The sequence below is a fragment of the Nomascus leucogenys genome, chromosome 12 (genome assembly GCF_006542625.1).
Source record: "Nomascus leucogenys isolate Asia chromosome 12, Asia_NLE_v1, whole genome shotgun sequence".
In the NCBI taxonomy this organism is placed as follows: domain Eukaryota; kingdom Metazoa; phylum Chordata; class Mammalia; order Primates; family Hylobatidae; genus Nomascus; species Nomascus leucogenys.
This window is the reverse complement of record NC_044392.1, coordinates 45,337,785-45,623,902: the sequence shown is the minus strand read 5'-3', so window position 1 is coordinate 45,623,902 and position 286,118 is coordinate 45,337,785. Positions and strand designations below refer to the sequence as shown.

The following is a 286,118-nucleotide window of genomic DNA, read 5'->3' as shown; positions in this document are numbered from 1 at the left end:
ATTTTTAAATTGAGTTGCCTTTTTATTAAGTTGTAAATGTTCTTTATATATTATGGAGATAAGTTCTATGTGATTTGCAAATATTTTCTCCCATTCTGTGGGTTATCTTCCACTTACTTGATGGTATCCTTTGAAGTACAAGTGTCTGATTTGGATAAAATTCGTTATCTATTTTCAGTTTTTTTGTTTTGCTTTGTTTTTGTTTTTTAAGACTCAGTCTCTGTCACCAGGCTGGACTGCAGTGACGCAATCTCAGCTCACTGCAACCTCTGCCACCCGGGTTCAAGTGATTCGCCTGCCTCAGCCTCCTGAGTAGCTGGGACTACAGGTGCACACCTCCACGCCCATCTAATTTTTGTATTTTTAGTAGAGATGGAGTTTCACCATGTTGGCCAGGATGGTCTCGATATCTTGACCTTGTAATCCGCCCACCTCAGCCTCCCAAAGTGCTGGGATTACAGGTGTGAGCCACTGTGCCCAGCCCATTTTTAGTTCTTTTGCTTGTGCTTTTGATGTTATATCTAAGAAACCATTGCATAACACACGATAATGAAAATTTACTCCTGTATTTTCTTCTATAGAAGAAATTAGAGGCTGAGCATGGTGGCACACGCCTGTAATCTCATCACTTTGGGAGGCCAAAGTGGGTGGATCACCTGAGGTCAGGAGTTCAAGGCCAGCCTGGCCAACATGGTGAAACCCTGTCTCTCCTAAAAAGACAAAAAATTAATTGGGCGTGGTGGCAGGCACTTGTAATCCCAGCTACTCAGGAGGCTAAGGCAGGAGAATTGCTTGAACCTGGAAGGCGGAGGTTGCAGTGAGCCGAGATCGTACCGTTGCACTCCAGCCTGGGCAACGAGAGCAAAACTCCATCTCAAAAAAAAAAAAAAATTAGAAAACTCGCCCCTGCAAGTTTTTTTTTGTTTTTTGTTTTGTTTTGTTTTGTTTTTTGAGATGGAGTCTCGCTCTGTCACCCAGGCTGGAGTGCAGTGGCGCGATCTCAGCTCACTGCAAGCTCCACCTCCCAGGTTCACGCCATTCTCCTGCCTCAGCCTCCCGAGTAGCTGGGACTACAGGCATCTGCCACCACGCCCGGCTAATTTTTTGTATTTTTCGTAGAGAGGGGGTTTCACTGAGTTAGCCAGGATGGTCTCGATCTCCTGACCTCGTGACCCACCTGCCTTGGCCTCCCAAAGTGTTGGGATTACAGGCGTGAGCCACCGCGCCTGGCCGCCCCCTGCAAGTTTTATACCTGTAGCTCTTACATTTAGGTCTATGAGCTATTTTGCATTCATTTTTGTGTATAATGTGAGGTAGGGGTCCATTTTCATTCTTTTGCATGAGTATCAGGTTGTCCCAGCACTATTTGTTGAAGAGACTATTCTTTCCTCATTGAAGTGTCTTGGCATCCATGTTGAAATCAGTTGACCATGATGTAAGCATATGCCAATACCAGACTATCTTTTTTTTTTTTTTTTTTTTTTGAGACGGAGTCTCGCTTTGTCGCCCAGGCTGGAGTGCAGTGGCACGATCTCGGCTCACTGCAAGCTCCGCCTCCCGGGTTCACGCCATTCTCCTGCCTCAGCCTCTCCAAGTAGCTGGGACTACAGGCGCCCGCCACCACACCCGGCTAATTTGTTGTATTTTTAGTAGAGACGGGGTTTCACCGTGGTCTCGATCTCCTGACCTCATGATCCACCCGCCTCGGCCTCCCAAAGTGCTGGGATTACAAGCGTGAGCCACCGCGCCTGGCCACCAATACCAGACTATCTTGATTACTGTAGCTTTATAGTAAGTTTTCGAATCAAGATGTATGAGTCCTTTAAATTTTTTATTTTTCAAGAATGCTTGGGCTATTCTAGGTCTATGGCATTTCCATATGAATTTTGAGATCAGCTTCAAAAGTTTTTTCTTAAGACAGGGTCTCACTGTGTCACCCAGGTTGGAGTGGAGTGGCGCGATGCTAGAGTCCACTGCACTTTTCGACCTCTCAGGCTCAAGCGATCCTCCCACCTCAGCTCCCCAAGTAGCTGGGACTACAAGCATGAGCCACTACACCCAGCTAATTTTGTGTTTTTCGTAGAGACAGGGTTTCACCCTGTTGCTCAGGCTGGTCTTGAACTCCTAGCTCAATTGATCCACCCGCCTCAGCCTCCCAAAGAGCTGGGATTATAGGCATGAGCCACTGCACCTAGCTAGCTTGACAATTTTGACCAAAAAGATTGCTGGGATTTTGATGGTAGCAATATTTTTTTTAAAAAAGGACTGGTGATTTTAGTGAACTGTGTTCTCGGTATGAAGCAATGGTGTGATGGAATTACAAAAGTCACTCTTGGAAATATAATATCCTAAATTAGGGAAACAGTAGATCATACCTGAAGTGTATTGGGGTAATATAGAGAAGGGACTTGTACTGCATGATAATTGCTTTAGGAAACTGAAAGCATTTATGGGGGAGGGGTGGGGAGCAGAGGACCATAACTATCTTTTTTTTTTTTTTTTTTTTTTTTTTTGAGATAGAGTCTCACTCTCTCACCCAGACTGGCGTGCAGTGGTGCAATCTTGGCTCACTGCAACCTCTGCCTCCCAGGTTCACGTGATTCTTGTGCCTCAGCCTCCCAAGTAGCTGGAACTACAGGCATGCGCCACCACGCCCGGCTAATTTTTTGTTTTTTTGTTTTTTTTTTTCAGTAGAGACGAGGTTTCACCATGTTGGCCAGGCTGGTCTCAAACTCCTGACCTCAGGTGATCTGCCCACCTCGGCCTCCCAAAGTGCTGGGATTACAGATGTGAGCCACTGCACCTGGCCCATAACTACCTTTAATATTTGAAAAGCTGTCATGTGGAAGATGGCTTGTAAAACCCAAGAGGAGGCCAGGTGTGGTGGCTCACGCCTGTCATCCCAGCACTTTGGGAGGCCGGGGCAGGCGGATCACCTGAGGTTGGGAGTTCAAGACCAGCCTGACTAAGATGGAGAAACCCCGTCTCTACTAAAAATACAAAATTAGCCGGACGTGGACGTGGTGGTGCATGCGGGCAATCCTAGCTACTCGGGAGGCTGAGGCGGGAGAATCGCTTGAACCCGGGAGGCGGAGGTTGTGGTGAGCCGAGATCATCCCATTGCACTCCAGCCGGGGCAACAAGAGCGAAACTCCATCTCAAAAAAAAAAAACAAACCCAAGAGGAAGACTAGGACAGTGAATGGAAGCTACAAGGAGACATGTTGCCTCGAACTACTGAAGAACTTTTATTAAAAGCTGTGTAAAAACTATAATGACTACCTATTGAGTTCCCCATCACTGGAAATCGTTAGGCATTTGCCGATTGACAGTGTAGCACATATAGTGGCTAATGGGAAAGGCTTGAGAGTCAAACACAGATTTCAATTCTAAAACTGCCTGATTTTAGGATATATACCCTGGGAGTTAATTAATCTATCCATACTTATTTTCAGCTGAGCATAATAACGTGTACCTGATGGGACTGTTGTGAGATAATGCCTTTAATTTGCTTATTATAGAGCCTATTTCAGAAAAATACTCAGTGATTAATATTAAGATCAGTGTAGCACTAATTTGTTCTGAACTAGTTCAATCCTTAGACTAGGTCGACATAATCTTAAGCATCTGTGGTTCTCGCCTGTAATCCCAGCACTTTCGGAGGCCGAGGCAGGCAGATCACTTGAGGTTCAGGAGTTTGAGACTAGCCTGGCCAAAATGGTGAAACCTCGTCTCTACTAAAAATACAAAAATTAGCCAGGCGTGGTGGTGTGTACTTGTAATCCCAGCTACTTGGGAGGCTGAGGCAGGAGAATTTCTTGAACCCAGGAGGCAGAGGTTGCAGTGAGCCGAGATTGGGCCACTACCCTCCAGCCTGGGTGACAGAGCAAGAGTCCATCTCAAAAAGAAAAAAAAAAAAAAGAATCTGTTATTCTCGCTGGGTATAGTGGCTCACACATGTAATCCCAACTACTCATGAGGCTGAAGTGAGAGGTTACATGGCCAGCGGTTTGATACCAGCCTTGGTGACATAATGAGACCCTGACTCTAAGAAAAAAAAAGGGCCCAGTGTGGTGGCTCACACTCGTAATCCCAGCATGTTGGGAGATGGAGGCAGGACGATCCCTTGTGCCCAGGATTTTGAGACCAGACTGGGCAACATAGTAAGACCCGGCCCTGTCTCTACAAAAACAATTAAAAATAAATTAGCCAGGTGTGGTGGTGTGCACCTGTGGTCCCAGTTACTTGGGAGGCTGAGGTGAGAGGATCATTTCAGCCTGAGAGGTCGAGGTTGCAGTGAGCCATGATCACGCCACTGCACTGAAGTTTTAGCACGTAGTCTTTGGGATACCTTTCTAAATTTGGCACAGGCTGTTTCTGACTTCCTTCTGAAGTTACATTTGGCCTGTCTAGGCAAGAATCCTTTTTTTATTGTTTGTTTAAAAAAAGAAAATTTGGCCGGGTGCGGTGGCTCACGCCTGTAATCCCAGCACTTTGGGAGGCCGAGGCGGGTGGATTGCCTGAGCTGAGGAGTTCAAAACCACCCTGGGCAACATGGTGAAACCCCATCTCTACTAAACACCAAAAAATTACCCAAATGTGGTGGCATGCATCTGTACTCGGGAGGCTGAGGCAGGAGAACTGCTTGAGCCCAGGAGTCAGAGGTTGCAGTGCGCCAAGATTGTGCCACTGCACTCCAGCTTCGGTAACAGAGTGAGACTCTGTCTCAAAAAAAAAAAAAAAGGAGAGAGAATTCTAATGCTCTAACACTACCCAAACAGCTTCATCAGAGTAGCGGCAGAGTTTTAAATACAATAGTGTGTAAGAATCTGTGGTTTCTTACAGATTCTTACAAATACAAAAAAAATGTCTTTTTACATGCATTTGGAAAAGCTTCAAAAGACTGAGGCAACTATTTGTCTCTGGGATTTGTTTATCTACATTTTATTTTATTTTTAAATTGTTTTTAAGAGATGCGGTCTTGCTATCTTGCCAGGCTGGTCTTGAACTCCTGGGCTCAAGTGATCCTTCTACCTCGGCCTCCCAAAGTGTGAGCATTATAGGTGTGAGTCACCTCATCTAGCCATTATCTACATTTTAAATAAAGACTGTGGTTGGAAGCAGAACTCTTTTGTCTTGGAATACTAGAGGCAGATAATGGAGAAAACCTCAGAATGATGGCAGTTGAAAAATATTGGAGAAGTATTTTATTTTACTTTATATTTTATTATTATTATTATTTTCAGATAGTCTCACTCTGTCGCCCAGTCTGGAGTGCGGTGGCGTGATCTCAGCCGACTTCAACCTCCTCTTGAACCTGGGAGGGTTCAAGCAGTTCTCATGCCTCAATCTCCCAAGTAGCTGGGATTATAGGCGTGTGCCACCTTGCCCATCTAATTTTTGTATTTTTAGTAGAGATGGGGTTTCGCCATGTTGACCAGTACTCCTGGCCTCAAGTGATCTTCCCGCCTCAGCCTCCCAAAGTACTGGGATTACAGGCGTGAGCCACTGCGCCTGGCCTGGAGAAGCATATTAATGACATTTTTGAGAATTTTGTTTGTTTTGGCTTCCTATTAGGCTGGAGATAATTATCATTCATCTTTAATTTTTAACATAATTTTTTTTTTTTGAGATGTAGTCTTGCTCTGTCACCCAGGCTGGAGTGCAGTGGCGTGATCTTGGCTCACTGCAACCTCCACATCCCCAGTGCAAGCGATTCTCCTGTCTCAGCCTTCCGAGTAGCTGGGACCACAGGTGTGTGCCACCATGTCTGGCTTTTTTTTTTTTTTTTTTTTTTTTTGAGTCGGAGTTTCGCCCTTGTTGCCCAGGCTGGAGTGCAATGGCGCGATCTCGGCTCACCGCAACCTCCACCTCCCGAGTTCAATCATTTTTTGTATTTTTAGTAGAGACAGGGTTTCACCATGTTAGCCAGGATGGTCTCGATCTCCTGATCTCATGATCACCTGCCTCGGCCTCCCAAAGTGCTGGGATTACAGGCGTGAGCCACCACCCTGGAGGGCCGGGCGCGGTGGCTCGTGCCTGTAATCCCAGCACTTTGGGAGGCCGAGGCGGGCGGATCACGAGGTCAGGAGATCCAGACCATCCTTGCTAACATGGAGAAACCCCATCTCTACTAAAAATACAAAAAATTAGCTGGGCGTGGTGGCGGGCACCTATAGTTCCAGCTGCTTGGGAGGCTGAGGCAGGAGAATTGCTTGAACCCAGGAGGCAGAGGTTGCAGTGAGCCGAGATCGCGCCACTGCACTCCAGCCTGGGTGACGCAGCGAGACTCTGTCTCAAAAAAAAAAAAAAGAAAAGTGAAAATGATAGCCAAAATGAACTAATCAATTACATAGACATTTAACTTAAGTTATTCTATAACTACTGGATATTGAGAGTTACATTTAAGTATTTTAAATCTCTTTTAGCTCCAGGCTTTTTAAGTATTTTCAGCATGCAAAATAATATAATACACATGTTATAAAAATAATAAAACAAATACTCATGTATCCATTATCCAGTGTTAGTAATAGCTTATTATCAGTTTCCTTGTGTACCTGCCCCAATCTTTTTCCTTTCTCCCTAAGAGTAACTATTATTCTATTTGTTGTTCTTATCATTCTCTTGCCTTTTTGTTTCAGTTTTCCTATATATATATCTCCCAAATAATCAATGAAGTTTTTTGGTTTTTTATTTTACATGTCATACTATACTAGATGTAATAGTGTTCACTCAGTATGCATTTTTGAGATCCATATTGATGCATGTAATGGTAATTTGTTCTTTGTATTGCTTTCCAGTATTCCATTCTATGACTGTATCTATCCAATGTTCTGTCAATGGACATATCATATGGACATTTGTTTTTTTTACAGTCTTTTTATAATTTGTACTCTGCTAATATGAACATCTTTATTTCTATTTCTCAGTGTACATGTAGAAGTGTTTTTCTTTTTCTCTTTTTTTTTTTTTTTTTTTTTTTTTTTTGGTAGAGACAGGGTTTCACCATGTTGGCCAGGCTGGTCTCGAAATCCTGACCTCAGGTGATCCACCTGCCTCGGCCTCCCAAAGTGCTGGGATTACAGGCGTGAGCCACCATGCCTGGCCCTGACTTTTTATTTTTGTAATAAGATGGTTTCGAATGGTATCTCATTTTCATGGTTTTAATTAGCATTACCCTGATTCGTAATGAGGTTGAAAAATATTTTCATGGGTTTGCTAGCCATTTGTGTTGCTTTTCTGTGAAATGCTTGTTTGTGTCTTTTGCTCATTGTTCTTTATTAGGCTGTAGGCATGCTTTATATATTCTAGATATTACTCCATATTATTAACCCATAATAATCCATTGTCAGTTTCCCATGTTGCAAATATTTTTTCCCATTTGTGCTTTACCTTTCACTTTTTTTTTTTTAAGAGTACAAGGACAATGCTGAAAGGAATAACAAGGCTTATCTCTAGGATCCATAAGGTGAGTCTGGACTGACGGCTGATCTGAACACTTTGTGCATACTGCCTTTTATTATTTTTTTTTTAACTCAGTCTTGCTCTGTCACCCTGGCTGGAGTGCAGTGGCGCAATCTCGGCTTGCTGCAACCTCTGCCTTACAGGTTCAAGCAATTCTCATGCCTCAGCCTCCCAAGTAGCTGGGGTTACAGATGAACACTATCATACCTGTCAAATCTTTGTATTTTCAGGAGAGATGGGGTTTTGCCATATTGGGCAGGCTGGTCTCAAACTCCTGGCCTCAAGTTATCCACCTGCCTCAGTCCCACAAAGTGCTGGGATTACAGGCATGAGCCACTATACCCAGCCTTGAATACTGTCTTTAAGTAGATTTCTTCTTTTTAGATGGATTCATGGTATCTAGAGTCAAATGCTCTGGACAACTTCGTCTGTAACAGGTTTCAGTAGAATAACTGTGCTTGGCCGGGCACCGTGGCTCACGCTTGTAATCCCAGCACTTTGAGAGGGTGAGGCAGGAGGATCACCTGAGGTCAGGAGTTCGAGACCAGCATGGCCAACATGGGGAAACCCTGTCTCTACTAAAAATACAAAATTAGCCGGGCGTGGTGGCACGTGCTGGTAATCCCAGCTACTCCGGAGGCTGAAGCAGGAGAATCCGTTGAACCCAGGAGGTGGAGGTTGCAGTGAGCCAAAATTGTGCTGCTGCACTGCAGCCTGGACAACAAAGTGAGACTACGTCTCAAAAAAAAAAAAAAAAAAAAGGCCAGACGTGGTGGCTCACACCTGTAATCCCAGCACTTTGGGAGGCTGAGGCGGGCAGATCACAAGGTCAGGAGATCGAGACCATCCTGGCTAACACAGTGAAACCCCATCTCTACTAAAAATACAAAAAAATTAGCCTGGCATGGTGGCAGGCGCCTATAGTCCCAGCTCCTCAGGAGGCTGAGGCAGGAGAATGGCGTGAACCCAGGAGGCGGAGCTTGCAGTGAGCCAAGATCGCGCCATTGCACTCCAGCCTGGGTGACAGAGCGAGACTCCGTTTCAAAAAAAAAAAAAAAGGAATAACTGTGCTTGAGAATTTACCATGGGATAGGATAATTAATATTTTTCCATAACACGTAACTAAGATTGACTGTAGTTAATTTTTATTAACTTTATTTCTCTAGTTGAATTAATGATAATTCTCCTTTAATGAAGTATTTAAAAGAACAACTAGTTGCCAGCTGGGCACGGTGGCTCACACCTGTAATCCCAGCACTTTGGGAGGCCAAGGTGGGTGGATCACTTGAGGTCAGGAGTTCGAGACCAGCCTGGCCAAAATGGTGAAACCCTGTCTCTACTAAAAAAATACAAACATTAGCCAGGCGTGGTGCCAGGCGCCTGTAATCTCAGCTACTTGGGAGGCTGTGGCAGGAGAATCACTTTAGCCTGGGAGGCGGAGATTGCAGTGAGCCGTGACTGAGCCACTGCACTCCAGCCTGGCAACAGAGTGAGACTGTGTCTCAAAAAAAAAAAAAAGAAAAATTGCCAATTTACAATTTTAGTATCTAAAATCATTAAAAAAAAAATTGTACATGAAAAAGACCATTCTGCTGGTTTACTTCATTTTATCATTTATTTACCAAATAGTTTTTCAGTACATTCTATATGGCAGGCACTCAGAATTCTAAGATGCCTCATTTCACTAACAATAGTTATTATTTGTTGGGTATTATTATGTGCCAGGTACTACACTAAGTGCTTTGTTTTTTTAATCCTCATGATCAGCCCATGAACGAGATAATATCCTTGTTTCACAGATGAAGAAACTAAAGATGAGATTGGCTAGGTAACTTACCTGAGGAAATAGCCTGTGAGGTTGCAAAGCCCACATGAGATGCCAGGTCTGTCTGACTTCAAAGCCTGTGGCCTAACCACTGTGCTCTATTGCATTTTATGGTCCGTGTTCTCCAGAAGCTTACAGTCCAGTAGAATCATGAAAAAATGACTATTTCAGTATGATGCTCTTACAGCACCAAAGAGGAGCACCTGAGCTGGATTAGTCGAGTCAGTAGGAGATCCTGAAAGGCTCAGAACTGAGCCAGAAAGACTTGGTCATTTTCAGCTGATTATTTAATTACAGATTAGATTTCCTAGAAAAGGAGCCCTTCCTCCTGTATGGCTCTCCCTGCATGTGCCCCCTTCCCTCAGGCCTATATATTAATACATAAAATAACCCATTATTATAAAATGAAATGAAAGCAAGGATCAGCAGAGGGATGGATTCTGGACTCAACTGATCATATTACAAGGCTAAAATAAATTTACTTTCTCGGCCGGGCGCGGTGGCTCATGCCTGTAATCCTAGCATTTTGGGAGGCCAAGGTGGGCAGATCACCTGAGGTCGGGAGTTTGAGACCAGCCTGGCCAACATAGTGAAACCCTGTCTCTACTAAAAATACAAAAATTAGCTGGTGTGTGGTGGCACACACCTGTAATCCCAGCTATTCGGGAGGCTGAGGTAAGAGAATTGCTTGAACCCAAAAAGTGGAGGTTGCAGTGAGCCGAGATCATGCCATTGCACTCTAGCCTGGGCAATAGAGCGAGACTCCATCTCAAAAAAAAAAATTTCCTCTTTCTTAATAACAGACGAGAAAGACCTGAGGCCAGACTGCTGTTGGTGAGAGAAAGTTTTGGTGTTTTGTTTTTTTTTTTAGTTTGGTTCAGGGTGACTGTATTAGTCAGGGTTCTCTACAGGGACAGCACTAATAGGATAGAAGTGTATATGAAGAAGTTTGTTAAGGAGTATTGAGTCACACCATCTGGCGAAGTCCCACAGTAGGCTGTGAGCAAGCTGAGGAGCAAGGAAGCCAGTCCAAGTCCCAAAACTTCAAAAGTAGGGAAGCTGACAGTGCAGCCTTCAGTCTGTGGCTAAAGGCCTGAGAGCCCCTGGCAAATCACTGTTGTAAGTCCAAGAGTCCAAAAGCTGAAGAACTTGGAATCCAGTGTTCGAGGGCGGGAAGCATCTAGCCCAGGAGAAAGATGAAGGCTGGAAGACTCAGCAAGTCAGCTCATCCCACCTTCTGCCTGCTTTATTCTAGCTGCCCTGGCAGGTGATTAGATGGTGGAACATTGAGGGTGGGTCTGCCTCTCCCAGTCCACTGACTCAAATGTTAATCTCCTTTGGCAACACCCTCATAGACACACCCAGGAACAATACTTTATAGCCTTTAATCCAATCAAGTTGACAATTTTTTTTTTTTTCACCAACAAAACATGCTTTATTTGGTAAAAATGTGAGTGTAAAGGGGGTGAGGCAGGGCGGGCAGGGCAGAAGGGTGCAGTGTTGGAGGTGGGGGTGGGGGTCTACATAGCTGGGACCTGATCCTGCGGGGTGGACATCCAGGACGGAGGAGCCAGAGGTCAGAAGTTCCAGAGGCGGGCAGTCCTTTGTTAACAGATCACTTGCTTTTTCAGGGGTGAAGACAGAAGCTCCAGAGGCCTGAGTACGATGGGGGGCAGCTGTCCAGCGACATCTAGGGAAGCCCAGCCCCCAGCAGCAGCAGGAACTCTTGGGGACAGTCTGTCTTGTTGCAAAGGCCAGCACAGCAAGCAGCCTCCACGTTAGTTCCACAGCTCGACTGGCTTCTAAGATGGGCATGTCAAGATCCAGAATCTCAAAGCATCCCCTCTTTGGCTCCATCATCCAAGGGTGAGAAACAGCAGAGCCTAAGTGGGAGTCTGAGTCATCTTCTTGGTTCAGTTTTTAAATGAATTTTAAATACTCTCAGTCAAAAGAAAAATAGCAGGAGGCAGAAACAAAAGATACGAACCCATCCCAAAGCTGTTGGGCACTGCCACTTCTGGATGGCTCTAGCGCCAGCGGAGCCCCCATTCACCCCCACGTCAGACGTAATTCTTGGTGGGGTACTCAGAGGGCCCCCGAGAGATGGCAGGGGCAGATGTCGAGTAGCGGGCCATGTAATGGCTGGGGCCCTGGGACCCCCCCGAGGGGCAAGTGCAGCACAGCAGCCCGCCACCCAGCAACAAAAGGCCTGAGGCCGCCCAGCCCAAGTAGAGGGAGGCCCCCAGCTCCCGCTTTTGGGCCTCAGCCACTAGGGGGTTATAGAAGTCCTAGATGATGGCAAGCGCCCAGCACACTGGGATTAGCGTCAGGACCCCTGAGATGACAAAGACAATCACAGAGGTGAGCATCAGGCGGGCCTTGGAATCCTCCTCCACACAGGTGGTACACTTGGCCCCAGCAAGGTAGACCAGGAAGCCGAACAGGGCCACAAGGAGGACAATGACACAGAGAGCACATGGAGCCTGCGGGTCCTGCGGCAGCGCCAGCAGTGAGTTGTACACCTTGCACTGCATCTGGCCAGTGCTCTGCACCACTCAGGACATCCACAGGCCCTCCCACACCACCTGGGCCACCACGATGCTGTTGCCGATGAAAGTGGTCACTTTCCACATGGGCAGGGCGCAGGAGACCAGGCCATTCACCCAGCCCAGCAGTGTCAGGACGACTCCCAGGATCTGCATTCTGGCAGAGGCCATGGTGAGATTGAAGGAGCTGCACTGAGAAGGAGATAAGGGAAATTCCTAGGCAGAGTCGACACTTAATATTAACCATCACAGTGATCTTCTAGATTGGCCCACAAATGTTCTTTCAGAAACTGCAGGATGTTCATTCTGGAACTGTACAGAGGCAATTGTACAGACTGTTTTCTCTGGAAACAACAGTCTACTTGAGTGATATCATATATAAAACTTTAAGAACTAAAGATTCCCTTTTGCTGTAGGCCAGGTGTGGTGGCTCACACCTGTAATCCCAGCACTTTGGGAGGCCGAGGCAGGCGATCACCTGAGGTCGGGAGTTCGAGACCAGCCTGACCAACAGGTTGACAACCCCGTCACTACTAAAAATACAAAATTGGCCAGGCGTGGTGGTGCATGCCTGTAATCCCAGCTACTCAGGAGGCTGAGGCAGGAGAATCGCTTGAACCCAGGAGGCAGAGGTTGCAGTGAGCCAAGATGACACCATTGCACTCCAGCCTGGGCAACAAGAGCAAAACTCTGTCTCAAAAAAAAAAAAAAGATTCCATTTTGCTAGCTTTTAATTTGCTTCAAAAAGTACCTGTAGTTTCAGCTACTTGGGAGGCTGAGGCAGGAGGATCATGTGGGTCCAGGAATTTGAGACTGTCCTGGGCAATATAGCAAGATCCCGCCCTATGTCAAAAAAAAAAAAAGTATAATAAAAATGTCATCACATTACTGTAGAAATAGCACCACCTTGTGGCCTTTGAGTAGTTTGTTTTCCACTCTGCTTTGTAAAGAGGCATGGTGCTTTCTCTCCAGTAGATAAAATTGAGTAGCGTTTAAGTAGTACTAGGGTGTATTATTCAGATTGCTATGCTGAAGTAACAAGGCTTGTATTCTCAGTGGCCTAACACAAAGGATATTGTTTGTGTTGTGTGCATGTGTTTTGCTTTGTTTTTGCTGTTCCTATCTTTCAAAAAGGCTTTACAAGCAAGATTGAAGTCTGGATGGAGGGACAAAAGTTTACCTTCTTGGGATACATCGCAACATGTAGCTTTTAAGGTGGGGAGGGAGAGATAATTTATACCTCATATTTAATTGGCTCTGACTAGAGAGGACACAATGACACAAGTTATTTCCATTCATAGGTCTTTAGCCAAAGGAATCACATGATCCCTCCCGTTTCTGCAAGGGAGGCTGAGAAGTGTAGAGAATGATTTGGATATTTGGATATTTCCCAAGCATTGCTGCTTCTGCTGTAATTTACAGTCATACATTCTCAGACAAAGCTGGAGTAACTCTAGTACTTGACAGTTACTTTTTTTTTTTTGAGACGGGGACTCACTCTGTTGCCCAGGCTGGAGTGTGGTGGCACAATCTTGGCTCACTCCAACCTGTGCCTCCCGGGTTCAAGTGATTCTTGTGCCTCAGACGCCTGAGTAGCTGGGATTACAGGCGCCTGCCACCATGCCCCGGGTAATTTTTGTATTTTTAGTAGAGACAGCGTTTCCCCAAGTTGTCCAGGCTGGTCTCGAACTCCTGACCTCAAGTGATCCACCCTCCTTGGGCTCCCAAAGTGCTGGGATTAGAGGCGCGAGCCACTGTGCCCGGCTTACAGTTACTTTATATTAAAATCTACAAATGATGGTTCAGAGGTTTCTGTGTATACCTAAGTTTCCTATAGAGCAGTTTACTTTCTTTCTTTTTTTTTTTTTTTTCTTTGAGACAGAGTCTTGCTCTGTCTCCCAGGCTGGAGTGCAATGGCATGATATTGGCTCACTGCAACCTCCACCTCCCAGGTTCAAGCAATTCTCCTGCCTCAGGCTCCCCAGTAGCTGGGATTATAGGCGTGCAACACCACACCTGGCTAATTTTTTTGTATTTTTAGTAGAGACAGAGTTTCACCATTTAGGCCAAGCTGGTCTCAAACTCCTGACCTTAAGTGATCTGCCCGCCTTGGCATCCCAAAGTGCTGGGATTACAGGCGTGAGCCACCGCACCTGGCCTACTGTTCTTAGTGGATGCTTTACATACTCCTTCATTGCATGTCTTCAATGGCAGATTCTTTATTTGAGGGCAAAGGACTAAGTACTTATAGTGTGTTAAGTACTCAGAGAAGGAGATACGAAAATGAATGAAATCTGCTTCCTTCTCTTCCAAGCGTGTAGCCAAGAAGACAAACGTGTATAACATAGCATGATACAATTCTAAAAAATAGATATTTTAAAGTGAGACAAACTTGGATGTGAATTCTGGTTCACTATCTACTAACTCTGTGACCTTAATCAAAATTACTCAACTTCCCTGAACCTTGTCTTCCGCATCATAACACGGGGTTGATAATATTCTGCCTATCTTCTAGGACTTCTAGGTTTAAAACTAGTACATGTACAATACTGTATTGCCTAACATCTAACAGATACTCAGTTAACAGTAGGCATGAGTACAACTCAAGGCAGTGTAATAAAATTGCCATGCGGGCCAGGCACGGTGGCTCAAGCCTATAATCCCAGCACTTTGGGAGGCTGAGGTGGTCAGATCACGAGATCAGGAGATGGAGACCATCCTGGCTAACACGGTGAAACCCTGTCTCCACTAAAAATACAAAAAAAACTAGCCGGGTGTGGTGGCAGGCCCCTGTAGTCCCAGCTACTCACTCGGGAGGCTGAGGCAGGAGAATGGCGTGAACCTGGAGGCGGAGCTTGCAGTGAGCCGAGATCACGCCACTGCACTCCAGCCTGGGCAACAGAGCGAGACTCAGTCTAAAAAAAAAAAAAAAATTGCCGTGCAATGTAAAGAGTGCTATTAGCAGTAAAGAAAGAGAATTACTTTTGACTGGAGGTGTCTGGCAAATTTTCACTGAGGATGTGACATTTGAGTTGAGACTTGATGAATGCGTAAGATTTAAATGGGGACAGAGGGCCAGGTGCGGTGGCTCACACCTGTAATCTCAGTACTTTGGGAGACCGAGGCGGGTGGATCACGTGAAGCTAAGAGTTCGAGACCAGCCTGGCCAACATGATGAAATCCCGTCTCTACTAAAAATACAAAAATTAGCCAGGCGTGGTGGCAGGCGCCTGTAATCCCAGCTGCTTGGAGGTTGAGGCACGAAAATCACTAGAACCTGGGAGGGGGAGGTTGCAGTGAGCAGAGGTCATGCCACTGTACTCCAGCCTGGGTGACAGAGTGAGACTCTCAAAAAGAAAATTAAATAAATAAATAAGTAAATAAATGGGGAGAGAGAGAAGTTGAAGTAGAATGAGCAGAAGAATCGAAGCAGTAAAATGACATGTTTTAGCATGGTCCTATGGCTATAAATGAAACTAGAAACTTGGATTGAAGTCATCACAGTGGCCTTGTCATGCTAAGGAATTTGAGACTTATTTTGACATCATTCTGGAACCATCTAAGCCTTGTTTCTCTCTCTCTCTTTTTTTTTTTTAATGGGGTCTCACTGCATTGCCCATCCTGATCTCAAACTCCTGGCCTCAAGCACTCCTTCCACTTTTGCTCTCAAGTAGCTGGGACTACAGGAGTGGACCACCACACCTGGCTCCCAAGTTTTTTGATTAGCTGAATGTTAAACCTATTATTTGGTAAGCTGAAAGACTATGAAAGATGAAACATCAAAGGTTTAGAGATAAAGATGCCAATTAAAGGCTAGGCGTGGGTGGCTCATGCCTGTAATCCAAGCACTTTGGGAGGTCAGGGTGGGCAGATGACTTGACATCAGGAGTTCGTGACCAGCCTGGCCAACATGGCGAAACCCCATCCCTACTAAAAATATAAAAAAATTAGCCAGGTGTGGTGGGGCATGCCCGTAATACCAGCTACTTGGGAGGCTGAGGCATGAGAATTGCTTGAACCCAGGAGGCGGAGGTTGCAGTGAGCCAAGATCATGCCACTGCACTCCAGCCTGGGCGACAGAGCGAGATTCTGTCTAAAAAAAAAAAAAAACGCTTTCCTGCTTCAGGTTTGTTGTTGTTGTTGTTGTTGTTTTGAGACAGAGTCTCGCTCTGTCGCCCAGGCTGGAGTGCAGTGGCGCAATCTCGGCTTACTGCAAACTCTGCCTCCCAGGTTCACGCCATTCTCCCACCTCAGCCTCCCGAGCAGCTGGGGCTACAGGCACCCGCCACCACGCCCGGCTAATTTTTTGTATTTTTAGTAGAGACGGAGTTTCACTGCGCTAGCCAGGATTGTCTCGATCTCCTGACCTCGTGATCTGCCTGCCTCGGCCTCCCAAAGTGCTGGGATTACAGGCATGAGCCACTGCGCCTGGCCTCTGCTTCAGGTTTTTTAATGGCTATGTTATGTATGCTCCTGAACAATCCCCGACAGAATTGTTTGTTTCCATATGGGACAGATCCCTGATAAGACAATACACAGACTGGAACAGATACAGAATATGAATAATGTCATTGGACTTAGTGAATCATAAATAATAACAAGGATCCTTTATACATAGAAGGAAAATGTATGTTAGTGACATCCCTTTTGCAGACATGGCTCACCTTCTCAGTGTTATAGCAAGCATAAAAAGTTTTATAACGCCGGCCGGGCGTGGTTGGTCATGCCTGTAATCCTAGCACTTTGGGAGGCAGAGGTGGGTGGGTCACCTGAGGTCGGGAGTTCAAGACCAGCCTGGCCAACATGGTGAAACCCTGTCTCTGCCAAAAATACAAAAAATTAGCCAGGTGCAGTGGCGCGCGCTGTAATCCCAGCTACTCTGGAGTCTGAGGCAGGAGAATAGCTTGAACCTGGGAGGCAGAGGTTGCGGTGAGCCAAAATCACACCACTACACTGCAGCCTGGGCTACAGAGCGAGAGACTTGGTCTCAAAAAAAAAAAAAATTAAGTTGATAACCCCAAAACATTGAAATGGTTTCTCTTGTAGTTGGACCCTGAATGTTTTTTACACATGGGGACCCAGGCACGCCAAAGCATTTCTGCTCACCTAGATAACCATGTTCCAGTTTAGAGTCCCAGAGCTATTTCCCGCACCAATGATAATAAACTGGTGAGTTACTAATATGTATATGGGGTTTCTCAGGGATTATAATTTGTGTTCTTGTCCTCATTTTGCATAGGAAAACTGAAACTGATACTTAGTAGATTTGCATTTACTCAGATAGTGCACCTGAGATAGCACTCTGGAACCCAGATTTTCCCTGTCCCTGTCTGATACTGTGGTAACATACACTGGCCAGCTCCATCCATACCTGCTCCCATGTAATCCTGACTAGTGAATTCACCTAGTGCCATGGATTTTGCTGAGCATAGAGTTGTCGAATACTCGATACTTATTAAGTTCAATTTATTTTTCTTTTTCTTTTTTTTTTTTTTTTTGAGATGGAATCTCGCTCTGTTGTTAGGCTGGAGTGCAGTGCTGTGATCTCTGCTCACTGCAACCTCTACCTCCTGGGTTCAAGCAATTCTTGTGCTTCAGCCTCCCAAGTAGCTGGGATTACAGGCAAACACCACCACACCCAGCTAATTTTTATATTTTATATTTTTAGTAGAGACACAGTTTCACCATGTTGGCCAGGACAGTCTCAATCTCCTGATCTCGGCCTCCCAAAGTGCTGGGATTACAGGCATGAGCCACCACACACCTGGCCCAGAACCCAATTTTTCTAATAACCAATCTGGTGCTATTTTGCAGTTTTGTAAGTGAATTTCCTAGGGTCTGGAGAGGGAAATAACTTGATTTGTTATAAGAAGAGCAGCATTTAAAGTGAATTTTGTCTGCAGAAGCCAGGATTCTAGCAGTATCTAGTTTTGCATTTTCTAGTCCAGTTCCCCATTAGACTGGATATTGATTTCTTTTTGTTGCTGTCTCTCATAAATGAAATTAATTTGTGGTGTGTGCTGTAATGTGAGGAACCAATAGCTTTCTTTCCCTGCCCCTACCCTCTGAGTCTTCCCATCTTAATATAGTCTGTGTGGAAAGAAAAAAATAATCACCCATTACCCAAAACATGATCTCAGCAGGGTGTGTTTTAAATATATCTCTAGCTTTCACCTATTTTCACAAACACAAAATGAAGTAGAATAAATGAATCAAGCCACTGAAGTGTCTTTCAGCTTTCTCTGTAATTGCAGTCCTTTTATTTGCCAATTCCTCTGTGGTTTCTATGGAAACAGCAGCATGCAGATGATCTTGTCACATGACTAGAGCATCTCTATACACAGCACAGAAGAATCCAGATGGCAAGAATTGTCTCTGCTACCCCTACATCTACGGTTTACTTTGACGAGCAATTGGCATCATCATTTAGGCCACCTTTATATACATACTGGCTTTGGGGACAGCAACCAGCATTCTTGGCTAAGACAAAAAATGAGGCTGGGCACAGTAGCTCACGCCTGTAATCCCAGCACTTTGGGAGGCCGAGGTGGGAGGATCACTTGAGCCCAAGAGTTCAAGACTAGCCTGGGCAACATAGAGAGTCCCCAACTCCACAAAAAAAAATTTTTAATTAGCGGTGCACAGTAGTATGTGCCTGTAGTCCAAGTTCCTCAAGAGGTTTAGGTACAAGGATCACTTGAGCCCAGGAGGTCAAGGCTACAGTCAGCTGAGATCGGGCCACTGCACTCCAGCCTGGGCAGCAGGCTGTCTCAAAACAATGGGAGATATCTTTTCCAGCTTTAAGAGATGAATGGTCCAGGCATGATGGCTCGCGCCTGTAATCCCAACACTTCGAGAGGCCAAAGTGGGAGGATCCCTTGAGCTCAGGAGTTCAAGACCAACCTGGGCAACATAGCAAAACCTCATCTCTATCAAAAAAAAAGTCAAAAAATTAGCCAGGGGTGGTGGTACACAGCTGTGGTCCCAGCTACTTGTGAGGCTGAGGCAGGAGGATCTTATGAGCCTGGGAAGCCGAGGCCTCAGTGAGCAGTGATTGCACTACCGCACTCCAGCCTGGGCAACTGAGCAAGATCCTGCCTCAAAAATACAAAAGACAAGGCCGGGCGCGGTGGCTCAAGCCTGTAATCCCAGCACTTTGGGAGGCCGAGGCGGGCGGATCACGAGGTCAGGAGATCGAGACCATCCTGGCTAACACGGTGAAACCCCGTCTCTACTAAAAATACAAAAAATTAGCCGGGCGTGTTGGCGGGCGCCTGTAGTCCCAGCTAGTCGGGAGGCTGAGGCAGGAGAATGGCGTGAACCCCGGGAGGCGGAGCTTGCAGTGAGCCGAGATCGCGCCACTGCACTCCAGCCTGGGGGACAGAGCAAGACTCCGTCTCAAAAAAAAAAAAAAAAAAAAAAAAATACAAAAGACAAAGACATGAGTGAATACCAGACCTTATCCACTTTTCAAAGTCTTGGTCACAGATGAGAAGACAAGGCTGGGCTTGGTGGCTGATGCCTGTAATTGCAGCATTTTGGGAGGCCAACGCAGGCGGATCGCCTGAGGTCAGGAGTTGGAGACCAGCCTGGTCAACATGGTAAAACCCTGTCTTTATTAAAAACACAAAAAATTAGCAGAGCATAGTGGCAGGCGCCTGTAGTCCCAGCTTCTCGGGAGGCTGAGGCAGGAGAATCACTTGAACCTGGGAGGCAGAGTTGCAGTGAGCTGAGATAGCGCCATTGCACTCCAGCCTGGGCAACAAGAGGGAAACTAAATCCTAACAAAACAATTGGATTGATGTAGGATTTGACAGGTAATTCCAAACTTTTTTTTTTTTTTTTTAGAAGTAGTCTCACTCTGTTGCCCAGGCTGGAGTGCAGTGGCGTGATTTCGGCTCACTGCATCCTCCGCCTCCTGGGTTCAAGCAATTCTCCTGCCTCAGCCTCCTAAGTAGCTGGGATTACAGGCATGCGCCACCACGCCTGGCTATTTTTTTGTATTTTTAGTAGGGAGGGGGTTTCACCATGTTGGTCAGGCTGGTCTCGAACTCCTGACCCCAGGTGATCCACCTGCCTTGGTCTCCCAAAGTGCTGGGATTACAGGTGTGAGCCACAGCACCCAGCCACTCCTTTTTTTTTTTTTTGGGACGGAGTTTCAGTCTGCTGCCCAGGCTGGAGTGCAGTGGCACGATCTTGGCTCACTGCAGCCTTCGCCTTCTGGGTTCGAGCAATTCTCCTGCCTCAGCCTCCCCAGTATCTGGGATTACAGACACGCGCCACCATGCCCAGCTAATTTTTTGTATTTTTAGTAGAAACAGGGTTTCACCATGTTGCCCAGGCTGGTCTCAAACTACTGACCTTAGATGATCCACCCATCTCGGCCTCCTAAAGCACTGGGATTACAGGCACGTGCCACCACGCCCGGCCAGAATTTCTTTTTTTTTTTCAGATGGAATTTCACTCTCGTTGCACAGGCTGGAGTACAATGACGCATCTCAGCTCACCACAACCTCTGCCTCCCTCATTAAAGCAATTCTCCCGCCTCGGCCTCCAAAGTAGCTGGGATTACAGGCATGTGCCACCACGGCCAACTAATTTGTATTTTTAGTAGAGACAGGGTTTCTCCACGTTGGTCAGGCTGTTCTCGAACTTCTGACTTCAGGTGATCCACCTGCCTCGGCCTCACAAAGTGCTAGAATTACAGGTGTGAGCCACCGCACCTGGCCGGGATTTCTTTAAAAAATATCAACACTGGCCAGGTGCAGTAGCTCACACTTGTAATCCCAGCACTTTGGGAGGCCAAGGCAGGCAAACCACTTTTGGCCAAGAGTTCAAGATGAGCCTGGTCAACATAGTGAAACTCTGTCTCTACTAAAAATACAAAAATTAGCGAGGTAGCCGGGCACAGTGGCTCAGCCGGGCGCGGTGGCTCACGCTTGTAATCCTAGCACTTTGGGAGGCCGAGGCGGGCGGATCACGAGGTCAGGAGATCGAGACCACGGTGAAACCCCGTCTCTACTAAAAATACAAAAAATTAGCCGGGCGTGGTGGCGGGCGCCTGTAGTCCCAGCTACTTGGAGAGGCTGAGGCAGGAGAATGGCGTGAACCCGGGAGGCGGAGCTTGCAGTGAGCCGAGATCGCGCCACTGCACTCCAGCCTGGGTGACAGAGCGAGACTCCGTCCCAAAAAAAAAAAAAAAATTAGCCAGGCGTGGTGGTACACACCTGTAATCACAGCTACTTGGGAGGCTGAGGCAGGAGCATCCCTTGAACCTGGAAGGCAGAGGTTGCAGTGAGCCAAGATCACATCACTGCTTTCCAGCCCAGAGAACAGAGCGAGACTCCGTCTCAAACAACAACAACAACAAAAAAACCCATAAGTACTGTTGACAGTACAAGTGACCTTTCTAGTCACCTTGTAGTCATGTTTTCTTTAACAACATGTACTTTAGGTGGTGAGAAGGGAACCGGAAAAACACTCAGTCTTTGCCATGTTACTCATTTCTGTGCAAAACAGGACTGGCTGATACTACGTATTCCAGATGGTAAGAACTTCCTGTCTTGTCTTCTCTCTGTTAGGTTCAGTTATCTTGTTACCATGGTAGTCTTGTAGCTTTAATTTTCTAACAGGGATCTGATAGCTAAAGAAAAAACCTTTGCCAGTCACGATGGCTCATGCCTATAATCCCAGCACTTTGGGAAGCTGAGGCAGGTGGATTGCCTGAGCTTAAGCCCAGGAGGAGGCTGCAGTGAGCTGAGATCCCACCACTGCACTCTAGGCTGGGCGACAAAACAAGACGCTGTCTCAGAAAAGAAAAAAAAAAAAGAAAAGCCTTTGCTCCAGATGTAGAGCAGTCTGAGCTCATCCATCATGATTTCTTCGTGGTATTACTGCCAAGCAGGTTACAAGGTGAAGTCAATGTGACAAAAGGAAATTGGGCTAAAAGCTTCCTGAAGCCTTTTGATGCTAAACAGTCCTTCTCTTGATATTTAATACCCATGAGCATAAACTCCTGCCTTAGAGGTCACCACGGGGTTTTTTTTGTTTTTTATTTTTTTGCCATCGGTTAACAATTCTGAGTACCCACAGAGCCTTTTACTATTTGTCAGCATTCTAGAGTTGTCAGTATAGGTTGTCAAAACTTAAGGGATATTACACTTTGCATATATCCCTTTTTTGTTAAATATTGTGTGCATCCACATTTTCTTTCTTTCTTTTTTTTTTTTTTTTTTTGAGATGGAGTCTCGCTCTGTCGCCCAAACTGGAGTGCAGTGGCATGATCTCGGCTCACTGCAACCTGCATCCCCCGGGTTCAAGCGATTCTCCTGCCTTAGCCTCCCCAGTAGCTGGGATTACAGGCATGCGCCACCACATCTGGCTAATTTCTGTATTTTTAGTATAGACAGGGTTTTGCCATGTTGGCCAGGCTGGTCTCGAACTCCTGACCTCATGTGATCCTCCTGCCTTGGACTCCCAAAGTGCTGGGATTACAGGCATAAGCCATGGCGCCTGGCCTACATTTTCTTTTTTTAAACAAGTCTACTCACATAACTTCCACATTTTCTGACTTACCTTTCAAACCTGCTAGTACGCAGAAGTGATTTTTAATCCACTTGGTATGCTTTATATATTGATTCTTTATTCTTTTTGTTTGTTTGTTTTTGAGACAGAGTCTCGCTCTGTCACCCAGGCTAGAGTGCCGTGGCACGATCTCGGATCACTGTAAGCTCCGCCTCCCGGGTTCACGCCATTCTCCTGCCTCAGCCTCCCAAGTAGCTGGGACTACAGGCGCCCACCACAACGCCCGGCTAATTTTTTGTATTTTTAGTAGAGACGGGGTTTCACTGTGTTAGCCAGTATGGTCTCGATCTCCTGACCTCGTGATCCGACCGCCTTGGCCTCCCAAAGTGCTGGGATTACAGGCATGAGCCACTGCGCTGGGGCTTGCTTTTTTTTTTTTTTTTTTTTAAATAGAGTTGGAGTTTCACCATGTTCGTCTGGCTGGTCTCAAACTCCTGACCTCAGGTGATCGCCCACCTCGGCCTCCCAAAGTGCTGGGATTATAGGCTTGAGCCACTGCACTCAGCCTTGCTTCTATATTTATTCCTTTTTTTTTTTTTCTTTTGAAATGGAGTCTCACTCTGTTGCCCAGGCTGCAGTGCAGTGGTGTAATCTCGGCTTATTGCAACCTCCACCTCCCAGGTTCAAGTGATTCTCCTGCGTTAGCCTCCTGAGTAGCTGGGATTACAGGCACCTGCCACCATGCCAGCTAAATTTTTTTGTATTTTTAGTAGAGACGGGGTTTCACCATGTTGGCCAGGCTGATTTTGAACTCCTGACCTCAAGTGATCCGCCCGACTTGAGCTCCCAAAGTGCTAGGATTACAGGTGTAAGCCACTGCACCTGGCCTGATTTATATATTGATTCCAATGATAATGTTTAGTCTAAGATGGACCTGACAAGGCCAGGCACAGTGGTTCACCAACACTTTGAGAGGCTGAGGCAGGAGGATCGCCTGAGCCTAGGAGTTCAAGGTTAGAGTTAGCTGTGATCTCACTACTGCCTTCTAACCTGGGCAACAGAGCAAGACACTATCTCAAAAAATAAAAAAAAGAAAAGAAATATATATTGGAAACTAAAGTCATTTCCCATAACTTAAAGAGACTGGAATATTTCCAGTTCAGTACAGTTTCTGCCTGGTTTGTTTTCTTCTGCCTCTTACTTATTTTATTATTATTATTTTTTGAGACGGAGTCTCACTCTGTCGCCCAGGCTGGAGTGCAGTGGCGCAATCTCCGTTCACTGCAAGCTCCGCCTCCCGGGTTCACGCCATTCTCCAGCCTCAGCCTCCCACGTAGCTGGGACTACAGGCGCCTGCCACTGTGCCCAGCTAATTTTTTGTATATTTAGTAAAGACAGGGTTTCACCGTGTTAGCCAGGATGGTCTCGATCTCCTGACCTCGTGATCCGCCCACCTCAGCCTCCCAAAGTGCTGGGATTACAGGTTCGAGCCACTGCGCCCGGCCTCTTCTGCCTTTTTTTAAGCTCATCTTTGGGTGAAAAATTGCCAGGATCTTCTGCAGTCCAACTACAACAAACAGCACTTTGATCAAGCTTTAGAGGCTTCATCCTAGCTGAAGAATTTCAAAACTACAAATGAGCGCTTCCTGGCTGGGCTCAGTGGCTCACGCCTGTAATCACAGCACTTTGGGAGACCGAGGTGGGTGAATCACTTGAGGTTGCAAGTTCGAAACCAGCCTGACCAACATGGAGAAACCCCGTCTCTACTAAAAATACAAAATTAGCCAAGTGTGGTGGCACATGCCTGTAATCCCAGCTACTCGGGAGGCTGAGGCAGGAGAATCGCTTGAACCCAGGAGGCAGAGGTTACGGTGAGCGGAGATCTTGCCGTTGTACTCCAGCCTGGGCAACAAGAGCGAAACTCCATCTCAACAACAACAACAAACAACAAATGAGTGCTTCCTGAGCCAGGTGACAAGACTCCCAGAATTTGAGTGCTAGGTAGTCTTTATATGGATTCTGTCCTCCTTGTGCCCTGGGTACCAACAGGCCATGGAGAACTGATACTGGAGTTGGAATAACTGTATCATTTTTAATTTCTTTCATACATTTTGCCCACAGTGGACTCATAACTTGAAACTCATTCATCCATGTGAAATAAATAGGCAACAGTAAGTTGTTCCCATTTTGTGGGTAGCAAAGTGAAATCCAGTTGATTCATTGACTTTTCAAGGTACAGCCTCCAGTCCCTCGCAAGCACATTTCCAACTACATGATTTTCTCCAGACAAGATCTTTTTAGGGAACCAGAAATGTATTGGAAAAATTCTTCTTTACACTGGTGATTCTTGGATACCCTGTCTAGACCAGGGACCTTCAACTCTGGATATAAAGCAGAGTCACCTAAGAGCTAGTTAAAAATGCAGATGCCAGAGTCTCATTCTGGACATTTTCATCAGAATCCCTTATGTATGTTTCTTCAAGGCTCCAAGCAGAAATGGATTAGAAAACATTCACTTTGGTCAGGCACAGGGGCTCACGCCTGTAATCCCAGCACTTTGGGAGGCCGAGGCAGGCGGATCACCTGAGGTCAGGAGTTCAAGATGAGCCTGGCCAACATGCTGAAATCCCCTCTCTACTAAAAATACAAAAATCAGCTGGATATGGCAGTGGCCGCCTGTAATCCCAGCCACTTGGGAGGCTGAGGCAGGAGAATTGATTGAGCCCAGGAGGCCAAGGCAGTGAGCCGAGGTTGCAACTCCACCCTGGGCAACAGAGGGAGACTGTCTCAAACAAATAAAAAAATGCAGATGCCAGAGTCTCATTCTTGACATTTTCACCAGAATCCCTTATGTTTTTTCTTTCTTTCTTTCTTTCTTTTTTTTTTTTTTTGAGGCACAGTCTCACTCTGGGTGAAGTCCAGAAGACACTCTTGGAGTGGAGGGAGAGCTCCATGCTGGATTGGAGGAGTAGACACAGAAAAGGAAATAATGCATACAGAAGAACAGCTTGTTGGGGTGAGAGTCTAGAAGTAAGATCTCTTGGGAGATGATAATTACCTCAGAACGTAATTTGGATATGGTAGCCTCTGACTACACGATTTTCTGGGGAACACAGTGCAGCAGGAGGAAACTGCCACTTACCTGTGTTTGTCTCCATTTTAGCTCCTACAGAAGAAGGGAAAAAAGAGCTGCTGATCCTAAGTAACGCAAACCCCTCGCTGCTGGAGCGGCATTGTGCCTACCTCTAAGCCACGATCACAGCATGTGAGGAAGACAGTGGACATCTGCTTTCAGTCAAAAAAAAAAAAATTCCATAATGTTCCAAAAAGCAAAACTTGTATTTTCATGTGCCAAGTACTACCCTGAATCCACAAGATGGAAGTTATGTGTAGGCATTTTATTAGGTATTAGAAGTAATCTAGAGCTGATTTAAAGTGTACTACAGGCCAGGCACGGTGGCTCATGCCTGTAATCCCAGCACTTTGGGAGGCCGAGTTGGGCAGATCACTTGAGGTCAGGACTTTGAGACCAGCCTGGCCAACATGGTGAAACCCCATCTCTACTAAAAATACAAAAATTAGCTGGGCATGGTGGCATGCACCTGTAATCCCAGCTACTCGAGTGGCCCCATGCATGTAATCCCAGCTACTCAGGAGGCTGAGGCAGGAGAATCACTTGAACCCGAGAGGCGGAGGTTGCAGTGAGCTGAGATCACACCACTTCACTCCATCCTGGGCATTAATGAGACTCTGTCTCAAAAAACAAAAGAAAATAAAATAAACCAAAAATTACAAAAAGAAATAGAATATCATGGTTACAGAATTAATATTCTTCATTAATTGGTAAAAGAGACAAAAGAATTGGTAAGAACATAAAGACTGAATAGCACGATTAACACACTTGTCCTAATGGAATTATTTTTAAAGATGAAATCCCAGACTGGGCACAGTGGCTCACGTCTGTAATCCCAGCACTTTGGGAGGCCGAGGCAGGTGGATCACCAGAGGTCAGGAGTTCGAGACCAGCCTGGACAACATGGTGAAACTACTTCTCTACTAAAAATACAAAAACTAGCTGGGCATGGTGGCAGGCACCTGTAATCCCAGCTACTTGGGAGGCTGAGGCAGGAGAATCGCTTGAACCTGGGAGGCAGAGGTTGCAGTGAGCTGAGATCACGCCACTGTACTGCAGCCTGGGTGACAGAGCGAGACTCTGTCTCCAAGAGAAAAAAAAATTAAATCTCAAAATAACTTCTTTTCTTTTGGTAGAAGTTCTTTTACATTCACATAATATATTTTTGACAGTCTAAATACAGTCATCCTTTTTAACCCAGGAAGACAGAGAGAAAAGAGAGCAACTTCAGTTGCCTAAAGCTGAACTTGGACATCACCAAGCCTCTAGAAAGATGGAAGATTATGAAATAATGCTTTAATAAACATATTATTAATTTAATAAGCACTTGTTGTTCTACAAAGTAGAAAATACATCAGGTCATTATATTTGACCCCTGAGCAACAACGTTTTTGGACTGCATGGGTCCACTTATTCGCAGATCTTTTTCAATAGAAGTTATATGGAGTGGGCCTGCCTTTCTGGCCTCACCTTCCACCTATCAAATCCCAAAACTTCTGAATGTACTTTCTTTTGAAGCACATAAAGAACCTGTTCAAAACTGACTGACAATGGACCATAAACCAACTCAATATATTTCAAAGAATCTAAATCATACAGCCGTGTAGTCTGATTCTAATGCAATTTAAACTAGAAAACAGTAACAAAAAGAGAAGTAGAAACTCCTCACGTGTCTGGAAATTAAAACATATTTTTCTGATGTGCCCATTGGTCAGGAAAAAAGATCAGAATGGAAATGAGAAATTAATTCAAATTAAATGATTGTGTAATTACTAAACACAAAACTTAAACAAAAATTTTGTATGTTGAAAATACTGGCTGGCAGGGCACGGTGGCTCAGGCCTGTAATCCCAGCACTTTGGGAGGCCGAGGAGGGCAGATCACGAGGTCAGGAGATCGAATTCTGATATTTTGTTTTGCATTCATATGTATGAATGGGATTGGCTAATTTTCCTTTTCTTTAATGTTCTTGTCAGCATTTGATATTAGAGTAACAGTGGCCACAAAAACAAGTTGGGAAGTATTTCCCCTTTTCTATTTTCCACAAGAAGTTATATGAGATTGGCATCATTTCTTTAAATGTTTGCTGGAGTCCGTCCGTCCGTCCGTCCTTCCTTCCTTCCTTCCTTCCTTCCTTCCTCCCTCCCTCCCTCCCTCCCTCCTTTCTTTCTTTCTTTCTTTCCCTCTGTGGCCCAGGCTGCAAACTACTCAGCTCGCTGCTGCCCGCGCCGCGGACTGCCTGGGACTGCCGCCGCGCGCCACCGCTGCCTGCTTTTTCTCGTTTGGCTGCAGGCGCGCGGTCGCCATGTTGGCCACACTGCTCACCAGCTCCTGACGCGGAGTGCTCTGCCCGCCTCAGCCTCCCGAGCCCCTGCCCAGCCACCGCCCCGTCTGGGAGGTGGGGAGCGCCTCTGCCCGGCCGCCCCATCCGGGAAGAAGTGAGGAGCGCCTCTGCCCGGCCGCCCCATCCGGGAAGAAGTGAGGAGCGCCTCTGCCCGGCCGCCCCGTCTGGGAAGTGAGGAGCGCCTCTGCCCGGCCGTCCCATCTGGGAAGTGAGGAGCGCCTCTGCCCGGCCACCCACCGTCTGGGAAGTGAGGAGCGCCTCTGCCCGGCCGCCCACCGTCTGGGAAGTGAGGAGCGCCTCTGCCCGGCCGCCCCGTGTCTGGGAAGAAGTGAGGAGCGCCTCTGCCCGGCCGCTCCGTCTGGGAGGTCTACCATGGAGGCCAGAAGCAATGTGGGGGCTGGACGTGGTGGCTCACGCCTGTGGTCCCGGCACTCTGGGGGGCGAGGCGGGTTGATCACTTCGGGCTAGGAGTTCGAGACCAGTCTGGCCAACTTGGCGAAACATGAAAAATACAACAGACAAACCAACCAACCAACTCAGTGACAACAAAACAGGTCTACCCTGGAGTCATACTCTAATTTTTTCTATTTTCCTCCCTTTCTGATCCTTTATCCCACTTTCTTTTTCTTCCTCTTCCTTCTCCCTCTTCTTTGTCAAATAGAGGATTGAGTTATTATCACTGATCCACATAAAGTCCCTCTCTACCTTATTTTAACTCCCACCCCCCATTTCTATTCCCCGACTTCCCAAGTGTAACCTTCCTAATATGTTTGATACGCATCTTTTTGTTTGTATGTATTTTTAGAAAATGTTTATTGTTTTTGTGTGCAAAAAAAAATTAATTAAAAAAAAATGTTTGCTGGAGTTTACAGGCCAAGTTAATATAGACCTAGAGTGGGTTTTTCTTTGTTTTTGTTTTTAAGACATTATCTCATTGTCAGCCAGGCTGGAGGGAGTCCAAACAAAAGGCCAGGTGCGATGGCTCACGCCTGTAATCCCAGCACTTTGGGAGGCTGAGGCAGGCGGATCACCTGAGGTCAGGAATTTCAGAACAACCTGACCAACATGGTGAAACCCTGTCTCTACTAAAAATACAAAAATTAGCTGGCAGTGGTGGCACGTGCATGTGGTCCCAGCTCCTCGGGAGGCTGGGGCATTCAAATCCGCATGCCTCAGCCTCACCAAAACGTGGGAATACAGCCATGAGCCTCGGCGCCCAACCAATATTTGCCTTATCTTTTTTTTTTTTTTTTTTTTTTGAGATGGAGTCTGGCTCTGTTGCCCAGGCTGGAGTACAGTGGAGCGATCTCGGCTCACTGCAAGCTCCACTTCCCGGGTTCACGCCATTCTCCTGCCTCAGCTTCCCAAGTAGCTGGGACTACAGACCGCGCCCGTCACCACGCCCGGCTAATTGTTTGTATTTTTAGTAGAGACGGGGTTTCACCTTGTTAGCCAGGATGGTCTTGATCTCCTGACCTCGTGATCCGCCTGCCTCAGCCTCCCAAAGTGCTGGGATTACAGGCGTGAACGACCGCGCCCGGCCTTTTTGTTGTTGTTGTTGAGAGGTGGTTTGCTCTTGTTGCCCAGGCTGGAGTGCAGTGGCGCGATCTCGGCTCACTGCAACGTCTGCCTCCCAGGTTCAAATGATTCCCTGACTCAGCCTCCTGAGTAGTTGGGAGTACAAGCGCCCGCCACCACACCCGGCTACATGTTTTATATTTTTAGTAGAGACCGGGGTTTCATCATGTTGGCCTGGCTGGTCTCAACCTCCTGACCTCAATTGATCCTCCCGCCTCGGCCTCCCAAAGTGCTGGGATTACAGGCGTAAGCCACCGCGCCTGGCCCTTGCCTTCTTTCTAAATACACACAAGAATGTTAATCATAGCACCTAATAGCCCAAAAATTGGAAACAATACCAAAAGCTATTATCAGTAGAATATATTCTTTTTTTTTTTTTTTCTGAGACAGTCTCGCTCTGTCGCCCAGGCAGGAGGGCAGTGGCGTGATCTCCGCGCACTGCAAGCTCCGCCTCCCGGGTTCACGCCATTCTTCTGCCTCAGCCTCCCGATTAGCTGGGAATACAGGCGCCCGCCACCACGCCCAGCTAATTTTTTTTGTATATTTAGTAGAGACGGGGTTTCACCGTGTTAGCCAGGATGGTCTCGGTCTCCTGACCTCGTGATCTGCCCGCCTCAGCCTCCCAAAGTGTTGGGATTACAGGCGTGAGCCACCGCGCCCAGCCTATTCTTTCTTTAGAATAGATCAGTGGTGGTGTATTCCTACAATGGACTATTCCGCAGCGATGAAAATGAATTATAGATATATGCAAAAATATGAATTACATAAACCATATTGAGCAAAAGACGCCAAGAGATATATACTCTATTTACATAAGGTGTTAGATACACAGAGATAGATAAATACATGTAAATGATAAAGATATGATAGCTAGGCCAGTCCACAGGGTATTAGTCGTGGTCCGCGTGACTTCTGAAGAGATGAGGGGGCATGGGAGGCTTTAGGGGAGCTTCCGCTTTTCTGGCAAGGTTTTATTTTTGCCCGGGGAGCTATCAGCCAGCGGAGAGATCTGTGAGAAGGGATAAGACCTCAAGGAAAGTACGAGGCAGAGCCTTCCGCGGCGGAGACGGCGCCCACCCCGCTCCAACGTGGAGCAGGAGCAACGGCGTGGAACGTGCAGCCCCGCCCCTCGCAGGCAACCACAGAGAAGCCGGACTGGGCTACGTCTAGGAAGAAGCAGGAAAGGATCGGCGCAACGTTTCTCCAATGGGAAAGGATGTGTTTGCGGACCAATAGGTGGCCGAGGATAACACCCGCCCACGCGCCTGCCAAGCCAATCGGCTAGGAGCAACGAGCGGCGGGGCTGGGGCGCTGCGGCCCCGTGGAGCCGCGCAGTATGGCGGGCGGGGCCAGGGAGGTCCTCACACTGCAGTTGGGACATTTTGCCGGTTTCGTGGGGGCGCACTGGTGGAACCAGCAGGTGAGGTCGGCCGGCAACTGCCCCCGAGGAGCCCTTGGGGATCTACAGTCCCGACGTTCAGCCGGCCTGCCTGGTCCTCTCTGCTTCCCCAGGATGCTGCGCTGGGCCGAGCGACCGATGCCAAGGAGCCCCCGGGCGAGCTGTGCCCCGACGTCCTGTATCGTACGGGCCGGACGCTGCACGGCCAGGAGACCTACACGCCGCGACTCATCCTCATGGATCTGAAGGGTGAGGTGGTGGCAGGGTCAGCCGATGCCCCGTGTTTCCCTTCCGCGTGCCTAGTCTTTGCGCTGCCGTTATCTTCAAGATCCTCCCACCTTACCGAGCTCCAGGACCAGAGATGAGGAGCTGAGCACAACATGCCAACACTCGAGGGGCCCACGACAGTTGCTCAAGAGCCATCTCGGGAATAGGCTGCTAGGCCCTGGAGACAGTGAGGACTTGAACTACAGCACTCCTGTCGGACCCCTGGATGTGGTTTTTCCCCCCGGTCCCACAGCTAATGACTAAGGGGGGAACGGAAAGATGGAATCTAGATTCTCCTAGGCCAAGGTTTTCCCCCCAACTAGTGTAAATCCCAGAAAGCTTGGAAGAGCCAAGTGCTGGAGAGATGGTGACAGCAGGTTGTCAGGTGATCAGAGGAAGGTTAGCTAGAGGGGGAGCGTGCCCAGGCTTTGACCTAACATTGTCTCTGTTATTTCTGTACAGGTAGTTTGAGCTCCCTACAAGAGGGAGGTGGACTCTACAGGGACAAACAGTTGGATGCTGCAATAGCATGGTGTGTAATTGATGTATGGATAAGGGTGGGGATCGTGTATGTACGCAGAACGCTGGATAACTCTGATCAGAGTGCAGTTTCTTTGATCAATCTCCAATCTCTTTCAGGCAGGGGAAGCTCACCACACACAAAGAGGAACTCTATCCCAAGAACCCTTATCTCCAGGACTTTCTGAGTGCAGAGGTGAGGGCCTCTGCCCTGAACTTTTTAACCCAGTGCTACAACCCGAGGGTCTCCATAGGGGCAGGTAAAAGGGGATTTTAATCATTTTAAATGTCTTAGAATGATATTTTTGGAAAAAGCACTCCTTTTCCTAAGGACTGCGACTCGGTGAACAGAAAGGAGGCTATGTGGTGTGGCCAGCCAACTCAAGGAGGATGAAGCAACCTTTGCCTCTAAACTGCCTGGAACTAAATGTAGATTTTTCTCACCCCTCCCAGGGAGTGCTGAGTAGTGACGGTGTTTGGAGGGTCAAATCCATTCCCAATGGCAAAGGTGAGACTTCTCCAGATACTGATGGATGGGGGTTTGGGTAGAGCAGAAACGTGGAGAAAAGTACATTCCCTCTGCTTGTCTTCAGGTTCCCCATCACTCACCACTGCTACAACTCCAAAACCACTTATACCTACAGAGGCCAGCATCAGGGTCTGGTCAGACTTCCTCAGAGTCCATCTCCATCCCCGGAGCATCTGTATGATTCAGAAGTACAACCATGATGGGTATGGGGACCCCAGAGGCTTTGAGGCAAGAAACGTGGGTCCCCATCAATGCAGGATGAGGCTCTCGAGGCCATCTTCCCTGCCCTTCCCCAGGACAAGAGGCTGAGGAGTTGAGGGAAGAGATGTAAGTCTTGGATCGTGTTTACTTGTGGCAGGGAAGCAGGTCGGCTGGAGGCTTTTGGCCAAGGGGAAAGTGTCCTAAAGGAACCCAAGTACCAGGAAGAGCTGGAGGACAGGCTGCACTTCTACGTGGAGGAATGTGACTACTTGCAGGTAGCGACGTGGAAACGTGCACTCCAGGGTGGAAGCTCTTCTCATCCTGCTAACTATCTTTCATCACTCACCTCCGCCCAGGGCTTCCAGATCCTGTGTGACCTGCATGATGGCTTCTCTGGGGTAGGCGCGAAGGCGGCAGAGCTGCTACAAGATGAATATTCAGGGCGGGGAATAATAACGTGGGGCCTGCTACCTGGTCCCTACCATCGTGGGGTGAGTGGAACTTAGAGAAGTAAACAGTCACATGGTGGGGAGGGAGAAATGAGAATCCCAGTGGGAGAGTTCCTTAATGCAAACTACTCTTTCTTCACCAGGAGGCCCAGAGAAACATCTATCGTCTATTAAACACAGCTTTTGGTCTCGTGCACCTGACTGCTCACAGCTCTCTCGTCTGCCCCTTGTCCTTGGGTGGGAGCCTGGGCCTGCGACCTGAGCCACCTGTCAACTTCCCTTACCTGCATTATGATGTAAGTCTCGGTGCTCTTGTTCTGACTGCAGCAGGCTACAGGGCCTCCTCATACTCCCAGTCAGCCGCTGTCTGTTACTGGCTCTGTTCCTGAGGCCCGAGCTTGAACTCAGCTGTGATGTGGCCTCTCCTATCACACTGTCCTATGCTTGTCCAGCCTGGGGCCAAACATACCCCTGCTTCGTCCCCTGGATCTTTCTGGTGTTAATATTCTGCCTCCACACATTCTTTTCCAGGCCTGAGGCCAAGTGCCCCTCTTGGTGTCTTCTTACAGGCCACTCTGCCCTTCCACTGCAGTGCCATCCTGGCTACAGCCCTGGACACAGTCACTGTTCCTTATCGCCTTTGCTCCTCTCCAGTTTCCATGGTTCATCTGGCTGACATGCTGAGCTTCTGTGGGAAAAAGGTATGAAGCTTTGTGAGGGGTTAGGTCAGTGCTGAGAAAATGTCCTATAACGTGTTCTCTTCCTTCTCTTTAGGTGGTGACAGCAGGAGCAATCATCCCTTTCCCCTTGGCTCCAGGCCAGTCCCTTCCTGATTCCCTGATGCAGTTTGGAGGAGCCGCCCCATGGACCCCACTGTCTGCATGTGGGGAGCCTTCTGGAACACGTTGCTTTGCCCAGTCAGTGGTGCTGAGGGGTATAGACAGAGCATGCCACACGAGGTGAGAGCTGTTGGTCCTTAGGAGTCCTTGTCAGATTTTTGTTTCATATCCTTTTCCCCCTAATTTCTCTGGGGCATTCTAATGATGTTGTTCCCTCCCCACCCCTTAAAAAGGAAAAAAAGAAAAAAAAAAGGGGGCTCTGAATACCTTGATCCAGCTGATGGCCTGATAACATAAGAATTCTTAGTTTCTTATTCATGCTGCCACAGACTAATAGTGGTTTGGGCTTTGTTCTGGCAGCCAGCTCACCCTGGGGACACCTCCACCCTCCGCCCTTCATGCATGTACCACTGGGGAAGAAGTCTTGGCTCAGTATTTACAACAGCAGCAGCCTGGAGTCATGAGGTCAGTGTAACGGTTGCTGCTGCCCTTCTTGCCAACCACAACCCTCCCTTGACTTCTTACGCACTTAGTGGCTGTTCTCTGCCCCCACAGTTCTTCCCATCTGCTGCTGACTCCCTGCAGGGTGGCTCCTCCTTACCCCCACCTCTTCGCAAGCTGCAGTCCACCGGGTATGGTTCTGGATGGTTCCCCCAAGGGAGCAGGTAGGTAGGAGGTGAAGAAAACTGAGGTTTCAAGTATGGGAGAGTTTTTACTATCTCCATTCCTGGATTAAAAGTGCGAAAAAGTCCACAGTTAAACATTCCTTTATTCACCCTATGGCTCCCAAGAAAAGCATTCTTCCTTTGGAGTACTGGTGTACTAAGGGGACAATACACCAAATTTGTTGAGTTTACAATCAAGTCTACTAAGGTTGGACTTCCTTATCAGTTTGGCAGAGTCCCAGGGCAGAATAATCATCCATCTACAGGTCTCTGTTTCCTCTCCCTCCACAGCAGTGGAGAGCGTCCCAGTGTTTGGGGCACTGTGTTCCTCTTCGTCCCTGCACCAGACCCTGGAAGCCTTGGCCAGAGACCTCACCAAACTCGACTTGCGGCGCTGGGCCAGCTTCATGGATGCTGGAGTGGAGCACGATGATGTAGCAGAGCTGCTGCAGGAGCTACAAAGTCTGGCCCAGTGCTACCAGGATGGTGACAGCCTCGTGGACTAAAGTTCCCAGTGTGGGAGAAAGGAGCTAGTTTGCAATAAAAACAGCTGGATGCAGGAGCCCAGTGTCTTCGTGCAGAGGAGCTCAATGTCGCGGGACTAGCTACACCAACATATGCACTTTTTACATTTAGAAACACTGCGATTAGACCACAGAACAATAAATATGTGCCATCAGACCAAAAAAAAGTAGAGAACGGAGCTGAACTCCACTCTTGATGCTATTTACAGAGGAGATTTGTAAAGTCTTCATAAAAGACCTTGAATGATGCCTAGGATGGCAGAGCCCCTGGGTCCTACTCCATCCTCCAGCCTTTGTCCTGGTCCTGGGCTCCTGCTCTCCAGATCTGTAAACTGGGCTCAAGGACTGTACAAGCGGAGTACAACTACCCGCCTCCCCAGTGCCAGGGCGCCTGTTGGGTTTGGTCCTGTGTAGATGATTCCCAGAGTCTCATTCATCCAGCTCCTCTTCAGACAGAAGGTCCCCATGGTCAGACAGCTGGTCTGCATTGCTGGTACTGGTTCATCCTCAGAGCTGGCTTCACAGGCAGTGTGGAAGAGCTGCATGAGTTCTCGAAAACGGTGGGAAACCTAAGAAAGGAGGAGGGCTATATTCACTGATCCTTAGTAACATGTTAACATTTATGAAGCACTATATATTGATTTGCAAAATATTTTATTTATTCCACACAGCAAGGTTGGGAGAGCTATGTCGTTATAGATAAGGAAACTCAAAAGGCTAAATGTTTTGTCCAAAGTCACACACCTCCTAAAAACAAAACTAGAATGGCCGGGCATGGTGGCTCACACGTGTAATCCCAGCACTTTGGGAGGCCGAGGCAGGCAGATCACTTGAGGTCAGGAGTTCACCAGCCTGGCCAACATGGTGAAGCCCTGTCTCTACTAAAAATACAAAAATTGGTCGGGTGGTGGGCGCCTATAATCCCAGCCACTCGGGAGGCTGAGGCAGGAGAATTGCTTGAACCCGGGAGGCGGAGGTTGCAGTGAGCCGAGATCGTGCCATTGCCCTCCAGCCTGGGTGACAGAGCAAGACTCCGTCTCAAATAAATAAATAAATAAAGTGAACGAAGCTAATACAAATCTAGCAATGGATGAGAATCAATTTAAAAATTTTTTGAGTAGGCCAGGAGCTGTGGTTCACGCCTGTAATCCCAGCACTTCGGGAGGCCGAGAAGGTTGGATCACCTGATGTCAGGAGTTGGAGACCAGCCTGGCCAACATGATGAAACCTCATCTCTACTAAAAATACAAAAAAAAATTTAGCTGGGCGTGGTGGCATGTGCCTGTAATCCCAGCTACTTGGGAGGCTGAGGCAGGAGAATTGCTTGAACCCTGGAGGTGGAGGTTGCACTGAGGTGAGATCACGATGACACTGCACACTAGCCTGGGCAACGAGCAAAAACTCCATTTCAAAATATCTGAGTATCTGTTCTCCACAAAGATACCACATTAAATGTGTTTTGGGGGAGCGGGGTTGCAGAAGAGATCCAAAGGGTTTCCTCTAGAAATCCTCCACCTGGTTTATAAGCCACCCACTCTGCACACTGTCCTCTAGACAATGAGGTTAAGTGAGAATGGTCCTTCAGTATAGGTTTGCCTAGCTCATCTGGTGGAGTTCTGCTGGTCTCCACTTCTGGAGCCGTCGAGGCAAAAGTAGAAGGAGGCTTCTCAGCAGAGTCTCCAACTGCTTCATCTGTCATTTCATCCTCTTTCTGCAGGCTTTCCATTCCTTCTGCTTCTTCTTCCTCCTCTTCTTCCGGCTCAGAGTTCTCCTCCTGAGAATTCTCTTCTTCAGACTCACCCTCCTGACTCATGCGCCTTTCAGATGCCAGCCAAGTCAGTTTCTCCATTGTTTCCTGTAAAACCCTCCAAAGAGTACTTATGGCTCCTAGTGGCTCATGAATTGCAGAACAGCACAAAGCTGTATCAGGATAATCTGAAGTTAAACAATGGGGAGCCCACTAAAGCTGTCAGAGTGGAATTCCCTGAGTTATGAAATCCCAGCGATAGCTGACATTGGGCCTGACAGCAGGAAAGTGGAAAAGATGCCTTTTGAAAACTTCTCTACCCTGAAAATAGTTTTCCTTTGCCTTAGCCCATATTTATATGCCTCTTTCTTTTTTTTTTTTTCTTGCAACAGAGTCTCACTCCATCACCCAAGCTGGAGTGCAGCGGCGCAATCTTGGCTCACTGCAAACTCCACCTCCTGGGTTCAAGGGATTTTCATGCCTCAGCCCCCTGAATGGCTGAAATTATAGGAGCATGCTACCACACCCGGCTAATTTTTGTATTTTTAGTAGAGTCAGAGTTTGACCATGGTGGCCAGGCTGGTCTCAAACTCCTGACCTCGTGTCGTGATCCTCCCACCTCGGCCTCCTAAAGTGCTGGAACTACAGGTGTGAGCGACCAAGTCTGGCCTATTTACTATTTTTTTTTTTTTTTTTTTTTTGAGACGGAGTTTCGCTCTTGTTGCCCAGGCTGGAGTGCAATGGCGTGATCTTGGCTCATTGCAACCTCCACCTCCCAGGTTCAAGCAATTCTGCCTCAGCCTCCCGAGTAGCTGGGATTACAGGCGTGCACCACCACGCTTGGCTAATTTTGTATTTTTGGTAGAGACACGATTTCTCCATGTTGGTCAGGCTGGTCTCAAACTCCCAACCTCAGGTGATCCGCCCGCCTTGGCCTCCCATGCCTGGGATTACAGGCATGAGCCACCGCACCTGGCCCTATTTACTATTTTTTAAGGCATTTAAAGTATGGTGAGGTGATTCAATTTAATGTGTAAATGAGTTTAATAAGGAAAATGTCATCCTTTCCATCTCATTTCACCTCAACCCCACAATCATGTCCCACAATGCATTCACAAATCAAATACAAATGATTTTAGGACTATCCATAGTGCAGCAAGCAAGCAGGTGGCATATCAATAAGTTAAACATATTGCTGAGTCCACAAAATACTTGAGAGTATTCTCTAGCTCTCACCTGGAGTTCTGGGACAGACAATCCTCAGAAGCTGATGACATTTCATTTTCCTCATTTTGGGTGAGGTCATCAAAGTCCTCTTCTTCCTCTTCTTCTGGTCCATCTTTCTCTCCTCCAGTTTCTGGCCCAACTGGGGTCCCCACTGACTGATCATCAACACTGGATGAGTCTTTGGGCTTCCCTGGAGGGCTACTAAGCCTCACTTCAGGATTCATGGAGGATGAAGCATTATTTGGTGATCCTTTGCTCTCATCTCCCCCCAAGTTTCCTTCATTGGGGGTGCTTGAGAAGATGAAGGGGTTTTAGTTGGCTGAATCCTCTCTTCTTCCTTCTGTAAGATTGTCTGTTTCTTTGCCTCTCTAGCATTGCTCAACTCCTCACTTGGGGAGCCAGTGTCTAATTCCACAGTGTGTTCTTCCTTGATGTCATCACAAATATCATGCTCAGGGTGTTACCAGTGGAGGGTCTTGACTACAAGTTGCCCAGGTTCTTGGCGTATTGAACAGAGAATTGAACAAAATGCACAAGCAAAACAACAAATGAATGAAGCAACAAAAGCACAGATTTATTGAAGTGAAAGTACATTCCACAGAGCAGAAGCAGGCTTGGGCAAGTGGCTCAAGCACCCCAGTTGAAAAATCTTCTGGGGTTTAAGTACTCTTTAGAGGTTTCCTATTGGTTACACCCTTTGTAAATGAAGACGTGGCCCATGACCAATTGGAGGCTGAAGTTAAATTACACCCTATGCAAATGAAGATTTGGCCTGCGACCAGTCAGAGGCTAAAGTGAAGGCTCCCTGTCTCCAGACCCTATTCTCCTGCCTCATTCCCTCTTGAGAGACATAATATCAAATATTTACAGGAGTCAGAGGGACTGACAGTCTTTCCTCTGTAACTGCTTCATGCCGTTTGGGGCACAGTCCCTATCTACTGGGGACCATGGAACTCTCACCCTGCTCTGTCTAGTGGAGACAGGATGACTTCTTGATGGCCAGGGCTGGCATCATTCCCTGGATAGAAGCCCTACTGCATGATCATTTGAAGCTTAATGGCCTCTAGGTGAGAAAAAATACATTTGGTTAAAAGATTTAACAAACATGGTCCAACATGGTCAATGTGAGTATAATTGTTAATAATGTGCCAGCTAAGGGAAGTAGACATGAAACCCAACTTAGTGCCCTTGACCAGAAGCCCCATGACTCAGACAGCTGTTGTTATATTTTAGAGGCCCCATCAGCTAATTTTCAGGCGGCATCTCTTGCTAATGCTGATTGGTTGACATAAAAACAGCATTCTTTGGCAGGGCGCAGTGGCTCACACCTGTAATCCCAGCACTTTGGGAGGCTGAGGCAGGCAGATCAGGAGGTCAGGAGATCGAGACCATCCTGGCTAACGCGGTGAAACCCCGTCTCTACTGAAAAAAAAAAAAAAAAAAAACAACCAGCAAAATTAGCCGGGCATGGTGGCAGGCGCCTGTAGTCCCAGCTACTTGGGAGGCTGAGGCAGGAGAATGGCATAAATCCGGGAGGCGGAGCTTGCAGTGAGCCGAGATCGCTCCACTGCACTCCAGCCTAGATGACAGAGTGAGACTCCGTCTCAAAACAAAACAAAACAACAACAACAAAAAACCCCAGCATTCTTCTTTCAGGAAAAGACATATGCCACCTTTTTCAGCAGCTAGGAAATCCAGTCTCCTATTATTTTGTAAAACGACCGTTGCCAAGGAGTCTATCTGATTTTGTAAGGTGACGGTACTTTGGACAGTGTCTTCCAAGCTCTCTGAAAGATCCTTGGACAAACGTTGGTAATAGGATAGGGATGTTGCAAACCTGCTAACTCCTGTTCTTACTTCTGCGGTTATTCCTAGTCCTACCAAAAGGGGTATGAGTTTGATGGCTCATTTGTGCCTGGCGGGTGCAGTTAAAGGTATGAGAGACCGGTTATTGAGAGCTATATAGATTTCAGGGGCTAAATAAAGAAGTGTAGCGGTTTCAGTCCATTTGATTGGTAAACATAACTAAGAACTAGTTCCACACAGGAAAAAGACTCCGTGATTTTCAAGACAAAAATCATTCTCTGGTGAACATATGGGTTAGCTTTTTGTTTTTCTTTCCCCAGTGGTTAAGGTCCCTGCTAAGGTGGCTCCAGTTAAAGGCTGGAAAGGACCTTGGGAAGTATCCTGAGTTGTCCCAGCAGTTAAGTTTTCCTGGTGAAGGTAGTTATGCTTAGTGTCCACCAGCAACCACCCAGAGGTATTTTCATACTGGAGAACCAAAAGGCAACTAGCTGTCTTAGGATTACTACAGTCTTCCCAAGTGAAAATGTGAACACAGCTAGTGGTCCTACCTTGACAGTACTTAGACTGTGTGTCCTTTAAAGTGCCCTTAATTAGGAATAGTTTCATGAAAACCATACAGGTTTTCTAAATGATGCAGCCTAGGTAACTGCATAGCTTACATATCATGTGAGAGGTTAATCCCTAGGGTGTAGTTACTCTGATGACTCAAGGTTCCCAGGGTCTGACTAGAATTTTTTTTTTTAGTACAAAGTGGCACCTGGGATTTTAGTTCTTTGTGCGTTATTGGGCCCCAAATAGGTTTTTGAGGAGATGCAACCCCAGAAAGGTTACTTTGGTAGGACTGGAGAAGGTTTACTGCTCATCCTGACATTGTAACTTTGGTCGTTTATGTAATTTTGAAGTCATAGAAGTCATGCAGGTCCATTAATTTGAAGGGAGTCCCTCCCTTGTAGTTGAGGTGGTAGGACATTTTTTCAAGGGCCCAAGATAAGCCTGGGATTGCGATGGCAGTGTATTTTGGTGATGGTGGAGATAAACAAAGCCAACAGTCCTTTGCCAGAGCTGGACTGGTGGTATTTAACAGTCTTTGGGTTAAATTTTAAAGTCTTAATAAATACCCAGAATCCATTCATTGCCAGAGAAGTAAAATAAAGCCCTGCTGTAAAATTAAGCTGATTCCCAGTATGCCTGGTCCCAGTATACACAGGCCAGGGCTAACCATTATGGGACTAAAAATACTTATCTGTTATTTTGTTCTTTTGAATAGGAACCTCAGGGGGTGTATACCTATCCTCTCAGGAATAATGTTACAAAAATGAATTAAAACATTTTGCTTAATTATTACAAAGGAAATGATTCCATCCATTTGGAAGAAGGCAATTAAACTGTAAAAATATAAAAATTGCTACTATTATCAAACCTACAGTAACTATGCAGCATAGACACCAAGGAGAGTTGGTAGGCATTCACTTATCTTTTGACTGTCTTTAAAACAGGCACTTCAGATCTTCCACAGGTTCACAGGTATAGTGGCTGATGGAAGCTTCAAGTTACAGGTCTGGGGCTTCAGGTATTGCAGGCTTGACCCTAGAAAGATGTATCCAACTTCTAATCCTAGTACTTTGACTACAGAAGGCGTGGCCAACACCACTGAAAAAGTCCCTTCCATTTGGGTTGGAGCTGTTGAGCAGGTGACCCCTCTTTCCGTGTTTTAACAAATACTTTTATCTCCTGGCCTGATCTTGGGTTGCTGGTTAGTTCCCAATGCAGGGAATCTTTGAGTTCCAAACTTTTAAAATGCCTGCTGAAATTGTCTCTGGTTAATTACGTATTTTACTAAACTGACTATTTCTGGATCAGTAATTAGATCATCCATTAAAAATGGCCTTTCCAGCCAGGTGCAGTGGCTCATTCTTATAATCCCAGCACTTTGGGAGGCCAAGGTGGGTGGATCACTTGAGGTCAGGAGTTCAAGACCAGCCTGGCCAACATAGTGAAACCCCATCTCTACTAAAAATACAAAAATTAGCCGGGTGTGGTGGCTCACACCTGTAATCCCAGCTACTTGGGAGGCTGAGGCAGGAGAATTACTTGAACCTGGGAGGTGGAGGTTGCAGTGAGCCAAGACTGTGCCACTGCACTCCAGTCTGGACAACAGAGTGAGACTCTGTCTCAAAAAAAAAAAAAAAAAAAAAAACGACTTCTGTATGACATTTTAAATAGGCTCATATTAATTTTGGCTCTAGGGGAATTATGGATCCTTAAAAAGACTATGTATGGGCAGCAAGCTGACCCAAGTTTCCGATGTTTCCTGACATAGCTTAGCTAATGCCCATTTTAGAGGTGGATTAGCCCTTTCTACTTTCCCAGAGGATTGAGGTCTCCATGCTGAATGTAAATAGTATTAGATTCCGAGAGCCTTAGCAACCCCTTTAGTTATTTGGGAGACGAAAGATGTACTGTTCTCACCTTGGAGGCTTTGGGGTAACCCAAACTGGGGATTATTTATCTTAGGAGAACCTTTATAACTTCGTTAGCCTTCTTTGTTCTGCTAGGGTAAGCCAGTAAAGGTGTCTATTAGTACTAGCAAAAACTAGTATCCCCTACAAGCTGGCATATGGGTAAAATCCAATTGCCATTCTTCCCCTGGGGAAGTGCCCCTTCTCCGGACTGGTTCTATTAGGGGAGGCATTTTGTTCCTGGGGTTGTTGAATGCTCACAGTGAACAGGTTTGGCAGACCTGCTTAACCACGGAAGTTAAGTCAGGCCCAATGAAGAGCCTGTTTATCATGGCAAGAGTGGCATCTCCTCATATATGGAAAGAGTCATGCAGGATTTTTATAATTCTCCATTGGGTTGGTTTGAGGGAGATACACTTTTGATACCATATACCACCGGGATCCTTGTTTTTGTCCATCTTCCTCCTTTATTAACTGTTCTCCCTGTGATGTATATTCAGGTTCTATTGGGGAATCATAGAAAGGAAGCAGTGCTAGAATTTGTTGGGATTACACCCTGAGCAGTGTGGATTTGGCTTATCAGCCTTTCTGTGCCCTTGTGCTATAGGGGTTAGGTTCTTTTGATGCCCCCTACAGTGAATTATGGCTATGCTTTTGGCAAGTGTATTGATTCCAACAGTTGAAAAATTTCAGACCCATGCTTTATGGTGGAATATTTACTAGTTAGTAGTCCTCTTTCTCTTTCTTTTCAAATTGCAGCATAAGCATGAAACACAAGAAATGCATGTTTGGAATCTGTATAGATGTTAAGCTTTTTCCCTTTTCCTAATGTCAGAGCTCGAGTAAGAGCAATGATCTCAGCTTTTTGTACTGACATACCTGGGGCAGGGGTTAGACCTCAATAATTGTATTGTAATTTACTATTGCATATCTGGCCCAGTGTTCCCGTTTGATACAAAGCTGCTGAGGTCTGTGAACCAGTCATTCTCTGAATCTGGGAGAGGTCAACCTTTTAAATCAGGCTGGCTAACATATGTATGTGCAATAACTTGCTCACAGGAATGATTAATTATTGGGCCTGTGGGCAGCAATCAAGCTGGATTCACAGTGTTACAGGTTTTAAGGGTCACATCTAGATTGTCCAGGAGCATAGCCTGGTATTTGGTTAACCTTTCCCCCATCATACAGATGTGTCTTTTTATTTCTAGGATTGACTTGATGTGGGGTTAATACTTCCAGTAGCTGACCCAGGGTGATTTCAGTGGCTTCTTCCACTAAAATAGCAGTGTCTGCCATTGACTGCAAGCAGCTTGGCCACCCTGTCCAATTTCTTTGAGAAGTAGGCGGTTAGCACTCCCATGGCTATGCCTTTCCTTTCTGCTACATACAAGGGCTTAGTGAGGTCTAGGATGCCAAGAGGGGGAGGCTGGCTGACAGCCTGTTTTAACTTGACAAAGCCTTCTCTCATTTCCAAAGTCCTTTCGATTGGCTCATTTTCTGGCCCCCTTGTTGCTTTCATAAAGGGGTTTTGCGATGAGCCCAAAATTTGGTACCCATCTTCTGCAAAACCCAGCCATCCCCAGAAAACGACGAAGCTGTTGCTTGGTGTGGGGGGAGCTCCAAACCACATATGGCTTGCACTCATTCTGGGGATATTTGCTGGGCTCTGGGTGTTAAGATACACCTTAAATATTGAACCCATTGGTAGGCAATCTGAGCCTTCCTTTTGGACACTTTGTATCTCATCTACAAAGAAATTTAAGGTTCTTTAGTATTTTAGTCATATGCCCCCTGGGTTGGGCTACACACAAGAAGGTCATATACATACTGGAGTACACTCCATTTTCCAGTTTTAGATCCCTTAGATCCCCAAGGCTTGTGCAAAAAACAAATATGGTTATCCTGAAAGCCCTGAGGGAGGGGCACTGTCCAAGTGTATTGCTGTTTTAGCCCTACCCAGTTTCCCAGTATACCATGCTAGTGTGTTGATCTATTTATTAATGTGGTCTGGGACATTGTCTGCATTACTATTAGCAATTTTGCTGGGTGGTGCCTAAATCGTAGCAGTGTCCCTATTTTAACTATAATATCCCCTCCCAGGCCGGGCGCAGTGGCTCACGCTTGTAATCCCAGCACTTTGGGAGGCCGAGGTGGGCGGATCACGAGGTCAGGAGATCGAGACCACGGTGAAACCCCGTCTCTACTAAAAATATAAAAAATTAGCCGGGCGTGGTGGCGGGCGCCTGTAGTCCCAGCTACTCGGAGAGGCTGAGGCAGGAGAATGGCGTGAACCCGGGAGGCGGAGCTTGCAGTGAGCTGAGATTGTGCCACTGCACTCCAGCCTGGGCGACAGAGCGAGACTCCGTCTCAAGAAAAAAAAAAAAAAAAAATATCCCCTCCCAACAAGGGGACTGGGCAGCTTGGGACCACTAGAAATTCTTGTTGGAAGATTTGTTTCTCAAATTGACAAGTCAAAAGAGGAATAAAGAATCTTTCTTTTGGCTTTCCTTCCATTCCCGTAACGCTTGTGGATGGGGAGGAAACTTTTCCTACATAAGTAGTAAGGGCAGAGCAATTTGTCCCTGTATCAAAAAGAAACCAAATTTGGGTGCCCAACACGTCGAGTTACTCAGGGCTCCTCAATAGTAATGAATGATGTTCCTGGATAGGGGTGGTGAGGAAGGCCCTGGGCCCCATCAGTCTTCATCAATTTCTCCTTTTGCACTGTTACAGAGTTTTGACTGACCTCCTCTCTGTAAGAGGGGGCAGTTAATTCTCCAGCACCAGGGGTTGTGACTGGTGCCTTTGTACTGACAACAGGGTCCCAGTGGGGACTTACTACAGTCCGTTGCCCAATTCCCATTTTTCTTGCATTTGAAGCAAGAGCCTTTGCTGGCATTATCCTTATAGCCCATTGGGATTCCCTTGGGCACTCTTTGGGCATTCAGGGCATCTCCAATGATGGCTATCATAATTTTGGCTTGCTTCTTCATTATTCCTTTTCCTTCATCCAGGTCATGATTGTTATACACCATATAAGGCAGTATCAAGAAGCTGATTTTGATTAGTTTGTGGCATCATCTATAGCTTTTGGAGCCTAATGGCTGGAGTGGATTGGCTAATGAAATGCTGTGCCATTAATATTTTGCCTTCTGGAGAGGAAAGGTCCAGATTGGTATATTTCCTTTCCCCAGCCTACCATAAAACATGGCTGGATTTTCCTCCTTGCCTTGTATAACCTCCTTTATCATAATTTGCTACCTTAGATATTCTGTTTTTCATTCCTCCAAGGAGAGCCTCAAGAAATCTGGCCCAGTTGTTCATTCCTGCAGGGGTGTCAATTAGGATCAGTAGTAGGGGCTGGGGCTGGGCCCTGGTGATTGCCCTGAGGGCTCCAGGCAAATAAATCGTGGGCTTCCTGGCAGGCGCCTCAGAGATTCGTTCCTTTTCCAAGGGGGTACAACAGGTTGCTAGAATTAATTGAACATCCCTCCATGAGAGATCAAAGGCTAAAGTCAAAGTTTGGAACCCATCTGCAAATTTCCTGGGGTTCTCAGAATAGCTTCCTAGCTTTTCTTTACATTGTGTTATGGAGAAGCAGGCCTGCACTCCAACTGGCCCCTTGGCTCCTGCTACTTCCCTAAGGAGTGGTAGGGCTGAAAGGGGGTTGAATAAGGTGTTCCACTGTGAGGGGAACTTGGCAGGGTTCCTGGTTTTTGCTCTTGGGTTTGAGCCTCAGGAGCACTTGGCAACAGGCTATACGGGGGAAGTTGCCATTTCCCGAGAGACAGGCGGCCCTTGTAAAAAGAGGATCATCTACAATATCTGGTTCTGCCTTAGGACCTTTGATTATGGGACAGGTGCTGGAGTTTTGCACATGGTTGGGTTTTGATATACACCCATGAAGACCTGCACATATGGGATTTCTGGCTATTTACCCTGCATTTTGCAAAATAGGTCTAATTGCAGATGGTGTTATAATTAAGAATTCCATTGACTGCCCATTGTTCCTGGCTGCTTGACTAGGGTCCCTAAGGGTGTCCCCCTTTAGGGTCCCATTTTAGTCTGACATCTGTGACCTTTGATGGGTGCCGGCACTACTTTGGCAAGGTTCTCTCCACCACTAGTGACCCACTATTAACTCCTTTTACCCCTAGACGAAGGCCTTGTCTTCTAGCATCTTTTTTTTTTTTGGAGACGGAGTTTCACTCTTGTTGCCCAGGCTGGAGTGCAATGGGCACAATCTTGGCTCACTGAAACCTCCACCTCCTGGGTTCAAGTAATTCTCCTGTTTCAGCCTCCCAAGTAGCTGGGGTTGCAGGTGTGCATCACCATGCCAGGCTAATTTTGTATTTTTAGTAGAGATGGGGTTTCACCATGTTGGCCAGGCAGGTCTCGAACTCCTGACCTCAGGTGATCCGTCCGCCTCAGCCTCCCAAAGTGCTGGGATTACAGGTGTGAGCCACAGCACCTGGCCTCTAGCATCCTTATAATTTGGTAAGGCCATGGTTTCCCATACTTCCTGTTCCACTAGAGTGATAGCTGTGAACTCTGAGAGGAACAGGAGGCTGGTAGGTTTCTTTTGTCATGTAGATTATAGGTAATTTCAGGGGAAAAGGTTGATTTTAGGCATGAAAGATAAAATAGGGCTGGCTATTCCATTCTGGCCCTGGACAAGAGAGGGAATGTTTAAAAATCCACCACCATGGCAATGGATCCTGTGTAAGGGCAGCCCATTCTATTGAAATAATATGGTGAAGACAAAGGAAACAAGGTCCCATCAGTGGAGGTCCAAGATATAGAATGTATTCTAAAGCTTGTGGGTCCCAAAGATCATCAGCCAGCCAAATGGATCGAGTGGAAGGGTCAAAATATCTAGGAGATACTATCTTTTGCCCTCACTGGCTAACTCTATAAGATAATTTGGCATAAAAAAGGAGGGTTTAAGAGGCCTGAGTGTGAATTCGCCCTGAATGAGCTACCACTGCCAATGGTGTCACATGTAGAAATCAGAGACTATAACCAGGAAAGATAAAAGAGTCTTTCTCCCTCCTGGGCAAGGAAGCTATCCCCATTCACTCCTTGGCCTTCAGGTAACACTGGAGAGTGGCCCTGTCCAGTTGCCCTCAATTACCAAAGAGCTGTTAGAAAACAGCAGCTGAAAGACTCAAAAAGAGAACTCAGGTCCCTCACCCAAACTGGGCGATGGTGATTAGATGCTTCCACATGGACATCCTTCAGTCTCACTGGAGAGTGGCCCTGGCCAGAGACCTGCAGTTGCCTCCATGTTCAGATGCTATCTGCTGAGTCTCGAGTTGGAAAAGGGAGAGGGAGGAAAAGGTTCCCCTGTATGGAGTGGAAGGAGCCCTGCACAGAGATATAGCTCCAGCCCATGCCCAAAAATGAAGGCTGGATAGAGAGGGAAAGAAAAAGGAAAGGAGAAAAGAAAAATACCACCCCCCTACCCCCACCACAATTTGGACTTACCTCCAAGCTGGCTTGCCAAAATATGTTACTGTCCGAGGGTCTTGACTACAATTTGTCCAGGTTCTTGGAATGTTGAATGAAGAATTGAACAAACTGCACAAATCAATGAAACAACGAAGCAATAAAAGCACAGATTTATTGAAGCAAAAGTATATTCCACAGAGTGGGAGCAGGCTAAAGCAAGCTGCTCAAGAGCCCCAGTTGCAAAATCTGGGGTTTAAGTACCCTTTAGGGGTTTCCTATTGGTTACACCCTATGCACCACCAATCGAAGGCTGAAGTGAAGGCTCCCCAGTCTCCAGACTATTCTCCTGCCTCAAGGAAATCCACTGATTTCCTCTGTAGCATCTTCAGGTTCCATCTTGACAACTTCCTCTAAATCCCCAGGGGAAGAGTTGTTTAGAGACTCCTGGATGCCCTGAGGGAGCGGCTCCAGAGCTTGCCTTCCCTCCTCTGTTTTCACAACAGTCCAGCGATAGGCACTGTTCTCTGACAATCCTTCTTGGCACTGTTCATTGGCTGGTGGAGGCCCTGGGCTATGTTCCACTTTGGGGAAAACAGTAGCAGAGAGAGGAGATAGTTCCTGGGGCTCTAATTTGGGTTCTAGGCCCTGAAAGGCATTTTCCCCATCAGCCATAGCACAAGCAAGGTCCACATTCACGTGGGCCTTATCTTCAGGGGTGGATGGTATAGGAAGATTCACAGAATTGCCAGAAACAATTAAGGGCGAGACAGAGGAGGCCACAAGGGGCTGGTTCAATGGACAGGGGAAGGAAGTAGGGTTAACCAAGAGGGTGGCGATGGGAATAGTCTGGGGACTCTGGGCCACAGCTGCACTGACAGGCTGGATCATGTTACAGCCACCGCCAAGGCTCACAATCTTCACAGTGGTAGCGGGAACAGTGAAGATAACAGATGCAGGGTGGATAACAGGGGCAGGTTTGATACAGCGAAAGGCCCTGGCTCCCCTTCTTTTTGAGGGTCTGCGTCTCACATATGGCTTTCGAAACATGGAAGGGGCAGGGGAGGGCAGCATTACCTTGGGCACGGGGGCAGAAGACAGCAAAGTCTGGGACTCAGACAGAGGGAAGCTTGTCCTGGCCTCAGGGGGCATAGCAGGCAGTGCTGCAGGAGACTCAAAACTCTCACCTCCACTGACCCCCAGTGGAGGGACACCTGGAACTGTCTGTAAAACAGTGGCTGGCTGTATCGGGTGGGGAATCCGGAGCACCATTTTGCTTGGAGGGGCTTCTGAATGAGTTGATTGGGCTGGTGTTTTCCCAGGGTTGAAGCTGGGCTGGAGAGAGGGGCTGGGTTGGATAAGGAGGGGTTTCAGGACTGATGAACGCTTCTGTCTCCAAGCCTTCTTGGGGAAACGGTTGGCAGCTGGCTTCAGTTTCAGGACTACACCCTTAGGCAATAGCAGTGGGTACCGAGTTTCACTCCCCAACTCCGAGTTGTCTTTTTCTAGGCCTTGATCTGAGTTGATCTCAGTGGTTCCAGTCACATTTCCTACCTCTCTAGCACCATCAGCCATGTGCTGCAGTTCTTCCTGGATGGATGGCAGACTGGCCTATTGGAAACGAGAACACTCTGATCCAGCACATGTCAGAATTTGGGAAAAAGAATAGGACTTTCTAGGTTTAGGGACCTGAGACAAGCTCAAGGCATCTTTCTTTTTTTCTTTTTTTGAGACGGAGTCTCGCTCTGTCGCCCAGGCTGGAGTGCAGTGGCGCAATCTCGGCTCACTGCAAGCTCTGCCTCCCGGGTTCATGCCATTCTCCTGCCTCAGCCTCTCTGAGTAGCTGGGACTACAGGTGCCCGCCACCACGCCCGGCTAATTTTTTTGTATTTTTAGTAGAGACAGGGTTTCACCGTGGTCTTGATCTCCTGACCTCGTGATCCGCCCGCCTCGGCCTCCCAAAGTGCTGGGATTACAAGCGTGTGAGCCACCATGCCCGGCCGAGGCATCTTTCCAAGAAGGGACTCTGCATATCAAATTTCTACAAAGACCACGGTCCAATTATACACTTTAGAAACTCTTCTCTGAATTTCCTTTAGCAAATTACCATTTTACCCATTATTTTGAAAATGTAGAATCACCCGGAGAAGGGCAGAAAAGTTAAGGGAAGAAAGGTGAATGAGGAAGATTTCTGAAGTCCTAGTTCTACAACTAAAGCATTTAGACAATTAAGGAAGCCCTTGATATTCTCTCAGAACTTTCAGTGACTTTCTGCCTCCCATAGACTTTGAGGAAGAGGGCTGTACCTTTAACCAGAATGGGAGCCGGTGTTCTTCTCTCTCTATAGGTGGCTTCCACTGATGTGGCTGGATCTCTTCACAGCATTTTACTAGGACTGGCAGCTGTTTGGTCTTCTTATAAAACTTAACATGAAAAAAATGCGCATGAATTACATTCCTTCTGGAAACACTGTCCTCTGTCAGGCTGGTGAATGGGAGGGTGGTGGATCAAGAGAAACACACACAAGACCACATACACAAACATCCATTAACACACATATATAAATAGCATATGCTGAATACTTGTACATTTCAAATTAAACTAATCTCTATTTAAAGACTTTATATTCAATATTTTCTTTTTTTTTGAGACAGAGTCTTGCTCTGTCGCCCAGGCTGGAGTACAGTGGCACGATCTCTGCTCACTGCAAGCTCCGCCTCCCAGGTTCACGCCATTCTCCTGCCTCAGCCTCCAGATTAGCTGGGGCTACAGGCGCCCGCCACCACGCCCGGCTGATTTTTTTGTATTTTTAGTAGAGACGGGGTTTCACTGTGTTAGCCAGGATGGTCTTGATCTCCTGACCACGTGATCCGCCCGCCTCGGCCTCCCAATCCGCCCGCCTCGGCCTCCCAAAGTGCTAGGATTACAGGCGTGAGCCGCCGCGCCCGGCCCTATTCAATATTTTCTAACTGATGATCTCCATTCTGGTTGCCAGGAAACGGAGAGTTTAGGTCACAGAGAGAAAAGGAAGCAGATGCTAAGAGCAATCTTATAGTAAGATTTGTTCCTGCTCAACAGCTGCAAAGACAGCATCGTAATCTATAAAATGGACACATCAAAGACTTTAAGCAAATGATGGCGTGAAGGGCATCAGAAGGGAAGGAAAGAAAAAAAGACCAAGGCAGTTCAGTTTTAAGATTAAATAGGCTGGCCATGGTGGCTCACATCTGTAAACCCAGCACTTTGTGAGGCTGAGGCGGGCAGATCACTTGAGATTGAGAGTTTGAGACCAGCCCAGCCAACATGGTGAAACTCTGTCTCTACTAAAAATACAAAAATTAGCTGGGTGTGGTGGTGGGTGCCTGTAATCCTAGTTACTTGGGAGGCTGGGGCAAAAGAATCGCTTGAACCCAGCAGTGGAGGTGGTAGGGTGGAGACTGCAATGAGCCAAGATCACGCCACTGCACTCCAGCCTTGGTAACAGGGTGAGACTCCATCTCAAAAAAAAAAAAAAAAAAAAAAAAAAAAAAAAAGAACTGAACTTAAACCACTGACAATAAGCATCTGTTCATCCAACATATATATAGGATGTTTTCTATATCCTAGGCACTGTGCTAAAAGCTAAGCACACACATAACGGAAGCAATTCCTGCTCTCATGGAGCTTACAGACTAGTGGGAGAGAGTCAAGTGGACAAATAATGACATCCTACATTAAAAAACGTACAAAGGGCTGGGCATGGTGGCTCATGCCTGTAATGCCAGCACTTTGGGAGAACGAGGAGGGTGGATCACTGGAGGTCAGGAGTTCATGACCAGCCTGGCCAACATGGCTAAACCCTGTCTCGAATAAAAGTACAAAAAAAAATTAGCCGGGTGTGGTGGTGCACGCCTGTGATCCCAGCTACTTGGCTGGCTGAGGCAGGAGAATCGCTTGAACCGGGGAATTAGAGGTTGCAGTGAGCCAAGACTGCACCACTGCACTCCAGCCTGGGCAACAGAGCAAGACTCCAACCCCGACACCCCGCCCCATCCCCCAACAAAAGTACAAAGATGTGCATAAAAAATGACACAAAACTAAAACTTAAACACAAATTACTTCTGACCAGGCGCGGTGGCTTACGCCTGTAATCCCAGCACTTTGGGAGGCCGAGGCAGGCAGATCACAAGGTCAGGAGATCAAGACCATCCTGGCCAACATGGTGAAACCCCATCTCTACTAAAAATGCAAAAATTAGCTAAGTGTGGTGGCGCGTGCCTGTAATCTCAGCTACTTGGGAGGCTGAGGCACGAGAATCACTTGAACCCAGGAGGCGGAGATTGCAGTGGGCCAACATCATGCCACTGCACTCCAGCCTGGCTACAGAGTGAGACTCCATCTCAAAAAAAAAAAAAAAAAAAAAAAAAATATTTCTGCAGAAGAATAAGGTTTATCACGTGTGCCTTAAAACCATAGATAGGCCGGGCATGGTGGCCCACACCTGTAATTCAGCACTCTGGGAGGCCGAGGTGGGTGGGTCACGAGGTCAGGAGTTCGAGACCAGCCTGACTAACAAGGTGAAACCCCGTCTCTACTAAAAATACAAAAATTAGCAGGGTGTGGTGGCGAGCGCCGGTAGTCCCAGCTACTCGGGAGGCTGAGACAGGACAATTGCTTGAACCTAGGAGGTGGAGGTTCCAGTGAGCCAAGATCACGCCATTGCACTCCAGCCTGGGTGATGGAGCGAGGCTCTGTCTCAAAAAAAAAAAAAAAAAAAAAAAAAAAAAAAAACAAAACAAAAAAAACAACAAACACAAAAAAAAAGTACTTAAAAAACCATGGATAAAAATAGACAAATACTAAGGCATATTATCATGCATTTTCAAAATATTGAAGCCAAAGGAAAAATCCTGCATGCTGTCAGAGGTTGAGAAAAACAGGTGTTACACAAAGACTCTAGAGTTAAATGGGGCCGTGGCTCATGCCTATAATCCCATTACTTTGGGAGGCCAAGACAGGATGATCACTTGAGGCCAGGAGTTTGAGACCAGCCTGGCCAACATAACAAGACCATGTCTTAAAAAAAAAAAAAAAAATTAGCTGGGCATAGTGGTGCACACTGGGTTGGAGACACCAGTGAGCCATGATTGAGCCACGCTCCAAACTGGGCAACAGGGTGGGACCCTGTCTCGGAAAAAAAAAAAAAAAAAGTTAAATGGCATGAAATTTCTTAACACCACACTAGCAGCTAGAAGAAAATGAAGTGAGGCCCTTAAAAGCTTCTTAAAAAAATTATTTCCTATCTAGAATTCTAGATGCAGTGACAGAGGAGAGTATTATTTTTTCCTTTTATTTTGAAATAATTATGAGGTCAGGGGTTCGAGATCACCTGGCCAACATGGCAAAACCCCATCTCTACTAAAAATATAAAAATTAGCTGGGTGTGGTGGCTAATCCCAGCTACTCAGGAGGCTGAGGCGGGAGAATCGCTTGAACCCAGGAGGCAGAGGCTGCAGTGAACAACAGAGTGAGACTCTGTCTCAAAAAAAGAAAAAAAAAAGAAAAAAAACCGAGGAAACTGACATCGATACAATCAAAAGACCATGAATGGAGATGGGTTTTTTTTTTTTATTTTTTATATGGAGTCTCGCTCTGTCGCCCAGGCGGGAGTGTAGTGGTGAGATCTCGGCTCACTGCAAGCTCCGCCTCCCAGGTTCATGCCATTCTCCTGCCTCAGCCTCCAGAGTAGCTGGGACTACAGACGCCCGCCACCACGCCCGGCTAATTTTTTTGTATTTTTAGGAGAGCTGGGGTTTCACCATATTAGCCAGGATGGTCTTGATCTCCCGACCTCGTGATCCGCCCGCCTCGGCCTCCCAAAGTGCTGGGATTACAGGCGTGAGCCACTGCGCCCGGCCCTGGAGATGGTTTAAATGTGAAAATTCCCTTCCCAAGCACTCTCCCTCAGGATGCTACTGGAATGGGGCCAGGCAGGGTGGCTCATGCCTATAATCCCAGCACTTTGGGATGCTGAAGCAGGAGGATCACTTGAACCCAGGAGTCTGAGACCAGCCTGGGCAAAAAACGGAGACCCCCCCACCTCAATTTTTAAAAATTCAGAAAAAAAATTTTTTTTAAAAAGCTACTAGAATATATTCCACCAAAGTAAAGAAGTAATACTCACGCCTGTAATCCCAGCACTTTGGGAGACCGAAACGGGTGGATCAAGAGGTCAGGAGATCAAGACCATCCTGGCTAACATGGTGAAACCCCGTCTCTACTAAAAATACAAAAAATTAGCCAGGTGTGGTGGCATGTGCCTGTAATCCCAGCTACTCGGGAGGCTGAGGCAGGAGAATTGCTTGAACCCGGGAGGCAGAGGTTGCAGTGAGCCAAGATCATCGCGCCTTTGCACTCCAGCCTGGCCAACAAAGCGAGACTCGGTCTCAAAAAAAAAAACAAGACAAAACAAAAAACAAGGCCAGGCATGGTGTCTCACACCTGTAATCCCCGCACTTTGGGAGGCTGAGGCGGGTGGATCAGTAGGTCAGTACTCAGTACTGAGGTCAGTAGTTCAAAACCAAGACCAAGGTTGCAGTGAGCCAAGATCGTGCCACTGCACCCCAGTCTGGGAGACAGAGTAAGACTCTGTGTCTCAAAAAAAAAAAAAAAAAAAAAAAGAATGCAAAAGCAAAGATGTGGAATTCAGGAAATAAGAGGATCTAACACAGTATGAGGCAAAAGGAATTCCCAGGATGATGAAGAAAAAGCCCAAGAAGACATCAGTGCAGCAACATGGAGAGCAACACGCTTAGAGTGGAATAGTGTCAGAGGGCTCAGGGAGCAATTTCTTCAAGATGAAAGTGACAGAATATCTAGAATGCCTGAACACACTGAAAGATGATCTGGGAAACAAAATGTTCAGCAGGAAAGGCAAGGTATCACAGTAACATAGCTGAGCTGTGAAGAGCATTTACACAGTCCTTAAAATCTATTTTTTTTTTTTTGAGACGCAGTCTTGCTCTGCTGCCCAGGCTGGAGTGCAATGGCGCAATCTCGGCTCACTGCAAGCTCCGCCTCCCGGGTTCACGCCATTCTCCTGCCTCAGCCTCCCGAGTAGCTGGGACTACAGGCGCCTGCCACCATGCCCAGCCAATTTTTTGTATTTTTAGTAGAGCTGGGGTTTCACCGTGTTAGCCAGGATGGTCTCGATTTCCTGACCTCGTGACCTACCCATGTTGGCCTCCCAAAGTGCTGGGATTACAGGCGTGAGCCACCGTGCCCAGCCGACAGTCCTTAAAATCTTACAATGTAAGCCCTGAATACAATCTAACCAAAATTCTACCATAACTACTAGGGAGGAGTTTGGAGAGCAGAAAATGTGCATGTTTGTGGTGGGAGTTAAGGGAGTGAGAAGAGGTAAATCTTCAGCTTCCGTGGTTTATGGTTAATAAATAAGGCCTAAATCCCATACACCAGGCAGTACCAATTAGAGGCTGAGACAGGAGAATTGCCTAAGGCCAAAAATTGAAGACCAGCCTGGGCAATATAGGGACACCCCATCTCTAAAAAAAAAATTTTTTTTTTGCCAGGCACAGTGGCTCACACCTATAATTCCAGCACTTTGGGAGGCCGAGGTGGGCAGATCACCTGAGGTCAGGAGTTCAAGATCAGACTGACCAACATGGTGAAATTATGTTTCTACTAAAAATATAAAAATTAGCCAGGTGTGGTGGCGCATGCCTGTAGTCCCAGCTACTCAGGAGGCCAAGGCATGAAAATTGCTTGAACCGGGTAGGCGGAGATTGCAGTGAGCTAAAACTGTGCCACTGCACTCTAGCCTGGGTGACAGAGACAGATTCTGTCTCAAAAAAAAAAAAAAAAAAATTAATGGCCAAGCACAGTGGCTAATGCATATAATCCCAGCTCCTTGGGAGGTTGACGTTGGAAGAATGCTTGAGCCTAGGAGTTCAAGGCTGCAGTGAGCTATGACTATACCACTGTACTCCAGCCTAGGCAGGAGAGTAAGACCTTGTCTCAAGAAAAACACAAAAACAAAATGAAACCAAAGGCTGGGCATCACGGCTCACGTCTGTAATCCCAACACTCTGGGATGCCGAGCTGAGGCAAAAGGACTGCTTGAGGCAAGAGGACTTCAAGACCAGCCTGGGCAACAAAATGACACCCTGTCTTCACACAAAATAAAATAATTAGCTAGCCTTGGTGGCATGCACCTGTAGTCCAAGCTACTTGGAAGGCTGAAGTGGAAGGATCACCCAGGAAATTGAGGTTGCAGTGACCTATGATTGTGCCCATGCACTCCAGCCAGGATGACAGAGTGAGAACCTGTCTCTAAAAAAAAAAAAAAAAAACGGCCAGGCACGGTGGCTCACGCTTGTAATCCCAGCACTTTGGGAGGCCGAGGCGGGCGGATCACGAGGTCAGGAGATCAAGACCACGGTGAAACCCCGTCTCTACTAAAAATACAAAAAAATTAGCCGGGCGTGGTGGCGAGAGCCTATAGTCCCAGCTACTCGGAGAGGCTGAGGCAGGAGAATGGCATGAACCCGGGAGGCGGAGCTTGCAGTGAGCCGAGATTGCGCCACTGCACTCCAGCCTGGGCGACAGAGCGAGACTCTGTCTCAAAACAAACAAACAAACAAACAAATAAAAAACATAAGTAAATATCTAAATAAAAAAGAAGGCTGGGGGCAATGGCACACGTCTGTAATCCCAGCACTTACGGAGGCCGAGGCAGATAGATCACCTGAGGTCAGTAATTCGAGACAAGCCTGGCCAACATGGTGAAACCCCGACTCTATTAAATACAAAAATCAGCTGGGCATGGTGGCTGGGGCCTGTAATCCCAGCTACAAGGGAGGCTGAGGCAGGAGAATTGCTTGAACCGAGGAGGCAGAAGTTGCAGTCAGCCGAGATCACGCCATTGCACTCCAGCCTGGGGGTCAAGAGCGAAACTCCATCTCAATCAATCAATAAGTAAAAAGAGTTGAGAAAAAGTATATAGGCCGGACCTGGGCGGCAAGAGCAAAACTCCGTCTCAATAAATAAATAAATAAATAAATAAATACACACACACATACATGCATACATACAAACAAACACAAAATTGAGAAAAAGTATATAAGCTGGGCACGGTGGCTTATGCCTGTAATCCTAGCCTCTGGGAAGCCAAGACTGGTGGATCACTTGAGGTCGGAAGTTCAAGACCAGCCTGGCCAACATGGTGAAACCCTATCTACTAAAAATACAAAAAGTTAGCTGAGCATGGTGGGCACGCCTGTAATCTCAGCTACTTGGGAGGCTGAGGCAGGAGAATCACTTGAACTCGGGAGGCGGAAGCTGCAGTGAGCCAAGATAGTGCCACTATACTCCTGCACTCCAGCCTGGGTGACAGTGCAAGATTACGTCTGACCAAAAAACAAAACAAAACAAAAACCCAAAGCATGTAAGTGGAATACTGCATATCATTTCTAGAAAGTTCAAGAAAGAGAATTATTACAGGGAAACATGGATTTGTGGAATCTTTTAAGAGGATGAAGATACTCCAGAGGAATGTAATAAATGAATCAATGTCCCTGAAAAGGCAACAGGGGAATTAATCTAGTGTATAAGTAGGAGAAATTAACTTTAAATAAAAGAAGGTTCTTCTTTTCTTTGAGAATAACAAGAGAAAAGAACAGGTATGTATTGGTGAGGTGCCTGAATAGTGCATGCAGGAAACACTCACTTTAATGATGTTGTCAGGAGCTCTGTTCATGTTGAGGTTCTTGATTCTCACTGTCAGTTGGCGGGCAGTCTTGCAGGTTAGAAGGTACTTGCTGATTAGAGGGTTAAGAAACTCAGTCCCTTCAAAATGCTTCAGTCCTAAAGCTAACAAACTGAGAAAGGAGCAATAACACTAAATCTCACTTCACAGTCCTTCCTTCTAAAGGGCCTCCCCAGACTAACACATGTTACAATCTACTTTTTCTTATTTGTTCTTAAGACAAGGTCTCACTCTGTCACCTGGGCTGGAGTGCGGTGGCGCGATCGCAGCCCACTGCAGCCGCTACTTTCTAAACTGAAGCGATTCTCCAGTCTCAGCCTCCCGAAGTGCTGAGATTACAGGCCTGAGCCCATGGCGTGTGGCCCAATCTACTTTTTCATTTTTTTCAGACAGGGTCTTGTTCTGTTGTCCAGGCTGGAGAGCAATGGCATGATTACAGTGCACTGCAGCCTTGAATGCCCGGGTTCAATCGATTCCCGCACTTCAGCCTCCCGAGTATCTGTGGCCATAAGCGTTTGCTACCATGCCTAGCTAATGTTTTATTTCATTATTTGTAGAGACCAGTTCTCACTTTGTTGCCTAGGCTGATCTTGAACTCCTGGCCTCAAGTGATCCTCCTGCCTCGGCCTCCCAAAGTGCCGTCATTACAGGTGTGAGCCACCATGGCTGGCCAATCTACTTTTTCTACAACTAATTCTTGTACAAGTTGGTGACTACTCAGTAGAAAATTTCAGGTATTTAGTGAGTAGTGATTAAGTATTATGAATAAGAATCAAATAGTTCACAATTAAGTAGGAGCAAGAGAAACTAGTCATAAATCATTAATAAATGTCACATCATGATAAGCCGTATATTAACAATACAAAGGAAGTTCAGAGAGAATACATGGGAAGGAGAATGATTCTAATAAAACAAATATAAAATGAATAATAGGTACCCTGTCAGACAAATTAAACTGGCACCAATACTATCCTCTAACATAACATATATAATCATGGTTACATATATACATATTTGCTGATAACAGTGTGGCAATACACACAAAGGGCCATAAAAATGTTCATAATCTAGCTAGGTGTGGTGGCTCATGCCTGTAATCCCAGCACTTTGGGAGGCCAGGAGTAGGAGGATCATTTGAGGTCAGGAGTTCGAGAGCAGCCTGGGCAACATAGAGAGACCCTCACCTGTACAAAAAAAATTAGCCATGTATGGTGGCACACGCCTGTGGTCCCAGCTACTCCATGGAGGCTGAGGCAGGAGGATCACTTGATCCCAGGAGTTCAAGGCTGCAGTGAGCTGTGATTGCAACACTGAACTCCAGCCTGGGTAACAGAGTAAGATACTGTCTCTAAATAAATAACAACATTATAAAAGCGAACCTCCTGCCTTGGCCTTTCAAAGTGCTGGGATTACAGGTGGGAGCCGCCATATCCAGTCTAAAACATTTTAAAAATGTGTGTGACATCCCCCAAAAAGCAGTATTTGGCACTGCTAGAACAAGCACATTCTAGAGGACTCTGCTCATCTATACTGCTTTTCCTTTTGTGTCCGTGTCTTATTATACAAGTCTTACTTCCCCTAAACTCCTCAAAGGAACTACGTCTTCTCCTTGGGATATTTGATCCCCCAGAGTAAACACTTACTTGTCCTCAGCCTTGGTGAAGAGGATCTTATCCTGGGGATTCTTTGCCTTCAGGGAACACACTGGAAGTAACTCTGGATACATGAAAACCTTGCTTGTGGCCAGGATCCAAGCCACTTGCTTTGGCAAACAGGGAAATTCATTGGCTATAAGAACATAAATTTCTGATAAATCAACTTCTAGGAAAAAAGAGGGCTTCAAAAAGCCTGTGAATGCATTTTTGCATTTAGGTACAGCTGTCCTTATCTAACTTGATTCCCTCCCATCTGCCTACCATTCCCCAAAGAGTTTCCACAGTCTTTCTTCAACTAACATTACGTCTAAAGGGAGTCCCATTCACTGGCAATAAAAGTTGACTTTTTTTTTTAGATGAAGTCTGGCTCTGTCGCCCAGACTGGAGTGCGTGGCGCAATCTTGGCTCACTGAAAGCTCCGCCTCCCGGGTTCAGGCCATTCTCCTGCCTCAGCCTCCCGAGTAGCTGGGACTACAGGCGCCCGCCACCATGCCTGGCTGATTTTCTGTATTTTTAGTAGAGATGGGGTTTCACTGTAGACAGGATGGTCTTGATCTCCTCACCTTGTGATCCGACCACCTCGGCCTCCTAAAGTGCTGGATTACAGCCGTAAGCCATGGCGTCCGGCCTCTCTTACTCTTTCTTACGTGTAACATTTTATTCACTAAGTAAAACAAACACTTAAAAAGTACCTAGTAACACCTGTCACATGGTGTATGCTCAAAAATGTTTTACCTCCTTTCCCCTTTAAATCTTTGAAGGATAATAGACCTTCAACAATGCTTTTTTCTTCCAGGATAAGATTCCAGGCCAGGCGTGCTGGCTGACGCCTGTAATCCCAGCACTTTGGGAGGCCGAGGCAGGTGGATCACCTGAGGTCAGGAGTTCAAGACCAGCCTGGCCAACATAGTGAAACCCCGTCTCTACTAAAAATGCAAAAATTAGCCAGGCATGGTGGCACGCACCTGTAATTCCAGCTACTTGGGAGGCTGAGGCAGGAGAATTGTTTGAACCTGGGAGGCGGAGGTTGCAGTGAGCCGAGATCACCCCACTGCACTCCAGCCTGGGTGACAGAGCGAGACTCCATCTTAAAAAAAAAGAAATAAGATTCCAACTTCTTTAATCTCCCTCACAAATCTGGTATTCCAAATTTTACTTTTATTTGATTCTTTCTTAACTTTCATTAAGTTCTCCCAGCTTCCTCCTGAGGCTGGGAACAAAAGAACCATAAAAGGAATGAGATAATTCAGTCTCATTCATTTCTGTCTCCCTCTCTCAGCCTCTCAATTTCAGGCACCTCTGCATTTCTAGAAACAAAACTACTATATCTCTATTTCTCCTTCCATAAGTGTCATTTTTATATCCCCAGAAGAAAAACACAGGACACTAGATGTGTAAGATAATACTATAATTTAGTATTAAATCACGTTTTCATTACCATTTCATATCATTTAATATAGCTATTAAAGTAGTTTGGGATCTGTGTCTATGATATAGTACAATTAAATTCAACTATATTCAATTTAATGATAAGACTCGGGGATTTAAAATAGAATCCAAAGACAAACCCAAATCCATAACAAACCACAACTAATTTGCTAAATCAGCAAACAAATCAGAAGCAAATATTTGGCTTAAGTAAATAGCAAATATTTTCTCAAAAAATACTAAACCAATGCAAGGTAGAATCTAAACCAGCAAATTTCTTTAAAATACTGAACATGGCAAATGTACAATCTCTAACTTAGGCCTAACTCGCAAGTCAACATTTCATTCAGAATGGAGATATCACCTGTGCTACAATCATTATGGTAAATAAAGTTAGTTGATCTTGATGAAGAGAGTAAAAAGCTAAACATGACCAAACTTTACCACCTGACTTTCATCTTTACCAGGCCCCAGTTTATCTTGATCTGACTCCTAATACTTACCCCTGATATTGCTGTAGTCCAATTCTTAGCACTGAGCCTCAGATCCCTACCTCCCATATTCCTATACTGTCTACTGCCTCCACGCTTTACCCAGGCCCAGAGATTATCATGTAATTCTAAAACTTGGATAACGAGTACAAAGGAAGGATAAAAGAGAGAAGGAAGAAATTACAAATGTCCTGTGTCCTCCATTCCTAGGCAAGTATCCTAGGAAGTTATCTATGGGATAAGATTCCCACCACCTCTCACCGCAAGTAAAAACTTAAAGCTGACACATCTGTCTCCTACCAGTCTTCTTGACAGTTTTATGAGGGCTGCAGTCAATGCTGACATGTGTGCTGAAGTCTTCAATAAGCTGCATAGCTCCCATCAAGTTACAGGGTTGGAACAGGGTCTGAAACTTGGGGTTGTACTGATGGTGAAGGGCGATGGAGCTTTGAGCAAAGGTTCCCAGCTCTTTCTGGGAAAACAGGACACAAGGAAGATCTAAGACAATTCCAGACAATTAATACCAGTAGCCTTCAGAATCTAAATGAGAAGCTGACCTTCCTACTACAGGATAAAAGGTAAAAATCATCATAAAGTCTTTCACAATAGACTACTGTTAAGATTATGCATGAGTTCTCAGATATTCAGGGATTATATTCTTGTTTTATTTTTAAACTGTTTCTCACTAAGGAATACATGGTCTAGCTCCCGAGCTAGAATTAAGAGTCTCAAGAATGGGGACTATTTCTTTAATTTAATTAATTAATTTATTTTGAGACATGGTCTCACTCTGCCACTCAGGCTGGAGTGCAGTGGCATATCTCAGCTCAGTGCAAACTCCTCCTCCCAGGCTCAAGCCATTCTCCCACCGCTGCCTCCTGCGAAGCTGGGACTATAGGCATACACCTCCAAACCTAGGTAATTTTTGTATTTTTTGTAGAGACAGGGTTTTGCCATCTTGGCCAGGCTGATCTCAAACTCCTGGGCTTGCAATCTGCCTGCCTTGGCCTCTCATAGTGCTGGGATTACAGGGATGAGCCACCTCACCCGACCAGGACCATTACTTTTAAAACTGTTTTGTCTTTTGGTCTCAGAATAATGCCTACAACCAAGTACTCCTCATCCTCCTCTGAATACAGTAAGGGATGAAGACATCCTGTTGATCACCAAGGAAGTTTTAGAATACTAGCAAATGTACTCTTCAAACTCCAAAGAAGACTTACTGAAGAAGCTGAGAGTATTATCATTACCTGTCCAAAAGTTTGAGGCAATATTTATGAGGTAAAATTTGGTTTTGTGTTTTTGTGAGACAGGTTCTCACTCTGTCACCCAGGCTGGAGTGATATGTAAGCATAGCTCCCTACAGTCTCAACGTCCCAGGCTCAAGTGATCCTCCTACCTCAGTCTCCCAAGTTGCTGGGACTACAGGCACTCGGCACCATCCCCAGCTAATTTTTTTTTTTTTTATTTTTTTGGTAGGGATGGGGTCTTACTATGTTGCCCAGGCTGGTCTCAAACTCCTGGGCTCAAGCAATCCTCCCACCTTGACCTACCAAAGTGCTGGGACTACAGGCATGAGCCACCACATCTGGCCAAAATTTCAAATTTAAAAGCTCAAAATACCTCAAAACGTCATGAGCAAAACTAGCTCTACGCATAAAACACTAATATTGAGCTTCATGAATGGATAATGAATTCAACATCTACATGTATATTTACTTTATTATTTAAATTAAAAAAAACCCAAAAAAACAGACCGGGTCTTACTATGTTGCCCAGGCTGTTCTTGAACCACTGGGCTCAAGTGATCCTATCACCTCAGCATCCCAAAGTGCTGGAATTACAGGTGTGAGCCACTATGTCCAGCCTCAACATCTATGAAATGAATAGCGGTACCAAAAACCTAAGAAGTCAGGGTGAATCTAAAGATGAAGAGGAGGACCCAATAAAAATGTCAGAAGGACAGGCCAGGCACAGTGGCTTATGGCTGTAATTCCAGTACTTTGGGAGGTGGAGGTGGGCAGATCACTTCAAGTCAGGAGTTTGAGGCCAGCCTGGCCAACATGGCAAAACCCTGTCTCTACTAAAAATACAAAAAAAATTACCCATGGTGGTGCCCGCCTGTAGTCCCAGCTACCTGGGAGGCTGAGGCAGGAGAATCACTTGAACCCAGGAGGCAGGGGTTGCAGTGAAATGAAATTGTGCCACTGCACTCCATCCTGGGTTGAAAAGCAAGACCCTGTCTCAAAAAAGAAAAGAAAAAATTGAATACACTCTTTGTCCTTTCATGTCAATCAGTGGCTTATGTTCACTCAGCAAACACAGGAAGCCATAGCAATCAAAAATACCCGAGAGAGTAACTGTGAGAAATAACCTGCCAAGCTAATTTTATATTCTAGTCTATATAGAATTATGGCAATTTGGAAACTTACAAGACATATCCTGGTGCTACTGGCCTCCGGATTGAGACTGGGGTTGCAGGTGGCAAGAAGGTGGATTTGCGTCAAGAGCTGAACATGCTGGGGAGAGAAAGAAAATAATGCAGTGATATGCTATGACACTGCCATTTCAGGAGCCCAGAGATATTTTTTTTTCCCCTGGAGACAGGGTCTTGCTCTGTCACACAGCTTGGAGTGCAGTCGTGCAACCATGACTCAATGCCCTCTTAACCTCCTGTACTCAAGCAATCTTCCCACCTCAGCCTCCCAAGCAGCTGTGACCACAATGCCTGGCTATTTATTATTATTATTATTATTATTATTATTATTATTTTTAGACAGAGTCTTGCACTGACTTCTGGGCTGGAGTGCAATGGCGTGATCTCGGCTCACTGTAACCTCTGCCTCCCAGGTTCAAGTGATTCTCTTGCCTCAGCCTCCCGAGTAGCTGGGATTACAGGTGCCCGCGACCACACCCAGCTAATTTTTTTAGTAGAGACGGGGTTTCACCAGGTTGGCCAGGCTTGCTTCGAACTCCTGACCTCATGATTCACCTGCCTTGGCCTCCCAAAGTGCTGGGATTACAGGTGTGAGCCACTGTGCCCGGCCTTATTTTTATTTTTTGTAGAGACAGAGTCTCACTATGTTGTCCAGGCTGCTTTTGAACTCTCTGGCTCAAGCAATCCTCCCACCTCAGCCTCCCAAAGTGCTGGGATTACAGGTGTGAGCCACTGCACCCAGCCACCAGAGACATTAACTAAGATGTTTACAACTTTATGACACAAATTTTGCTTTCTGGAAAGAGTATGAGAACAACATAGGATCTTGGCATAAATTTCTCAGACATGTTCCCTTGAACAAAATGACAGAACCAGAGGAAGTTTAACCTCAAAATAGAGGAGGAACTGAGATTAGAAAAGGAAAAGGCCGGGCACAGTGACTCACACGTGTAATCCCAGCACTCTGGGAGGCCGAGGCGGGTGGATCACGAGGTCAGGAGATCGAGACCATCCTGGCTAACACAGTGAAACCCTATCTCTACTAAAAATACAAAAAATTAGCTGGGTGTGGTGGCGGGTCCCTGTAGTCACAGCTACTTGAGAGGCTGAGGCAGGAGAATGGCGTGAACCCGGGAGGCAGAACTTGCAGTGAGCTGAGATGGAGCCACTGCACTCCAGCCTGAGTGACAGAGCGAGACTCCGTCTCAAAAAAAAGAAAAAAGAAAAAGGAAAAGGAAAAAAAAACTACTTGTCACAGTGAAGGTTAAATTTCAGAATAGATTACTGAGGACCCTCTGAAATCTGTAATTCCGAATACCATTAGGGTCCTTATGTGCTCTCTTCCCTGAGCCACAGGACATGAACATGATGACTTCTCAAGCTCCTAACTGATGTGAAGATACTACGGTTTTAATACGTAGTAAGGTAACTATCTCTGACATTTACAAAGCTGTTAATTTTAGATTATACCAAAGCCTCAGAGTTAGACCTTGGTATAATTCAATATTAATACGACCAAGGAAAGTGTTACCTGCTGCATCTGCTGCTGGAGTCTCTTCCTCTGTGCTGGGTCCAGAATCAGGGTCTGATGAACTTCCTTACACTGGGGTTTAACCTTCTCTACCTCCTTCTGCTGTTTGGCTGAAGATTTCTTCATCTTCAGCTGTTCAAATAGTTCCTTCGCTATCTGATGTTGTTCATTTAGTAGGTTGGCCAGTAGTTCCTCAAACCTATCCCAAACAGGGGGATGACTGAATTTGAGTGTTTTCCTAGGTCCACAACACATCCAATTCTTTCCAAGGATGAGCAAAGAGCCTGAACAATTTTCATTCCCTACTAATCCCCCCTTTTCACTTTAGCCAACAGTCAAACTCTCAGCCTTATACAAATCTTTTCCCAAAGTAGTTAGCATGCATCAAGTATGATTCTGTATTACACCCCATCCCATTCCTCTATAATTCCTCTTCCAAATAATATACAAATGAAGAAAAAATTTAACAAAAATCTAGGGACAGAGAAATATATGGGTAAGAAAGCAGCCAAGGAGCCGGTGGGAACTCATCATTCTCATTTCTTCTCTCATTACTTGTTACTCCCTGGGATGTTACTTCCATCCCAGGTCCAGCTTGTCCCACTATCCTATCCACTCAAGCTGCACTGCCTTGCTTTCTTAACAAGTCAAAGACTTTCTAGCATGAAGCAGGAAAAGGATATACCAAAATAACTGAAGTACACGGTAGTTCAAATGAACAGAACCGAGAAGTTAGTTCAAATATTGTCCATGAAGGCTATCTTCTTCTACCCCTTTAAATTCCTCTTCCAAGGTTCCTAACCCTAACTTCCCACCCATACCCTCCTGAAAGATTGTTTGTAGGGCTGAAGCAAAAATTCCAATACCTAACATGTCAGTTCTATGTATGATTACTATACCTTTTCTATGTTTACATAGAAAGAAATAAAGGGAGAATAATATACCTAAGTGATTAAGCATATGCTGATACCCTACGCAACAGGATAAGATCTGCTGAAGTAGCTATAACAAGCAGGTTATCATATTTCAAGGAACACCCTATATTACAGCAATAGCTAAATGGTAACGTTTTTCAATAGTTTTTGCAGATAAAGGTTACGTTTGAATAAGTTTTCTTTTAGAGTATTTACTGTGGGTTTGGGTAGCACAGAGTAAAAACCTGAAGACTGTCGGACTGTCTATACAATCTTTACTGAGAACTGAAAATTTGAACATCCGCGCTACCACCACTGAAGGAACAGAAGAGAAGAAGCATAAAAAAGGAGAAAATGGAAACATAGCCTGCACTTAGTTTTAACAAGTATTATTTAGATAACTGATAAGGGAAGCCCCAGAGTTTTTGTTTTGACTGTCTTTTTCTCCTCTCTCTTTCTTAGTGTGTTTTAAGATGGTTTTATTCTCTACGGACTTACAGAATCCAGGATTTTTATTTAGTCAAAGATTAAAACAGGTTTGTATTTGCAATCGAAAGAGAAGCAGCAACTGCCCAAGTACAGTCATGTGCCACATAATGTTTCAGTCAATAACGAACCACATATTCAGAGGTGGCTCCATAAAATTACTGTACCTTTTCTATGTTTACATACATATGTACTTACCATTGTGTTACAACTGCCTACAGTATTCAGTACAGTACAGTAACACACTGTACGGGTTTGTAGCCTGGGAGCAATAGGTATGCAGTAGGCTAAACCATTTAGGTTTATGTAAGTACATTTTACGATGTTTACACAATGATGAATCGTTTAATGATAGATTTCACAGAGGGTATGACCATGAGATGATATATGACTATATTCCATTGAATACCAGAAGGTAACCGGATTCTAACAGGAATTTTAAATTAGTTCTATATTTTCCAAATTTTAAGAAGTTATAAAGAGTTGATCAGGAAAACCAAAATGTTTATTAATCAAATCCCATTATACATTCCCAGGATGAATGGTTCCATTCTGCTATACCAGAATTTTGTTCTATGAACTATAAATTAAAATAATGGGTCAAATACTGACTTAGCAATCTTGAGATTTTTGTTGTAGTTGTATTGTGATATTTGTTGTAATGGAGAATGACTAGTAGTTCTAGCTTTTAAGACATTGGTTGGCATATCTTATCTTTTTTCACTAAATTGGAAAATCCTTAAAGGTCTAGCTTTCAGATGGAACCCAAGCTCTCTGCTTAATAATGCTGTTAAGTTCAAACACAGGACTAATTAGAGGGTCTATTCTCTTTGCTTTGTTCCACTTATGGCACAAAATGCATCCTGACCTCTCGCCATCCACCTAATGATTATATGCTGCTACAACAGAATGAAGTGCAGATGCAAATCCACCACAAAATGAGGAAAAAATTAAAGCCTCTACTTTCTGGATGCTGTAACACAAGTGCCAACTTCAGGCAAAAAGGTCAGCACCTGCCGGGCGCGGTGGCTCACGCTTGTAATCCCAGCACTTTGGGAGGCCGAGGCGGGTGGATCACGAGGTCAGGAGATCAAGACCACGGTGAAACCCCGTCTCTACTAAAAATACAAAACAATCAGCCGGGCGTGGTGGCGGGCGCCTGTAGTCCCAGCTACTCGGAGAGGCTGAGGCAGGAGAATGGCGTGAACTCGGGAGGCGGAGCTTGCAGTGAGCTGAGATCGCGTCACTGCACTCCAGCCTGGGTGACAGAGCGAGACTCCGTCTCAAAAAAAAAAAAAAAAAGGTCAGCACATATGTTTCAGACTCCTTACTGCAGGTGCTTCAGGGTTTGCTCTACTAATGCCTAGGTGACTAACAAATTTTCAGTCACATTTAGCAGATATTAATGGCACATAAAAAGAACAAAAGGGACAGACTGGATATTACAATATGGGGTAGTTTGTGTGGCTGGCCACATAAAGTCCTACATACCTCTCCAGCATCACTCACCTGGAGAAGTGGATATGGATGCCAGCTACTGTTTTTTCTCCCTTCCCAAACAGATACAGCTTGGCTTACAGCTGCACTGCCCCATAACAAGGAGACTTCACTTGACACCTAACTCCTGACAGGGCTCTGCATCCTTACATCAGTAACAGAAGCTGGTTGGGGATGAAAAATTGTTAACTGCAACTTCTGAAAACCTTTTCAGAAATACACTTTTCCTCTATTCCAAATCTCAAGGTCTTCAACTAGCCTACCGTAGAGCTTGAGGGGTGCTAAAGTTAGGTTGAGGCTCAGCCACATGCTCCTCCTCTTCTGGGCCATCATCTTCCATGTTGGAGAATCCCATCTCATCTTGGAACTGTGGGCAAAGGAAAGGGAGGGTTTTCCTAGGGAATGGGCTTTTGAATGTTGCTCCAGTGTTGGGAAGGAAAAGTGAAAACTATAAACAAGACTTTAATAATGCTGGCACCCAGAAAGAGCCTACATCAGAACCTTTCTCACTTCAGGACTCCCACAAACCCACGTTTGGAATGACTATTATGCCAGGAAAGAAGTCGCTCAACCAGTCAACTTGTATCAGTAAGCACAGAGCTAGGGTAACTCAAAATGATCAATTTCTTAAACAGAAATATCTTTTCAGACAAATTTACGGAAAAGGTAATTATTTGTGTGCAAAATACTTTAAAACTAGTTGGCCATCTTTAAGGACACACCAAATGACAGCACGGGAAGCCATCAAAAGTTTTCAAGGGGGAAGATGTGCTGGCTCACACCTATAATTCCAGCACTTTGGGAAGTTGAGGCAGGAAGATTACTTGAGCCTATGAGTTCCAGAACATGGCGAGACCCTGTCTCTACAAAAAAATAAAATAATTAGCCGGGCCTGTAGGTGTGTGCCTGTAGTCCCAGCTACTCAAGAGGCTTAGATGAGAGAAGTGTTTGAGGCCAGGAGGTCGAGGCTGCTGTGAGCTGAGATTTCACCACTGTATTCTCCAGAGCCTGGGTGACAGAGCAAGACTTTGCCTCAAACAAAACAAAACAAAACAAAACAAAACAAGCTTCAAGGAAAATTTTAGTAAGAATAACCTACATGTGGACAATCAAGAGTCTAGCAGTTAGCGGCCGGGCGTGGTGGCTCACGCTTGTAATCCCAGCACTTTGGGAGGCCGAGACGGGCGGATCACGAGGTCAGGAGATCGAGACCACGGTGAAACCCTGTCTCTACTAAAAATACAAAAAAATTAGCCGGGCGTGGTGGCGGGCGCCTGTAGTCCCAGCTACTCGGAGAGGCTGAGCCAGGAGAATGGCATGAACCCGGGAGGCGGGGCTTGCAGTGAGCCGAGATTGCGCCACTGCACTCCCGCCTGGGCGGCAGAGCGAGACTCCGTCTCAAAAAAAAAAAAAAAAAAAAAGAGTCTAGCAGTTAGCAAATTTCCCTTGTCATTATATTCTTTCCCAGGTAGACTAAAAGGAGAATTGGTTCAGTCCCTCTTCTAGACGGAGCATCAGAGACCAAAGGACACATTTTGTTGGAGAACCAACTTACAATCCCATGTTCTCACTTGAGGATCATTACTCACAGTTTCAAACAGATCTTCCATCAGCTCATTTGCTTCCTTTTCTGCAAAAAAGCCAAACATTATGTTGTTGGTATAAATTAGATTCATTTTACAATAAGGAGGAATTCCATGTAGACAATGTATGATGTTTTCAACAAGGCATCTGACAAATTCTTCATATCTATCCTTATTCCTGAGACAGGGTCTCACTCTGTCACCCGGGCTGGAAGTCAGTGGCTTGATCTCGGCTCACTGCAATCTCTGCTTCCCAGGCTCAAGCGATCCTCCCACTTCAGCCCTCCAAGTAGCTGGGGCAACAGGAGTGTGCTGTCATGCCCGGCTAATTCTTCCATATTTTGTGGAGATGGGTTTTCCCCATGTCGCCCAAGCTGGTCTTGAACTCCTGAGCTCCAGTGATCCACCCACCTTGGCTTCCCAAAGTGCTGGGGTTACAGGCATGAGCCACCACGCCCAGCTATCCTTCATTCATTTATTCAAAAACATTTATTGAGTACTTACTATGTTTCAATCCCTGTTTTAGATGCTTGGGATATATGAGAGAAAGAGAGAGAGAGAGAGTTCTAATCTCATGAAGCTTAAATTCTAATAGGAAGAAGACAAGGAGCAAATGTGAGCTACATGAATTTTTTTTTTTTTTTTTTTGAGATGGAGTTTCGCTCTTGTTGCCCAGGCTGGAGTGCAATGGCATGATTTCGGCTCACTGAAACCTCCGCCTCCCGGGTTCAAGCTATTCTCCTGCCTCAGCCTCCCAAGCAGCTGGGATTACAGGCATGCACCACCACGCCCAGCTAATTTTGTGTTTTTACTAGAGATAGGGTTTCTCCATGTTGGTCAGGCTGGTCTCAAACTCCTGACCTCAGGTGATCCGCCTGCCTCAGCCTCCCAAAGTGCTGGGATTACAAGTGTGAGCCATCACGCCCGGCCCAATGATTTTACAATTAGATGGCCTATCCAAACCCACACAATACTGAATGGAATCAAGAGACGAGTCTCCCAGCCTGGGCAAAATGTCAACATATCTCTAAAAAAAAATTTATCTGGGCTTGGTCGCGCATGCCTATAGTCCCAGATACTTGAGAGGCTGAGGTGAGAGAATCTCTTGAGTCCAAGAAGCAGAGGTTGGCTGGGCGCGGTGGCTCACGCTTGTAATCCCAACACTTTGAGAGGCCGAGGCGGGTGGATCACGAGGTCAGGAAATCGAGACCATCCTGGCCAACATGGTGAAACCCTGTCTCTACTAAAAATACAAAAAATTAGCCAGGCGTGGTTGCGGGCACCTGTAGTTCCAGCTACTAGGGAGGCTGCGCCAGGAGAATGGCGTGAACCCGGGAAGTGGAGCTTGCAGTGAGCCGAGATCACGCCACTGCACTCCAGCCTGGGTGACAGTGCAAGACTCCATCTCAAAATACATACATACATACATACATACATACATACATACATACATACATACATAAATAAATAAATGAAGCAGAGGTTGTAGTGAGCCGAGACTGTCCCACTGCATTCCAGCCTGGGCAACAGAGCAAGACACTGTCTCCAAAAAAAAAAAAAAAGAGAGAGAGAGAGAGACAGACACAAGTTTCCAACAGTATTTCATAGGACCCTATCTTTGCATCTGACCTATTCAAAAACTCCATCAGTGAATTAGAAGACCAAGAGAACATACTTAACAAATCTGTAGATGACATAAAGCTCTAAAGCTGAAAGGAACTGCCAATCCAATTGATGGAAAATTCAAAATTATATTTTCTCAAATCAACTGGATGTAACACATAAGGACACATTTAAAGTTCTATATTGAGGAATTTTTTTTTTTTTTTAAATAGAGCGAGGGACTTGCTATGTTGCCCAGGCTGGTCTTGAACTCCTGGGCTCCAGCGATCCTCCCACCTCATCCTCCCAAAGTGCTGGGATTACAGACGTGAGCCACCCCACCTGGCAAGATCTTGTATGTGTATTCAAGATATTACACAACTCATTAAGTCCCCAGATGAAAACCAGAATCTCTAAATATAGTTTGACAGTTTGGCAATGCCCAATGACAGACTAAATGAGAAATGAGGAGGCAGCTTGATCTTTTTTTATTTCCTCAGAGATCTTTGTTCTGAATTCTGACTCTTGTTCTACAAATTTTCGAAGTCTAAATGATTATCATGTTAATGGGTAAAAAGCTTCAAATCTTTGGATGTCTCATTATTTTTTTAACTTTTATTCATTTGTTTTACCTTATGTGTTCCTCTACAATGGACATCTAGGAAGTTAACGACCATTCTAGCTATCTAGCATTCTGGTTCTTGACATCATGTAAAACGAGTGTTCTGATCTCTGACACACAAAGCTATTTAGAAGATAAAAAATAGACATTTTTTCAACAATCATTTTACTTTTGTCTCTACATCTACATACTCTACATGTTAGAGTTTTTGTTTCTGTTTTTTTTTTTGAGAGTAGCTGGGATTACAGGCACCCGCCACAACACCTGGATAATTTTTTGTATTTTTAGTAGAGATGGGGTTTCATCATGTTGGCCAGGTTGGTCTCCAACTTCTGACCTCAGGTGATCCACCCGCCTCGGCCTCCCAAAGCGCAGGGATTACACGCATGAGCCGCCGCGCCCAGCCGAGTACTTTGATTCTTAACGGAGGATTTAATCCACTGATATCCCAAAGGACAAACTATCCAATGGAATTCCTGGATAAAACACAGGCACACAGTGTTTCTTCCTCAGAGGAAAGAAATTTTTGTCAACAGAAGAATTTTGCTCTTCTGGGCATGGTGGCTCATGCCTATAATCCTAGCACTTTGGGAGGCCGAGCCTGGCGGATCACCTGAGGTTAGGAGTTCGAGACCAGCCCGGCCAACCTGGTGAAACACCGTCTCTACTAAAAATACAAAAATTAGCCTAGCGTGGTGGCTAATGCCTGTAATCCCAACCACTTGGGAGGCTGAGGCAGGAGAATCGCTTGAATCCGGGAGTCAGAGGTTGCAGTGAGCCGAGATTGCACCATTGCACTCCAGCCTGGGCAACAAGAGCAAAACTCCATCTCAAAAACAAAAACAAAAACAAAACTAATTTGCTCTAGCAGAAAAATAATTATTATTTCAGGAATTCCTTCAGGAATCCTATACCAGTACTGAAAGATCCTATATTGGAAAATGAAAATGCCCAAATTATTAAGTCCTGAGAGGAGAAGGGATCTTGCTTTGTCCATCACTGTATCTTAGTACCTGGAATAGTGCTTGGCACATAATAAGCATTAAATACATACATGGCAGTCTTGTTTCTGAACCAAAATGAGGTGGTTTAATGAAAGAGATGGGTTTGGCCGGGCACGGTGGCTCACACCTGTAATCCCAGCACTTTGGGAGGCCAAGGCAGGTGGATCACTTGAGGTCAGGAGTACGAGAACAGCCTGGCTACTGGCTAACGTGGTGAAACCCTGTCTCTACTAACAATACAAAAATTAGCCAGGTGTAGTGGTGCGTGCCTGTAAACCCAGCTGTTCAGGAGACTGAGGCAGGAGAATCACTTGAATCCAGGTGGCAGAGGCCACAGTGAGTCGAAATCCTGCCACTGCACTCCAAACTGGGCTACAGAGCAAGACTCCGTCTCAAAAAAAAAAAAAAAAAAAAAAAAGTGAAATACTGATCAGCTTTAAAAAGACAACTGTCATAACCACCCCAATTTAGTTCCAAGACTTAGGCTTCCCTACCAAGGCAAAATTAACACAGTATGAAGGCTATTCCAGTTCATTTGAGAAAATCTTTGATTTGGTAAGCAGGTAAAAAGGGCTGGGCATGCTGGCTCACATGTGTAATCCCAGCAAATTGGGAGGCCAAGGCAGGAGGATGGCTTGAGGCCAGGAGTTCGAGACCAGATTGATCTACATAGCAAGACCTAGACCAGGTGCAGTGGCTCACTCCTGTAATCCCAGCACTTTGGAAGGCTGAGACGGGTGGAGAACTTGAGGTTAGGAGTTCATGACCAGCCTGGCCAATGTGGGGAAACCCTGTCTCAACTAAAAATACAAAAATCAGCAGGGTGTGTTGGCACACACCTGTAATCCCAGCTATTTGGGACGGTGAGGAAGGAGAATCACTTGAACCTGCGAGGCAGAGGTTGCAGTGAGGCAAGATTGTGCCACTGTACTCCAGCCTGGGCAACAAGAGTGAAACTCTCTCTCAAAAACAAAAACAAAAAACCATAGCAAGACCTAATCTCAATTAAAAAAATAAAGAAATTGTATACACATATGTGCACATATATGCACACTACACACACATATCACATGTATGTTTTGAGAAAAATAACACCATGAACCTACTACTCGTTAAAAATTAGAGAAAATATTAAACTTTTCACAAATTTACATAGCATTCTTATAAGGGGCCATGTCAATAGAGAGAAAGGACTATCAGACCATTTTTCCTAAAACTTCTCCATTATCTCACTGAATCCTATAATCTGTCCTATTAAAACACCTTTTTAAACTTCTTGCTCTTTTTTTTTTTTTTTGGTGAGACAGAGTGTTGCTCTGATGCCCAGGCTGGAGTGCAGTGGCGTGATCTCAGCTCACTGCAACTTCCCCCTCCCAGTTCAAGCAATTCTTGGTTCAAGCAATTCTCCTGCCTCAGTTTCCCGAGTAGCTGGGACTACGGGTGCACTCCAACACATGCGGCTAATTTTTTGTATTTTAGTAGAGACAGGGTTTCACCGTGTTGCCCAGGCTGGTCTCGAACTTCTGAGTTCTGACAATCTGTCCACCTCGTCCTCCCAAAGTGCTAGGATTACAGGCGTGAGCCACCCCACCTGACCAATTTCTTGTTCTTTTAAAAGTACAGTAATTATTTTTAAGTTCTAGTACTAAATTAATGGGTAGTCTGTCAAATAGCTACTGGATTTTATATCAGGAGGGCTTTCTACATGTATGTATACCCAAAAATGACATTAAGACCTTTTTACATAAACTCACTGTAGAAATATATCCCAAAACAAGGTAAGGAATATAAATGATGTTTACCTTCTTTTCAAACCAACAGTTCCTTTATACAAAAATGGCAGATGATACAAAACATATTTTTTAAAGTACAAAGTTCCATACAGAATAAAGTAAACACTTTATGGTTATTCCTAAGAGTAAATAGTGACGAAAAGTGTTTGCAATTGGGTAATAAAACTTCAACTTCTAGGACTATGTTTCCCTCTTCCTTGTCCTTTTGAGAGCTGCCACCATCATACAATTCACAGCATCTCTTCAACCACAGAAAATTAGCGTCTCTTCAAGCACAGAGACCACATATTATTTATCTTTGTGTCTCCTGCATAGGATTAACTCAGTGTTTGTTATAACTAAGTTAAACTCCAAGACAGGAGCTTCAAATCACCTCAGGCCCAATCCAAAACTGAAAAAAAGACGCTTCTCAGAGTTTGACAACAAAAAGATACTGACAAAGAACAAAGCCATAGATACTTGTGCGACATTAGCTTCCCTTTTTACCAAATACAGAGTCATTTACTAACACTGCAGAAATAAGTTTGCAGACGATAAAAAGAATAAATAAAAAACATGGATCCTGTCAACATGTTCAAATACTATCATAGACTCCTCCTTCACCTTAAACTCATACTAACATCCACACACCCAAACAATGAAAATGAAAAGGTTTTCAAATGAGACCTAAATATAAATTGGCTCTATTTCATTAATTTAAGTTCCTAAAATCATATATATAAATCACGTGATTGTGCTTATGCTCATATTCTAACTTGAGGGCCCAGTGTCTTTCATCAGATTCTCCGAAGGATAAGTGACCCCAAAAAGCTTTTAAGAACCACTAATCTAGCCTATCAAGAAACATCCCATTTTCCAGAAGAATACAGCTAAGTTGGCTTAGTTCATGCATTCTTAGCTCATATTCATAGAGTTCATAGAGGGGATCCTTACTACATGAAATCAGCCTTTTTTTTTTTTTGGAGATGGAGTCTCCCTCTGTCGCCCAGGCTGGAGTGCAGTGGCGCAATCTCAGCTCACCGCAAGCTCTGCCTCCCAGGTTCACGCCATTCTCCTGCCTCAGCCTCCCCGAGTAGCTGGGACTACAGGCGCCCGCCACCACGCCCGGCTAATTTTTTGTATTTTTAGTAGAGACGGGGTTTCATCCTGTTAGCCAGGATGGTCTCGATCTCCTAACCTCGTGATCCGCCCACCTCGGCCTCCCAAAGTGCTGGGATTACAGGCGTGAGCCACCGCGCCCTGCCGAAATCAGTCTTTCAAAGGATTCCTTCAGCCCAGCCAAGACGTTCCAACATCCACAGGCACATATATTAACAATTACCAGAACCCCAAAACAGTTCTCTGGTTTTAATTCCACACTGCCTCCCTCAACTTAATACCTACCACTGTCAAAACAACTCCCCTCATATTGCATCCAGGCTATTTACAGAGACACCTTGATTATCCTCATCCCAAGGCATGGACCATTCATTGAATGGTAATATTTGTTGAATGAGTGAAAAAGGATCCTTCCTCCCACAGATTTCAAGTTAAGCTGTCAACACCCATGCAGCTGCTCTGGTACAAGTTAAGCTGTGAAAGCCTTCTCCCTCACACATACAACCACAAGTGTCAGAAATGCTCTGCTTCCTCCATAAATCCAAAATAATATAGTCATGGATATGCATTTCATACAGATCAGACTCGGCAAGGACAGCTACGTTCCACATACATATCTGACACAATCGGTCTCCTCCAAATACAGTCCAACCAGTCTTATGTGCTTCTATCTTTCCAGCATACTCAGATTTGCCCACAAAGACTGCCTGAGGCACCATGGCATGCTGAATATACTGCTGCAGTAGTAGTGAAAATAAGGGAGTTACAGTCCCAACTTTGTCACCAATTTAACATGTGGCCTTGGAGAAATTATCTCCTTATGCCTAAATTTCCTATTTTGTAAAATGGAAGAAAGCATCCTACCATTTTCAGAGATTTAGTATCACAAAGAAACTGAAGGAGCCTTCTTATTGTATTGTAAACTATTACTATAAACCTGCAACAACAAATAAGGCCACCAGTTCTTCACAGCTTTGTAGCAATGATTCAGTTAAAGATATTTTGGCCCTTCACATTTGCACAACTCACTCTAACCAAAGGCACAAACTATTCTGAAGACCACAACTGGCTATGCCAAGTTTCTCCCCTCCCTGACCTCACAGACACACGCTGTGTAGAACACTACCATTGCCGCTCTTTCCCAACAAGTAACTAGGGGCTCCCAATCCCTAAAATACACACACATATCAACCTGCAAGGAACCTCCCAACATTTATTCGAGAAATAAGCTAACTTATAAGGGGAACTCCATTACACTTACACAAATAAAGGCAAACTTCCGGAAACACTTGCCATCCTCGCATACACACACCAACACAGCCGCTACACACCAACAGACCATCTGTCTTCTAAACCAAAAACATCTCTTTCCATGTACAAACTAACCAGTGACATTTATTAAACTTACAACACTGAGATCATCCTGTCGTTCCTACATACCGTTCAACGCGGCAGGGACACCACAGACCTTGTCACACAGGTAAACTCCCCTCTCAAGATCGTGTCCTCGACCACTCTTATCCCTTAAATAAACACACACGAACTGGACTATGGGGGAGACTCTGATCATGCCTACAAACACAAACTAACCTGTCAGGGGCACAGCCGACTCCGCCTCCACTAGCTTACTTTCCAGCCCCCTCCGGGAGTCCGCCTGTCAGGGACACCCCTTCACCACGCCTGGACGGACTTCCCGGTAGGCTCAGGATCCCCCTCCTTGCTCTCCCCTCCCCCATCTTCACCACTGCTCTCCCGGAGGTCCAGGTCCGGGAGATGACAGTGGCTCCCAGAAAGCCCAGGATTCAATCGCTGAGAGAGTGCTTAGGCCCGAATGCCGGCCCAATCGTTCTACTCACCGTGTCGGAGGCCGAGGCCGAGGCCGAGAGCGATGAGAGTGCAGGGAAGTGGGGAAGAGCGGGTGGCCGCCAGGCTCCTCCGCTTCCCTTGGTCCACGGCGGATCCCTCCCGCTTGTCAGGAGGCGGCCAGCGGGTAAGCTGGCTGGCGGAAATGTGAGAGAGGAGAAGGGAAAGGTGGAGGGCTAAAGGGGGCAAACTGAGAGGAGGCGGGTCCCGCAACCGAGACTGGGATCGTCTCCCCTCCGCAAAGCGAACCCAAAATGGCGGCGGGAGCCGCGGCGGCGGCAGCAGAGTGGCGGCGGCAGCTCCTCCAGAGGGAGGGAGCGAAGGGCGCCTAGCGACGCCCCCAACCTCCCACACCTCCCTCCTGCCGTTCTTGCCCACGGTCCCCCGCTCCGCCCGACTCCGCGTGTAGCGCGCACGTCAGCCTGCACGCGTACGAGTGTCTGCGGGCTCGTCGCTGGATGCTCCCACCAACCACTACCTTCGGCAGCCCCGCGCGCCAGTCAGCCCGTACGCGCTCACCCACGGGAACCTCCTCGCCCAGTCCCCTACTCCCCCTCAGGCCCTGTCAAGCCAGCTCCGGCGCAGGCCCTCACGCGTACCTTCAGCGGCGCGAGCCCAAGCCTCCTCCACCTTCTCTTCTCTCCTCCCCCGCCTTCCCCGCTCTCTCGGCCACCAACCGCCGCCAAAGCAGACGCCGCCAGCGCCCCCCACCCTCCACCTTTCGCGCGTGCGCCTCCCACAGTCCCCACCGCGGGACTGTTCCATTCCTTGCGGCTGCAGGGGCAGGAGAGGAAGGGACCGGCAAAGCGAGTCTGGCTTGCCGTTTGACTGAAATTGCCAGGGTGGCGGGCCAAGTCCCACGACAACCTACCTCCCTGAGTTTGTCGCCGCAGCGCTGCGGCTCGCCTCCTCCTCCATGGGACCACGGCGAGCGGATGGAGGGCTGCCTAGCGCCCCTCTGCCGGCCGATGGTTGGAGGTCGCGGCGGCTGCGCGTTGAGTCGTTTCCTGCCGGATGACCCGACGCTTTTTCGCAGTCGCAGGACGGGCGCTTTGGAGCAGGCCCCAGGCAGTGTGTGTCGGTCGCCTCGTCTGGAGAACTAGTCCTCGACTCACGGTGAGGGAATGGACCGGCACGGGGGTTGTATCGCTGAGGGAAAGGAGCGAGACTCCGGACCTCCAGGAGGTAGGGAGTGAGGCCAGTAGGACCGGCGCGCCTCCGGGGGGATTCCTCCCGGGCGTTGAGTTGCCAACCTGGGACCCGAGGAAGATCGGCATGGTGGTGTGCTTTTTGTTGTTGTTATCCCTCCTCGGATTTCTCGAATTTCACACCACTGTCCATATGCGATGATGTTTGTTTGCCCTTGACGCACTACTCATGGATGGTACTTCTTCAGCCTCGTTAGACAGCCTGGTGATAGAGGACAAAGAAACCATGTGCTTCTCATTCAGATCTGGACTCAGTTTCCCTTGTCTTCAGCAAGTTATTTTTCTTAGTTCCTTATCAAAAAGTGTACATAAAAGTTAGGCAACTCCAAACATGCCTCCAGGGTTGGTGTGTGAAATAGTAAGATAGGGCTGGGCGCGGTGGCTCACGCCTGTAATCCCAGCACTTTGGGAGGCCGAGGCGGGTGGATCACAAGGTGAAGAGATCGAGACAATCCTGGCCAACATGGTGAAACCCCGTCTCTACTAAAAATACAAATATTAGCCGGCCGTCGTGGCGGGCGCCTGTAGCCCCAGCTACTCGGGAGGCTGAAGCAGGAGAATTGCTTGAACCCGGGCGACGGAAGTTGCAGTGAGCGGAGACCGCGCCACTGCACTCCAGCCTGGCGACAAAGCGAGACTCCGTCACACACACACACACACACACGAAATAATAAGATAATATATGTAAAGTGGAATTAGCTCCTAGGCATAGGGAAGGTGCAGAGTATTGCTGTGTTGTCATTTACATTTCTGTTGATGTCGATAACGTTTGTGGGTGTAATTGGTAGTGTTCTGTCCCTCCAAGGCGTTAATAAAACAAAGCAGGCCGGGTGTCCTGTTAAATAGTTGTATCAATGACTTGAATTAGATTAATGAGGATATATTTTTCAAATTTATGCCTTTTACAAAATTTTTAAAGAGTAGGTAATGTCGGTGATAGATATAAAGAAAGGAAAAGATCAAAAAAAAAAAAAAGAAAGGAAAAGATCTCCAGATGTGGAATCTTCTACTGGATCCTGTAATAGAAAGAAGACATTAGGCTGGGCGCAGTGGCTCACACCTGTTATCTCAGCACTTTGGAAGGCAGAGGAGGGCGCATTGCTTGAGGCCAGGAGTTCGAGACCAGCCTGGGCAACACGGTGAAACCCCATCTGTACAAAAAGACACAAAAATTAGACAGATGTGGTGGCACACGCTTGTAGTCTGAGCTACTTGGGAGGGTGAAGCAGGAGGATCAAGGAAGAGGTTGCAAAGTGAGCCGAGATCACGCCATCACACTGCAGCCTAGGTGACAGAGCAAGACCCTGTCTCAAAAAAAGAAAGAAGACGTTAGGAGAAAAGCTGAAGAAATCCAAATAAAGTCTGCAATTTAGTAAATAGTATTGTACCAGCTTTAATTTCTTAATTTTGAAAATTGTACTATGGTCATATGTATATAACATTAAGGAAAGTCTAATGAAAATTGTAAGAAAGCACTTTGTACTACCTTTGCAACTCTTCTGTAAATTTACACTTTTTTTTGTTTGTTTGCTTTGAGATAGGATCTCACTATGTCGCCAAGGCTGGAAGACAGTAGTGCAGTCCTGGCTCACTGCAACCTCAAGCTCCTTGGCTCAAGGGATCCTTCCACCTCAGCCACCTAAGCAACTAGGACTATAGGCACATGCCACCACATCCAGCTAATTTTTTTAAATTATTTTTTTATTTTTTTTTATTATTTTTCTTGCTCCGTCACCCAGGCTGGAGTGCAGTGGCGCGATCTCAGCTCACTGCAAGCTCCACCTCCGGGGTTCGCGCCATTCTCCTACCTCAGCCTCCCGAGTAGCTGGGACTACAGGCACCCGCCACCACGTCCGGCTAATTTTTTGTGTTTTTAGTAGAGATGGGGTTTCACCGTGTTAGCCAGGCTGGTCTCAATCTCCTGACCTTGTGATCCACCTGCCTCAGCCTCCCAAAGTGCTGGGATTACAGGCGTGAGCCACCACGCCCGGCCTTTTTTTTTTTTTCCGAGACGGAGTCTTGCTCTGTCGCCCAGGCTGGAGTGCAGTGGCACGATCTCGGCTCACTGCAAGCTCTGCCTATCGGGTTCACGCCATTCTCCTGCCTCAGCTTCCCGAGTAGCTGGGACTGCAGGCTCCTACCACCACGCCCGGCTAATTTTTTGTTTTTTTAGTAGAGACGGGGTTTCACTGTATTAGCCAGGATGGTCTCGATCTCTTGACCTTGTGATCTGACTGCCTTGGCCTCCCAAAGTGCTGGGATTACAGGTGTGAGCCACCGCGCCTACCTTTTTTTTTTGTTTGTTTTGTTTCGTTTTTGTTTTTTTAGACTGAGTCTTGCTCTGTCATCCAGGCTGGAGTGCAGTGGCACAGTCTTAGCTCACTGCAACCTCTGTCTCCCAAGTTCCAGCGATTCTCGTGCCTCTGCCTCCCGAGTAGTTGGAATCACAGGCACCCACCACCATGCCTGGCTAATTTTTGTATTTTTAATAAAGATGAGGCTTCACCATGTTGGCCAGGCTGGTCTTGAACTCTTGACCTCAAGTGATCCGCTCGCCTCAGCCTCCCAAAGTGTTGGGATTACAGGCGTGAGCCACCATGCCTGGCCAATTTTTTTGATTATTAGTAGAGATGAGATCTTCCTATGTTGCCCAAGCTGGTCTTGAACTCCTGGTTTCCCCAAGTGCTGGGATTACAGGCCTGAGCCACCATGCCCAGCCTCCACTATGGAACTTTAGAACAGTTTTTATCACCCCCAAAAGAATCTTATCAGTAAGTTGCTTTCCATTTCTCCCTCCCATTGCCTCTCACAACCACTAAATCAGTTATGTAATTAATAAGCAAATTATGGACATTTCATGTAATTGAAATCATACTATATGTGGTCTTTTGCAACTGTCTTCTTTTACTTTGTTTTCAAGGTCCATCCAGTTGTGTCATGCATCAGAACTTTGTTTCGTATTGCCAAATAATATTATATGGCTATACCACGTTATGTTTATTCATCAATTGATGGACATGTGAGGTATTTCCACTTTTTGGCTCTTATGCATAATACTGCTATGAACATTTGTGTACAAGTTTTCTGTACACTTGTTTTTATTTCTCTTTTATACCTGAGAGTGGAACTGCAGGTTCATATGGTAACTCCATGTTTTACCTTTTGAGGAACTGCCAAACTTTTCCAAAGTGGCCTCACCACTTAAAAAAATCCCAACAGCAGCATATAAGAATACTAGTTTTTCCAGATTCTGTCCAACACATGTTATTATCAGTTTTTTTGAATTTCATCATTCTGGTGGGTGTGAAGTGTTATCTCATTGTGGTTTTCATTTGCATTTTCTTAATTTTGGGGGACCAGCCTCAACACCACCCGTAGGGTATCCGAAGTCAGGTGGCGACAAAGGAATGAGAAGAGACAGGCTAAGTGTTCATAAAGGTGGGAGCCAGGGGGCCAGTTGCAAAATGGAGGCTGCAAAAGGCCCAGAGTTCTGGTCTCCACACTATTTATTGAGTACAGTCACTTAGATCTAAGAAGCAGATGTTCAGGGTGAAACAGTCAAAGGGAAGCAGTACATCATACACATAATCTGTAGCAGTGGCGGTTTAAGTGAATCTCCTTTGTGCTCAAACAGCATATCTTTAGTTGGCTGGTGGGAATGGGCTTGACTAGGAGCCTGCATATCTAGCCACTTTCCAATGCTTCAGAGGAGCATCTTTTTTCTTGAGCACGGTGTTTATAGATAAGAGAGCAGGTTGTGCTCAGAGCACGGGAACATAATGGCGATAAGAAGGCTTTCCTCCTCAGAGGCCTCTTGTGGCTTTCCACAACTTATCGTCCCATATTTTTATGGCCAGTTTATGCAGGCACCCTGTAAGCCTTTACTTGTTCGTGTTGTGTGGTCTCTCTCCAGAGGCATCTTCCGCATCTGCAGACTAAAAGCAAACAGCATAAACAGATACACTTTTTTTTTTTTTTTTTTTTTTTGAGACGGAGTCTCGCTCTGTCGCCCAGGCTGGAGTGCAGTGGCGCAGTCTTAGCTCACTGCAAGCTCCGCCTCCCGGGGTTCACGCCATTCTCCTGCCTCAGTCTCTCCGAGTAGCTGGGACTACAGGCGCCCGCCACCACGCCCGGCTAATTTTTTGTATTTTTTTTAGTAGAGACGGGGTTTCACCGTGGTCTCGATCTCCTGACCTCGTGATCCGCCCGCCTCGGCCTCCCAAAGTGCTGGGATTACAAGCGTGAGCCACCACGCCGGGCCTAACAGATACACATTAAAGCAAAATTTGCAATAGTTGATTCTCCAATGGTCTTAATCCGCTTAAGAGGATTTACGTTTGAAAGTCCATCAGCAGCTCCAGTGAGAATGTCGGTCCCAGGCAAGAGAGTTAAATGAGCCTGAGATGCTTTAAAAACCTGTTCCTTTAATTTGGCTATATTCAGTGTAAAATTTCTATCCCTTCCTTCCAGATTATGTCTAACATTTTCCCAGTGATGTTCAGTAGCATTATATGAATGGGGAGTTATGCAGAAATCAGAAGTATTCTGATCACATTGCATTTGCAATCGATGCTCTAAGTTTATTATATGATCTCTCATCCAGATAACAGTCTGTCAAGATCATTTATTTGATTTGCCAATTGTTGGTCTATCTGGGTCTGAGAATTCCACAATTTTGAGGAATTCTTTTGCCAATTATTTACATATCCTGCAGTTTGAACAGAGGAGTGTAAAGTAATTCCAGCAGCCACAGCAGTTAGCTGTGACTGCAATAAGGCCCATAATGACTGCTATAAGGGTAAAAATAAATCTTTTTGTTCTGGTAAACACTCCCTTTTACATTTCTGTGAGGATATGAATGTGGAAGGAGAGGCTTTCCAAGGTCTGTTGAGGAAAACCGGTATCTAAACTCCTCTAGCCCTCACCAGCAACACAGATGTTTTCACACCAAACATGGAATCAATACAGGTGAAAGGGCAACAGTTTTGACAAGTAATAGTTTGAGAATTAGGTCGAATATCAATATTTCCGACCATCAACATAAAAGGAGGCTTGACACAGCTCTGAATGGGTGCCATTTGGTTGGAAGAAAACTGATACACAAATTGAAGTCTGTCACCTTTTCCCTCAAGATAATATTTTTCTTCCCAAACCTGAATATGAGATTGGGCCATCATTAACTTCCATAATTTGGGATGTTCAGGGCCTATTATTTGATTAATCATTTTTGGATGTGGGCCGGCTGTACCAAAATTGGTCGAAATTATGGGAAACTGGGCACGTTTTTCAGTGTAAATAGTGTCATCTCTTTGATAGTATAGTTCCTGTTTTAGTCCTGTCTTGCATCTATCATTCTGATTGGTACAATTAACTGCAAAGGTCCCCTTAGGGGACCAATCAATGACGATTCCACAGGAATTATTTTGCAGTACCACAGCGTGATCAGAGATGCAATCCTGGCCAGGAGTGGTGGCTCACGCCTGTAATCCTAGCACTTTGGGAGGCTGAGGCCGGCAGATCACCTGAGGTCAGGAGTTCGAAACCAGTCTGGCCAACATGGAGAAACCCTGTCTCTACTAAAAATACAAAATTAGCAGAGTGTGGTGGCACATGCCTGTAATCCCAGCTGTTTGGGAGGCTGAGGCAGGAGAATCCCTTGAACTCGGGGGGCGGAGGTTGCAGTGAGCTGAGATTGCGCCATTGCACTCTAGCCTGGGCAACAAGAGCAAAACTCCGTCTCAAAAAAAAAAGAAAAAAAAAGAGATACAATCCTTTCAAATCAATATTTCTAAATCCTTTGACCATTGCTGAGGTTGTTGACACCTCTCTTTTCTGGGCTTAAACTGTTACAATTGAACTGAACTCTGTGAATGATCCGGGCTCCATCCAGAAAATAAATGATAGGATACGGGTCTTTGATTATGACCTGGAATTTTAACTAGCCAATGCTGTCCGTAGTCTTTTAGGCAACTGACAGCCGGCCCTATGCAAAGAGGAGGGGAACTGATAACCCATGGACACATTTATTAACATTCCTTCCTCCTCTGGGTGAGAGGGCCCTTGAGTATCTGTAGGCTCAGGCATCCAAACACTATTATTAACATAAGCCTCAACCGGGGGTTCCAGCCATGTGACAGGCCTAATTAAAGGCGGAAATGGGACGTGTGCCCAATAGGTATAATTTTGGTCTGCTGTAGCCACAGGGAGACTTACTGCCACAGTAATTACCGCAATCATAGCTACCATCAGGTTACTCGAGGTTAGTGGTTTTTGTTGTGTTTTCAGGTTTTCTTCTGCAAGGTGGGTCAGCCTCTTGATCTGTCCCCAAGTTGGTGGGCTCGCTTGATGGGTTTTGTTGGTCTTCATCTGGTCGGCTGAAATGTTCATTCGAGCCATCAGGTGTGCTGGGGGTGGAGATCTTGGTTCCAAAATACTTTTCTCTTCTTTGGAATTTTGCTCATGGTAGAGTTTAAGATGTCTTGTAGGTACCCAAACTGGAAGCTGGTTTTCTTCTGGGGAAATACAAACAAACCCTCTTCCCCGTGTTATAACTCTCCCTCTTTCCCAGGTCTTTGTTTTAAAGTCCTTCCACCACACAGGTTTTCCTGCATGAACATTTACCTTCTGTCCTGTTAAATGCTGTTCAGCTGCTATAGTAACCTGATTCCGGAAGATGTTCAAAAAATTTAAGGTAACGAGAGCCAATTGTAACTGCATATGAGGGGTGGAATATTCCCTATCTCCCCCTATTTTCTGTTTATGTAATTGCATTTTTAAGATTCAATTGGCTCGCTCAACAATCACTTGGCGTTTGAGAATTATAGGGGATAACCATACTGTGTTCAATGCTCCGTTGTTTTAAAAATTTTTGGAAAGATCTACTACAGTAGCCTGGTCTGTTGTCTGTTTTTAATTTTTGTGGAATTCCCATGACAGTAAAACGAGAAAGCAAGTGTCTTTTTTTTTTTTTTTTTTTGAGACGGAGTCTTGCTCTGTCACCTAGACTGGAGTGCAGTGGCGTGATCTCGGCTCACTGCAAGCTCCGCCTCCTGGGTTCACGCCATTCTCCTGCCTCAGCCTCTCCGAGTAGCTGGGACTACAGGCGCCCGCCACCACGCCCGGCTAATTTTTTGTATTTTTAGTAGAGATGGGGTTTCACCGTGGTCTCGATCTCCTAACCTCGTGATCCGCCCGCCTTGGCCTCCCAAAGTGCTGGGATTACAAGCGTGAGCCACCGTGCCTGGCCGCAAGTGTCTTTTTTTATGTGTTGTAGTCTGGCCGGTTTGGCAAGTAGACCATATAAAATGAGAATATGTATCTATGGTCACACGGACATAGGAAAGTTTGCCAAATGCAGGAATGTCGGTGACGTCCATTTGCCAGATCATGCTGGGTGCCAACCCTCGAGGGTTAACACCAGTTCCTTGATGCGGTAGTTGCAGTGCCTGGCACTGAGGACAATGTTGTACAATGTCCTTGGCCTGTTTCCACATAATTTGATAGTTGTTTTTAAGTCCTGCTACATTAAGGTGTGTTAATGAGTGGAAAGTTTGGGCATCAGTAAGTATGGGGGAAACCAACAAGTCAGCTTGCTCATTAGCCTCAGTCAATGGTCCTGGAAGATTGGTATGTGCTCGGATATGAGTTATATAGAAAGGAATATCCCGAGCACACACAGCTGTTTGTAAAGAGTTGAACAATTGATAAAACTGTTTATCAATAATATATTTAATTAAGGCAGTTTCAATATGCTGAATAGCTTATACAACATAAGCTGAATCTGAAACAGTATTAACTGGCTGATTAAAATCTTCTATGCAATCATTGCCTGTAATTTAGCTCTTTGGGCTGAGGAAAAGTTAGTGTGGATACCTTCATCACAAGGTCCCACATATGCCGCTTTCCCAGTACTGGAGCCATCAGTAAAAACAATCATGGCTCCTTCCAAAGGGGCATCATGAGTAATTTTCAGAAGAACCTATGTAATTAATTTTAAGAACTGGAAAATTTTATTTTTAGGATGATGATTATCAATACATTCAATAAATTCTACTAAATTAACTTGCCATGTAACTGAGTTAATAAATGCCTGCTTAATGTGACTTTTATTTATTGGAACTATAATCTTATTGGGCTCAGTGCCATAAAGTTTAACAATTTGCATATGAGCCTGTCCAATTAAAATTGTGATCTGATCTACATATACTGTAAGTGTTTTCATGGTATTATATGGCAAAAAAGACCATTCAACCAAATCATTATTTTGAACAATAACCCTTGTTGAGGAGTGTGAAGTAGAGAACACAATGAATTGAAAAGGCAAGCCTGAGTCAATCCTACTGACCTGGGCTTGCCGAATTTTTTTTTCAATTACTCTTAACTCATTCATGGCCGTGGTTGTTAATTCTCTTTTACTGTGTAAGTTGGAATCTCCCCTCAATATTGAGAAAATATTAGACATAGCATAAGTAGAAATTCCTAAGGTGGGCCAAATCCAATTAATGTCTCCTAACAATTTTTGAAAATCATTTAAGATTTTTAAAGAATTTTTTCTAGGCCGGGCGCGGTGGCTCACGCCTGTAATCCCAGCACTTTGGGAGGCTGAGGCGGGTGGATCACAAGGTCGGGAGATCGAGACCACGGTGAAACCCCGTCTCTACTAAAAATACAAAAAAAATTATCCAGGTGCGGTGGCGGGTGCCTGTAGTCCCAGCTACTCTGGAGGCTGAGGCAGGAGGATGGCGTGAACCCAGGAGGCGGAGCTTGCAGTGAGCAGAGATTGCGCCACTGCACTCCAGCCTGGGAGACAGAGCGAGACTCCGTCTCAAAAAAAAAAAAAAAAAAAAAGAATCTTTTCTGATTTGAACCTTTTGAGGCTTAATGGCTCTATCTTGTACTTGTATCCCCAAATATTGAAAAGGAAGAGTTGTTTGAATTTTGTCAGGTGTTATAAGCAATCCAGCATTTGTAATTGCCTTTTGCAAAGATGAATAACATTGAATAAGTTGGTCTCTATTTTTTGTTGCACATAGTATGTCATCCATATAATGAATGATGTAACCATCTGGAAATTGATCTCTAACAAGCTGGATAGCTTTGCCTACAAAAGTTTGACAAACTGTGGAACTGTTTAACATACCTTGGGGTAAAACCTTCCAATGATATCTGGCTGCAGGTTCTTTGTTATTAATGGCAGGGATAGTAAAGGCAAATTTTTCCAAATCTGTCTCTGCTAAAGGAATTGCAAAGAAGCAGTCTTTTAAATCTGTAATAACAAGCAGCCAGTCTTTAGGGAGCATGGTGGGGGATGGGAGCCGTGGTTGTAAAGCTCCCATTCGTTGCATTACAGCATTGACCTCTTGCAAGTTGGTCAGCATGCGCCATCTACCGTACTTTTTTTTAAATTACAAATACTGGGGAATTCCAAGGAGAGAAAGTGGATGAAATATATCCTTTTTCAGTAGTTTTTTAACTATTTCATGGAACGCCCCCAAGTTTTTCTGAGGGAGGGGCCACTGTTCGACCCAGACAGAATGCTGCAGGGTGAGCCTGAATTGCTTCTTCACCATAGTGAACTGCAGGTTGGGCAGTAATGGGTGTGGCGAGCCGAGTTTCAGGCTCCCTCCCCCTGCACTCACTCGGCTGAGGAGGAGGTGGCCATTCTGGACATTTCTCTGAAGAAGCTGCGGGCTGAACAATTTTCTGCGTAGGTTTGGGGAGACTGGGGGATTGGTAGAAATCACCTCCGGTATTGGGGGAACCAGCCCCCAGTATTTCAACCTAGGTTCTTTTCTATTTTCCGTAAGTTTTGGCCAGTCTGAGAAATAAAGAGAAAGAGTACAAAAGAGAGAAATTCTACAGCTGGGTCTCCGGGGGTGACATCACATTTCAGCAGGTTCCATGATGCCCCTGAGCCGCAAAACCAGCAAGTTTTTATTATGGATTTCAAAAGGGGAGGGGTGTATGAATAGGGAGTGGGTCACAGAGATCACATTCTTCAAAGGCAATAAAATATCACAAGGGCAGAGAGGCAGAGCAAGATCACAAGGCCAGGGCGAAACTAGAATTACTGATGAAGGTCCATGTCCCGCTGGGCACATTGGACATTGATATTGATAAACAACAGGAAACAGGGTTTGAGAGCAGACAACCGATCTGACTAGAATTCGCCAGGCTGGAATTTCCTAATCCTAGCAAGCCTGAGGGCACTGCAGGAGACCAGGGCGTATTTCGTCCCTTATCTACAACTGCATAAGACAGACACTCCCAGAGTGGCCATTTTACAGATGTCTCCCTGGGAATGCATTCATTTTCCCAGGGTTATTCCTTGCTGAGAAAAGAATTCAGTGATATTTCTCCTATTCGCTTTCTGAAAGAAGAGAAATATGACTCTGTTCTGACTGGCCCCACAGGCAGTCAGACTTTATGGTTATCTCCCTTGTTCCCTGAAAATCGTTGTTATCCTGTTCTTTTCAAGGTGCCCAGATTTCATATTATTCAAACACAAATGCTTTACAAACAATTTGTGCAGGTAACGCAATCATCACAGGGTCCTGAGGCGATATACATCCTCAGCTTACGAAAATGACAGGATTAAGAGATTAAAGTAAAGACAGGTATAGGAAACTATAAGAGTATTGATTGGGGAAGTGATAAATGTCCATGAAATCTTCACAATTTATGTTCAGAGATTGCAGTAAAGGCAGGTGTAAGAAATTATAAAAGTATTAATTTAGGGAACTAACAAATGTCCATGAAATCTTCACAATTTATGTTCTTCTGCCATGGCTTCAGCCGGTCCCTTTGTTTGGGGTCCCTGACTTCCTGCAACATTCCGGACTCTCCCTTTTTGTTAGTACTTGGTAGAGGCAGTTCAGAGTCCTGATCATTAAACTCCTGTCTCTCCTCCTCTGACTCAGCCTCATCATCTATCTGAAAAGGCTCCAGTGCTGCATGCACCAATGACCAAACTGACCAAACAGGCAAAGGAATTTCCTTTCCCTTTCTATGTGCTCTTTTAAGGTCCTTTCCAATTCTTTCCCAGTCTTTCAATTCCAAAGTTCTCTGTTCTGGGAACCAAGGGCAAAATTGTTTCACAGCATAAAACAAATCCATAAGATTTTTCGTATCAACTTTTACGCCACTACGCTTCAAGAGCTGCCGTAGCAAGCTCAAATACATGGCGTACTTTCAGTTTGTGCCATTTGTGTCCCTAGCTTTCTCTGAGTGCCCGGCTGACCTGTGGAGCTTAAAACTTTTTCGTCCTCGGGAGTCCTTTGTCCGTTGGTCCTCCATTTCACATGCTTGAGCGTTCCTTCACCGGATTCTTTCAGGCCTCACGTTGGGCGCCAGAATGTTGGGGACCAGCCTCAACACCATCCATAGGGTACCCGAAGTCTGGTGGTGACAAAGGAATGAGAAGAGACAGGTTAAGAGTTCATAAAGGTGGGAGCCAGGGGGCCAGTTGCAAAATGGAGGCTGCAAAAGGCCCAGAGTTCTGGTCTCTACACTATTTATTGAGTATAATCACTTAGATCTAAGAAGCAGATGTTCAGGGCGAAACAGTCAAAGGGAAGCAGTACATCATACACGTGTAGCAGTGGCGGTTTAAGTGAATCTCCTTTGTGCTCAAACAGCATATCTTTAGTTAGCTGGTGGGAGCGGGCTTGACTAGGAGCCTGCATATCTAGCCACATTCCAATGCTTCAGAGGAGCATCTTTCTTCTTGAGCACGGTGTTTACAGATAAGAGAGCAGGTTGTGCTCAGAGCATGGGAACATAATGGTGATCAGAAGACTTTCCTCCTCAGAGGCCTTTTGTGGCTTTCCGCAACTTATTGTCCCATATTTTTATGGCCAGTTTATGCAGGCACCCCATGAGCCTTTTTCCCAACACTTAATGACTAGTAATGTTAAACATCTTTTCAGGTGCTTCTGGGCCATTTGTATAACTACTCTGGAGAAATGCCTAGTCAAATATTTTTCCGTTTCTTTTTTTTAATTCGAGGCAGGGTCTTACTCTGTTACCTGGGCTGGAGTGCAGCGGTGCGATCATAGCTCACTGCAGCCTCAAGCTCCCAGGCCCAGGTGATCCTCCCACCTTAGCCTCCCAAGTAGCTAGGACCACAGGCTCACACCACCACACCTGGCTAATTTTTTAAATTTTTGGTAGAGGACAAGGTCTCATTATGTTGCCCAGGCTGGTCTCAAACTCCTGGACTCAAGCAATCCTCCCGTCTCAGCCTCCCAAAGTGTGAGAATTACAGGTGTGAGCCACTGCACCTGACCCTTTTGCCTATTTTTAAATTGAGTTGCCTTTTTTTTTTTTTTTTTTTTTTGAGACGGAGCCTCGCTCTGTCACCAGGCTAGAGTGCAGTGGCATGATCTTGGCTCACTGCAGCCTCCACCTCCTGGGTTCAAGTGATTCTCCTGCCTCAGCCTCCCCTCTAGCTGGGACTATAGGTGTGCACCACCATGCCCAGTTAATTTTGGTATTTTTGGTAGAGACAGGGTTTCACCATGTTGGCCAGGATGGTCTCAATCTCTTGACCTCATGATCCGCCCGCCTTGGCCTCCCAAAGTGCTGGGATTACAGGCATGAGCCACTGCACCCGGACTTGAGTTGACTTTTTATTGTTAAGTTGTAAGAGTTCTTTATATATTATGGATATAAGTTAAGTTCTATGTGATTTGCAAATATTTTCTCCCATTCTGTGGGCTGTCTTTCACTTGATGGTATCCTTTGAAGTACAAGTGTCTGATTTGGATAAAATTCAATTCTCCATTTTTAGATTTTTTGCTTGTGCTTTTGATTTTTTTTTTTTTTTTTTTTTTGAGACGGAGTCTCGCTCTGTCGCCCAGGCTGGAGTGCAGTGGCGCAATCTCGACTCACTGCAAGCTCCGCCTCCTGGGTTCACGCCATTCTCCTGCCTCAGCCTCTCCGAGTAGCTGGGACTACAGGCGCCCGCCACCACGCCCGGCTAATTTTTTTTTGTATTTTTAGTAGAGACAGGGTTTCACCGTGGTCTCGATCTCCTGACCTCGTGATCCGCCCGCCTCAGCCTCCCAAAGTGCTGGGATTACAAGCGTGAGCCACCGCACCCGGCTGTGCTTTTGATTTTATAGTTAAGAAACCATTGCATAACACATGATAATGAAGATTTACTTTCTTCTGTAGAAAATTAGAAAACTTGGGCCGGGCCCCGTGGCTCACGCCTGTAATCCCAGCACTTTGGGAGGCTGAGGCAGGTGGATCACGAAGTCAGGAGATCGAGACCATCCTGGGTAACACTGGGAAACCCCGTCTCTACTAAAAAAAATACAAAAAATTAGCTGGGCATGGTGGCGGGTGCCTGTAGTCCCAGCTACTCAGGAGGCTGAGGCAGGAGAGTGGCGTGAACCCGGGAGGCAGAGGTTGCTGTGAGCCAATGAGCCGAGATCACACCACTGCACTCTAGCCTGGGGGACAGAGCGAGACTCTGGCTCAAAAAAAAAAAAAAAAAAAAAAAAAGAAAATTAGAAAACTTGCCCCTGCAAGTTTTATCCTTGGAGCTCTTATGAGTAGGTCTATGATCTATTTTGAGTTCATTTTTGTGTATAATGTGAGGTAGGGGTCCATTTTCATTCTTTTGTGGGTGAATTTCAGGTTGTCCCAACAGCATTTGTTGAAGACACTATTCTTTCCTCATTGAATTGTCTTGGCATCCATGTTGAAAATCAGTTGACCAGGCCGGGCGCGGTGGCTCACGCCTGTAATCCCAGCATTTTGGAAGGCTGAGGCTGGTGGATCACGAGGTCAGGAGTTGAAGACCAGCCTGGCCAAGATGGTGAAACTTCGTCTTTACTAAAAATACAAAAAATTAGCCAGGAATGGTGGTGGGCACCTGTAATCCCAGCTACTCAGGAGGCTGAAGCAGAGAATTGCTTGAACCTGGGAGGTGGAGGTTGCAGTGAGCCAAGATGGTGCCACTGCATTCCAGTGTGGGTGACAGAGCGAGACTCCATTTCAAAAAGAAAAAGAAAAAGAAAAATCAGTTGACCATGATATAAATGTATGCCAATACCACACTATCTTGATTACTGTAGCTTTGTAGTAAGTGTTGGAATCAGGATGTATGAAGCCTCCAAATTTGTTCTTTTTCAAGAATACTTGGGCTCTTCTAGGTCTATTGCATTTCCATATGAATTTTGAGATTATCCTGTATATTAGTCCATTTTCACGCTGCTGATAAAGACATACCCAAGACTGCGTAATTTATTAAGAAAAAGAGGTTTAATGGACTCACAATTCCATGTGGCTGGGGAGGTCTTTTTTTTTTTTTTTTTTGAGACAGAGTCTCGCTCTGTCACCCAGGCAGGAGTGCAGTCATGCAATCTCGGCTCACTGCAAGCTCCGCCTCCTGGGTTCACGCCATTCTCCTGCCTCAGCCTCTCCAAGTGAGCTGGGACTACAGGCGCCCGCCACCATGCCCGGCTAATTTTTTGTATTTTTAGTAGAGACGGGGTTTCACCGTGGTCTCGATCTCCTGACCTCGTGATCCGCCCGCCTCAGCCTCCCAAAGTGCTGGGATTACAAGCGGGAGCCACCGCTCCCAGCCTGGGGAGGTCTTACAGTCATGGCAGAAGGCAGCAAGGAGCAAGTCACATCTTACATGGTGGCAGGCAAGAGAGCATGAGAGCCAAGCGAAAGGGGAAACACCTTATTAAATCATTAGATCTTGTGAGATGTATTCACTATCACATGAACAGTGTGGGGAAACCGCCCCCATGATTCAGTTATCTACAATGGGGTCCCTCCTACAACACATGGGAATTATAGTACCTACAATTCAAGATGAGATTTGGGTGAGGACACAGCCAAACCAAATCAGCTTGACAAGTTTTTTCTTAAGACAGGGTCTTGCTCTGTCGCCCAGACGAGTGCAGTGGCATGATCTTGGCTCACGGCAACCTCTGCCTCCTGGGTTCAAGCAATTCTCCTGCCTCAGCCTCCTGAGTACCTGGGACTACAGGCACCCACCACCATACCCAGCTAATTTTTTGTATTTTTAGTAGAGATGGGGTTTCACTGTGTTAGCCAGGATGGTCTCGATCTTCTGACCTCGTGATCTGCCCACCTTGGCATCCCAGAGTGCTGGGATTACAGGCGTGAGCCACTGCGCCCGACCTAGACTTTTTTAACTTGAAAACTAGTGAGGGCCAGGCATAGTGGCTCGCGCCTGCAATCCCAGCACTTTGCAAGGCAGGGCAGGAAGATCACTTGAGGCCAGGAGTTAGAGACTAGCCCAGGCAACATAGCCAGACCCCATCTCTATAAAAATGAAAAATTAGCCACCAGGTGGTTGCACGTGCCTGTAGTTCCCAGTTACTTAGGAGGCTGAGGAAGGAGGACTACTCGAGCCTAGGAGTTAGGGGCTGCAGTGAGCCTAGATTGCACCACTGCACTCCAGCCTGGGCAACAGACTGAGACCCGATCTCACAAAATAATAAAGTAGTGAGGAAATACTGAAGAATTTTAAGCAAGGCTTCAGTGGAGAAAATGTTTAAGTCTGGATGCTGGTAGATCATTTATTTTAATTTGGGTTCAAGATGATAGTGTCCTAGAATGGAAGCTGATTACACGTTCTGACCATCATTTCTCATAGTGTCTATAACATAGGCAAAATAATAGCTCCAGTGTCCACAGGCATGCCTATGGAAAGAAGTGCATCTGGACCATGTCATACACTCCTTCCTCTCCAGTATCCAGCCTGCTTCCTAGTCCACAGCTCTTACGGTAGTGGTTGTGCCAGGGAGCATTGAGAAGATCTGGGGAGCACAGTGGGGCAGGTCAAATACTATGGGAGTGACATTGCACTCTAGAAAAGGAGCCCTGAAATCCCACAAGTAAAAAGGCAGGCAGGCCAGTAGAGACCATCCCAGTCTTATTCACTACTGTAGACTCTATAGTGTGGGCATGTGGAAGCATGTCATATGCTTCTTGAATGACTGAGTTTAGGAGTGCTTTGGCATCTTCATTAAATAGTATGGCTGGGCACGGTGGCTCACACTTGTAATCCCAGTACTTTGGGAGGCTGAGGCAGGAGGATCACTTAAGGTCAAGAGTTCGAGAACAGCCTAGCCAACATGGCGAAACCCTGTATCTACTAAAAATACAAAAATTAGCTGGTGTGGTGGCGGGCACCTGTACTCCCAGGTACTTGGGAGGCTGAGGCAGGAGAATTGCTTGAACTCGGGAAGTGGATATTGCAGTGAGCCGAGATCATGCCACTGTGCTACAGCCTGGGCGACAGAGCAATATTCCATCTCAGAAATAAACAAACGAATCCAGTATATTTAAGGCCAAGTGCGATGGCTCATACCTGTAATCCCAGCACTTCAAGAGGCTGAGGTGGGAGGATCACTTGAGTCCAGGAGTTCAAGACCATCCCTGGCAACATAGTGAGACCCTGTCTCTACAAAATAAAAAAGCCAGGCACAGTGGCACGTGCCTATAATCCCAGCTACTTGGGAGGCTGAGGTGGGAAGATCGCTTAAACAGGGGAGTTCAAGGCTGCATTGAGCTGTGATTGTGCGCCACTGTACTCCAGCCTGGATGACAGAGCAAGACTCTGTCTCAAGAAAAATAAAAAATGTGATAAAATTGAAGCAGAGCATGGTGGCTCACACCTGTAATCCCAGCACTTTGGGAGGCTGAGGCAGGAGGATCACTTGAGCCCAGGAGTTCAAGACCATCCTGGGCACCATAGCAAGGGTTATGTCTACCCAAAAAAAAAAAAAAAAAAATTTTTTTTTTTTAATGTGCCAGGCAACGGCACCTATATTCCCAGCTACTTGAAAGGCTGAGGCAGGCGGATCACTTGAACCCAAGAGTTTGAGGCTACAGTGTGCCGTGATCTTGCCATTGCACTCCATCCTGGGCAATGGAGCGAGACCCCGTCTCAAAAAAAAAAAAAAAAAGAAAAAAAAAACGGAAAGGAAATAAAATTAAAGGAATTTATGTCATTCTCTCTCTCTTTTTATTTATTTTTAAATGTTATTTATTTATTTATTTGGTTTTTTGAGATGGAGTCTTGCTCTGTCACCCAGGCTGGAGTGCAATGGCGCAATCTCAGCTCACTGCAACCTCTGCCTTCTGGGTTCAAGCGATTCTCCTGCCTCAGCCTCCTGAGTAGCTGGGACAACAGGCATGCACCACCATGCCAGGCTAATTTTTTATATTTTAGTAGAGATAGGGTTTCACCATATTGTCCAGGCTGGTCTCAAACTCCTGAGCTCAGGCAGTCCATCCATCTCGGCCTCCCAAAGTACTAGGATCACAAGTATGAACCACTGCACCTGGCCTCTTTTCATTTATTTATCTATTTATTTATACCAGATCAGAGTGTATCATGCAGGCTGGAGTACAATGGCATGATCATAGCTCTTTAACACCTGGCCTGAAGTGATCCTTTTGCCTCAGCCTCCTAAGCAGCTACGACTACAGTCCTGCACCACTGTGGCCAACTAATTAATTTTTTTCTTTTGTTTGTGGAATTGGCGGTCTTACTATGTACCTAAGCTGGTCTCAAACTCCTGGGCTCAAGCAGTCTTCTCATCCCAGCCTCCCAAAGGGCTGATACTACAGGCGTGAGTCACCATGCCCAGCTTATGTGATTCTCTTGACTATACTATAAATTCCTTGACTATAAGATCAGGGACGATAATAGTTTGTTCACCATTCTATTCACAGAGCCTGACACACAGTAGGTGCTCAGTAACTGTTGGGTTAATTGGTTGCAACTCTATGGTTGTTATTATTGTTGCTTTAAAGATTTGGGTTGTGAAAGGTGTGTCTGGGTGCAGTGGCTCACGCCTGTAATCCCTTTGGGAGGCTGAGGTGGGAGGATCACCTGAGGTCAGGAGTTCATGACCAGCCTGGCCAACATGGTGAAACCCCGTTTCTACTAAAAGTACAAAAATTAGCTGGACATGGTGGTGTGTGCCTGTAGTCCCAGCTATTTAGGAGGCTGAGGCAGGAGAATCGCTTGAGCCCGGGAGGCAAGGTTCCAGTGAACTCCAGCTTGGGCGACAGAGCAAGACTTCGTCTCAAAAATAAATAAATAAATAAATAAAATAAAATAAAGAAAGGTGAAAATGATAGCCAAGGCGGCTGGGTGTGGTAACTCACGCCTGTAATCCCAGCACTTTGATAGGCTGAGGCAGGTGGATCACCTGAGGTCAGGAGTTGGAGACCAGCCTCGCCAACATGGTGAAACGCTGTCTCTACTAAAAATACAAAAATTAGCTGGGCGTGGTAGCTGGCATCTCTAACTTCAGTTACTCAGGAGACTGAGACAGGAGAATCGCTTTAACCCGGGAGGTGGAGGTTGCAGTGAGCTGGGATCATGCCATTGCACTGCAGCCTGGGCAACAAGAGCAAAACTCCATCTCAAAAAAACCAAAACAAAACAAATAAAAAAAATTTATAATAGGCTGGGCACGGTGGCTCACATCTATAATCCCAGCACTTTGGGAGGCTGAGGCAGGAGGATCACAAGGTCAGGAGATCGAGACTATCCTGGCTAACACAGTGAAACCCCGTCTCTACTAAAAATACAAAAAATTAGCCGGGCGTGGTGGCGGGCACCTTTAGTCTCAGCTACTCGGGAGGCTGAGGCAGTAGAATGGCGTGAACCCGGGAGGCGGAGCTTGCAGTGAGCTGAGGTCGTGCCACTGCACTCCAACCTGGGCGACAGAGCGAGACTCTGTCTCAAAAAAAAAAAAATTATAGCCAAAATGAACTAATTAATTACACAGACATTTAATTCAGTTATTCTATAACTACTGGATATTGAGAGTTACATTTAAGTATTTTAAACCTCTTAGCTCCAAAAGATTCAGGCTTTTAAATATTTCCTGTATACAAAAAAATGAATATAATACACACGATATGAAAATAATAAATTCTCATGTATCCATTATCCAGTGTTAGTAATAGTTTATTATCAATTTCCTTGTGTGCCCTGCCCCAATCTTCTTACCTTTTCTTTCTCTCCAGAAGTAACCATTATTCTAAATGTTGTTTTTATCATTCTCTTGCCTTTTTCAGTTTTCCTATTTATATCCCCCAAATAATTAATGAAGCTTTTTGGTTTTGAATTTTATATGTTATATCACGCCAGATGTAATAGTGTTCACTCAGTATTCATTTTTGAGATCTGCGTTGATGCATGCAATGGTAATTTTGTCATTTAATTGCTTTCTAATATTCCATTTGATGACTGTCTCTATCTACTGTTCTACTATGAGACATTTGGTTTTTCTACAGTTTTTTTATAATTCATACTCTGCTAGTATGAACCTCCTTATATATATTTCCCAGTGCACATGTAGAAGTGTTTTTGTTTTTGTTTTTGTTTTGAGACAGAGTTTCACTCTTGTTGCCCAGTCTGGAATGCAATGGCGCGATCTCGGCTCACTGCAACCTCTGCCTCCCAGGTTCAAGGAATCCTCCTGCCTCTGCCTCCCGAGTAGCTGGGATTACGGGTGTGCACCACCACGCCCAGCTAATTTTTTGTATTTTTAGTAGAGATTGGGTTTCACCATGTTGGCCAGGCTGGTCTTGAACTCCTGACCTCAGCTGATCCACCTGCCTTGGCCTCCCAAAGTACTGGGATTACAGGCTCGAGCCACCACACTTTCAACTTTTTGTTTGTGCATTTTCAACTTTGCAAAGATAGTGTATTTATAATTTCATTGACATGTATGAAAGTTGAATACAATGCAATGTTTCACAGCCTATTTAACATTTGCTATTGTCTGACTTTTTAATTTTCTTTTTCTTTTTTTTTTTGAGACAGAGTCTCACTCGGTCACCTGGGCTAAAGTACAGTGGTGTGATACCAGCGCACTGCAACCTCTACCTCTTGGATGCAAGCAATCCTCCTGCCTTAGCCTCCAGAGTAGCTGGGACTACAGGTGCCTATCACCACTCCTAATTTTTTTTTTTTTTTGAGACAGAGTCTCGCTCTGTCACCCAGGCTGGAGTGCAGTGGCATGATCTCGGCTCACTGTAAGCTCCGCCTCCCAGTTTCATGCCATTCTCCTGCCTCAGCCTCCCAAGTAGCTGGGACTACAGGTGCCCGCCACCACGCCCGGCTAATTTTTTGCATTTTTAGTAGAGACGGGGTTTCACCATGTTAGCCAGGACCGTCTCGATCTCCTGACCTTGTGATCTGCCCGCCTCGGCCTCCCAAAGTGCTGGGATTACAGGCGTGAGCCACTGCGCATGGCCTCCGACTAATTTTTTAAAATATTTTTTGGTAGAGACGAAGTTTTACCATGTTGGCCAGGCTGGTCTCGAACTCCAGACCTCAAGTGATCTGCCCACCTTGACCTCCCAAAGTGCTGGGATTACAGATATGAGCCATTACACCTGGTGTATTTTCTTTTTTTTTTGAGGTGGTCTCACTCTGTCATCCATGCTGGAATGTAGTGCATCTCAGCTCACTGTGACCTCCACCTCCTCCCAAGCTCAAGTGATCCTCCTGCCTCAGCCTCCCGAGGAGCTGGGACTACAGGCTTGCACTACCATGCCCTACTAATTTTTGTATTTTTTGTAAAGACACGGTCTCACTTTGTTGCTGAGGCCAGTCTTGAACTCCTGGTCTCAAGCAATCCACCCACCTCAGCCCCAAAAAGTGTTCCTCCCAAAGTGTTGGGATTGTACGTGTGGGCCACTGTGTCCCGCCTGACTTTTTTATTTTCCCAGTATGATGATTGTGAATGGTATCTGGTTTTCATCATTTTAATTAGCATTTCCCTGATTTGTAGTGAGGTTCAAAAATCTTTTCATGGGTTCACTAACCTTTTGTGTTTTGTTTTCTGTGAAATGCCTGTTCATGCCTTTTGCTCATTTTTCTTTATGAAGCTGTAGGCATTCTTTATATATTCTAGATATTAATACAGATTATTAATCCCTGTTAATCTATTGTCAGTTTTCCATGTTGCAAATATCTTTTCCATTTGTGGCTTACCTTTTCACTTTTTTTTTTTTTTTTTTAACAGTGCAAGGATGATGCTGAAAGGAATAACAAGGCTTATCTCTAGGATCCATAAGGTGAGTCCTGACTGACCTGAACACTGTGCATACTGCCTTTAGCTTCCCGGGTTCTTGTTTTTAGATGGATTCATTGTATCTAGAGTGAAATGCTCTGGAAAACTTCATATTTAACAGGTTTCAATAGAATAATTGTGCTTGAGAATTTAATGTGGGATAGGAGAATTAATGTTTTTCTAGAAAACATAAGTAAGTTTGACTGTAATTATCTTTATTAACTTTATTTCTCTAGCCAAGTAGAGAATGGTTATCATCCCTTAATGAAGTATTTAAAAGAAAAACAAGTTTCCAATTTACAGCTTTAGCATCTAAAATAGAATAAAAAATAAAATTGTACATGAAAAAGACCATTCTGCTGGTTTACTTCATTTTTTCACTTATTTACCAAATAGTTTTTCAGTACTTTCTTTTTTTTTTTTTTTTTGAGACGGAGTCTCTCTCTGTTGCCCAGGCTGGAGTGTGCAGTGGCGCAATCTCAGCTCACTGCAACCTCCACCTCCTGGGTTCAAGCTATTCTTCTGCCTCAGCCTCCCGAGTAGCTGGGACTACAGGTGCTTGCCACCATGCCCGACTAATTTTTGTATTTTTAGTAGAAACGGTGTTTCATCATATTAGCCAGGTTGGTCTTGAACTCCTGACTTTGTGATCAGCCCACCTAGGCCTCCCAAAGTGCTGGGATTACAGGCGTGAGCCACTGTGCCTGGCCTTCGGTACCTTCTATATGGCAGGTATTCAGAATTCTAAGATGCCTCATTTCACTAATAATAGTTATTATTTGTTGGGTATTATTATGTGCCAGGTACTACACTAAGTGCTTTGTTTTTTTAATCCTCATGATCAACCCATGAACGAGATAATATCCTTGTTTCACAGATGGAGAAACTAAAGATGAGATTGGCTAGGTAACTTACCTGAGGAAATAGCCTGTGAGGTTGCAAAGCCCACATGAGATGCCAGGTCTGTCTGACTTCAAAGCCTGTGGCCTAACCACTGTGCTCTATTGCATTTTATGGTCCATGTTCTCCAGAACTTACAGTCCAGTAGAATCATGAAAAATGACTATTTCAGTATGATGCTCTTACAGCACCAAAGAGGAGCACCTGAGCTGGATTAGTCGAGTCAGTAGGAGATCCTGAAAGGCTCAGAACTGAGCCAGAAAGACTTGGTCATTTTCAGCTGATTTAATTACAGATTAGATTTCCTAGAAAAGGAGCCCTTCCTCCTGTATGGCTCTCCCTGCATGTGCCCCCTTCCCTCAGGCCTATATATTAATACATAAAATAACCCATTATTATAAAATGAAATGAAAGCAAGGATCAGCAGAGGGATGGATTCTGGACTCAACTGATCATATTACAAGGCTAAAATAAATTTCCTCTCTTGGTCGGGCGCGGTGGCTCATGCCTGTAATCCTAGCACTTTGGGAGGCCGAGGCGGGAAGATCACCTGAGGTCGGGAGTTTGAGACCAGCCTGGCCAACATAGTGAAACCCTGTCTCTACTAAAAATACAAAAATTAGCTGGCGTGTGGTGGCACACACCTGTAATCCCAGCTACTCGGGAGGCTGAGGTAAGAGAATCGCTTGAACCCAAGAGGTGGAGGTTGCAGTGAGCCAAGATCACACCACTGCACTCTAGCCTGGGCAACAGAGGAAGACTCCATCTCAAAAGAAAAAAAAAAATTTCCTCTTTCTTAATAACAGACGAGAAAGACCTGAGGCTAGACTGTAGAGCGCTGTCGGTGAGGGAAAGTTTTGGTGTTGTTTTTTTTTTTGTTTTTTGTTTTTTGTTTTTTTTAGTTTGGTTCAGGGTGACTGTATTAGTCAGGGTTCTCTACAGGGACAGCACTAATAGGATAGAAGTGTATATGAAGAAGTTTGTTAAGGAGTATTGAGTCACACCATCTGGCGAAGTCCCACAGTAGGCCGTGAGCAAGCTGAGGAGCAAGGAAGCCAGTCCAAGTCCCAAAACTTCAAAAGTAGGGAAGCTGACAGTGCAGCCTTCAGTCTGTGGCTAAAGGCCTGAGAGCCCCTGGCAAATCACTGTTGTAAGTCCAAGAGTCCAAAAGCTGAAGAACTTGGAATCCAGTGTTCGAGGGCGGGAAGCATCTAGCTCAGGAGAAAGATGAAGGCTGGAAGACTCAGCAAGTCGGCTCATCCCACCTTCTTCTGCCTGCTTTATTCTAGCTGCCCTGGCAGGTGATTAGATGGTGTCCACCCACACTGAGGGTGGGTCTGCCTCTCCCAGTCCACTGACTCAAATGTTAATCTCCTTTGGCAACACCCTCACAGACACACCCAGGAACAATACTTTACAGCCTTTAATCCAATCAAGTTGATGCTTAATATTAACCATCACAGTGATCTTCTAGATTGGCCCACAAATGCTCTTTCAGAAACTGCAGGATGTTCATTCTGGAACTGTACAGAGGCAATTGTACAGATGGTTGTTTTCTCTGGAAACAGCAGTCTACTTGAGTGATATCATATATAAAACTTTAAGAACTAAAGATTCCATTTTGCTGTAGGCCAGGCGTGGTGGCTCACACCTGTAATCCCAGCACTTTGGAAGGCCGAGGCAGGCGATCACCTGAGGTCGGGAGTTCGAGACCAGCCTGACCAACATGGAGAAACCCCGTCACTACTAAAAATACAAAATTAGCCAGGTGCAGTGGTGCATGCCTGTAATCCCAGCTACTCGGGAGGCTGAGGCAGGAGAATTGCTTGAACCCGGGAGGCAGAGGTTGCAGTGAGCCAAGATCACACCATTGCACACTCTAGCCTGGGCAACAAGAGTGAAACTCTGTCTCAAAAAAAAAAAAAAAAAAAAAAAGATTCCATTTTGCTAGCTTTTAATTTGCTTCAAAAAGTACCTGTAGTTTCAGCTACTTGGGTGGCTGAGGCAGGAGGATCATGTGGGCCCAGGAATTTGAGACTGTCCAGGGCAATATAGCAAGACCCCACCCTATGTCAAAAAAAAAGTATAACAAAAATGTCATCACATTACTGTAGAAATAGCACCACCTTGTGGCCCTTGAATAGTTTGTTTTCCACTCTGCTTTGTAAAGAGGCATGGTGCTTTCTCTCTGGTAGATAAAATTGAGTAGCGTTTAAGTAGTACTAGGGTGTATTATTCAGATTGCTATGCTGAAGTAACAAGGCTTGTATTCTCAGTGGCCTAACACAAAAGATATTGTTTGTGTTGTGTGCATGTGTTTTGCTTTGTTTTTGCTGTTCCTATCTTTCAAAAAGGCTTTGCAAGCAAGATTGAAGTCTGGATGGAGGGACAAAAGTTTACCTTCTTGGGGATACATCACAACATATAGCTTTTAAGGCGGGGAGGGAGAGATAATTTATACCTCACACTTAATTGGCTCTGACTAGAATGGACACAATGACACAAGTTATTTCCATTCATAGGTCTTTAGCCAAAGGAATCACATGACCCCTCCCGTTTCTGCAAGGGAGGCTGAGAAGTGTAGAGAACGATTTGGATATTTGGATATTTCCCAAGCATTGCTGCTTCTGCTGTAATTTAAATACATTCTCAGACAAAGCTGGAGCAACTCTAGTACTTGACAGTTACTTTATATTAAAATCCACAAGCAATGGTTCAGAAGTTTCTGTGTATACTTCATTAAGTTTCATATAGAGCATTTACTTTCCTTCGTGGATGCTTTACGTACTATTTCATTGCATGTTTTCAGTTTCAGATTCTTTATTCCAGGGCAAACTAAGTACTGGTAGTGTGTTAAGTATTCAGAGAGGGAGATACAAAAATGAATAAAATCTGACCCCTTCTCTTCCAAGCGTGTAGCCTAGGAGACAAGCACGTATAAGATAACATGATACTTTTTTTTTTTAAACAGAAACAAACTTCGATGTCAATTCCAGTTCACCACCTAAAACTCTGTGACCTTAATCAAAATTACTCAGCTTCCCTGAACCATGTCTTCCCCATCATAACACAGGGTTGATAATATTCTGCCTATCTTCTAGGATTTCTAGGTTTAAAACTAGTACATGTACAATACTGTATTGCCTAACATCTAACAGATACTCAGTTAACAGTAGGCATGAGTACAACTCAAGGCAGTGTAATAAAATTGCTGTGCTATTGCACAAAGAGTGCTATTAGCAGAAAGGAAAGAGAATTACTTTTGACTGGAGGTGTCTGGCAAATTTTCACTGAGGATGTGACATTCGAGTTGAGGCTTGATGAATGGGAAAGATTTAAATGGGGAGAGAGGGAAGTTGAAGTAGAATGAGCAGAAGTATAGAGGCATAAAAGTGACATGTTTTAGCATGGTCATGTGGTTATAAATGAAATTACAAAGGTGGGCTGAAGTCATCACAGTGGTCTAGATTGTTATGCTAAGGAATTTGAGACTTACTTTGACATCGTTCTGAAGCCTTCTAAGCTTTTTAAAATTTTTTTATTGTCAGGGTCTCACTGTGCTTCCCTGGCTGATGTGGAACTGCTGCCCTCAAGCAGTCCTTCCACTTTAGCTCCCAAGTAGCTGGGACTACAGGAGTGGACCACCACACCTGGCTCCATCCAAGCTTTTATTTTACTTATTTTTTTGTTTTGTTTTGTTTTGTTTTTTAGGCGGAGTCTTGCTCTGTCGCCCAGGCTGGAGTGCAATGGCGCTATCTCGGCTCACTGCAAGCTCCGCCTCCCAGGTTCACGCCATTCTCCTCCCTCAGCCTCCTGAGTAGCTGGGACTACAGGCACCCGCCACTGCGCCCGGCTAATTTTTTTTTGTATTTTTAGTAGAGACGGGGTTTCACCATGTTAGCCAGGATGGTCTCGATCTCCTGACCTCGTGATCTGCCCACCTCGGCCTTCCAAAGTGCTGGGATTACAGGCATGAGCCACCGCGCCCGGCCAAGCTTTTAGATTAGTCGAAGGTTAAGCCTATTTTCGGGAAGGTGAAGGACTATGAAAGATGAAAAAATCAAAGATTTAGAGATAAAGATACAAGTTAAAATGTTATGTGTTGGCCGGGCGTAGTAGCTCATGCCCGTAATCCCAGCACTTTGGGAGGCTAAGGCGGGCAGATAGCCTGAGGTCAGGAGTTCCAGACCAGCGTGACCAACATGGTGAAACCCAGTCTCCACTAAAAATACAAAAATTAGTCAGGCGTGGTGGCGGGCGCCTATAATCCCAGCTACTGAGGCAGGAGAACCACTTGAACCTGGGGGCAGAGGTTGTAGTGAGCTGAGATCATGCCATTGCACCCCAGCCTGGGCGACAAAAGTGAGACTCTGTCTCAAAAAAAAAAAAAAGTGATGGGTACGATAGTCTTTCTCAACCTGTGTAGTGGGAATGTTAGACACATAATTTATATATGGAGTTTAGGATCATGTCATAAAATGGGTGTAAGTGTGAGGAGGGATGGTACAGAGATAACATATATTTTCTGCACTCAAAAAGCTGCTTGGTAGGCTGGGCACGGTGGCTCACGCCTGTAATCCCAGCACTTTTGGGAGCCTGCGGTGGGAGGATCACCTCAGGTCAGGAGTTTGAGACCAGCCTGGCCAACATGGCAAAATCCTGTCTCTACTAAAAACAGAAAAATTAGCTGGGTGTGGTGGCACACTCCTATAATCCCAGCTGCTCAGGAGGCTGTGGCAGGAGAATCACTTGAACGCAGGAGGCAGAGGTTGCAGAGAGCCAAGATTGTGCCACTGCACCCCAGCCTGGGCAACAGAGCAAGACTCCATCTCAAAAAAAAGAAAAAAAAACCCACAAAAAGCTGCTTGGTGAGCCAGGTGCAGTGGCTCACACCTATCATCCCAGCACTTTGGAAGGCCAAGGCAGGAGGATCACTTGAGCACAGGAGTTGGAGAGCAGCCTGGGCAACATAGCAAGACCCTGTCTACAAAAAATAAAAAAAATTAGCTGGGCGTAGTGGCATGCACCTGTAGTCCCAGCTACTTGGGAGCCTGAGATGGGAGCATGGCTTGGGCCTGGGAGTTTTGAGACTACAGTATGCTGTGATCGTGCCACTGCACTCCAGTGTGGGTGACAGAGCAAGACCCTGTCTTAAAAAAAAGAGAGAGAGTGAGAAGCTGCTTGGTGAGACTATAAAATACTGGTAGCTTTCATATGATAATCTATTTATTAAGCAACTCCCTTATTACACTATCCATTATATTTCTGTTCTCTCGCTTCTCCTGGCTGCATTCCCTAATCTTTTCCTCATAACACATCTTTTCACTTTCTACATAAGACTTGTTATCCTTAAGCTCAGTTTTGGGGTTTTTCACTTACCATTTTGTTAGATTTGTCTACTGAAATCCCTCCCTTCCCCTCCCTGTTGGTTCAGAGGTTTCAGTGTACAGTTCACTGAGTTACCTATAGAGCAGTTTGCTTTCGCTTAGCTATGTATTTGACATACTCCCTTATTACATGTCTCTAATGAAAGATCCTTTATTCCAGGGCACAATTAGCAAGAAAATTGTTACAGGGCATGTAATTATAGCTGCCACATAGTGAGGAGCATTGCACTGATCCCCTGATAACTGAGGTGACTGACAGAGAATGAGAATTACACAGTTTTGACAACCATTCATCGCTGTGCAAGCGCATTAAAAGAGCTTTCCTGCTGCAAGTTTGCTAATGGCTACGCTGTGCATGCTCCTGAATAATCTCTGACAGAATTGTTTGTTTCCATATAGGACAGACCCCTGATAAGGCAATACACAGACTGGAACAGATATAGAATATGAATAATGTCATTGGACTTAGTGAATTTCAAATAATAACAGGGATCCTTTTTACATAGAAGAAAAATGTATGTTAGTGACATCCCTGTTGCAGACATGGCTCACCTTCTCAGTGTTTTGGCAAGCATAAAAAGTTTGATTGGCCAGGTGTGGTGGCTCAAGCCTGTAATCCCAGCATTTTGGGAGGCAGAGGCAGGCGGATCACCTGAGTTCAGGAGTTCGAGACCAGCCTGGCCAACATGGTGAAATCTCGTTTCTACTAAAAATATAAAAAATTAGCCGGGTGTGGTGGCACGTGCCTGTAATCCCAGTTACTCAGGAGGCTGAGGCAGGAGAATCACTTGAACCCGGGAGGTGGAGGTTGTAGTGAGCCGAGATCACGCCATTGCACTCCAGCGTGGGCAACAAGAGTGAAACTCCGTCTCAAAAAAAAAAAAGTTTGATAACCCCATAACACTGAAATGGTTTCTCTTGTAGTTGGACCCTGGGCGTTTTTTACACATGGGGACCCAGGCTCGCCAAAGCATTGCTGCTCACCTAGATAACCAGGTTCCAGTTGAGAGTCCAAGAGCCATTTCCCGCACCAATGAGAATGACCCGGTGAGTTACTAATGTGTATATGGGGTTTCTCAGGGCTTATGATTTGTGTTCCTATCCTCATTTTGCATAGGAAAACTGAAACTGAAAGAAGCTTAGTAGATTTGCATTTACTCAGATAGTGCACCTGAGATAGCACTCTGGAACCCAGTTTCTCCCTGTCCCTGTCTGACACTGTGGTAACATACACTGGCCAGCTCCGTCCATACCTGCTCCCATGTAATCCTGACTAGTGAATTCACCTAGTTCCACGGATTTTGCTGAGCATAGAGTTGTTGAATACTCAATACTTACTAAGTTTAATTTCTTACAGGGTTAAGTTTACCAATTATTATTGCTTATATTATGTGTTGGGTGACAGACTTTTTCTTAAAGGACCATGTAGTGAATTTTTCAGGCCGATGGACTGGGATGATCTGTCACAAGTACTCAACTCTGCCATAAACAAATGGGTGTGAACATGTTCCAGTAAAACTCTATTTACAAAACAGGCGCCCAGCCATAACTTAACAACCTCTGGTATGGAGAGTACTAAAGAAATTAAACTACTTGCCCACAATTTTCTACCAGATCAGGTTCAGAACCCAATTTTTCTAATAACCAATCTGGTGCTATTTTGCAGTTTTGTAAGTGGATTTCCTAGGGTCTGGAGAGGGAACTAACTTGATTTGTTATGAGAAGAGCAGCATTTAAAGTGAATTTTGTCTGCAGAAGCCAGGATTCCAGCAGTATCTAGTGTTGCTTTTTTTTTTTTGAGATGGAGTCTCGCTCTGTCACCCAGGCAGGAGTGCAGTGGCGCAATCTCGGCTCACTGCAAGCTCCGCCTCCCGGGTTCACGCCATTCTCCTGCCTCAGCCTCTCCGAGTAGCTGGGACTACAGGCGCCCGCCACCACGCCCGGCTAATTTTTTGTATTTTTAGTAGAGACGGGGTTTCACCATGTTAGCCAGGACGGTCTCGATCTCCTGACCTTGTGATCCACCCGCCTCGGCCTCCCAAAGTGCTGGGATTACAAGCGTGAGCCACCGCACCCAGCCTAGTGTTGCATTTTCTAGTCCAGTTCCCCATTAGACTGGATATTGATTTCTTTTTGTTGCTGCCTCTCATAAATGAAGTTCATTTGTGGTGTGTGCTGTAATGTGAGGAACCCAATACCTTTCTTTCCCTGCCCCTACCCTCTGAGTCTTCCCATCTTAATACAGTCTGCGTGGAAAGAAAAAGTAATCACCCATTACCCAAAACATGATCTCAGCAGGGTGTGTTTTAATATATCTCTAGCCTTTGGCCATGCGGGGTGGCTCACGACTGTCATCCTAGCACTTTGGGAGGCCGAGGCAGGAGGATCACTTGAGGTCAGGAGTTCTAGACCAGCCTAGCCAACATGGCGAAAGCTTGTCTCTACTAAAAATACTAAAATTAGCTGAGTGTGGTGGCGGGCACCTGTAATCCCAGCTACTCAGGAGGCTGAGGCAGGGGAATTGCTTGAACCTAGGAGGCAGAAGTTGCAGTGAGCCAAGATCACGCCACTGCACTTCAGCCTGAGCAAGAGAGCAAGACTCTGTCTTAAAAAGTATATATATATGGCTGGGCGAGGTGGCTCATGCCTGTAATCCCAGCATTTTGGGAGGCCAAGGCAGGCAGATCACGAGGTCAGGAGACTGAGACCATCCTGGCTAACACAGTGAAACCCCATCTCTACTAAAAATACAAAAAAAAAAATTAGTTGAGCATGGTGGCGGGCGCCTGTAGTCCCAGCTACTCGGGAGGCTGAGGCAAGAGAATGGTATGAACCTGGGAGGTGGAGCTTGCAGTGAGCTGAGATCGTGCCACTGCACTCCAGCCTGGGCGACAGTGCGAGACTCCGTCTCAAAAAAAAAAAAAAAAAGATATATATAGATAGATAGATAGATAGATAGATAGATAGCAACAGTGCGAGACTCTGTCTCAAAAAAAAAAAGATATATATAGATTGATAGATAGATAGATAGATATAGATACAGATATATATATACCATTCACCTATTTTCACAAACACAAAATGAAGTAGAATAAATGAATCAAGCCACTGAAGTGTCTTTCAGCTTTCTCTGCAGTCCTTTTATCTGCCAATTCCTCTGGGGTTTCTATGGGAAACAGCAGCATGCAGATGATCTTGTCACATGTCTGGAGCATCTCTATACACAGCACACAAGTATCCAGATGGCAAGAATTGTCTTTGCTACCCCTACATCTACGGTTTACTTTGATGAGCAATTGGCTTCGTTATTTGGGCCACCACTTTTATATACATACTGGGTTTGGGGACAGCAACCAGCATTCTTCGCTAAGATAAATGAGGCTGGGCACAGTAGCTTATGCCTGTAATCCCAGCACTTTGGGAGGCCTAGGTGGGAGGATCACTTTAGGAGTTCTAGACTAGCCTAGGCAACATAGCAAGACCTTAACTCTAAAACAATTTTTTTTTTTTTTTTTTTGAGACAGAGTTTCACTCTTCTTGCACAGGCTGGAGTGCAATGGCGCAGTCTCGTCTCACTGCAACCTCCACCTCCTGGGTTTAAGTGATTTTCCTGTCTCAGCCTCCCAAGTAGCTGTGATTACAGGCATCCACCACCATGCCTGGCTAAGTTTTGTAATTTTAGTACAGATGGGGTTTTACCATGTTGGCCAGGCTGGTCTTAAATTCCTGACCTCAGGCAATCCGCTCACCTTGGCCTCCTAAAGTGCTGGGATTACAGGCATGAGCCACTGCGCCCAGCCAAAACAATTTTCTTTCTCTTTTTCTTTTTCTTTTTTTTAGACGGAGGCTTGCTGTGTCACCCAGGCTGGAGTGCAGTGGTGTGATCTTGGCTCACTGCATCCTCCGCCTCCCGGGTTCAGGCAGTTCTCTGCCTCAGCCTCCCGAATAGCTGGGATTACAGGTGCCTGCCACCGTGCCTGGCTAATTTTTTGTATTTTTTGTACAGATGGGCTTTCACCCTCTTGGCCAGGCTGGTCTTGAACTCCTGACCTCATGATCCACCCGCCTTGGCCTCCCATAGTGCTGGGATGACAGGCATGAGCCACTGCACTCGGCCAAAAGTTTTTCAATTAGCAGTACATAGTGGCATGCACCTGTAGTCCCAGCTACTGGAGAGGTTTAGGTACAAGGATCACTTGAGCCCAGGAGGTCAAGGCTATAGTCAGCTGAGATCAGGCCACTGCACTCCAGTCTGGGCAACAGGCTTTCTCAAAACAATGGGAGATATCTTTTCCAGCTTTAAGAGATGAGTGGTCCAGGCGCAGTGGCTCACGCCTGTAATCCCAACACTGAGAGGCCAAAGTGGGAGGATCACTTGAGCTCAGGAGTTCAAGACCAACCTGGGCAACATAGCAAGACCTCATCTCTACCAAAAAGGTAAAAAAACTAGCCAGGTGTAGTGGTGCACACCTGTGGTCCCAGCTACTCATGAGGCTGAGGCGGGAGGATCTCCTGAGCCTGGGAATTGGAGGCCTCAGTGAGCCGTGATTGCACCACCGCATTCCAGCCTGGTAAACCGAGCAAGACCTTGTCTCAAAAAAAAAAAAAAAAAAGACATAAAGGCCGGGTGCGGTGGCTCAGGCCTGTAACCCCAGCACTTTGGGAAGCTGAGGCAGGCGGCTCACTTGAGGTCGGGAGTTCAAGACCAGCCTGTCTGACATAGAGAAACCCTGTCTCTACTAAAAATACAAAATTAGCCAGGCGTGGTGGCACATGCTTGTGATCTAGCTACTTGGGAGTCCGAGGCAGGAGAATTGGTTGAACCCGGTGGTGGAGGTTGTGGTGAGCCAAGATCACGCCATTGCACTTCGGCCTGGGCAACAAGAGTGAAACTCCATCTCAAAAAAAAAAAAAAACACATAAAGACATGAGTGAATAGCAGGCCCTACCAATTTTCAAAGTCTTGGTCACAGATAAGAAGACAAGGCTGGGCTAGGCGCTATGGCTCACACCTGTAATCCCAACACTTTGGGAGGTCGAGGTGAGCGGATCACGAGGTCAAGGGATCAAGACCATCCTGGTCAACATGGTGAAATCCCGTCTCTACTAAAAATACAAAAATTAGCTGGGCGTGGTGGCGCGTGCCTGTAGTCCCAGATGCTCGGGAGGCTGAGGCAGGAGAATCGCTTGAACCTGGGAGGCAGGGGTTGCAGTCAGCCGAGATTACACCACTGCACTCCAGCCTGGGTGACAGAGTGAGACTCCGTCTCAAAAAAAAAAGAAGACGACAAGGCTGGGCAAGATGGCTCACCCTGTAATCACAGCATTTTGGGAGGCTGAGGCAGGCAGATCACCTGAGGTCAGGAGTTTAAGACCAGCCTGGCCAACATGGTGAAACCCCGTCTCTACTAAAAATACAAAAATTAGCCGGGTGTGGTGGCACATTGTAATGCCAGCTACTGGGAGGCTGAGGCAGGAGAATTGCTTGTACCCGGGAGGCGGAGGTTGCAGTGAGCTAAGATCGCGCCATTGCACTCCTGCCTGGGTGACAAAAGTAAAACTCCATCTTAAAAAAAAAAAAAAAATATATATATATATATATATATATACACACACATACATATATACACACACATAGATAAGACAAAAAAGAAAGTCTTGGTCACTTTGTCACCATTATACCTGTTTGCACTCTTATTTCCTAGGCCAAGCATGGGGATCAGCATGAAGGTCAGCACTACAACATCTCCCCCCAGGATTTGAAGACTTTATTTCCCCATGGCCTTCCTCCTCGCTTTGTGATGCAGGTGCTCAAGACAGGGAATGGAACTGGAGGGAGCCCAGAATACAAGCTGCTGCTAGCAAAGGGGTGGGGCTAAATGAGAAGAAAATTTAAAAAGATGAAATTTAATCTGAAAATCAGAAATTCATCTGTTGATTACCTTTTGTGACTAGTACAATTACTTTAGGCTCATGTTTAAACAATATTGATGTTTTCCTCCTTGTATAGCCTAAGAAGATTCCAGTAATTTCAGCATCAAATAATTGTTTTAAATGAACTTAAAATTTGCCTTGGCAAAATATCATGAAAATAGTTAATATGCTGCACAAAAGCAAAATCATAATACACTCCTGGGCTAAATAGAAGCGATATTTTGATTAGATGCATTGGTTTTTATTCTCTTGTGGATTTTGTGAAAATGTTATCAAACTTGCCTGTGCAGGTGAGTTTTAGCATGCGAGCCAGAGGATCTCATTTCTTTAGTGTGATTTATTTCGGGAAATTAGATGAATAATAAGGGCATAACAGGCCGGGCGCTATGGCTCACGCCTGTAATCCCAGCTGCACTTTGGGAGGCCAAGGTGGAAGGATCACTTGGGCCCAAGAGTTTGAGACCAGTCTGGGCAACATAGAGAGACCTGTCTCTACAAAAATTAAAAATTAAAAATTAGCTGGGCACGATGCACACCTGTAGTCACAGCTACTCAGGTGGCTGAGGTTGGACGATCACTTAAGCTCAGGAGGTGAGGGCTTCAGTGAGCCGTGATTGCACCACTGTTCCCCAGCCTGGGCAACAGTGCAAGACCTTATCTCAAGCATAAAATAAAATAAGGTATAACAGGCCAGGCAAGGTAGTTTATGCCTGTAGTCTCAGCACTTTGGGAGGTGAAGGTGGGAGGATTGTTTGAGCGCAGGAGTTCAAGACCAGCTGGGCAATATAATGAGACTGTATCTTTATTTAGAAAAGAAAAACACGGGCAACCCGCTTGGGTCCCCTTCCATACTGTGGAAGCTTTGTTCTTTTGCTCTTCGCAATAAATCTTGCTGCTGCTCACTCAAAAAAAAAAAGAAAAACATTTAGTCCTGTGTGGTAGTTACTTAGGAGGCTGAGGCAGGAGGATGGCTTGAGCCCAGGAGTTCAGGCCGCAGTGAGCTATGATAGTGCCATGGCACTCCAACTCGGACAACAGAGTGAGACCCTGTCTCCAAAAAACAATTTTAATTAAAAAAAATTTTGTTGTTGTTAAGATTGGAAATGGGACACAACCAGAAGAAATCATCTGCAGTGGCACTTTAAACTGTTCCAAGACATTCACAGTACAATGTTTATTTAGCTTCAGGGTTGTGAGGTTCTATCTTTAACTAACTATTTGAAGTTGTTTTCACACTGGCTTAACCAACAATGCTCTGGAAGAACTTACACATTCTTCTCATAATTTTCATTTACATGAAGGCCTACTTCCTCACCATCGTTTGTGGATATTAGCATTGTCATACTGCCTAATATGACTTTTTTTTTTTTAAATACTGCTCCTTTTGGAGCAGACCTAACTCACGGACAGTGTGCCCAGGGTAGATGATTTTATTATTATTATTTTAATTATAGAGACAGGGTCCCACTCTGACAACCAGGCTGGAGTACAGTGGCATGACCACGGAACACTCTATATCTCTGACCTCCTGGGCTCAAGCGATCCTCCTGTCTTGGCATCTCAAAGTGCTGGGATTACAGGTGTGAGCCACAGCTCCCAGCCCTGATGTGACTTTTTTTTTTTTTGAAACAGAGTTTCACTTTTGTCGCCCAGGCTGGAATGCAGTGATGCAATCTCAGCTCACTGCAACCTCCACCTCCTGGGTTCAAGTGATTCTCCTGCCTCAGCCTCCCAAGAAGCTGGGATTACAGGTGCTCGCCACCACGCCTGGCTAATTTTTATATTTTTAGTAGACATGGGGATTTGCCATATTGGCCAGGCTGGTCTCCAACTCCTAACCTCAGGTGATCCACCTGCCTTGGCCTCCCAAAGTGCTGGGATTACAGGCGTGAGCCACCATGCCCAGCCGACATTTGTTTTAATACCTTTATCACGTTTTTTTGAACACTGAACCTTCCATTGAGTTTGAAATTGCCTGTCAAATCCTACACCAATTCAATTGTTTTGTTAGGATTTCTTTTAAAAATATCAACACTGGCTGGGTACAGTGGCTCATGCCTGTAATTCCAGCACTTTGGGAAGCCGAGGTGGGCAGATTACTTAAGGCCAGGAGTTCAAGACGAGCCTGGCCAACATGGTGAAACTCCATCTCTACTAAAAATACAAAAATTAGCTGGGCATGGTGGCACACACCTGTAGTCACAGCTACTTGTGAGGCTGAAGCAGGAGAATCGCTTGAACCTGGGAGACGGAGGTTGCAGTGAGCTGAGATCGTGTCACTGCACTCCAGCCTGTGCGACAGAGCGAGACTCTGTCTCAAAAAAAATAAAAAATTAACACTATTTTAGTTATACTTACAAAGAGTATTTGTTAGATATTAGTAGACATATTTTAATATTTTCTTTGCAAATCAGTTTCACACACATTAGTGCTTCCCAAATTTCCCACCAAAGTATTCTGATAGCAAAAGGGGAATGAACACATAAACTCTGAAAGGTTAGTATGCTGGAGGTATGAGGTATGGATGGCCTTAGAGTTGTGAGGCAGCTGGTCACACCTGCTCCTGAGCTGCCATGTATTTAGTTCTAGAGAAAAAAGTCTAAATGGTTATTAGACCAGGCGCGGTGGCTCACGCCTATAATCCCAGCACCTTGGGAGGCTGAGGCAGGTGGATCATGAGGTCAGGAGTTCGAGACCAGCCTGACCAACATGGTGAAAGCCTGTCTCTACTAAAATTACAAAAATCAGCCTGGCATTGTGGTGGCACCTGTGATCCCAGCTACTGAGGAGGCTGAGGCAGGAGAATTGTTTGAACCCCAGAGGCGGAGGTTGCAGTGAGCCGAGATCGCGCCACTGCACTCTAGCCTGGGTGACAGAGTGAGACTCCGTCTCAAAAAAAAAAAAAAATTAACTAAAAATAAATTTTAGGCCGGGCGCAGTGGCTCACGCCTGTAATCCCTGCACTTTGGGAGGCCGAGGCGAGGGTATCACCTGAGGTCGGGAGTTTGAGACCAGCCTGACCAACATGGAGAAACTCCTTCTGTACTAAAAATACAAAATAGCCGGGCATGGTGGTGGGTGCCTATAATCCCAGCTACTCGGGAGGCTGAGGGGGGAGAATCACTTGAACTGGGAGGCAGAGGTTGTGGTGAGCTGAGATTGTGCCATTGTACTCCAGCCTGGGCAAAAAGAGTGAAACTCCGTCTCAAAAAAAAAAAGAAAAAAAAATTAAAGAGTTAATGTTTATTGAATTATTAACTTGTGTCAGAAATTTTAAGCATTTTTCTATATGCTTTCCATATTTACAGTGGCCCTAAGTGGTATACATAATTTTGTTATGAGATATATCAATTATTTATAGATTTCAGCTGAGATAGAATATATGATTCAGTAACAGGAATAATCAAAAGCTGACTATCATGTTACTTATTGCAGAATAATGTATTTCAGTTTTTAGCTAAGTTATATGGATAGATTTTCAAACTCAGTACCAACCCAGCTTCTCCTAACTGAATAAATTAGAGGCATGCAATCTGATGGTCTTGGTTGCCACTTTAGGCAGAGTATGTATACCACACCCCACCCACTCCTTCCACACCCCACCCACTCTTTCCTTCTTTCCTATTTTATCAGGTGAAGACATTCAGTGAAGCTTGCCTGATGGTAAGGAAACCAGCCCTAGAACTTCTACATTACCTGAAAAACACCAATTTTGCTTATCCAGCTGTACGATATCTTCTGTGTATCCTTTCCTGCCTGCTTGGACCCTCATGAACCAATGCTTTCTCCCCTCAAATAAGGCAAAAGAAGAAATGAAAAAAGTACTGTTGAGGCCGGGCACGGTAGCTCACACCTATAATCCCAGGAGTTTGGGAAGCCAAGGCAGGCATATCACCTGGAGTCAGGAGTTCAAGACCTGCCTGGCCAACATGGCGAAACCCCGCATTTACTAAAAATGCAAAAAATTAGCCGGATGTGGTAGCGTGCACCTGTAATCCCAGCTACTTGGGAAGCTGAGGCAGGAGAATCGCTTGAACCCGGGAAGCGGAGGTTGCTGTGAGCTGATATCAAGCCACTGCACTCCAACCCCGTCTCAAAAAAACAAAACAAAGCATAACTACCATTCACAGTACAAGTGATCCTTCTAGTCATGTTTTCTTTAACAACATGTACTTTAGATGGAGAGAAGGGAACAGGAAAAACCCTCAGTCTTTGCCATGTTATTCATTTCTGTGCAAAACAGCACTGGCTGATACTACATATTCCAGATGGTAAGACCTTCCTGTTGTTCCTGTTGTTTCTTCTGTCTGTTAGGTTTAGTTATCCTGTTACTGTGGTAGCCTTGCAACTTTAATTTTCTTTCCTTTTTTTTTTTTTTTTTGAGATGGAGTTTCACTCTTGTCGGCCAGTCTGGAGTGCAGTGGTGCAATCTCAGGTCACTGCAACCTCTGCCTCCCAGGTTCAAGAGATTCTTCTGCCTCAGCCTCCCAAGTAGCTGGGATTACAGGCGCCCACCACACCACCACGCCCAGTTAATTTTTCTTTCTTTCTTTTTTTTTTTTTTTTTTTTTTTTTTTTTTTTGAGACAGAGTCTTGCTCTGTCGCCCGCCCAGGCTGGAGTGCAGTGGCACGATCTCAGCTCACTGCAAGCTCCACCTCCTGGGTTCACGCCATTCTTCTGCCTCAGCCTCCCGAGTAGCTGGGACTACAGGCGCCCGCCACCATGCCTGGCTAATTTTTTTTGTATTTTTAGTGGAGACAGGGTTTCACCATGTTGGCCAGGCTGGTCTCGAACTCCTGACTTCAGGTGATCCACCTGCCTCGGCCTCCCAAAGTGCTGGGATTACAGGCGTGAGCCACTGTGCCGGGCCTCAGCTTTAATTTCCTAACAGGGATCTGATAGCTAAAGGAAAAGCCTTTGCCAGTCACGATGGATGGCTCAAACCTATAATCCCAGCACTTTGGGAGGCTGAGGCCGGAATATTGCTTAGAGCCCAGGAGGAGGCTGCAGTGAGCTGTGATCGCACCACTACACTCTAGCGTGGGCAACAAAGCAAGACCCTGTCTCAAAAAAGAAGAAGAAAAGCCTTTGCTCCAGATGTAGAGCAGTCTGAGCTCATCCATCATGATTTCTTCATGGTATCACTGCCAAGCAGATTACAAGGTGAAGTCAGTGTGACAAAAGGAAATTCGGCTAAAAGCTTCCTGAAGCCTTTTGATGCTAAGCAGTCCTTCTTTTGATACTTAATACCCATGGGCATAAAACTCTGCCTTAGAGGTCACCATGGAGTTTTGTTTTGTTTTGTTTTGTTTTGCCATCTGTTAACAGTCCTGAGTACCCATAGAGCCTTTTACCATTTATCAGCATTCTAGAGTCGTCAGTATGGATTGTCAAAACTTGCATTTTTCTCTTTTTTGTTCAGTGTTGTGTGCATCCACATTTTCTTTCTTTTTTAAACAACCCTGCTTATGTGACATCCACATTTTCTGACTTACCTTTCAAACCTGCCAGTAAGCAGAAGTGATATTTAATACAGTTGGTATGTTTTATCTGTTGATTCTAATGATAATGTTTAGTCTAAGATGGACCTGACAAGGCCAGGCACAGTGGTTCAACAGCACTTTGAGAGGCTGAGGCAGGATGATTGCCTGAGCCTAGGAGTTCAAGGTTACAGTGAACTGTGATCATATCCTGCCTTCTAGCCTGGGTGACAGAGTAAGACCCTGTCTCAAAAAAAAAAAAAGAAAAGAAATATATATGAGAAACTAAAGTCATTTCCCATAACTTAAAAGAGGCATAGAATATTTCGAGTTGAATACAGTTTCTGCCTGGCTTGTTTTCTTCTGCCTCTTTTTTTTAAAGCTCATCTTTGGGTGAAAAATTGTCGGGATCTTCTGCAGTCCAGCTACAACAAACAGCGCTTTGATCAACCTTTAGAGGCTTCAACCTGGCTGAAGAATTTCAAAACTACAAATGAGCACTTCCTGAACCAGGTGACTAGACTCCCAGAAGTTGAGTGCTAGGTAGTCCTTTTATGGATTCTTTGTGCCCTGAGTACCAATAGACTATGGAGAACTGATACTGGAGTTGGAATAACTGTATCATTTTTAATTTCTTTTATACGTTTTGCCCACAGTGGACTCATAACTTGAAACTCATTTATTCATGTGAAATAAATAGGCAACAGTAAGTTGTTCCCATTTTGTGGGTAGCAAAGTGAAATCCAGTTGATTCATTGACTTTTCAAGGTACAGCCTCCAGTCCCTCGCAAGCACATTTCCAACTACATGATTTTCTCCAGACAAGATATTTTTAGGGAACCAGAAATGTATTGGAAAAATTCTTCTTTACATTGGTGATTCTTGGATACCCTGTCTAGACCAGGGGCCTTCAACTCTGGATATAAAGCAGAGTCACCTAAGAGCTTGTTAAAAATGCAGATGCCAGAGTCTCATTCTGGACATTTTCATCAGAATCCCTTATGTATGTTTCTTCAAGGCTCCAAGCAGAAATGGATTAGAAAACATTCACTTTGGTCAGGCACAGGGGCTCACATCTGTAATGTCAGCACTTTGGGAGGCCAAGGCAGGCGGATCACCTGAGGTCAGGAGTTCGAGATGAGCCTGGCCAACATGGTGAAACCCCATCTCTACTAAAAATACAAAAATTAGCCAGGCGTGGTGGTGCACGCCTGTAGGCCCATCTATTCAGGAGGCTGAGGCAGGGGAATCTCTTGAACCTGGGAATCAGAGGTTGCAGTGAGCCGAGATAGTGCCATTGTACTCCAGCCTGGGTGACAGAGCGAGATATGGTCTCAAAAAAAAAGAAAAAAGAGGTCAGGCGTGGTGGCTTAGACATGTAATCCCAGCATTTTGGTAGGCCAAGGTGGGCAGATCACCCGAGGTCAGGAATTCTAGACCAGCTGGCCAACATGGCGAAACCCCATCTCTACTAAAAATACAAAAATTAGCCAGGCGTGGTGGCACACGCCTGAAATCCCAGCTACTTGGGAGGCTGAGGCAAGAGAATCGCTTGAACCTGGGAGGTGGATATTGCAGTGAGCTGAGATTGTGCCAGTGCACTTCAGCCTGGGTTACAGAACGAGATGCTGTCTCAAAAAAAAAAAAAAAAAAAAAAAAATCATTCACTTCTACGTTGAGGTCTCTTACAGAACCTGAACAATAGATTAAAGTGAACTCCTGTTAACCTTAGCCTCCAACCTTTTCAAGGGATGGTTTCACCCTTAGGCCAAGTAGCCTTTTTTTGGTTTTTATTTTCTTTGCTTGCTTTTAGATAAAAGTTCAAGAGAAGTATGTCTGGAATAAGAGAGAAAGCACTGAGAAAGGGAGTCCTCTGGGAGAAGTGGTTGAACAGGTATAAGAAAAAACACTGAATGTGTAACATGCAATAACAAGAGAAGACCTCTGGTAGCACTACAATCCACTGTCTCTCCCAATAGGGCATAACACGGGTGAGGAACGCCACAGATGCAGTTGGAATTGTGCTGAAAGAGCTAAAGAGGCAAAGTTCTTTGGGTATTTTTCACCTCCTAGTGGCCGTGGATGGAATCAATGCTCTTTGGGGAAGAACCACTCTGAAAAGAGAAGATAAAAGCCCGGTAGGAAAACTGGGTGTCTCTATCTTGTTTCTCTGATTTCTGGTTCCATCAGTATGGAGGCTGGGTCTTAGTCTTGTAGACCATACGGTATGTTTTCTTGCCCTAGGAATATTTGAAGATAAACAGTAAAGAGCTGGGTGCAGTGGCTCACACCTGTAATCCCAGTGGCCCAGGAGGCTGAGGTGGGAGGATCGCTTGAGGCCAGGAGTTCAAGACTAGGATGGGCACTATAGCAAGGCCCTTGCCTCTAAAAAAATTAGAAATTAGCCGGTAGCCAGCATGGTGGTACACACCTGTAGTCACCGCTACTGGAAGGCTGAGGCCAGAGGATCACTTGAGCCCTGGAGTTCAAGGTTGTAGTGTGGCATGATTGCAACACTGCACACCAACCTGAGTGACAAAGTGAAATCCCGTCTCTTAAAAAATATGTATATGGCTGGGCGCAGTGGCTCATGCCTGTAATCCCAGCGCTTGGGGAGGCTGAGGCGGGCAGATCACCTGAGCTTGGAGTTTTGAGACCAGCCTGACCAACATGGAGAAACCCATCTCTACTAAAAATACAAAATTAGCTGGGCGTGGTGGCACATACCTGTAATCCCAGCTACTCGGGAGGCTGAGGCAGGAGAATCGCTTGAACCTGGGAGGCGGAGGTTGCAGTGAGCCAAGATCGCACCACTGCACTCCAGCCTGGGCAACAAGAGCGAAACTCTGTCTCAAAAAAAACCCAACCATATATATATATTCATATATATGTATATATACACACATGTATTCATATATGTATATACACACATATGTATTCATATATGTATATACACATATATTTGTATATATTCATATTCATTATGTATAATGAATACATATATGTATTCATAATATATATGAATATACATATATATTCATATATGTATATATAGTATTCATATATGTATGTATAATCATATATGTATATACATATATGTATATATACATGTATATATGTATGTGTACACACATTCACATATACATTCATATATGTATACATATACATTCATATGTATATACATATTCATATGTGTATATATACATATACATTCATATATGTATACATATTCATATGTGTATATATACACATATATATTCATATATATATGTGAAGATAAACAGCAAGGCCTGGTGTGGTGGCTGATGCCTGTAATCCCAGCACTTTTAGGAGGCCAAGATGGGTGGTTTGCTTGAGTCCAGGAGTTTGGAGTTTGAGATCAGCCTGGGCAGCACAGTGAAACCCTGTCTCTACAAAAAATATAAAAAACTAGCTGGGCATGGTGGTTTGCACCTGTATGTAGCTCCAGCTACTTGGAAGGCTGAGGTGGGAGGATGGCTTGAGCCCAAGAGGCAGAGGCTGCAATGAGTGGAGATCGTGCCACTGCATTCCAGGCTGGGCAACAGAATGAGACTCTCGTCTCAAAAAAAAAAAAAAAAAGATAAACAGTAAAATGGAATCAGAGGAGGAGGCAATGCCAAGAGTTCCACTATTCATTGAAAACGAAGGGAGTATGTTGTAGAAAGAGAATGACAGCAGAAGCTATGTTTTCTTTCTTTCTTAATTTTTTTCTGTCTTTTGATTCTTTTTTCAAAATGAGGTCAGATGGTCTAAGCAGAGGAGATCAGAAGCATCAAAATGGGGCTGGTTTGGGGCAGTGGGTGTTTTTCTCAGTTACTGTTAATCTCCAGAAGCATGGCAGTTCTAGGGCCAGAGGCTATGTGGCTTATCCTAGAGGGAGTACCTTCAGGTATACAATTATGTCTTAGTTGAGGGTTTTTAAAAAATTGTTGCCAGGCGCAGTGGCTCATGCTTGTAATCCCAGCACTTTGGGAGGCCGAGGCGGGCGGATCATAAGGTGAGGAGTTTGAGACCATCCTGGCTAACACGGTGAAACCCTGTCTCTACTAAAAATACAAAAAGTTAGGCGCTGGTGGCGCGCGCCTGTAGTCCCAGCTACTCAGGATGCTGAGGCAGGGGAATCGCTTGAACCCAGGAGGTGGAGGTTGCAGTGAGCCCAAATCGCACCACTGCACTCCAGTCTGGGCAACAGAGCGAGACTCCGTCAAAAAAAAAAAAAAAAAAAAAAAAATTGTTGTCAGTTGTTTCAGGAGAACATCTAGGAAAGGCACGTGATGATCTCTTCTCTCTTTCTGTCCAATATGCAGATTGCCCCAGAGGAATTAGCGCTTGTTCACAACTTGAGGAAAATGATGAAAAATGATTGGGTAAGTGCATATGATACCTCACACATTTCAGAAAGAAATGTATTTTCATTTTCATTGCTAATACTTTACAGTCTCTAATTTTATGGACAGTAAGTTATTATGTCTTACTTAACTCCTGTATCTGTACCAAGTTAGAAATAAAGTCTGAATTAAAATCTCTCTGTATATACGGTTTATAATCTTTCCAAAGTAAGTTTATTCAAAACCATTTTATTTAAATATTGGCCTAATTTTATTTTGCTTGCAGACATTTAAAGTGTTTTTGTATCTCCTTACCGTCTTTGGAAAAGAGTTTGAGACCCACAAATATGTCATGGTAAATTTAAAATCAGGTAGCAGTTTATTGTCAGAGCCAAATCTGGAATAACCAATTTAGTTGCCATTTAACTGTGCTAGACCACACTTTTGTAACACTGTATGCCCAAGAAAGAAAAAAAACATCTACAGATGATTAATGCAGTTTTCCATCCTTTTAAACTTTTTCCAGTTCAGCCTTTTCTCTTTTCTTTCAGCATGGAGGCGCCATTGTGTCGACTTTGAGCCAGACTGGGTCTCTCTTCAAGCCCCGGAAAGCCTATCTGCCCCAGGAGTTGCTGGGAAAGGTCAAGTCAAAGGAAAATTTGTTTCTACTTAGATTGTTATCCTGTAACAATTTTTTTTTTTTTTTGAGACGGAGTCTTGCTCTGTCACCCAGGCTGGAGTGCAGTGGCGCGATCTTGGTTCACTGCAAGCTCTGCCTCCCGGATTCACGCCATTCTCCTGCCTCAGCCTCCCGAGTAGCTGGGACTATAGGCGCCCGCAACCATGCCCGGCTAATTTTTTGTATTTTTAGTAGAGATGGGGTTTCACCGTGTTAGCCAGGATGGTCTCGATCTCCTGACCTCGTGATCCGCCTGCCTCGGCCTACCAAAGTGCCGGGATTACAGGCTTGAGCCACCGCGCCCAGCCAGAAAAATATTTTTATTAATCTATTTATTTTGACATAATTTCAGACTTAGAGAAAAATCATATTCCTGTATGCCCTTCCCCTGGATTCCTAAAATATTAACTTGATCATCATTGCTTTATCCATCTTTCTCCAGAGTTTTTCTTTTCTTTTTTTTGAGACGGAGTCTTGCTCTGTCACCCAGGCTGGAATGCAATGGCGCGATCTCGGCTCACTGCAACCTCCGCCTCCTGGGTTCAAGTGATTCTCCTGTCTAAGCCTCCTAAGTAGCTGGGATTACAGGCATCCACCACCACGCCCAGCTAAATTTTTGTATTTTTAGTAGAGACGAGGTTTCACCATGTTGCCCAGGCTGGTTTCAAACTCCTGACCTCAAGTGATCCGCCTACCTCAGCCTCCCAAAGTGCTAGGATTATAGGCGTAAGCCACGGCGCCCGGCCTTGATGCTTCTTTGTCTCCAAATAATGTCTCATTCCTAAAAACAAAGATACTCTAATATACCCTGAGCATAATTATCAAAGTCAGAAAATTGACATTGATATCATACTTTACCTAATTGGTGGAATTTATTCTGATGTAGCCAGTTATCCCAGTATCTTTTATAGAAAAATAAATCCCAGATAATGTGTTATATTAAGTTGTCATGTCTCTGGCCGGGTGCGGTGGCTCATGCCTGTAATCCCAGCACTTTGGGAGGCCCAGGCAGGCGGATCATGAGGTCAGGAGATCGAGACCATCCTGGCTAACATAGTGAAATCCCGTCTCTACTAAAAATACAAAAAATTAGCCGGGCGTGGTGGCACGTGCCTGTAATCCCAGCTACTTAGGAGGCCGAGGTAGGAGAATCGCTTGAACCCGGGAGGTGGAGGTTGCAGTGAGCCGAGATCACGCCACTGCACTACAGTGTGGGTGACAGAGCGAGACTCCATCTCAAAAAAAAGAAAAAGTTGTCATGTCTCTTTGGTCTCTAATCTGTGACAGTCTGTCAGTCTTTGTCATTTGAAATCTTAATCTTTATGTTTTTTTTTTTTTTTTTTTTTTTTTTGAGACCGAGTCTCGCTCTGTCACCCAGGCTGGAGTGCAGTGACGCAATCTCGGCTCACTGCAAGCTCCGCCTCCCGGGTTCACGCCATTCTCCTGCCTCAGCCTCTCCGAGTAGCTGGGACTACAGGCGCCCGCCACCACGCCCGGCTAATTTTTTGTATTTTTAGTAGAGACGGGGTTTCACCGTGGTCTTGATCTCCTGACCTCGTGATCCACCTGCCTCGGCCTCCCAAAGTGCTGGGATTACAAGCGTGAGCCACCGCGCCCGGCCTATCTTTATGTTTTTGGCATGTGCATGCCAGCTATTTTGTAGGTCACTTTTGGGGTTATCTGAGGTTTCCTCCTGAATAGAAGTGATGTGAGAAGTGATGACATGTCTGAGTGAGTGCATCCTATCAGGAGGCACATGAAATCTCTCTTTCTGCCATTACTGGTAATGATTTTGGAACTGTTAGCTGAGGTGTTGTCCATCTGGTTTCTCTTCAGTAAAGTTATTATTATTATTTTATTTATTTATTTATTTATTTTTTTTTTGAGACAGAGTCTCGCTCTGTCGCCCAGGCTGGAGTGCAGTGGTGCGACCTCGGCTCACTGCAAGCTCCGCCTCCCGGGTTCACGCCATTCTCCTGCCTCAGCCTCCCGAGTAGCTGGGACTACAGGCGCCTGCCACCGCGCCCAGCTAATTTTTTGTATTTTTAGTAGAGACGGGGTTTCACCGTGTTAGCCAGGATGGTCTCGATCTCCTGACCTCGTGATCCGCCCGTCTCGGCCTCCCAAAGTGCTGGGATTACAGGCGTGAGCCACCGTGCCCGGCCCAGTAAAGTTATTATTTTGCTTTGGAATTAATATGTATGTCGTAGAGATATACTTTGAGACTAGGTAAAGATCCTGTTACTTCTCAAACTTCCACCTACTGGTTTTAGTATCCGTTACTTTAGTTATACCTGGCATGGAGCCTCCGCACCTGGTATGGACTTGTGGATTTTTATTTAATAGAATCTAAATCATTACCATCACTTTTTATTTTGGTGCTCAAATCATCTTAGATTTGGCCATTAAAAATTCCTTCACTGGCCGGGTGTGGTGGCTCACACCTGCAATCCCAGCATTTTGGGAGGCCGAGGCGGGCAGATCACGAGGTCAGGAGTTCAAGACCAGCCTGGCCAATATAGTGAAATCCTGTCTCTACTAACAATATAAAAATTAGCCGGGTGTGGTGGTGCGCACCTGTAGTCCCAGTTACTCTGGAGGCTGAGGCAGAAGAATCAGTTGAACCCAGGAGGCGGAGGTTGCAGTGAACCAAGATTGCGCCATTACACTCCAGCCTGAGCCACAAAGCAAGACTCTGTGTCAAGAAAAACAAAAAACAAAAAAACAATTCCTTCATGGCCAGGCGTGGTAGCTCACAGCTGTAATCACAGCACTTTGGGAGGCCAAGGCAGAAGGATCCCTTGAGCTTAGGAGTTTGAGACCAGCCTGGGCAACAAAGTGAGACTCCATCTCTACAAAAAAAATTTTAAAACTAGCTGGGCATGGTGGCATTCACCTGTAGTCACAGCTACTCTGGAAACTGAGGTGGGAGGATCGCTTGAGCCCGGGAGGTCAAGGCTGTAGTGGGCCCTGATTTTGCCAGTGTACTCCAGCCTGGGCAATAGAGTGCGGCCCTGTCCAACAGGAAAAAAAGCTCCTTCAAGGTAACTTCTATATCCTTTTAACATGTCCCCATCATTATTTTTTTGGAGACAGGGTCTCTGTCACCCAGGTTGTAGTGCAGTAGCACCATCATAGCTCACTGTAGCCTTGAGCACATGCCACCACACCCAACACTGAATGTTGTCTTTTTCTTTTCTTTCTTTTTTTTTTTTTACAGGCATTGTCTTAACTATGTTGTTGCCTAGGGTGGTCTTGAACTGCTAGCCTCAAGCAATCCTCCCACCTCGGCCTCCTAAAGTGCTGGGATTACTGGCGTGAGCCACCATATCCAGCTCCTATCATTCTTTGACCACTTCATTTCCTGTCATAAAAATATGTTCCAGACCCCTCTTATACTTCCCATGCCCGGCCCTGGAATCTCCATTTCTCCAAAGAGCGTTGGCTTATTTTAGAGGAGACTGGTATTTAGCAACCAAGGCCTGAGTCCTAGGTATACTCACTGCTACTGAGGTGTCCTTTCTCCTAGGCCCTCACAGCAAAGTTCGTAAATAGATGTACGCACATACATGTATGTATGTATATGTGTGAACCATATGCATATACATGTTTATACACATTCACACACATCTGCGTTTGTTTCTCTAATCATATTAAAAAACTATGAGTTCCTACTGGTAGCCAATTCCATGCTAGCATCACAGCAGTCATTATACCCTTTCCATATCTGTAACTCTAATCTAAAATAATGAGAAATCTGCTGCCAGTAGCCATATTATATTTACTTATTAGCTCAATACTAGAATATATGAAAAGTAGTTTCAGATTTGATAGCTCTCAGGCCGGGCGTGGTGGCTCACGCCTATAATCCCAGCACTTTGGGAGGCCGAGGCGGGCAGATCACGAGGTCAGGAGATCTAGACCAGCCTGGGCAACATGGTGAAACCCCGTCTCTACCAAAAAATGAAAAAAAAAAAAAAAAAAAAAAAAAAATTAGCCGGGCATGGTGGGGCACCTATAAGTCCCAGACACTCCAGAGGCTGAGGTAGGAGAATCGCTTGACCCTGGGAGGCAGAGGTTGCAGTGAGCTGAGATGTGCCAATGCACTCCAGCCTGGGCGACAGTGAAAAAGAAAGAAAAAAACAAGTTCCTTGGGCCGGGCGCAGTGGCTCACACTTATAATCCCTGCACTTTGGGAGGCCAGGGTGGGTGGATCACCTGAGGTCAGGAGTTCAAGACCAGCCTGGCCAACATGTTGAAATCCTGTCTCTACTAAAAATACAAAAAATTAGCTGGGCATGGTGGCGCAGGCACGTAATGTCAGCTACTCGTGAGGCTGAGACAGGAGAATCGCTTGAACCCAGGAGGCAGAGGTTGCAGTGAGCCGAGATCACTGGGCAACAGGAGCAAAACTCAGTCTCAAGAAAATAAAAAAAAAAAAGAAATACAGTTTGATTGCTTCATTTGTTTCCATCTAGAGTATTTTTCCCATTATTTTTATTTTTTATTTTATTTTATTTGAGATGAAGTCTTGCTCTGTCACCCAGGCTGGAGTGCAGTGGTGCAATCTCGGCTCACTGCAACCTCCACCTCCCAGGTTCAAGTGATTCTCCTGCCTCAGCCTCCCAAGTAGCTGGGATTACAGGCATGCATCACCACGCCTAGCTGTTTTTTTTTTTTTTTTTGAGAGTCTTGCTCTGTCACCAGGCTGGAGTGCAGTGGCTTAATCTCGGCTCACTGCAACATCCACCTCCTGAGTTTAAGCAATTCTTGTGCCTCAGCCTCCTGAGTAGCTAGGACGACAGGTGCATGCCACCACGCCCGGCTAATTTTTGTAATTTAGTAGAGATGGGGTTTCACCATATTGGCCAGGCAGGTCTTGAACTCCTGACCTTGTGATCTGCCCACCTGAGCCTCCCAAAGTGCTGGGATTACAGGCATGAGCCACCGTGCCCGGCTAACTTTTGTATTTTTAGTAGAGACAGTAATTTTGTGTTTTTAGTATTTTCACCATGTTGGCCAGGCTGGTCTTGAACTCCTGACCTCAGGCGATCTGCCCTCCTTGGCCACCCAAAGTGCTGGGATTACCAGCATGAGCCACCATATTCCTTTGAAAATACGAAACATTAACTTTGTTTCAAAAGTCAGAACTGTCCAAAATACATACACATAATATGTATGTATGTGTGTGTGTGTGTGTGTGTGTGTGCGCGTGTATGTGTGTGTATTCACACAAGTAGCATCTGCCTCCTCAAGCATTGCCTTTTTCTGTGTGTGTGTGTGTAGACATGGTCTTACTCTGTCACCCATACTGTGACAGTATGTGTAGTGGAGCAATCGCAGCTCACTGCAATCTCAACCTCCCGGTCTCAAGCAATCCTCAGCCTCCCGAGTACCTGGGGCTAGAGGCATGCAGCACCAATCCTGGCTAATTTTTGTATTTTCTGTCGAGACTGGGTTTTACCACATGGCTCAGGCTCATCTGGAATTCCTGGGCTCAAGCAATACGCCCATCTCAGCCTCCCAAGGTGCTGGGATTACAGGCGTGAGTCACTGTGCCCAGCCACCTCTTTTTAATATATAGTATTTGTGGCCAGGTAGAGCACAAGTACCAGCCACCATATGTGGAGTCCTGTATCAGGCAATGTTGCCAGAGAATGAGAAGCAGAGTTACATAGAAGAAAAACAAAGACCTTGCCTTCAAAGTGCTTAAGCAGAGTTTGTCTGTCTGGTGCTTTGTCCCTTAACTAATATGTTTCCTGATTCTTTTTCTTCCCCAGGAAGGATTTGATGCCCTGGATCCCTTTATTCCCATCCTGGTTTCCAACTATAACCCAAAGGAATTTGAAAGTTGTATTCAGTATTATTTGGAAAACAATTGGCTTCAACATGAGAAAGGTCCATCATTTAGTTTTTTCCTATCAGGGCTTTGTGATCACAGTAGAATCCCACTCAGTCAGAGCCTTGATCTCTTCTTCCCTTAACAACAGCCTCTAATTTGTACTTTATCCTTTATCTTGACTTCTTTCTGGCTGATAAATGGTACAGAAAGGTGGGTGGGAGGTGGTTAAGGTTTAATTTACAAAAGAGATTTTATCCCTAAATTTTCCATGATAAGGGAACAAAGCCAGCGCCATCCACTGGGCAGAGTTTCCAGGTAATTGGGTTCCTGCCACATTCTCCTTATTGAATTTATTCATTCAACAGACTTCACTTGAGAGACTTATGCTGGGACACCCACAGAATAATTCATACTGTGTGAGGGCTACTCCAGCACCTAAGTAAATCTTTGCCACACCTGTCCTAGTATATGTACAGAAATTAACTTTCAGCACTATATTTCATCTACTCTGACTGAAAGCATTCCATCTGTTCATTTATTTGCCCTTGACCTCACCTTTGAATATGAGAGGGGATATAGAAGACAAGCTAAGGCTGCTCTATCTCTAGATAATAGAGTTAATAGTAACTGGAGGCCTGGTGCAGTGGCTAACGCCTATAATCTTCACTTTGGGAGGCCAAGGTGGGAAGATCACTTGATGTCGGGAGTTTGAGACCAGGCTGGGCAATATAGTGAGACCCCATCTCTATTGAAAAAAGCAAAAAAAAAAAAAAAATACTATTTGGAATAGCTTATTAAAGGAGTACAGTGAAGAGTGTAAGACTTACTATAGCATGTTAAGTTGGGACGCACAATAGACAGATTTCTAAGAGTTGGGAGATGTCACAAAATCCTGAAGTCCAGAAGACACTCTTGGAGTGGAGGGAGAGCTCCATGCTGGATTGGAGGAGGAGACACAGAAAAGGAAATAATGCATACAAAAGAACAGCTTGTTGGGGTGAGAGTCTAGAAGTAAGATCTCTTGGGAGATGATAATTACCTCAGAACGTAATTTGGATATGGTAGCCTCTGACTACATGATTTTCTGGGGAACACAGTGCAGCAGGAGGAAACTGCCACTTACCTGTGTTTGTCTCCATTTTAGCTCCTACAGAAGAAGGGAAAAAAGAGCTGCTGTTCCTAAGTAACGCGAACCCCTCGCTGCTGGAGCGGCATTGTGCCTACCTCTAAGCCACGATCACAGCATATGAGGAAGACAGTGGACATCTGCTTTAGGCTGGACCCAGTAAGATGAGGAAGTGGGGCAGTACACAGGAAGAGGAGCCAGGCCCTTGTACCTATGGGATTGGACAGGACTGCAGTTGGCTCTGGACCTGCATTAAAATGGGTTTCACTGTGAATGTGTGACAATAAGATATTCCATTGTTCCTGAAACTTTATATCAGTTTATTAGATGTGGTTTTTCACATTTAAGATAATTATGGCTCTTTTCCTAAAAAATAAAATATCTTTCTAAAGTGTTGTGTTAGATTAATAATATGGAAGGAGTCTTTAGATTGGCCAAATTGCATTTCTCTGATATTCCTCTTGTTGCAGGTCAGAAGAGATCAATTCTACAGAAATTTCCAGTGGTTCTGTTGAAGCTTTATGGAATTTAGCATGTCAAAATTCACTGCTGGCTGGGCACAGTGGCTCATGCCTGTAATCCCAGCACTTTGGAAGCCCAAGGTGGGCAGACTGCTTGAGTTCAGGAGTTTGCAACCAGCCTGGGCAACATGGTGAAAACCTGTCTCTACTAAAAATACAAAAATTAGCTGGGCACGGTGGCATGCACCTGTAATCCAAGCTACTCGGGAGGCCGAGACAGGAGAATTGCTTCAACTTGGGAGGCGGATGTTGCAGTGAGCCGAAATTGCACCACTGCAGTCCAGCCTGGACAACAGAGTAAGACTCTGTCTCAAAATAAATAAATAAATAAATAAATAAATAAATAAAAGTATACTGTACTGTTTTACATGACAGACTTCAGCATCTAAGGATGTTGCTACCTGGGGGAAGTGGGGTCCTGGAACGAATCCCACATAGGTATGAGGAATAACAATAATGGAAAATCAGGTATCTTCCCTTTCTCCCAGTACTTTTCTAAAAGGAATTTCTGTTACCAAATCCTAGAGATAGAATTCTACATAAATATATATATGGCCGGGAGTGGTGGCTCATGCATGTAATCCCGGCACTTTGGGAGGCCGAGGCAGGCAGATCACTTGAGGTCAGGAGTTTAAGATTAGCCTGGCCAACATAGTGAAACCCCATCTCTACTAAAAATACAAAAAGTAGCCGGAGGTGGTGGCACATGCCTCTAATCCCATCTACTCGGGAGGCTGAGGCAGGAGAATCGCTTGAACCCAGGAGGTAGAGGTTGCAGTGAGCCGAGATCATGCCATTGCACTCCAGCCTGGGTGATGGAGACTCTGTCTCCAAAAAAAAAACAAACAAACATTACATATATATATATATATATATATATATATATACACACACACACATGATATCTATATCATGTATAACGTCTGTTATATGTATATATAATATATAATGTATAAGTATTACTATTAATATGTTGTTACTTTGATATATATTAAAAATATATTTACTTTGATAGTAATATGTTATCAAAGTAGTATACTAATAGGTTGTATATTATATATTGTATATGACAATATATAGTATATTATTACTCATAATATTGGGTCCTATATATTATGTATATGTATTATATATGTTATATATATTTTATATATACAAATATATTTTTAATTTATATTTATATATTTTTAAGAGACAGTCTTGCCCTGTCTCCCAGGCTGGAGTGCAGTGGCATGATCACAGCTCACTGCAGCCCCAACTCCTGGGCTCAATCAGTCCTTTTACCTGAGCCTCCCAAGTAACTTGGGAACCCAGGTGTGTGCTACCACACCTGGCTAATTTTTTAGTGTTCGGTAGAGACAGAATGTAGCTTGGTTTCCCAGGCTATGCAATATGGCAAAACCTCAGAGTGAGACCCAATCTCTAATAAATAAATAACTTGAACAAAATAACTGCTAAATGTACACTAGAAACCTGTCGCCCAAGCTGGAGTGCAGTGGCACGATCTCGACTCACTGCAAGCTCCGCCTCCTGGGTTCACACCATTCTCCTGCCTCAGCCTCCCGAGTAGTTGGGACTACAGGCACCCGCCATCACGCCCAGCTAATTTTTTGAATTTTTAGTAGAGACGGGGTTTCACCGTGTTAGCCAGGATGGTCTCGATCTCCTGACCTCGTGATCCACCCGCCTCGGCCTCCCAAAGTGCTGGGATTACAGGTGTGAGCCACCGCATCCGGCCTAGAAACCATATTCCTGATGATAATTTAAAAGATCTAACTAAATGGAAAGATACTCCATGTTCATTGATTGGAGTATTCAATAATAAGATGGCAGTTATTCCCATATTGACCTATAGATTCAATGCAATCATTATCAAAATTTCAGCAGGTTTTTTGCAAAACTGGAAAACTGACCAAGCACGGTGGTCCATGCTTGTAATCTCAGCACCCTGGGAGGCCGGGGTGGGCAGATCACTTGAGCCTAGGAGTTTGAGACCAGCCTGGGCAACATGGAGAAGCCTAGGCTCTACAACAAATACAAAAATTAGCCAGGTATGGTAGTGGTGTGCGCCTGTAGTTCCACCTACTTGGGAGGCTGAGGCAGGAGGATCACTTGAACCCCAGAGGTTGAGGTTTCAGTGAGCCGTGATCATATCACTGCTCATCCTCAGCTGCAGAGTAAGACCCTGTCTCAAAAAACAAAAAGGAAATAAAAAAGGGAAACTGACCTAAAGTTTATGCTTTTATTAGTATTATTTTGAGACAGGGTCTCACTCTGTTACCCAGGCTGGAGTGTAAGGCCACATTACAGCCTCGACCTTCTGGACTCAATCCTCCCACCTCAGCTCCATGAGTGGTTAGGACTACAGGCACACACCACCACACGTGGCTAATTTTGATTTTTTTTTTTTTTTTAATAAAGATGGGATCTCACTATGTTGCCCAGGCTGGTCTCAAACTCCTGGACTCAAGTGATCCACCTGTCTCAGCATCCCAAATTTCTGGGCGTATAGGCGTGAATGACTTTGGCCAGGCTATAACCCCATCGTCTGTTTCTGGGAAGACCGAATGCAACCAAACACAATGCTACCTTCAAGAGACAAATCTAAAATTGCAAGTAAAAATTCAAAAGAGGGCCGGGTGTGGTGGTGCACGCCAGCACTTTGGGAGGCCGAGGCAGGTGGATCACCTGAGGTCAGGAGTTTGAGACCAGCCTGAGTAATATAGTGAAACCCCGTCTCTACTAAATACAAAAGCATCAGCCGGGCATAGTGGCGGGCACCTGTAATCCCAGCTACTTGGGAGGCTGAGGCTGCAGTGAGCCGAGATCGCACCACTGCACTCCAGCCCGGTGACAGTGTGAGACTCCGTCTCAAAAAAAAAAGTAAGGATATAAAAGATTGAGTAGCATGATTAACACTTGTCCTAATGGAAGTATTTTTAAAAAATTGAATCCCCAAACAACTTTTTTTTGGTAGAAGTTCTTTTACATTCACATAATATGCTTTATTTTTAATAGCCTAACTACAGTTATCCTTTTCTTTAACCCGGGAAGACAGAAAAGAGAGCAACTTAAGTTGCCTAAAGCTGAACTTGGACATCACCAAACCTCTAGAAAGGCAGAAGATTATGAAATAATGCTTTAATAAACATATTATTAATTTAATAAGCATCTGTTGTTCTACAAAGTAAAAAATACATCAGGTCATTATTGTTGACCCTTAAACAATAACGTTTTTGGACTGCATGGGTCCACTTATTCACATTTTTTTTTTTAAAGGGTCTCGCTCTGTTGCCCAGGCACGAGTGCAGTGGCATGATCTCGGCTCACTGTAACCTCTGGAACCTCGGTTCAAGCTATCCTCCTGACTCAGCCTCCCTAGTAGCTGGGCTTAAACAGGTGCACACCACCATGCCCGGCTAATTTTTGAATTTATAGCAGAGACGGGGTGTCACCATACTGGCCAGGCTGTTCTCAAACTCCTGACCTCAGGTGATCTGCTCACTTTGGCCTTCCAAAGTGCTGGGATTACAGGTGTGAGCCACGGAGCCCGGCCTCGCAGATCTTTTTCAATAGAAGTTATACGGAGTGGACCTGCCTTTCTGGCCTCACCTTCCACCTATCAAATCCCAAAACTTCTGAATGTACTTTCTTTTGAAGCATATAAAGAACCTGTTCAAAATTGACTGACAATGGACCATAAGCCAACTCAATATATTTCAAAGAATTTAAATCATACAACCATGTACTCTGATTCTAATGCAATTTAAACTAGAAACCAGTAACAAAAAGAGAAGTAGAAACTCCTCACATGTCTGGAAATTAAAACATACTTTTCTGATGTGCCCATTGGTCAGGAAAAAAAATCAGAATGGAAATGAGAAAGTAATTCAAATTGAATGATTGTGAAATTACTAAACACAAAATTAAAAATTTTGTATGTTGACAATACTGGCTGGCAGGGCACAGTGACTCAGGCCTGTAATCCCAGCACTTTGGGAGGCTGAGGCAGGAGGATTGCTTGAGCCCAGGACTTCAAGACCAGCCTGGGCACCATGGTGAAACCTCATCTCTACCAAAAATGCAAAAATTGACCAGGCACGTGGCTCACATCTGTAATCCCAGCACTTTGGGAGGCCAAAGCGGGCAGATCACCTGAGGTCAGGAGTTAAAGACCAGCCTGACCAACATGGCAAAATCCTGTCTCTGCTAAAAAATACAAAAATTAGTCGGGTGTGGTGGCAGGCGCCTGTAATCCCAGCTACTCAGGAGGCTGAGGCAGGGAAATTGCTTGAACCCAGGAGGCAGAGGTTGCAGTGAGCTGAGATCACGCCACTGCACTCCAGCCTGGGTGACAGAGTGAGACTCAGTCTCAAAAAAAAAAAAAACAAAAAAACCCAAAATCAGCTGGATTCATGATGGCACATGCCTGTAGTCCCAGCTACTTGCGGGAGCTGAGGTGGGAGGATGGCTTGAGCCCAAGAGGTCGAAGTTGCAGTGAGCTGTTTGTACCACTGCACTCCAACTTGAGTAACAAAGTGAGATCTTATCTCAAAAAATATAAAACATTAAATGAAAAATTAAATATTTAAAAATATTAAAATTGGCCAGTTGCGGTGGCTCACGCCTGTAATCCCAGCACTTTGGGAGGCTGAGGCTGGCAGATCACGAGTTCAGGAATTCGAGACCAGCCTGGCCAACATAGTGAAACCCTGTCTCTACTAAGAATACACAAATTAGCTGGGCGTGGTGGCGCATGCCTGGGCGACAGGATGAGACTCCAGCTAATTTTGTATTCTTAGTAGAGAGGGGGTTTTGTCATGTTGGCCAGGCTGGTCTCGAACTCCTGACCTCAGGTGATCCACCCACGTCAGCCTCCCAAAGTGCTGGGATTACAGGCATGAGCTACTATGCCAAACCCAGATCCAATATTTTAAAAGGATAATCAACATAAATGAGTTTGGGATAATTTTAGGAACGCAAGATAAATCAGAAGATGTAATGTATTCATTAGTGCAACAAAGGAATGATAAAATAATGTAATTATCTTAGTATGGAGAAAGCTGTAAAAAGCATTCAAATCTATTTATGACCAAAATTCTTAGCAAAACAGGAATACAGAACTTCCTTAAGATGTCAGAGTACCTACAGAAACTTTTCAGCCCACATCATACTTAGAAGTGAAATGGTAGCTGTGCACAGTGCTTCACACCTGTAATCCCAACACTTTCGGAGGCCAAGGTGGGCAGATCGCTTGAGCTTAGGAGCTCAGGAGTTTGAGACCAGCCTGGGCAAGACGGTGAAACCCCATATGTACAAAAAACACAAAAATTAGCCGGGTGTTGGTGGTCCATGCCTGTAATTGCAGCTATGCAGGAGGCTGAGGTGGGAGGATCGCTTCAGCCCAAGAGGTTGAGGCTGCGGTCAGCCGAGATTGCACCACTGCACACCAGCCTGGGCAAGAGAGTGAGACCCTGTCTCAAAATAAATAAGACTAAATAAATATGGAATTACAAAGAGCTCAGAACAGACAAGAGTCTAAGATTTTATTTTTTATTTTCAGACGGAGTCGATCTGTCGCCCAGTTTGGAGTGCAGTGGTGCTATCTCAGTTCACTGCACTCTCCACCTCCCGGGTTCAAGCGATTCTCCTGCCTCAGCCTCCGGATTAGGTGGGATTACAGGCACCCAACACCATGTTCAGCTAATTTTTGTATTTTTAGTAGAGACGGGTTTCACTATGTTGGCCAAGTTGGTCTAAACTCTTGACCTCAAGTGGTCCGCCGACCTCGGTCTCCCAGACTGCTGGGATTACAGGCTTGAGCCACCGCGCCTCGCCACTTTTTAAATTATTTATTTATTTATTTATTTTTTTGAGACAGGGTCTCGCTGTGTCGCCCAGATAGGAGTGCAGTGGTGCAATCATAGGTCACTGTAGCCTCGAATTCTTGGGCCCAAGCTCCTCCCACCTCAGCCTCCAGTTGGGACTACAGATGTGAGTCACCTGGATAACTTTTTGAAAAATTATTTTATAGGGAGTTGGGGGGGGTGTCTCACTATGTTGCCCAGTCTGGAATTTCTGGACTCAAGCGATCCTCCTGCCTCAGCCTCCCAAAACCTGGGAATGCAGGCATGAGGCTTAGTGCCCTGCCAATATTTGCTTTATTTTTCTAAATATACACAAGGATGTTAATCATAGCACCTAACAGCCCTAAACAATCCCAAAAGCTATTATCAGCAGAATATATTCATTCTTTAGATCAGTGGTGGTGTATTCATACAATGGACTATTCCGCAGCGATGAAAAATATATATGCAAAAATATAAATTGCATAAACCATATTGAGCAAAAGGCAGACGCCAATACTCTATTTACATAAGGTGTTACATACACAGACACAGATAAATATATGTAAATGATAGAGATGATAGCTAGGCCAGTCCACAAGGTATTAGTCGTGGTCCGCGTGACTTCTGAAGAGATGACGGGGCATGGGAGGCTTTAGGGGAGCTTCCGCTTTTTCTGGCAAGGTCTTCTTTTTGCCCGGGGAGCTATCAGCCAGCGGAGAGATCTGTGAGAAGAGATAAGACCTCAAAGGAAGTAGGAGGCAGAGCCTTCCGCGGCCCGCGCCGCGGCGGCCCCAAGTCAGCGGCGGAGACGGCGCCCATCCCGCTCCAACACGGGGCAGGAGCAACGGCGTGGCCCCTGGAGCCCCGCCCCTCGCAGGCAACCACAGAGAAGCCGGACTGGGCCACGTCTAGGAAGAGGCAGGAAAGCATCGGCGCATCGTTTTTCCAATGGGAAAGGATGTGTTTGCGGACCAATAGGTGGCCGAGAATGACACCCGCCCACGCGCCTGCCAAGCCAATCGGCTAGGAGCAGCGAGCGGCGGGGCTGGGGCGCTGCGGCCCCGTGGAGCCGCGCAGTATGGCGGGCGGGGCCCGGAGGTGCTCACACCGCAGTTGGGACATTTTGCCGGTTTTGTGGGTGCGCACTGGTGGAACCAGCAGGTGAGGTCGGCCGGCAACTGCCCCCGAGGAGCCTTTCGGGATCTGCACTCGCGACGTTCAGCTGGCGCACCTGGTCCTCTCTGCTTCCCCAGGATGCTGCGCTGGGCTGAGCGACCAATGCCAAGGAGCCCCCGGGAGAGCTGTGCCCGACGTCTTGCATCGTAAGGAGACCTACACACTGCGACTCATCCTCATGGATCTGAAGGGTGAGGTGGTGGCAGGGTCAGCCCGTGTTTCCCTTCTGCGTGCCTAGTCTTTGCGCTGCCGTTATCTTCAAGATCCTCCCACCTTACCGAGCTCCAAGACCTGAGATGAGGAGCTGAGCACAACATGCCAACACTCGAGGGGCCCACGACAGTTGCTCAAGAGCCATCTAGGGAATAGGCTGCTAGGCCCTGGAGACAGTGAGGACTTGAACTACAGCACTCCTGTCGGACCCCTGGATGTGGTTTTTCCCCCCGGTCCCACAGCTAATGACTAAGGGGGGAACGGAAAGATGGAATCTAGATTCTCCTAGGCCAAGGTTTTCCCCCCAACTAGTGTATATCCCAGAAAGCTTGGAAGAGCCAAGTGCTGGAGAGATGGTGACAGCAGGTTGTCAGGTCATCAGAGGAAGGTTAGCTAGAGGGGCAGCGTGCCCAGGCTTTGACCTAACATTGTCTGTTATTTCTGTACAGGTAGTTTGAGCTCCCTATAAGAGGAAGGTGGACTCTACGGGGACAAACAGTTGGATGCTGCAATAGCATGGTGTGTAATTGATGTATGGATAAGGGTGGGGATCGTGTATGTACGCAGAACGCTGGATAACTCTGATCAGAGTGCAGTTTCTTTGATCAATCTCCAATCTTTCAGGCAGGGGAAGCTCACCACACACAAAGAGGAACTCTATCCCAAGAACCCTTATCTCCAGGACTTTCTGAGTGCAGAGGTGAGGGCCTCTGCCCTGAACTTTTTAACCCAGTGCTACAACCCGAGGGTCTCCATAGGGGCAGGTAAAAGGGGATTTTAATCATTTTAAATGTCTTAGAATGATATTTTTGGAAAAAGCACTTCTTTTCCTAAGGACTGCGACTCGGTGAACAGAAAGGAGGCTATGTGGTGTGGCCAGCCAACTCAAGGAGGATGAAGCAACCTTTGCCTCTAAACTGCCTGGAACTAAATGTAGATTTTTCTCACCCCCCCAGGGAGTGCTGAGTAGTGACGGTGTTTGGAGGGTCAAATCCATTCCCAATGGCAAAGGTGAGACTTCTCCAGTTACTGATGCATGGGGGTCTGGGTAGAACAGAAACGTGGAGAAAGGTACATTTCCTCTGCTTGTCTTCAGGTTCCCCACCACTCACCACTGCTACAACTCCAAAACCACTTATCCCTACAGAGGCCAGCATCAGGGTCTGGTCAAACTTCCTCAGAGTCCATCTCCATCCCCGGAGCATCTGTATGATTCAGAAGTACAACCACGATGGGTATGGGGACCCCAGAGGCTGTGAGGCAAGAAACGTGGGTCCCCATCAATGCAGGATGAGGCTCTTGGGGCCATCTTCCCTGCCCTTCCCCAGGACAAGAAGTTGAGGGAAGAGATGTAAGTCTTGGATCGTGTTTACTTGTGGCAGGGAAGCAGGTCAGCTGGAGGCTTTTGGCCAAGGGGAAAGTGTCCTAAAGGAACCCAAGTACCAGGAAGAGCTGGAGGACAGGCGGCACTTCTGCGTGGAGGAATGTGACTACTTGCAGGTAGCGACGTGGAAACGTGCACTCCAGGGTGGAAGCTCTTCTCATCCTGCTAACTATCTTTCATCACTCACCTCCGCCCAGGGCTTCCAGATCCTGTGTGACCTGCATGATGGCTTCTCTGGGGTAGGCGCGAAGGCAGCAGAGCTGCTACAAGATGAATATTCAGGGTGGGGAATAATAACGTGGGGCCTGCTACCTGGTCCCTACCATCGTGGGGTGAGTGGAACTTAGAGAAGTAAACAGTCACACGGTGGGGAGGGAGAAATGAGAATCCCAGTGGGAGAGTTCCTTAATGCAAACTACTCTTTCTTCACCAGGAGGCCCAGAGAAACATCTATCGTCTATTAAACACAGCTTTTGGTCTCGTGCACCTGACTGCTCACAGCTCTCTCGTCTGCCCCTTGTCCTTGGGTGGGAGCCTGGGCCTGCGACCTGAGCCACCTGTCAACTTCCCTTACCTGCATTATGATGTAAGTCTCGGTGCTCTTGTTCTGACTGCAGCAGGCTACAGGGCCTCCTCATACTCCCAGTCAGCCGCTGTCTGTTACTGGCTCTGTTCCTGAGGCCCGAGCTTGAACTCAGCTGTGATGTGGCCTCTCCTATCACACTGTCCTATGCTTGTCCAGCCTGGGGCCAAACATACCCCTGCTTCGTCCCCTGGATCTTTCTGGTGTTAATATTCTGCCTCCACACATTCTTTTCCAGGCCTGAGGCCAAGTGCCCCTCTTGGTGTCTTCTTACAGGCCACTCTGCCCTTCCACTGCAGTGCCATCCTGGCTACAGCCCTGGACACAGTCACTGTTCCTTATCGCCTTTGCTCCTCTCCAGTTTCCATGGTTCATCTGGCTGACATGCTGAGCTTCTGTGGGAAAAAGGTATGAAGCTTTGTGAGGGGTTAGGTCAGTGCTGAGAAAATGTCCTATAACGTGTTCTCTTCCTTCTCTTTAGGTGGTGACAGCAGGAGCAATCATCCCTTTCCCCTTGGCTCCAGGCCAGTCCCTTCCTGATTCCCTGATGCAGTTTGGAGGAGCCGCCCCATGGACCCCACTGTCTGCATGTGGGGAGCCTTCTGGAACACGTTGCTTTGCCCAGTCAGTGGTGCTGAGGGGTATAGACAGAGCATGCCACACGAGGTGAGAGCTGTTGGTCCTTAGGAGTCCTTGTCAGATTTTTGTTTCATATCCTTTTCCCCCTAATTTCTCTGGGGCATTCTAATGATGTTGTTCCCTCCCCACCCCTTAAAAAGGAAAAAAAGAAAAAAAAAAGGGGGGCTCTGAATACCTTGATCCAGCTGATGGCCTGATAACATAAGAATTCTTAGTTTCTTATTCATGCTGCCACAGACTAATAGTGGTTTGGGCTTTGTTCTGGCAGCCAGCTCACCCTGGGGACACCTCCACCCTCCGCCCTTCATGCATGTACCACTGGGGAAGAAGTCTTGGCTCAGTATTTACAACAGCAGCAGCCTGGAGTCATGAGGTCAGTGTAAGGGTTGCTCCTGCCCTTCTTGCCAACCACAACCCTCCCTTGACTTCTTACGCACTTAGTGGCTGTTCTCTGCCCCCACAGTTCTTCCCATCTGCTGCTGACTCCCTGCAGGGTGGCTCCTCCTTACCCCCACCTCTTCTCAAGCTGCAGTCCACCGGGTATGGTTCTGGATGGTTCCCCCAAGGGAGCAGGTAGGTAGGAGGTGAAGAAAACTGAGGTTTCAAGTATGGGAGAGTTTTTACTATCTCCATTCCTGGATTAAAAGTGCGAAAAAGTCCACAGTTAAACATTCCTTTATTCACCCTATGGCTCCCAAGAAAAGCATTCTTCCTTTGGAGTACTGGTGTACTAAGGGGACAATACACCAAATTTGTTGAGTTTACAATCAAGTCTACTAAGGTTGGACTTCCTTATCAGTTTGGCAGAGTCCCAGGGCAGAATAATCATCCATCTACAGGTCTCTGTTTCCTCTCCCTCCACAGCAGTGGAGAGCGTCCCAGTGTTTGGGGCACTGTGTTCCTCTTCGTCCCTGCACCAGACCCTGGAAGCCTTGGCCAGAGACCTCACCAAACTCGACTTGCGGCGCTGGGCCAGCTTCATGGATGCTGGAGTGGAGCACGATGATGTAGCAGAGCTGCTGCAGGAGCTACAAAGTCTGGCCCAGTGCTACCAGGATGGTGACAGCCTCGTGGACTAAAGTTCCCAGTGTGGGAGAAAGGAGCTAGTTTGCAATAAAAACAGCTGGATGCAGGAGCCCAGTGTCTTCGTGCAGAGGAGCTCAATGTCGCGGGACTAGCTACACCAACATATGCACTTTTTACATTTAGAAACACTGCGATTAGACCACAGAACAATAAATATGTGCCATCAGACCAAAAAAAAGTAGAGAACGGAGCTGAACTCCACTCTTGATGCTATTTACAGAGGAGATCTGTAAAGTCTTCATAAAAGACCTTGAATGATGCCTAGGATGGCAGAGCCCCTGGGTCCTACTCCATCCTCCAGCCTTTGTCCTGGTCCTGGGCTCCTGCTCTCCAGATCTGTAAACTGGGCTCAAGGACTGTACAAGCGGAGTACAACTACCCGCCTCCCCAGTGCCAGGGCGCCTGTTGGGTTTGGTCCTGTGTAGATGATTCCCAGAGTCTCATTCATCCAGCTCCTCTTCAGACAGAAGGTCCCCATGGTCAGACAGCTGGTCTGCATTGCTGGTACTGGTTGCATCGTCCTCATCCTCAGAGCTGGCTTCACAGGCAGTGTGGAAGAGCTGCATGAGTTCTCGAAAACGGTGGGAAACCTAAGAAAGGAGGAGGGCTGTATTCACTGATCTTTTTTTTGTTTTTGAGATGGAGTCTGTCTCTGTCGCCGAGGCTGGAGTGCAGTGGCACTGTGTCGGCTCACTGCAACCTCCGTCTCCTGGGTTCAAGCAATTCTCCTGCCTCAGCCTCCAGAGTAGCTGGGATTACAGGCGCCCACCACCACGCCCGGCTAGTTTTTATATTTTTAGTAGAGATGGGGTTTCACCATGTTGGCTAGGCTGGTCTCAAACTCCTGACCTCAGGTGATCCACCCACCTTGGCCTCCCAAAGTGCTGGGATTACAGGAGTGAACCACTGCGCGCAGCCTCACTGATGCTTTATAACAATGTTAACATTTATGAAGCACTATATACTGATTTGAAAAGTCTTTTGTTTATTCCGCACAGCAAGGTTGGGAGAGCTACGTCATTATAGATAAGGAAACTCAAGAGGCTAAATGTTTTGCCCAAAGTCACACACCTCCTAAAAACAAAACTGGAATGGAAACTGGGGCTTCCACTGTAAAATCCTGTCCAGGTGCAGTATCTCACCTGTAATCCCAGCACTTTGGGAGGCTGAGGCAGGTGGATAACCTGAGGTCAGGAGTTCAAGACTAGCCTTACCAACATGGTGAAACCTCGTGTCTACTAAAAATAAATAAATTAGCCTGGCATGGTGGTGGGCACCTGTAATCCCAGCTACTTTGGGAGAGGCTGAGGCAGGAGAATCACTTGAACCTGGGAGGTGGAGGTTGTAGTGAGCTGAGATCGTGCCACTGCACTCCAGCCTAGGCGCCAAGAGTGAAACTGCGTCTAAAATAAATAAATAAAAAAAATTTAAAAAATCCTCAAAATCTAGTGTCCTTTCTCTTCTAGAACCACTACCACCCTGATGAGTCAAGCCCTTCCTTAGATCAGACCTTTACAATAACCACTTAGTGTCTTGGATGTGAAAACTCCTTCTTTGGACTTTCTGTCTCTTAGTTGGCCACCTTGACCTCTTTTTGCCAGGTCTTCACCCCAACCCCCACCTACCTCAGCAGGGGTCTTATTTCCCAGCTGCTGGGAGATGATGCTGAAGGTCTGTGGCTGTGCCCCTTGCTCCTGGCACATGGTGAGAATCACACGGTCAGCTTCCCTGTAACCCAGGTATCATGATTAACCCTAGGGAGCCACACGGATGTGGTCTATGCTCTTTTCCAAACACACGTCATCCACCCTTACCTACCTTGTCCACAGGACAACCTTTTCCCCAGTGGAGCTGACCTTGCTGTTGTTGGCACACACTGTAGCTTCTGTGGCCTTTGGCTGCTGCTCCCCCTCTGGACCCTTGCCCTGTGTTCCACTGTCTTTAGCCAAACCCCCTCTAGGGGCTTTGGGAGAAGTCTCTGAGGTGTCAATTCCTGATGGAGATTCATGGACAGGGCACATCCTGTCTCTTGTCTTCACCCTAGCTCTGCTTGAGGGCAGCCATCTCTCTTGAGTGTCTGGTTTCCCGGACACATGTCTTCTCCCTGCATCTCTGGTCTTTGAGGAAACAGGACTCAGGAAGGAAGCAGGGGGTTCCACGGTACCAGGCAATTTCTCAGTTTCTGATGCATCCCAGACCAGCATCAAAGCCTCTGACTCACTCACTGCCTTTTGGCCCTCCCTCTCTTTCTGAAGTCTGGGGGATGCCTTGGGGCAGGAGAGAACCTCAGGCCCAACATGGTTTCTTTTAACAGTGTACAGTACAGCTCCAGTTTTGGGGGGAAATTGAGGAGTCTCTGGTGAATGAGGTGGTGGGCCATCCAGGAGGAGCCGTTCTGTAAGAGTCACTTCTCGAGGGGATGGCAAAGTGCCCCCCACTGCCAATCCTGCTTAGGAGGAAAATAAGGATCTCAGGGTACTGTCAGGATCAAGATGCACCTAAGCACGAGAAATTACCTGTGGCCAGGTACTGTGCAAAAATTCTAATAAAAAAGAGGGCTGGGCATGGTGGCTCACACCTATAATGTCTGCACTTTGGGAAGCCAAAGTGGTGGGACTGCTAGGAGTTTGAGACTAGCCTGGGCAATATGGTGAGACCCCATCTCTACAAGAAAATATAAATAATAAAAGAGTTGGGTGGAGGTGGGGGGTATAATGTCACTTATGCAAAGATATAAAGTCCTACTGCCAAAGCTGAGAATGGCTCAGTCTTTAGGAAGTAGATTATAGTAGATTTGGAGATAGGGGAAAGGGTTTTTGGAATAAAACACAAGACAATGTTGAATTGCGTGAAATTTGTGGCATTCTTAATTCTGCAAGAGGAGTGAGGCCATACGATAGAAAAAGCCTGAACAGCAGAAGGGCTTCCTATGGGAAAAGAGGTGGTATATCCATCCCTGAAAAGGCTATTTATCCAGGCTCATGGAGGTTCCTGTCTGGAGTATAGGAGAACGAGACTGAGGAACAGAAGGGCTGGGTTGGCAGATCACTCACCTGAAACAGGCATCTCTCCCTTTCTGGTGGTCCTGACAGTCCTGCTCTGGGTGGCCTCAGTGCTCTCCCGCTCCTCTGGGGCTTCCTCTTCCATCACATCCTTGCCCTGCCCAGCTTCCTTAGCACCAGGCATAGGACTAGCCTCTCGGTGGGGGCTGCTGCCCACCACCTCATGGGGCTCCTTGCTCTTGTAGGATTTGCTGTCACAGACCTGCAGGGATGGTCTTCCGATTCAAGGGTGTTCTGACTGCCTACGTCTTTGGTTGGGGCCCACCAAAGGAAGAAGCCCTGCCTGATGCTCACCAAGTCAACCCACATGCATGTCTGCTCCAACAATTTTGTTGACAGAGTTTCAACTGGGTGCAGTGGTACATGCCTATAAACCTAGTTACTTGGGAGGCTAAGGCGTGAGTATCACTTGAGCTCAAGGGTTCAAGATCAGCCTGGGCAACATAGTGAGACTCCGTCTCAAATGACAAACAAAAAGAAAAGAGACAGGGTCTCAGATGACACAGATGATCTTGCCCAGGCTGGAGTGCAGTGGCTGTTTACACAGGCATGACCATGGCTGGTACACTATAGCCTCAGACTCCTGGGCTCAAGTGATCTTCCCCCCTGAGCCTCCTGAGTGCCCTGTTGCCCAGCTACTCCTCCAAGGATTTCATTTTTTTTTTTTTTAAACACGGTCTCACTCTGTCACCCAGGCTGGAGCTCAATGGTATCATCATGGCTCACTGCAACCTCTGCCTCCCTGCTCCAAGGATTTTAAATGGCCCCGAGTAGAGTATTGGATTCCACAACTCCTTCTCTCACCAAGAACTGTGTTTTTCCTGCCAACCAACTCCATTCTAGAGAACCAGGATTACTTGTAGAGACTATTTTCATGACAGAGGTTTATTTCATTTTCTAATATCTGAGGGAAATATTTTAACTGGTATTTTGTTTTTCCAATTCCAAAAGCTTTACTCACAGAATTCTCTTTAAAAAACAAAATCTATCATGTATTTCTAGCAGATTCCATTTATTTTGCATATGTACACATATGTGTGTACTGAATGTTATTTATATATGTGCCTTTTTAGGAATTCAATAATGTACAATTCTTGGTAGCAAACAATGCCCCCAGCAGCTCTGACACCCTCGGGACCAGTACCCTTGATACTTTCCTCACCTTGCTGCTACAGTGGCTACAGCTCCGCCTTTTGCTCTTCTTCAGCTTGGAATCTGGACCTCCTTCATGGCAGGAGCAGGCACAGTCCTTGGCCCCATCTGGCCACTCAGTCTCCTAGGAGATACTTGGGCTTGATTAGCTGCCACTTTTTTTGTTTTTTTTTTTTTTGAGACAGAGTCTCGCTCTGTGGCCCAGGCTGGGTTGCAGTGGCACGATGTCAGCTCACCACAACCTCTGCCTCCCGGGTTCAAGGGATTCTCCTGCCTCAGCCTCCTGAGTAATTGGGATTACAGGCATGCGCCACCACGCCTGGCTAATTTTTGTGTTTTTAGTAGAGACAGGGTTTCACCACGTTGGTCAGGGGGGTCTCGAACTCCTCACCTCTTGATCTGCCCTCCCTCAGCCTCCCAAAGTGCTAGGATTACAGGCATGAGCCACTGTGCCTGGCCATATTTTTGGTACCAAGAGAGGAAGCTAAAGTTGTGAGCCATATGAACACAACACAGCCCACCCTCTCCCCATGCTTTGCTTTTTTTTCAGATAGGGTCTGGCTCTGTCACCCAGGCTGGGGTGCAGTGTCACATTCATGGCTCACTGCAACCTCTGCCTCCTGGGCTCAAGTGATTTTCCCACCTCAGCCTCCCAAGTAGCTGGGACTGCGCACTACCACGCCTAATTTTTTTTTTTTTGAGATGGAGTCTTGCTCTTTCTCCCAGGCTGCAGTGCGGTGGCGTGATCTCAGCTTAGTGCAACCTCCGCTCCCCGGGATCAAGTGATTCCCGTGTCTCGGCCTCCCGAGTAGCTGGGATTACAGGCGCATGCCACCAAGCCCGTCTAATTTTTTTTGTATTTTCAGTGAGATGGGATTTCGCCATGTTGACCAGGCTGGTTTCGAACTCCTGACCTCAAGTAATCCGCCAGCCTTGGCCTTGCAAAGTGCTGGGATTAGACGTGTAAGCCACAGCACCTAGCCTATGGCTAATTTTTGTATTTTTAGTAGAGATAGGAATTCGCGATGTTACTCTGGCTGGTCTTGAACTCCTGTCCTCAAGCAATCCACCCACCTTGACCTCCCAAAATGCTGGGATTACAGGCGTGAGCCACCACGCCCAGACCCCTTCCTCTTTTATGTATCAACTCCTCACACTGCCTCGGGAAATCAATAGCCCAAACTAGATTAAGGCCTATTATGAATCCCTGAAACAATCCCTAAATGACCTAAAGACTGACATATCCCAATTGCCCCAGATGTTTCAAGAAATATTTAAGTCAGACATAATCTGAGGCAAAGTCACTGGAGAGCTCCATCATGAGATACAATGTCTTTGTTTCTGTCTCTCTGTGCCTTCAGCTCTCCCATCTCTTCCAATCCCCTTGAGAGAGAACTTTGCACGCACCCACGGAAAGCCCACTCAATGATACTGTTTAATAAACCCAAGACATAAGTATCATTATCATCCCAATTTATGATGAAGAAACTGAAACAAAGAGATGTTAAATAAGTTTCCCAAGGTCATACAGCTACTAAGAAGCAGTTTCTCCCCAGAAAAGAGAAAAAACACTTGGTCAGGAAACATGAATTAAAAAAAAAAATGTATATACTGCTTGAAGAGCAGTGACAACCCGTAGACTCCACAGCTGGCTTACCTGAGGAGTTCATATCCTAGCACGGCCACTTACTAAATATGACCCTGACAACAGCCTCTCTGCACTTCATTTATGTCTTCTGTAAAATGCAAACAAGAGCAATCTCTCCATAGGATTACTGTGAGAATTAAATGTGTCAATAATCCATTAAAATACTTCCCAGAATGCCTGACACTTTGTAATACAACTAAGTATTAGCTGCTATCATTATTATTAATATGGGGAATCTTGGTTCTACTTTCTTTTTTTAACAACAAGCTCATCCTCAATTGGCTCTATTTTCTCACATGAGCAAAACTGAAAAAGTTGAATTAAGGGTAATAACTCTGAGCTAGACAGAAAAGGGGAATAAATAAATCCTTCTAACTAGGGAATCCTGGGGCCCCTGCAACAACTGCAGTTTTCCCAAAGGCTCTGCATGTCTGTATCAGCCTGATCTTTGGTTTGTTCTCTGTGATTGTCTCAGATCCTAGAGCCTTTGAACTAGAAACCTTGGGCCATAGTAAGCCAGATAAATGTTTAGTGGGAAGATGCAAGGCTTGATTCATGAAACATAGATACTTTTCAGTAACTTGGCATACCTTATCATGATTTTAGGCCAGGCATAGTGGCTCACACTTGTAATCCCAGCACTTTGGGAGGCCGAGGCGGGTGGATCACTTGAGGTAAGAAGTTTGAGACCAGCCTGGCCAACATGGTGAAAACCCATCTCTACTAAAAATACAAAAATTTTCTGGGCGTGGTGGCTGGCACCTGTCTGTAATTCCAGCTACTTGAGAGGCTGAGGTGGGAGAACCGCTTGAATCTGGGAGGTGGAGGTTGCAGTGAGCCAAGATTATGCCACTGTACTCTAGTTTGGGTAACAGAGCAAGATTCTGTCTCAAAAACAAACAAACAAAAAAAGAAAATACCTTATCATGATTTTGGACCCCAATCTCTTTTTTTCTCTTGTTCTTTGAGGCTGTGGGTATCTTGGGAGGCTCCTCCTCTTCTTCCACATCAGGCAGGGCCACTTCTTCAAAGCCATCAAACTGAGAAGGAGTTGGTGCTGCTGAGCACAGACACCAGGCCAATATCCCTCCCACATGTGGCCTTCCCCCTTCATAAGGCTACAGCAGCCTCAGGTCCTATACCTCATACTCCTTTTCCTCAGTCCAATTGATCTCTTCAAAGTCACCCATCCGGCTAGCTGCTGGGCGCAAGTGGTCGAAGAAGATAGAAAACTCATCCTGTAGGTGATCGTGGCCCTTGAGGAGCTGCCACATCTGTGTCTTGAGCTGAGGAGAGTCACAGAGGGAAAGAGGAAGTCTCCAGAGCCTCTCTAGGCTGCCCTTCCCAATCAATCCCACATACTTCCATGTTCTGCTTTCCCAGTCAACTGGGAAACACACAGAGACTCTGCCTGGTAACAAAGAATACTAAAACTTTCTCTTCCTCCTTAGCTGCCTACAGGGGAAGGGTACTAATACTAGATTTGATTCCTAATGATTCCACTCTTCACTCCACCCTACTGATCTCCAGCTAGGGCACTATTCCAAGCAGAGCAAGGAGGTAAGGCCCCTCCCAGGTCCCAGAACCTCCTTCGCTGAACATCCCTTCCAGGACATCCATGGCATTCCTGAGCCCGTGAAGGTCAGACAGGCTCTGGTTTCAGGTAGCAATCCCTCCTTATCCCAGTGCTTTATGCTTCAGGTGAGCCTGAAAAGTCCTTGCCTTTTTCATCTCCTCCAGGAAGCCCATGAGACTCCAGAGGCAAAAAGGTATGGAGTAGGTTGGGGAAAGAGACAAGGGAAAGGCCTAAGGCCCAGAAGACAACAGGAAGAAAGCAGGACAGGAAAGAATACCTCGGTGATCTCCTGGGGAAGGCAGTCTGCACAGCCTTGGAGGACCTTGATAATCTTCTGGTGGTGTGAGGGGTTCTCTGCAAAGCAAATCTCCAGCTGCCGAAGGAACTTGCGGCTCTTCTCAAAAGCCTGCTGCTCCTCAAACTACCAGAGTGGAAAGTGGGCAAAAGAGGAGTCACGATACAGCTAGAGCAGGACTTGAGGGTTCTAAGGATAAGAACTAGTGGACTAGGGCACGAGAGATGACAGAACCCTGGTTTAAAATTCTAGTTGACAACTATGAGATCTAATTAAAAACCCTAACCTCCATCTACCTTGGACCACTGGTGAGTAGCCACCCAAAGCAATTAAGATGGGAGCAATGGCTTCAAGAGAGGTACATATTTCAAGTTGTTTGCTGTTTTATGGATTGTGAAATCAGACACCAAAATTCATATGATACTTTAGTTTATACTACAAAGAATTTTCAGGCTGCACAAGGTGGCTCACAGCTATAATCCCATGTGGGGAGGCCAAGGCAGGAGGATCGCTTAAGGCCAGGAGTTCAAGACCAGCAACATAGTGAGACTATGTCTCTACAAAAAAATTTAAAAATTAGGCAGGGGTCGTGGTGTACACCTGTAGCTTGAGCTACTTGGGAGGCTGAGGCAGGAGGATCCCAGGGGGCTGTGTTGTCCAGGCTCGTCTCAAACTCCTGTCTACAGGCCAGCTGCGGTGGCTGATGCCTGTAATCCCAGCACTTCGGGAGGCCGAGGTAGGCAAATCACCTGAGGTCAAGAGTTCGAGACCAGCCTGACCAACGTGGTGAAATCCCATCTCTACTAAAAATACAAAAATTAGACAGGTGCGGTCGTGCATGCCTGTAATCCCCACTACCTGGAAGGCTGAGGCAGGGAATCACTTGAACCTGGGAGGCAGAGGTTGCAGTGAGCAGAGATCACACCACTGCACTCCAGCCTGGGTGACAGAGTGAGACTTTGCCTCAAAAAACAACAACAATAAAACAACAACAACAAAACTCCTGGCTACAAGGGATATTCCCACCTCAGCCTCCCAAAGTGCTGGGATTACAGGTGCCAGCCACTGTGCCTGGCCATTGTCTCTCTCTTTTCTTTTTTTGAGACAAGGTCTCGCTCTTGTCACCCAAACTGGAGTGTAGTGGAGCAATCATGGCTCAGTGAAGCCTCAACCTCTCAGGCTCAAGTGGTCCTCCCACCTCAGCCACCCAAATAGCTGGCACCAAAGGTGTGCACCACCACACCCAGTTAGTTAATTTTTTTTATTTTATGTAAAGATGGGGTCTTGCTATGTTGTCCAGGCTGGCCTCCCAAAGTGCTGGGATAACAGGTGTGAGCCACCATACCTGGCTGACATTATCTCTTTAAAAAATTTTTTTGGCTAAGCGTGGTGGCTCACACTTGTAATCCCAGCAATTTGGGAGGCTGAGGTGGGCAGATCACCTGAGGTCTGGAGTTCGAGACCAGCCTGACCAACATGGAGAAACCCCGTCTTTACTAAAAATACAAAATTAGCTGGGCGTGGTGGCACATGCCTGTAATCCCAGCTACTCGGGAGGCTGAGGCAGGAGAATTGCTTGAACCCAGGAGGCGGAGGTTGTGGTGAGCCGAGATCATGCCACTGCACTCCAGCCTGGGCAACAAGAGTGAAACTCCATCTCAAAAAAAAAAAAAAAAAAAAAAATTTTTTTTTTGTTCACATATACACTGATTGGATCCTCATAATAATACCAGAAGAGAAAATGGGCATCACACATTATATGCAGAACTACCCCACTGTCATTTAACCCCAATAAAACTCTTAGAATAATCCCATTCCTCCCTTTGTTCTTATTTTTATGACAAGAAGTCCAGGACTACTGGGATATCCCTCATGTTTAGCCTCCTATTCTGCAACATTTCACATGTTACCATACCACAGTGGCCTTCCCAGACCACTGTGTATAAAACCACCCCTCTAGTTTCCTTTCCTGCTTTATTTTTCTGTAAAACATGATCACTATAAAACATTGTATACTATATATTTTACTGTTTATCTTTATTTTTATAATTTATATTTTATATATGCTATATATATATATATATATGTTTTCTGGAGTATCATCTGAACTTCCTCATGATAACGTAAGCTCCATGAGGGCAGGGATTTTAGTCTTTTGTAATTGCTATATTCCTAGCAATTGAGGTCAGGAATTGCTAGGAATTCCTGACAGTTAGGAGGCACTTAACAAATATTTGTTAAATGAATGTCTGGCTTGATACCTGTGAGAAGCAGACAGTATATGACTCACCTAAGGTCTCCTTTGGCAACTACAAGTAGAACCCTCTCATTTATCATGTAAAGAAAATGGGAGAATGGGATTGGAAAGATAATCCCCTGAAAAGACAGAGGCTCTTATCACTCTGGGCTAGGGGATGGCTGTGTGTCTGGAAGGAGTTGGGAGACTGAAACAGTCTTATTCAACGCCATTCAATCCCAGTCTCACTCTGACCCAGAAGTCCTAGTGTACGTTTTTCCCCCATTCACTTACTAATCCACAGGCCAGAGCTTGCTCAGGTAACAGGAAAGCAGCAAAGTCTTTCAACAGCTGAGGCCAGTCTTGGAGCAGAATTTGCAGGCTTTTGTAGAGATCTACAGTCGTCTGTCTCTGGGTACTTGACTCAAATTCATAGATGACTTGAAGGAAGTCTTCATACTTGCCAGGGATATGTTGTAGGGCTTCTCGCACCTACACGGGAAGACTTTCAATCATCAACACCCTTTATTTGGGACACAACAAGCAATAAGGGTACAAGGGAGAAGGCAGGGTTATGGTTAGAGAGCTCCAAGAATTATCCATCAGAGGCTGCGCCACCAAGACATCTTAACATCTGACTGTTAATGGAAGACACAGAGCAACAGGCAAGGTAAAAATCTTTTTCTGGGAGTGAGCAAGTGAAAAACCATTTTCCTAGTTCCACAGCTCTACCCACAAAACCAAGTAATGCTTTTCTCTAGGTCACAGCCCTAACCTTTCCTTACTGATTACAGCCCCATAATGAAATAGGTAACATGTGTTTGTACATGTATTTCAGCATGGGCGTAATTTGAGAGTAAATAATACATAAGTTAGGAATGTCAGTAAAATATTAGGAGATAAGAAAAAGCTATGACTATCATTGCCAGTATTCTGCTTTCCAGAGGGATAAAGGAACCAGGTGGTTACCAACAGAAGGACATAGTTCTCCAGGACACTACCAAGAAGAGGCTGGCTTATGTGTTTTTTTGTTGTTTTGTTTTGTTTTTGAGACAGGGTCTCATTCTGTTGCCCAGGCTGGAGTGCACTGATGCAATCATGGCTCACTGCAGCCTAAACCACCTGGGCCCAAGTGATCCTCCCACCTCAGCCTCCCGAAGTACCTAGGACCACAGGCATGCACCACCATGCTTAGCTCATTTTTTAATTTTTGTAGAGATGGAGGTCTCCTGTGTTGCCCAGGCTTGTCTTGTCTTGAACTCCTGGACTCAAGGGATCCTCCTACCCCAGCCTCCCAAAGTGCTGGCATTATATGCAAGGGCCACAACACCCAGCCTGATTCATGTCTTTTTTTTTTTGAGACAGAGTCTCTCCCTGTCGCCAAGGCTGGAGTGCAATGGTGCGATCTCGGCTCACTGCAACCTCCGTCTCCCAGGTTCAAGTGATTCTTGTGCCTCAGCCTCCCCCGTAGCTAGGATTACAGGTGCCCACCACCATACTCGGCTAATTTTTGTATTTTAGTAGAGACAGGGTTTCACCATGTTGGTCAGGCTGGTCTCTAACTCCTGATCTCAGATGATCCACCCGCCTCGGCCTCCCAAAGCGCTGGGATTATAGGTGTGAGCCACCACGCCCAGCTGGTTCATGTCTTAAGAGCAATGTATTTCCCTGAAATCCACTTGCTGGCCAGTGTACCCACTATCTTTCTTCTCAAGCCAAAGGTTCTGTAAAGGTCCTTATCAGCGCACCCAGTAAAGTCACAACCTCCCACTGATGATGGTGGTATCATCTTTCTGCCAATCTCTGGTCAACAGAAGGATGATGGCAGGGTACTAACAATAAACATACTTATGATTGAATTATATGTCTCCTTGTGGTTCTGTCACAGAGATCTTTTGCCAGAAAAGCCAAGATAGAGGAATATGAAGCCTGTCGTATAGCCTGAAAAACAGACTTTATTTTGAAAAACATTGCCCTTGAAGAAGCAGCCACATTCACAGAGACTGGCAATAACAGGAAGCAGCATTTGCCTACCCTGGTCAGATAAGCTTGGGCAAAGGCCAAGTCCTTCTGCTCCCTGAGTGGATCTCGCTCGAGAATGTCCTCATCATACAGCAACAGCAGCTTGGAGGTGTCCTTGCTGGCCCGAGCCCGACTTCCCCGCTTGTTGCGAGCTCGATGATTGTTCCGGCCTTTTCCAGCAGCTTTGATGCTCTCTCCTTGTAGCACACATGAAAAAGATTGTTTCTCTGTCCCTGCAACCCCTGCTCTTCCCATTCCACCACATGCACCACCCCAGCCAAATCCTATTCAATATTATGGAGCAATTCAAGGAAAAGGTTGTCAGGAAAATGGTATGAGAAATAAGTTCGTCAAGTCAGCTCTATGCAGAGTCTGCAGTGTAACTGCCTTAACTGGGATGACAACAAGATAATCAGCTACTTCATATTGAGAAGGGAAGTCTAAAGAGCAAGTGTGGCTTCTGTAGCACTTTTGAGAGACTATGTCTTGATGAGGAACAAGCAGTGTTTTCTGAAATAAACATAGGTCTTAGCCCCACACAACAGATAAGGTAACAATCAGTTTAACGAAGTGAACCGCCAGGCACGGTGGCTCACGCCTGTAATCCCAGCATTCTGGAGGGCCGAGGTGGGCGGATCATAAGGTTAGGAGTTCGAGACCAGCCTGACCAACATGGTAAAACCCTGTCTCTACTAAAAAAAAAATACAAAAATTAGCTGGGTGTGGGGGCGGATGCCTGTAATCCCAGCTACTCAGGAGGGTGAGGCAGGAGAATCGCTTGAACCTGGGAGGCAGAGGTTGCAGTGAGCCGAGATCACGCCATTGCACTCCAGCCTGGGCGACAGAGCAAGACTCCGTCTCAAAAAAATAAAAAAAAGGAAAAAAAAAAGAAAGAAAGTGAACGAAGCTAATATAAATCTAGCAACGGATGAGAATCACATTGAAAATTTCTGAGTATCTATTCTCCACAAAGATACCACATTAAACATGTTTTGGGGGAGGGGTGTTGCAGAAGAGATCCAGAGGGTTTCCTCTGGAAATCCTCCACCTGGTTTATAAGCTACCCACTCTGCACACTGTCCTCTAGACAATGAGGTTAAGTGAGAATGGTCCTTCAGTATAGCTCTGCCTAGCTCACCTGGTGGAGTTCTGCTGGTCTCCACTTCTGGAGCAGTCTCAGGTGAGGCAAAAGTAGAAGGAGCCTTCTCAGCAGCGTCCCCAACTGCTTCATCCGTCATTTCATCCTCTTTCTGCAGGCTTTCCATTCCTTCTGCTTCTTCTTCCTCCTCTTCTTCCGGCTCAGAGTTCTCCTCCTGAGAATTCTCTTCTTCAGACTCACCCTCCTGACTCATGCGCCTTTCAGATGCCAGCCAAGTCAGTTTCTCCATTGTTTCCTGTAAAACCCTCCAAAGAGTACTTATAATGGCTCTTAGTGGCTCATGAATTGCAAACAACACAAAGCTGTATCAGGATAATCTGAAGTTAAATAATGGGGAGCCCACTACAGCTGTGAGGGGAATTCCCTGAGTTATGAAATCCCAGCAATGGGCCAGGTACAGTGGCTCACGCCTGTAATCCTGACACTTTGGGAGGCCGAGGTGGGTGGATCACTTGAGGCCAAGAGTTCAGGACCAGCCTCGCCAACATGATAAAACTGTGTCTCTACTAAAAATACAGAAATTAGTCAGGCATGGTGGCACATGCCTGTAATCCCAGCTACTTGGGAGGCTGAGGCATGAGAATTGCTTGAACCCAGGAGGTGGAGGTTGCAGTGAGCTGAAATTATGCCACTGCACTCCAATCTGGAAGACAGAGTAAGACTCCATCTCAAAAAAAACAAAAAAACAAAAAACCACAAAACAAGACAAAAAAAAAGAAATCCCAGTGATAGCTGACATTCAGCCTGACAGCAGGAGAGGGGAAGAAGTTACCTTTTACAAACTTCTGTAACCTGAAGATAGTTTCCAGGCTGGAGTGCGATGGTGCAATCTTGGCTCACTGCAACCTCTGCCTCCCCGGTTCAAGTGATTTTCCTGCCTCAACTTCCTGAGTAGCTGGGATTACAGGCATGTGCCGCTATGCCCAGCTAATTTTGTATTTTTAGTAGGGATGGAGTTTCTCCATGTTGGTCAGGCTGGTTTTGAACTCCCGACCTCAGGTGAGCTGCCCGCCTTGGCCTCCCAAAGTGCTGGGATTTATAGGCATGAGCCACCGCGCCCGGCTATTTGCTTTTTTTTTTTTTTTTTTTTTTTTTTGAGACAGAGCCTTGCTCTGTTGCCCAGGCTGGAGAGCAAAGACGTGATCTTGGCTCACTGCAACCTCTGTCTCTCGGGCTCAAGCGATTCTCCTGCCTCTGCCTCCCAAGCAGCAGGGATTACAGGTGTCCGCCACCACGCCTGGCTAATTTTTGTATTTTCAGTATAGATGGGGTTTCACCACATTGGCCAGGCCAGTCTGAAACTCCTGGCCTCATGATCCACCCACCTCAGCCTCCCAAAGTGCCGGGACTACGGGCGTGAGCCACCAAGCCCAGCCTATTACTATTTTTTAAGGCATTTAAAGTATGGTCAGGTGATTCAATTTAATGTGTAAACGAGTTTAATATAATAAGTAAAATTTCATCCTTTCCATCTCATTTCACCTCAACTCCACAATCATGTTCCATAATGCATTCACAAATAAAATAAAAATTATTTTAGGACTATCCATTGTGCAGCAGGCAAGAACGTGGCATATCAATAAGTTAAACATATTACTGAGTCCACAAAATACTTGAGAATATTCTCCAGCTCTCACCTGGAGTTCTGGGACAGAAAGCACAGATTCCTCAGAAGCTGATGACATTTCATCTTCCTCATCTTGGGTGAGGTCATCAAAGTCCTCTTCTTCCTCTTCTTCTGGCCCATTCTTCTCTCCTCCAGTTTCTGGCCCAACTGGAGTCCCCACTGACTGACCATCAACACTGGATGAATCTTCTGGCTTCCCTGGGGGGCTACTAAGCCTCACTTCAGGATCCATTGAGGACAAAGCATTCTTTGATGATCCTTTGTTCACATCTGTCCCTGAGGTTCCTTCATCAGGGGGCTCTTGAGAAGATGAAGGGGTTTTAGTTGGCTGACTCCTCTCCTCTTCCTTCTGTAAGACTGTCTGTTTTGTTACTTCTCTAGCACTGCTCAACTCCTCGCTTGGGGCGCCAGTGTCCAATTCCACAGCATGTTCCACTTTGATGTCATCACAAATATCACGCTCAGGGGATCCACTGATTTCCTCTGTAGCATCTTCAGGTTCCATCTTGACAATTTCCTCTAAATCCCCAGGGGTAGGGTTGTTTAGAGACTCCTGGATGCCCTGAGGGAGCGGCTCCAGAGCTTGCCTTCCCTCCTCTGTTTTCACAACAGTCCAGCGACAGGCACTGTTCTCTGACAGTCCTTCCTGGCACTCTGCATCTGCTAGTGGACGCCCTGGGCTATGTTCCACTTTGGGGAAAACAGTAGCAGAGAGAGGAGATAGTTCCTGGGGCTCTAATTTGGGTTCTAGGCCCTGAAAGGCATTTTCCCCATCAGCCACAGCACAAGCAAGGTCCACATTCACATGGGCCTTATCTTCAGGGGTGGATGGTATAGGAAGATTCACAGAATTGCCAGAAACAATTAAGGGCGAGACAGAGGAGGCCACAAGGGGCTGGTTCAATGGACAGGGGAAGGAAGTAGGGTTAACCAAGAGGGTGGTGATGGGAATAGTTTGGGGACTCTGGGCCACAGCTGCACTGACAGGCTGGATCATGTTACAGCCACCGCCAAGGCTCACAATCTTCACAGTGGTAGCGGGAACAGTGAAGATAACAGATGCAGGGTGGTGGATAACAGGGGCAGGTTTCATACAGGGAGAGGCCTTGACTCCCCTTCTCTTTGAGGGTCTGCGTCTCACATATGGCTTTCGAAACTTAGAAGGGGCAAGGGAGGGCAGCATTACCTTGGGCACAGGGGCAGAAGACAGCAAAGTCTGGGACTCAGACAGAGGGAAGCTTGTCCTGGCCTCAGGGGGCATAGCAGGCAGCGCTGCAGGAGACTCAAAACTCTCACCTCCACTGACCCCCAGTGGAGGGACACCTGGAACTGTCTGTAAAACAGTGGCTGGCTGTATCGGGTGGGGAATCCGGAGCACCATTTTGCTTGGAGGGGCTTCTGAATGAGTTGATCGGGCTGGTGTTTTCCCAGGGTTGAAGCTGGGCTGGAGAGAGGGGCTGGGTTGGATAAGGAGGGGCTTCAGGACTGATGAACGCTTCTGTCTCCAAGCCTTCCTGGGGAAACGGGTGGCAACCGGCTTCAGTTTCAGGACTACACCCTTAGGCAATAGCAGTGGGTACCGAGTTTCACTCTCCAATTCCAAATTGTCTTTTACTAGGCTTCGATCTGAGTTGATCTCAGTGGTTCCAGTCACATTTCCTACTTCTCTAGCACCATCAGCCATGTGCCGCATTTCTTCCTGGATGGATGGCAGACTGGCCTATTGGAAACAAGAACACTCTGATCCAGCATATGTCAGAATTTGGGAAAAAGAAGCTTGGCACAGTGGCTCACGCCTGTAATCCCAGTACTTTGGGAGGCTGAAGTGGGCAGATCACTTGAGGTCAGGAGTTCAGGATGAGCCTGACCAACATGGTGAAACCACGTCTCTACTAAAAATACAAAAATTAGCTGGGTGTGGTGGCGGGCGCCTGTAATCCCAGCTACTCAGGAGGCGGAAGCAGGAGAATCACTTGTACCTGTGAGGCAGAGGTTGCGAGGAGCCGAGATCTCACCTTAGCCTGGGTGGACAGAGCAAGACTCTGTCTCAAAAACAAAACAAAACAACAACAAAAAAAGAATTTGGAGGCCGGGCGTGGTGGCTCAAGCCCGTAATCCCAGCACTTTGGGAGGCCGAGGCGGGCAGATCACAAGGTCAGGAGATCAAGACCATCCTGGCTAACATGGTGAAACCTCGTCTCTACTAAAAATACAAAAAATTAGCTGGACGTGGTGGCGGGCGCCTGTAGTCCCAGCTGCTCGGGAGGCTGAGGCAGGAGAATGGCATGAACCTGGGAGGCGGAGCTTGCAGTGAGCCGAGATCGTGCCACTGCACTCTAGCCTGGGGGACAGTGCAAGACTCCATCTCAAAAAAAAAAAAAAAAAAAAAAAGGATTTGGGAAAAACAATAGGGCTTTCTAGGTTTTAGAGACCTTAGACAGTCTCAAGGCATCCTTCCAAGAAGGGTCTCTCTGCATATCAAATCTACAAAGACCACATTCGAATTATACACTTTAGAAACTTCTGTGAATTTCCTTCAGCAAATTATTATTTTACCTATTATTTTGAAAATGCTGTACAATTACCCAGAGAAGGGCAGAAAAGTAAGGGAAGAAAGGTGAATGAGGAAGATTTCTGAAGTCCTAGTTCTACAACTAAAGAACTAGATGATTAAGGAAGCCCTTGATATTCTCTCAGAACTTTCAGTGACCTTCTGCCTCCCATAGACTTTGAGGAAGAGGGCTGTACCTTTAACCAGAATGGGAGCCGGTGTTCTTCTCTCTCTATAGGTGGCTTCCACTGATGTGGCTGGATCTCTTCACAGCATTTTACTAGGACTGGCAGCTGTTTGGTCTTCTTATAAAACTTAACATGAAAAAAATGCGCATGAGTTACATTCCTTCCAGAAACACTGTCCTCTGTCAGGCTGGTGGTGAATGGGGTGGGTGGTGGATCGAGACACACACACACACATACACACACACAACCACATACACAAACATCCATGAACACACATATATAAATAGCATATGCTGAATACTTGCACATTTCAAATTAAACTATTCTCTATTTAAATATTTTACAATTATTCAATACTTTCTAACTGATGATCTCCATTCTGGTTGCCAGGAAGGGGAGAGTTTAGGTCACAGAGAGAAAAGGAAGCAGATGCTCAGAGCAATCTTATGTAAGATTTGTTCTTGATCAACAGCTGCAAAGACAAGATCGTAATCTATACCTTGGACACATGAAAGCTTCCTTTTAAGCAAATGATGGTGTGAAGGGCATTAGAAGAGAAGGGAAAAAAAAAAGAGCCTGAAAAAGTTCAATTTTAAGAGTAAATGAAGGCTGGGCGCGGTGGTTCACGCCTGTAATCCCAGCACTTTCGGAGGTGGGCAGATTACCTAAGGTCAGGAGTTCAAGACCAGACTGGCCAACATGGCAAAACCCCTATCCCTACAAAAATACAAAAATTAGCCAGGCACGGTGGCACGCACCTGTAATCCCAGCTACTAAGGGGGCTGAGGCAGGAGAATTGCTTGAACCTGGGAGGTGGAGGTTGCGGTGAGCTGAGATCAGAGATCGTGCCACTGCACTCCAGCCTGGGTGACAGAGTGAGACTCCGTCTCAAAAAAAAAAAAAAAAAAAAGAATAGGCCAGGCACGGTGGCTCACGCCTGTAATCCCAGCACTTTCAGAGGTCAAGGTGGGCAGATCACGAGGTCAGGAGATCAAGACCATCCTGGCTAACATGGTGAAACCCTGTCTCTACTAAAAAATACAAAAAATTAGCCAGGCGTGGTGGCTGGTGCCTGTAGTCCCAGCTACTCAGGAGGCTGAAGCAGGAGAATGGCATGAACCCGGGAGGCGGAGCTTGCAGTGAGCCGAGATCACACCACTGCACTCCAGCCTGGATGACACAGCAAGACTCCATCTCAAAAAAAAAAAAAAAAAAAAAAAAAATTGAGACAGGTCTCACTTTTTTGCCCAGGCTGGTCCTGAACTCCTGGGCTCAAGTAATTCTCCTGCCTTGGCTTCCCAAAGTGCTGGGATTATAGGCGTGAGCCACGGCCCCATTTAACTCTTGAATCATGTAACACCTGTTTCTCCCAACCTCTGATAGCATGTAAGATTTTTCCTTTGGCTCCAATGTTTTGAAAATTCATGATAATATGGCTTAGAATTTGTCTAGTTTCATCCATGGTGCTAAGGCACTTGATAAACCATATTCTGCTGCAGAAAAATCTTTTTCCTTCACGTTTGAGTTGTGTGTCATTTTCTGTGCACATCTTTGTACTTTTTGTTTGTTTCTTTGCTTCTTAGTCTTTGAGACAGAGACTCCTCTGTCGTCCAGGCTGGAGTGCAGGGGAGTGATCCACGCTTACTGAACCTCTGTCTCCCGAGTTCAAGTGAGTTTTGTGCCTCAGCCTCCCGAGTGGCTGGGATTACAGGTGAGTGGCACCATACCTGGTCAATTTTTGTATTTTTAGTAGAGACGGGGTATCACCATGTTGCCCAGGCTGGTCTTGAACTCCTGGCCTCAAGTCATCTGCCTGCCTCAGCCTCCCAAAGCCCTGGGATTACAGGCCTGAGCCACTGTGTACGGCCTCAATTTTCAAAAATTTAGAAAAAAATAAAAAAAAATGCTACTAGAATGTGTTTCACTAAAGGAAGGAAGTAAAACAAAAACACAGATGTAGAATTCAGGAAATAAGAAGATCCAACACAGTAAGAGGCAAAATGAATCCCCAGGATGATGGGGAAGAAAAAGGCCAAGACATCAGTGCAGCAAGCTCAGAGAGCAACACGCTTAGAGTGGAATCGTGTCAGAGGGCTCAGGGAGCAATTCCTTCAAGATGACAGTGATGGAATATCTAGAAGGCCAGACACACTGAAAGGAGATTAAGAAAATTAAGTAAAGTAACCTTTACTGTTGACCTGGGAATAATTACATAATAAAATCAAGTCCAGCCCCATCCCCCTAAAAATGTGATTATTTACTCCAAGAGAAACAAAATGTTCAGCAGGAAAGGCAAGGTATCACAATAACATAGCTGTGAAGAGCATTTATACAGTCCTTAAAATCTTACAGTGTAAACCCTGAATACAACCTAACCAAAATTGTGACATAATTACTAGCGAGGAGATTGGAGAGCAGAAAATGTGCATGTTTGTGGTGGGAGTAAGGGAGTGAGGAGACAGGTAAATCCTCAGCTTCCCTGGCTTATGGTTAATGGTTAATAAATAAGGCCTAGGCCGGGCGCGGTGGCTCACGCTTGTAATCCCAGCACTTTGGGAGGCCGAGGCGGGCGGATCACGAGGTCAGGAGATCGAGACCACGGTGAAACCCCGTCTCTACTAAAAATACAAAAAATTAGCCGGGCGTGGTGGCGGGCGCCTGTAGTCCCAGCTACTCGGGAGGCTGAGGCAGGAGAATGGCGTGAACCCCGGGAGGCGGAGCTTGCAGTGAGCCGAGATCGCGCCACTGCACTCCAGCCTGGGGGACAGAGCAAGACTCCGTCTCAAAAAAAAAAAAAAAATCCTCAGCTTCCCTGGCTTATGGTTAATGGTTAATAAATAAGGCCTAGGCCGGGCGCGGTGGCTCACGCTTGTAATCCCAGCACTTTGGGAGGCCGAGGTGGGCGGATCACGAGGTCAGGAGATCGAGACCACGGTGAAACCCCGTCTCTACTAAAAATACAAAAAATTAGCCGGGCGTGGTGGCGGGCGCCTGTAGTCCCAGCTACTCGGAGAGGCTGAGGCAGGAGAATGGCGTGAACCCGGGAGGCGGAGCTTGCAGTGAGCCGAGATTGCGCCACTGCACTCCAGCCTGGGCGACAGAGCGAGACTCCGTCTCAAAAAAAAAAAAAAAAAAAAAAAATAAATAAATAAATAAATAAATAAGGCCTAAATCCAATATACCAGGAAGTAGCAGTTAGAGGCTGAGACAGGAGAACTGCCTAAGGCCAAAAGTTCGAGACCAGCCTGGGCAATATAGGGACACTCCATTTCTTAAAAAAAAAAAAAAAAAAAAAAAAAAAATTTAATAGGCAAGCATGGTGGCTCATGCATATAATCCCAGCTCCCTGGGAGGCTGAGGTGGGAGGAATGCTTGAGCCCAGGAGTTCGAGGTTACAGTGAGCTATGACCGCACCACTGTACTCCAGCCTGGGTAGCAGAGTAAGACCCTTTCTCAAGAAAAAAACAAAAACAAAACAAAACAAAAGGCTGGGCATAGTGGCTTATGCCTGTAATCCCAACACTTTGGGAGGCCAAGCTGAGGCAGGCGGACTGACAGATGTCAAAACTTCAAGACCAGTCTGGGCAACAAAGTGACACAGCATCTCCACACAAAATAAAATAACGAGCTAGGCTTGGTGGAACACGCCTGTAGTCCCCGATACTTGGAAGGCTGAAGTGGAAGGATCACTTGAACCCAGGAATTTGAGGCTACAGTGACCTATGACTGTGCCAATGCACTCCAGATAGGATGATAGAGCAAGAACCCGTCTCTAAAAACACAACATAAATAAATATCTAAATAAAAAAGAAGAAACCGGGTGCGGTGGCTCATGCCTGTAATCCCAGCACTTTGGGAGGCCAAGGCGGGTGGATCACTTGAGGTCAGAGGTTCAAGACCAGCCTGGCCAACATGGTGAAACCTCGTCTCTACTAAAAATACAAAAATTAGCCAGGTGTGGTGGTGCATGCCTGTAATCCAAGCTACTTGGGGCGCTGAGGCAGGAGACACCGAGGCAGGAGAATCACTTGAACCTGGGAGGTGAAGACTGCAGTGAGCCAAGATTGTGCCACTGTACTCAAGCCTGAGTGACAGAGCAAGAGTCTGACAAAAAAAAAAAAAAAAAAAAGCATATAAGTAGAATACTGTCAGCGGAATATTGCCCAAAAGGCAATAGGGGAATTAATCTAGTATATAAGTGGGAGAAATTAGCTTTAGATAAAAGTAGGTTCCTCTTTTCTTTGAAAATAACAAGAGAAAAGAATGGGTACATATTGGTGAGGTGCCCGAATGGCGCATGCAGGAAATACTCACTTTAATGATGTTGTCAGGAGCTCTGTTCATGTTGAGGTTCTTGATTCTCACTGTCAGTTGGTGGGCAGTTTTGCAGGTTAGAAGGTACTTGCTGATTAGAGGATTAGGAAACTCAGTTCCTTCAAAATGCTTCAGTCCTAAAGCTAACAAACTGAGAAAGGAGAATGACACTAAATCTCACTTCACAGTCCTTCCTTCTAAAGGGCCTCCCCAGACTAACATATTTTACAATCTACTCTTTCTTATTTTATTTTTTTCTTGAGACAAAGTCTCATGCTGTCACCCAGGCTGGAGTGCAGTGGTACCATCGCAGCTCACTGCAGCCTCTACTTCCTAGGCTGAAGCAATTCTCCACTCTCAGCCTCCCAAAGTGCTGGATTACAGGCATGAGCCATGGTGTGTGGCCCAATCTACCTTTTCATTTTTTTCAGACAGGGTCTTGCTCTGTTGCCCGGGCTGGAGAGCAGGTGGCATGATTACAGCACACTGCAGCCTTGAATGCCTGGGATCAAGTGATTCCCGCACTTCAGCCTCCCAAGTATCTGTGACCACAGACGTTCACCACCATGCCTGGCTAATTTTTTTCTTCCATTATTTGTAGAGACCAGTTCTCACTATGTTGCCTGGGCTGATCTTAAACTCCTGGCCTCAAGTGATCCTCCTGCCTCAGCCTCTCAAAGTGCTGGTATTACAGGTGTGAGCCCACCATGCCTGGTCAATCTACTTTTTCTAAATCTAATTCTTATACAAGTTGGTGACTACTCAATAGAAAATTTCAGATACTTAGTGAACACTGATTAAGTATTATGAATAAGAAGAAGGCTAAGCGCAATGGCTCACTCCTGTAATCCCAGCATTTTGGGATGCCGAGGCAGGCAGATCACTTGAGTCAGGAGCTCGAGACCAGCCTGGCCAACGTGGTGAAACCTCGTCTCTACTAAAAATAAAAAAATAGCCAGGTGTAGTGGTAGGCGCCTGTAATCCCAGCTACTTGGGCAAGAGAATCACTTGAACCCGGGGGGCAAAGGTTGCAGTGAGCTGAGATTGCACCATTGCACTCCAGCCTGGGTGACAAGAGTGAAACTCCGTTTAAAAAAAAAAAAAAATCAAATACTTCACAATTACATGGGAACATAAGAAGCTAGGCATAAATCATTAATAAATGTGAGATCATGATGAGCTGTATCATGATGAGCTGTATACTAACAATACAAAGGAAGTTCAAAGAGAACACAAAGGAAGGAGAATAATTCTAATAAAACTAATACAAAATGAATAGGTACCCTGTCAGACAACTTAAACCGGCACCAATACTACCCTCTAATAACATATATAATTGTGGTTACATATATACATATGTGCTGATAACAGTGTGGCAATACACACAAAGGGCCATAAAAATGTTCATAATCTGGTGGGTGTGGTGGCTCATGCCTGTAATCCCAGCACTTTGGGAGGCCAAGGTGGGAGGATGCCTTGAGTCCAGGAGTTTGAGAGATGCCTGGATAACACAGAGAGACCCTCATCTATACAAAAAAAAAAAAAAAAAATTTAGCCATGTATGGTGGCACACACCTGTGGTCCCAGCTGCTCTGTGGAGGCTGAGGTGCAAGGATCGCTTGATTTCAGGAGTTCAAGGCTGCAGTGAGCTGTGACTGCCTAGGTGACAGAGTAAGATTCTGCCTCTAAATAAATAAATAAATAACATAAAATAAAATAAAAGCGAACCTCCTGCCTTGGCCTTTCAAAGTGCTGGGATTACAGGTGTGAGCCACCATGGTCTAAAATGCTTTAAAAATGTGTGTGACATCTTCCAAAAAGCAGTATTTGGCACTGCTAGAACAAGCACGTCCTAGAGGGCTCTGCTCATCTATACTGCTTTTCCTTTTGTCTTTTGTGTCCGTGTCTTATTATCCAAGTTTTACTTCCCCTAAACTCCTCAAAGGAACTACGTCTTCTCCTTGGGATATTCTGCTGTTTTGATCCCCCAGGGTAAACACTTACTTGTCCTCAGCCTTGGTGAAGACGATCTTATCCTGGGGATTCTTTGCCTTCAGGGAACACACTGGAAGTAACTCTGGATACATGAAAACCTTGCTTGTGGCCAGAATCCAAGCCACTTGCTTTGGCAAACAGGGAAATTCATTGGCTACAAGAAAATAAATCTCGGATAAATCAACTTCTAGGACAAAAGAGGGCTTCAAAAAAGCCTGTGAATGCATTTTTGCATTTAGGTAGGAGCTATCCTTATCTAACTTGATTCCCTCCCATCTGCCCACCATCCCCCCAAAAGTTTCCACAGTCTTTCTTAAGCTAACATTATATCTAAAGGGAGTCCCATTCTATGACAATAAAAGTTGACTCTTATTCTTTCTTACGTGGAACACTTTATTCACTAAGTAAAACAAACACTTAAAAAGCACCTAGTAAAAAAAAAAAAAAAACAAAACAAAAAACAAAAAAAGCACCTAGTAATATAAGGTGCTGGCAATAGTGTATGCTCAAAAATGTTTTACCTCCTTCCCCCCTTAAATACTTGAAGGATAAGAGACCTTCAACAATGCTTTCTTTCTTCCAGAATAAGATTCCAACTTCTTTAATCTCCCTCACAAATCTGGTATTCCAAATTTTACTTTTATTTGATTCTTACTTAACTTTCATTAAGTTCTCCCAGATTCCTCCTGAGGCTGGGAACAAAAGAACCATAAAAGGAATGAGACAATTCAGTCTCATTCATTTCTCTCTCCCTCTCTCAGCCTCTCACTTTCAGGCACCTCTGCATTTATAGAGACAAAACTACTATATCCCTATTTCTCCTTCCATAAGTGTTATTTTTATATCCCCAGAAGAAAGCAACAGGTCAACAGATGTGTAAAATATTATTATAATTTGGTGTTAAATCAAGTTTTCATTACCATTTCATATCATTTAATATAGCTATTAAAGTAGTTTGGGATCCGTGTCTACGATATAATACACTTAAATACAACTATATTCAACTTAACGATAAGACTCGGATTTAAAATAGAATCCAAAGACAAACCCAAATCCAGAACAAACCACAACTAATTTGCTAAATCAGGAAACAAATCAGAAGCAAATATTTGGCTTAAGTAAATAGCAAGTATTTTCTAAAAAAATACTAAACTAATGCAAGGTAGAATCTAAACCTGCAAATTTCTTTAAAATACTGAACATGGCAAATGTATAATCTCTAACTTATGCCTAACTTGCAAGTCAGTATTTAATTCAGAATGGAGATATCACTTACACTGCAGTCAGTATGGTAAATAAAGTTAGTTGATTTTTTTTTTTTTTTTTTTTTTTTTGAGACTGAGTCTCACTCTGTCGCTCAGGCTGGAGTGCAATGATGTGATCTTGGCTCACTGCAAACTGCCTCCTGGGTTCAAGTGATTCTCCTGCCTCAGCCTCCCGAGTAGCTGGGACTACAGACGCATGCCCCCACGCCTGGCTAATTTCTGTATTTTTAGTAGAGACGGGGTTTCACTGTGTTCGCCAGGATGGTCTCCATCTCCTGACATTGTGTTCCCCCTGCTGCGGCCTCCCAAAGTGCTGGGATTACAGGCATGAGCCACCGCGCCTGGCCTTAGTTGATCTTAATGAAGACAGTAAAAAGCTAAACACGAACAAACTTTACCACCTGACTTTCATCTTTACCAGGCCCCAGTTTATCTTGATCTGACTCCTAATACTTACCCCTGATATTGCTGTAGTCCAATTCTTAGCACTGAGCCTCAGATCCCTACCTCCCATATTCCTATACTGTCTACTGCCTCCACGCCTTACCCAGGCCCAGAGATTATCATGTAATTCTAGAACTTGGATAATAAGTACAAAGGAAGGATAAAAGAGAGAAGGATGAAATTACAAATGTCCTGTGTCCTTCATTCCTAGGCAAGTATCCTAGGAAGTTATCTATGGGATAAGATTCCCACCACCTCTCACCGCAAGTAAAAACTTAAAGCTGACACATCTGTCTCCTACCAGTCTTCTTGACAGTTTTATGAGGGCTGCAGTCAATGCTGACATGTGTGCTGAAGTCTTCAATAAGCTGCATAGCTCCCATCAAGTTACAGGGTTGGAACAGGGTCTGAAACTTGGGGTTGTACTGATGGTGAAGGGCGATGGAGCTTTGAGCAAAGGTTCCCAGCTCTTTCTGGGAAAACAGGACACAAGGAAGATCTAAGATAATTCCAGACAATTCATAACAGTAGCCTTTAGAATCTAAATGAGAAGCTGACCTTCCTACTACAGGATAAAAACAGGTAAAAATCATCATGAAGTCTTTCACAATAAACTACTCTGTTAAGATTATGCATGAGTTCCCAGATATTCAGGGATTGTATTCTTGTTTTACTTTTAGACTTAGTGAGAAACACTAAGGAATATATGGTCTAGCTCCTGAACTAGAAGTAAGATTATGAAGAATGAGGACTCATTTTTTTTTTTTTTTTTTGAGATGGAGTTTCGCTCTGTTGCCCAGGCTGGAGTGTAGTGGTGCAATCTTGACTCACTGAAGTCTCCACTTCCCGGGCTCAAGCAATTCTTCTCCATCCACCTCCTGAGTAGCTGAGATTAATTACAGGAGCCCGCTACCACGCCCGGCTATTTTTTGTATTTTAAGTAGAGACTGGATTTCACCATGTTGGTTAAGCTGTTCCCGAACTCCTGACCTCAAGTGATTCAGCCACCTCAGCCTACCAAAGTGCTGAGATTACAGGCACAAGTCACTGCACCCAGTCAAGAATTAGGACTATTACTTTTATTTTATTTATTTATTTATTTATTTTGAGACCGGGTCTCACTCTGCCACCCAGGCTTGAGTGCAGCGGCGCGATCTCAGCTCACTGTAACCCTCACCTCCCAGGCTCAAGCTATCTTTTCACCTCTGCCTCCCAAGTAGCTGAGACTACAGGTACGCACCACCACATCTGGTTAATTTTTGTATTTTGTAGAGACGGGCTTTCGGCATGTTGCCCCAGCTGGTCTCGAACTACTGGGATCCTGCAATCTGCTTGCTTTGGCCCTCAAAGTGCTGGGATTACAGGCATAGCCACTGTGCCCAGTCTCAACATCTATAAAATGAACAGTGGTACCAAAAACCTAAGAAGTTAGGTTGGATCTAAAGATGAGGAGGATTCAATAAAAATATCAGAAGGACAGTATTAAGAAAATTGAATACACTCCTGTCCTTTCATGGGAATCAGTGGCTTATGTTCCCTCATCAAACACAGTAAGCCTTAACAGAAAGCAGGCAAAGCAATCAAAAATACCCAAGAGAAAAGAATAAATATAGATTGTGATCAGTGAGTAACTGTGAGAAATAACCTGCCAAGCTAATTTCATACTCTAGTCTTTAGAGTTACCGATATTTGGAAACTTACAAGAAATATCCTGGTGGTACTGGCCTCCGGATTGAGATTAGGGTTGCACGTGGCAAGAAGGTGGATTTGGGTCAAGAGCTGAACGTGCTGGGGATGGAAAGAAAATAATGAAGTGACATGTTACCACATTGTCATTTCAGGAATCCAGAGAGATCTTTTTTTTTTTTTTTCTTCTTGGAGACAGGATCTCTGTCTGTCACTCAGGCTGATATACAGTGATGCAATCATAGCTCCACGCCCTCTCAACTTCCTGTGCTCACGCAATCCTCCCACCTCAGCATCCTGAGTAGCTGGGACCACAGGTGCATGGCACCATGCCTGGCTAATTTATTTTTATTTTTTGTAGAGACAGGGTCTCACTATGTTGCTCAGGTTGCTCTCGAACTCCCTGGCTCAAGCAATCCTCTTACCTCAGCCTCCCAAAGTGCTGGGATTACAGGTGTGAGCCACCGTAACCCAGCCCCCAGAGAGACAATAACCAAGATGTTTGCAACTTTATCACATATATTTTGCTTTCTGAAAGGAGTATGAAAACAACCTAGGATCTTGGCATAAATCTCTCAGACATGTTCCCTTGAACAAAATGACAGAACCAGAGGAAGCTTAACCTCAATCCAGAGGGACTGAGGTTAGAAAAAGGAAAAACAACCCTACTTCTCACAGTGAAGGTTGTTAATTTCAGAATAGATTACTAAGGACTCTTTGAAATCTGTATTTCTGAATACCATTAGTGTCCTTGTGTGCTCTCTTCCTTGAGCCATAAGGCATGAACATGATGACTTCTTGAGCTCCTAATGAGGTGAAGATACTATGGTTTTAGGAGGTGGTAAGGTAACTATCTCTGACTTTTACAAAGCTGTTAATTTCTGGCCTCAGAGTTAGGCCTTGGTATAATCCAGTATTCACGGCCAGGCGCGGTGGCTCATGCCTGTAATCCCAGCACTTTGGGAGGCCGAGGCAGGCGGATCACAAGGTCAGGGGTTCGAGACCAGCCTGGCCAATATGGTGAAACCCCGTCTCTACTAAAAATACAAAAATTAGCTGGGCATGGTGGCAGACGCCTGTAGTCCCAGCTACTTGGGAGGCTGAGGCAGGAGAATAGCTTGAGCCCAGGAGGCAGAGGTTGAAGTGAGCTGAGATCGGGCCCCTGCACTCCAGCCTGGGAGACAGACCCAGACTCTGTCTCAATTAAAAAAAAAAAAAAAATCCAATATTAACATGACCAAGAAAAATCTTACCTGCTGCATCTGCTGCTGGAGTCTCTTCCTCTGCGCTGGGTCCAGAATCAGAGTCTGATGAACTTTCTCACTCTGGGGTTTAACCTTCTCTACTTCCTGCAGCTGTTTGGCTGAAGATTTCTTCATCTTCAGCTGTTCAAATAGATCCTTCACTGTCCGATGTTGTTCATTTAACAGGTTGGCCAGTGGTTCCTCAAACCTATTCCCAACAGGGAGATGACTGAATTTGAGTGTTTCCGTAGGTCCACAACACATCCAGTTCATTCCAATGATGAGCAAAGAGCCTGAACAATTTTCATTCCCTACTAACCCCCATCTCACTTTAGCCAACAGTCAAACTCTCAGCCTTTTACAAATCTTTTCCCAAAGTAGTTAGCATGCATCAAATATGACGATTCTATATTACATTCCATCCCATTCCTCTATAATTCCTCTTCTAAATAATATACAAATATAGAAAAAATCAAAATGCTAGGAACAGACAAATACCTGGGTAACAAAGCAGCCAAGGAGCTGGTGGGAACTCATCATTCTCATTTCTTTTCTCATTTACTTGTTGCCCCCATCCCAGGTTCAGCTTGTCCCATTTCCCTATCCACTCAGGCTGCACTGCCTTGCATTTTTTTTTTCAAAATTTAAATTTTTTTTGAGACGCAGTCTCGCTCTGTCACCCAGGCTGGAGTGCAGTGGCACAACCTCAGCTCACCGCAACCTCCGCCTCCCGGATTCAAGCGATTCTCCTGCCTCACCCTCTCAAGTAGCTGGGACTATAGGCACGTGCCACCACGCCCAGCTAATTTTTTGTATTTTTAGTAGAGATGGGATTTCACTGTGTTATCCAGGACGGTCTCCATCTCCTGACCTCATGATCCACCCATCTCGGCTTCCCAAAGTGCTGGGATTACAGGCGTAAGCCACCATGCCTGGCCCTCAAAATTTTAATTTTAAGTTTCAGAATACATGTGCAGGACGTGGAGGTTACACAGGTAAACGTGTATCTTGGTGGTCTGCTGCAGCTATCAACCCATCACCTTGGTATTAAGCCCAGCTGCATTAGCAGTTTATCCTGATCCTCTCCCTTCCCCTGCTCCCCCAACAGGCCCCAGTGTGTGTTGTTCCCCACCCTGTGCCCATGTGTTCTCATTGTTCAGCTCCTACTTATAAGTGAGAACATGTGGTGGTGGTGGTGTTTTTCTGTTCTTTTTTTTTTTTTTTTGAGACGGAGTCTCACTCTGTCACCCAGGCTGGAGTGCAGTGGCGCAATCTCAGCTCACTGCAAGCTCCGCCTCCCGGGTTCACGCCATTCTCCTGCCTCAGCCTCTCCGAGTAGCTGGGACTACAGGCGCCCGCCACCACGCCCGGCTAATTTTTTGTATTTTTAGTGGCGACGGGGTTTCACCGTGGTCTCTATCTCCTGACCTCGTGATCCGCCCGCCTCGGCCTCCCAAAGTGCTGGGATTACAAGCATGAGCCACCACGTCCGGCCTGTTTTTCTGTTCTTATGTTAGTTTGCTGATGGCTCACCTCCATCCATGTCCCTGAAAGGGACATGATATCATACCTTTTTATGGCTGTATAGTATTCCATGGTGGAATACTACATTTTCTTATTTATCTATTGCTGTAATATTGGGGAGTCCTTGAAATATGATAACCTGCATGTTGGCCGGGCACGGTGGCTCACGCCTGTAATCCCAGCACTTTGGGAGGCAGAGGCGGGCGGATCACGAGGTCAGGAGATCAAGACCATGGTGAAACCCCATCTCTACAAAAAATACAAAAAATTAGCTGGGTGCAGTGGCGGGCGCCTGTAGTCCCAGCTACTCGGGAGAGGTTGAGGCAGGAGAATGGGGTGAACCCGGAAGGTAGAGCTTGCAGTGAGTCAAGATCCCCCCACTGCACTCCAGCCTGGGCGACAGAGCGAGACTCTGTCTCAAAAAAAAAAAAAAAAAAAAAAAAAAAGAAAGAAAGATAACCTGCTTGTTGTAGCTACATAAACAGATTTTTTTTTTCTTTTGAGACGGAGTCTCGCTCTGACGCCAAGCTGGAATGCAGTGGCATGATCTCGGCTCACTGCAACCTCCGCCCCCCAGGTTCAAGTGATTCTCCTGCCTCAGCCTCCTGGGTAGCTGGGACTACAGACACGCACCATCACAGTCAGCTAATTTTTGTATTTTTAGTAGAGACGGGGTTTCACCATGTTGGCCAGGATGGTCTCGATCTCTTGACCTCATGATCCACCTGCCTCAGTCCCCCAAAGTGCTGGGATTACAGGCATGAGCCACCGCGCCTGGCCAACAGATCTTATCCTGACTGCATAGGGTATCAGCATGTGCTTAATCACTTAGGTATCTTATTCTCCTTTTACTTCAAACTGACATGCTAGGTTTTTGAATTTTTGCTTCAGCCCTGGAAAAAGTCTCTCAGGAGCGTAGGGGTGGGAAGTTAGGGTTGGGAACCTTAGAAGAGGAATTTATTTATTTATTTATTTATTTATTTATTTTTTGAAATGGAGTCTTGATCTGTCGCCCAGGCTGGACTGCAGTGGCATGATCTCGGCTCACTGCAACCTCTGTCCCCCGGGTTCAAGTGATTCTCCTGCCTCAGCCTCCAGAGTAGCTGGGATTACAGGCACGCATTGCCATGGCTAGCTAATTTTTGTATTTTTTGTAGTGACAAGGTTTCACCACGTTAGCCAGGCTAGTCTCGAATCACTGACCTAAAGTGATCCACCTGCCTTGGCCTCCCAAATTGCTGGGATTACAGGCGTGAGCCACTGCACCCAGCCAGGAAGAGGAATTTAAAGGGCTAAAAGAAAATACCTTCATGGAGAGCAGTAGGGTAATATTTGAACTAACTACTCAGTTCTGTTCATGTGAACTACCATTACTTTAGTTATTTGAGTATATCCTTTTCCTGCTTCATGCTACAAGATTTTTGACTTGTTAAGAAAGCAAGCCTTGCCAGTCAGAATGACAATTATTAAAAGGTCAAGAAATAGACGGGCGTGGTGGCTCACGCCTGTAATCCCAGCAATTTGGAAGGCCAAGGCAGGTGGATCACTTGAGGTCAGTGGTTCAAGACTAGCCTGGCTAATGTGGTGAAACCCTGTCTCTACGAAAAAATACAAAAATTAGCTGGCCGTGGTGATGCGTGCCCGTAATCCCAGCTACTTGGGAGGCTGAGGCAGGAGAATCACTTGAACCCGGGAGGCAGAGGCTGCAGTGAGCCGAGATTGCGCCACTGCACTCCAGCCTGGGCGACAGAGCAAGACTCCGTTTCAAAAAAATAAAATAAATAAATAAAATAAATTCCTCTTCTAAGGTTCCTAACCCTAACTTCCCACCCCTACCCTCCTGAGAGACTGTTTCCAAGGCTGAAGCAAAACACTGAAAAACCCAGCATGACAGTTCTGAAGTAAAAGGAGAAAAAGATACTTAAGTGATTAAGCACGCGTTGATACCCTATGCAATCAGGATAAGACCTGTTGATGTAGCTACAGGCAGGTTATCATATTTCAAGTGATCTCCAATATTACAGCAATAGATAAATAAGTGTTTTCAATAATTTTAAAAAGTTATTTATCTATTGGGGATAAAAATCATGCTTTCTTTTATAGTATTTACTGTGGGTTTGGGCAGCGCAGGGTAAAAACCTAAAGCCCGTGGGACTGTCTTATACAATCTTCTGAGAACTGAAAACCTGATCACCTGCACTACTACCACTGAAGGAACAGAAGACCAGAAGCATAAAAAAGAAGGTAATGGAAACATAGCCTGCATGTAGTTGTATTTATTATTATTATTATTATTATTATTATTATTATTATTTTTGAGATGGAGTTTTGTTCCTGTTGCCCAGGCTGGAGTGCAATGGAGCGGTCTCGGCTCACTGCAACCTCTGCCTCCCAGGTTGAAGCGATTCTCCTGCCTCAGCCTCCCAAGTAGCAGGGATTACAGGCACCTGCCAACACGTCCGACTAATTTTTTTTGCATTTTTAGTAGAGACAAGGTTTCACCATGTTGGCCAAGCTAGTCTCGAACTCCTGACCTCAGGTGATATGCCTACTTCGGCGTCCCAAAGTGCTGGGATTAAAGGCGCCAGCCGGCCAGGCACGGTGGCTCATGCTTGTAATCCCAGCACTTTGGGAGGCCAAGGCGGGCTGATCACAACGTCAGGAGATCGAGACCACAGTGAAACCCCATCTCTACTAAAAATACAAAAAATTAGCCGGGCATGGTGGCGGGCACCTGTAGTCCCAGCTACTCGGAGAGGCTGAGGCAGGAGAATGGCGTGAACCCGGGAGGCGGAGCCTGCAGTGAGCCGAGATTGCGCCACTGCACTCCGGCCTGGGCAACAGAGCGAGACTCTGTCTCAAAAAAAATAAAATAAAATAAAATAAAAATAAAGGCGCCAGCCACCACGCCCAACCTATAATAATAATAATAATAATTATTATTATTATTTTGAGATGGAGTCTCTTTCTCTCTCCCAGGATGGAGTGCAGTGGCATGATCTTGGCTCATTGCAACTCTGCCTCCTGGGTTCAAGCGATTCTCCTGCCTCAGCCTCCTGAGTAGCTGGGATTACAGGCGAGTGCTACCATGCCTGGCTAATTTTTTTATTTTTAGTAGAGACGGGGTTTCACCATGTTGGTCAGGCTGGTCTCAAACTCCTGATCTTGTGATCCGCCTGCCTTGGCCTCCCAAAATGCTGGGATTACTGGCGTGAGCCACCGCACCCAGCCTATTATTATTTTTTGAGAGACAGTTTCACTCTGTCACCCAGGCTGGAGTCCAGTGGCACAATCTCAGCTCAGTGCAACCTCCGCCTCCCGGGTTCAAGCATTTCTCCTGCTTCAGCCTCCCAAGTAGCTGGGATTACAGGCGCATGCCACCACGCCCAGCTAATTTTTGTATTTTTAGTAGAGATGGGGTTTCACCATGTTGGCCAGGCTGGTCTGGAACTCCTGACCTAAGGTGATCTGCCCGCCTTGGCCTCCCAAAATGCTGGGATTGCAGGTGTGAGTCACCACACGCAGCCTTGCACCTAGTTTTAATAAGTATTACCTGGATAACTGACAAGGGAAGCACAGATAACTCGCTTTCCCAGGGTTCTTGTTTTGTTCTTTTTTTTGTCTCTCTTGTTTATTGTGTTTTAAGATGTTTTTACTATCTATGGACTTACAGAATCCAGGATGCTTTATTTAGTCAAAGATTATAACAGGTTTGCATTTGCAACTGAAAGAGAAGCAGCAGCTGCCCAAGTACAGTCATGTGCCACATAATGTTTCAGTCAATAATGAACCACATATTCAGAGGTGGCTCCATAAGATTACTGTACCTTTTCTATGTTTACATACATATGTACTTACCATTGTGTTACAACTGCCTACAGTATTCAGCAGAATAACATGCTATACAGGTTTGTGGCCTGGGAGCAATATGTTATACCGTATAGCCTAGGTATGCAGTAGGCTAAACCATCTAGGTTTATCCAAGTGCTTTCTACGTTTACACAATGATGAAATCGTTTAATGATAACATTTCACAGAATGTATCACCATGAGATGATATATGACTGTATTCTACCGAATACCAGAAGGTAACTGAATTCTAACAAGAGTTTTAAATTATTTCTATACTTTACAAATTTTATTTATTTATTTATTTTTTTTTGAGACAGAGTCTCTCTCTGTCAAGCAGGCTGTCATCTCGGCTCACCGCAACCTCCACTTTCCAGGTTCAAGTGATTATCCTGCCTCAGCCTCCCGAGTAGCTGGGATTACAGACACCCGCCACCATGCCTGGCTAATTTTTGTATTTTTAGTAGAGATGGGGTTTCACCACGTTGGCCAGGCTGGTCTGGACTCCTGACCTGAGATGATCCCCCCGCCTCAGCCTCCCAAAGTGTAGGGATTACAGGCATGAGCCACCACGCCCAGCCTATACTTCCCAAATTTTCAGAAGTTACAAAGAGTCGATCAGCAGAACCAAAGCACATTTATAGATCAAATCCCATTATATGTTTCCAGGATGAATGGTTCCATTCTGCTATAACAGAATTTTGTTCTATGAGCTGTAACTTAAAATAATGGGTCAAATACTGACTTAGCAATCTTGAGGTTTTTGATGTAGTTGTATTGTGATACTTGTTGTAATGGAGAATTACTGGTATTTCTAGTTTTTAGACATTGGTTGGCATATCTTATCTTTTTTCACTAAATTGGAAAATCCCTAAAGGTCTAGCTTTCAGATGGATCCCAAGCTCTATACTTAGTAATGTTGTTAGGTTTAAACCCAGGACTAATTACAGGGTCTGTTCTCTTTGCTTTGTTCCACTTATGGCACAAAATGCATCCTGACATCTAGCCATCCATCTAATGACTATATGCTGCTATTCGCAATGGATAACAATAGAATAAAGTGCAGATGCAAATCCACCACAAAATGAGGAAAAAATTAAAGCCTCTACTTTCTGGATGCTGTAACACAAGTGCCAACTTCAGGCAAAAAGGTCAGCACATATGTTTCAGACTCCTTACTGCAGGTGCTTCAGGGTTTGCTCCACTAATGCCTAGATGACTAACAAATTTTCAGTCACATTTAGCAGATATTAATGGCACATAAAAAGAACAAAAGGGACAGAATGGATATTACAATATGGGGTAGTTTGTGTGGCTGTCCACATAAAGTCCTACATACCTCTCCAGCATCACTCACCTGGAGAAGTGGATATGGATGCCAGCTACTGTTTTTTCTCCCTTCCCTTGGCCTTGACCTACAGCTGCCCTGCCCCATAACAAGAAGACTTCACTTGACACCTAACTCCTGACAGGGCTCTGCATCCTTACATCAGTAACAGAAGCTGGTTTGGGATGAAAAATTATTAATTGCAACTTCTGAAAACCTTTTCAAAAATAAACTTTTCCTCTATTCCAAATCTCAAGGTCTTCAACTAGCCTACCGTAGAGCTTGAGGGGTGTTAAAGTTAGGACGAGGCTCAGCCACACGCTCCTCCTCTTCTGGGCCATCATCTTCCATGTTGGAGAATCCCATCTCATCTTGGAACTGTGGGCAAAGGAAAGGGAGGGTTTTCCTGGGGAATGGGCCTCTGAATGTTGCTCCAGTATTGGGAAGGAAGAGTGAAAACTATAGATTACAAGACTTTAATAATGCTGGCACCCAAAAGAGCCAATGTCAGAACTTTCTCACTTCAGGACTCCCACAAACCCACACTTGGGATGGCTATTATGCCAAGAAAGAAGTCGTTCAACCAGTCAACTTGTAACAGTAAGGACAGAGCGTGGATAACTCAAAATTATCAATCTCTCTCTCTCTCTCTTTTTTTTTTTTTTGAGACAGAGTCTTGCAGTCTTGCTCTATTACCCAGGCTGGAGTGCAGTGGCACAATCTGGGCTTACTGCTACCTCCACCTCCCAGGTTCAAGCGATTTTCTTGCCTCAGCCTCTGCAGTAACTGTGACTACAGGTGCCCGCCACCATGCCTAATTTTTGTATTTTTAGTAGAGACAGGGTTTCATCATGTTGGCCAGGCTGGTCTCAAACTCCTGACCTCAGATGATCCACCTGCCGTGGCCTCCCAAAGTGCTGGGATTACAAGCGTGAGCCACCGCACCCAGCCTCAAAATGATCAATCTCTTAAAACGAAAAATCTTTTGAAACAAATTTATGAAAAAGGTAATTATTTGTGCACAAAATAGTTTAAAACTAGTTGACAATCTTTGAGGACACACCAAATGACAGTAGGGGAAGTCATCAAAAGTTTTCCAGGGGCCAGGCATGCTGGCTCACACCTATAATTCCAGCACCTTGGGAGGCCCAAGGCAGGAAAATTGCTTGAGCCCAGAAGTTCCAGAACAGCCTGGGCAATGTGGTAAGACCCTGTCTCTACAAATAAAATAATTAGCTGGGTGTGTTGGTGTGTCCCAGCTACTCAGGAGGCTTAGATGGAGGACTGCTTGAGCCTAGAAGGTCAAGGCTGCTGTGAGCTGTAATTTCGCCACTGCACTCTACCTTGGGTGACGGAGCGAGACCTCCCTCAAAAAAAAAGAAGTTTCAAGGAAAATGTAAATAAGAACAACATACATGTATATAATCAAGAGTCTAGTAGTTAGCAAAATTCTCTTGTCATTATATTCTTTCCCAGGTAGACTAAAAGGAGAATTGGTTCAGTCAGCCCCCCTCTCCTAGAGGGAGCATCACAGAGACGAAATGACACATCTTGCTGGAGAACCGACTTACAATCCCATGTTCTCACTTGAGGATCATTACTCACAGTTTCAAACAGCTCTTCCATCAGCTCATTTACTTCCTTTTCTGCAAGAAAGCCAGACAGTATGTTGTTAGTATAAATTAGATTTTACAATAAGGAGGAATTCCATGAAGACAATGTATAATGTTTTCAACAAGGCATGAAACATTCTTCATATCTATCCTTCTTTTTTTTGAGATGGGTCTCACTATGTCACTCAGGCTGGAGCACAGTGGCGCGATCTCGGCTCACTGCAACCTCCGCATCCCCTCCCTCGTCCAATCGATCCTCCCACCTCAGCTCCCCAAGTAGCTGGGACCACAGACGCATGCCACCACGCCCGGCTAATTTTTGTATATTTTGTAGAGATGAGGTTTCACCAGGCTGGTCTCGAACTCCTGAGCTGAAGCAATCAGCCCAACTCGGCCTCCCAAAATGGTGGGATTATAGGTATGAGCCACCATGACTGGCTATCCTTCATTCACTTATTCAAAAACATTTGAGGCCAGGCGTGGTGGCTCACGCCTGTCATCTCAGCACTTTAGGAGGCCAAGGCAGACGGATCACGAGGTCAGGAGATGGAGACCATCTTGGCTAACACGGTGAAACCTGTCTCTACTAAAAATACAAAAAATTAGCCGGCCGTGGTGGTGGGTGCCTGTAGTCCCAGCTACTCGGGAAGCTGAGGCAGGAGAATGGTGTGAAGCCATTAGGCTGAGCCTGGAGTGAGCCAAGATCACCCCACTGCATTCCAGCCTGGGGGTCAGAGTAAGACTCCCTCTCAAAAAAACAAACAAACAAAAAAAACTAATCATTTAGGCCGGCATGGTGGCTCACGCCTGTAATCCCAGCACTTTGGGAGGCCGAGGCGGGCGGATCATGAGGTCAGGAGATTGAGACCATCCTGGCTAACACAGTGAAACCCCGTCTCTACTAAAAATACAAAAAATTAGCCGGCCGTGGTGATGGGCGCCTGTAGTCCCAGCTACTCAGGAGTCTGAGGCAGGAGAATGCGCCACTGCACTCCAGCCTGGGCAACAGAGCGAGACTCTGTCTCAAAAAAAAAAAAAAAAAAAAAAAAAAAAAAAAAAAAAAAAAAAAAAAAAAAAACACATTTATTGAGCACTATGCTTCAATCCATGTTTTAGATGCTTGGGATATATGAGAGAATGAGAGAGAAACAGAGAGAGAGAGTTCTAGTCTCATGAAGCTTAAATTCTAAAAGGAAGAAGACAGGAGAAAATGTGAGCTAGATGATTTTACAACTAGATGACCTAACCAAATCCACACAGTACTGAATGGAATCCAGAGATGAGTCTCCTAGCCTGGGCAAAATGTTGAAACCATATCTCTACAAAAAAATTTAGCTGGGCTTGGTGACGCACACCTGCAGTCCCAGCTACTCAAGAGGCTGAGGTGAGAGAAATATCTTGAGTCCAGGAGGCAGAGGCTGCAGTGTGCTGAGATCATGCCACTGCATTCCAGCCTGGACTACAGAGCAAGATACTGTCTAAAAAGAAAAAGAGAGAGAGAAAGACAAGTTTCCAACAGGGTTTTATAGGATGCTGTCTTTGGATCTGAACTATTCAAGAACTCCATCAGTGACTTAGAAGACCCAGGGAACATACTTAACAAATCTGTAGATGATGTAAAGCTGAAAGGGACTGCCAATCCAACAGACGGAAAATTCAAAATTATATTTTCTCAAATCAACTGGATGCAACATATAGGGATAAATTTAAAGTTCTACGTTTAAGAATTTTTTTTTTTTTTAATAGAGACAGCATGTTGCTATGTTGCCCAGGCTGGTCTCAAACTCCTGGGCTCCAGCGATCCTCCCACGTTGGCCTCCCTAAGTGTTGGGATTACAGGGGTGAGCCACGGTGCCCAGTCCTACAGTTAAGAGTTTTTTTGTTTTTTTTTTTTTGAGACGGAGTTTCGCTCTGTCGCTCAGGCTGGAGTGCAGTGGTGCGATCTCGGCTCACTGCAAGCTCCACCTCCCAGGTTCACGCCATTCTCCTGCCTCAGCTTCCTGAGTAGCTGGGACTACAGGCGCCTGCCACCATGCCCGGCTAATTTTTTATATTTTTTAGTAGGGACAGGGTTTCACCGTGGTCTCCATCTCCTGACCTCGTGATCCGCCCGCCTCAGCCTCCCAAAGTGCTGGGATTACAGGCGTGAGCCACCGCGCCCAGCAAGAGTTTTAAAGATCAGTATATTAACTGCATGAAAAGGTGACGTGGCTTAAAAATAATGTGAAAAAGACCTGAAAGTTTTGGTTGTTACAAGAATCTGAGGGAAAAAAAAAGTTTTGGTTGATATCAAGTTCAATAAGACACAGTTGCTCCAAAATGGGGCTCATAACCAACAACGCAAACATATCACTGAACCAGAGCAGAGTCTAACACTATGTCTGGAAGACGGTGAACAATTCTATAAAGCCCCTTCTTAGAAGGACATTAAAAAAATTAAGATCCAGCCCAGGGGCAGTGGCTTACACCTGTAATTCTAGCACTTTAGGAGGCTGAGGCGGGCAGATCACCTGAGGTCAGGAGTTTGAGACCAGTCTGACCAACATGGTGAAACCCTGTCTCTACTAAAAATACAAAAATTAGCCAGGCATGGTGGCATGCACCTGGAATCCCAGCTACTCGGAAGGCTGAAGCAGGAGACTCACTTGAACCCAGGAGGTGGAGGTTGCACTGAGCCAATATAGCACCAATGCACTCCAGCCTGGGCAACAGGGAGAGACTCCATCTCATAAATAAATAAATAAATAAATAAGCCGGGCATGGTAGCACATGCCTGTAATCCCAGCTACTTGGGAGGCTGAGGCACAAGAATCTCTTAAACCCGGGAGGCGGAGGCTATGCTGACCGGAGATAGTACCACTGCACTCCAGCCTGGGAGACAGAGTGAGACTCTGTCTCAAACACAAAACAAAATCAATTAAGTAATTTAATTTTTTTTTTTTTTTTTTTTGAGACTGAGTCTCACTCTGTTGCCTAGGCTGGAGTGCGGTGGCACAATCTCAGCTCACTGCAACCTCCGCCTTCTGGCTTCAAGCAATTCTCATGCCTCAGCCTCATAAGTAGCTGGGATTACAGGCATGCGCCACCACGCCTGGCTAATTTTTTGTAGTTTTAGTAGCGACAGTGTTTCACCATGTTGCCCAGGCTGGTCTTGAACTCCTGACCTCAAATGATCTGCCTGCCTCAGTATCCCAAAGTGCTGGGATTACAGGTGTGCGCCACCATGCCCAGCCAACAAAAAAAAATTAAAATCCAAATATTGCTGAGGATGTAGAGCAACCAGAACTCTGATGAGAATGTGAAATGGAAAGCCACTTTGGAAAATGGTCTGGCGATTTCTTATAAAACTAAACCTACCCTGTGACCCAGTGATTCGTCTCCTATATAGCTGACCCAAGATTAATGAAATATGGCTTTTCTAACTCATAAGTGGGGACAAATGAAAGAGAGAGAGAAAGGAAGCATTTCCACAAAGACTTGCACAAAGAAGTTCAGAGCAGCTTTATTCATTACCCAACATTAAAAATAGCCCAGGTGATCAACACAAAAATAGATAATCTGTAGTATATATACACAATGAAAATCTACTCAACAATAAAGGAGAACAAACTAATGACACATGCAACACAAATGAATCTTAAAAATATTATGCTGAGTGAAAGAAGCATAATATCTTAAGAATATTAAGAATATTATGCTGAGTGAAAGAAGCCTTACACACAAAGCACATCCTGTATGATTCCATTTATGATTCCATTTATGTGAGGTTCTAAAACTGGCAAACTTAACCTGTGATTAAGAAAAAAAAGCCGGGCGCGGTGGCTCACACCTGTAATCCCAGCACTTTGGGAGGCCAAGGCAGGTGGATCGCAAGGTCAGGAGATCGAGACCATCCTGGCTAACACGGTGAAATCCCGTCTCTACTAAAAATACAAAAAATTAGCAAGGCGTGATGGCAAGCGCCTGTAGTCCCAGCTACTCGGGAGGCTGAGGCAAGAGAATGGCGTGAACCCGGTAGGCGGAGCTTGCAGTGAGCCGAGATCGTACCACTGCACTCCAGCCTGGGTGACAGAGCGAGACTCCGTCTCAAAAAAAAAAAAAAAAAAAAAAAAAAAAAAAAAAAATTCATTAAATGGTACACTTGAGATGTGCATGATATACACTGTGTGTAAAATTACCTATAAAAAGAAATCGTAAACAAATATTGAGCTCTAGTTCATTATATGGGTGCTGAAGTGGTTAAAAGTGAAGTATAGGCTCATGCCTGTAATCCCACCACTTTGGGAGGCAGAGGTGGGAGGATCACGAGGTCAGGAATTCGAGACCAGCCTGGCCAAGATGGTGAAACCCCGTCTCTACTAAAAATACAAAAAAAAAAAGTGACGTATAGCCAGGTGCTATTGTGCATGCTTGTAATCTCAGCTGGTCAGAAGGCTGAGGTGGGAAGATCACTTGACCGCAAGAGTTCAAGACCAACCCATGCAACATAGACCTTGTCTGAATTAAAAAAAAAAAAAACAAAAAAACAGTGAAGTATAATTTACTCTGAAATGCATTTGAAAACTAAGATGCATCCACAGACAGACAGGGAGATGGACAGCTGCATGATAAGGCAAATAAAGTCATCCCTCAGTCTCTGTGGAGATTGGTTCCAGGAGCCCATGGATACCAAAATCTGAGGATGCTCAAGTCCCTTATACAAAAATGGTGTAGTATTTGCATATAATCTACACACATCCTCCTGTATACCTCATCTCTAGATTACTTATCACCTATGACAATGTAAATGCTTCTTATACCTTATTATTTTTTATTTATTTATTTGAGACAAGCTCTCACTCTGTCACCCAGGCTGGAGTGCAGTGGCAGTGGTATGATCACAGCTCACTGCAACCTTGAAATTCTGGGCTCAAGGGATCCTCCTGACTCTGTCTCCAGAGTAGCTGGGACTACAAGCACACACCACTGCACCCAGATAATTTTTTTTTTGAAACAGCGTCTCACTCTGTTGCCCTGGCTAGAGTGCAGTGGCGCGATCTCGGCTCACTGCAACCTCCACCTCCCGGGTTCAAGCGATTCTCCCGCCTCAGCCTCCTGAGTAGCTGGGACTACAGGGCAACATATTGAGACCCCATCTCTACAAAAAACTTAAAAATTTTCTGGGTGCAGCCGGGCACGGTGGCTCACGCTTGTAATCCCAGCACTTTGGGAGGCCAAGGTGGGTGGATCACAAGGTCAGGAGATCGAGACCATCCTGGCCAACATGGTGAAACCCTGTCTCTACTAAAAATACAAAAATTAGCTCGGTATGGTGGCACGTGACTAAAATCCCAGCTACTCGGGAGGCTGAGGCAGGAGATTCACTTGAACCAGGGAGTCAGAGGTTGCAGTGAGCCGAGATGGCGCCACGGCACTTCAGCCTGGAGACAGAGTGAGACTCCATCTCAAAAAAAAAAAAAAAAAAAAAAAAAAAAACTATAGAAAGTAGGTGGTGAGGCTGGGCTCGGTGGCTCACGCTTATAATCCCAGCACTTTGGGAGGCTGAGGCAGGCAGATCACCTGAGGTCAGGAGTTTGAGATGAGCCTGGCCAACATGGTGAAACTCCTTCTCTACTAAAAATACAAAAGTAGCCAGGCATGGTGGCAGGCGCCTGTAATCCCAGCTACTCAGGAGGCTGAGGCAGGAGAACTGCTTGAACCTGGGAGGCGGAGGCTGCAGTGAGCCGAGATCACACCATTGCACTCTAGCCTGGGGAACAAGAGTGAGACTTCGTCTCACAAAAAAGTAGGTGGTGAGTATATGAATGTTAGCTGTATAATTTTTCAACTTTTCTATATATATTTTTAAATTTCATAATAAGATGTAACAGGGGAAAAGTTTAAAGAAAATAAATGCTAGAATCCAGAGAAGAGTAATGTGCGTGGTGAGAGGTCTGGACACCAAGGCTTTGGAGAAGAAGAAATGTGGCAGAAGAAACTTGAAACTTTCCTATGTTTTGCACAGGAAAAAAAAAAAAGCTTAAGAAACATCTTTTAATATGTACACTTGGGGATAAATTGCTTTTTTTTTTTTAACAACAAAAGACAAATAGGAGGCTGGGCGCAGTGCGGCTCATGACTGTAATCGCAGCACTTTGGGAAGCCAAGGCGAGTGGATCACCTGAGGTCAGGAGTTCAAGACCAGCCTGGCCAACCTGGTGAAACCCCGTCTCTACTAAAAATACAAAAATTAGCTGGGCGTGGTGGCAGGCGTCTGTAATCCCAGCTATTCCGGAGGCTGAGGCAGGAGAATCGCTTGAACCCAGGAGGTGGAGTTTGCAGTGAGCTTAGATCGCACCATTGCACTCCAGCCTGGGCGACAACAGCGAAACTCCATCTCAAAAAATAAAATAAAATAAAAAAATAACATAACATAACATAACATAACATAACATAACATAACATAAAGACAAATAGGAGGAATATAAAAGGATTGATCTTCTTGCTTTGCATTCAAATTTGGGTTCAATAAGGGAAGTATCTGAATTTGCATTCAGATTTGGGTTCAATAAGGAAAGTATTAATCGAGGTGTTCAAGTTTACAATACTCTATCTGCAGAATTGCTGAGCTCCCTGTCACTGAAGGTATACAAACAGAGACTAAAAAGGCCACCTCAGAGGAGGTGTAAACAAATTCTCAAGTGGGCAGAAAACATGACCACATGGAGCTTTTCAAACTCTGTGATTCTATGATTTTTAATTTTTTTTATTTTAGTTATCCATATAAGGATAAGTCCTTTTAAAGAGATTATAATCAAATATGACAATGAGACACAAGAGGCAGAAAAAAAAATTAAAAATTCTACTCCAGCTTTCACTATCATCACAGAACTGTATGACGAGAAAGACCGCCCTTCATTTACCCATCTCTATTTGATTGGCAAATATTGCCACCAGCTTTACATCAATAAACAATACAAAGCTCTTGAGAAGCTCACAATCTAGGGGAGAAGACAGATATTAAATAAGCAATTATGAGGTGATCAGTATATAAAAGGACAAAAAGAGTGGTATGGGAATGCAAAGCAAGAAGATCAATCCTAATGAAGGAGGATCTCCCTGAGAAATTATATGTAAACTGAAGAAAGTAACAATCAAAAAGGGAAGGCAAATATATTCCAGGATGATAGCTGAACTTAAGATCTGCTTTTGTGCTTTAAGCAGATGTTTCTTTACTTGCATATAACACTGTTGACCATTCTGTCCTTCTTGAAAGACTCTTTTTTTGAAACGGGGTCTTGCTCTGACCCAGGCTGGAGTACAGTGTCGTGATCTCTGCTCACTACAGCCTCCACTTCCTGGGCTCAAGTGATCCTCCCACCTCAGCTTCCCAAGTAGCTGGGACTACAGGCATGCACCACGACGACTGACTAATTTTTATTTTATTTTTAAAATGTTTTTGTAGAGACAATGTCTCACTATCTTGCCCAGGCTGGTCTTGAACTCCTGGGCTCATGCAATCCTTCCGCCTCAGCCTCCCAAGTGCTGGGATTATAGCCATGAGCCACTGTTCCCCAGCCAAAAGACTCTTCCTTTGGTTTCTACGACACTAGATTTTCTAGGTTTTTCTTGTACCTTCCTAGATTCTCCTTTGAGTTTTCTCAAAGCCTAAATCCTCATTCTACATTTTCTCTAATTCCTGGTGCTTTCCTTTCAATGCTTCCACTATCCTTGATAATCCGTGATAATACATCAAAATAAATGGAAGATCTTCACAAAGGAAATGGTATTCTAATCTTAAAAGCAAAGTGAAAGGCACAATAAGGCAATAAAATAAAATGTAAGTTCTAAAGGACTGTATTTACATAATTCTCTTTACACAAAGAACTGCATTAATTAGGTATATCTTGGATGTTTATAAAGCTCTCTGCATAACCTGGTCAAGAGCCAGCATCTTACCTTCTCCATGTCGTGTATATTATTCCAGTACAGGGTCATGCATACATGCAATAAAAATCAATGGCGTATGAAATATATTTTTTATTTTTCCTTCTCCCCATAGGTAGAATTTCTTCAGGATGAAATGTATGTTTTCTATGCTTGACACACTAGCCAATGATATTTTTTTTTGAATCAGGGTCTCCCTCTGCCACCAAGGCTGGAGTGCAGTGGCACCATCATAGTTTGCTGAATCCTTGATCTCCTGGGCTGAAGCAATCCTCCTGCCTCAGCCTCCTGAGTAGCTAGGACTACAGGTACGTGCCAACACATTTGGCTAATTCCTTAAATTTTTAGTAGAGACAAAGTTCCTCTATGTTGCCTATGCCGGTCTCGAACCCCTGAGCTCAAGCAATCTTCCAGCCCTAGCCTCCCAAAGTGCTGGGATTACAGGTGTAAATAACTCAAGCCAAGTTATCATAATTGTTTTCCATACCTCCAGTCTTGTTCACTTTACCTAAAAAATTAATACATTCAACTGGTATTAAATCAAAGTGATCTTTCTAAAATCCAAATCAGTTCCTACTGATTTACTGCTTAAACCTTGTTTTTGTTGTTTTTTTTTTCAGGCGGAGTCTTGATCTGTCACACAGGCTGGAGTGCATTGGTGTCATCTCGGCTCACTGCAACCTCTCCCGCCTGAGTTCAAGCAATTTTTCTGCCTCAGCCTCCGGAGTAGCTGGGATTACAGGTGCCTACTACCACGCCTGGCTAATTTTTGTATTTTTAGTAGAGACAGGGTTTCGCCATGTTGGCCAGGCTGGTCTTGAACTCCTGACCTCAGGTGATCTGTCTGCCTCCACCTCCCAAAATGCTGGGTTTACAGGCATGAGCCACCGTGCCCACCCTTAAACCTCATTTTGAGAGCTTAAAGATCCTCCATGATGTAAACACTACCTAATCTTATCTACCACTTTCTATCTTTTCACTCATACACCACCACCAAAGTACTTACTATTTTCCAAACATACTTTTTTGATGTTTTACAATTCTGTGGTTTGCGGATGCTCTTCTATTTGCAATATTCCTCTCTGTCCCTATTCACCAAATGTCTTATTCCTCCTTCAAAACTAAGACAAAAAGCCATTTTATTCTGCAAATTCTTTCCTAAGTTCTCCTATCCTAGTCCGTATCATACACTAGGAGATGACACTCTCTTTTAGGTCATTATTATACCTTATGTAAAATCTGTTACAGCATTTATCACTTTGTATTGTAACTTTTTCTGTTTCTATCACCCTACTAGGCTGAACTCCTACAGCACAGATGCCATGTCTTATTCATCTTGCACAATCCCTGCCAAACAGTAAGGACTGAATACATGACTGTGGGATATACAAATGAACAACTGATGGGCTTTCTGAATATATACCTAAATTTAAAGAATCAGATGGGTAAAGGAAACCTAAATGTCTTAACATGGATAAGCTGCAAACTTCACCCCTAAAAATCTACAAAGTAAACAAAGGCAGCTGCAAAGAGTCAAGAGCAGGACTTATAATAAACACAGACTCACTGGTGATTCTCACTGCCCGGTCAGTCCGGAAATCCTCTGTGTCTGGTTCATCAAGGTCTTCCAGGAAATTATATTCTGGATCATCATCATCATCTGCTTCATCTAGGAAAAAAAGTGTTTTAGATGCTCATTAACTCTGTTCTCAAACTTCTAAGAATCTGTTCCAATAAAGCACATTTATTCTTTATTTTTTTGAGACAGGGTCTCACTCTGTCGCCCAGGCTGGAGTGCAGTGGTACAACCTCAGCTCACTGCAACCTCTGCCTCCCGGGCTCAAGTGATCCTCCCACCTCAGCCTCCTGAGTAGCTGGAACCACAGGCATATGCCACCACACCCAGCTAATTTTGTGTAGTATATTCCATGAAAATAATACTTTCTGTAAAAGCTACTTGTACAATGAAGCTGACAGTGAAAAAAGGAATGGCCCAAATTCCCAACAATTAGAGAATGACTATATAATTATAATTTCTTAGTATAAGACAGTACAGGTTGAGCATTCCAAATCCAAAACTCCAAAATCTGAAACTTTGTGAGTGCAAACATGACTCTCAAGGGAAATAGCCATTGGAGCATTTCAGATTTCAAATTTTCTTTTTCCGTTTTTTTGAGACAGGGTCTCATTCTGTCACCCAGGCTGGAGTGCAGTGGCATGATCATGGCTCACTGCAGCCTTGACTGCCCAGGATCAGGCAATTGTCACACCTCAGCCTCCCAAGTAGCTGGGATTAGGCACATGCCACCATGCCCAACTAATTTTTGTATTTTTAGTGGAGACAGGGTTTTGCTATGTTGCCCAGACTGGTCTTGAACTCCCGGGCTCAAGCGATCTGAATGCCTCGGCCTCCCAAAGTGCTGAGATTACAGTGTGAGCCACTGCACCCTGCCCAGATTTCAAATTTTCAAATTTGGTATGCCTATCTGTTAAGTATAATAATACATATATTCTAATATCTGAAAAAATCTGAAATCCAAAATATCTGGTCCTGAGCATTTTGGATGAAGGGGATACTCAAAATGTACACATATAAAATGTGAATATGTAACCATTCTATAAATGTTCAACACATATATGACAAAAGTACAATACATACATAATAATCATAAGCATGAAAAATTATGTCCTTACAATAAGAATCATAACTAAAAATATACAAAAATAATAAACATTTGTTAGGTTAGAATAATAGAAATATGGGTGTTTTTCTCCCTTTTAATTTTTTTTTCTTTTCTTTTTTTGACATGGAGTCTCGCTCTGTCACCCAGGTTGGAGTGCAGTGGCATGATCTTGGCTTGCTGCAAACTCTGCCTCCCAGGTTCAAGCAATTCTCCTGCCTCAGCCTACCAAGTAACTGGGATTATAGATGCCCACCACCACACCCGGCTAATTTTTCTATTTTTAGTAGAGACAAGGTTTCACCACGTTGGCCAGGCTGGTCTCGAACTCCTGACCTCAGGTGATCCACCTGCATCGGCCTCCGAAAGTGCTAGGATTACAGGCGTGAACCACAAGGCCCAGCCTAATTTTCTTTAATGTTAATGCTAAACTGTCTTTTCAATTACTAAGTAAAAATTATGAAGGAGTCATTAAATTATGGAATTGTTATATATTAAGGTAATATTTTTCCCCAGATAATTTTAGATCAGTGTTGTCTAACAGAACTTTCTGTGATGATGGAAATGATCTATACATGTATTGTATTGTATCATAGAGTAGCCATTAGCCACATGTGACTTGAGAAATGCAGCTAGTGTGACTGAGGAACTGATTTAAAAAAAGAAAAAAGACCAAAAAGAGAATACCTAAATTTCTTACTATCATGTATCCATTAAATAGAAGAGGTGATCTCTATGTATTATAATGGAAAAATATATAAGTTATACTGCTAAGTGAAAGAAGCAAGTTGCAGATGCAGACCGATATGTATAGTATGATTCTTTTTGTGGAAAAAAATTCTTGTTTGAGATAAATACATGCTTGACTGAATACCCACAGAGTATCTAGAAAGAAACACATAAAACTATTAACCAAGATTTCTCTGTATACCCTCCCATAATGTTTTTTTTTTTTCTTTTTTTAAGATGGAATCTCTCTGTCGCCCAGGCTGGAGTGCAGTGGCTCGATCTTGGCTCACTGCAACCTCCACCTGCTGGGTTCAAGCGATTCTCCTGCCTCAGCATCCCGAGTAGCTGGGACTACAGATGTGCACCACTGTGCCCAGCTAATTTTTATATTTTTAGTAGAGACGGGGTTTCACCATGTTGGTCAGGCTGGTCTCAAACTCCTGACCTCAGGTGATCCACCTGCCTCGGCCCCCAAAAAGTGCTGGGATTATAGGCGTGAGCCATAGAGCCTGGCCCCCATTCCATAATGTTTTAACTTTTCATAATAAATGAGCATCTTTTTTTTTTTCGACAGGGAGTTTTGCTCTTGTTGCCCAGACTGGATACCGCGCCTGGCCATAAATAAGCATCTTTCGTTATAAATAGACGTATACAGCCTGGGCCAAGCATGGTGGCTCACGCCTGTAATCCCAGAACTTTGGGAGGCCGAGGCAGGAAGATCACTTGAGGTCAGGGGTTCGAGACCAGCCTGGCCAACATGGTGAGACACCCCCCACCCCGTCTCTACCAAAAATACAAAAATTAGCCAAGAGTAGTGGTGCGTGCCTGTAATTCCAGCTACTTGGGAGGCTGAGGCAGGAGAATCACTTGAACCTGGGAGACAGAGGTTGCAGTGAGCTGGGATCGTGCCACTGCACTCCAGCCTGGGTGAGAGTGAGACTCTGCCTAAAAAGAAAAACAAAACAAAACACATATATATGTCCTGGGCAACACAGTGGGAACCAATCTCTACAAATGACTTTTTAAAAATTAGCCAAGTGTCGTGGCGTGTGCCTGTAGTCCCGGCTACTCAGAAGGCTGAGCTGGAAGGATTGCTTGAGCCCAGGAGTTTGAGGCTGCAGTGAGCCATGATCATGCCACTGCACTCCAGTGAGGGTGACAGAGTGAGACCCTGTCTCAAAAACAAATATATATATTTTTATATAAATATAAAAATATAAATATATATATACTTATACAGACACACATTTAAAATTCACAATCACTGAAAAATGTGCTGATTAAATCCTAAACTAACTTGATAATTCTTTACTCAACATTTCTACTCAGCTTATATTAATTTGCATTGTTTACATATAACTATTTAATTATCAAATCTTTTTCATCTATTTGTGGGTTTAACTTATCAATATAAATTCTTTATTTCTTTAGGAATAGAATACTGCCTTCATAATTCATAATCTCTACAGTACTTTCTATATAAGTCTCTTCACAGCAAGTTCTTTTTTTTTTTTTTTTTTTTGAGACAGAGTCTTACTCTGTCGCCCAGGCTGGAGTACAGAGGGGCGATCTCGGCTCGCTGCAAGATCTGCCTCCCGAGTTCACACCATTCTCCTGCCTCAGCCTCCCAAGTAGCTGGGACTACAGGCACCCGCCACCACGCCCGGCTAATTTTTTTTTTTTTTGTATTTTTAGTAGAGACAGGGTTTCACCATGTTAGCCAGGATGGTCTCGATCTCCTGACCTCATGATCTGCTTGCCTCAGCCTCCCAAAGCGCTGGGATTACAGGTGTGAAACACTGCGCCTGGCCAGCAAGTTCTTAACAAACATTGCTGAATAATGGAAGAGCCCATAATAATGAGTAGTGTGCACAGGTTTGGACTCCATCTGTCTGGATGCAAGAACTGCAATAGATAGCTTCTGCCCACACCACACAAATGGGTCAGCCAATATTATTCTCAGAGCACTCATTTAACGAAGATGCTGAAAAATCATTTAGGGGGGATTCTTCTGAGTTCTGCTTAGCTTTTAGTACCCTGATTGTGGAATATGTCCTCTGAGCTTAATCACTTTTTTGACTTATTAACAATGTCAGTATTTACCCAGCTGATATACTCCTCCAGTATTGTCTTTTAACTCAACTGGTAGATCTGGAGGCCACACCCATCCTAATCATTGGCTTTGTGTGCTCTTTTAAAAATCTGTCCGAATAGGCACATACAAAAATACTGAAGTTGCTGGGTGTGGTGGCTCACGCCTGTAATCCCAGCACTTTAGGAGGCCAAGGCGGGCGGATCACCTGAGGTTAGGAGTTCAAGACCAGCCTGACCAATATGGTGAAACCCCGTCTCTACTAAAAATACAAAATTAGCCGGGTATGGTGGCATGTGCCTGTAATCCCAGCTACTAGGGAGGCAGAGGCAGGAGAACTGCTTGAACCTGAGAGGTGGAGGTGGCAGTGAGCCAAGATCGCACCATTGTACTCCAGCCTGGGTGACAAGAGTGAGACTCTGTCTCAAACAAAACAAAACAAAACAAAACAAAACTGAAGTTTTATTTTAAGAAAAGAGGATTTTCACACCCCCCCCAACCATTAGTCCAATTCCCCAATCAACCTTTAATCTTGCACTCTTACCTTTCCCAGACCAGTAGTTTCCAATCCTTTAGATATATCAGAATTAGATCCCCAGATCATACTCATTAGATTCCGATTCAGTAGGTAAGGGGTGAAGCCCTGAAATCTCTATCTTTAATAAACATCACCCTATATATCCATACACTCCTCAATTCTGATTCAAGTTCTCGGAACCAAATTATGAGAAACGAAATCCTGAAAGTCAGTTCTGCCTGGCCTTTCCTTCCCAATAGCTACCATCTCAGGCCTTTGAACCAAAGTGATGAAAATGAGCACCAAAGCTGCTGCTACCGATAAAGCTAGGAGAACCTGACTTTCTTACTGTAATTATTTTGTATTAGCCTGGGTCAAAGATAAAAAGCACAGCTTATTATGAAGGCCAGGAGCAGCGGCTCACGCCTGTAGTCCCAGAACTTTGGGAGGCCGAGGTGGGCAGATCACCTGAGGTCGGGAGTTCAATACCAGCCTGACCAACATGGAGAAACCCCATCTCTACTAAAAATACAAAATTAGCCAGGCGTGGTGGCACATGCCTGTAATCCAGCTACTTAGGAGGATGAGGCAGGAAAATCGCTTGAACCCGGGAGGCAGAGGTTGCGGTGAGCCGAGATCATGCCATTGCACTCCAGCCTGGGCAACAAGGGCAAAACTCCGTCTCAAAACAAAACAAAACAAAACAAAAAATACAGCTCATTATGAAAAGTCATATCTTTTTAAAAAATTGTTTAGGCCGGGCATGGTGGCCTGGCATGGTGGCTCATACCTGTAATCCCAGCACTTTGGGAAGCCAAGGTGGGTGGACCACTTGAGATGAGGAGTTCGAGACCAGCCTGACCAACATGGTGAAACCCTGACTCTACTAAAAATACAAAATTAGCCAGGTGTAAAAATACGCCACCATGCCTGTAATCCCAGCTACTTGGGAGGCTGAGACATGAGAATTGCTTGAACCTGAGAGGCAGAGGTTGCGATGAGCCGAGATCGCACCATTGCACTCCAGTCTAGGGGACAAGAGTGAAACTCTGTCTCAAAAAAAATATGGTTTAGGCCGGGTGCGGTGGCTCAAGCCTGTAATCCCAGCACTTTGGGAGGCTGAGGCGAGTGGAACACAAGGTCAGGAGTTCGAGACAAGCCTGGCCAACGTGGTGAAACCCCATCTCTACTAAAAACACAAAAATTAGCTGGGCATGGTAGCATGTACCTGTAGTCCCAGCTACTCTGGAGGCTGAGGCAGAAGAGTCACTTGAACCCGGGCGGAGGTTGCAGTGAGCAGGGATTGTGCCACTGCACTCCAGCTTGGGCAACAGAGCCAGACTCCGTCTCAAAAAAAAAAAATAAAAGGTTTAACTTACCGTGAAACGTCTCTGATTGAGACATGTTCCTAGAATATTAAACTGGGTTCTACTCCTAGGAGTATAACAAATTGATTCTGTAACTTTGAGCAAGACAATGAATTTCTCTGAGATTTCACTGTCTACAAAGTGGTTAGAACTATCTGTCCTTGGGCAACCCACTCGGGTCCCCTTCCACGCTGTAGAAGCTTTGTTCTTTAACTCTTCACAATAAATCTGCTGCTGCTCAAAAAAAAAAAAAAAAAAAAAAAGGAACTATCTGTCCTCTATCTGTCCTGTCCATTCCTTTTTGTGGAGATTTCTGAACCTGGTAGAAACAGGAAGTGTCAATAAACTTTAAAAGATACGTATCTCCCAAAAATCATATAAAAATTTCATGTCTTTGGATATGTACATTTCTTTCTGGGGGAAGCCTGCATAGTTTTCATCAGATTGTCAAAAGGGTGAGGAATGGAAAACTCAGAAGCTTAGACTCCTATCAGAATGACTAATGGGATAATATATCAGTTGCTAATTATTAAGGAACTGATTCTATACTTTACATGTTAATGACTCAGCTTCAAACTCCATCTTTTTCTCCTTACACAATTTTTTTCATTTTGTGGCTTGTTAGCCCCTCTACTACAGAGGGTGGGTAAAAAAAAGAAATATGCTAAGATTTAAAACAATTTGCTTCTTGTTATTTTCTCTCTCTTTTTTAAAATTTTATTTTATTTTAAAAATAGAAATGCCGGGCGCGGTGGCTCACGCCTGTAATCCCAGCACTTTGGGAGGCCAAGGCGGGTGGATCACCTGAGGTCAGGATTTCGAGGCCAGTCTGACCAATATGGTGAAACCCTGTCTCTACTAAAAATACAAAAATTAGCCAGGCGAGGTGGCAGGCGCATGTAATCCCAACTACTGAGGAGGCCGAGACAGGAGAATTGCTTGAACCCAGTAGGCAGAGGTTGCAGTGAGCCGAGGTCACACCACTGCACTCCAGTCTGGGCGACAGAGAGAGACTCTGTCTGAAGAAAAAAAAAAAAATAGAAATGAGGTCTCACTGTGTTTCCCAGGCTGGTCTTGACTTCCTGGCCTCAAGCAATCCTCATGCCTTGGCTTCCCATGGTACTGGGATTACAGGCATAAGCCACCATGCCTGGACTATCTTTTGTAAATGTTTGAGAAAAGTCTTAAATTTAAATTTATGATTAAAATTTAATTATTCTTATCCCCACATTAATGTGGAAAACTAAAAAGTAACTACACATTGAAAACTCTCACAGATGCATATAAAACTATTATCAGTAGTCCCTCTGGGGAACGAAACTTGAACCTTGGTGTCAAAGGCTTTGGAAAGGACTGGTAGGAAAATGAAGTGCCAATAAATAAACTCTAAGAGATACATAAACCCAAAAAAAAAAATTAAAAATTTCATGTATGTAGATATGTACATTTTACTTGGGGGGGAAGGCTTTAATTGTTTTATTTCTGTAATATTTGATTTCTTTATACCAAGCATATATTACTCTTACAGTTTTACAGTGAAAAAAGAGAAAACTCTGGAAAGAATATATCCTACAGAACCCAGCATATAGAGTATATCATGTCACTTCTACTCAGACACCTCCTCTTCTCCCTGTCACTGTTTTCAAAAATCTTTCCAAGGTCCATTTCAATTACCAGCTCTTTCATGTAGCTGTCTCTGATCATCCTAAACAAAAGTTACCCTGTCCTCTTCTAAAACCTACAACAGCATTTACGCCACTTTGATGGCATATCTGAGTTTATTCAACAACTTCATTCATTTACAATATACTGGCTGAGCGCGATGGCTCACTCCTGTAATCTCAGCACTTTGGGAGGCAGAGGCAGGAGGATCGCTTGAGCGCAGGAGTTCGAGACCAGCCAAGACAACATGGCAAAACCCCAACTCTACAAAAAATACGAAAATTGGCCGGGCATGATGGCACAAGCCTGTATTCCCAGCTATTCGGGAGGCTGAGGTGGGAGAATTACTTGCGCCAAGGAGGTCAAGGCTGCAGTGAGCTAAGATCTCACCACTGCACTCCAGCCTGGGTGTCAGAGTTAGACCCTGTCTCACACACACACACAAAAATACAATGTATTGTGAACCTACCAATGGGCCAGGCACCCTGTCATTCATAAAGCTTTTATTCCATGACCAAATGATTATGCTCCTTTATCTCTCACAGATTCTAGCATAATGCCTTGTATAAAGAAAGTACTCAAACATTTGCCAAATGATATACAATATAACTATTAATAGTATCATAAGGTACATTCAAGACCTGTTATTTTCTTTCATTCACTTATCCTGACTTACTCCTAGCATTACCTACCCAACCATTTACTCAGTCTATTTCTTTTTTTTTTTTTTGAGATGGAGTCTCCCTCTGTTGCCAGGCGGGAGTGCAGTGGGGCGATCTCGGCTCGCTACGATCTCTGCCTGCCAGGTTCAAGTGATTCTCCTGCCTCAGCCTCCTGAGTAGCTGGGACTACAGGCGTGCACCACCACGCCCAGCAAATTTTTGTATTTTTAGTAGAGACGGGGTTTCACCCTGTTGGCCAGGATGGTCTCAATCTCTTGACCTTGTGATCCACCTGCCTCGGCCTCCCAAAGAGCTGGGATAATAGGCGTGAGCCACCACGCCCGGCCTACTTAGTCTGTTTCCATCCAAACTTTTATCTGATCAATATTTCTTCCCCATTTCTGATAATACCATTATTTCTTTAGGGTCACTACATACTTCAACCACACTGTTCTATGAGGTGCTATCAAATCACCAGACTCCATGCTGAACAGTCTCCCTATCAATCCCATGAAATGCCAAGAGACTGGGCATGAGATCAAACCAAGTCGATCTGACTTGTTCCCCTGGATTTAATAACTGGAGCTTGCAGGGGAGAGTCTTGAAGTGTAGACAAAGCAAAAAGTAATCATGGAGTGCTTATGAACAGAGTTCTAACCTTGTAGAAAAATAAATGTGAGAATGGAGCTGAGTGACAAAAGGAAGTAAAATGGAGAGGAAAGGGGGATCCTAATAGTGCCTCAGTTCCACTGCTGATTTACTGCACTTCCCAAAGTCTGGTTTCATTTCACCCCAGCAAGATAGAGTTAGGATTCTTTCACTTGCATCATGAAGACCCTAACTAACACAGTGTTCTTTTGGTAAATCATTGAACCCTAATGAAATCATATATAAAATTTTGAGTGGGCCAGGCACAGTGGCTCATGCCTGTAATCCTAGCTCTTTGGGAGGCCGAGGTGGGAGGATCACTTGAGGCAGGAGTTTAAGACCAGCCTTAGCAACATTTCTCTATAGAAATTTTTTAAAAATTAGCCAGGCAAGGTGCTGCGTGCCTGTAATCTCAGCTACTTGGGAGGCTGAGACCTGAGGAGCATCTCTTGAGCCCAGGAGTTTAGGGCTACAGTGAGCTATGATCACCCCACTGTGATCCACCCTGTTTTGGGATGGTGTCTCAAAAACAAAAGACAACAACAGAACTACGTGTGCATGTATGTTTCCAGGGATTCAAATCTTAGCATTCAACAATCTTAGGATTCAAAAGATTCCTTACCCAGAAAAAGAAATGTTAAGAATTGGCCCAGGCATGGTGGCTCATGCCTATAATTCTGGCATTCAGGAGGCCAAGGTAGGCGGATTGTTTGAGGCCAGGAGTTTGGGAACAGCCTGGGCAACACAGTGAGATCTCGTTTCTACAAAAAATAAAAACTTAGTTGGGCACAGTGGCATGTGCCTGTAGTCCTAGCTACTCAGTGGGATAAGGGGTAGGATTGCTTGAGCCCAGGAGGTCAAGGTTGCAATGAACCGTGACTGCAACACTGCACTCAGCCTGGGTGACAGAGTGAGACCCTGTCTCAGAAAAAAAAAAAAAAAGAAAAATTAACTACTGATTTAAGATAAATTATCAGTTAAATACAAATTAAATCACTTAACCCAAACCATTCCATTCTATACCCTTCCAAATACTAAAAATTTTACAACAGATGATGGACAGTATACATAATAAATCACAAACCAAAACTTACCTTCATTCCCTACATCATCATTCATAAGTCCCCCTAGCCACATCTTCCAGTCCTCATCATCTGCTGTATTGGGGTCATACATATCTGGAGTGATGTCTGGAGCTTGGAGCTCTGCCTCTAGTTGGCCCAGGGGAACATCTTTCAGGGGCATCTTAGAACGTGTTCGAAATGCAATGAGACTGTCATCCATGGGCTGGACAATGGAGAAAGAAAAACAAGTCACTGAGTGAGTGATGTTCCCAAAGCTCATCATCACTCCTTTTCTTCTCATCTTAGCTTAAGTAACAGGATCTTTCCTCTAAAAAATTTGGATTTATTATTGTTTGAGAAACTTTAAGAAACACGACATAAAAAAGAAATAAAATAAATGACATCAGTTTGAAACCAACATTTTAGGAAAATTTATAACAGCTTTATTGATATGTAATTCACATACCATAAAATTTACCCTTTTAAAAATGTGTGGCCTGTCTCTGGCCGCTTTCAGTTAGCATAATGCATTCAAATCCCACCCTATTTTAATATCTATCAATACTTTTTTTTTTTTTTTGAGACGGAGTCTTGCTTTGTTGCCCAGGCTGGAATGCAGTGGTGCCATCTCGGCTCACTGCAACCTCTGCCTCTTGGGTTCAAGTGATTCTCCTGCCTCAGCCTCCCAAGGAGCTGGGATTACAGGCACCAGCCACGACATCCAACTAATTTTTGTATTTTTACTAGAAACGGAGTTTCACCATGTTGGGCAAGCTGGTCTCGAACTCCTGACCTCAGGTGATCTGCCCGCCTCAGCCTCCCAAAGTGTTCGGATTACAGTTGTGAGCCACCATGCCTGGCCTCTTTTTTTTTTTTTTTTTTTTTAAGAGACAGAGTCTCAATCTGTCACCCAGGCTACAGCACTGGCACAATCAGAGCTGACTGCAGCTTCGAACTCCTGGGCTCAAACAATTCTCCTGCCTCAGCCTCCCAAGTAGCTAGGACTACAGGTGTGTGCCACCACACCTGGCAAATTTTTGTATTTTTAGTAGAAATGGGGTTTCACCATGTTGGCCAGGCTTGTCTTGAATTCCTGACCTCAGGGGATCTACCTGCTCAGCCTCCCAAAGTGTTGGGATTACAGGTGTGAGCCACTGGATCCATACTCAGCTAATTTTTTTCATTTTTTGTAGAGATTGGGAGGGGACTCCCTATGCTGCCCGGGCAAGTTTTGAACTCCTGGACTGGGCTCAAGTAATCCCCCTGCCTTGGCCTTCCTAACTGCTGGGATTAAAGGCATGGTGGTATGTGCCTGTGGTACCAGCTACTCAAGAGGCTGAGTCAGGAGAATTGCTTGGGTTTAGGAGTTCGAGGTGACAGTGAGCCATGTACCACTACACTCCAGTCACCATGCCTGGCCCCGAACTCCTTTTTATCACCCAATAATATCCCATTGTATGGATATACCACTTTTGTTTATCCATTTATCTGTTGATGGAATCCAGGTTGTTTCCACCGTGGGGCAATTAAGAATAATACCGCTGGCTGAATGCATTGGCTCACACCTGCAATCCCAACATTGTGGGAGGCCCAGGAGGAACTGCTTGAAGCTAGAAGTTTGAGACCAGCCTGGGTAACATAGTGAGACCTCATCTCTGCCACAAACAAACAAATTAGTTGGGTGTGGTGGCACCAATTGTAGTCCCAGCTACTTAGGAGGCTGAAAGAGAAGGATCTCTTGAGACCAGGAGATCAAGGCTGTAGTGAGACATGATTGCACCATAGTAGTCCAACCTAAGCAACAGAGTGAGACATCTCAAAAAAAGAAAAAAAAAAAAAAAAAAAAACAAAACAGGGCCAGGCACAGTGGTTCACATCTGTACATCTATAACCCAGCACCTTGACAGGCTGTGGTGATAAGATCACTTGAGTCTAGGAGTTCAAGACCAGCTGGGCAACACAGCAAGGCCCCCATCTCTACAAAAAATAAAAAATTAGCTGGAAGTGGTGGCATATGCCTGTAGTTCCAGCTATGCAAGGGCCAACGTGGGCGGATCACTTGAACACAGGAGGTTGAGGCTGCAGTAAGCTGAGATCATACCACTGCACTCCAGCCTGGGCCAACAGAGCAATACTCTCATTTAAGATATTTATTTAAAAAAATGTGGCTGGGCGCAATGGCTCACACCTGTAACCCCATCACTTTGGGAGGACAAAGTCGGCGGATCACGAGGTCAGAAGATCAAGACCATCCTGGCTAACAGTGAAACCCCATCTCTATAAAAAATACAAAAAATTAGCTGGGCATGGTGGCAGGCGCCTGTAGTCCCAACTACTCGGGAGGCTGAGGCAGGAGAATGGCGTGAACCTGGGAGGCAGAGCTTGCAGTGAGCTGAGATCGCACCACTGCACTCCAGTCTGGGTGACAGAGCCAGACGCTGTCTCTAAAAAAAAAAAAAAGAAAAGAAAATCAGAAAATGTGAGACCTCCATCTTTGTACTTTTTTAAGACTGTTTTGGCTATTCTGGGCCTGTGCAATTCCACATGAATTTTAGGATTAGGTTGTTAATTTCCACAAAAATGGTAGCTAGGATTTGGATAGGGACTGCATTGAATCTATAGATCAATTTGGGAAGCTTTCCCTAGACTACACTGCATCAACCTCCTAATGGGTTTCTGTTTACCCTCTTGCTTTACTCTAGTCCATTTCCCACACGTTAACCAAAAGGAATTTTTAACATTAATCCAAAAATATCACAAAAATCTTTTCTTATTTATTTATTTTTTGAGATGGAGTCTCACTCTTTCCTAGGCTGGAGTGCAATGGCATGATCTCAGCTCACTGCAACCTCCACTCCCCACTTCAAGCGATTCTCCCACCTCAGCCTCCTAAGTAACTGGGATTACAGGTGTGCGCCACCACATCCGGTACATTTTTTATACGTCTTGTTAGAGGTTTTACCATGTTGGCCAGGCTGGTCTCGAACTCCTGACCTCAGGTGATCCACCCGCCTCGGCCTACCAAAGTGCTGGGATTACAGGAATGAGCCACCACACCGGGCATCTGTTCTAATGTTTAAAATAAAATCTACACTCCTTATCATGGTTTCCTAAGACCTTCATGATCTAGCTCTTGCCTTGCTCTCTGACCTCATTTCTACCTCTCTTTTTCACGATCCCACTCTTCATGTAGTTTCTGTTCCTTAACCATGCCAAGGTTGTTTCTATCTTAGCGACTTAGCATGTGCTGTTTCTTCCATATAGAGCACTTTTTCTCCCCACATCTTTTACATGCCTGGCTTCCTCTCATTCAGATCTCAGTTTAAATGCCATCTCCTCAAAGAGGCCTTTTTTATTTTTGTTTTTTTGTTTTGTTTTTTGACAGTCTTGCTCTGTCGCCCAGGCTAGAGTGCTGTAGCGTGATCACAGCTTACTGCAGCCTCGACCTCCTAGGCTCAGCCTCCCAAGTAGCTGAGGCTACAGGTGCGTGCCAGCATGCCCAGCTAAGTTTTGTGTTTTTTTGGTAGGGACAAGGTCTCACTATGTTACCCAGGCTTGTCTTGACCTCCTGGGCTCAAGTGATCTGCTCTCCTTGGCCTCCTAAAGTGTTGGGATTATGGGCATAAGCCACCAAACCCGACCCTGTTTTTTTTATTTTTTTAAAAAAGTTCTCATACTATTGCCCATGCTGGAGTATAGGGGTGCAGTCATGGCTCACTGTAGTCTCAAACTCCCAGGCTTAATCAATCCTCCTGCCTCAGCCACCAAGCAGCTAAGAATACAGGCATGCACCACCACACCTATATAATTTTTCTGAGTTTTTGCAGAGATGGTGTCTCACTATATTGCCTAGGCTGGTCTCAAACTCCTAGCCTCAAGCAATCTTCTAGCCTAGGACTCCCAAAGTGATGGAATTACAGCCAAGGAGGTCTTTTTTGATCAGCCTATCTAAAGTTCTCTGACAGGAAGTTTCATATTTCCTCATTTTAATTTAGTTCATAGCATTTAACCACATCTGAATTTACTTGTTTATATGTTTATAGTCTATCTCTCCTGAATAGACTGTAAGTTCCATGAAGAACAATTTTTTCTGTCTTCTACACTGTTGTTTCTCAACTTCAACCATTCAGTATGTGTTTGGTAAATAAATGGTTAGATAAAAAACTATTACTGCTCCTACTACTACATACTCAAAAGCATGGTGATTAAATGACTCAGAGCTATTCCATTCAAAATTCTATTTTTAATTATACGTAATTATATATTTATATATAATTATATACTATATGTAATTATATATTTATATATAATTACATACTATATGTAATTATATATTTATATATAATTACATACTATATAATTATATATTTATAATTACATACTATATAATTATATATTTATAATTACATACTATATAATTATATATTTATAATTACATACTATATAATTATATATTTATAATTACATACTATATAATTATATATTTATAATTACATACTATATAATTATATATTTATAATTACATACTATATAATTATATATTTATAATTACATACTATATAATTATATATTTATAATTACATACTATATAATTATATATTTATAATTACATACTATATAATTATATATTTATAATTATATACTATATAATTATATATTTATAATTATATACTATATGTAATTATATATTTATATATAATTATATACTATATGTAATTATATATAATTATATATATATGTATATATATATAATATAATTATATACTATATGTAATTATATATATTATATATATATATTATATACTATATGTAATTATATATATATTATTTTATTATTATTTTTTTTATATATTATTATATATATAATTATATACTATATGTAATTATATATTTATATATAATTATATACTATATGTAATTATATATTTATATATAATTATATACTATATGTAATTATATATATAATTATATACTATATGTAATTATATATATAATTATATACTATATGTAATTATATATTTATATATAATTATATACTATATGTAATTATATATTTATATATAATTATATACTATATGTAATTATATATTTATATATAATTATATACTATATGTAATTATATATTTATATATAATTATATACTATATGTAATTATATATTTATATATAATTATATACTATATGTAATTATATATTTATTATATTATATTATTTTATTTATATATAATTATATACTATATGTAATTATATATTTATATATAATTATATACTATATGTAATTATATATTTATATATATTATATACTATATGTAATTATATATTTATATATAATTATATACTATATGTAATTATATATTTATATATAATTATATACTATATGTAATTATATATTTATATATAATTATATACTATATGTAATTATATATTTATATATAATTATATACTATATGTAATTATATATTTATATATAATTATATACTATATGTAATTATATATTATAATTATAAATATATATAAATAAATTATAATTATAATATATAATTATAATTACATATATATATTTTTGAAATGGAGTCTTGCTCTGTCACCCAGGCTGGAGTGCATTGGTGCCATCTCGGCTCACTGCAACCTCCGCTTCCTGGGTTCAAGCAATTTTCGTGCCTCAGCCTCCCGACTAGCTGGGATTACAGGCACTTGCCACCATGCCCAGCTAATTTTTGTATTTTTAGTGGAGACAGGGTTTCACCATGTTGACCAGGCTAGTCTCAAACTTGACCTCGGGTGATCCACCCACCTGGGCCTCCCAAAGTGCTGGGATTACAGGTGTGAGCCACTGTACCCAGTCTTAATTATATTTTTTAATTTTAGGATTTCTTTTTAAATTATTATATCATACTTTAAAATTTTAGGACAGACATATTTTTCACTGACCTGCAAGAATGATAGGGGAAACTTGGAACATTAAAATTTACTGGCTAAGGCCAGGCGTGGTGGCTCACGCCTGTAATCCCAGCACTTTGGGAGGCCAAGGCGGGTGGATCACGAGGTCAAGAGATCGAGACCATCCTGGCTAACATGGTGAAACCCCGTCTCTGCTAAAAAATACAAAAAATTAGCTGGGCATGGTGCGGGCGCCTGTAGCCCCAGCTACTCGGGAGGCTGAGGCAGTAGAATGACGTGAACCCGGTAGGCGGAGCTTGCAGTGAGCCGAGATCACGCCACCACACTCCAGCCTGGGCGACGGAGTGAGACTCTGTCTCAAAAAAAAAAAAAAAAAAATTGGCCGGGCGCGGTGGCTCACGCTTGTAATCCCAGCACTTTGGGAGGCCGAGGCGGGCGGATCACGAGGTCAGGAGATCGAGACCACAATGAAACCCCGTCTCTACTAAAAATACAAAAAAATTAGCCAGGCGTGGTGGCGGGCGCCTGTAGTCCCAGCTACCTGGAGAGGCTGAGGCAGGAGAATGGCGTGAACCCGGCAGGCGGAGCTTGCAGTGAGCCGAGATGCGCCACTGCACTCCAGCCTGGGCGACAGAGCGAGACTCCGTCTCAAAAAAAAAAAAAAAAAAAATTTACTGGCCAAGGCCAGGCGCAGCGGCTCATGCCTGTAATCCCAGCACTTTAGGAGGTTGACAGGGGTGGATCACCTAAGGCCAGTTCAAAACCAGCCTGGCCAACAATAAAACCCTGTGTCTCTACTAAAAAATACAAAACATTAGCTGGCGTAGTGGTGCGGGCCTCTGGTCCCAGCTACTCAGGAGGCTGAGGCACGAGAATCGCTTGAACCCGGGAGGCAGACGTTGCAGTCAGCTGAGATCACACCACCGAACTCCAGCCTGCGTGACGGACTGTGACTCCATATCCAAAAAAAAAAAAATTACTCGCTAAATGTTACAATTACAAAGTCATCATTTGACAATGACCATAGTAATGACTGTTTCAAGAAAGAATAATCAGGCCAAGTGTGGTGGCTCGCGCCTGTAATCCCAGCATTTTGGGAGGCCGAGGCGGGCAGATCACGAGGTCAGGAGATCGAGACCACCCTGGCTAACATGGGGAAACCACATCTCTACTAAAAATACAAAAAATTAGCCGGGCATGGTGCGGGCGCCTGTAGTCCCAGCTACTCAGGAGGCTGAGGCAATAGAATTACATGAACCCGGGAGGCGGAGCTTGCAGTGAGCCGAAATTGCGCCACTGCACTCCAGCCTGGAGGACAGAGCAAGACTCTGTCTCAAAAAAAAAAAAAAAAAAAGAAGAAAAAATAATCAATGGATGCTAATATTAGTGTGAGAAAAATAATTTGATTAATTGGGCTGGGCGCATTGGCTCACGTCTGTAATTCCAGCGCTCTGGAAGGCAAAGGTGGGCAGATCACTTGAGGTCAGGAGTTCAAGACCAGCCTGGCCAATGTGGTGAAACCTCATCTCTACTAAAAATACAAAAAATTAGCTGGGTATGGTGGTGTGTGCCTGTAATACCAGCTACTCGGGAGGCTGAGGCAAGAGAATCGCTTGAACCCCGGAAGTGCAGGTTGCAGTGACCCAAGATGGCACCACTGCACTCCAGCCTGGGTGACAGGCAAGACTCTGTCTCAAAAAAAAAAAAAAGAAGGCTGGGCGCGGTGGCTGACACATGTAATCTCAGCACTTTGGGAGGCCGAGACGGGTGGATCATGAGGTCAGGAGATCGAGATCATCCTGGCTAACACAGTGAAACCCCATTTCTACTAAAAAATACAAAAATTAGCCAGGCATGGTGGCGGGCACCTGTAATCCCAGCTACTCAGGAGGCTAATGCAGGAGAACCACTTGAACCCGGGAAGCAGAGGTGCAGTGAGCCGAGGTTGCGCCACTGCACTCCAGCCTGGGCAAGAGAGTGAGACTCCATCTACGAAAAAAAAAAAAAGAAAGAAAGGAATTCGGCTTTGAAGTATATCCCCATATGATATATACTAATTAAAAATGGAAAATAATAACTTTATAATGGGAAAACCAAGCACACACCACCTTAACCAAGTGATGAAAGTTAACATGACAGGCATCATGTGCCTTCTGATATGATGCAATGAGAAACACACATCACTCTTCCAGTATTTGTAACAAAAGTGCAGAACCTGAATCTAATTAAAAGGAAATATTAGAAAAATAAAAATTGAAGAACATTCTACAAAATAAGTGGTGTATATTCCACAAAACTGTCAAGGTTATAAAAGACAAAGACTGAGAAACTGTTCCAGATTAGAGACTAAAGAATAAGACAATTAAATAGGTATTTAATCCAGGGTTGAATGCTGAATAGGGAAAACAAATTTTTTTCCTCCAACATAAAGGGCATTATTGGGACAATAGATAAAACCAGAATAAGCACTTTAATATATTATGTAATATTACTGTATCTTGATTTTTTTTTTTTTTTTTTTTTTTTTTTTGAGACACAGTCTCTCTCCATTGCCCAGGCTGGAGTGCAGTGGCGCAATCTCAGCTCACTGCAACCTCTGCCTCCCGTTGTATTTTTAGTCCAGATGGGGGTTTCACCATGTTGGCCAGGCTGTTCTCGAACTCCTGACCTCAAGTGATCCACCAACTTTGGCCTCTCAAAGTGCTAGGATTACAGGCATGAGCCACCGCGCACAGCCTGTATCCTGATTTTGATTAACGCACTATTATACTGTGTTAATACAAGATAATAAACTCATTTTTAGAAAATATACACAAAAGCACGTAGAGGTAAAATGGCATCATGCCTGCACCACACTCTATGATTCAGAAAACAATATATGTATACACAGAGAAATATATGTATACACAGAGAAAGAGGAAGAAAACCATCAAGCAATTGTGGTAAAAGGTTAATTTGGGGGAATTTGGGTGAAGCTTTTTCCTATGTTCTACATTTTAAAATGCTCTCTGCTACATGGTTCATTTCTTCCTTAGAAACTGCCATTCTCAGCCAGGCACGGTGGTTCACACCAGAGGCTAAGGTGGGAGGATCACTTGAGCCCAGGAGTTCGATACCAGCCTGAGCAAAAATATAGGGAGACCTCATCTCTACAAAAAACTAAAAAATTAGCTGGGTGTGGTGGCATATACCTGTCCCACCTACTCGGGAGGCTGAGGTGGGAAGATCACTTGAGTCTGGGAGGCGGAGGTTGCAGTGGGCCAAGATCACACCACTGCACTCAAGCCTGGGTGACAGGGTGACACCCTGTCTCAAAAAAAAAAAAAAAAACCCAAACTGCCATTGTCACTTTGAGCAGAAAATAGCACTAGCCAAATATAAAGTATCAAAGACTCTTACTTATATATAAAATTGTAGTTATCTTTTCCTCTCCCTTCCCAGCCTGAGCAACAACTACATTACTCCACTTGACTTTCTCAGTGAAGTACAGTTTTAATATTTACCTGGAAAGAATCCATGCAGACTGGACTGGAAGCCAGCTCCTCATCTACCGCATGTAACTTCTCCATGAAAGTACTATCTCTGGTCTGTTTCGGCTTTGGAGGGGGCGGGGGCCCCATGGGCACTACCTCAGCACTGATGTGCCTGATGGCTGGTGTGGTGACTTTCTCAGCCTGATTAAAAGAGGTGACTGCATCAAAAAAGGAAGGAGGGAAGAAAGAAAGAGAAAGCAAGGAAAGGAAAAAAAGAGAGGGAAAAAGAGGCAGACTTTCCATACACCATTGTCCTTTCTCTTCTCTAGTTAGAGGTACATAAAAACAAAGACACCAAGTGTATTGATCTAATTAGTTTTCATCCTGTTTCTAGAGAAGTCAACAGAATGCTACTTAGTTTACCAAAATGTGGGAAATTAATAACAATGGCTTTAGGACAATATTAAAAAGCACAGATATGAAAGAAGAGAAGGGTAGGAGAAAAGAAACTCTGCTAGTTGCACATTTTTGGCCCCTTAATGAGAACTCAGGAAAGTTCTTTGGCTATCACTGAGTTACAGCCTTCTCTGAACTGTTTACTAACTTAAGAAACTCTGAAAAAGGGTGACAGCCCAGAATCACCATGGATAAATAATCTACTTATACAGTTAAAAAATCTACTTAGACAGTTATGTCTAACATCTCTTTTGTATGATGCCAATTTACCTCTGATAATATGCCACTCTCCTCATCTGTTTCAGTCATCTCAGAAGACTGCTTCAATCTGGATTTCTTTGCCCCACGTGGAGATGAAGCAGTGCTTTCAACATCACTTTCCAATAAGCTCTATAAAATAAATCCAGTTCACCTTAATATTTATGCCCCTACCTCATTCCACAAAGTCTGAAGTATCTCAAGAGAAGGAATCATAAAATATCAATCACTCAGCCTGGCCAACATGGTGAACACCCGTCTCTACTAAAAATACAAAAATAAGCTGGGCGTGGTGGCGTGCACCTGTAATCCCAGCTACTCGGGAGGCTGAGGCAGGAGTATCACTTGAATCCAGGAGATGGAGGTTGCAGTGACCCGAGATCACGCCACTGCACTCCAGCCTGGGTGGCAGAGCGAGGCTCTGTCTCAAAAAAATTAATAAATAAATAAAATAAAATCCATCACTCAACTAGTTACAGTAACAGAAAATAAAATTTAAATAGAAACTTAAAGGCCAGGTGCAGTGTCTTATGCCTGTAATCCCAGCACTTTGGAAGGCTGAGGCGGGTGGATCACTTGAGGTCAGAAGTTCGAGACCAGCCTGGCCAACATGGTGAAACCCCGTCTCTACTAAAAATACAAAAATTAGCCAGGCATGGTAGCGCATGCCTGTAATCCCAGCTACTCAGGAGGCTGAGGCAGGAGAATCGCTTGAACCCAGGAGGTGGAGATGGCAGTGAGCCAACATCACACACTGCACTCCATGGGCAACAGAGGAGACTCAAAAAAAAAAATCCTAAAGGTGGGGACAGGGATCAGACCACTATCCTAATCTGCATTACAAAGTGTAAGGCCTTGGTCTAAAATCCTTTTACAGAACAATTCGAAGAACACATTAAGAAACAGGTCAACACATTAACACAGCAATGAAAGTGAACAAAGTATAGCTAAAACCAATAGCATAAATGAATCTCAAAAGCATAATGTTGAATTTTAAAAAGCTAGGAACAAAACATATAAACATGGGTCCATTTATATAAAGTTCAAAACAGTAACAATTGAACTACAGTGTGTATAGATACATATTGAGGTGATACAACTATAAAGAAAAGCAAAGAAATAATTACTAAAAGGCAGGGTGGTGGTTATTTTTAGGGGGAGGGAGGTGATTGTGACTGGGGAGGCTATACAGGGGGTGTCCTAGTAATGTTATATTTCTTGACTTTGCTATGAGTTTCATGAGGATTTGCATTATAATAACCAAAGCTATACATTTTTATTCTATGCACGTTTCTATGCTATATTTCATAATATAACAAATTTTAAAATTAAGGGAGTATAAAGGGCAGAAAAACAGCTTAAAGCACAGAAATGAGCTGAAAAAAGAACCATGTCTCAATCCTCTCTACAAGTGACATTACTAAGGAAGCAAAGTATACCCTGCTCTATTAAGACAAATATTACCAACTAACATTCACTGACCTCTTCAGCAGTTTCATCTTCTTCTTCATCATCCGGCTGGTATTCTTCATCTGAGGAATCATCTTCTTCAAGGTGGATATCCACAAACTGAGGAGGCTACATTAGTACAATTAGAAAGAAATGAAGTAATGGGAAACACAAATCATACGTATTTGGAAAATAAGGGGAAGAAGCAGGGCAGAAAAAAAAAAATCCTAAGAGCATAATGTACAGCTAAAGCAAATAACACGAGGCAGAGGTTAAAGTGAATTCCATGAGATGCAAACCTAAGAGTAATAGAATGGAAAAAAACAAAGCTGGAATTAAAACAAAGATTGATCAAGAAAAGTTAAAGAGGAAGTACTTAAGTTTCAAAACCGATGAAGTCTTTCTGGAAAAGAATAACAATTATTTCTTCCAAGTTTACCTTCATTTCATTGGCCTTCTTAATTGGTGAAATATTCCATGTTGGAATTACCTACCAACAAAGAATATAAATAATTAAGTTATCTTAACTGAAATAATTGTTTTTCATGTTTACTTCCTCTGTACCATCACTAACAGCCATATACTTAACAAGTAACTGCAGTGATCTAGAGGTGTTGATTATCCCTGAGGGTATACTCTCAATTATTTGTTAGAGTTAGAAAGAAGGAAACCAGGAAAGAATCTATTACTGTCATTAGCATTTCTGCCTTACACCTGGTAAGCCTCACTTCTTTCTATAAATGAAGAAAACAATGTCTACCTTGTTCATATCACAGCTGTGGTTTACATGGAACAACAGATGTGAAAACTATTTATAAATTATTAAACTACACAAACCTAAGATATTTTGGTTACAGTAGTCTTTCAACAGCAATATATTTTTGTAATCAGTTACATGAATCCACCGTAAGTACAACTCCAAAAAGCCAGCCATGAAAAGCTTTTATGGACTATTCTGTCTATGGGGTGGCCCTGCTCTGCCTATGGGCTTTTTTTTTATTAAAAAAAAAAAAAAGTTTTTACCAGGGGATTTAGGGCAAAGTTTCATGTTGTCCACACTTATTTTTCCAATAGTACAGGAAAAAACAACACAGAAAGATATAAAGCAAATATGGCAAAATATTACTCTTGGAATTTAGATTCATTGTAACAATCTTTCAACTTTTTGAATGTCTGAAAAGTTTTATAAGAGCTAGGGGGAAAGTTTTTCTTGTTTTTGTTTTGAGACAGGATCTTGCCCTGTTGCCCAGGCTAGAGCAGTAGCACAATCAGAGCTCACTGCAGCCTCAAATTCCTGAACTCAAGCAATCCTCCTGCCTCGCTCTACTGATTAGCTAGGACTACAGGCATGCCTCCTCACCAGGCCTCACTAATTTCTTAAATTTTTTGTAGAGATGGAGTCTCATTAGGTTTCCCAGGCTGGTCTCAAAATCCTGGGCTCAAACAATCCTCCCACCTCAGCTTCTCAAAGCACTGGGATTGTAGGTGTGAGCCACCACATCTAGCCTAAAGAACTTTTTTAAAGTTCTTATATACTGCTGATAAAATGCCATTGAGGATGTATAATTTCTTGACCATTTAAGTGTAACCCAACCAAAATCACCTTATGAACAAAAGCCAACTGGCCATTAGGTTCTGTCTCTAAAAGGAGTCTTAGCTTCTCAAATCAAATCAGTCCTATGTTCTGACCATTTATCTAGTGCTGTGTAGGTGAGACCAATATAGGGTAAAGGGAATGATGTGATTCAGGCCCATTTCCCTTTCCTACCTACTGCCAAATCCATTAGAAAGGCAAGCCAGCATTCAGAAGTGTCCTGGAGTCAGTCTAGTAAGAATTAAGAAGGCCAAGTATAGTGGCTCATGCCTGTAATCCCCGCATGTAGGGAGATCAAGGCAAAAGGATCACTTGAGGCCAGGCGTTTGAGTTCAGCCTGGGCAACACAGCAAGACCCTATTTCTACAAAAGAATGTTTCAAAAAAACCAATTAGCTGGGCATGGTGGCACATGCCTGTAGGCCTAGCTGTCTGCGAGGCTGAGGCAGGAAGATCCCTTCAGCACAGGAGTTCAAGGCTGCAGTGAGCTATGATTAGGCCACTGTACTCTAGCCTGAGCAACAGAGCAAGTCTCTTAAAAAAAAAAAGACAGAAAGAAAGAATTAAGAAGCAAGAGATCTACATTTTAATACTTGCTCTCCTACGTAAACCATACAGTCTTGGATGGCCCAACTTCTCCACATCTATATTCATGGCCAATAAACATAATCCAGAGCCTAATTATCTCCTTGGATTTTTTTCCCCAAATCAAATAAAGAATTAATGTTAATTATATTCTTTTTTTTTTTTTTTTAGGACAGAGTCTTGCTCTATCACCTAGGCTGAAGTGCAGTGGCATGATCTCCGCTCACTGCAACCTCCCCCTCCTGAGTTCAAGCGATCCTCTCGTCTCTGTAGCTGGGATTACAGGCGCCCACCACACACCTGGCTAATTGTTGTATTTTTAGTAGAGACGGGGTTTCGCCATGTTGGCCAGGCTGGTCTCAAACTCCTGACCTCAGGTGATCCACCTGCCTCGGCCTCCCAAAGTGCTGGGATTACAAGCATGAGCCACCGCGCCCAGCCATGTTAATTATATTTTATATGTCAAGTAGACTTCATAGAACTTCCTCATTGATGGCTGCTTTCATCATAGCTACCACCTATTCATTTGTGAACACATCCTAGAGAAAGATGAAATTTCAATTTATGCAACAAGGGTTAGTCAACCAGACCAAAAAAAGTGATGTGACTGCCAAAAAAAGGGTCAATTTGACCTTAGGCTACTTTAGGAGAAATATGTAATCTGGAACACTGTGGAGATAATCTAACTACTAGTCAAACCACATCTGGTTCAGTAGAATCTTCTTTTGGCATACTTTTAAAAGGATATGGGACAGGCACAGTGGCTCACGCCTGTAATCCTAGCACGTTGGGAGGCCAAGGTGGGCAATCACATGGGTCAATTCGAAACCAGCCTGGCCAAAATGGTGAAACCCCATCTCTACTAAAACTACAAAAATTAGATGGGTGTGGTGGTGCATGCCTCTAGTCCCAGCTACTCAGCAGGCTGAGGCATGAGAGTCGCCTGAACCTGGGAGCCAGAGGTGGCAGTGAGCTGAGATCGCACCACTGCACTCCAGCCTAGGTGACAGAGTGAGACTCCATCTCAAAACAAAAAGGCCAGGCACAGTGGCTCATGCCTGTAATCCCAGTACTTTGGGAGGCCAAGGCGGGCAGATAACTTGAGGTCAGGAGTTTGAAACCAGGCTGGCCAAACATGGTGCAACCCCATCTCTACTAAAAATAAAAAAAAATACAAAAAAATTAGCCGGGCATGGTGGCACGCACCTGTAATCCCAGCTACTCAGGAGGCTGAGGCAGGAGAATCACTTGAACTTGGGAGGCGGAGGTTGCAGTGAGCCAGAATCATGCCACTGCACTCCAGCCTGGACGATGAAGCAAGACTCCATCTCAAAAAAAAGGGGGGAGAAATTGGGGAATGTATAGCCAAGAAAAGAATGTTATGAAATGACACACTAGTTTTCTTCAACTGTAGGAAAAGTAATGTGGAAGAATACACCAATTTCTTCTCTTGCTTTTTTTTCTAGACAAGGTCTCATTATGTTGCCCAGGCTGGTCTTGAACTCCTGGCTTCAAGCAATCTTCCTACCTCCACCTCCCAAAGTGCTGGGATTACAGGCATGAGCCACCACGCCCAGCCTAGACCTGTTTCTTCTATCAGTCTCCAAGGAATAAAACCAGGACAGATAAAACCTATGATACATATTTTCATTCTGTAAGACAAATCTTCCTTACTATCAGAAATATAATGAACTCCCTCATGACTATTACCTGCCTTGTAAGCACAAACTAGTCAAGTGCTTATTAAGAAGGATATAGCATAGCTCCAAGCACCAAAGAGCTTGCTGTACCAGAATACTTCAGATGTCTTCAAGTGGTTCTCAACACTTTAGTATTCAAAAGAATTAACTGTTGTGTTTTTGCCAATGCATATTCCAAGGCCCTGCCCATGGGTCCTGATTCTCAGGTCTAGGGTGGGCCCAAAAGTATGGAAATTTTTTTTGTTTTTGTTTTTTTGAGACAGTCTCACTCCATTGCCCAGGCTGTAGTGCAGTGGTGCAATCTCCACTCACTGCAACCTCTGCCTCCCGGGTTCAAGTGATTCTTGTGCCTCAGCCTCCCAAGCAGCTGGGATTATTGGCACACACCACCATGCCCAGCTAATTTTTGTATTTTTAGTAGAGACAGAGTTTCACTATGTTGGCCAGGCTGGTCTCGAACTCCTGACTTCAAGTGATCCACCTGCCTCGGCCTCCCAAAGTGCTGGGATTACAGGCATGAGCCACTACACCAAGCCAAAAGTATGCATTTTTAATAAGCATGCCTGAGGGATCCCACACCAAAGTGATTTTTATGCAACTGGCCCCTGGAACACACTATGAAAAATACTACACACTTTGCAACATGTGTTGTAACATAAAGAGAAAAACTGGTCTCACCCATTGATTTCAACCATTCCAAATGGTTATCTATCTAGCAATTCCAAAAAGCAATGCTTCGTATCTACTAAAATAAACTATGATCATTATAGCTTATGATCATGTAGAAACAATTCTACTGTCTTTTACAAATATTTCTTTAAAGAGGCAAATTCAGACCACAATCTTTCCTATATTTTTCCCTGTGGGTGAATTAGATCCTATTTACCAAGCTAAAAAAAAACCAACCAATAAAAAAACAGAATACTTACCACTCCTTTTTCCACTACTTCCTTCAGTTTAGAGCGTGTCATTTTAGGCTCCTAAGGAGAAAAAAACAGAAAGGAAATACTCAATAAAAATCACAGCGCAGTGAGGTGGCTCGTGCCTGTAATCCTAGCATTTTAGGGGCCAAGGTGGGAGGATGGCTTGAGGCCAGGAGTTTGAGACCAGCCTGAGAAACATAGTGAGACACTCCCCTACAAAAAAATTGTTTTAAATTAGCTGGGCATAGTTGCATGCTCCTGTAGTCCCAGCTACTCAAGAGGCTGAACTGGGAGGATCGCACAGTCCAGCTTAGGAGTTTGAGTCTAGCCTTGGTGACAGAGCAAGACCCTGTCTCTAAAAAAATAATAATAATAAAATAACAAGGCCAGGCGCGGTGGCTCACACCTGTAATCCCAGCACTTTGGGAGGCTGAGGCGGGCAGATCACAAGGTCAGGAGATCGAGACCGTCCTGGCTAACGTGGTGAAACCCCGTCTCTATTAAAAATACAAAAAATTAGCCGGGCGTGGTTGCAGGCGCCTGTAGTCCCAGCTACTCAGGAGGCTGAGGCAGGACAATGGCCTGAACCCGGGAGGCGGAGCTTGCAGTGAGCCAAGATCGCGCCACTGCACTCCAGCCTGGGCGACAGAGTGAGACTCCGTCTCAAAAATAAAATAAAATAATAATAATAATAAAATAACAAAATAAGTAAAAATTACCATGTAATTCTTATGTTTTGAGATGCTAACTTTAACCCCAGCTGCCAAACTGTTTACAAACTCCTAAGTGACCTCCTACCCTTAGCCAGTTTACAGATAACTCTGTTCCAAGACATTAAAAGAGTGATAATCAACTACTCACAAACATTGGCATATCTTCCGTCTCACTTATGGCTGCTTTCATCATAGCTACCACGTGTTCATTTGTGATTACTTCCTGGAGAAAGATGAAATTTCACTTTATGCAACAAGGGTTTGTCACCTAGACAATACTCATCTCTCCATGTAACTGTTAGACCTATGTACAGGACAAATGAGAACCACATACTTGAATAGCATCAGACTGGGGTAAAGCAAGGCAACTGAAAGCAAAGAAGGCAGAAGTTTTGGCCAGAACCACACAGTTTCAAACAATGTAGCAGCAAATGAACCAATCTCATTAGTTGCTACTAGGAACAGGAATGGCTCACATAAAAGGAGATCCTGAGGTAAGTAACTATATGCTTAAGAGAAAGAGTAACAAAGAGCAAAGGCTCTGCAAATAGCTGTGTTGCTACATATCAAGAAAAGTATTTACATATGTACAAAGTGCAATGAACTATTAACCAGCATCTTTTTAGACATATCGACCCACAAGAGTAAACCCACTATGAACATTATCAACACTGAATCTGCTAAACAATACAGTAAATATGAAAATCAGTGGAAGGAAACAGGAACAGTTTATCTTTCCAATTAAATTCTTCTTTAACATGTGTTCATATTTCAAACTTGTACTGAGTGCAAGGAGAAAGCTATCTTAAATATGTAAAAACGTAAAATGTTCTGTCACAGGTAACCCATGAAATCGGTAATTCACGTATCAAGAGTCAAGAATTTGCTGAACATTTTTATATGCTTTCCATGGAAAAGTTCCCTTCCATTTACATAGCTGCCCCAGTCTTACTCACATGAAGGATGTTTCGGACATTGACCGCTGTTAGATTGTGCTGCTTGGCACCATCCTCCAAGGTACGGTCAAGCATGTCGTCCAGTTTCAGGTCATATGCCAAGGTCCCTTCTTGACCCCTTCCATCTCGTTTCCTCTTGGTCCCCTTTTTCTTTTTTCTCCTTTTCTCACTTTCTTCATTGTCTTGTTCTTCTGCAAATAAACCAAGAGCATCACCAGAATTCCAAAATAGCTGCTCCAGGAACTTAGCCCAGAAACCCAACAGTAAAGTGGATAAATCTCAAAAGCATTATGTTAAGTGAAAGAAACCAGATGTAAAAGGACACATACGACGGTATACCCAGTATAGAACATTGTTAGCCCAGAAAGCCAACAGTAAAGCGGATAAATCTCAAAAGCATTATGCCAAGTGAAAGAAACCAGATGTAAAAGGACACATATTATATGACAGTATAACCAGTATAGAACATTTGCATAGAAGATGCAAAACTATGGAAATAGAAATCAGTGGTTGCCAATGTTTGAGGAAGGGGGATAGCAAAGGGGAATTAGGCAGCTTTTGGGGTGACAGAAATGTTCCACATTGGTTGTGGTAGCAGTTAACACAACTGTATATATTTTTCTTTCTTTTGTTTTTTTGAGACAGAGTTTTCGCTCTTTGTTGCCCAGGCTGGAGTGCAATGGTGCAGTCTCGGCTCACCGCAACCTCCGCCTTCTGGGTTCAAGTAATTCTCCTGCCTCAGCCTCCTGAGTAGCTGGAATTACACGCATGTGCCACCACGTCCGGCTAACTTTGTATTTTTAGTAGAGATAGGGTTTCTCCATGTTGGTCAGGCTGGTATTGAACTCCTGACCTCAGATGATCCGCCTGCCTCAACCTCCCAAAGTGGTGGGATTACAGGCACGTGCCACCACGCCCGGCTAATTTTGTAGTTTTAGTAGAGACCGGGTTTCTCCATGTTGCTCACGCTAGTCTCGAACTCCTGACCTCAGGTGATTCACTTGCCTCAGCCTCCCAAAGCGCTGGGATTACAGACGTGAGTCACTGCGCCTGGCCCAACTGTACGTATTTTTCAAAACTCATCAGATACATTTTATTTTATATCTCAATAAACCTAATGAAACTTACTACATTAACAAAATGAAAGAAAAAAACATGATCTTAATACAGATAGGAAAAAGCATTTGATGAAATTCAATATATGAAAAAACTCAGAAAACTTACGAAAATTATTTCCTTAACCTAAAAAATATTTCTATGAAAAGCCTATAACTATCCTTATAGATAATGAAGGAATACTGAACATTTTCCTGTTTTGTTCAGAAATAAGACACAGATGTTGACTATCACTACTACTTATAACCTACACAGTAATGAAGGTCTAGAATATGCAATAAGAAAAATTACACGTCCATTTTAAAACCATTTGCCAAAGGGAGGCTGGATGCAGTGGCTCACACCTATAATCCCAGCCCCTTGGGAGCCCAAGGCAGGTGGATCACCTGAGGTTAGGAGTTCAAGACCAGCCTGGCCAACATGGTGAAACCTCCTCTCTACTGAAAATACAAAATTAGCCGGGCATGGTGGTGTGTCCCTGTAATCCCAATTACTCAGGAGGCTGAGACAGGAGAATCACTTGAACCCAGGAGACGGAGGTTGCAGTGAGCCGAGATCACACAACTGCACTCAAGCCTGGGCGACGAAGCAAGATTCACACACACACACACACACACACACACACACCACACAAAAACCATTTGCTAAATCAAATAAAGAAGTCTTTAGTCATGTGTCTGTGTTATGTTTCACAATAAAAAATTTAGTATTTCAAAAGAATTTTAAGGATGCCTAATCTTATGAGCTAGCATTTCCACCCAACGAAAAAGAAGTACACATGTTCAGCAAAAAATCTATAGAATGTTCACAGCAGCACCACTCAGAGCAGCCCACAACTGAAAACTATCCAAATGCTCATCAAGAATTGAATGGGGCCAGGTGCAGTGGTTTGCACCTGTGACCCAGTACTTCAGGAGGCCAAGGCAGGCAGATCATTTGAGGTCAGGAGTTCAAGACCAGCCTGACCAACATGGTGAAACCCCGTCTCTACTAAAAAAAAAAAAAAAATACAAAAATTAGCCAGCCGTGGTGGCACGTGCCTGTAGTCCCAGCTACTTGGGAAGCTGAGGCAGGAGAATCGCTTGAACCCAGGAGGGAGCAGTTGCAATGAGCCGAGATTGCACCATTGCACTCCAGCCTGGGCGACAAGAGCAAAACTCCACGTCAAAAAAAAAAAAAAAAAAGGCTAGGCACGGTGGCTCATGCCTGTAATCCCAGCACTTTGGGAGGCTGAGGCAGGCGGATCATGAGGTCAGGACTTCCGAGACCAGCCAGACCAACATGATGAAACCCATCTCTACTAAAAATACAAAAATTAGCGGGGGAGTGGTGGAGCGCACCTGTAATCCCAGCTACTCAGAAGGCTGAGGCAGGAGAATCACCTGAACCCGGGAGGTGGAGGTTGCAGTGAGCCGAGATCACATCTAGTCTGGGCGACAGAGTGAGACTCTGGCTCAAAAAAAAAAGACTCTGTCTCAAAAAGAAGAAGAAGAAGAAGAAGAAGAATTGAATGGGTAACAATGGGCACAAGGAAGCAAAAAGAAAAAAACAAAACAAAGAGTTGAATGGATAAAGAAAACATAAAGCAGACTAGGTGAGGAGGCTCATGCCTGTAATTCCAGCACTTTGAGAGATCAAGGAGGGACTGCTCGAGCCCAGAAATAAAAAACCAGCTTGGGCAACATAGTGAAAACCGTCTCTAAAAAAATAATAATAATAAAATAAAAATGAAAATTAGCCAGGCATTGTGGCATGCACCTAGAGTCCCAGTTACTGGGGAGGCTGAAGTGGGAAGATCACTTGAACCTAGGAGTTCAAGGTGCAGTGAGCTATGATTGTGGCACTGAACTTCCAGCCTGGGTGACAGAGCAGTACCTATCTCTAAAAAAAAAAATTAAAGAAAAGAAAACATACATAAAATATTCAAACAACAGAATGATATACAGCAATAAAAATGAACAATCTACAAGTACATCCAAGAATATGGATGAATTTCATAAAACAATGTTGAGGCCAGGCACGGTGGCTCACGCCTGTAATCCTAGCACATTGGGAGGCCGAGGCGGGCAGATGACCTGAGGTCAGGAGTTCGAGACCAGCCTGGCCAACATGGTGAAAGCCCGTCTCTACTAAAAATAAAAAAACTAGCCCTGCATGGTGGCCGTGCCAGTAATCCCAGCTACCCAGGAGGCTGAGGCAGGAGAATTGCTGGAACCCAGGAGGCGGACACTGCAGTGAGCCAAGATAGCATTACTGTACTCCAGTCTGGATGACAGAGCGACTCTGTCTCGAGAAAAAAAAAAAAAAATTGAGAGAATAAACGCAGTCACAATGCCAGCCACGGTGGCTCACACCTGTCATCCCAACACTTTGGGAGGCTGAGGCAAGAGGATCAATTGAGCACAGCAGTTTGAGACCAGCCTGGGCAATACAGTGGGGCTCCATCTCTACAAAAAAATTTTAAAAATTAGCTGGCTGGGCCGGGTGTGGTGGCTCACGCCTGTAATCCCAGCACTTTGGAAAGCCAATGCAGGCAGATCACCTGAGGTCAGGAGTTCAAGACTAGCCTGGCCAACATGGTGAAACCCCGTCTTTACAAAAAATACAAAAATTAGCTGGGCATGATGGCGGGTGCCTGTAATCCCACCTACTAGGGATGCTGAGGCGGGAGAATCGCTTGAACCTGGGAGGCGGAAGTTGCAGCGACCTGAGATCAAGCCATTGCATTCCAGCAGCCTGGGCAACAAAGCGAGACTCTGTCTCAAAAAAAAAAGAAAAAAAAATTAGCTGGCTGTGACGGCACGCACTTATAGTCCCAGCTACTTAGGGCTAAGACAAAAAGATCACTTTAACCCAGGAGGTCAAGGCCACAGTGAGCCGTGATGGCACCACTACACTCCAGTCTGAGTGACAGAGTGAGACCCTGTCTTTAAAAAAAAAAAGGCAGTTATAAAATGTACACACATGATTCCATTCAAATAAAAGACAAAAAGACAAAACAACTGGCTAGGCGCAGTGGCTCACACCTGTAATCCCAGCACTTTGTGAAGCCAAGGTGGGTGGATCACCTGAAGTCAGGAGTTCGAGACCAACCTGGCCAACATAGCAAAACCGTGTCTCTACCAAAAATACAAAAATTAAGCCGGGTGTGGTGGCGGGCACCTGTAATCCCAGCTACTCCGGAGGCTGAGGCAGGAGAATCGCTTGAACCTAGGAGGCAGCGGTTGCCGTGAGCCGAGATCACGCCCCTGTACTCCAGCCTGGGCGACAAGAGCAAAACTCCATCTCAAAAAAAAAAAAAAACACAATTGAACCAATATATGATGCTAGACATCAGGATAGTGGTTAACCTATGGGTAGAGGGCAATTGAAAGGGAAGACAAGATGGACTTCTGGGTATTGAGAACATTATCTTGATCTGGGTCCTGCTTACAAGGGTGTATTAAATTTGTGACAATATAGTGAATTCAGGATATCTTAGGACATGTGCAGTTTTCTACATACTATACTTCAATAAAGAGGTTTCATTTAATTCAAAAGAAAAAGAAAGCCTACCCACTGGAATGAAGAGTCCACCATCTTCTATCTCTTCCTCAGGTTGGTGAAACAGAGTCCTGAGTGGCTTTTCTTGAGGAGAGGCACAAACATCTGGCTGGGTTGATTTCCTGGGCTGGCTTACTGGTTTTGCAGACTGGCTGCCTGATGGCAGTGAAGGTATCTCCCCTTCAGAATTCATTTGAGGTTTCCCTGGAAGAATCACAAATATTGCTCCACACTTTGACCATTCTCAATCATACTCTGTTGTAGAATTCAGCATCTTATTATAGTCTTTTTAGGTAGACAACTTCATGAATTAAGCATATACTACACAGGAATTTTCCTCTCTTAAATCAAAGCTCAGATCCAATTTACTCATCTGTAAACTCAGGGAGTTAAACTAGGTAATTCCTAAGGTCTTTTTATTTCTAATATGCTTTCAGTTTTACATTTTTTCCTATGAAAAATCAGACTCGTAATTGTAGAGGAAATTCCTGATGACATTTTATATAGATGACCATTAACACCATATTTCATCAACTATAAATATAATTATAAAATGCCCTGACTTTGTAAATCAATTTGGCAGAGCAGAAGAGTAATTGTCACCATAAAATTGTAAATATATGGTTCTACAGTTCATTAGACAACTTTCTCACCTCAACACTTCATAAACACTCCCTTTGTGAGGGGAGTAGGTGAGGATAGCATTAAAAAGACAGAGAAAAAAGGGGTGATGGTGCATGCTTATAGTCCTAGTTACTTGGCGGGGGCTGAGCTGGGAGGATGGCTTGAGGCCAGGATTTTGAGGTTACAGGGAGATACGATTAAACACTGCACTCCAGACTGGACAACGCAGCAAGACCCTGTCACGCAAAAAAAAAAAAGCCAGGTGCTTACAGTCAATGACTATAATTCCAGCACTTTGGGAGGCTGAAGGCAGGAGGATCATTTGAACCCAGGAGTTTGAGACCAGTCTGAGCAACATATCGAGGCTTTGTCTCTACTAAAAATAAAAATAAAAAATTAGGCTAGGCCAGGTGGCTCACACCTGTAATCCCATTACTTTGGGAGGCCAGGGCAGGAAGATCGCTTGAGCCAGGATCCAGGAGTTCGGGACCAGCCTGGGCAACATTTGGAGATACCTTGTTCTCTACAAAAATGTAGAGCTCTAAAATTAGCTGGGTGTGGTGGGAGAATCACTTGGGCCCTGGAATTCAAGGCTGCAATGAGTTGTGATCATGCCATTGCACTCCAGCCTGGGTGTCAGAGAAAGACACTGTCATGCACTGTTACACACACACGCGCGCGCGCGCGCACGCAAATAAATATTCATGTAGTATTAAAAGTAGGCTGGGCGCAGTGGCTCACATCTGTAATCTCTGCACTTTGGAAGGCTGAGGCAGGCAGATCACTTGAGGTCAGGAGTTGGAGACCAGCTTGGCCAACATGGCAAAACCCCGTCTCTACTAAAAATACAAAAAATCAGCCAGGCATGGTAGCGGGCACCTGTAATCTCAGCTACTTGGGATGCTGAGGTAGGAGAATTGCTTGAACCCAGGAGGCGGAGGTTGCAGTGTGCCGAGATCGCGCCACTGAACTCCAGCCTGGGCGACAGAGAGACTCTATCTCAAAAAAAAAAAAAAAGTAAACATCAGAAATCAGGCTATCAAGGAAATAGCTTGCATATATACAGAAAATCCCTGGACTATACACAAAAAATTGTTTAACAGTTACCTGGGAAGATGACTTGGGGAGCAAGAGTACAGAGTGAAAGGATGCCTAAATTTTCACTGTGTACTTTTTATATTTCTGAATTTTTTCCCTAGTTTGTGTATTACTTAGTTGAACATTTTCTTTCAAAACACATAGCCAGTCTTTATACTTGGTTCTCACTCTGTCGCCTAGCCTGGAGTGCAATGGCATTGTTATATTTTACTTCCATCACACCATCCAGCTAAATCTTCTGCTTTAATGGTGTTTATTCTAATAGAATTTTACTTGTTCTTCAGAGCCCTCAGAAATGATGCCGCATAGCTACAATTATCTGATCTTTGACAAACCTGACAAAAACAAGAAATGGGGAAAGGATTCCCTATTTAATAAATGGTGCTGGGAAAACTGGCTAGCCATATGTAGAAAGCTGAAACTGGATCCCTTCCTTACACCTTATACAAAAATTAATTCAAGATGGATTAAAGACTTATATGTTAGACCTAAAACCATTAAAATCCTACAAGAAAACCTAGGCAATACCATTCAGGACATAGGCGTGGGCAAGGACTTCATGTCTAAAACACCAAAAGCAATGGCAACAAAAGCCAAAATCGACAAATGGGATCTCATTAAACTAAAGAGCTTCTGCACAGCAAAAGAAACTATCATCAGAATGAACAGGCAACCTACAGAATGGGAGAAAATTTTTGCAACCTACTCATCTGACAAAGGGCTAATATCCAGAATCTACAATGAACTCAAACAAATTTACAAGAAAAAAACAAACAACCCCATCAAAAAGTGGGCAGAGGACATGAACAGACACTTCTCAAAAGAAGACATTTATGCAGCCAGAAAACACATGAAAAAATGCTCATCATCACTGGCCATCAGAGAAATGCAAATCAAAACCACAGTGAGATACCATCTCACACCAGTTAGAATGGCCATCATTAAAAAATCAGGAAACAACAGGTGCTGGAGAGGATGTGGAGAAATAGGAACACTTTTACACTGTTGGTGGGACTGTAAACTAGTTCAACCATTATGGAAGTCAGTGTGGCGATTCCTCAGGGATCTCGAACTAGAAATACCATTTGACCCAGCCATCCCATTACTGGGTATATACCCAAAGGACTATAAATCATGCTGCTATAAAGACACATGCACACGTATGTTTATTGCGGCACTATTCACAATAGCAAAGAGTTGGAACCAACCCAAATGTCCAACAACGATAGACTGGATTAAGAAAATGTGGCACATATACACCATGGAATACTATGCAGCCATAAAAAATGATGAGTTCGTGTCCTTTGTAGGGACATGGATGAAACTGGAAAACATCATTCTCAGTAAACTATCGCAAGGACAAAAAACCAAACACCGCATGTTCTCTCTCATAGGTGGGAATTGAACAATGAGAACTCATGGACACAGGAAGGGGAACATCACACTCCGGGGACTGTTGTGGGGTGGGGGGAGGGGGGAGGGACAGCATTAGGAGATACACCTAATGCTAAATGACGAGTTAATGGGTGCAGGAAATCAACATGGCACATGGATACATATGTAACAAACCTGCACATTGTGCACATGTACCCTAAAACCCTAAATAAAAAAAAAAAAAAAAAAGAATTTTACTTGTTCTTCTGAATTTGACTTACATACCCTAATTTCCACTTACCCTTCTTCTTTCTTTGCCTCCTAAAAGTGAGTAGCATGATTTTAGCTTATAATTAGTTGATTTGTGCTGTTCTCAGCTAATTTTGATGTTATGATCAGTCAGCCATGGTGGTTCACACCTGTAGTCCTAGCACTTTGGGAGGCCAAGGTGGGCGGATTGCCTGAGCTCAGGAGTTCAAGACCATGCTGGGCAACATGGTAAAACCTCGTCTCTACTAAAACACAAAAAATTAGCCAGGCATGGTGGCAGGTGCCTGTAATTCCAGCTATTCAGCAGGCACAAGAATCACCTGAACCGGGGAGGCAGCGGCTGCAGTGAGCCAAGGTCGCAACACTGCATTCCAGCCTGGGCGACAGAGCAAGGTCACTGTCTCCAAAAAATAAACAAATAAATATAAATTAAAAAATAATAATTTTGATGTTATCAACATACAGTTCTTAGGCTGGCAGTAAATAAGTTACAGATACGCTCTGAATAAAGTTTTGCTTTCTCTCTTTCTCTTATTCTGCTCAGCTTCTCTTTCTGAGGTCTTTTAGCATTCAGCATATCTATAAAGGAAGGTGGGGTCCTAAAGGGCTCTAGGAAAGGGAATTAAATTGAAAAGCATTGTAGAGTCAGAGAGAAAAAAACGTTGTAGAAAAAAGGAACATTTCCTCTCTATAGGGTATGAAAAATGATTTTGTGGTGCAGCTTATAATGTGTTTGCAGGGACAGTTTTTTTGTTTTTTTTTCCAGACAGAGTCTCGCTCTGTGGGCCAGGCTGGAGTACGGTGGCACAATCTCGGCTCACTGCAACCTCTGTCTCCCGGGCTCAAGCAATTCTCCTGCCTCAGCCTCCTGAGTAGCTGGGATTACAGGCGTGTGTCACCACGCCCAGCTAATTTTTTATTTTTAGTAGAGATGGGGTTTCACCATGTTGGCCAGGCTGGTTTCGAACTCCTGACCTCAGGTAATCTATCCCTCTAGGCCTCCCAAAGTGCTGGGATTACAGGCATGAGCCACCGCACCCAGCCCCGCAGGGACAGTTTTAAAAAGTAGTTCCAATTTTTTTCTTCTTCTTGAGATGGAGTTCCATTCTTGTTGCCTAAGCTGGAGTGCAATGGCACGATCTCAGCTCACTGCCACCTCCGCCTCCCGGGTTCAAGAGATTCTCCTGGCTCAGCCTTCGAGTGGCTGGGATTACAGGCCTGCACCACCACACCCGGCTAATTTGGTATTTTTAGTAGAGATGGGGTTTCTCCATGTTGGTCAGGCTGGTCTCGAACTCCTGACCTCAGGTGATCCGCCCACCTCCACCTCCCAAAGTGCTGGGATTACAGGCACGAGCCACCACGCTTGGCCAAGTAGTTCCAATTTTTTGTTGTTGCTGAGACAGGGTCTTGCTCTGTCCCCTAGGCTGGAGTGCAGTGGTGCGATCTCAGCTCACTGCGGCCTCAACCTCCTGGGCTCAAGTGATCCTTCCACCTCAGCATCCCAAGTAGCTGAGACTACAGGTTCCTGCCACCATGCCCAGCTAATTTTATTTTATTTTTGTAGAGATGGGGTCTCACTATGTTGCCAAGTCTGGTCTTGAACTCCTGGCCTTAAGTAATCCTCCCACCTCAGCCTCCCAATGTACAGGGATAGGTGTGAGCTAACATGCCTGACCCCAAATATTTTTTAAGTAGTAAAAATGTCAGTGGAAGAGGCTCTGCCTACCAAAGTGAACCTCTGTGTTTTGAAGGGCAATACTTGCTTAGATTTAAAAGTTCTGATATGCTTGTTTAAAAAGTAATTTGTGGGCTGGGCATGGTGGCTCATGGCTGTAATCCCAGCACTTTGGGAGGCTGAGGTGGACAGGTCACTTGAGCTCAGGAGTTTGATGCCAGCCTGGCTAATGTGGTGAAACGCTGTCTCGACAAAAAATACAAAAATTAGCCAGGCATAGTGGTGCACACCTATAGTCCCAGCTACTTGGGAGACTAAGGTGGGAGAATCACTTGAGCCTAGGAGGTCGAGGCAGCAGTGAGCTGTGATTGCACTGCTGTACTCCAGCCTAGGTAACACAGTGGGACCCTGTCTAAAAAAAAAAGTCATTTGTGGCTTCATGCCTGTAATTCCGGCGTTTTGGGAGGCCAAGGCAAGAGGATTACTTGAAGCCAAGAGTTAGAAGTTGTAGTGAGCCATTATTGTACTACTGTGCTCTAGCCTGGGCTACAGAGTAAGAATCTCTCTAAAAATAAATAAATAAAAAAAAAGTTATTTCTAGCTGAGCCCAGTGGCTCACACCTGTAAGCCCAGCACTTTAGGAGGCTGAGGCAGCAGGATCACTTAAGGCCAGGAATTCTAGGTTGCAGTGAATTATGAGACCTCACCTGTTAAAAAAACAAACAAACAAACAAAAAACATTTCTATGCTGGGCAACTTATAGAGACCTTGTGTCTGCAAAAAGTCACCAACAACAACAAAAAAAGCTGGGTGTGGTGGTGCAGGTCTGTAGTCCCAGCTTTTTTTAGCTGGATGATGTGGCTCCTGCCTATAGTCCCAGTTACTTGGTAGGATCAGTTCAGCCCAGGAGTTAGAAGCTGCAGTGAGCTATGATCGTACCACTGGACTATAGCCTGGATGACAGAGTGAGACCTCATCTCTTTAAAAAAAAAAAAAAAAGTTTAAGCACTAACACCTGCAGCCAAGAAACATGATTTAGGCTGGGCAATGCAAACCCAGGAGGCAGAACTTGCAGTGAGCCGAAATCACGCCACTGCACTCCAGCCTGTAATCCCAACACTTTGGAAGGCCGAGGTGGGTGGATCACTTGAGATCAGGAGTTCAAGACCAACCTGGCCAACATGGCGAAACCCTCTCTCTACTAAAAATACAAAAATTAGCCAGGCGCAGTGGCACATGCCTGTAATCCCAGCTACTCGGGAGGCTGAGGCAAGAGAATCACCTGAGCCCGGGAGGTGGAGGTTGCTGTGAGCTAAGATCATACCACTACACTCCAAGCTGGGCAACAAAGCGAGACTCCGTCACAAAAAGAAAGAAAAAAAAGAAAAAAGAAACATGATTTAACAATGTATTGCCCGGCAAGGTGCACCCGGCACAGTGGCTCACGCCGTAATCTCAGCACTTCGGGAGGCCGAAGCAGGTGGATCACAAGGTCAGGAGTTCGAGACCAGCCTGACCAACATGGGGAAACCCCATCTCTACTGAAAATACAAAAATTAGCCAGGCGCAGTGGCAGGCGCCTGTAATCCCAGCTACTCGGGAGGCTGAGGCAGGAGAATTGCTTGAACCCAGGAAGTGGAGGTTGCAGTGAGCCGAGATCATGCCACTGCACTCCAGCCTGGGTGACAGAGCGAGACTCTGTCTCAAAAACAAACAAACAACAACAACAACAAAAAGGTATCAATTGTAACGAAATGTCAATACTTCAAAATAATCCAACTATCTTTCTATGTAGTATTTTCATTTTTTCTACAGTGTATATGATGCTGCTGCTTTCATAATCAGAAAACTAAAATGTTACTTAAAAGAAAGTAAAACGACAAAAACACATACTAAATAGCAGGGCTACGGGTGATTTTTATTTTCTCCTTTAAAGTTTTCAATATTTTCCAAAGTAGATATATGTGAATTGTCAATCTTTCTTTCTTCCTCTTTGTTTTGTGTTACATTATCTGATTGGCAAAAAAAAAAAAAAAAAAAAAAAAAGGTTACTTGAAGAAAAATTCTGGGGAGACATTCCTAGTGTACTTTTATTGCTACTACTTGTATATATAACTAATTAAAGTGCAAAGCAGTATAATCAATTTTCAATTCTCCAGATTAATGAAGGGGAGTGATATCACAGATAATACTAAACAATAAATGTTTAATTAAATCTGGATATCTGCAAACTGATTTTTAAAATCTCTTAATTACACTTATCAGTAACTGAGTGACTATGAATCCATAGTTATTAATCCATTCCTTCTCTAGCATTTTCATCTTATAATTTCCTCCAGTTCCTTCTGACAACTTATCTTGAAAAAAAATTCAATAATCTTGCTGCCTTCTCTAGCTATTTCTCACCCATTCTCCCACTGCAAAAAAAGGAAGGAAGGCTGGGCATGGTGGCTCACGCCTGTAATCCCAGCACTTTGGGAGGCTGAGGCGGGCAGATCACAAGGTCAGGAGATCGAGACCATCCTGGCTACAGGGAAACCCCATCTCTATTAAAAATAAAAAAAATTAGCCGGGCATGGTGGCGGGCGCCTGTAGTCCCAGCTACTCAGGAGGCTGAGGCAGAAGAATGGCGTGAACCCGGGAGGTGGAGCTTGCAGTGAGCCGAGATCACGCCACTGCACTCCAGCCTGGCCAACAAAGTGAGACTCCTTCTCAAAAAAAAAAAAAAGGGGGAGGAAGGAAGGGGAGGGGAGGGGAGGGGAGGGAAGGGGATAAGAGGGAAGAGGAGAGTGAGGAGGAGAGGGGAGGAGAGGAGGAGGGGAGGAAGGGAGGAGGGGAGGAGGGGGATGGGGGAGAGGGGAAAGAAAGAAAGAAATCTCTGGTGTTTCATTCCTCCTCCTCTTTCTTTTTTTTTTACAGACAAGGTCTTGCTCTGTCACCCAGGCTGGAATGCAGTGGTGCGATCAGAGCTCACTGCAACCTTGAACTCCTGGGCTCAAGCTATCCCCCAGCTACTCCTTAGTAGCTAGGACTACAGGTATGCACTACCACATTTGGCTAATTTTTTAAAGTTTTCTGTAGAGATGGAACCTAGCTATGTTGCCCAGGCTGTTCCTGAACTCCTGGCCACAAGATCCTCACACCTTGGCCTTCCAAAGTGTTGGGATTACAGGTGTGAGCCACTGTTCCCAGCCCCATTTCTTCCTCTTTAACTGCTTCATATAACATCCTTTCCCCAACAAATTCCTGAATCTCCTCTCCAAGATCATCAATCTTCAAATGTAACCTTTTTCTCAGGTATTATCCTTATCCCTCCTTTGCTACTAAATTTTAAATTTACATTTTAAAGTACCTTGTTCTTAAAGCTCTCCTTCCTCTTTTCACTTTTACTACTACTTCTCCAGTTGTTCCTTCTGTTATCTTCTTCCTCAAGGCAAGGTTGTCTTCAATCCACTGCTCTTCCCCCACCATGTCTGTTTCCATGGAGAAGAACCATGACTAACACTGAACATTTCTAGTCCTTGCCTCTTACTAAACTTCAATCTCAGATTTCTATTTTTGCTTGCTGGCCCTATTGTCACCTCACATTCCATTTGAGGTAGATCAGCAGGACTTGTTTTCCAAGCACTGTTCAAAAGACCCCGCTGAACAAAACAGGAGCTAATCAAAGAAACTGACCAAAACCAGCTAAAAGCAAGATGGTGATGAAAGCCACCTCCTGTTGCCCTCCTTGTATCTGCATGCTAAAAGAACCTCCCACCAGCACCATGACAGTTTACAAATGCCATGGCAACCCCCAGATGTTACCTTTTATGGTTTAAAAGGGGAGGGATTCTCAGTTCCGGGAAGTCCTCGCCCTTTTTCCAGAAAATCCATTAAAAATCCCCCCCTTATTTTATCATATAATCAAAGTATAGCCATATATATATGGCTATATAGGTCTCATGCCTTTGAGGGTCACTGTTGACCACCCCCTAGGTGCTCTGGGATTTTCGTCATTTGGTATGGGGACCCTCATGGGCTGATGCCCGGATACTCTGGGTATTTTGGCATTTGGCACCATTTCATTTTTTTTCCATATTGCCTTTGTATATATACAGCCAGCCAGCAATCTGCAGGTCTGCTGCTGCTGCTGCTTCTCTTACGGAGCAGCCATTTCTCTTCCTGTTGCTCTAATAAACTTACTTTCAATTCACTCTGTTGGCTCATTCATGATTCCTTCCAGTGCAAAGCCAAGAACGCTCCTGGGCTGAGCCCCAATTTGGGGTTCACCTGCGTCATTCCTTGGTGACCATGAAGGGACCAATAATAAGCCAAAGGGAACTGAGGGAGATCTTTAGCCAGACCCTAAATTAAGACTGATTGGGTTGAGCACCGTGGCTCACGCCTGTAATCCTAGCACTTTGGGAGGCCAAGGCAGGTGGATTGCCTGAGCTCAGGAGTTTGATACTAGCCTGGGCAACAGAGCAAAACCCCAGCTCTACTAAAAATACAAAAAATTAGCCAGCCATGGTGGTGCACGCCTGTAGTCCCAGGTACTTGGGAAGCTGAGGCATGAGAATTGCTTGAACCCAAAGACTGACTGGCACCATTTGGCCTCCACGAAAAGATGAGTGTCCACTTTGTTCCCCTTCAATGTGTGTTTTGTTTTGGTTTTTTTTTTTGAGACGACATCTTGCTCTGTCACGCAGGGTGGAGTGCAGTGGCACGATCTCGGCTCACTGCAACCTCGCCTCCCGGGTTCAAGCGATTCTCCTGCTTCAGCCTCCCGAGTAGCTGGGATGACAGGTGCCTGCCACCACGCCCAGCTACTTTTTGTATTTTTAGTAGAGGCAGGGTTTCACCACATTGGCCAGGTTGGTCTTGAACTCCTGACCTCGTGATCCCCCGCCTCGGCCTCCCAGAGTGCTGGGATTATAGGCATGAGCCACCACGCCTGGCCGATGTGGTGTTCTTTCACTGATTTACTTTCACTCTCTTCTCTCTCCCTTTACCTTTTCAAATCAATCAGGAAATGGGAATAGTGTCTCTGGGTTGTTAGTTCGTTGTCCCCCATCATCTGGATGCCCCAGACAGAAGCACACCTGGACATCCACGTTCTCTGTAATTTACTTTGTCACCTTCTCTCTCAGACCTTTTCTCTTTAGCTTCTAATGACCAGTCATTTTACTCTTCTGCTCTTAGTGCCTAAATGCACACTTATCCTGTTGTCATGTTTGTAGTCTCTGTTTTGGCAATTTGGGCAGTTGTTTCTATTCTATGTAAGGCAGGCTTTTGTTATTTTGATAGGTATTCCTTTGCGCTGACTCTGGGATGTCAGCGTCACATTGTTCTGTGGCCCCAACTGTGTTAGGTCTCATGCCTTTGGGCCTCACTGTTGGCCACCCCTAGATGCTCCCAGGTTTTCAGCATTTGGTATGGGGACCCTCACTAGCCAATGTCTAGATACTCCAGGTTTTTCAGCATTTGGTGACGTTTCATTTTTTTCCTTACTCTGTCATTCCACCCACTTCAGCAACTTCTTCTAGTCCCTCCTAAAATCATAAATTTTCTTTTCTGCAACAGGTCTCTCCCTGTCTGTTTTTCTTTCTGCTCAAAATGAGGGTCCCAAATGAGCTGCCTTGTTCAAGCCCATTTTTCTGGAGGCCCTGAACCCCTGACCTAATGACGACTCCCTGCAATGGCAGAAAAGCAGCCGCCTGAACATTTTTTTGGTGTCTCCACTGATGGGTGAGTTCTCCACTGTCTCAGGGACTCCAAGGACACCCCCTGAACAACAACCCCTCTCTTCCCCAATTCACATTTGCTGCTCTGGGAGCCTGTTTTTCCTAGCTTCCTTTTCCTTTCCACCTCTTCTGTCTTCTTTTATTATACTTCTACTGGTCATGTCTCTCTAGGATTGTGGGTCCCTGGGACAGTCCCAAGGTCTTGGGTCCAAGATCTCTGATCTTGAAGTTGTCATGGTAAGGTGCCCCTTCATCCGTCAGTGAGTATTCTGGCTTGCTCTCTCTCTCTCTCTTTCTCTGTCCCCCACCAGAGAAACAAAGGGAAAGGTACCCCTCATCCCCCTACTCTCCCTCCTTTCCCTCTTTTTCTTTCCTGCCCTTTTTAATCATCTCCTCCTCCTCTGAAGCTGAAGGGGAAAAAAAAAGGATAAAAGAGGGTTTTAAAATCAAAACTGTTATGAAAACTACCTTACCCAAATTCTAGTCTACAGTTTCCTTGGATTACCTATTAGAAAAAACAAAGTTTAGCCATGTGAACAGGTTTCAAAATTGTCAGAAATATTTAAATCCAGCTATCTTTAGTAAAGTCCAAAGGCTTTTCAAGTTCACATGAACCCTTTGGTAAATAAAACTCATTTTCAAATTATTAATAAAGACTGAGCATTGTCGCTTACACCTCCCAACATTTTGGGAGGCTAAGGTGGGAGGACTGCTTGAGCCCAGGAGTTCAGGACCAGCCTGGGCAACATAGTGAGACTCCATCTCTAAAAAAGAAAAAAAAAATTAGCCAGGTGTGATAGCACACACCTATAGACCCAGCTACTCAGGAGGCTGAAGTGGAAGATCACTTGACCCCAAGAGGTGGAAGCTGCAGTGAGCTGTGATCATGCCACTGCACTCCAGCCTGGGCAACAGAAACCTTGTCTCAAAAAATTAATTAATTAAATAATTGATGGAAATAGAAATGTCTTCAGAATTGTATAAATAAGACTAATTTAAGATTGTTGGCTCAATGAAAATAGCTGAATCTTCTCAGTTACTGGCAAAATGCCCATGTGTTTAAGTTTCTTACTTAGGGGTTCACCTAATGTTCAGAGTTCAAGAATGGTTAACCAGGAAATAGCTTTGAATAATGACCAATTTTGTCTAATATAGTTCTAGCTACGCACAGTGGCTCTCACCTGTAATCCCAGCACTTTGGGTGGCCAAGGCAGGTGGATCACTTGAGGTCAGGAGTTTGAGACCAGCTTGGCCAACATGGCAAAACCCCATGGCTACTAAAAATACAAAAGTTAGCCAGGCGTGGTGGTGAATGCATCCCAGCTACTCGGGAGGCTGAGGCCCAAGAAGCTCTTGAATCCGGGAGGCGGAGGTTACAGTAAGCTAAGATTATGCCACTGCACTCCAACCTGGGTGACAGAGTGAGACTCTGTCTCAAAATATATATATACATATATATATATATATAAATAATAATAATAAATTAGGTAAATATAATGAGATAAATGCTTGTAAGTGAACTTTTTGTATAATTTAAAATCTTAAAATCGTTTTGGATGCTTATTGGATGCCTGGGTCATTTCCAATTAAGAAAGGAATATTATATACGGAAACATTTTACAATAAAATAAAAAATTTTAAAAACTGTGGAATGGTTCTCATCTATAAAATGCTAATATCTGATAGTTCAGGATTTCTTGCTTCCTAGGTTTATATAAAACTTACCAAAGAAGATGTGTTTTTATTGAGAAAAAGAATAATTGTGTCTAATTCAAAAGTTATCTAAAGGTTGATTCAAATTATGGACTTGAAAAGGTTATTTATATAACCAGGTAGAAGGGAACCAGTAAGTACGGGAGAGATAGGTAAAGAAAGTTATGGAAGTTCAGAGGTATTTTTGGTAAGGAAGGTTATAAAGAAAAGAGAATAATTCTACATAAGAAAGAATCCTGCAGATCTCAGTGGGAAAAAAAAAAAAGGATCTTATATGGTAAATTATTGTTCTAGAGTAGCAGAATGACTAGTTATTTAAGAAAAGTAGCATAGGCCAGGCACAGTGGCTTATGCCTGTAATCCCAGCACTTTGGGAGGCCAAGGTGGGTGGATCACTTGAGGTTAGGTGTTTGAGACCAGCCTGGCCAAGATGGTGAAACCTTGTCTCTACTAAAAATACAAAAATTAGCTGGGCGTGGTGGCACATGCCTGTAATTCCAGCTACTTTTGAGGCTGAGGCAGGAGAATTGCTTGAACCCGGGAGGCGGAGGTTGCAGTGAGCCAAGATTGCACCACTGCACACCAGTCTGGGCAACAGAATGAGACTCTGTCTCAAAAAAAAAAAAAAAAAGGTAGTATTAGACAAGTCAGAAAGTTCATTCAACCATATCATACATGGTCTGTGCAGGTCATAAGATTTATAAAGGAGAATTTATAAAAAGAATTGTTTATGTGATTAAGTTAGCTATAATTAAAAGTGGAATCTTTCTAAAGAATGGTCTCCTATGTTAAAGTAAGGGTTTCAAGGTATTGATTTGCTCCTAATGAAATTACAAGAAAATTTGCTTTTCAATTCTATAACTTCTTTTGAAAATTTCTCAGATTCATATCTCGTAAGTTCAATTGTTCTATCTCACTGCTTTCAGCTTTTTCTCCCCTTGAGAAAGCCTGAGACATTATTCTCTCCTTCAACCTTTTCATCAGTTCCTGTAACTTTTTCTCTTCCAGTTGTTTGTACAGTCAGATGCTGAAATATTTTAGCTTAGAGGTCTATAAAAGCAATGTTTTCCTCCAGTATAACTTGATTCAATACTCTTGGTTTTTCTTGATGTGTCTAAATTCTCAGTGTAACCAGAAAACTTTTCATGTTCACCTGCTATATTCAAAACCTTGAACATACTTTGTCTGATTAAATTCAAGTATTATTTTTCTCTTCATCAAATTTAACTTCAAGATTAGTTAAGTGGGCTTCCCATAAGGAGAGACAATTACACTGCAGAAGGATTACCACTTTGGGTAAATAAGTAACTACTGCTTACAGCAACCTGTGGTTCTGTGTCAATAAAATATTTTGGGCTTTTTAACATCTTTTACAAATGTCCCCAGAATCGAATCCTAGCTTGATTGTCTGGCTTGTTGCTGGGCTTTATCAAAGCTATAAAAACTAATCACTGCAAGGTTGTGATATATTTTTATAGCCTCCTGACAGGTTGTGGACTCCAGCATCACCACTGCCAGCCCTTTAAAAAGTTCCTTATCAGGTGCTATTAACTAATCCACGTGCTTTTGAGTTACAGGGCTTTGACTCCTGGGTACAGACAGCTCATCTAGAGAAGGCACCAACTCAGCCGGGCGCGGTGGCTCACGCCTGTAATCCCAGCACTTTGGGAGGCCGAGGCGGGCGGATCACGAGGTCAGGAGATCGAGACCATCCTGGCTAATACGGTGAAACCCCGTCTCTATTAAAAATACAAAAAATTAGCTGGGCGTGTTGGCGGGCGCCTGTAGTCCCAGCTACTCGGGAGGCTGAGCCAGGAGAATGGCTTGAACCCAGGAGGTGGAGGTTGCGGTGAGCTGAGATCGCACCACTGCACTCCAGCCTGGGGGAGAGAGAAAGACTCCGTCTCAAAAAAAAAAAAAAAAAAAAAAAAAGAGAAGGCACCAACTCTTGCCAATATCTAACACCAAACTCAAGTTAACCAAAGTCTTATCTTTAGATCTGGGCAAAAGGGGCAACTGCTTTAGGACAGGCGCAGTGGATCACGCCTGTAATCCCAGCACTCTGGGAGGCTGAGGTGGGCGGATCACCTGAGGTTGGGAGTTCAAGACCAGCCTGACCAACATGGAGAAACCCCGTCCCTATCAAAAATACACAAAAATTAGCTGGGCGTGGTAGTACATGCCTGTAATCCCAGCTACTCAGGAGGCTGAGGCAGGGGAATCGCTTGAACCTGGGAGGCAGAGGTTGCGGTGAGCCAAGATCACGCCATGGCACTCCAGCCTGGGCAACGAGAGTGAAACTCAGTCTCAAAAAAAAAAAAAGTAAACTGCTTTAATGAGACACAGGGACAAGCTTGTATTCATTTAATAATTTTGCCTCTATATGAATTAATAGAACTTACTCTATGCCTTGATACTAAATAATTTAAATGTTTAGGTACCTGTAGGATTCCTTTCCTGTCATTCTCAAAACTAGGGCAGGGCTTATGACTTTTTTGTTTGAAACATTGCTAATTCTTTATGTGTTGTTTTATCTACAGAATTTAAAACTATTCAATTCCTCCAGGCCCAAGGACTACTGAAGAGGTGGGCATGAGAGATTATAGGGGCTGGGTTTTGAGGGATATAATTAATTCAGACCTTCCAAATCAAGGACAGGCACACAGATACATAAACAGCTGAACAAAATGTTTGTGTTTTGTAAACCTAATTGCTGCAAGCCAAGATTACAGTAGCTCAATGCACAGAATTTATAGATAAGTCAGTTTTATAACCTTATTTTTGGCTTCTGGTTTTAGCTCTTATATTGCTTAAAAGGGGTTTTAAGAGATAATAATGAGTGCCTGCCTACCTCCACTTCCATCTGGCCTACAATGTTTAATTGGCTATAAGTCATTTGAATCTAAGTCCCTTGGCCACCATCAGGGTCCCCACCAAGGGACATGATGGACCTGGGGAAGGTAGCACACCACCTCAGCATTGGTATGGAACAAAATTAAAGCTTGGCCAGCAGTATTGCCTCTGGCAGCTGGATGCAGTGGCTCACACCTGTAATCCCAGCACTTTGGGAAGCCAAGGCGGACAGATCACCTGAGGTCAGGAGTTGGAGACTAACCTGTCCAACATGGTGAAACCCCATCTCTACTAAAAATACAAAAATTAGCTGGGCGTGGTGGCAAACGCCTGTAATCTCAACTACCTGGGGGCCTGAGGCGGGAGAATCACTTGAACCTGGGAGGCAGCTGTTGCAGTGAGCTGAGATCGTGCCACTGCACTACAGCCTGAATGACAGAGCAAGACTCCGTCTCAAAAAAAAAAAAAAAAACAAACTTGAAAAACTAATTCAGGCCATGACAAGAAACAAGGGGTTGGACAAGCCTCACTATACCCTCCCCCCTCCCCTTTGGAACTTAAGAGGCCGGGTTCAAAAGGCACTCTAAGAATATGAAAATAAAGTATTGCCCTTTCCCACAAAGGAAAAGATAGCTTCCTGTTTAACCAGGAGACTTAGTCCTATTAAAAACTTGGGGCCGGGGCGGTGGCTCACGGCTGTAATCCCAGCACTTTGGGAGGCCGAGGTGGGTGGATTACGAGGTCAGGAGATCGAGACCTTACTGGCTAACACGGTGAAACCCCGTCTCTACTAAAAATACAAAAAATTAGCCGGGCATGGTGGCGGGCACCTGTAGTCCTAGCTACTCGGGAGGCTGAGGCAGGAGAATGGTGTGAACCCGGGAGGCGGAGCTTGCAGTGAGCCAAGATCGTGCCACTGCACTCCAGCCTGGGCGACAGAGCAAGACTCCATCTCAAAAAAAAAACAAAAAACAAAAAACTTGGAAAGGGCCGGGCCGGTGGCTCATACCCGTAATCCCAGCACTTTGGGAGGCCGAGGTGGGTGGATCACGAGGTCAGGGAATCAAGACCATCCTGGCCAACATGGTGAAACCCTGTCTGTAGTAAAATACAAAAAATTTAGCCGGGCATAGTGGCACGCGCCTGTAGTCCCAGCTACTCGGGAGGCTGAGGCAGGGGAATTGCTTGAACCTGGGAGGTGGAGGTTGCAGTGAGCCAAGATAGCACCACTGCACTCCAGCCTAGGCAACAGAGCAAGACTCCATCTCAAAAAAACAAACAAACAAACAAAAAACTTGGAAAGAAGGATCCCTTGAAGATCAATTATAATATAACCAATATGGAAGGGCACCTACTCCCCATTAGGTATTTTTTTTTTTTTTTTTTTTTTTTGAGACGGAGTCTCACTCTGTCGCCCAGGCTGGAGTGCAGTGGCGCAATCTCGGCTCACTGCAAGCTCCGCCTCCCGGGTTCACGCCATTCTCCCGCCTCAGCCTCTCCGAGCAGCTGGGACTACAGGCGCCCGCCACCACACCCGGCTATTTTTTTTTTGTATTTTTAGTAGAGACGGGGTTTCACCGTGGTCTCCATCTCCTGACCTCGTGATCCGCCCGCCTCGGCCTCCCAAAGTGCTGGGATTACAAGCGTGAGCCACCGCGCCCGGCCCCCATTAGGTATTGTTAAGCACTCCCACTGCTGTTAAACTTCGGGGAATCACTAGCTAGGTACACCTGTCCTGGATTAAACAAACCTGTTTTTTGTGAATCCCTACAGGCACAAGAGGAGGACACCATGACCTACATCTGCAAACCTCTGGAAGACTTCAAGTTGCTATTTCACAAGACAGATAAGTAGCAACCACCTCCTCCTGAGAAACACCTTACTTGTTCTTATTAAGTATAGCGACCACCCTAAAGCCCAGTGTGATACTCAGTTGTCCCTGTTCTTCTTGCTCCCTGCTCCTAATCAATCTAACTTGCTGTGGAATGGGAACAAAACTCCATAGTAAACATTTCTAGAATTATAGCATCAGGAAATAGCCTGCATGATTGCAGAATCTGTCATCAGCACCCTCAGGATAAAGAGCATCACCTTCTGGTGCACCCTGCAAACCTCACAGCCATCTCCCCAAACCTCCTAATTGGCCATAGTGTTCCTTTGGTACCTAGGCCCCTACTTGTAAAATAGCTCTCTCCCACACTTAACAGATTCACCTGACTCCTCTCCAACCCTCCTACCCCCTACTATTACCTGGACCTAGGATGTTGGGTATCTACAGCTTCAGTTACTAATGATACTATCTTTTGCACAAATTGTTGTGACAATGACACAGAGACAGAAATTCCCCACGATGCTCTGACCCAACCCTAGTAGCCAAATTCCCAACGCCATGGGAGGGCAAACGGGATCCCACTGGTAAACAAGGAGACTATACATGGTGCCTCCTCCAGGACCAATACATGCAAGGGAGAAACGACTGCTTAATTTGGGAAGATGGAGGTACCACCCTGTGGTGGAAAATGAGGGCTACTCAATCACCCCCATTGGAACCTGGAAAAGGTATCTCTACAGACCCAGTTTGGCAATAAAAAACAGACGGCATACCTTGCAAGGATTCAATTTGTGACCCACCTGGGCTCACCTTTAGGGGAAGAAATCCTACCCCATACCCACTCCCAACCCTGTAGGGAACCATTTATTCTTCTAGGAATAGCTTTCTATTTTGCTTATCAAAAACTTGAAACACCAGTGAACGTATTTTGGCCACCATTATCCCTTCAGGGGGTATCCATTCATAACCCCATAACACCTAGAAAAACAAGAAGTAAAAGAGCAATAGGATTAATTTTTAACAGGAATTGGGGCAGCAATAGGGGTGGTGGCCCCTTGGCGGGGGCTTTGCATACCACAAGTCAACGCTAAGAAACATAACTCAGGCCCTAGAATCTCTGGCCACCAACACAAGTCAGACATTAAGAAAAATTCAGGAATCTCTGGACTCTGGCAATTGTGGCCCTGACAACAGACTAGTCTTGGATTGTTTACTGACTGAAAAAGGTAGAGTCTGCACTGTTATCAATAAGACCAGCTGCACATATATTAACAACTCTGGACAGGTTGAGGTTAACATTCAAAAGTTGTAAGAGCAAGCCACCTGGTTATATATATATAACCAGGGAACTGACCCCAGCTATATCTGGTTGACCATAAAAAACACCCTCCTGGCCAGGCACAGTGGCTCACGCCTGTAATACCAGTACTTTGGGAGGCTAAAATGGGAGGATCACTTGAGCTCAGGAGTCAAGACCAGCCCGGGCAACATAGTGAGACTGTGTCTCTATAAAAACATTTAAAAATCAGCTGGGTGTTGCTGGCACACACATGTGGTCCCAGCTACTCAGGAGGCTAAGGCAGGAGGACCACTTGAGCCTGGGAGGTTGAAGCTGCAGTGGGCCATGATCACACCACTGCATCCAGCCTGGGTGACAGAGCGAGATCCTGTCTCAAAAAACCCAAAAAATAACAACAAAAAAACACCCTCCCAAGTCTCACCTGGTTTCTACTCTTTTTAGGACCTCTAGTGGCTATCTTGTAACTATGAATCTTTGGCCCTGCCTCTTTTAGCCTCCATGTAGTTTGTGTCTTTTAGATTGCAACAATTTCCATGTGAAGATAATGCTAGCACATGGCTTCCAACACATCCTTGTTCTGACCCCTTAGATGAGGCTTCAAGAGATTTTTACTCTTCCAGTGCTAGGCAGGGCCAATGCCCATAAAACCAACAGGAAGCAGTCGCAGAAGATGGACTTCCACCCTTCTACAACCCTGTAAGATTGAAGGGGAGTATATAATCTCTGTGGGGGGAGTGTGGTAGGAGAGAAGCAGGATTTGTTTTCCAAGCACTGGCCAGAGACCCTGCTGTACAAAACAAGAACAAAACCCTGATCAAAACAGGATGCAGCAAAGAAAGCAGCCAAAACCAGTTACAACCAAGATGGCAACAACAGTGACCTTTGGTTGCTCTCACTGCTTATTATACACTAATTATAATGCATTTGCACGCTAAAAGAAAACTCCAGTGGGTCACAGGGAGCCAGGCCTGGTGGCCAGAGTGTATAATGAGGCTGGACCTGGTGGTGCAGAAGGTGGTGGTCCACCCCCAGGTACTGCTCAGTGTGGTGGATCATTTCAACAGAATCAGCAAGGTTGGAAACCAGAAATGCATTCTTCATGTGCTTTTGCGGTCATGGCAAATGAAAGTACTTGATGTATCCAGCAGTTTTGCAGTCCCTTTTAATGAAGATGACAAAGATAATTGTTTTTTAGCCCACGATTATTTGGAAAACACGTATAGAATGTTTAAGAGGGTGAACGCCAGGGAAAGAATAGTTGAGTGGTACTACGTAGGGCCTAAACTACACAAGAATGACACTGCCTTCAATGAAATCATGAAAAGATACTGCTGTAAACTCAGTATTGGTCACTAGTGACATGAAGCCAAAGGACTTAGGGCTGCCTACAGAAGCATATATTTCAGTAGACGTCTATGATGATGGAACTTCAGCCTTGAAAACATTTGAGCATGTGACCAGTGAAACTGGAGCAGAGGAAGCTAAGGAAATTGGAGTTAAACACTTGTTACAAGACATCAAAGACACTACAGTGGGCACTCTTTCCCAGTGTATCACAAACCAGGTCCTGGATTTGAAGGGACTGAACTCCAAGCTTCTGGGTACCAGAAGCTACCTGGAAAAAGTTGCCACAGGCAAACTGTCCACCAACCACCAATTCATCTATCAGCTGCAGGTCTTCAAGCTGCTGCCAGTCATCAGCCTACAGGAGTTTGTCAAGGCCTTTTACCTTAAGACCAATAACCAAATGGTGGCAGTGTACCATGTGGCCTTGCTGATCCATTCTGTGATCACCCTACACAACCTCATCAACAAGATTGCCAACTGGGATGTAGAGAAGAAAGACAGGAAAAAGAAACCAGCCAAGCGCGGTGGCTCACGCCTGTAATCACAGCACTTTGGGAAGCTGAGGCGGGCGGATCACAAGGTCAGGAGATCGAGACCAGCCTGGCTAACACGGTGAAACCCCATCTCTACTAAAAATACAAAAAAATTAGCTGGGCATGGTGGCGGGTGCCTGTAGTCCTAGCTACTCGGGAGGCTGAGGCAGGAGAATGGCGTGAACCCGGGAGGCAGAGCTTGCAGTGAGCTGAGATCGTGCCACTGCACTCCAGCCTGGGTGACAGCAGAGTGAGACTCTGTCTCCAAAAAAAAAAAAAAAAGATAGGAAAAAGAAGAGAGCAAAAAAGGATAGAAAAGATGACAAAGAGAAAGATAAAGGAAAAAAGTGATATAAAGAGAAAAAGGAGAAAATGTAAAACATATAGATTTTTTAATTTGTAAACTAAAATCTTATAAACTAAATCAGTGTGCTACTAGGGGGTTCTTTTCCACTTTAACTGCTTGTTAAAAAGCTGTCCTGGGCCAGGCACGGTAGCTCACGCCTGTAATCCCAGTACTTTGGGAGGTCGAGGTGGGTGGATGACTTGAGGTCAGGAGTTCGAGACAGCCTGGCCAACATGGTGAAACCCCGTCTCTACTAAAAATACAAAAATTAGCTGGGCGTGGTGGCACACGGCTGTAGTTCTAGCTACTCAGGAGGCTGAGGCAGAAGAATCGCCCCAACCGAGGAGGGGCCATTGAGAGTGCGCCATTGCACTACAGCCTGGGAAACGAGTGAAACTCTGCCTCAAAAAAATAAAAATAAATAAATAAAATAAAATAAACACAGGAGTTGAATTTTCCCCATCTTGAAAGACTCTTTCAGTCTGTTTCTGGTAATTTACAAAATTGCTAAATGGAATACACAAACTCCATATGTTCTCTGCCTCATAACACCGTGAGTTCGAACCCTTCTGAACTCTGAGAATACCACAAGATTTGGACCCATAGCTCTAGCATTCTCAGGCTTGGGATCCAGGCTCCATATATTGTTTACCTTGAAAGACACAATTAAATGGATTGGTTTTAAAAAATAAAAACAGGCCAGGCGTGGTGGCTCATGCCTGTAATCCCAGCACTTTGGGAGGCTGAGGCGGGCAGATGATCACCTGAGGTCAGGAGTTCAAGACCAGCCTGGCCAACATGGCGAAAATGCATCTCAATTACAAATACAAAAAAAGCCGGGTGCGGTGACTCAAGCCTGTAATCCCAGCACTTTAAGAGGCTGAGGAGGGCAGATCACGAGGTCAGGAATTTGAGACCAGCCTGACCAACATGGTGAAACCCTGTCTCTACTAAAAATACAAAAATTAGCCGGGCATGGTGGCGGGTACCTATAACCCCAGCTACTCAGGAGGCTGAGGCAGGAGAATCGCTCGAACCCAGGAGGTGGAGGTTGCAGTGAGCCGAGATCGCGCCACTGTACTCCAGCCCGGGCAACAGAGTGAGACTCGGTCTCAAAAAAAAAAAAAAAAAAAAAATTAGCTGGGTGTGGTGGTGCATGCCTGTAGTCCCAGGCTGGGGTAGGAGAATCCCTTGAACCCAGGAGGCGGGGGTTGCGGTGAGCCAAGATCGTGCCACTACACTCCAGCCTGGGCAACAGAGTGAGACTGTCTCAAAACAAATAATAAATAAATATATACATACATACATACAAAGAAGAAAAGTCCCACCAGTGCCATGACAGTTTACAAATGCCATGGCAACCCCTAGAAGTTACCTTACATGGTTTAAAACGGGAGGATCTCTTGGTTCTGGGAACTCCCTGCCCCTTTTCTAGAAAATTGATGAATAACCTGCCCTTATTTAGTGTAGGGTCCAGCCCCACAGGGTCGGTGGGTCTCTCCCTGTGTGCGGCGACGAGAGAGTGTAGAAATAAAGACACAAGACAAAGAGATAAAAGAAAAGGCAGTTGGGCCCAGGGGACCACTACCACCAATGCATGGAGACCAGTAGTGGCCTCGAATGTCTGGCTGCGCTGTTATTTATTGTATACAAAGCAAAAGGGGCAGGGTAAAGAATGTGAGTCTTCTCCAATGATAGGTAAGGTCACGTGGGTCACGTGTCCACTGGACAGGGGGCCCTTCCCTGCCTGGCAGCCGAGGCAGAGAGAGAGAGAAGACAAAGAGAAAGACAGCTTACGCCATTATTTCTACATATCAGAGACTTTTAGTACTTTCACTAATTTACTACTGCTATCTAGAAGGCAGAGCCATCCAGAGTGTACAGGATGGAACATGAAGGTGGACTAGGAGCATGACCACTGAAGCACAGCATCACAGGGAGACGGTTAGGCCTCCGGATAACTGCGGGAAAGCCTGACTGGTGTCAGGCCCTCCACAAGAGGTGGAGGAGCAGAGGCTTCTCTAAACTCCCCCGGGGGAAAAGGAGACTTCCTCTCCCGGTCTGCTAAGTAGCGGGTGTTGTTCCTTGACACCTTTTGCTACTGCTAGACCACGGTCCGCCTGGCAATGGGCATCTTCCCAGATGCTGGCGTCACCGCTAGACCAAGGAGCCCTCTGGTGGCCCTGTCTAGGCATAACAGAAGGCTCGCACTCTTGTCTTCTGGTCACACCTCACTATGTCCCCCCTCAGCTCCTATCTCTGTATGGCCTGGTTTTTCCTAGGTTATGATTATAGAGCAGGGATTATTATAATATTGGGATAACAAGTAATTACTACCAACTAATGATTAATGATATTCATATATAATCATATCTAAAATCTATATCTGGTATGACTATTCTTGTTTTATATTTTATTATACTGGAACAGCTCGCGTCCTCGGTCTCTTGCCTCGGCGCCTGGGTGGCTTGGCACCCACAATTTAGTATATAATCAAGGAATAGCTATCTATTCACAAGGGCTGCTGCTATTGCTGTGTCTATGGGGCAGCCATTTCCTGTACTCTGCTGCTCTAATAAACTTGCTTTCCTTTTTCTCTATTGGCTTGCAAATGAACCTTGCACAAAGCCAAGAACCCCCCTGGGCTGAGCCCCAATTTTGGGGTTCACCTGCATAACTCATACCCAAATCTGAACTCATATTCAAACTCTCAAATACCTTCCCCATGAAGGCATGCATCACCATCCCCTACCCCAGATATCTTACATGTCAGTCTCTGAGCAGTGTTAATCATTCCTTTGTAATGTGTCTATGGTGTACCCATTCTTCTCTACCCTTACTGCCAGCATCCTATTCTAAATCTTAAGGTCTTAAGGGGAAAGCTTCAAGGCTCTCCATAATCTAGATCTACTCTTTCTACCTGAAGCCTTAGTAGTCTCCCTCACAAACACAGCATTTCTACATGTTTGCAGAATATGCTATTCTACTTCCACTTCTTCCCTCACAATCTATCAAATCCTGTGAATCCTTCAAGCTCCAATTCCAAAAAGTGTGTTTATGGTTGTCTTCCCAATTAAGATTCTAAACTTCCTGAGGTTAGAACTATGTCTTCTGCTTCTTTTAAAGGTCACACAGATAAAGAAATTATGTTTTAAACCAAAACTCAGAACAAAGGATTTCTTTGTCATTTTCAGACCAAAAAAAAAATCTGAGAGAGAAAGTTAAACATCAAAATGTGTTTTGTAGATTACTGCAATGGTTTACTAAAACTACAGAATTATAGGTCGGGCACGGTGGCTCACGCCTGTAATCCCAGTACTTCGGGAGGCCGAGGCAGGCGGATCACCTGAAGTCAGGAGTTCGAGACCAGGCTGGCCAACCTGATGAGATCCCATCTCTACTAAGATACAAAAAATTAGCTGGGCCTGGTGATGCACACCTGTAATCCCAGCTACTTGGGAGGCTGAGGCAGGAGAATCACTTGAACCCGAGAAGCAGAGGTTGCAGTGAGCCAAAATCGTGCCACTGCCCTCCAGCCTGAACAACAGAGACTCCATCTCAAAAAAAAAAAAAAAAAAAAAAAAGAGCTGGGCACTGTGGCTCACACCTGTAATCCCAGCACTTTGGGAGGCTAGGTGGGCGGATCATGAGGTTAGGAGTTCGAGACCAGCCTGGCCAATATGGTGAAACCCTGTCTCTACTAAAAATACAAAAATTAGCCAGATGTGATGGTGGCCACCTGTGATCCTAGCTCTCGGGAGGCTGAAGCAAGAGAATCACTTGAACCTGGGAGGCAGAGGTTGGAACAAGCTGAGATCACACCACTGTCCTCCAGCCTGGGCAACAGAGTAACACTCTGTCTCAAAAGAAAAAAAACAAAATCCTCACCCCAAAGTTGGTCTCAGTCACTCAAAAGGATTTATTGAGCACCTACTAAAAGTCTACCACCAGCTTACTGGAAGGCACAGTGACTACAGAAGCCTCAGCCCCTCATCCTCCCATGTTCAGGTCTGGGGAGATCCTTCATGGCTCTTGAAAAGCTTTGAGGCCAGGTGCAGTGGCTCATGCCTGTAATCCCAGCACTTTGGGAGGCCAAGGCGGGTGTGGTCATTTGAGGTCGGAAATTCGAAACCAGCAGGGCCAGGTGCGGTGGCTCACACCTGTAATCCCAGCACTTTGGGAGGCCGAGGCAGGCAGATCATGACGTCAGGAGATCGAGACCATCCTGGCTAACATGGTGAAACCCCGTCTCTACTAAAAATACAAAAAATTAGCCAAGCGTGGTGGCGGGCGCCTGTAGTCCCAGCTACTCGGGAGGCTGAGGCAGGAAAATGGCGTGAACCCAGGAGGTGAAGCTTGCAGTGAGCGGAGATTGCGCCACTGCACTCCAGCCTGGGTGACAAAGAAAGACTGCGTCTCAAAAAAAAAAAAAAGTAGTTCAAAACCAGCCTGACCAACATGGTGAAACCCCGTCTCTACTAAAAATACAAAAATTAGCTGGGCGTGGTGGTGGGTGCCTGTAATCCCAGCTACTCAGGAGGCTGAGGCAGGAGAACTGCTTGAACCCACGAGGTGAAGGCTGCAGTGAGTCAAGATCGTGCCACTGCACTCCAGCCTCGGCGACAGAACGAGACTCCATCTCAAAAAAAAAAAAAGAAAGAAAACTTGATTCTGTCCTATGCTTTGTATGTACATCTCTCCCGACTTCCTGAATTAAGTTGTTGAACTGATTCTTATCTCCTTCCTATTTTCTTTAAACCATCACAAAGGAAATGCCTTTTTTCCAGTAAAAACACCTAAATTCCAGTATCACTTTAATTTGTCCTGATCTAGTATACGCTGCTCTTACTTTAAAAAAAAAAAAAAAAAAAAGAATACAAGAGAAAAAAAGGAAAGGCATGGGGAGAATAAAGAAAAACCTTCATTTCTCCTTTCCTTATGTCTAAATAATGAGAACTCAAAAAGACTGAGGCTTAAGCACTTGCCTCATTAAGTGGAAAACTATCAAAATAAGAACTTCAAAGTAATAAAAAGTATTTGTCCACATCAACTATGTGCAGGACAATGTCCTGCCTTGTTTTATTTTTTATTTATGTGATCAAAAGTCAAATCCTTGTAATTAGCAAAATGGCACAAGCTATTTACCCTTTTTAATTCCAAAAAATTGTGTAGAAGATTAGCAGTGAAACAACATATAATAAACATACAAAAAAAAAAACTGCTATTCCTGTCTACATTTCCAGATAAAACACAGGTGTCCCAAAAGCAATACAACAATGCAAGCTACTGTGAATGAGGTTGTAAATATAGAGCCATATGCTATGACAAGGGATGATTCCACAGGAGAGCACTTTTCCCCAAAAGAGCTTTCATCTTTGACAATGTGCTTCAGGCAGCTCATGCCAGAGCAGGCGTGACCAACACAGTATACCATCAAGATTATTGCTAAACTCCCTCATCTTGGGCACTCCATCAGTTTTCAAACACAGCAGAGTCAGAAACATGAAATTCTTCAATATAAACACACACAAGACACAATAAAAAACCACATACTGAGAGTGTACCAGTAGGACAAAATAAGAACAAGTGGACTTAAAATGCGGCAAAAAGGAAAACATCTTAACAGTCAAAATGAATGAATAGGCCGGGTGCAGTGGCTCATGCCTGTAATCCTAGCACTTTGGGAGGCCGAGGTCGGTGGATCACGAGGTCAGGAGTTCGAGACTAGTGTGGCCAGCATGGTGAAACCCTGTCTCAACTAAAATACAAAAAAAAAAAACTAGCTGAGCATGGCAGAGTGCGCCTGTAATCCCAGCTACTTGGGAGGCTGAGGCAGAAGAATTGCTTGAACCTGGGAGGCAGAGGTTGCAGTGAGACAAGATCGTGCCACTGCACTCCAGCCTGGCAACAGAGTGAGACTCCACCTCAAAAAAAAAAAAAAAAGGGCCGGGCGCCGTGGCTCACGCCTGTAATCCTAGCACTTTGGGAGGCCGAGGCAGGTGGATCACAAGGTCATGAAATTGAGACTATCCTGGCTAACACGGTGAAACCCCGTCTCTACTAAAAATACAAAAAATTAGCCAGGCATGGTGGCAGGCGCCTGTAGTCCCAGCTACTCAGGAGGCTGAGGCAGGAGAATGGCATGAACCCAGGAGGCAGAGCTTGCAGTGAGCCAAGACCGCGCCACTGCACTCCAGCCTGGGCGACAGAGCCAGACTCCGTCTCAAAAAAAAAAAAAAATGACTATCACCTACCTACAGGAAAAGCTCAAATAAAACGAAAACCTTCACAATCTAGGCCGGGCGCAGTGGCTCGCGCCTGTAATCCCAGCACTTTGGGAGGCTGAGGCAGGTGGATCACCTGAGGTCAGGAGTTCAGGATCAGGCTGGCTAACCTGGTGAAACCCTATCTCCACTAAAAATACAAAAATTAGCTGAGCGTGGTGGCAGGCACCTGTAATACCAGCTACTCAGGAGGCTGAGGCAGGAGAATCACTTGAACAGGGGAGATGGAGGTTGCAGTGAGCCAAGATCACACCACTGTACTCCAGCCTGGGCGACAAAGTGAGACTCCGTATCAAAAAAAAAAAAAATGAGTAAGAGAAGTTAGTATCTTTTCTAAAGCATAAATGTGTTCTGCTTAGCCGTTTAAATGACTATCACCTACCCACAGGAAAAGCTCAAATGCCTTGGTATGAAAAACAAAACCCTTCACAACCTTAGTACAATCTACTACTCTAAAGTCATCTTGGCAGGGCGTGGTGGCTCACGCCTGTAATCCCAGTACTTTGGGAGGCCAAGGCAGGTTGATCACCTGAGGTCAGGAGTTTGAGACCAGCCTGGCCAACATGGGGAAACCTCGTCTCTAATAAAAATTAAAAAATTAGCTGGACGTGGTGGCGGGCACCTGTAACCGCAGCTACTCGCAAGGCTGAAGCAGGGGAATCACTTGAACACGGGAGGCGGAGGTTGCAGTGAGCCAAGATCACACCACTGCACTCCAGCCTGGGCAACAGAGCGAGACTCTGTCTCAAAAAAAAAAAAAAAAAAAAAAAAAGAAGTCATCTCCCCCACCTCTTCCAAGCAACCATGTCACCATCCTTTTCTGCCAGCGTATCTCTGTGCACTGTTCTTGGCCTATGTGCCCATACCACTTTCTGCCAAACCGCAATTCATCTTTCAAATTGGAAGGGTCATTCACCTCAGTAGAGCCTTTCCCAGTGTCCCAGGCAGTAGTCTCCCCCTTCAAGCTGCTGCCCAGTCACAAAAGACCATACACATCTCCAGACACACCAAATAAAGGATGAGAGAATGGAATGAAAGGGATACAGCAGCCGGGCGCGGTGGCTCACGCCTATAATCCCAGCACTTTGGGGGGCCAAGGCGGGCGGATCACGAGGTCAGGAGATTGAGACCATCCTGGCTAACACGGTGAAACCCCGTCTCTACTAAAAATACAAAAAAACTTCGCCAGGCATGGTGGTGGGCGCCTGTAGTCCCAGCTACTTGGGAGGCTGTGGCAGGAGAATGGCGTGAACCCGGGAGGTGGAGCTTGCAGGGAGCCGAGACCGCGCCACTGCACTCCAGCCTGGGCGACAGAGCGAGACTCTGTCTCAAAAAAGAAAGAAGAAAGGGATACATAAATGGATATAGGGAATGGGAGGGGAAAAGAATGTCTATATCCATTCATAAAGTTCACTGCTGGCCAGGCATGGTGGCTCACACCTGTAATCCCAGCACTTTGGGAGGCCAAGGCGAATGGATCACCTGAGATCAGGAGCTCGAGACCAGCTTGACCAACATGGTAAAACCCCATCTCTGGTAAAAAATACAAAATTAGCCAGGCGTGGTGGCGCATGCCTGTAATCCTAGATACTTGGGAGGCTGAGGCAGGAGAATCACTTGAACCCAGGAGGTGGAGGCTGCACTGAGTCGAGATCCCACCATTACACTCTAGCCTGGTGACACAGCAAGACTCCGTCTCAAGAAAAAAAAAAGTTCACTGCTGACCCTTAGAAACACAGCAGTTCCAGTTCCGTACCAAGTCAATATCCCCTTTCAGAAATACTACTCTGTAAAGGTACCCAGAAATAGCAATGGCAAAGTAGTTTTGACAAGAATGTAACCTAGAGACCTTTTATACCTTACCTCCTTCTTCCTTGACTTCTTCACTAGGCTCTTCTGAAAAAGGCTCCTTTAGGATAAGATGATCACGTCTGTCTTCTTGGGTAACTGGCCCAGGCCTGAGTGTAATTTTTTTCCCTCTCTTTGAGCCAGTAGCCTGGAGTTTTCCTTTACCAATGTGTATATTAAGGGGGTGAAAAGACTCCAAGGAAGGTAGGGTGATTCCCTGAGAGATGGCCACATCAACACCTTCTAGAATTGGTACATTTGTGTTCTGGCTGAGCATCCCAGAGCTCAGAGACGTATCCTCCATACCAAGCTGATTTCCTGCATCCTGCACAGATTGTACTTCGAAGCCAGCTACTCTGCCATGACTTGGATCCCAGGACAGTGACACCAAACTCAAGTCCTTAACCTGGTCAGATTCTGGTTTAACAGCTGATTCTAGGTCTACGTTGTTTTCCTCCTGATTGCCTTTATGCTGTAGGGACTCTGTCACTGTAGTTCTTCTCTTCTTACAGGGCAACATTTTAAAAGTCCCACTTTTGTTCCATTCTGAAAGAATAAAAACAAGTTCTTACTGCCTTCATATTAATTAATAGTAATAACATTTACTCAATTATCTTTTCATTTATTCAGGTTCAATCATAAACACAATACTTCACACCAAATGCACAATTTCCCTTTAGGTGGAAGTTGAGAGACAGTGGTTAAGTGACTGAGTTCAAATCTCAACTCTACTGATTACTACTGATGGACTACTGTTACCTAGGCCAAGTGATTTAACCTCGCAAATCTTCAGTACCCTCAACAGTAAAAAATAATTGCTCTTACTTCATAGAATTGTTACAATTAAAGAGTAAGTGATTAATAAACAATTTTTTTGTTTTGTTTTGTTTTGTTTTTGAGACAGAGTCTCGCTCTGTCTCCCAGGCTGGAGTGCAGTGGCGCAGTCTCAGCTCACTGCAACCTCTGCCTCTCGGGTTTTACGCCACTCTCCTGCCTCAGCCTCCTGAACAGCTGGGACTACAGGCGTGCACCACCTATGCCTGGCTAATTTTTTTTGTATTTTTAGTAGAGATGGGGTTTCACCATGTTAGCCAGGATGGTCTCAAACTCCTGGCCTTGAGATCCATCTGCCTCGGCCTCCCAAAGTGCTGGGATTACAGGCGTGAGCCACCGCGGCCAGCAAACATTGTTATTATTACCATCAGGGTGGTAGACTAGCATGATGCTGAGAGTAAACTGTGGAGTCAGACTGTCTGGATGTTGCCCAAGTCACCCTCTCTCCAGCTTTATGACCTTGTGGAAGTTACTCAACCTGAATCTCAGTTTCTTCAGCTATAAAATGAAATATAATAGCATCTGCTTCATTAGATGGTAAATGATCAATACATGTTTGCTATTGCTGTTTTCATAAATAGGTATTTCCATTAATAGAAACAAATCAAAAGCAAAGTGTGATTGTTTAAAAGGTTAGGCTATCTTGGCTGGGCACGATGGCTCACGTCTATAATCCCAACACTTTGGGAGGCCGAGGTGGGCAGATCACCTGAGGTCAGGAGTTCAAGACCAGCCTGATCAACATGGAGAAACCCTGTCTCTACTAAAAATACAAAATTAGCCAGGCATGGTGGCACACGCCTGTGATCCCAGCTACTCCAGAGGCTGAGGCAGGACAATCACCTGAACCCGGAGGCAGAGGTTGCAGTGAGCTGAGATCGCTCACCATTGCACTCCAGCCTGGGCAACAAGAGCGAAACTCCATCTCAAAAAAAAAAAAAAAAGGTTAGGCTATATTAACAAATTTTGTGTTGAAAAAAGGAAGATGAGAGTCCTACTATCCTCTGTGCTATGTTACTTCTTGGCTTTTTGCTTCAATTCTAGTTATCACATTTTAAGGGCATTACTGACCTAAACCAGAGGGTATCCTCTATGTTCTTTTAGTATCTGTTTGCAAACCTCTTTTACAGTACTTATCAGTTTTGTAATGGTCTCTCATCTTTCTCATCTCCTTCCTCCAAAACTATGAGCTTTTTGAGAAACAGGATTATTTCAACTCATATCCCTAATATCCAGCAGTATCTGGGTTTTTTTTTGAAACAAGGTCTTGCTCTGTCACCCAGGCTGCACTGCAGTGGCACGAACATAGTTCGCTGCAGCCTCGACCTCCTGGGCTCAAGCAATGCTCCCACCTCAGTCTCCCAAGTCATTGAGATTACAGTCCCATCCAAGCCACTGCACCAGTTCAGTATTTGGGTATTATTGATACTCAATGTGTCACTGAATATTGTAGATACTCAATGAATGCTCCCTGAATAATAAATGAAACAGAGGTTAAACAACTTATTCTGTGCAGCATTTGGGCCAAATGTTAAGCATTATATAAAAACTGATGGTGGCTGGGCGCAGTGGCTCACACCTGTAATCCCAACACTTTGGGAGGCCAAGGCGGGCGGATAACAAGGTCAGGAGTTCAAGACCAGCCTGGTCAATATGGTGAAACCCTGTCTCTACTAAAAAATACAAAAATTAGCCGGGCGTGGTGGTGGGCACCTGTAGTCCCAGCTTCTTGGGAGGCTGAGGCAGGAGAATCGCTTGAACCCAGGAGGTGGAGGTTGTAGTGAGCCAAGATCATGCCACTGCACTCCACCCTGGGCAACAGAGGGAGACTCTGTCAAAAAAAAAAAAAAAAAAAAAAAGGCATCTTATTACCCAGGAAAACTTTACTGTCATAAATAGATCCAATAATAGAATAAGCCGCCTTGTGTTAGATCACTGGCAATGTTCAAGTGAAGCCTGAATGTCCACTTATCAGAGTACTAGATGAAAGCTTGAACTAGAGAACTGAAAAATAAAAGTTCTTTGTAACTCTAAGCGTCTAAGGTTAGATTTCTCTTTCTTTCTTTCTTTCTTTTCTTTCTTTCTCTCTCTCTCTTTCTCTCTTTCCTTCCAGAGACAAGGTCTCGCTCTGTTGCCCAGACCAGAGTGCAGTGGCAAGACCCTAGTTCACTGCAGCCTCAGACTCCTGGGCTCCAATGACCCTCTGGCCTCGGCCTCCCGAGCAGCTGGGACTACAGGCACTTGCCACCACCCTCAATGACTTTTTTCTTTCTTTTTTTTGTAGAGACGGCTTTTCGATTTGTTACCCAGGCTGGTCTCAAACTCCTGGCCTCAAGCGATCCTCCCGCCCCAGCCTCCCAAAGTGCTAGAATTATAGGCGTGAGCCACCACGCCCCACCTACAGTTAGTTTTAAACCTCCCTTCTGTTTCTCCAAGACATTAGGGGAGATTCTCCATCCCCTCAATCAACTGATGTAATTAAAACTCTGTAATTAAAGCTCAATAAAACATGAAGATTTCGTTGATTCCTGTGAGAGATGGTGGTGACCTGATGAGAAATAGAATGGGAGTAGCCAGGGCAGCTCTTTTATTTCACAGATAATTACTGAGATCAAAAAAAGGGAAAAAAAAGAAAAAGAAAGAAAAAGAAGGAAAGAAAGCTACTTCAACTCCAAGCACCTCAAACACAGCAGTAGCTCGACAGAGTCCGCTTTTTTGGGAACCCAAGTCGGACCAGCAGGGTGAATGAATGCCAGTGTGGAGGCAGCCCCGGCACGGCCCTCTCCTAGGAAAACATTTTCAAAAGGGGTCCTAACCGCGCTTCCACCTCGGTGCCCAGAGCTGGCTCCAGTCCCCATTCCCAACTAGACACTGGACTTCACGCCTTTAACTTCCGCCACGCACCCAGCGCCCACCCTCAGACCCGACCCTCTCATCCTGGATATCGTTCGCCCAGGTGTCCCAGCTCCCACCTGCTTCTTCCTACCCCACCACACACAAACCTGTACCCTCACCAGCCGGCCTGATTCCGCGGAAACGGATTTGGCACCACCGGAAGTCAGCCAACAACAGCGAATTGCGTGCGCGTCCCCGAGCTTCGGAGCGCCGAGCCGCAGGGCATCAAGGAGCATGCGCCTAACACTATGCGCCATCCCATTTTGGGGCAGAGTGAAGCCACAACGCTAGTGCGTCAGTTATTGGCAAAAAAATTTAAAGGCACTACTTGGCTTTCTCTGCCCATGGAGTTACCCTACTCAAAACTGAGGTTAAGATTCAGTGGTTTTAGGCCGGGCGCCGTGGCTCACGCTTGTAATCCCAGCACTTTGGGAGGCCGAGGCGGGCGGATCACGAGGTCAGGAGATCGAGACCACGGTGAAACCCCGTCTCTACTAAAAAAAATACAAAAAATTAGCCGGGCGTGTTGGCGGGTGCCTGTAGTCCCAGCTACTCGGAGAGGCTGAGGCAGGAGAATGGCGTGAACCCGGGAGGCGGAGCTTGCAGTGAGCCCAGATTACGCCACTGCACTCCAGCCTGGGTGACAGAGCGAGACTCCGTCTCAAAAAAAAAAAAAAATATTCAGTGGTTTAGATTAACAGCTAATTTGGGGGCCGAGCGCGGTGGCTCACGCCTGTAATCCCAGCACCTTGGGAGACGGAGGCGGGCGGATTACCTGAGGTCGGGAGTTCAAGATCAGCCTGGCTAACATGGTGAAACCCCGTCTCTACTAAATATACAAAATTAGCTGGGAGTGGTGGCGCACGCCTGTAATCCCAGCTACTAAGGAGGCTGAGGCAGGAGAATCGCTTGAACCCGGGAGACAGAGGTTGCAGTGAGCCGGGATAGTGCCACTGCACTCACTCCAGCCTGAGCGACAGTGAGACTCTATCAAAAAAAAAAAAAAAAAAGATTAACAACTAATTTTTCTCACTACAAATCACCTGGAACACAGGACCAAGGGACTGAAGAAGTCATAAAATGCCAGAAAAAGAAGTCTCTAAGTTACAAATAGTGCAGGCTCGTGATTAAAACTAAGGCAGTCTTGGACTCAGGCTGTAGTAATTATTCATATATGTACAATATTCTGCATTTTACAAAATGCTCTCACATTTTCTTAGGTGACTTGGTCTGCACAATAGACTGTAAGATTATAATATCATATTCCAGTTTGCACAGGACAAAGTTCTGGCTCAGCTGAGTAGATGATTTCACAATGGTACACAGACAGCTATCAAGGAGAATCAGGTATTAAGTCTCCTAACTCTAGCTAATAATGCATTGACCCAGTGCCCAGGAGGCTGCCTGGGGTGTAACAGATGTTCAATAATTCAATACATGCTTTTTGAATGAGCGAATGAATGAATGACTCCTAAAATGATGTTATTTCCACTTTTCTAGAAAAACACAATGTCTGGAATCCACGGAGATTAAAAAAATAAAAATAAAAACAGAATGTCAAAAGGTGGAAAAATACTTTCAACCCCCTCATTTTACAGGTAAACCATCAACAAAAATTTATACATTTGAACTAATCCTGTCTGTAAACAGAATCCAACGGATGAAATTATCCACAGCCAAAATGAAGGTTGAAATTTATGCAAACATGGCAGTAGTCTGACTCTAACCTGAATCACACCAACTCTCCCAAATACCAAGGAAGACTCCAGAAGCTCGGAGTTTCATGTGTGTTGTTCTTTGACCTACAGAATACACAGATCTTTCGGTTTGGCCTCTCTCTCTCATATGAAACCCTAAGCACTTGAGGTTCATTAAAAAAAATTCGACACTGATTAACTTTGGCACTTTTCATTAGTTTTTTTTTTTAAACAGCTTTACATACCACAATATCCGTCTGTTTTACGTGTACAATTAAATGATTTTTTTGTTTGTTTGAGATGGAGTCTTGTTCTATTGCCCAGGCTGGAGTGCAGTGGCGCGATCTCGGTTCACAGCAACCTCCACCTCCTGGGCTCAAGCGATCCTCGTGTCTCAGCCTCCCAAGTAGCGTGCGCCACCACGCCCGGCTAATCTTTGTATTTTTAGTAGAGACGGGGGTTTCACCATGCTGGCCAGGCTGGTCTCGAACTCCTGACCTCAAGTGATCTGCCCGCCTCGGCCTCCCAAAGGTTTGGGATTATAGGCATGAGCCACCGTGCCCGGCTGTTTTTTTAAATTAGTAAATGTTCAGAGTTGTGCAACCATCCCCAGGTTTGGTCTTTCATCAGAGTTTCTGACGTTTAAGACAGTTTCCATCCACTGTGAAATATAAGCCTAAAAAAAAAGTTCCCTAATAACTTTTAGCGGTCTCAGAAATGCATAATGATGGCAATCGATACCGAAATCCAGGCAGTACAGAATTTTATTTTCCCAAAATTCTGGAACTCAGGACCGAGAACATTTTGCTGCTGTATTAAAGCCCAGGAAACTGAAATCAGAGGATTTCATATAATAATCTACCTACGCTTCTTACCCTTCAGTACTTTCTCGTTTTGGAACCACAGCGCGTCAGTGGGCGGGGCCTCATTCTCGGGAAAACTCGGCGGTGGGAGGAGTCCCCTCCGGGAGAGCTTCCTGAAGGGGGCGTGGCCTGGCTTCCGTAATCTTTCGGACAGAGGCGGAGTCTTCTTCCGAGGACCATTCGGAAGAAGGCGGAGCCTACCTCGCATCAGGACCAGTCTGACTGCACCTGCATCCTTAGCTCAGCGCATCCCCGGAGCATCTTAAGAGCTGAGCGCAGCTGACAACTAGGGGCCGGACCGTCGCAGGAGGCGTCCGCTGGATACCTTCCCCCTTCCCTGACCTAGACCTCTACAGCTGCTGCCTCGGTACTGACCGAGGGTTCCCAGAGTTGTCTCACCATTGCAAAAACGTTATAGCAACAGCCTCTGATTACGACATGGCTGAGATCACCAATATCCGACCTAGCTTTGGTAAGTAGACTCGGAAAAACTAAGCTTGAGGTGGTCAGAATTGTTGCAAGGCCAAGGGGGCCCAGCGGCAGGGCAGAGAATGCAGCCCAGACCAGAGCCTTCAAAACGCCAGCCCCGCTAAAATCGGGCCTGTGGTGGTGGGTAGTGGGCAGTTGACAGTGCATGAACTTGAGCTATGGGCTGCAGGGACTGGCAGGGCCCGAGCCACACCGAGGGTGGGGAAGTCCAGGATGCTAAAACCTTGTATGGTGCACTGTCAGCACTGCTGGAGGTGAGAAACACCAAGCGTGCGGAGGATGTGAACCCCTCCTTCTGGGGGAGGAGAGGTGGGGTAGGCCAAGCCCTCCCCCTTGGGGCACGCAGGGCGGTGCCCCTTCCTCCCCCTCCCATTCCTAAGGGCTGCGGGGGAGGGAAGTGACAAGGGGGATGGGGCATCAAGATGGCAGCTTGGAGACTGTGGGCCGTGTGGCTGGCAGCCAGGGGAGGCGGCGGCCTCTGGGGAAAGAGGGGTGCGGGGGTGGGGAGCAAAAAGGAAGCCACTCCTTAAGCCGGTCAGCTGGATGCTGGGGCTAGGAGGAAACGTGAGCCCTGCAAGCTCCATTCCGCATCGTAATGGTGGGGTCCATCCGATGCTACCAAATGGCGCTTGGCGCTGCTGGGCTGGGGGATGACGTGATGTCTATTTCTGGGCCTCCTGGCAGCGCCGAGGCTCTCCTTCCGGGGCCTTTGTTCCCTGTTTCCCTGGGCCGCCTTTTCAAAAAGGAGGACTGACCGGCGTTGATGCTGGCAGGGGCGCGATCCAGGCCGGAGGGGGAGGGGCGAAAGAGGCCCAGCCCGGGGGAGGCCGCTTTGTGTACCGCAGAAAGCATTACGTCATTTCAGAGCGGCTGGTCCCCGACCCAGCCCTGTGGGCTCCAAGATTAGTTTTACACTCCCTGGAGCAGAAAGTGGAGTGGAAAATAGGGAAGAAGGTGGCGAAGACAAGCTTGAGAAGGAAGTTTTTTCCTCTTTGGGGACTCCTGCAGTATATGCTAAAGGAGCAAACTTCCTGTGTTATGCTTTCCTGATCAAATAAATAAAATATACTTGCCCTGCTTCTCCTTGATTCAGTTTAGATGGGGGAAGCCAGTGAGAGTTGCTGCCAAAGAACCTTCTTATTCCTTCAGGGATTCTATCCCTCAGACAATCCAGAAGGTTTGAGCATCGGGACTCCAGTTTTTAGGGTGGAGACACAATCCAGCTAGGAAATGGCTTTTCTCATTCCTGAATAAGAGGTACAGTGAAATGAGCAGAATCCAGTGTGCTCTGTCCCCTCAGAATAAGGAAGAAGAAATCAAATCAGAGGTATTCAGATAACAGATCTTCACACTCATTAACTACTTGTTCTCACTTATTCCCCAAGGCTAAATCTTGATTGTATTTTTTTCTTCCACTTCACTTTCTGCATCTTTATTCTTTGAGTTCTAAGTTTCCAAAACAAAAGTCCCTTTCATGATCACATGAGCAATCCATGATTTCTTCCTGTTCTTTTTCTTGTTATTCCCTTCCAACAGATTCCTTTCTTTAATTGCAGTTCCAGAATCCTTGAAAAAAGGAGATGATGTGGAACATAATATAGTGATTTCTCTTAGAGGGACTATTATTGGAAAATGGAAAATAAATTACATCAGCCCGTTACATACTACACTTTATTTAATCCTAACAAATACCCTCAAGTGTATGTATTATTATATATACTTGCCAGACAAGGAAACCAAGGCTCAGAAATAAAATAACTTGGCTAAAGCCAAACAAATGACTAAAGGTAGCGCTAGTTTTTTTTGTTTTTGAGACGGAGTTTCAATCTTGTTGCCCAGGTTGGAGTGCAATGGCATGATCTTGGCCCACCACAACCTCTGCCTCCTGGGTTCAAGCGATTATCCTGCCTCAGCCTCCCAAGTAGCTGGGATTACAGACATGTGCCACCACACCCGGCTAATTTTGTATTTTTAGTAGAGATGGGATTTCTCCATGTTGGTCAGGCTGGTCTTGAACTCCCGACCTCAGGTGATCTGCCCACCTTGGTCTCCCAAAGTGCTGGGATTACAGGTGTGAGCCACTGCACCTGGCCAATGCTAGGATTTAAACCAATGTCTGGCTGAAGCCAAAATTTATTCTCATTCCATTGTATTATATTTGTCTACTTGACTGCGAAAGGCTATGTTTAGGAAAGGGGGTGTCAATAAAAGTAGTTCTGGTCAGAAGCTGAAGGAGCTGGCCAATAGCCCAGATGTGTCTTGCAGGTCTTTAAACCATTACAGAGGATCTCCTACATAGAGAACTACCACTTCCAACTGTTTCACGTCTCATAGAGTACTTCACTTCAATGCCACAGCACTTGGGTGATACACCAAGCCAACACTCAGTTATCCATGACCATGGAGGACAAAAGGAGCGAGAAGCACAGGTCACTGCAATTTATAGCTACTTTAAAACACTCACTTCAGCCATTAGTTTCAACTTCCATTTCCTACCAAGCTTTGGACTAAAGCAAGACAGAGAGCTCTAGGTTTTAATATATTTGATGTTTCTAGCTCATTGTCTTGGTTTCAGGGAGAGAGGCAAGAGTTAACAAATACTAAAATGAAGAAAGAATAGCAAAAATAGGAAACAAGGCCAGGGGGAACAACTAGATAATTCAAAGATGCGTTCATCTGTTTCTCTTCTTTTCCTTCTCTATCCTCCTGGAATATGAGAATTTTTCATCTTCTCTCTTTTCTACCCTATCTCCATTTTCTAACAATAAAAGTTGATGCATTGTAAACATGTAAGCAGCAGTGGGTTCCCCCCACCCCGCCCACTGCTGCAGAGAATAAATCTATGATAGAGCCAAAAGAATTGCCCAGGTGTCTCCTAATCTAAGCCTTCAGATCTCTCTTTATTATCATTCCAAAAAATATGCCTGTCTTGGTAGTTTCCTGTGTTCCTCTTCTCATAGAGACAATGTTCAGTTTCACTAATGAGTAGCAAACAATTTGCAGGAAAGCACCTGATTGATGAATGGAGAGCCACTTCCTTAGGCTGTGCCCATTCTTAATGGCAACTGAATCCAATTAGTTGTTCAACCAAATATTTACTGAACTCCTATTAGAAGCAAGAGACTCTGAGGGATTCAAAGATCCATAGGATATTGTTCCTGCCTGCCTTCAAGTAGCTTACTACCAAGGCTGTCTCCATTTTGTGAAAACTTTCTCTAAAAGCTATTTCATTTAATACTTTGAGACTAAACACTATTATTATTCGGTATGGATATAGACATGGTCACCTTGATTTGTTTTGTTTTTTTTTTGTTTGTTTGTTTGTTTTGTTTTGTTTTGTTTTTTGGAGACGGAGTCTCGCTCTGTCGCCCAGGCTGGAGTGCAGTGGCGCGATCTCGGCTCACTGCAAGCTCCGCCTCCCGGGTTCACGCCATTCTCCTGCCTCAGCCTCACCGAGTAGCTGGGACTACAGGCGCCCGCCACCACGCCCGGCTAATTTTTTGTATTTTTTTTTAGTAGAGACGGGGTTTCACCGTGGTCTCGATCTCTTGACCTCGTGATCCACCCGCCTCGGCCTCCCAAAGTGCTGGGATTACAAGCGTGAGCCACCGCGCCCGGCGGATTTGTTTTGTTAATAATGTTTTGCTCCTTATCTATATTACTTTAAAATGTACCCGGGTACAGTGGGTCATGCTTATAATTCCAGCGACTCAAGAGACTGAGGCAAGAGGATCTTGAGGCCAGAAATTCAAAACCAGACTGGGCAACATAGCACCTTGTCTCTAAAAAAAATTTTTTTTAATTAGCCAGGCATAGTGGCATGGGCCTGTAGTCCCAGCTATTCAGGAGTCTAGGGTAGTAAGATTGCTTGAGCCCAGGAGTTCAAGGCTGCAGTGAGCTGTGATTGCACCACTGCACTCCAGCCTGGGCCGCAGAGTGAGACCATGTCTCTAAAAAAATGATAACAATAAATATGTATTTTAAATAAAATGTAACTCTTCCTTGGTTAGGCATGGTGGCTTACACCTGTAATCCCAGCAATTTGGTGGAGACTAAAGCAGGAAAATTGCTTGAGCCCAGGAGTTCAAGACCACCTGGGCAATAAAGTGAAGACTCATCTCTAAAAAAAATAAAAAAATTAGCCGGGCATGGTGGCTCACGCCTGTAATCCTAGCACTTTGGGGGGCCAAGGCTGGCAGATCACTTGAGGTCAGGAGTTCGAGACCAGCCTGGCCAACATGGTGAAACCCCGTCTCTACTAAAAGTACAAAAACTGTCCAGGCGTGGTGGCACGTGCTGGTAATCCCAGCTACTCAGGAGGCTGAGGCAGGAGACTCGCTTGACCCTGAGAGGCAAAGGTTTCAGTGAGCCGAGATTGCGCCATTGCACTCCAGTCTGGGCAAAGCAAGACTCCGTCTCAAAAAAAAAAAAAAAAAAAATGAAATTAGCCAGGCATGATGGCACATGCCTGTAGTCCCAGTTACTCAGGAGGCTGAGGCAAGAAGATCATTTGAACTGGGGAGGTCAAAGCTGCAGTAAGCTGTGATCATGCATGCCACTGCACTCCAGCCTGAGTGACATGGTGAAATTCCATCTCTGCAAAAAATACGAAAATTAGCCAGGTGTGGTGGCACGTGCCTGTAGTCCCAGCTACTCAGGAAGCTGAGGCAGGAGGATCACTTGAGCCCAGGTGGTGGAGGTTGCAGTGGGCCAAGCTTGTGCCACTGCACTCCAGCCTAGGCAATAAAATGAGACCCTGTCTCAAAAGAAATTTAAAAAGTAAGCTGTACCAGAATGCCTGGCAGGGACATATAAATTTACACAAAAAATAGCAATTTTATCATTGTCACTGCTATACACAATATTACATGTATATTATGACCAGTGCAGATGAAATTATACCTGCCTCTCGTGTAATCTGGACATTATACTCATAGTATTGTGCTCATGATGCTCATAGGCTTTCTAGAGAAGATAAACCTTTCATCCAGGTTTGGAGAGAAGAAAAAGCCATGGATTGGTTGGAGAGAATAGGAGAGGATACCTCTAATAGAAGGGAAAACAGTAGGCATTATACTAATTATAGTCCAAGCTTGTGGTCGCCTAAATTCCTAAGTCATTTTTGACTTATCAAGTGATGTTATTGACTATAAATAGGTTTTTGAGTCCAAATAGAAATTTACATTTATCCCTGATATATGTAATCATCTTGACTCAATCCATTTTTTTTTTTTTTTGAGATGGAGTCTCGCTCTGTCACCCAGAATGGAGTGCAGTAGCACAATCTCAGCTCACTGCAGCCTCTGCCTCCGAGGTTCAAGCTACCTCCTGCTTCAGCCTCCCAGGTAGCTGGGATTACAGGCACCTGCCACCATGCCCGGCTAATTTTTGAATTTTTAGTAGAGACAGGGTTTACCATGTTGGCCAGGCTGGTCTCAAACTCCTGACCTCAGGTGATCTGCCTACCTCGGCCTCCCAAAGTGCTGGGATTACAGGCATGAGCCACCGCACCCGGCCTCAATCCTCTCTTTCTAATCTGCAGAGGCTGTTTTGAATTCACTGACTCTTTTGTTCACTGAATGCTTACTATGTGCCGCATAGTTCTAGGACGTGGGACTATAGCAGTGAACAAAACAAACAAAGTTGCTGTTTTATTAAGCTTGTCTAGTGATCAAAGACAGATAATAAATATATGTCAGGATAATAAGCTCCATGAAGAAAAATAAGGAAAGGTGATGGGGACATTATCTTACTTGGGGCAGACAGGAAATACTTCTCTCATCCAGTGAGGTTTGAGGCTCACAATAAGTGAAGCAGTGAGCTACACAGATGCCTGATACAAGAATGCTTCAGGCCGGGCGCGTTGGCTCACGCCTGTAATCCCAGCACTTTGGGAGGCCGAGGTGATTGGATCACTTGTGGTTGGGAGTTCAAGACCAGCCTGACCAACATGGAGAAATCCTGTCTCTACTAAAAATACAAAAATTAGCCGGACATTGTGGCACATGCCTGTAATCCCAGCTACTCGGGAGGCTGAGGCAGGAGAATCGCTTGAACCCAGGAGGCGGAGGTTGCGGTGAGCCGTGATCGCGCCATTGTACTTCAGCCTGGGCAACAAGAGCAAAACTCCGTCTCAAAAAAAAAAAAAGAAAAAAAAGAATTTTCCAGAAAGAATCAGGGAAATGCTGGAATTATGTCTATTTCCTTTTCTTTTTTTTTTCCTCGCTCTATTGCCCAGGCTGGAGTACAGTGGCACGATCTTAACTCACTGCCACCTCCGCCTCCTGGGCTCAAGTGATCCTCTTACCTTGGCCTCCCAAATAGCTGGGACTACAGGCATGTGCCACGTGCCCTACTAATTTTTGTAATTTTTTTTTTTGTAGAGATGGGGTTTTGCCATGTTGCCCAGGCTACATTTATTTCCTTAGTTCTCCCTCCCTTCCAAGTGGTCCCCTAAAAAGTAAAATGGAAAACTATAGGCCTAATCTGGACCTTTAAAGCCTAAACCCAACAGCCTCAATGAACTTGAGGGAGCGAAAAAACTTGAGGGTCCAATTTTTGTAGGAAAAGATAAGACTAGGGTAAGGGAAACAACAAAAAAAATCTATTTCTCTCTGTCTTTTTTTTTTTCTTTTTTTTTGAGATGGGGTTCTCGGTCTTTTGCCCAGGCTGGAGTGCAGTGGTGCGATCTCTGCTTACTACAACCTCCACCTCCCAGGTTCAAGTGATTCTCCTGCCTCAGCCTCCTGAGTAGCTGGGATTACAGGTGTGTGTCACCACACCTGGCTAATTTTTGTATTTTTTTTTTAGCAGAGACAGGGTTGTGCCATGTTGGCTAGGCTGGTTTTGAACCTGACCTCAGGTAATCTGCCTGCCTCGGCCTCCCAAAGTGCTGGGATAACAGGCATGAGCTGCCACACCTGGCCTGTTTCTCTTCAGTTATTTGTTCATCCAACACATAGTGCCTGCTACGTGTTTTAAGTGCTGAGGGTACAGCAGTGAACAAAACAGACATACATTTTTGTCCTCATGAGACTTATATTCTAGTGAAGATAAATAATAAATTGTAAAATAATGTGTGTGTGGGTGTTTATTCTTACATATTTGCGTATGTATTTTATATATTTTTTTCTTACATGTGTAGGGGTGTGTGTATCAGAGAGAGATAATGACAAGGCCTGTTGAAAAAAATTAAGCAAGGCTAGGAAGAGTGGGTGGTGAGGATGGAGAAGATTGCACTTTTTAATAGGGGAGTCAGGAAAGGCCTAAGAAGGTGACATTTGAGCAAAGATCTGACATTTTCCACTAATAGGGAAGAAAACCCCTATTTCTTCCAGCGAAGGATTTATTAAGGTAATAATAGTGAAAAGAGAAAGTCCCTATTTCTTCCTATTTAGAATAATATATGTATACATAAATACATATATATACACACACATATATACATATACACACACATATATACATATGTGCCGTGTATATATATATATATATATATATATATATATATATATACCTATTTTTTGCCTACAATGGATGTATTCATCCTGGAGGAATACTTTTTTTTTTTTTTGAGACGAAGTCTCGCTCCATCACCCAGGCTGGAATGCAGTGACACGATCTTGGCTCACTGCAACCTCTGCCTCCCAAGTTCAAGTGATTCTCCTGCATCAACCTCCCAACTAGCTGTGATTACAGGCACATGCCACCACGCCCAGCTAATTTTTTATATTTTCAGTAGAGACGGGGTTTCACCATGTTGGTCAGGCTGGTCTTAAACTCCTGACCTCAAGTGATCCACCCGCCTCAGCCTCCTAAAGTGCTGGGATTACAGGTGTGAGCCACTGCACCCAGCCTTGTATTTTATATACCTGGGAGCTAAAATTTTGGAACATATTTTAAAAGTACATAAACCCAGAATTCTTCCTTTTGGCACCCATCCATTTTTACTACCCTGAACACCCTACCAAGACCATCTAAACTCAGCTCCACACCCTTCCACCCTGCCCAGACAGCAGGTCAGTCAGTGCAGGCCCTGTTCTGGATGCTATGGAATATCCTCCTGAAACCAAACATCTTGTGTAACAGTTGAAGTGAACAGGTGCTCATGTAAAAAGGTGATCTTAGAACACGTACAGAGCAGCTTTATGTGAAGCACAAATCAATATGAGCAAACCAAGTCTATAAGTGCTAAGAGAAGGTTGAGAAAAGAACAGAGAGTCAAGTGGGGTGCTTCAGAGAAGGCTTTCTAGAGAAGGCTGGGAGGAAAAGCCGTGGAGCGGTTGGAGAGGTTGGGAGAGGGTGCCTCTAATAGAAGGGAAAAACTCTGAAGCCCAGATGAGCACATTTTGCTTTAGAGGCTAGACTGCAGATTAGCTTGGCTCTAGCAGCGGCAATGAGCAGGGGAGATCTAGACAGGAGGTAAAGTCCACCCGCCCTGACACATCTCTGGTCTCTGCCTTCAGATGTGTCACCGGTGGTGGCTGGCCTCATCGGGGCCTCTGTGCTTGTGGTGTGTGTCTCGGTGACCGTCTTTGTCTGGTCATGCTGCCACCAGCAGGCAGAGAAGAAGCACAAGAACCCACCATACAAGTTTATTCACATGCTCAAAGGCATCAGTATATACCCAGAGACCCTCAGCAACAAGAAGAAAATCATCAAAGTGCGGAGAGACAAAGATGGTCCTGGGAGGGAAGGTGGACGTAGGAACCTGTTGGTGGACGCAGCAGAGGCTGGCCTGCTAAGCCGAGACAAAGATCCCAGGGGGCCTAGCTCTGGTTCTTGTATAGACCAATTACCCATCAAAATGGACTATGGGGAAGAACTAAGGAGCCCTATTACAAGCCTGACCCCTGGGGAGAGCAAAACCACCTCTCCATCATCTCCAGAGGAGGATGTCATGCTAGGATCCCTCACCTTCTCAGTGGACTATAACTTCCCAAAAAAAGCCCTGGTGGTGACAATCCAGGAGGCCCATGGGCTGCCAGTGATGGATGACCAGACCCAGGGATCTGACCCCTACATCAAAATGACCATTCTTCCTGACAAACGGCATCGGGTGAAGACCAGAGTGCTGCGGAAGACCCTGGACCCTGTGTTTGATGAGACCTTCACCTTCTATGGCATCCCCTACAGCCAGCTGCAGGACCTGGTGCTGCACTTCCTTGTCCTCAGCTTTGACCGCTTCTCTAGGGATGATGTCATTGGCGAGGTCATGGTGCCACTGGCAGGGGTGGACCCCAGCACAGGCAAGGTACAACTGACCAGGGACATCATCAAAAGGAATATCCAGGTGAGTAGGAAGTGTGTGTTGGGGAGCAATGGTAGGTTGGGGGAGAAAATATCTCAGGGGATAAATGGAAGGGGGAGGGGAGTGGGATGGGTGGCAAAGAAGGGCTATAGAGAGGAAGGTCTTGGCTGTCAAGGATAAGCAGTGGTCAGAGTAAGACAGAGGGCCTGGCAGATTAGGTCTCCTCTAAGAAGCAACTTCCTGAGGAGAGAAGGTCCGATAGCTTTCACCATTTCACTTAGTGGTTGGCATCCTGATGCTGCCCAGCTTACTTGGAACAGGCTGGCCTACCATTTGTAGATCTTTCATTATATCAGGGATATGGGGGCTAATTTCCTCTCCAAAATGATGTGATCTTCCTCCAGTGAATTTATTTTTCACAGCTGAGAAGCTATGACAATAATTCAGTAATGTTTCCCTCATCTTCCCTTTCCCAACCCTAACCTAGGGGTGTAAATGATACCATGTACGTCTTTTTTTTTTTTTTTTTTTTTTTTTTTGAGACAGAGTTTCACTCTTGTTGCCCAGGCTGGAGAGCAATGGTGCAATCTCGGCTCATTGCAACCCCTACCGCCCGGGTTCAAGCGATTCTCCTGCCTCAGCCTCCCGAGTAGCTGGGATTACAAGCACCCATCACTACGCCTGGCTAATTTTTTGTATTTTTAGTAGAAATGGGGTTTCACCATGTTAGCCTGGCTGGTCTTGAACTTCTGTCCTCAGGTGATCCACCTGCCTCGGCCTCCGAAAGTACTGGGATGACAGGCATGAGCCACTGCACCCAGCTGTCATGCACATGTCTTCTTATGACCATTTTACAATGCAATTCAATGAACTGCTTCACCCTTCTAGGCCCAAACCTTTGCCATAGACACTTCCCCTCTCTCCATTTCTCCTGTCCTCCCTCTTTGTATTAGAAGAGGGATGAGGGCCCTCTATCCTGCCTTCTCTCCCCCTCTTCCCACTGGACCAACACTGGCTCTTGAGTTGTAATTTCAGGAGCACAGTAAGTGTAGCCCCACCCAACCCAATTAGTTCATTTATTTCTTCCACAACTGGGGAGGCAGTGAAATGCTGCAGTTAAACACTTGGGCTCCAGAATTGGACTGCACGACTTTACTCTCCAGCTTACCACTTGCCAGCCGTGTGACACGGGTGAGTTACTCGACCCCTCTAAGCCTCTATTTTCTCATCTGTAAAATGGAGCTGATAATATTGCCTTCCTTACAGAGAATCAAATGAGATAATATGCCTGGCATATGATTGCCCTTGAAGAGGTTTCACTTTATTGAAGGAGAAAGACAAATATTTTTTGCAATTACTGTATAGTGAGTATGGTAGGTGCTATGAAAGAAGTTGTTGAAATTTTAAACTTAGAGTTTCATGTCTTTTTCAGGGTATAACATAAGTGGTTAAAATAGCGAGGACTTTGAAGTCAGACCTGAGTTTAAATCCAAATTCCACCAGCTAAATGACCTTGGGCAAGCTGCTTCACTTTCGCTAAGTCTCAGTTTCTTATGGGAACAGAGTAGGATGATGATTTTATATAGCAACTAGGACATAGTGAGCCTTCAATAAATTGTGACCATTACTATTATTATTATTTCCATTATTAGTCAAGTTTGATAGATACCTGGGTGGTGCATGTGGTTTGTAAATATTTATATTTCGTTTTGACACAGTGAAGGAAGACAAGGGAGGAATCGGTGAAGGAGGTTAGGAAAGAATTTCGAGGCCACTAGAAACAACTGCACATCTCCCAGAAAGAGCTCTGCCTGTGGGCAGATCATACTTATTTCTTGATACCTTTTTTACCTGCAAGCCCTCCCTGGACTCAGTGGGGAGACAGGAGGCTCAGGATTGGATAGAAGAGGCTCCTAAGTTAGCAGGTGCAGAGTGTGCAGTGAGTACCCAGGAACAAGGTTTGCCTGCTGAAGAAGGGTACTGTGCCAAGTCTGGGTGGGGGACAGCAGGGAGCACACTCTGTGTGTGTGTATTCTTGCCTTCTCTGCTCTGTAGTAGGCACCTGTCCCCCTGCAGCCAGCCCGGTCCTGCCTTTCATTGCCTGAAGGAACTGCTACTGCCACCTGGCACACTCAGATCCATGTCACAGGGGCCAGGGAAGTCCAAGAATCTTGAAGAATATTAGACACATTTGTGATTGTGATTTAGGGTAGAGGTGGCCCTCAGGACATCTGGCCCCAAGAAGGGTTTATTGAAGTTATGTTGGTCCACCTAATACAAGGGCTCCTTGGCTAGAAAATCACTCTGAAAGAGGTTCTGCTAATTATAGGAAAACTTGGTGAACGTCAGAGCATAAACAAGACACTGCCACAACATCTTGTGGTTCTCAATGCCAGGATACAATGAGACATCCCAGAGTCCAGCCCTGCAGGGGTTTTTGCATCCTCTGAGGCTGGAATCAGAAGGTGTGAACAGAAACGGAAGCGGTGGCCTGTTTCATCCCCTTCTCTCCCCTCCCCTGTCCTCCCATCTTTTTTCCTCAGGGCTCTGCCGACCCATTCTGCTGTTTCCTTATTCCCTTCACAGCAGCTCCCATCCTCCACTCCTTCCCTTGTCTACCTCTCCTTGAAGGAGGAGCCTTTCCAATACACCCTTCCCTGTGACTCCAACCTTGGTAAAGTCACCAACCAGCTGGACTCCTCCAGACAGCTATACACTTGCAGCCCAAGGCTGGGAGTAGAACATGGCTCTGTGCCAAGCTGCAGCTGGGAAGAGACTGGCAATGAAAGGGACTGATTTGGGCTGGGAACAAAACAGCCTCAAATCAAGGGCACTGGACACAGCACAGACAATGGCATTTGCTAAACTGCCAGGGGCTCTTGGCAAGAGCCACATTTCTTTCCACTTTATTAACTCCCTTGAGGAGGGATAAGCCAGGGCTAGGATCCTGAGCAACACATGCCCTGGAGGAGGCCCGAGATAGGACACCCAGAGCCTGTGCAGCCCCACCCCAGAGCCTTCCAGCCTCCCAGCCTTCCTAAACCCATTTTCCCAACCAGCGCCTCTAGGCAGGACTATGTTCCATCTGAGCCATGGCTGTCATCTCCCTAGTCACTCATCCACTAGGTTCCCTAGAAGTGCAGGCTGCAAATGTCTATCCCAAATCCTCCCTACTATAGCAAAGTAGGATCTCCCCTTGGTGAACGTGAGCTAGAGCTGCCCTGGACCATGCCACACTGGCTGTAAAGGGCTTTTTCCTGGTCTGGATTACATAGACCAGTAAAAAGCTACCGCACTCTAGCCTGGATGACAGAATGAGACCCTGTCTCAAAATAAAATAAAATAAAATAGAAAAGAAAATATGGCCAGGCACAGTGGCTCACACCTGTAATACTAACACTTTGGAAGGCCAAGGCAGGAAGATTGCTTAAGCCCAGGAGTTTGAGGTTGCAGTGAGCTATTACCACAAACTGCACTCCAGACTGGGCAACAGATCATGTATGTGTATTGCAGGGAGGAAAGGGGGGATGGGATTGAATGTTAAGGTTTTGTTTTCCCATGGTTGTGATTTAGGGTAGAGGTGGCCCTCAGGACGTCTGGCCCCAAGAAGAGTTTACTGAGGTTATGATGGTCCACCTAATACAAGGGCTCCTTGGCTAGAAAATCACTCTGAAAGAGGTTCTGCTAATTATAGGAAAACAGACTATCCCTTGCCTAAGTATTATTTCTTCTGAGTGTATTCTTTAGGACCATGGTTCCTGTTCCTCTGTTCCACTGAAAGAGCAAGGAGATTGCCCTCAGAGAGCCGAGCCCCGCAGCTCTGTCAGGCATGAGAAAATCCTTTCTCCCCCTTGTCCTTCTGCTTGCCTGCCCCCCAACAGGGCCTTTGCCTCACTAGGCCAAGGGGCTGGGAAACAGAGCTTGCTCACAGCCTTCAATGGCTCTTTCAAAAGAAAGAGCCATTGACATAGCTACTTGGAATGGGAATTGGGTAGAAAGAGAAAGGGAGGGGGCTTGAGAGAACGACATTAAACTGCCTTCAATGCAGAATGGAGTGGCATTCAGGTGGTGTTGTGGCTACAGACTTGGGCATCACAAAGCGGCACTGAGTGGGGATGGGCATGCTGCCTGTGTGAGATGGCCCAAGGTGAAGGAGGGATCAGACGGAGGACAGTTGCCTGAGGAGTGATTTTAAGGGAGAAAAAAATGAAAAGGGTAGCCAGAAGTTGTCTACTTTCCCAAAAAACTAGGAAAGAGGCATGGGGATTTTGATTAGGAAGAGTTTCCTAGAATGGATGATTTAGGATACAGAATTTTAAATAAGTAATAGGGAAACCTAAGCTATAATCTTGTCATTAATGTTATTCTTGCAAATAAAACTGTGCTTTTAAAATCAAATGTCGGCCAGGTGCGGTGTCTCAGGCCTGTAATCCCAGCACTTTGGGAGGCCGAGGCAGGCAGATCACAAGGTCAAAAGATCGAGACCATGCTGGCCAACATGGTGAAACCCGGTCTCTACTAAAAATACAAAAATTAGCTGGGCGTGGTGGCAAGTGCCCGTAGTCCCAGCTACTCGGGAGGCTGAGGCAGGAGAATTGCTTGAACCCGGGAGACAGAGGTTGCAGTAAGCCAAGATCACGCCACTGCACTCCAGCCTGACGACAGAGCAAGACTCCATCTCAAAAAAAAAACAAAAAACAAATGTTGCTTTTCCCCTCACCTATCCTTCCTCTGTGTATAAAGTTAGAATCATATTTAAAGACTGCATATTTAGTATTTAGATACTCAGTATTGAAGGATGGCCCCAGAAATGGATATATCAAACCTAGCTAACATTTTATTATTATTCATGGAAACAGAGGGGAGCAGTAGCCAAAACAATGCAAAAGTCCTTTCTAGATCAGTGCCGTCTAATGATGATAGAAATGTTCTATATTTGCACCATGCAGTGTGGTAGCTACTAGCTACATGTCGCTATGAGCACTTGAAATGTGGCTCGTGTAACTGAGGAACTATAATTTTAATTTTATTTAATTTAAATTAAAATTTAAATAGGCACATGTAGCTAGTGGCTACTGTATTGGATAGCTCAGTTCTGATTGTTTTGGAATCCATTCAATTTTCTTTTCCATATGGTATTACTTTTCATTTGATGTGGCTAATAGTAAAAATGAGTTTATATTCACTGATTATATTCTGACTTCTGGCAAAAGGAAAAAGCCCAGAAGTATACTGGTTGGCAAGGGCAACCAGACTGTAATTCAAAACTGGCTGAGGGCATGGTGGCTCACGCCTATAATTCCAGCACTTAAGGAGGCTGAGGTGGGCGGATTGCTTCCACTCAGGAGATCAAGACCAGCCTGGCCAACATGGCGGAAACCCCAGACTTGGTGATTCACGCCGGTAATCCCAGCTACTCGGGAGGCTGAGACACCAGAATTGCCTGAACCCAGGAGGTGGGGGTTGCCGTGAGCTGAGATCGTGCCACTGCACTCCAGCCTGGGTGACAGAGCAAGACCTTGTCTTGAGGGGAGAAACAAACACACTGGCTGAGGGACCAAGCATGGTGGCTCACACCTGTATTCCCAACACTTTGGGAGGCTGAGACAGGCAGATCACTTGAGCCCAGGAGTTTGAGACCAGCCTGGGCAACATAGAAAAACCCCATCTTTACCAAAAATACAAAAATCAGCTGAGCCTGGTAGCACATGCCTGTAGTCCCAGCTACTCAGGATGCTGAGTTGGGAGGATCACTTGAGCCCTGGAGGTCAAGGCTGCAGTGAGTCAAGATCACACCACTGCACTCCAGCCTGGGCAACAGAGTGAGACCCTATCTCAAAAATAAAAATAAGGCCGGGTGCAGTGGCTCACGCCTGTAATCCCAGCACTTTGGGAGGCCAAGGCAGGCGGATCATGAGGTCAGGAGATCAAGACCATCCTGGCTAACACGGTGAAACCCCGTCTCTACTAAAAATACAAAAAATTAGCCAGCCGTGGTGGTGGGCGCCTGTAGTCCCAGCTGCTCAGGAGGCTGAGCCAGGAGAATGGCATGAACCGGGGAGGCAGAGGTTGCAGTGAGCCAAGATCGTGCCACTGCACTCCAGCCTGGGCGACAGAGCAAGACTACGTCTCAAAAAAAAAAAATAAATAAAAATAAAAAATAAAAAATAAAAATAATAAAAATAAAATAAAACTGGCTGAGGATACTTTCCACGGATACAATCAAGAGCTGACAATAGGCCAGGCATGGTGACTCACGCCTGTAATCCCAGCACTTTGGGAGGCTGAGGCAGGAGGATCATGAGGTCAGGAGTTTGAGACCAGCCTGGCCAACACAGTGAAACCCCGTCTTTACTAAAAATACAAAAATTACCCGGGCATGGTGACACGCACCTGTAGTCCCAGCTACTCGGGAGGCTGAGGCAGGAGAATTGCTTGAACCCAGGAGGTGGAGGTTGCAGTGAGCCATCGCACCACTGCCTCCAGCCTGGGCGATAGAGCGAGACTTCATCTCAAAAAAAAAAAAAAAAAAAAAAAAGAGCTGACAATACAAATGTTATGGGTAAGGACAAAATGTGGGGCTTCTCTCTAGCAGAGAAAAAACATGAAAATATTTTTAAGGTTGATTTCTTTTTGTATTTCAATTTCAAAAGCTAAGGGGTGAGTTTAAACCTTGGTTAGATATTTTTTTTTTTTCTGAGACAGTCTCACTCTGTCGCCCAGGCTGGAGTGCAGTGGCACGATTTCAGCTCACTGCAAACTCCACCTCCTGGGTTCAAGCGATTCTCCTGCCTCAGCTGCCTGAGTACCTGGGATTACAGGTGTGCACCATCATGCCCTACTAATTTTTTGTATTTTTAGTAGACGGGGTTTCACCATGTTGGCCAGGCTGGTTTTGAACTCCTGACCTCAAGTGATCCGCCCTCCTCGGCCTCCAAAGTGTTAGCATTACAGGCGTGAGCCACCATACCCAGCCTAGTTATTTTTTATGCCCTGTGAGAGACATTTCCATATGCTCCTAGGACAAAATATAGACTCAATAAATTTTTAAAATCATGTGAAATATCACAGTTTCATTCCTTGAGATGACTTAAGGCCTACAATCAAAGCACAAACTATTAGGCTTATTTCTTGTTTTTTATTGATGAGTTAATCGGCATATTTGCTGCTGCTGCTCTTTCCCGCACCAGACATACCTGAGTAGATAGTGAACTAGCCTGGGAGCTTAAGGGTAGGATTCCTCAGTATCCATCTTTTCAGCCCTAGCTTCTAGCAGAGAGTGCCTGGCACTTAGTAAGTGCCTAATAAGTCATTTTTGTGGGTGTGTGGTGTATATAAGGCTGGTGATGGGAGCATAGTCTATTTTTGCTCAATTTAAGAATTCCTGGAGTAGATGACGTTTCTTTGGGGCTTTGAAGCATACAAGGAATAAGGGTGATCATGGGGGGATGATTTTGTCCCTTTTTTTTTTTTTTTTTCTTTTTTGAGACGGAGTCTCACTCCGTCTCCCAGGCTGGAGTGCAGTGGCGCGATCTCAGCTCAATGCAAGCTCCGCCTCCCGGGTTCACACCATTCTCCTGCCTCAGCCTCCCGAGTAGCTGGGACCACAGGCGCCCGCCACCACGCCCGGCTAATTTTTTTGTATTTTCAGTAGAGATGGGGTTTCGCCGTGTTAGCCAGGATGGTCCCGATCTCCCGACCTCGTGATCCATCCACCTCGGCCCCCAAAGTGCTGTGATTACAGGCGTGAGCCACCGCGCCCATCCAAAACTCACCTCCTTTTGTTTTGTTTATCCCAGCTTCATCCCCACTTTCTAAAGCTAAAAACACAAGAAATAGTCCACCCTTTCCTCCCTCTTCCCTACGCTTCACAGCCAATTAACTGCCCAAGCCTAAAAACCCCTGACAGTTCTTCCTGAGACATATTTTACCTCCATGTCCATCTCCTCTGCCATAGCCCTAGTTCCAGTCCTAATCATTTCTTCTGTAGCACATTGCTACAGAACAACGGAGTCTGCTTTTTAGAGATGGAGTCTCACTCTGTCGCCCAGGCTGGAGTGCAGTGGCGTGATCAAGGCTCACCTCAACCTCCACCTCCTTGGTTCAAGCGATTCTCCTGCCTCAGCCTCTTGCGTAGCTGGGATTACAGGCACCCGCCACCACACCCGGCTAATTTTTCTATTTCTTTTTTTTTTTTCTTTTCTTTTCTTTTTTTTTTTTTTTTTTTTTTTTGAGACGGAGTCTTGCTCTGTTGCCCAAGCTGGAGTGCAGTGGCTGCGATCTTGGCTCACTGCAAGCTCCACCTCCTGGGTTCACGCCATTCTCCTGCCTCAGCCTCCCAAGTAGCTGGGACTACAGGCATCCGCCACCATGCCTGGCTAATTTTTCTGTATGTTTAGTAGAGATGGGGTTTCACCGTGTTAGCCAGGATGGTCTTGATCTTCTGACCTTGTGATCCGCCCACCTCAGCCTCCCAAAGTGCTGGGATTACAGATGTGAGCCACTGCGCCCGGCCTAATTTTTCTATTTCTAGTAGAGATGAGGTTTCATCATGTTGGACAGGCTGGTCTCGAACTCCTGACCTCAGGTGATCCACCTGCCTTGACCTCCCAAAGTGCTGGGAACATAGTCGTGAGCCACTGCGCCCAGCCACAGCAGCCTCTTTTTGACAGGGTCTCACTCTCACCAAGGCTGGAGTGCAGTGGCTCAATCACAGCTCACTGCAGCTTCAATCACCTGGGCTCAATCAGTCCTCCCAAGTAGCTGGCTCTATAGGCACACGCCACTGCGCCCAGCTAATTTTTTTTTTTTTTGAGATGGAGTCTTGCTCTCTCGCCCAGGCCAGAGTGCAGTGGCGCAATCTTGGCTCACTGCAAGCTCCGCCTCCTGGGTTCACACCATTCTCCTGCCTCAGCCTCCCCAGTAGCTGGGACTACAGGCGCCCGCCACCACGCCCGGCTAATTTTTTTGTATTTTTTTAGTAGATACCAGGTTTCACCATGTTAGCCAGGATGGTCTCGATCTCCTGACCTCGTGATCCGCCCGCCTCAGCCTCCCAAAGTGCTGGGATTACAGGCATGAGCCACTGCTCCCGGCTGTAGCGGCCTCTTAACTGAGCTTTCTGATGTTGATCTTCCTCGACTTTAGTTCATTTTCCATCTTTCTCTGAAATAATAATCATTTTAATAAAATGATGACAACTGGCCAGGCATGGTGGCTTACACCTGCAATCCCAGCAGTTTGGGAGGCCAAGGTGGGCGGATCGCTTGACCCCAGGAATTCGAGACCAGCCTGGGCAACATAGTGAGACCCTGTCTTTACCAAAAATACAAAATGTAGCCTGGCATGTTGGTGCACACCTGTAGTCCCAGCTACCTGGGATGCTGAGGTGGGAGGATCTCCTGAGCCCAGGAGGAGGAGGTTGCAGAAAGCCAAGATCTCACCACTGTCCTTCAGCCTGGGCAACAGAGTGAGACCCTGACTCAAAAAAATGATGACAGCTTTGCCACTCCTATACTTACCAACCTCCTCTTGTATGGGTGCTGCTGACTCTGTTCTTTGGTAGTGTCCCAACAGCCCTTTACTCTAGCGTTGCCCACCTTTCCAGGTTCCTGACCTACCCCTCCTATCAGCCACCCCCACTTCAGGCATATTCACCTCTCAACCATTCTCTGAACACAGCTTACCTTTTCAGGCCCAACTCCTTTGTACCAGCGATTCCTGTCAGTCTGCCTGACATGATCATCTCTCTGCCCATTGCTTCATGGTTTTGTACCCCCATCAACTCAGTCCAGGCATCAGCTGGTAAAGCCTTCCCTGAATCTCCATGGCTGGGTGCGGTGGCTCATGCCTGTAATCCCAGCACTTTGGGAGGCCGAGACGGGTGGATAACGAGGTCAGGAGATCAGGACCATCCTGGCTAACATGGTGAAACCCCTTCTATACTAAAAATACAAAAAAAATTAGCCGGGCGTGGTGATAGGCGCCTATAGTCCCAGCTACTTGGGAGGATGAGGCAGGAGAATGGCGTGAACCTGGGAGGCGGAGGTTGCAGTGAGCCGAGTTCTCGCCACTACACTCCAGCCTGGGTGAAAGAGCGAGACTCCTTCTCAAAAAATAAAATAAAATAAATAAATAAATAAAAAATTAATTAATTAATTAAAAAAGCCTCCCCTAAATCTCCCAGCTCTAGGTGCCCAGAGCACTTAGACAGGCTTCTCATTTCTCTGACAAGTCCCGTACAGGTTTATTTACTTCTCTGACTCTTCTACTGAGTGGTAAGCTCCTTGGGAGCAACAACTGAGTCCCATCAGCTCTGGATCCTCAAAACCTGGCATGCAGTGCCTATGCAAACATTCTTTAAAATGTTCTTGGAGGGGCCAGGCACGGTGGCTCACGCCTGTAATCCCAGCACTTTGGGAGGCCGAGGTAGATAGATCACTTGAGGTCAGGAGTTCGAGACCAGCCTAGCCAACATGGTGAAATTCTGTCTTTACTAAGAATACAAAAATTAGCTGGGCATGGTGGTGGGCACCTGTAATCCCAGCTACTCTGGAGGCTGAGACAGGAGAATCAGCTGAACCCGGGAGGCAGAGGTTGCAGTGAGCTGAGATCATGCCACTGCACTCCAGCCTGGGTGACAAGAGTGAGCCTCTGTCTCAAAAAAAAAAAAAAAAAAGTTATTGGAGTACTAGAGGTTTTTTTCAAGCTCAAAATGGAGCCTAGCATCACATTTAAAGATGGAGAAACAAAGATCAGGGTGCTGGGGAGGAAGCTGACTTGGCTGGAGAAGATACACTGGAGTGCACATTGGGGTGGGCAGAGCAGGTGTGGATATTCACCTTGTGAAATGCAGGGACAGGTTCAGGGACTTGCCCAAGGCCATGTGGTGAGTAAGTGGCAAGGTTAAGATTCAAACCCAGTTCTCCTACCTCCCACCGTACAGTCTTCAGAACTTTTTAAAGGATAAGAACCAAATGAGAGGATGCACTTCTATAGTGCACACTATGTGCTGGGCACCATTACAGTTTACAAATTTTAACTTATTTAATCCTTCTGATAATGCTGTGTGGTAGGTATAACCTTTCACCCACATTTTATAGGTGAGGAAACTGAAATACAGAGATGTTGAGTAACTTGTCCAAGGTCACAGATAAGAAATAGCAACTGGGCATGGTGGCTCATGCCTGTAATCCCAGCATTTTGGGAGGCTGAAGTGGGAGGATCATTTGAGACCAGGAATTCAAGACCAGCCTGGGCTACATAATGAGACTCTTTGTATAGAAAAAAAAAAAATTAGCCAGGTGTGGTGGCACACACTTGTAGTCCTAGCTACTCAGGAGGCTGAGGTGGGAGGATTGCTAGAGTCCAGGAGATGGAGGCTTCAGTGAGCCAAGATCACGTCACTGAATTCCAATCTGGGCAACAGAGTGAGACCCTGTCTCAAAAAAAAAGAGAAATAGTCAGGATTTGAATCCAGACTAATTTGGCTCCAGAAGTCATGCTCATAAATCCAAGGCTATGCGGGCTCTCCATGCAAATTATTTAATATCAGAATTATGGTTATAATGTTTCCTTTCTCCCTCCTTGTTAAATAAAATCATAACACCTTTCCAGGGGATGAGCATCTTTCCAACAAACTTATCATCCCTGCACTTGTCCTCCCCCAGACTCTTCCCACTGCTCTGCACACTTTTTGTGCTCTGCCCTGCACCCTCTGCCAGGATTCTCACCTGCTATTTTTTCCTCACAGAAGTGCATCAGCAGAGGGGAGCTCCAGGTGTCTCTGTCATATCAGCCTGTGGCACAGAGAATGACAGTGGTGGTCCTCAAAGCCAGACACTTGCCGAAGATGGATATCACCGGTCTCTCAGGTAGCAGCTATTTACTTCAACCTATTTCTTACTGTCTGAACCACCCCCGACTCCTTGCCTGTGGCCCAGATAGACCTCCACACTTCAAGATCCTTGCCTCTTTCACTTTTAGTCTGCTCCTCTTTCTGTAGACATTCTCTTACCAATGAGTATCTACGTCCAATAGATTTCCCTGGCTAGGAAGATTCTTCAGTTGAACAAATGGGGTCTTTACATTTGGCAAGGTATCCTAAATAATACGCATGCCAGGTGCTAAGAGAGACTTCTCAAAAAGGCTGCAGGCATTTGTCTCTGTGCCCTTTAATATATTTCTTGGTATCATGGGATTTCTTCAGACCTAACTTGAGAAAGTTGTTCTGTTCTATTCCTGCCTGGTTTCCTTGGCCCCTCATCCAGGCAGGCAGACTCACATATAGTCAGTGTGTGTTTATTGTGCAATCACTAAAGAACACATGGGGTGGCCATCAAAGATACGAACAACAGAGCCCCCCCTTTCCCAGCATGAAATTACCATTACATAGGAAAGGACTGTGTCATAGGCCTGTCTCCCTTTTTCTTATCTCTTTGGGGGCCCCAGATCCTTATGTCAAGGTGAACGTCTACTACGGCAGAAAGCGCATTGCCAAGAAGAAAACCCATGTGAAGAAGTGCACTTTGAACCCCATCTTCAACGAATCTTTCATCTACGACATCCCCACTGATCTCCTGCCTGATATCAGCATCGAGTTCCTCGTTATCGACTTCGATCGTACCACCAAGAACGAGGTGGTAGGGAGGCTGATCCTAGGGGCACACAGTGTCACAGCCAGTGGTGCTGAACACTGGAGAGAGGTCTGCGAGAGCCCCCGCAAGCCTGTGGCCAAGTGGCACAGTCTGAGCGAGTACTAATCCTGTTCTTCTCTCCTCTAATCCCCGGGGGCCGAGCTGGGGAGGGATGTGGAGGGGAAAGAGATGACAGAGAAGTGGACTCAAAACCTCATTTTAGTTGTAGAAGAAAATTTCTTACAAAACAAACTCCACAAAGAACACCCTATATGACCACAGCTGCAGATCAGTTCTTAGCAATGATGGTTTTTTTCTTCTTTGCAAGGCGCTAGAATATTTTATTTTATTTTATTTTATTTTATTTTATTTTATTTTATTGAGACGGAGTTTCGCTCTTGTTGCCCAGACTGGAGTACAATGGTGAGATATCAACTCACTGCAACCTCTGCCCTCCAGGTTCAAGCGATTCTCCTCCCTCAGCCTCTCAAGTAGCTGGGATTACAGACGCCCACCACCATGCCCGGCTAATTGTTTGTATTTTCAGTAGAGATGGGTTTCACCATGTTGGCCAGGCTGATCTCGAATTCCAGACCTCAGGTGATCTACCCGCCTCGGCCTCCCAAAGTGCTGGGATTACAGGTGCGAGCCACCATGCCCGGCCTCTGTTTTTTGTTTTTTTTTTTAATGGGGGACAAAAGAGAGGGAAAGACCCCTACAAATCTATATATAACAATGTAACCATATACTTGCATGTCTAATACAAACTGAAGAAATTAGCCTAACTGCCAATATCAAGTTGCAGATTTTAATCCATGGAAATTGTGTTTTGTGCTGAATTGTATTTGCTGATTACCTGAAATTGGCTTCTTTTTATTGGGCTTCTCTGGAGAATTTCTCCCACTCCCCACCTCTGCAGAAGAAAATTTTGCTCTTATAAAACCTCATGTTTTCATCATTCCCATCTTTTCTTTTTATTGCCTCTTATATCTCTGCTCTTTTACCTCAAGGTCTAGAGGTCTGTAGTAAGCCAAGAAACAAAGGTGGGGTGGATGAGGCAAGGTTTGCAGGAGAAAGAGGAATTGAGAAATGAGGTATTTTTGCTATCAGCTCTTCTGCTATGAAGTAGTAAAGGGCAGTCTATAATTAACTGACAGACCTAACTGAAGCACAGAGAATACATCAGACTTATGCATCCAATACATCAGAACTTGGATTTTATCAAACTTGATGACTTCTCTAAAAGGAGCTTTGGAAACTTCAAATTCAGCTATAGGATAGTACCAATGAACACATCCAGCTGATCCCAAAAGCTGTTTTCAGGTATAAGGACGAGGAGAGGAGACAAGTGATGACAGCCATTCCCCTTTGCAGCTATCTACTGTAGTGACAGCCATTTCTTGGTTGATGGGTTGGAAGTCATCAGAGGTTTGAAGAATTACACTGGCCTTTGTTTTTGCAGAAATGCCGACCATGGAGATGCTTTAGAGTCTTCTCAAATAGCTTAGATGTTGTAATGAGGTTAGCTTTGCTTCATAAAAAAGGGGCCCTCAGAAGTTCTCCTTAAATTTTTCAATAAAAATTTAGCTCTTAAAAAAATAACAGTGTGACTGAGTGAATGAAGATAAGTTGGATTCTTTCAGAGCATTCTTTTCCTCAAAACAAGCTGCATAGTTCTTGGAATTTATGTCTTACCCCACGGTGGAGGGATGGAGGAACTACAGGATGCAATTCTTCTTCTACCATTGGGCAATAGAGGTTGAGAGAGATTCAGCATCTTTCTGGGATTAGAATTCAAGTCTCTTTACTCCTACAGCAGCTGTGTCTCCAATGTTGAGACTTTGCAGATGGCACAGACTCCATGGATAATAGGTAAACTTGTGGCCGGGCGCAGTGGCTCACGCCTGTAATCCCAGTATTTTGGGAGGCCGAGGTGGAAGGATCGCTTGAGCCCAGGAGTTCAAGACCAACCTTGGCTACATGACGAAACCCCATCTCTATCAAAAATACAAAAAATTAGCTAGGTGTGGTGCTGCACGCCTGTGGTCCCAGCTATTCAGGAGGCTGAGGTGGGAGGATCATTTGAGCCCAGAGGTAGAGGCTGCAGTGAGCCATGATCATGCCACTGCACTCTGGGCTGGGTAACAGAGTGAGATCCTGTCTCAAAAATTAATTAATTAATTACTTAATTAAAATAAACTAGGTAAACTTGGATAGGCAGTAGATATTTTTGCCCACCTGAGAAGGAACTCAGTCAAGCTGCTGCTTAACAGCTTGATCCAGGGCATGAAAGGTTAGTTGAGACTGAAGTATTCACTTCCACACAAGAACATCACTTTTAACCTTGCTTTGGCGAAGGGAGTCGGGAAGCTGAGTCTCCATGGACCAGGGGGTGATCTTGCTTTCAGTGTTCTCTCACCTTTTGTGGATTTAAAACCATTCTGCTCCCCCTAAACCTTTTGTTTGATTTCAGCCCATGTTCTTGACAATGCAGAGCAATTCTGAGCAGTCACAAAGCCTACTCTCTGTTCTCGTCCCTGCCAACCCCCACCCCCCCATAATCTGACTCACAACTTCACCATCAGTTGGGATCATACCACTAGTCTCTGTCCTATACTCCATGAAATGTAAATACTGTATCATAAGTAGAAAAAAATAATTTTTGTTTTCTAAAAATGCATTTTGAGATAGTTTAATGTAAATCTGACAAGAGCATTCTGAAGCCCCATTAGGAAAAAATTTAAATGGTTCCTCTTCATCGCCTTAATGTCTAAAGATCAGAAATCGCTGAGCAAACCCGCTTTTGTTTCCTTCCCAGAAACAATGCAAAACAACAGATGGAGATAGTCTGGTCTTTGCCCTGCTGTGTGTGCCTCTGTAGCTCCTCCTGACAAACGTCTGGGAAAACAGCCTCACCCCACTCTCCTCTCTCTTCCCCATTTCCTTGTAGCTTTATTCCTTGCATTCTTTGGGTCTACTGAGCAGTGGGTGCTGAGGTGACAGGGGAGGAACCAGTTGTTCTGTAGCCTAGGAACTGCCTCAGTGTCTTTGCCAGAAAAAGGCAAAGAGGCGGACAGTACAGGGCTCCTCCCTCCTACCTCAGGCCTGATCCATCGTGCCCTTGACTTTGCCGTCTCAAAGTTTCTTAGCTGACTTTGGCTTTCACATTTGTTCTTTCCAGAGCTAACTGATAAGATTGGAGGAGGAATGCCTTCTCCTAAGAGTCAGTTGATAGAAAGACAAGAGAGTCACATCTTAGCTTTTGCACAAGGCATTTGTGGGAATAGGTTAGGGAATGGTCACTTCTGATTTTCCAACAGTTGCTCCCTGTCTGAAGATATCTTGATTCCTTTGGGAAGACAAGAATTTTTCTTAATAACAAAGGTCCCTTTATGAGTTATTCCTTCTTCCAGTTCATCTCACTGGAGCACAGCCAAGATGGACATGTTTATGGACGGTGCTCTAGATGTGAAAACAGATAGAACTGGTTTGTGAGACGGGGCAGCTTGCTCAGGAGAGGGAATAACGCAGGTCCCTTTTCTTGGAAGGCTTGTACTACGGCCATGACAGTGACATTGCCCTCACCATGATCCCTCTCCAAAGTGGTTGTCTTTCTTTACCTTGTGTCTTCTCTTGTAAAAATGAAACTCAAAAATAAAATAAATGTGTCAAATTTTGAAAAAAAAGAAAAACTGAAAAAGCTAACATGAATTGTGTGAAATTGCATAATGCTGTAATGCTAACCTACAATATGTAATGCTATCTTGTATGTTGAATTTGTTAATGCACCACACAAGTGCAAAATAAAGACTGATTCACATTAAATAGGCACAGTGATGTCAGCCTGATTCTCTGGAAAGCTGGAGGACTCTCAGTGAGGTTAACACTCAGACTCCAAAAGGATGTTCTAGGGTATGTTTTCCAAACTGTGGTCCCCAGACCACTTGATTCAGAATTATCTGAGGGCACTTGTTTAAAAATGCAGATTCCAGGCTCCCATCCTAGATACTCTCATTTGACAAGTGAGTTGGTTTGCTGCTTACTGTAGTGCTAGTTCTGGTCTTTCTGTTTTCCTCTTGAAATGTAATTTCTGAGACCATCACTACCAGAGGGAGAGATGATGGTTCTTAGTGCTGAGAATCAGTCTGCCCCTTTAATTGGAAATATTTATCCCAAAAAGTAATCCTGAGACAGGCCAATTCTGTTCCCTCATTCATTCATTTACTTTTTTTTTTTTTAGACAGTCTCATTCTGTTGCCCAGGCTGGAGTGCAGTGGCTCAATCGCGGCTCACTGTAACCTCCGCCTCCTGGGTTCCAGCAATCTCAAGCAGCTGGGACTACAGGTGCGTGCCACCAAGTTCGGCTAATTTTTGTATTTTTAGTAGAGATGGGGGTCTCACCATATTGGCCAGGCTGGCCTGAAACTCCTGGCCTCAAGTTATCCTTCTGCCTTGGCCTCCCAAAGTGCTGGGATTACAGGTGTCAGCCACTGCACCTGGCCTCGTTTACTATTATTATTAACTTTTTTGTTGTTGTTGAGACAGAGTCATGCTGTTCCCCAGGCTGGACTGCAGTGGCTTAATCTCGGCTCACTGTAAACTCCACCTCCTGGGTTTGGCCTCCCAAGTAGCTGAGACTACAGGTGTGTGCCACCATGCCTAGCTAGTTTTTGTACTTTTTTTTTAAGATGGAGTCTTGCTCTGTCACCCAGGCTAGAGTACAGTGGCACGATCTCGGCTCACTGCAACTTCCGCCTCCTGGGTTCAAGTGATTCTTCTGCCTCAGCCTCCAGAGTAGCTGGGATTATGGGCGCCTGCCACTGGGCCTGGCTAATATTTGTATTTTTAGTAGAGACGCGGTTTCACCATCTTGGCCAGGCTGGTCTCAAACTCCTGACCTCGTGATCCACCCGCCTTGGCCTCCCAAAGTACTGGGATAACAGGCGTGAGCCACTCCCCTGCCCGCCTAATTTTTGTATTTTTAGTAGAGATGGGGTTTTTCACCATGTTTGCCAGGCTGGTCTCCAACTCTTGACCTCAAATCATCTGCCCACCCTAGCCTCCCAAAGTGCTGGGATTACAGGCTTGAGCCACCATGCCCAGCCTATTTTAATTTTAAACACCATTTTATTGGAGCATTTTGTACATATACAACTTGGTGAGTTTGGAGATAAGTATACCCATGAAACTAAAGGTTAATCTTGTTTATTTTTCAGAAATTCTATTTTTCCTTCTACAAGCTGAGACTTTTGAACCTGTCTATAAGATTACTTGTGCAGTAAATTGTGTGAATTGGGAGGTAACCTATGAGGACACGAAGGCATAAGAATGATATGATAGGCCGGGCGTGGTATTTCACGCCTATAATCCCAGCACTTTGGGAGACCGAGGCAGGCAGATTGCCTGAGGTCAAGAGTTCGAAACCAGTCTGGCCAACATAGTGAAACCCCATCTCTACTAAAAATACAAAAAAATAAGCTGGGTGTGGTGGTATGCGCCTGTTAATCCCAGCTACTCAGGAGGCTGAGGCAGGGGAGTTGCTTGAACCAGGGAGGTGGAGGTTGCAGTGAACTGAGATTGCGCCACTGCACTCCAGCCTGGGCTACAGAGTGAGACTCCATCTCAAAAAAAAGAAAAAAAAAGAATGATACAATAGACTTTGGGGGACGCAGGGCAAAGGGTGGGAGGGGGGTGAGGGATAAAAGACTACACATTGGGTACAGTGTACACTGCTCGGGTGATGGGTGCACCAAAATCTCAGAAATCACCACTAAAGGCCAGACGCGGTGGCTCACGCCTGTAATCCCAGCACTTTGGAAGGCCGAGGAGGGTCGGTCAGAAGCTCAGGAGATCAAGACCATCCTGGCTAACACAGTGAAACCTCATCTCACTAAAAATACAAAAAAATAGCCGGGTTTGGTGGTGGGCACCTGTAGTCTCAGCTACTCAGGAGGCTGAGGCAGGAGAATGGCATGAACCCGGGAGGCAGAGCTTTCAGTGAGCAGAGATGGCACCACTGCACTCCAGCCTGGGCGACAGAGTGAGACTCCGTCTCAAAAATAAATAAATAAATAAATAAATAAATAAATAAATAAATAAATAAGAAATCACCACTAAAGAACTTATTCATGTGACCAAATACCACCTATTCCCCAAAAACCAATTTTTTTAAAAAAGAGAACAGTGCTTTTCTACGAAAAAAAAAAAAGAATTAAATTGTGTGAATTAATTGCTTACATAGCCAAAAGGTCAGCAGAAAATGGTGATGCTTTTTTTGTTTTGTTTTGTTTTGTTTTTTGAGATGCAGTTTTTGCTCTTGTTGCCCAGGCTGGAGTGCAATGGCGTGATCTTGGCTCACTGCAACCTCCACCTCCCAGGTTCAAGCCATTCTCCTGCCTCAGCCTACCAAGTAGCTGGGATTACAGGCATGCACCACCACGCCCAGCTAATTTTGTATTTTTAGTAGAGATGGGGTTTCACCATGTTGGCCAAGCTGGTCTCGAACTCGCGACCTCAGGTGATCCACCCGCCCCGGCCTCCCAAAGTGCTGGGATTACAGTCGTGAGCCACCGCACCCGGCCTCAAGGCCTTTCAGGAGCCATGAAGGATCTCCCTAGACCTGAGCGTGGGAGGATGTGGGGCTGAGGCGTCTGTAGTCACTGTGCCCCAGAGAGGAGAGAGTCTGAGAATGGAGCCTGCACAGAAGTACAGCTAAAACGGGGAGAGAGAAATCAGACTCCATGACATCTTTGACCTCAGACGAAGCCGTGTCTTCAGACAGAGCTGAGCCTTCTCAGTTCCAAGGTTTAATAAATTATCTTTTTTTTTTTTTTTTTTTGGACGGAGTCTGGCTTTGTTGCTGAGGCTGGAATGCAGTGGCGCAATCTTGACTCACTGCAAGCTCCGCCTCCTGGGTTCACCCCATTCTCCTGCCTCAGCCTTCTGAGTAGCTGGGACTACAGGCGCCCACCACCACGCCCGGCTAATTTTTTGTATTTTTAGTAGAGATGGGGTCTCACTGTGTTAGCCAGGATGGTCTTGATCTCCTGACCTTGTGATCCACCCATCTTGGCCTCCCAAAGTGCTGGGATTATAGGTGTAAGCCACCGCGCCCAGCCAAATTATCTTTTTCTTTATGCAGCTTGCACTGGGTTAGGAAAGTTTAATTTCTGAGTGAAACATTAAATGGCCAAAGTTAATGTTTGATGTTTGCCTTGAATAATTTTTTTTTCTTTCTTTCTTTCTTTCTTTCTTTCTTTCTTTCTTTCTTTCTTTCTTTCTTTCTTCTTTTTCTTTCTTTCTTCTTTTTCTTTCTTTTCTTTCTTTTTTTTTTTTTTTTTTTTGACAGAGTCTTGCTCTGTTGCCCAGGCTGGAGTGCAGTGGCGCGATCTCAGCTCACCACAAACTCTACCTTCCAGGTTCAAGCGATTCTCCTGCCTCAGCCTCCTGAGTAGCTGGGACTTCAGGAGGGCGACACCATGCCCGGCTAATTTTTGTATTTTTAGTAGAGACAGGGTTTCAACATGTTGGTCAGGCTGGTCTCAAACTCCTGACTTCGTGATCCACCTGCCTCAGCCTCCCAAAGTGCTGAGATTACAGGCGTAAGCCACTACACCTGGTCATAATTTTTTTTTTCAACTTTCATTTTAGATTCAGGGTGGACACATGTGCAGGTTTTTGTTATCTGGCTTTATTGAGTGATGCTGGGATTTGGGATCCGAATGATCCTGTCACCTAGATACTTAGCATAGTATCCAGTTTTTCCTTTGTTTGTTTTAAAACAGTCTCACTCTATTGCCCAGGCTGGAATAGAGTGGCGCAATCATGGCTCACTACAGTCTCAACCTCTTGAGTTAAATTGATCCTCCTACCTCAGCCTCCCACATAACTGAGACTATGGTGCAAGCCACCATGCCTGGCTAATTTTTTTTTTTTTTTCTTGAGACAGAGTCTTGCTCTGTCACCCAGGCTGGAGTGCAGTGGCACGATCTCAGCTCACTGCAAACTCTGCCTCCCAGGTTCAAGCAATTCTTGTGCCTCAACCTCCCGAGTAGCTGGGATTACAGGCACGCACCACCTCGCCTGGCTAATTTTTGTAATTTTAGTAGAGATGAGGGTCTCACCACATTGGCCAGGCTGGTTTGAACTTCTGACCTCAGATGACACGCCTGCCTCGGCCTCCCAAAGTGCTGGGATTACAGGCGTGAGCCACTGTGCCCAGCCACCTGGCTAATTTTTAAATTTTATTTTGTAGAGATGTGGCCCTCACTATCTTGGGAAGGCTGGTCTTTTTTTTTTTCCGGGAGACAGAGTCTTGCTCTGTTGCCCAGGCTGGAGTGCAGTGGCATGATCTTGGCTCACAGCAACCTCCGCCTCCTGGGTTCAAGTGATTCTTGTGCCTCAGCCTCCTGAGTAGCTGGGATTGCAGGCATGCATCACCACATCCCGCTAATTTTTTTTTTTTTTTTTTTGAGATGGAGTTTCGCACTTGTTGCCCAGGCTGGAATGCAGTGGCACGATCTCGGCTCACCGCAACCTCTGCCTCAAGGTTCACGCAATTCTCCCTGCCTCAGCCTCCCAAGTAGCTGGGATTACAGGCCTGTACCACCACGCCCAGCTAATTTTTGTATTTTTAGTAGAGACGGGGTTTCTCCATGTTGGCCAGGCTGGTCTTGAACTTCTGACCTCAGGTCATCCACACGCCTTGGCCTCCCAAAGTGTAGGCTGATAGTTTTTAAACCCTCCCCCTTCTGGTAGTCCCCAGTCTCTCTTGTTGCCGTTTCTGTGTCCATAAGTACTCAATGTTTAGCTCCCTTTTACTAGTAAGAACATGCAGCATTTGGTTTTCTGTTCCTGTGCTTAGGATAATAGCCTCTCGCTCATTTATTAGTCAACAAATATTTATATATTGTCTACTATGTGCCAGGCACTGCAGATACAATACATTGATGAACAAGAGTGCTTTCCTTGTAGAGTGTAGCAGAGGACAATATTAATCCAATAATTACACTAATAAATATATGATTAGAAATTAGGAAATGCCCTAAAAGAAAAGAAACACAGGCTGGGTGCAGTGGCTCACTCCTGTAATCCCAGGACTTTGGGAGGCCAAGGGGGGCAGATCAC

The 286,118-nt window shown here is 45.1% G+C and overlaps 8 protein-coding genes and 1 pseudogene across 43 annotated transcripts; 5 read left to right on the top strand and 4 right to left on the bottom strand.

Moving 5' to 3' along the window:
• Positions 1-11,348: 11,348 nt before the first annotated feature.
• LOC100598866 lies at positions 11,349-12,315 on the bottom strand (annotated as a pseudogene).
• An 18,360-nt stretch (positions 12,316-30,675) lies between these two features.
• On the top strand, positions 30,676-35,455 carry LOC100597841 (misato mitochondrial distribution and morphology regulator 1). 10 transcript variants are annotated; one of them, XM_030824274.1, is made up of 15 exons: positions 30,690-30,833; positions 30,926-30,995; positions 31,141-31,266; positions 31,542-31,611; positions 31,719-31,794; positions 32,052-32,106; positions 32,192-32,330; positions 32,486-32,603; positions 32,685-32,819; positions 32,921-33,073; positions 33,347-33,478; positions 33,552-33,736; positions 33,977-34,081; positions 34,172-34,281; positions 34,576-35,440. In XM_030824274.1, exons 1-15 carry the CDS (start codon positions 30,750-30,752, stop codon positions 34,785-34,787), a joined length of 1,770 nt encoding a protein of 589 aa, XP_030680134.1. In that variant the 5' UTR covers positions 30,690-30,749; the 3' UTR covers positions 34,788-35,440. The 10 variants fall into 10 exon arrangements, with proteins under 10 accessions (XP_012366572.1, XP_003259482.1, XP_030680139.1 ...); XM_030824273.1 differs by having other exon boundaries at positions 30,691-30,833; positions 34,573-35,440; XM_012511118.2 differs by lacking the exon at positions 31,141-31,266 and having other exon boundaries at positions 30,676-30,833; positions 30,926-31,061; positions 34,576-35,455.
• LOC115837567 (GON-4-like protein) lies at positions 35,275-38,134 on the bottom strand. Its single transcript, XM_030823643.1, has 2 exons — positions 37,789-38,134; positions 35,275-35,374 (listed from the first exon to the last, which is right to left on the bottom strand). Exons 1-2 carry the CDS (start codon positions 38,001-38,003, stop codon positions 35,275-35,277), a joined length of 315 nt encoding a protein of 104 aa, XP_030679503.1. The 5' UTR covers positions 38,004-38,134.
• Positions 38,135-47,637: 9,503 nt separating this feature from the next.
• Positions 47,638-78,231, bottom strand: YY1AP1 (YY1 associated protein 1). Of its 7 annotated transcripts, none has more exons than XM_030824265.1 (11): positions 78,134-78,231; positions 77,256-77,398; positions 69,287-69,327; positions 67,961-68,064; positions 64,801-64,999; positions 63,265-63,351; positions 61,133-61,304; positions 58,902-59,046; positions 57,220-57,370; positions 49,799-49,915; positions 47,638-49,103 (listed from the first exon to the last, which is right to left on the bottom strand). In XM_030824265.1, the coding sequence occupies exons 1-11, from the start codon at positions 78,178-78,180 to the stop codon at positions 47,847-47,849; spliced, it is 2,463 nt and encodes an 820-aa protein (XP_030680125.1). In that variant the 5' UTR covers positions 78,181-78,231; the 3' UTR covers positions 47,638-47,846. The 7 variants fall into 7 exon arrangements, with proteins under 7 accessions (XP_030680125.1, XP_012366564.2, XP_012366566.2 ...); XM_012511110.2 differs by lacking the exon at positions 78,134-78,231 and adding an exon at positions 77,862-77,976; XM_030824266.1 differs by having other exon boundaries at positions 47,647-49,103; positions 57,220-57,310; positions 78,134-78,230.
• Positions 78,232-78,250: 19 nt separating this feature from the next.
• Positions 78,251-129,654, top strand: DAP3 (death associated protein 3). 7 transcript variants are annotated; one of them, XM_030824292.1, is made up of 13 exons: positions 78,251-78,378; positions 99,518-99,569; positions 106,777-106,899; positions 111,558-111,659; positions 115,420-115,528; positions 115,965-116,057; positions 117,650-117,780; positions 119,081-119,161; positions 119,247-119,405; positions 121,596-121,655; positions 122,168-122,257; positions 128,076-128,193; positions 129,282-129,654. In XM_030824292.1, exons 2-13 carry the CDS (start codon positions 99,525-99,527, stop codon positions 129,365-129,367), a joined length of 1,197 nt encoding a protein of 398 aa, XP_030680152.1. In that variant the 5' UTR covers positions 78,251-78,378; positions 99,518-99,524; the 3' UTR covers positions 129,368-129,654. The 7 variants fall into 7 exon arrangements, with proteins under 7 accessions (XP_030680152.1, XP_030680157.1, XP_030680153.1 ...); XM_030824293.1 differs by having other exon boundaries at positions 78,278-78,447; XM_030824297.1 differs by lacking the exon at positions 106,777-106,899 and having other exon boundaries at positions 78,271-78,447.
• A 7,139-nt stretch (positions 129,655-136,793) lies between these two features.
• Positions 136,794-140,763, top strand: LOC100598194 (protein misato homolog 1-like). Of its 11 annotated transcripts, XM_030824280.1 has the most exons (12): positions 136,794-136,955; positions 137,073-137,198; positions 137,472-137,541; positions 137,647-138,033; positions 138,119-138,257; positions 138,405-138,738; positions 138,840-138,992; positions 139,266-139,397; positions 139,471-139,655; positions 139,897-140,001; positions 140,092-140,201; positions 140,493-140,763. In XM_030824280.1, exons 5-12 carry the CDS (start codon positions 138,232-138,234, stop codon positions 140,705-140,707), a joined length of 1,260 nt encoding a protein of 419 aa, XP_030680140.1. In that variant the 5' UTR covers positions 136,794-136,955; positions 137,073-137,198; positions 137,472-137,541; positions 137,647-138,033; positions 138,119-138,231; the 3' UTR covers positions 140,708-140,763. The 11 variants fall into 11 exon arrangements, with proteins under 11 accessions (XP_030680140.1, XP_030680142.1, XP_030680141.1 ...); XM_030824282.1 differs by lacking the exon at positions 137,073-137,198; XM_030824281.1 differs by lacking the exon at positions 136,794-136,955 and having other exon boundaries at positions 137,177-137,396.
• On the bottom strand, positions 140,286-252,314 carry GON4L (gon-4 like). Of its 4 annotated transcripts, none has more exons than XM_030824261.1 (32): positions 252,166-252,314; positions 248,345-248,875; positions 219,517-219,708; positions 214,846-215,036; positions 214,038-214,112; positions 213,183-213,233; positions 208,815-208,865; positions 208,409-208,504; positions 206,939-207,058; positions 206,243-206,413; positions 196,870-197,062; positions 186,985-187,086; positions 177,484-177,524; positions 176,153-176,256; positions 169,188-169,386; positions 167,950-168,036; positions 166,550-166,721; positions 164,549-164,693; positions 162,545-162,695; positions 158,240-158,356; positions 155,502-157,211; positions 153,844-154,099; positions 152,718-152,902; positions 150,978-151,175; positions 148,430-148,573; positions 147,719-147,862; positions 147,497-147,616; positions 144,939-145,052; positions 143,768-143,978; positions 142,533-143,160; positions 142,340-142,442; positions 140,286-141,304 (listed from the first exon to the last, which is right to left on the bottom strand). In XM_030824261.1, exons 2-32 carry the CDS (start codon positions 248,847-248,849, stop codon positions 141,155-141,157), a joined length of 6,726 nt encoding a protein of 2,241 aa, XP_030680121.1. In that variant the 5' UTR covers positions 248,850-248,875; positions 252,166-252,314; the 3' UTR covers positions 140,286-141,154. The 4 variants fall into 4 exon arrangements, with proteins under 4 accessions (XP_030680121.1, XP_030680122.1, XP_030680123.1 ...); XM_030824262.1 differs by having other exon boundaries at positions 252,178-252,279; XM_030824263.1 differs by lacking the exon at positions 252,166-252,314 and adding an exon at positions 252,136-252,141.
• Positions 238,959-245,614, top strand: LOC105740562 (26S proteasome non-ATPase regulatory subunit 7-like). Its single transcript, XM_012510824.2, is given in 5 exon segments — positions 238,959-239,303; positions 239,305-239,832; positions 240,149-240,198; positions 243,746-243,793; positions 245,590-245,614. Coding segments are annotated over 5 exon segments (996 nt in total).
• A 2,450-nt stretch (positions 252,315-254,764) lies between the features above and the next one.
• Positions 254,765-280,823, top strand: SYT11 (synaptotagmin 11). Of its 2 annotated transcripts, none has more exons than XM_003259437.3 (4): positions 254,765-255,090; positions 263,573-264,399; positions 276,110-276,233; positions 276,808-280,823. In XM_003259437.3, the coding sequence occupies exons 1-4, from the start codon at positions 255,057-255,059 to the stop codon at positions 277,116-277,118; spliced, it is 1,296 nt and encodes a 431-aa protein (XP_003259485.2). In that variant the 5' UTR covers positions 254,765-255,056; the 3' UTR covers positions 277,119-280,823. The 2 variants fall into 2 exon arrangements, with proteins under 2 accessions (XP_003259485.2, XP_012366920.1); XM_012511466.2 differs by having other exon boundaries at positions 276,110-276,230; positions 276,808-277,527.
• Positions 280,824-286,118: the final 5,295 nt, after the last annotated feature.

Excerpts from the sequence above, each read along its gene's own strand:
- LOC100598194 (XM_030824282.1), top strand. The coding sequence starts at position 138,232 with ATGATTCAGAAGTACAACCACGATGG. Across the intron at positions 138,258-138,404 it reads CAGAAGTACAACCACGATGG|GGAAGCAGGTCAGCTGGAGG; the intron begins GTATGGGGACCC and ends TACTTGTGGCAG. Across the intron at positions 139,398-139,470 it reads TGAGCTTCTGTGGGAAAAAG|GTGGTGACAGCAGGAGCAAT; the intron begins GTATGAAGCTTT and ends CCTTCTCTTTAG.
- LOC115837567 (XM_030823643.1), bottom strand. The coding sequence starts at position 38,003 with ATGAATCCTGAAGTGAGGCTTAGTAGCCCTCCAGGGAAGCCCAAAGAC. Across the intron at positions 35,375-37,788 it reads TGTCTGTCCCAGAACTCCAG|GTTTCCCACCGTTTTCGAGA; the intron begins GTGAGAGCTAGA and ends CTCCTTTCTTAG.
- LOC100597841 (XM_030824271.1), top strand. The coding sequence starts at position 30,750 with ATGGCGGGCGGGGCCAGGGAGGTCCTCACACTGCAGTTGGGACATTTT. Across the intron at positions 30,996-31,140 it reads GTGCCCCGACGTCCTGTATC|ATCCTCCCACCTTACCGAGC; the intron begins GTACGGGCCGGA and ends GTTATCTTCAAG. Across the intron at positions 32,331-32,485 it reads CAGAAGTACAACCATGATGG|GGAAGCAGGTCGGCTGGAGG; the intron begins GTATGGGGACCC and ends TACTTGTGGCAG.
- GON4L (XM_030824261.1), bottom strand. The coding sequence starts at position 248,849 with ATGTTGCCCTGTAAGAAGAGAAGAACTACAGTGACAGAGTCCCTACAG. Across the intron at positions 169,387-176,152 it reads AACACCCCTCAAGCTCTACG|GTTTGAGGAACCACTGGCCA; the intron begins GTAGGCTAGTTG and ends TGTTGGGAATAG. Across the intron at positions 141,305-142,339 it reads GAAATAAGACCCCTGCTGAG|GTTTCCCACCGTTTTCGAGA; the intron begins GTAGGTGGGGGT and ends CTCCTTTCTTAG.
- DAP3 (XM_030824292.1), top strand. The coding sequence starts at position 99,525 with ATGATGCTGAAAGGAATAACAAGGCTTATCTCTAGGATCCATAAG. Across the intron at positions 119,162-119,246 it reads TGGGAGAAGTGGTTGAACAG|GGCATAACACGGGTGAGGAA; the intron begins GTATAAGAAAAA and ends CTCTCCCAATAG. Across the intron at positions 122,258-128,075 it reads CCCAGGAGTTGCTGGGAAAG|GAAGGATTTGATGCCCTGGA; the intron begins GTCAAGTCAAAG and ends TTTCTTCCCCAG.
- SYT11 (XM_003259437.3), top strand. The coding sequence starts at position 255,057 with ATGGCTGAGATCACCAATATCCGACCTAGCTTTG. Across the intron at positions 255,091-263,572 it reads CAATATCCGACCTAGCTTTG|ATGTGTCACCGGTGGTGGCT; the intron begins GTAAGTAGACTC and ends CTCTGCCTTCAG. Across the intron at positions 276,234-276,807 it reads TATCACCGGTCTCTCAGGTA|ATCCTTATGTCAAGGTGAAC; the intron begins GCAGCTATTTAC and ends TGGGGGCCCCAG.
- YY1AP1 (XM_030824265.1), bottom strand. The coding sequence starts at position 78,180 with ATGGAGGAGGAGGCGAGCCGCAGCGCTGCGGCGACAAACTCAGGGAG. Across the intron at positions 69,328-77,255 it reads CGGCCTCGGCCTCCGACACG|AAAAGGAAGCAAATGAGCTG; the intron begins GTGAGTAGAACG and ends GCTTTTTTGCAG. Across the intron at positions 49,104-49,798 it reads GGCTCCCATTCTGGTTAAAG|GCCAGTCTGCCATCCATCCA; the intron begins GTACAGCCCTCT and ends CGTTTCCAATAG.